Consider the following 288,358-nt stretch of genomic DNA (forward strand, 5'->3'; position numbering starts at 1 on the left):
TTTCTATCTTAAAGAAATCCTTCTAACATTCCTTGTAATACTGGTTTGGTGGTGATGAACTCCTTTAGCTTTTTCTTGTCTGGGAAGCTCTTTATCTGTCCTCTGATTTTAAATGACAGCCTTGTAGGGTAGAGTAATCTGGGTTATAGATCCTTACTTTTCATCACTTGCATATTTCCTGCCAATCCCTTTTGACCTGCAAAGTTCATGCTGAGAAATCAGCTAACAATCTTATGGGGTTCCCTTATAATTTACTAGTTGCCTTTCTCTTGCTTTTTTTAGGATTCTCTCTTTGTCTTTAACCTTTGCCATTTCAATTATAATGTGTCTAGGTGTGGGCCTGTTTGGTTTCATCTTGTTTGGGTCTCTCTGTGCTTCCTAGGCTTGCATGTCTATTTCATTTGCCATGTTAGGGAAGTTTTCTGTCATTATTACTTCAAATAGGTTCTCAATCCCTTGCTTTCTCTCTTTTCCTTCTGGTACTCCTATAATGCAAATGTTGTTGTGCTTGATATTGTCCCAGATGTCTCTTAAACTATCCTCATTTTTTGTTATTTTTTAATTCTCTTTTGTTTTTGCTGTATGAATTGGATGTTTTCTGGTACCTTCTCTTCCAATTGCTGATTTGATTTTCTGCTTCATCTAGTCTGCTGGTGCATTCTTCTAGTCCTTCTAGTGCATTCTTCATTTCAGCTGTTGTATTCTTCACTTCTGACTGCTTCTTTTTTATGGTTGCTATGTCATTTTTTTTATGTTTGCTATCTCTTTATTGAAGTTCTCACTGAGTTCCTTGAGCATCCTTATAACCAGTGTCTTGAACTCTGTATCTGGTAGTTGCTTGCCTCCATTTTGTTTACTTCTTTTTCTGGAGTTTTCTCCTGTTCCTTTATTTGGGATGTATTTCTTTGTTTTCTCATTTTGGCTGCCTCCCTGTGTTTGTTTCTATGTATTAGGTAGATCTGCTGTGTCTCCCAGTCTTGGACAGGTGGCCTTATGTAGTAGGTGCCTTGTGGGACCCTGGCACAGTCTCCCTGGTCACCTGCTTTGGGTGCTCCAGGTGCTCCTTGTGTGGGTTGTGTGTGCCCTCCTGTGATAGTTGAGCCTTGATTGTTATCGGCACATCCATGCATGAGATTGACCCTTGGGCTGATTGGCTATGGGGCTTGGCCCTGTTCATGTTCTCAGCTCATGGATTACTGTGTAGGGGCTTACCCCACTGAGTGGGATTCCCCCCCCACCAGTGGGCTCTGGTGCCTGTTGAGATTGCCCTTTGTGTATGCCACTTGTGGGGCTAATTGTGTGGTGCTCTGCTGTGGTCTGAAGGCAACATCCAGGTATTTTGGTTCTGAGGCATCTTGGGAGGGGCTTCAGTGCAGGCCTAAATCACCCACTGCCTGTGACCACCTGGGAACTACTTGGTCAGAGTACAATCTGCAGTTTTTCACTGCCTGTGCTAAACCTGTAGGCATATGGGAAGGGCCATGCTGTGTACAGAAGATGGCTACCACCAATACTGGGCCTGGGGTAGCTCGGCAAAAAGCCAGGACACCTGGAGGACTTCTGCCACCTGCCGGTTCCCTTAAAGTTTAGCTACTGATAAAGCCTCATTTAGTGTGCAAGTTGGTGAGGCAGATTCTCAGGCAGTCGCTAAAGTGGGAAGAGTTATGTTTACCAGGTTAATGTAGACTTTGTGTCATGCAGGGGCTCTGGTCCTCCTCCCCGCAGGATGTGGTGAGGCCGAAAACGAATACCAACAGAGCCATAGATAGGTGAGTCATACCACTATATTCTAACTGGCGGCTGGGTTGGAGACACAGGAAGCAGGAGCCTCAATCTGCTGTCCCTTCTCTGCCAACGAACTAACTCCCTAGAGTAGCCACAGCAGTTATATTAGTGGCTAATGTCTAACTGTTTACAGCTGATGGCCAACTAGTCACAGCTGATGGCCATCTACTACCCAAGCCAGCACCTTTCCACATGAGGTCGAGAGCCTAGATACTGCTCTCTGGGACTCTGTCCCCACATTCTGGTTTGGTGCCAGTGATGAGCCTGGAACTACTCAGGAAAAGTCTCAGAGCACAGTGAGACCAGCTGTCGCCCACCGGGAGTCCATGGACTCTGGATAGTTTTCCAAGAAACAGTACAATGTGGGCAGAGCTGGCTGCTGGCCGAGAAAGTGCATCCAACATTGGGGGAGTTTTTAAGGGCAGGATCCCAATGAGTCAGCAGGGTGGAGCCCCAGAGCTCATCTGACCAATCAGATTCAGGTTTGGCCATAAACAAGCTCAACACATTAAGATGGTGGCTGCCTGCCTTGCTGCACAGGAGGAGCATTCCACAGGGAAAATGGAGACTGCCCTATAGCACTTGTCTCAAACTACATACCTCAGTCTACTCCCTGTATGCCTCTGATGCCTCCTGAATCATCATCCCTCAGCTGGAACCCAAGGTGAGTGCGTGCAAGTGAGTAAGTTTGTGTGCCATTCATTTAAGAGATCGTTCGGGTTTCTCACAGCTTTCTGTCCCACCTGGATGGTTGGAATCCCCACTGTTTTTCACCATCAGATATTGTGGGGGCTCCTCTTCCTGGCACCAGTACTCTGGGCTGGAGAGCCTGGTGTGGAGGTCTGGGGTCCCTTGCTCCTCTGGGGGATACTTCCACAGCCAAAGTATTTTCAACCATCACATGGAGCTTGGGGACTAATCTGGTTTACGTCTGTGCCCCTCCTACCAATCTTGACATTGCTTCTTCTTTATATCCTTAGTTATAAAACTCTTCAGCCGGACTTCAAATGGTTTTCCAGGTTGATTTTTCTATTATTTAGTTGTAATTTTAATGTGTTCATGGAAAGAAGCAGGCACAATGTTTATCTACTCCACTATTTTAAATGTCCTCCAAATACATTATTTAAATTAAACAAATATAATATGAAAAAACACACTCAACCAGTAAGGAACTAAGTGTATTCTTGGGGTAGTAGGAATTAATTTAGGCAGGATAGTTAATGTTTTCTTAATGAAGCTGAGGTATCACTTAGCAAAAGCAGGATTTTTAAAGGAGAGTAACACAGTTGAGGGTTTTCCCAACCTGACAGCTCTTTTCTTTTGAACCCTAATTGCTTTTGTAATTTAGATCTATTCTGAGTTTGTCACTGAAAGCCAAGAGTACAGATGTGCTGATTTGTTTTATATGTAAAAAGAGAAAAGCCAGGGGATGGGCTGGATCCTATTTCTACATCATTGATCTTTTTAGACATAACAAGAATTTGGGGTCATCATAGTAAACTAATCCTTTTTTTTTCTTTTTTACATTTTGCATAGTTATCCTTTCTCTTAGAATCAGGTCTTACTTCAGGGAGTTGAACTAAATAAAATAATTTGTTTTCATTAGGCATCTTTCATCATGGACAGTATTCATATATGAAAGCATAAAGCATAATACCCTACTCCATATTTAACTCCTGAGGCACAGGACGGTTAAAATTGTCTAAAAGTCATTATGAGATACACTTCAAAAAAGAGATTACAATTCATGGAACCATCAAGCAGGAAATATAATTGTTTCACTTTCTTCTACTGTGTCTTATAAAACTGAAGCATCTGAGTCTTATAAGTAAAGTTGAGACGAGAACCTCATGTCTTCCACTGTGGCTTTCCTTAAATACCTCCAAAAATTTAGGTAAATACATTTTCCACAAATAACCTGAGTAGATCTTGATCCTTTTGGTGAAAACTAAAATAAAAGGGTATACATTTCAGTAATTTAAGATGAAACAAAAGAAAATAAATCTGTATTTCTTCATTTATAGCATGTGTGATTCTTATCTAAGTATATGTTGAATATCAATCTCCTCCTTTCTGATTACATATCTGATTTTTATTTCTTTGTATGTAAGTTTTCAGCAGAGTCTAAAACCTAGATGATACCAAAAAAACAAAAATAAAACAAAACAAACCAACCATTTTTGACAAATGACAGATGAGTATAACCTCATTTGTATTCAGTTCTCCCTGAGTTTTATCTTAAGTCAATTGCCTAAACACATAATAATGGTAAAAGCTTTGATTGAGGAACTATGAGTCAGATAAGATAGTAGGACTTTCCAGTTACTATCTTACTTAGTCCTCCCAACAATCAACCCTATGAGAACATAACTATCATTGCCTAATTTATTAGGTGAGGAAGCCAAAGAACTGAGAAGCAAAAGGACTTCTCCGACTCACACAGTAATATGTAGCAGAGCCAACATTCAAACCCAGGCAGACATTTTCTGAATCCTATGCTTGTTTGAATAGAGAACATTCTTTCAACCATCAAAATAAAATTTATGTTTAATATGTCAGGACCAATTTTGCTACCAACCATCTGATGGCGTCCAGAGTAGATTTTTTTCTAATAAATTCATTAACTTTGTATATAAATTGATTAAATTGTTTAATTACAAAATAATACAAATTAGCTTAAGATGTCATAAATGCTCACAAATTATAAACTAGTTTAAGAGATTTTGGTATCTGGAAGCATAGCCCAGAAATTATAAGCTGCTAAAGGTAGGGATTTTAGCTGTCTCATTCTGACATGCACCTGAAATAGTATTATTATTATTATCAGATTTTGTATATGTGAGCATAATTATAAACAAGAATAAAATCATACAATTATAAATTTCATTTTAGCTAAAGTATATAGCTATTTTTATGAGATGACATTTTCCATTTGCAGTTCAGATGTGTTTGAAGGATAGACATGAAATAGGAGCTGGAGAGGAAATTTATTTAATTAGACACTAAAGATAAACTGTAATGAGGAGTGACAGATTGATTTCCATATCATGAAACTAATCAATCTAAATAACTAATACACAGCTAAACAAATCTAAGCACCCTACCTCAATTCTCCATTATATCCTAAACACAATGCCCCACTTGCAAATGGTGGACATATTGGCTTAAATAAAGTGGTATGATGAAGGTTTACAACTGTCCCCACGTGCTGTCTGGAGTAGCACAGAGCACTGGAGAGTGTGGTGCTCAGTGGCCAGCCCTTCCTACTCTGCCCTAGTCCCAGGACACAAAGCAAGTTCTGAATGTCACGGGAATCACTTCCCTGACTACAGGTGAAGGGAAGTGGAAATAACAATAACCCTGTGTTTATCTTCTCAAGGTGCTGTTGTGAAATTGCCATCTAGCCCTCTCCCATTCTTCAAGTTTAAAAATAATATTTAGTTTTTGCTAAATGTTATAAATCCATATGCAGCAAATGTTGTAACTTTTCTTGTGGTTTTGAGGAAAGGAATACTCAACCTGGAAGAAGTTATTCCAAGTGCAAGGGCTGACTTTTTAACAGACTTGATGTTTGAGTGCCATATATCAACATGATTTCATGTAAGGTTAAGCCTTTGCTAAATGTGCTTTACAGGCATCACATAGGAAACATTGACCTAATAGTGAATTTTATTATGTACTTTCTTGGTTATAGGTGTTTTGGGTGTCTTTTTGTGTGGGGTAAAATTGAATTTATATAAAATCTCTTCCTCTGAATCAGTAAAATAGTTTCTAGTTCATCAGTGATCATCTATTGTGCACCTCGCATGTTCCTGTCACCAGGACAACACTGGACTTGACTCATAATGAACTGATCTAAGAGAGTATAAAGATTGGGAAAATTTTGTCCTCCATTTGAATAAATGCTGAATTAAAATTTACAGCACTTCTTGGAATACACATTTTAATACCAAAGGGATATCCGAAGAAACATCCAAAGGAAAAAGAAACCTATTTTAGGACAGATGATTTGGCTGGACCTGTGAGGGCTAAAGTGCTTAAATGCAAGGCCATATATAGACAGAAGAAAAACAACAATATCTTATTGCATTATCAACCCAAATGGAATATACTGTGCCTTACTTTTGTGTTGATTTTGGCATAAACCACAATACCTTGAATTATTTTGAAAGATGGTAATAGGAGAGTCAGTTGGCAAGAGGTCAAATAAAAGCTGAGGAGGATAAAAAGCAGTAACCAGAACTGTTTCCTTTTGTCTATAAATGTTTTGCTAATCACAGAATGAAGGGCAATTCGCATTGGAAAAGATACTCCCTCTTTGTAAGTGGCAAAAGCTGAAAAAAAATCTAGGGAACACATGAAGTGGTAACACAATTTTACACAGTGAAGTTTAAAAGTGAGAGTGAAAATAAATCCTGCTGGGCAGTTCCTTGTGCAGCTTTGGGACACCTACAGTATGGCATCTGCACAGACTTTGATATCTGCCTTGGGAAAGCCAAACGTTTTTAAGAATGCTTTCCAAGTGAACAGAGAAGCAAGGCTTAAGGAGTTGACTTTGCTGAGACGCTCCAAGCTGAGACTTTGCTCTTTGCTCCATTCGTTGTTATTCAGAGATCTAAATTCAGGATCCAGTGACATTTAGACTTTTCTGAGTGATTCAGATACCATAATATACTAAGAACAAATATACATACTCATACATAGCCGTGACTGACAACATCCCACTCCAAATGTATCATCCTATCATACTTATAACACCTAAAGGAAACTACCAATCACTTCCAAAACTCCAGTCTGACAGACCTCTCAAGTGACCTGCCATTGTGAGACTTTGACCTGCTGGCCAGTGGTATAGTTGCCTTAAAATAATCCTTACCAATTTAAGAAGCATTACTAGTCCCCAAAGAAATGTTCAATTGTCTGTCAAAGTATAAGAAAAACAAGAACAATTATATTAGGCTTTATTAAAACAATATTTATACAATGTAATGAATATCTTTTAATTTGAAATTACCATTCCATTTCTTTTCTTTGTAAAAAAACCCAGCTCATCATTTAAAAAGTAATGGTAAAAAAAACTAGTTTTTTTTAAAAATTGGTTTGTATTTTATGTCTTCATTTGATAAATTCAGATGCCTTAATTGATAATCTTTTGACAATTCTGATTTTATTTCTATAGTGGTTAGGTCCATAAAAATAAAAAGCCTAAGAATTATTTTAAATGATAGATCTGGTGGTAAGAATTTCCTTCCAACTTTCCAAATTAAGCATAGGCAATAGTATACAAAGAAGAATGAACCTTCGAGTTGCATATATATGTGCAGGAAAGTTTTGAAAAGTAACCATTATGTGGATTAAAATAGATGACATTTTCCTTATAAAAAATTGGTAAAAAAGAAAAAAGATATAACACTGGTTGTTGAAGTGGGTGGGTGTAAAGATCAGGCATTCTCACACCCCACTGACAGCAATGGAAATGGATACAAATATATTAGGTTGGAGCAAAAGTAATTGCGTTTTTTGCAATTTTTAACCGTTTAAACAGCAATTAATTTTGCACCAACCTAATACTAGACTCCTATTGGTTAATGACTATCAAAAGACATAGTTGTGCATTACTTCCACACATTTTTACATGTAGGAATTTACTTCAAAAAATAGTTATGTATATATTCAATGATTGAGCTACTAGGAAGCTCCTGTCAGAAGTGCTGATATCATTAAAAAAATTAGAAAATACCCCCGTTTACAAGAATATAAAACTGGTTTAAAACATTATGTAGTTCCTAAAAGGGTATATTATATAGCATTAATATGGTGCAGACAGTGTGATAATTTTGAAAGTTCTTTACAATGTATTGTTAAGTGAAAAAACAAACAAACAAAAAACAGATCCAAAACACTGTGTAGTATGACTTATGAATAGATATGGAAAGAGGAACCTGAAAGTGTATATAATAAAATTAACAGCTAGGTAATGAGATTAAAAGCCCCTCAACTTTTTGTGAGTGTTACAGGTTGAATGGTGTCCCCTGAAAAAGACATGCTGATGTCTTAACTGCAAGCACCTCAGAACATGACCTTATTTGGAAACAGGGTCATCCTTACAGGTATAATTAGTTAAGATGTAGTTAAGATGATATCATACTGGAGTTGAGTGGGCTCTTAGTTCATCCAGTATGGCTGGTGTCTTTATACGAAGCTGATGTGAGGTCAGAGACACAAAGTAAAAACAACATGAAATAATAGACAGAGATTAGAGCGATGCAGCTGCAAGCCAAGGAACATGAAGTATCAGCAGCCACCACCAGAAGCTCGGAAGAGGCAGGAAGGATTCACCCCATCTCAGAGCATTGTGGCTCTGTTGACACCTTGATTTTGGACTTCCAACCTCCAGAATTGTGAGAAGGTTCTTGTTGTTTTAAGCCACCACTTGTGGTACTTTGTTATGGCTGTCCTGGGAAAGTAATACAATGGGCAATACACTCAGAAAAGTACAAAACACATAAATTCACAGCTCAATGCATAAGTGAAAAGTAGAGTACATGCAAGGTTGGACAATGAAGTTCATGGACTCATCCTAGAAAAAGTGTTACATACCTCATTGCTGAATATCACTATGGTCACCTTCGAAGTACTCCCCATGGGAAGCTATGCATCTACGCCAGTGCCTAGTCCACCCTTCAAAGCAATTTTGGAACTCTTTTTCTGGAATGGCCATCAGAGCTGTCGTTTTATTACCCTTGATGTCCTGAATGTCATCAAGATGTCTTCCTTTCAATATTTCCTTTATCTTCAGATAAAGAAAGAAGTCATCGGAGGCCAGATCAGGTGAGTAGGGAGGGTGTTCCAATAGTTAGTGGTTTACTGGCTAAAAACTCCCTCACAGACAGTGCCGTGTGAGCTGGTGCATTGTCGTGATGCAAGAGCTATGAATTGTTGACAAAAAGTTCAGGTCATTTTCATCTAACTTTTTCATGCAGCCTTTTCAGCTCTTCCAAATAGTAAACTTGGTTAACTGTTTGTCCAGTTGGTACGAATTCATAATGAATAATCCCTCTGATATCAAAAAGGTTAGCAACATCTTTGCAACAAGTTCGCAAACTTAATTGTCAGACCTCTAGTGTATGACTACAGTAGAAATTCCCCAGTAGATTCTTCCCAATCCTCACCTCTTACCTCTTTCCCAGAGGTAATAACTGTCATGATTTCTAATACTCTAGTTTATTCTGTGGAAGAACATGTTTATAAATGAAACCAGATAGTATGCATTCTTGTCTGTGTGGCTTCTTTCACCCACTACTATGTCTCTAAAATTCAACCACACATATACCATAATTTATGCATCCGTTTATCCTTGGATAAATGGATATTTGGTGTTTTTTGTTGTTTAATGCTGTTGTAAATAACACTGCTATCAACGTGCTCATGCATATCTTTTGTTCACAAGCACACCCATTTCTGTTGGTTATTTAACACAGAATATGCATGTTTATAACATTTGTAGACAATTACAAACAACTTTCTAAAATATTTGTATCAGTTTTCACACCTACCAGCAGTGAGTGAGAATTCTTATACTTGATACTGCTAAGTGTTTTTGAATTTGTATCATTCTTGAGGGAGTGTAGTAGTATCTTCCTATATTTTAATTTTCACTTTCCCAATCACTAATCAATACTTTTTCATGGGTTTACTAGCCATTTGAATATCTACATCGTGAGTACTCGGTGGTAAAACTATACTGGACAACAGTTTGCCAGAATAAGTAATTTGACAATAATAAGAAATATATTAAATATAATGGTTATTAGAAAATAGTATCATTGGTTACACATATTAGTAAATAGTTTTAGTAGTATTTACTGAAATTAATAACATTTATTATTATGTAGAGAAAAAATAAACATTTAAAAATGGGGTGAGACTCATACTTCCTCATTCCTCTGTAAAAGTTTTAGGAAACACATTGCTCCAAGCTGTAGAAGGCCCCATTGAAAATGGTTTCAAATCAGGATGTTTATTGCCTAATATAATAACAATTTCAGAACAGCATGGTTCCAGTGCTCATTAATTCAGTGTTCAGTGAACATTACTGAGACCACCTTTCCAGTGTTTCAGCTCTACCTTTAAATACCTCGGCAGGGTGATGGGAGTAGTTCTCTGTGGGTACAGACAGGAAAGAAGTCTACACATTTATGGGGAAAAGGTTGGTATATTACCACTGATTTTTTTTCTCATGATTGATAAGCTCATTGATTTGTTTTCTGATGATATACTTTCCATAGTTGAGAAACAAGGCCAATGTCCTGGACTAAATTTCGCACATATGATATATTAAATGTGGGGGGAAATACTCTAAATAATAGGCATCTTGAATTAGTGCCCAGTTTAATGAAAATTCCAAGTTTAAATTCCAGATGCAACACGAAGCAAGTGTTTCTCAAACCCAAGTGGGTTGTTATACAAATCTTAATCCAAAGATTATGCTTAAAATATTATTTAACACTTTAATGTATGACAATGATTAATGCTATAGTCACACAGGGATAATCTTATTTCAAACTATAAGTATTCCTTGAAATGAGAGTTCAGTTCAATATGAGAAAAATCCAAGATGACAGGGAAAAAAAGCTTATTAAAATATCTTTGGTGAAATATATAAAAACACATTTTTCACTAGCATTTAACATTTCTTTATAAAATGAAAAATAAATAAAACCTTTCCTTGTAAAGATTTTTGTGCTAGAATTGCATAATTTAGGATTCCCCTGGCTCATGAATGTTGAAATAACTATCACCTATACCAAAATTCTAAACCCACACTTGGCAGCCTCTGCAGACACACACACACAAACAAACAAACAGAAAATAAGTGAAGACCTGTACCCTCTCCCCCTCTCTCCTCCCCACACGTGGTCTCACTCCCTCAGAGGGACACTGTCACTTCTCCCTGGAGAGTAACTTGGCAGCTCTACCTACCCTCTTTCTTTAAGTTAGCTCAGAAGATTCTTCATTCTCCTGATTTCGCCTGTCGCATTCCTTGTATCTACTATTCCTCTCTTTGGATATTTCACTCAACTCCCATCTCACTAGGAACATTTTTCCTCTCCCTTATGATTCTTGGATCTTACATGGGCTTCAGATCTCCCAGATTCCCTACTTACAGAAAGAAGAAAGTATGGAAACTCTGATAGAACTAATAGCACTTCAGAACCAGTACTGAAGAGAGAACTTTCCATGTCTTTCACTCTTGCCTTAGATGCTTTTTTTTCTTTTTTTCTTTTTTGGTCCCCCCAAAATAGGAAGGAAACGGAGGTTGTTGTATCATTACCCTAGTTCTACTACTCAGTCACAATGAAGATGTGTTCAGTCAGCTGGAGGTTAAGACTGATTGTCAGTTAACATATCATTTGGGGCCCAGAAAGGATGCACTCTGAACTAAATGGAGCTTGCTTCACATTCTTTCTATCTAGAACATTAATCGTGTGGTAAAAAAAAAAATAGCATTAAACCCATGAGAAGGAAAATTGGTGATTTCATATTTAGGGAAGAAAAGTGTTTGAGCACTAGGCTAAATAGTCCACATCCACCAGGATATCTGATGTACCAAACTCAACAGGCCAAAACTATCATTACTTCTCTTTTACAGAGGAAGAAGCAGGAAGCTGTAGAGGGTGTTTGCTTAACTAATGAAGTTACTTGAATAGTTGAATTAGGATTCAAGTTACCTTCTGCCTTCAGGGTCTGCCTCTAATGGTTTTTTAAGACTCAGGTCAAAAGCATAAGAGGAAGTTCATATTACCATACATCTACATATTTAACAAATCAAACTAATCACATTTTAAATAAAATACCTCATATACTCTTACCTTTACAAATAATGCTTCATAAAACCCTAGAAAGTGAGGTTCTAATTTAGATCTCTTACTCCTTAGTGTTCTCAGAAACAAACCCCACCATTTCTCAGTTCTGCCTCTGTCCTCCATCACAAGAGGGCATCACAGCTGTCACATCCATGCTGGTCCACACACATCACAAACAATCATCCTTGGCCACCTCAGGGCTGGAAGGAGATTATTTCAGTGGTGTGACCTATGAAGGAAGGACAGACTTGGCAAATAAGCCAATCTAGGTTCTGGAAGCAGGCTCAGAGCTGTTAGCATAGAACATTTTGGGTCCAGGCATCTGGGCTATGGTCTAATAAAGGGAGGAGTTGGCTCTTTCCTCTCCAGCTGTGGCCACCTTGCCCAAAGGGAGCATCTTAGCCCACTGGGAGCATCTAAGAGGACATGAGGGGGCCCTCTAAAGCAGTGTTTCTCAAACTTTAACTGCCTTTGGGTCATAATGGCCTAGACACAGAGCAGGGAACCCTGTTACTGGGGTGTGAGGGCGGTGATTGCTGTCAGATTCTAATGGCTACACTTACAGCTCCGTTGCGACCCTGCTGCCCAAGAACGTTCAGAAGAAAAATAATACAGAAAAGATAAACTCATTAGGGCTATATAAGCAGTCAGGAAAAATAATGCATATAGAAAAGTTTCCTGGGAAGAAGCTCAAGTAATGAGGTCAATTTAAGTGATTTTATTTCTTTCTGCAAAACCATCCATGCCCAGTTTTTTCTCTGTAGAATACATTATTTTATTGCCTTTTGCAAATCATTATTTATTGGCTCTAAATGACACAGAGTGAGTGGAAATCCTACTAAAAATACTTCGCAATTTGGCTCTAAGGAATCGTGGAGAAAAGCGTGGCTTTCCACCTGGGTTCTGGCTCCAGCTCTACTGCCAACAAGCCACCCTGGGTAAGTCACTTAACTTCCCACGCCTGATTTTCCTTGTCTAGGAGCACAAGGAAAAGTAAAGGCCCTGCAGACCTAGAAACAGGAGGTATGGATAAAATGTGAAAATAGATATGAAATATGTAATTTGGAAATCAGACAGTTGATTTATCTGGAAATATATGTATGTGTAAGATGATAAAATTTACTGTTAATGTGAAGAAAAACATTTTATCTTCATTTTAACTTTTGAATACTGTAAATGTTATGTAATGGTTTATTGCATTATTTATAAAATATTTATAGTATTTTGGAAGTAGGGTGAAAAAGGAGTACTTTTAGAAAATCATATTTTCTTGTGGAAATATCCATGTTAGTTTCTGCCTTGCATAATTTTCACTAAAGCTAAGACATTAAAGAACTCATTAAAGTTACAAGAGACAAGTTCACAATTGAATTACATGCAACTTTTAAATATAATTCAACATAGCTTTTTAAAAAAATCTCTACCATTCAATAGTTACATACATACATGTGTGAAAGAACTGTAAATAACTTATCATATAAAGGCCCAGGCATATAGTTTTAAGAGTCACCATCCAGGGGTATCCTATATTAAGAATTTGATTATATATTTTTCTAATTGAAAGGCAGAATGGAAAATCTTCCCTTTTATATAGTTAATCATTAATCTGATAGTTTCTTATGTCTGCTTAAAAACTTTATACTTAGGATATCACATTTTATTATTCCCTTCAAATTAAAGTTTCCAAAAAAGAACAATAAGCAGCTAGGAACCTAAATAGTTACTCCAAATATTCACCTTATTTATAAGTTTCTCGTGTATATCAATATAGCTTTCTTCACTATTACCTGAGATTTATTATATATATTAACATCATATTCATCAGGTAATAATGGCAATATGTCCCATGTAAATAAAATTCATATAAAACTAATTTCTTCACAATAAAACAGTAAATGATTTCATAGGGAAATATTTATCCTTGATTCATTGAGTCATGAGTACATAAATAGGCCCTTTATGAATATATCAAATCCTCGGTTTTGCTGTCCCATTTTCACTAGGGCTTTAGAATCTTGCCCAAGGACATCCATGCATGACAGTGCTGTTTGAGACTGTGACCACTAGCCACATACAGTTATTCAGCACTTTTTGTGGGTAGGGCAAGTGAAGAACTGAATTTTTCACTGTGTTTAATTTCAATTAATTTAAAATTAATTTAAAAATTGATAATTCAGTTGTTAGAAAACTGTTAAATGTGTGTGGAATAATTTCAGTATATGAGTCTACTTTTTCAAGTTTTATATAGTCTAAATAGAGATCAAGTATTTCAGTGAAAATTTAACATCTGATTGAAGTTAAATTTACACTGGATTCAAAGACTCAATACCAACACAGTTGTAAAATATTTCATTAATGATTCTTAATATTTATTACATATTGAAAAGACAATATTTTGGATCTATTAGATTAAGTAAAATATATTATTAAAAGTAATTTCACTTATTTCTTTTTATTGAATTTATTATGACTACCAGAATACTTAAAAGTACATGTGTGACTCACATAGTGTTTATACTGGATAGCACTGGTATGGAATATGGCTGACCTTAGAGTAAAATCTAGTCTGTCTGTCTCCCAAGTTGGTTATTTCCATCAAGACTAGGCTGATTATCAGTGTATGATTCATTTGTATTAATCATCTTTCGGGTTAAATGGGAACACTGAATATAGGTACATTGTAGGATGAACCAAGAACATTATTTTAATGTACATTTTCAGTCTATGCTATTTTTGATGACACTCATGTTTTTAAGTTATATTAAGTAGTCCAAAATTGTTTGATTTGGTGGGTCTTAGGTCTATTTCATTTTTTTTTTTTTTTTTTAAGATTTTATTGGGGAAGGGGAACAGGACTTTATTGGGGAACAGTGTGTACTTCCAGGCCTTTTTTCCAAGTCAAGTTGTTGTCCTTTCAATCTTAGTTGTGGAGGGTGCTGTTCAGCTTCAAGTTGTTGTCCTTTCAGTCTTAGTTTTGGAGGGTGCAGCTCAGCTCCAGGTCCAGTTGCCATTGCTAATTGCAGGGGGCACAGCCCACCATCTCTTGCGGGAGGCGAAACCGGCAACCTTGTGGTTGAGAGGATGCGCTCCAACCAACCGAGCCATCCAGGAGCTCAGCGGGAGCTCAGCTCAAGGTGCCGTGTTCAATCTTAGTTGCAGGGGGCGCTGCCCACCATCCCTTGTGGGACTCGAGGAATTGAACTGGCAACCTTGTGGTTGAGAGCCCACTGGCCCATGTGGGAATCGAACTGGCAGCCTTTGGAGTTAGGAGCATGGAGCTCTAACAGCCTGAGCCACCGGGCCAGCCCAAGATCTATTTCATTTTAAAAATTATTTTTTTTTCTCGAATTTTCCCCATTGTTCTCAGCACGGGGAAATTTTCTCCCTTTTCTAGCCCCACTATAGATTTCCCTAGCAGGTTGTTCTTCTCTAATCTACTTATACACCTTTGGTGTTAATTTTCTGTGGGCCAGGAAGTCAACTAAAGGAGTCCTTTAGCATCAAGTATAAACTATCATCCATTTAGCTCTTGTTAAGCACGTACTAGTAGTCAGACTTTGTCCAAAAGATTGTCAGAGAAAAGCAGAGATATAATATAATGGCCTTTCAATCAATATTTCAGTTGCTTAGATAACTTTTATTATTATTTTTTTCTTTTTCTGCTTAACTTCCATTTCTGGCATTGTTCTTGATATTCCATTCAGCTAAATAAGTGAATATAGGTGTTATCATTTCCATTTTAAATGTGATTTTGTCTCAAAAGTTAGTGCCCATAATTAATTCTACAGCTGCTACCATCAACTAAAAATAGAAAAAGGAATCAGACCAACAAAAATTCTGTAATATAGCATATTAAATCAAGAGTGAAAATACTCCATCTGCCAAATCATTTATTTCTGAATGAAAGTCCATTAGAGAACATTCATAAAGACTTTCAATAGCTCAGCAGTATAAGTGACTTCGAAACACTAGCCAGTAGACTGATTTTTGTTTATTGTATACTTCCATTTTCTAATAAGACTGTTGGTCACATTTCAAAATGAATAAACATTAAATTATACAGTGTACTCGAAGATCCTCTTAAAATGTCTATTAATAGTTTTTCTCACCTTGGTATTAATATCAAGGTTAAGACACATTAAGTTTATTGACTACTTTTGTGCTTTAAATATTTTAGTTTAGGTTCTTTGAATTATATTTCTTTGTTTATTTTCATGTCAGAATATCATGACTCATGACAGTCAAGAAAAAGAATTGCCACAGATAATTTTATTTATGGAGTTATGAGTTTTAAAAACTTTTGAGTAGATTACAAAGAAATCAAGATAAAATACAATATTAAATTTTAATAAAACTTATCTAAATCAACTTTTAAAAATTTTACAGAACTTCCCAAGATGTAGTCAAATTTATTGCTTGAAAAACAATAGACTGTTAAAGTGGTTAATCTAACAAAAGAAAAATGAAAACACAGTAGGTCCCCAAAGATAGCATTTAAAGACTATCTGCTAGAACAGCTGGGATATTATTACGAAATTTAATAAACAGCAAGCTCAGTAGCTCGTCTATTTCACGTTGCTTTGAGAAATATTAGTTTCAGTGCTCTCGTCACTGTGATAGAATAGAGATTTGTGAAACTGGGAGTGTTCTCTTAAAGTAATGTAAAGTCAGACATAAATGTCTTCCAAAAGAGGAAAATGGGGTAATATAAGAACTTAGTTTCCAAAGGAACAAATATTTGGAGGTGTGCTTAATACCTATTATTTTTAATGTAATTCTAAAAACACTGGCAAGAAAAATCTGTGGCAGAATACCCCCTTGAGTGCAAAGCACAGAATAGCTGCTTGTCTTAATACAGGGTGGACCAATTGTGCAGAGGCCCAGACGTTCATTTTTGTCCTATTCACTTTTTGATCTTTCTGCCAGGACATAAACTCCATTCTACCCCAAGCTGCCACGCCAATGTGCACATCGTTCAGAGGAGACAAGCAAGATTTGTCAGACCTTGAAGCGTTTTGTATAGTTTATGATAATTAAAAACAACATTCTACCATATTTCCTGAGGTTGCTTTCCAAAATCAACTGAAGGAAATCTTAAGTCCTTTTTTCAAAAAGAAAAAAATAGAAACTGAAATGGTAACCCACAGAATGAGAGCTGACATGGTGCCTAGCAGCCCATGGAATCAAACAGTTTGCTCCTCTAATAACACTAACCATGCTTCTTTCAGAATGGTTCTGTTGTTGAAATTCAGAAAGAACTGAATTCTTATTCTTTTTGTTCCCTTATCCCCAAAGTCTTCTGAATATAAATTTGACCGTTTAAAGTTACCAGTGGCCTATACTTGGAAGAAATGTGGAATTGTTTTAAAAGTTGTATGTTTAAAGTGGCTTACAAACCATAGTTTAGGGTTTATGGTTTTCTTTTAGAATGTAAAGAAAGCTATGTATCCCTCTCCACTGAAAAATGTCCTTAGTACAAAATATTGTTTACAATTTCAGTGAATTTATGGATACATTGAAATGGACTTCCCAAGCCAATGGTAGTAGATTTCAGGCTGAAAAACTCGTTAAGTTCTATTACTTTCATAAGTAAACATCATTAGTTCTCTAAATAACTCACTTATTTATTTTATTTTATTTTAAATTAAATTACTGGGTGACAATAGTAAAACTACATAGGTTTCATATGTACAATTCTCTAATATATCATGTATTTATTTTTAATTGTATCATTAATAGGTATTTGAGCGGGTTTTTTGAAAATCCTGTTAAGCATAAATTGATTGAAGGCAGTAAATCCTTCATTTATTAATATGAATTTAAGGATGAGTCATTTTGATTATTAATCTGGAAGTTGAAGAAGCAGAGACCAAGTGGATCACACCCAGGCATTCACCATACCTATGCCAAAATAGAAATAAGCTACATCAATAAGCAAGTCGAGAGATAAGGAAATAATGTCAATATATATTGTCCCTCATCTTTCTAACTTCTAGATATTGAAGTGTCCCATGATACATTGTTCACACTTCCCCTCTTATCCATCTGTATTTAGGCCCTAAATAATTGTGTCCAGTATCAATTTTAAATACCACCTGGAAATCTGGCACCTCATAAATTCTAATCTGCAGTCCTTATCTTTTTTCTGAATTCCAGATTTATCTAAGTATCTACTAGACTTCTCCATTTAAATGTCTGTCATACACCTCATGATGGAAACCCAAATTCTATTCTCTCTCTCAAAACCTGTTCTTCCCAAGGTATTCCCCATCTCGGTAAAAATGCATTTCTAGTTGCTAAAGCCAAGAGCCTTGGTGTCTCACTACACCTCTCCAGGAAAAACCTATAGGCTTCATCTACAAAATACTTACGAACTCTGACCAGTTGTCCCCGCTACAGCAATAGCAAGCTGGTGCAAATGACCATAACCACTCACCCAGACTGTGGCAGGGCAAACCTCTCCCCTGACCTGCTGCTCAACCCTGGCCCCTGCTTCTTCACATAGTAGCCAGGGCAATGCTTCTAATCTTAAAAAGTTTGTTTTGTAGCTCAAAATGCTTCATTGGTTTAATGTAAAATCAAAAGGCATTGCAATGACTTACTCTGCTCTTAATGTTGGTTTTGCCTAGATGCCTCTTTCCCCAGATATTTGCATGACTTACTCCCCCTTTCCTTCAGGTCTTAGATAAAATATAACCTCATGAGCAAATCTTTTCTCATGGCCCTATATGAAATAATAATAGTCTGTCTCACCCTTGTACGCTTTATCTTGTCTACCTTGCTTTAATTTTAATCCTTATTTAATACTATATAACTTTGTATATGTCTGTTTACTGTCTGAGTCCCCCCCAAAAAAAAAAAAAAAAACAATAAAAAAAAGGATACAAATGGAAAGAGAGCAGAGATTTGGAATTGATTTTGTTTTGTTGGCTGCTTTATCTCCAATGCTTAGGACAGTACCTAATGCCTGGGGGATTCTTAATAAATAGCTGTTTAATGATGGAGTGACTTTGGGTTTAGTGTGCAGAACATAATTTAGGCTAGTGAAAACATAAAAAATGGGTTAGGAAGTTTTCACGCTCATACAGGTGATAGATAATAGCATCTTGGATGAGTGTGGCAGCAGGAAAAATGGGATAATTGCCCATATTTAAGATGTACATTTAAAGTAGAGCCAAATGCATTTTCTGGTAGATTAGATTTAGAAGTAGAAGGAAGATAAAGCATCTCAGCTGATTCCCAGATTTATGACTAGAGTAAGTGTGTGGATGTAGATGCCATAAATTGAGAATGGTAATAACAGAGGAAGAATAGGCTTTCAGGAATTGGGGGGAGTACAGTCCTGTTTTGGATATTTCAGATGTCTATTAGACATCAAAGTGGAAATGTCAAGTATGCATTTTGATGTTCCAGCCTAATTCTAGGGAGCACGAAGGGCTGGAGATATTATTGTGTGTAAATCCACATACATGAATTCTAAAACCACGGGACTTGAGATGTTTGAAGGACTGAGTGTATCTAGAGAAAGAGGACCAAGAACAATCCTATGACAATAACATATTTATAGATAGTGCAGTGGAGGAAAAGGCAGCCGAAGAGTCAAAGAAAGAGGCGCCAGTGCGGTAGGAGGTGTTTTCACAAAAGCTAAGAGAAAAACAATTGTCTCAAGCAGATGTAACTGTGTTAAACAGAGAGAGAAAATTCATCAGTAGATTTGGTCATGGGAAGATGAGATCATAATTGTCTGATAGCTTCCATTTTCCCCCTAAAATATGAAGAGTGATCATTGCTAAGAGCTGAGGGTGAATAGATGCAATCGGGGCTGATACACAAGGTTTGTTTCTTATTGCAGGAAATGAGAAAGAAATTTACTAGCAAAATATAAAACTTCATATCCCTTCAAGGTCTAAAATTCAATACATTTATCTCATATCCAAGTAATTCAATAAACACTGAATCATATAAAAGATGAGTGAAGGCACAGATAATTTTTAGGGCAGTGAAAATAGTCTGTATGATATATTGATGAATACATGTCATTATACATTTGTCCAAACCTCTAGAATGTACAACACCAAGAGTGAACCCTAAGGTAAATTAGGGACTTTGGGTGACTATGGTGTGTCGGTGTAGATCCATCTTTGGTAAAAAATGCACCACTCTGGTGAATGATGTGACTAGTGAGGGAGGAGACCATGCCTGTATAGGGGAAGGAGGTACATGGCAAATCTCTGTACCTTCCTCTCAATTTGTTATAAACCTAAAACTACCACACCCACCCACCCCAAAAAAAAGGTCTCTAAAAGATTAACAAGGGAGGTAACACTTTGAGGTGACTATGGAAACTTTATGATAGAGTAAATATTTGAGGAGAGTCTGTGTGGTTTAGTTCGGGTTTGGAAAGGAGGAAATGAGAGCAGAAGCTCTGTGGGCTGGGGAAGCACAGGTGAATGTAAAGAGGCAGAGGTGGAAATGCACAAGGTGTCACTAACGCAGTCACCTATTGAAATATCTAATGAATTACAAAACCACTTTGTAAAGAAATACAATCTCTCCAGCTTCTCGCTTGCATCACTATGACTACTTGCTAGCTATCGCTAACATGATGTCCTACCAACTCCAAAGAATTACATCTCAAAGCATATTCACTTTCTCTCCACAAATCTGCTTCTATTCCCTACATTCCCCTCATTTCTAAAAAAGGAGCCCAGGATTCTTCATGTCTCACAAGTTCAAAATGTGTGTGATTCTGGCTCTCTCCCTCACAAGCCACAGTCAGCCCGGTTCAGACCCGCCTGCAATCTACTCCTTCTTCGCCTATCCCACTGGGTCAACCCAGTTCAGCCATCCATCATCTGAAGCCTACATTACTGCAATAATCTTCTACATATGTCTCCCAGCTCAAATTGACCTTATTAGTATTTCTGAATCACTAATCATATTTTCCCCTCAAATCCAAAACTTTCATTTACTCCTATTACCTCCTAATTAAAGTCTAAACTCTCTTGTCTTGTATTTAAGGCACTTCGGAATCTCAAATCAGTTTTTCCTTAAAGCCGAATTCCCCAGTATTATCTAATACAAAGTACAGATTATTTCTCTGTAAATTTGCCACATATATGCCCATCTCTATGCTTTTGCTTATGCTGTTCCTTTTAGTTTGGTTGTACTCCCACCAACACCAACATACACAAACACACACACATACACACACACACACGCACTATCACTGTCTCTAGAAATCCTGCCCATCAATTTAAATAATGCCACTCTCTTCATGAAACATTCCCTCATGGATACATTACAAAGTGTTCTCTTGCTTCTTTAAAATGAAGTAACAAACTATGGTTGTAATATTTCCATGTTATTCTAAATTTACGAGGAGAAAACTCAGGCTTCACACATTCTTGTCAGTTAATTATTTGACCACAGGCAATTCATTTTATCTCTCAGAAGCTCAGTTTTTGTTTCCGTAATATGTAAGAATTTATAAAGATTAGAAAAATATAATACAAAGTTTCTGTTTATCTAATCAATATTTCTCAAAGACCTTCTGAATGAATCACTGTTAACACATAAAATGAAATATTTTCGTGTAGGAGACAAAAGACTCAGACTTTGCTTATTATTTGGGAATCTGCAAAGAAATTTTAACAGATACACCAGCAGTTTAAATCTGTTACTATAATGGGTAAGAAAAGGCATATCATTATCACCCTAATAAATATTTGGTAAGCATTTACTATTTGCTAAGCTCTTTGTAAATAAATAGTTAAAAGAAATGGAAACATAAGCAAACAATTGTACATCTAAAGAAATTGTGTAACAGCTAGAACATTGCTTAAAAAGTCTTGTTATAGCAAAGACAAATATTTTCCACATATCTTTCATGTAAATATGACACCCTAAATCTTAATTTAAAAATGAAAGAGCCCATTAACAAATTTTATCTTCTTGACATTAACAATCCATTAGTGATTCTTTAATGGATTGGCCAGTTGGTTGGCAACATGAAAACACAGCCTTGCCTAGAACATAAAATAATTTGCCAAATCAACCAACTCTGTAAAAACAAAATGAAATAACACTAGCTAACTTTCCAAATGGATGGGTGGAACGCCCACTTTTTAATCTGTTGTGTTAGAACAACACACACATGCTATACATGTATTTTAACATTTTGAACTATGTTTTTCTTCCATTTAGTTAGGGAATGCTTTATAAAAGATTTTAATTTTCTGTTGGAAATTTCTCTAACATGCTAAATTAGAAAAAAGGGTTGCAGTAGATGTAAGGATGGCAGAAAGTTGTAAAGACAGAAACAGAAGTTGAAGGAAACAATATTTTGCTGTAAAGTTTATTAGTTGGGATTCAGTAGGAACAGAGGAAAACAGCCAAGCATATAAGTGTACAGGTGAACATGGACAGAAAGCTGGAGATGAGACTCTGGCTTACTGTGGTAGCTTAAGAGAGATCTCGGCAGAGTGCTGAGGGGAGAGAGGTGGTCAGATTTTTCAGTAATGATTCAGTTTACTGGATAGCAGTGGGTAAAACAAGCCTAATTTGTACTCAGAAGTTATTATCTCCTCTCCCAGCTTATTATCTAAAAAGCGCTACTTCGAAAGTTACAACTTTGCCAATTCCTTTATTGTACTGTTGTTGAAAACTTTACCAAAAAATAAGTTTGGTTAAAATGGTTCATTGTAGTTAAGATTCAATTATTTAGATGGAAAAAATAAAAGTCGAGACTAGGGAAAAGAGTGTAAAACAGACAGAAACTGAACTGACAATCCGTAATTCTAGAAAAACTCATGAGGAGCAACCAAATAAGAGAGATTAAAAGAAATAAGATCTCCCTGTGAAAAGGGCTTTCTAGTTCATCTAATAAAAATAGTCTTTCAGACAACCTCATTTAAGATTTGAGCTTCCAGGGCGGAGCAGCTTGCCTTTACATCATCTTACATTCATTAACTTTATAAAATCTGGGGAAAGGCATGCCAAAGAAACAATTAGTTTATACTCCAATAAACAGAAGAAGGTGGATGAGCTGATACAATCTCTGTCACTGAAAATGGATTCAGAGCTAAAGTTTGTTGTTGTTTTGTTTTTCCCTGAAAAACTATTTTTTTTCTGAAAAATATCATAAAAAGTGAAAATTTGCTATTTACCTTAAATCTACAGACTTGGCATGTTAATTAAGGGCATTGAATTTTTTTCCCTGTTAAAACCAAAAGTAAATAATGATTTCAAAATCTCAGGAAATTAGAGTCTTGCTCTAATCTACTGAATGAAACTATCCAGGACGCCTGCAAATGCAAACCAATTTCAGCTTTTTCTTTTCTTTTTTTTTTTTTTTTAACCTCTGACAGGTCTCTGATAATTCTTCTATAATTACAAGCACTATTGACTTTATATTAAACACCAGTTTCTTGACAATGTGTGAAGGTTTATAAAAAGTGACCTGGCATCACCATGCAATGCCCTTTCAAAACTACACTTTTGAAAATAAGTTGTGATTCCTTAATGAGGAGGTCCACTTAATTAAAGACAAACAAATACCCTGGGCTTCCACATCTGCTCAGTCTAATTCACCAAGACATGTCTTAGAGCTCAACAATTGAGCATCAGCCTCACCGACAATGCGGCTTGAGGATTGGATGCTCATGGAATGAATCAACCATTGCTTCAGTCTGGGGTCAACAGGACTGTCACGTAAGGGACATATTGTAAAGGTAGACTTTGTGACATGAAAAAAGCATATAAATTTTAAAGCAAAACTGAATCTTTTTGAGCACTAGTTCTATATGTTATAATACTTGAATGAACCTCGGATGAAAGCATATAAGCAAAAAGCTGTTAACTTACATTTCCATACTTGCCTCTCTATTCTTTGTTACTTCCAAAACACTTTGCAAACTGCTATTAGAATAATCTACTCACAGACCACTTTTCATATTACTTTCTTTTCTCCTTATTCATCCATACAAAATTTGCAGTGGCTTCTCCTTGTTTTCCATGTTAAGATTAAATTCTACTACTTTACCACTGACCTTGAAAATCTAGCTCAAACATTTGAGATCATGAATTCAGACTCCTACTCACTGACCACACTTCTATCCCATCCAGATCTTTCACTTAGGTGATATCACTACTTCCGTTCTTGGCTACTTTAAAGACATCTAGGCTCTTTACTGTTTACTCACGGGGATGAATTCTCCTCTCGTCTTCATTTTCTTAACTTTCACGAATTATCAGTTCAAGTACTCCTTACTTGTTCCTCTGTGTTCTTGCTCTATTTGTCTTCTATGGGATCCACCTGAAAAACCCGAACCTGAGTCAATCCATTTCGCCACCTTCCCCACACTTACGTCTGATGTGGATGTCACTATGGTTTGGGCTAATTTAAAATCCCTTTGTTACTCTCTTCTCCCTTTTCTGCCTTTTATAGAAAAGGCAAGTACTCAATTTCCTAGGTTCTCTTGTATATATAAATTTCATATGACACAACTCTGGCCAGTTAGACATAACAGGAAGTTTCTGCAGAAGCTTTGGCTTTTTTTGATTTAAACAAAATTGTATCCTTCCCTTCATTCTTCCTCCTTTAAATGCAATTGTGCTGCCTGGAGTTGCAGCAGCTGTCTTTAACCATGAGCAGCAGGCCCGGGAAATCACCACACCATTCCTGATCTCACTGGATGCTGAAGCTAGTCCTGTGGCCACCACAAACAGAATTCTCTGTATATGAAGAAAAATAAACTACTATTATATTTCTTTAATCCACAGGATTTAGCTTTTTGTTATTTGAAGAAGAAAGCATCAAACAGATATTTCTGGGCTGTTAAATGAACTATACGGTAACTAAATAGTCACTTGCTCAGATTGTTGTCACAATAAAATTATGGACTCTAATTTCACTTGGGTGGTCAGTACTGCCCAGCAATCCCGATCCTTCTTTTCTCTTCTCAACATATTTTCCAGGTCTCCAGAGCAGTTATTTGAAACCTTCTCCATTCTGTTAACCCTGTCAGTCAATAATTTTCCTTCCTAATTTATAGAGAAAATAGAAGCTGTCAGTCTTTTATCTCCCATAGTCTATCATCTGTTGCCACCACACTGTCCTTTGTAGTTTCACCAACCCTGTTTCTTCACTCTTGTGTTATCTGATGTAGCAAGAGAATTCCATAAAGTTCCTCACATCTTCCTTGTTTGCATGCACTTCAACCTCTTGTGCCTTTAATCACCGAGTCCTGTTCCAGAATACTCCTCAAAGTCTCCTCATCCGTTGGAATTTTCCAGAGTTCCATTGCATGCCCTCTTATTTTCTCACTTTCCCACCCAGATTTTCTCTTTGCATCTATATCTGACTGCTTACTAGAAAAACCCCTTTGGATACCTCAGAAGTGCTTCTAATGCAACATGTCCCAACATGACATTGTATCTTCTTGCCCCAAACCTCCTACTGTGTTCTTTGTCTCAATGAGAGACCTCATCCTGTATTCCATTACTCATGCCAGACAGTTGACATTCTTTCTTATTTCTTATCCTTTACCTCCCTTAAAGTTCACATGGGCTCCATCATCTAGTCTGGTCAGTTTTATCATCCAAATGTCGCAGGGTTCTGGACATTTTTCTCTGAACTCATTGACATTTTTCTAGAGTAGGTCCTTTGCATCTCTCTCCTGGATTACTACAATTGTCTCTAACTGGGCATCCTGCCTTAGTCTGCTCACCTCCACCCCATTCTTCATCATCCACACAAAGTGACCTTCTGGAAATACAGTTTGATATTCTCTCACTCTTCTGCTCACAACTTAAATGACTCCTAGTGGTTATTTCTTAATAGAGCTGGTAAATTAAAAGTGTGATCTGGTCCCTACCAACTTCTCCAACTCATCCCTTCTTTTTTTCCACTGATACCTGCTGCTTTAATTTCCCTAAACTTCACTTAGATACTCACCTATGTCATGCATTCTTTTCTCTCTAGCCCTTCATACACAGAAGTCTTTTTTATGTGGAGATTGTCCTCTCTCCCCACATGCTCAGGCTTACTTACTAATATTCACTAGGACTCCCATCTTACCTCTTTCAGGAACCCTGTGCTAAACACTAAATCTGTTTCAGTTGTGCTTATTTTTGAACATCATATTAACTCTATCTCTTTTTGTTTGGGAGATTTTTTGTTTGGAAAATTTAAGAGTTCTAGGTGAGGTTCTTTAACTTTAGAGCAGAGGTGTCCAAACTTTTCTCAACATTTTTCACCAAGGGCCATATGTGGTAAAATACACAAACAGCCAGGCAACTCACTCGAGGTGCAGTACGTATTGTCTCACCTGGTTTATTTAAGTAAACTAAATATATTTTTGGAATTTGCTGCGGGCCAATTAACAATGGATCGCGGTCCACAGTTGGCCCGTGGGCCACAGTTTGGACACCCCTGCTTTAGAGTGTTGGAACTCCATAAACAACGTGAGATACAAAATATTTTCAACATTCAAGGGGATGTTTGATTTAAAGTGATATTCGTGGTGACTTTCAAAGAAAGCTATTCTTAGGATAATATAATAGCCTTTCACCAAACCTACAATTTTGCAGCAATTTTGTAAACAAGTAATAAAAATTTGGGAATATATTGTATTATTTTAAAATAATAATTATTTTTGACAAATTTTAGTTTTTATACAGTAAGATTCACTACCCCACTTAGATATCATACATGATTTAAAAGATTTTATTATTTAAAACAATAATTATTTTTAACAAATTTTAGTTGTTATACAGTAGGATTCATTACCCCATTTAGATATCATGCATGATGTAAAAGATCTAACATTCATATTCAAGCACCAAAAGAGAGAGAAAGTGAGGGAAGTAGCTGTACAAACTTAAAGGTAATAAATCTGGAGTCTACCACTGCCCCCAGCCTCCCTCCCCAGCTCCAGCCCCCAGGCTTAAATCATCAAAAGAGATTCTATGAAAGGTCTGACAGTTAAGTTCATGAACATGTTGCAACGATGTTGCTAACTTTTTTTTATATCAAAGGGATTATTCATTATGAATTTGTATCAACTGGACAAACAGTTAACCAAGTTTACTATTTGGAAGTGCTGAAAAGGCTGGGAAAAAGTTAGACAACCTGAACTTTTCATCAACATTCATGACTCTTGCATCATGACAATGCACCAGCTCACGCGGCACCGTCTGTCAGGGAGTTTTTAGTCAGTAAACAAATAACTGTATTGAAACATTCTCCCTACTCACCTGATCTGGCCCCCAATGACTTCTTTCTTTATCTTAAGATAAAGGAAATATTGAAAGGAAGACATTTTGATGACATTCAGGACATCAAGGGTAATAAGACAACAGCTCTGATGGCCACTCCAGAAAAAGAGTTCTAAAAGTGCTTTAAAGTGTGGGCCAAGCGCTGGCATTGGTGCATAGCTTCTCAAGGGGAATACTTCAAAGGTGACTGTAGTGATATTCAGCAATGAGGTATATAGCACTTTTTGTAGGATGAGTTTGAAAACTTAATTGTCAGCCTTTATATATATCTATAGCTATGTCTATGTCTATATCTACCTGTAACTGTCTATATATCAGCAAGCCTGATCCTTTATGTCTTGTATTTTCATATTTTTGAACATAGGAAGAAAGAAGGTTAGGAAGTAAGAGATAATACACAATTTATTAGAAATGCCAACCTCAGTCACTTTCAAAATGAAAAATTTCTAACTGAGCTGGAGTAAGAATAAAATGATATGACATCATTTAAGCCAGAAGGTTTGAAGCCGTGGAGACTGTGCTTTATGGATTCTCCTGCATTCTATTATCTCCTGCTTGAGGCTCAGCCCTATAGACTCCTGCATTATATTCTCCATTAAAATCTATCACTTAGACCTTGAAATGGAGCACCCTTGCTAGGCTTCTAAATGAATATATTAAATACGTTCAATGACCCAAGGAAAGTGTTTAAGAATGTCTGGAATAGAATGAAATTAATCTTTCACTTATGTAGTGTCATTTTCACTTTGTATGTGTTATTTCACTTATCCTGGCACCACATCTATGAATTTGGCGTTACTAAACCCATTTTCATAGGAAGTCCATGAAGCTGAGAGATTAATTTTGTGTTGTGTAAGGTCTTAAAATTCCGGAATTTACACTTGGGTTTTCTGATTCTAAATCTTATTTTGCAAATCATGAAAACATGTTATGGCGTATATTATGTGCAAGGTACATTCATATGTTTTTAACTTAGTTAATTTTAAAATAAAAGAATACATGCCTTCCTCTCCACCCCACCCCCCCATAATTAGAAGCCTCCCATTGTCCCCTTCCTTGCAGACTTTTACGTGAAATTATGCAAATCATAGAACTGAAACATTTTAATTAGCTAAGCAAACTTGCAATAGCAAACACTGCCCATCTTCTACTTGCTTTACATATACTCATCCATTTAATTAATCATCCCAACAATGCTGGGTGGTCTGTCATTGAGCCCATGTAGGGAGTCACTATGCTGCTACCATAGTGAGTAAGAAGGGAATAAGAGACTTAGCTAGAGACAGTCAAGGAACTCGGTTTGTCCACTGAACAATGACTAGGACACACAAAGACTGTTTGGTAAAGGGACTGAGATGCTGGAGAGAAGAGACAGCAAAATGGAAAGTCAGGACAGCGAGGTGGCCATCTTTGATTAGAACACCCCCCACAATAAGCCAAGACCATCCCCTGTATTTACTTCTCACTTTTGGTTCTAGTGAGGAAAGTACAATCCTGAGGAAGGGGGCATTTATAACTTTATAGTTCAAATAAATTGAACTATAGCTTATGTAGTTCAAATAAATTGGTTTTCAAGCATTTTCTGAATCAAACAGGGAAGCTATTTATGTACTCTTTCCTAGAAAAAAAAAAAAAAGTAAATTACATTGACCCAGGTGACATCAGTCTTCAGTCCTTATATTTTAGCTCTATGGATATTGGTGGTCTTGGTTCTCATAAGCAAGTCAGCCTGATATAAGAAGCTAATTATTGACATAGCCTGGGGTGAGGCAGACACATGTGTGCTCACACACATACTAACAGTGGAAAGAAATACCATCTGATGGGTGTCTGTGACTATTTTGAGGCCTTCACTTCAGGGTGCTTAATCTGAATGTATCTTATCTACACAGGAGTCTGCTATGTGTCAAGTATGGGTGACCAAGTTGTTACAGTTCTTCTGTTTATGAATGTTAATTGCTTACTCTCCAAAAGGCCCCCCAGAATAACCCATGGTTAAGCAAAGCTATATTTGTTAACCTACTGCAGTAAGGAAGAGCCCCCAATTAGACAGAGTCTAGTTTGTGTCTCAAAGGAGGACAGAGATAGGTAATTATAGGATTTGGAGAATGAGGATCAGATAGTTTAAGGACAGTCTTTCAATGTAAGGATCTAAGTGAGAGGGCAAATTCATCATACGAGAGTTTAGAATTGGTGGGCATAATAAGGTGAGGGACTTGAAGTGGATTTTGATAAGTAAACAGAGTTATGAAACAATGAAAACATTTTCTTTTCTACTTTGAAGTTTTCATTAAAAAATAAAAGCTACATTGTTGGTCAGTGGTTGGGAAGTGAAGAAATTCTGGACAACGAATATTATGGCTAACCAAGTCTGTATGCTGACGGGCGAAGTGCTGAGAAAGTGTCAGCCCACATAGACAATTTCATGTTTCATTGTAGACATTATTCTTTCCATATTACAACTGCAGAAAGTGAGCTAGTAACTTTCCAAGGGTCACACATCTTCAAGTCCAGAGTAGATTTCCATAGAGTAATGTTTCCACAGCCATGTTATATTCCCCTTTTTCTCTATAAAAATAGTGACTAATGTAGGCTTATTTCAGTTCTAATTCTGGAAGTTGAAGATTGGGTTGATGATAATGACACAATTTCTTTGTTGCAATACCACACACTAAAGCTTTCTGCCTTGTTTGAAGAAAATGCTTTTTAAGTATTTTCAGCAACAAATTTAAGATTATTGCCCTCACTTAGGTTGTTTATTTTTATCTTACTCTATTCTTGAATTTTCTGTTTCACATAATTATTTGGGGAAAAAATTACCAATATATCTTGGATATAGCAGTGTTGCAGAAGAACAATTAAATTGGATTTCATGGTAACAAAAGCTGAATTTCCATCCATACTTACCTTCTTACATATGTTAACTGCAGTGTGTTTTGCTACTTATTTGACAACTTGAAAGTTTTTAATAATTTATACATAAAATCCATAGCTTTCATAATCATCATCAATTATGGATTTCACTCTTGCAATAACATTTAAATATACATCATTCAACTGCTACAATTCCAATATATGAAGCACATTCTAAGCTATATTTAGAATGTGTACCTAAATCTGAAAGTGCGTGGTCAGATATGAACAATAAATCTGCATGACATAACTAGTTCCTGAGATTAAGATCGATGGCAACCCACAGGATTTCACAATCATTGATAATACAAAATAAGTTCAGTTAAGAACAACAAAAAAAGAAAAGAAAGAAACTTAAATTCAGCTTATCAGTTCCAAATGTCAAGCAAAAGGTAAAGGCAAATGGTTGGTTTCACCATTTCACAAGACTAAGCCAAATTCTGGTATAGACCAAATCGTTGCTTTTATATTCTATTTTTATTTTGAAGATTTCACTGAAAAACAGAAAATTCAGGGATTGAAACAAAACAGAATTCTTCTTTATAAGCAGTATTATAAAGTTAAAATTGAAATACAATAAACAGCATACACTTAAGTGTACAATTTGATATATTTTTACGTAAGAATATGACCATGAAACCATCACCAAAATCAAGGAAAAGAACATACCTGTCTCAAAAGCCTCCTGTGACTCATTAATTCCTGCCTCCTGACACCTCCACCCTAAAAGCCCCCTCCCTGGTCCCCACACAACCACTAATCCTCCCTTTGTCACTGTACTTTACCTTGCATATCCTAGAATTTATATTAATTGAATCATAAAATGTGTACTTTTTTGTAGCCTAGGTTCTTTCACTCAGTATAATTATTTTGAGATTAAATTATGTTACAGTGTGTAACAGTAGTTCATTCTTTTGCATTGCTAAGAAGCAACTGTTGTGTGGAGATATAACTGTGGCTTTAACCAGTCACATGCTGATGGACACTTGGGTTATATTGGTTTTGATTATTACAATGAAGTTACTTGTAATAGACATTCATGGTCAATTCTTTGTAGGAATATATGCTTTCGTTTCTCTTGAATAAATACTTAGGAATGGGATTGTTGGATCATATGGTAGCTCTATGTATCATTGTCAAACTGTTTTACAAATATGTTGTATCATTTCACATTCCCACCAGCAATATATAAGAGAACTAATATTTATTTGAAAAATTCCATTTCTGGCAGCTATAAGACTGAGGATATGTTTTCTTGCTAAGCTTTCAGCAAGGAACGTCTCAGCTCTTAGAAAATGCCACTAGGTCTTTGTCACATGGCCCCCTTCATAAAGTCTCTTACAACACAGCATCCTACCTCCTGCAAGGCCAGCAGTAGAATCCTTTCCATGCTTTGAATCTTTGATGAAGTCTCTGCATGGTCCCTTTTAAGGGGTCACCTGATCAGTTCAGGTCTAACCAGGATAATTTCACTTATGTTAATTCAGAGTAACCTGATTTGAGACCTTAACTACATCTGTGATATCCCGTCACTGGTATCATATAATGCAGCCTAATCACAGGAGTGAAGTCAATCATATTCCTCACTGTCCCCCAGAAAATGGTAAATCACTGGAACTAGAAGTTAGTCCTTTGAGAAAATCACTATAATGGATAAAACTCCAGTCAGATTGTTCAGGAAATAGAAAACGGGATACAAAGTTACAAATATCAGAAATTAGAGAGATAGCATCATTACAGAGTTTATATTTAATATAGTACACATATAGTAAGGGAATATTATGAAAAATAGGTATAGCTTTTTTATTCAATCTGATAAACTCTGATTTGGTTTGTAGTATTTAGATCAATTATATTTAGCATGATTATTATGGTTAGGTTTAAATCAATCATCTTGTTATTTGTTTTCTATTTTTCTATCTGTCTTTTGTTTCCTTTTCCCATTTTTCTTGCCTTCTTTTGTATTATATTAATTAAATACATTTTATGATACCATTTATCTCCCATGTTTGGTTATTTCAGGAGTTGTTTTAGAGTTTATAGTATACATCTGTAACTTTTCATAGTTTATATACATGATATATTATACTATTTCACATTTAGCCTAAAAATCTTACACTAGCATTTTCTCCCCTAACTTTTGTTTTATTGTTGACACGTTTTAATTTTACATATTTTAGAAAACCTATGTCACACTGTTATTTTTGTTTAGATATTCAATTATCTTTATACAAATAAATAATGAAAAATAAATCTTGTCTATTTACCTATGTAATTGCTGACTTTGGTATGCTTTATTCATTTGTATAGATCCAATTTCTATTTAGTATCACTTGCTTTTTGCTTGAATGTTAAAGTTTCTTGTAATGTAGATTTGCCGGTAATTAATTTTTTTTTCAGCTTTTGCATATCTACAAAAGTATCTAGTCTTCATTTTTTGAAGGATACTGTTGCTAGGATTCTATGTTGACAGATTTTTATTTTGTCACTCTAAAGGTGGTGTCAAGCTGTCATCTTGGTTGCATTGATTCCTATGAGAAATCTGTTGTCAATTTTATCTTTGACTCTAAGATGTCCTTTTTCTCTTGCTGCTTTTAATTTTATTCTTTATCATTGTTTTTGAGTAATTTAATTATGATCTCAATTAATTTTCTTTGAGTTTCTTTTACTTAGGGTTTAGTTCCCCCCTCCCCAAAATTTATTGAGGAATAATTGACAAATAAAATTGTATGAAGTCCATAATGTGATGATTTGATATATGTGTCCATTGTGGAATGATTACCAAGGTCAAGATAATTAACACATTATCACCTCACTTAGTTAACTATTTTGTGTGTGTATGGTGGGAAGATCTGCTCTCAATAAATTTCAAGTATGCAACACCATATTATTAACTATAGACTCACCATGCAATACATAAACTCCTCAGAGTTTATTCAGCCTACAACCAATTTACATCTCCCAATTTCCCCCAACTGCTAGTCCCAGGGAACAACCATTCTGTAATCTGTTTGTATAAAATAAACTTTTGTTTTAGATTCCACATATCAGTGATACCATACAGTTTGGGGTAAATGATAAACTACAGTATTTTTCCTTCTCTTTATGGCTTATTTCACTTAGCATAATGCTCAACAGGTTAATTCATGTTATTGCCAATGACAAGATTTCTCTTTTTTTTAATGGCTGAATAATGTCCCATTGTGTGTATATACTGCATTTTCTTTTTCTTTATTTTTTTTTTCATTTTTTTGCCAGCATTAATTAAAAAAAAAATTCTCATTAATGGTTTGAGTCAAGAATGAGAGTACAATAATATAGAAAACCAAGATTTATTTGTTAAGCAATTACAAAGGCAAAAAATAAATTGTCATCTGAAGCACTTTGAGGACTTTACCCCAATTTCACTTGTTCTGTTACAGAAACTGGCCTAAGAGGCTGAAAATTAAGAGATATGACCTAAAGGCCATAACAGAAAAAACTGGTGAAACATGGTGAATGCAGCAAAAGCTAGTTAAAAGCATTTGCGTTAGTGGTAGTATGTGTGGCTGGGATGTTTCCAAAGAGGCTCCCAAGAGATGCCTGAATACATTAATCTGTGATCCAAATTAGTAAAAAGATCATTACCTCTGTGGAGAATTAGGTGAGGCCAGGATTTCTCTGAGATCTCTTTGTCTTTCTTTTTAAAGGATAGGGTATCCTTAGGCCCTAAAGGGGTGTATATTAGCTTCAGCCTCTCTCCCATCCAGTTTATATAAAACTTCACGTGCCTGTGCATTTTCACCACACAGCCCTGCTAGGTTATGGAACATACATACACTGAGGGCAGGAATTTTAGGCCTACTTGGAGGGTACCTAGACACAGAAAGTTTGGGGGTAAACGATAAACTACAAATGCCCTCTTGGTTATGTTAATTCACTGTTGTTAATAAAGGTCATAGTTTCTTCTGTTGGTGACAAGTTGTTGTCTCAGTGTAGTCTGTCTCAAGAAAGAGCTGGTTCAGGTAAATTTTGGAGAAGGAAAAATACTTTCATCAACACCCACTCCACAGTAGAAAAGGCACCAAGTTCTCTCCTACAGTTTTGAGCAGAATCCCAAAGCAGCGTAAAATCATTTTCAGTGAGCAACACCTACATCCTCAAACCGTCCACAACTTCTGGTATAAGTATCCACCTCCATGCCATCTTCATAATCTCTTACTGAATCTTCCTTCTGGACTCCAGTCATATATACTGGCTGCTCACAGACTGAGAAAGCATTCCTTTTCATCTCTCCACTGTGATCTGGCCTTCTACTGTTAAATGGGATAATCCTTCTTCATTGGTTTGAAATGTAGGAATGTTCCCTGCCCTTGTTCATGTGCTTACACATCATATTCTTCTCCATTGTAATTATACGTATCTTCATCCTCGGAATCTGGATGCAAAGCCTGGCATTCACACATTGCAGTGAACGTTGCCTCCAATGCTGATTTATCACTAGGCAGAAATCTAAATTCAGTGATTTCTTCACCATTATCATCACTGTCTTCCTCTTCCTTATCAGCATAGATTCTCTAGACACTTCTCCAATGACTCTTCTCCAAATTTGGCATTCACTATAATATACAAGTGCTCTCATGGATACACATACAGGTCCCTGGACACTGCATGAAAACTAAGGTGGGGTATTTCAGTGAAAATCCTAATCCAGAGCCATCTAACCACGACAGTTGGCTTTCTGTAATATAAAGAGTGCCAGTGCCAAGGCCCTGCCCATTTAGCACAGCCTCGGCATCTGGCTGCTGCTTCCAGACCCCTTCAGCCAATCCCAGCAGCAGGAAACTTTTAAGGAAGCTCACTGCAGCAGTGAGTGCCAAGACACAGGCCCAGAGGAAAGTGAAGAACAACAAACCCAGCTTGCAGTTCCTGCCGCAGAAGTGGCAATTACTCCTTACCCCGCTATACCACATTTTTTTAATTCACTCATAGTTTTCTTACTCATAGTTTTCTATCTTTTTGTCTTTTTGTTTTGGGTAGAGTACCCCCCTTTAGTATTTACTGTCATGCAGGACTTTGGTGGAGAATTCCCTCAGCTTCTATATGTCTGGAAAGGTCTTTGTTATTCCTTCATATCTAAAGGATAACTTTGCTGGATACATTATTCTTGGCTGGTAGTTTCTCTCTTTCAATAGTTTGAATGTTTGATTCCACTCCCTCCTACCTTGTAGAGTTTCTGCTGAAAAATCAGTTTATAATCTAACAGGTTTTCCTTTGTAGGTTACCATCTTCTTCTTCCTGGTTGCCATGAGAATTCTTTCTTTGTCACTAGCTTTTGACAGTTTTAATATAATGTGCCTTAGAGGCATTTTTGGATTGAGATAATTAGGTGTTCTGTTTGCTTCTTGGATGAGAACCTAGTTATTTCTATAGATTTTGTAAGTTCTCACTGAATATTTGTTTGAATAGTCTCTTTGTTCCCTTTTGCTTCTGGAATAACCATTAATCTTATATTGCTCTTTCTGATGGTGTCAAATAGTCCTTGTAGAGTTATTTTATTTGCTTTTTACTCTCAATTCTCTCTCTTCTCCCCTCTACATTCTTTCCAGGTTGCTGTCTTTGATATAACTATTTCTTGCCTCCACCTGGTCTGCTCTATTTCCTAAGCTCGCTATTTCACTTTTCATCTCTTTTATTGAGTACTTTAGCTCCAGAATTTCTATTTGGTTCTTTTTTAAAGTTTCAATCTCTTTGGCATAGTATTACTTTTGTTTGTTGATTTTATTTCTGAGTTCATTAAACTGCCTATCTGACTTTTCTTGCATCTTGTTGAGTTTTTTCAGAACTGCAACCTAGACTTCTCTGTCATTTAAGACACATATTTCTATGACTTTAAATTTATTTTCTGGACAGTTTTCATTTTCTCTCTGAGCTGCCTTGTTACCTTAGTTGTCCATGGTATTTCATGGATTATTTCTCTGCCTAGGCATTTATGGGAGTAAACTCTATAAGCAGGTTAATAAAAAGAGGTCTTTCTTATGTTTTCCAGTGGGTGATGCTGGAGCACACGTATTTTATTTTTTCTTGCATTACTCTCAGATCTCTGCTGGGCAGTGGGAAATGCCTTGTATTCCCTGGGGAGGTGGACCTCTTCTCTGTGACCAGGCCCCCCTCTGTCTCAGGATACCACCCCCATGGGAGAATATGATAGGTGATGGGGTTCTGAGCCCCTGAAATCCCAGTGCTGCCCCTTCAGCTTGATGCAGTGCTGTGTCCCAGGTGCCCCTGCTGGGATAAACCATGAAAAGTTAGGGTGGGGTGGACTGGGAGAGCTCCTGGTGTGTTTGTGGCTTTGTTCTCCTGCCAATAATGGCAACTGCCAAACCTCAGCTGCCTCACCTCTGTATCTCCACCCTCATCACTGGGATTAGCCATACTGTGAGTCTGCCACTCAGGTACTGTCTCTCTAGTTCTCATGGCTGTAGATATTCTGCTTTATAACCCAATACTTACCACTACAGCTTCTTCTGGGGCCTCATGCTAGCTCTGGGAAAGTGTGGGGAGGTGAGCTCTGGGAGGGTGGGGGGAGGCAGCCTGGCTCAATGGCTTTGTTTTCTGCCTGGCAATGGTGGCTGCTAGAACACAGCTGTCATACTTCTGTATTTGGTCTCTGCCTTAATCGCTGGGTTCAACCATATTATATGTGATTACTCAGCAGGATTGTTTGGGACCACAGAGAGGTGCACCTGTGGCCTGGATCTTCCCCTCTCTGGAGACCTGCTATGAGCTCTGAACTGCCTCTGTGGTACCTGTCTCTGCTCTTTTCCCCTTCCTCCTCCCCTGTTTGCCCCTATTCTCCCATCTTCAGATGTTTTGATGGATGGTTCTCTAAGACATGTTTGTGTGTTAAGCAGAGAATCAATTATTGAATTATTGCTGTTCAACTTGTAACTTCAAGGGCAGAGATCAGGGGGACCTCTCATGCCACCATGCTTCTGATGTCACTCTCCATTCATTTGTTGACAGATACTTAAGTTGTTTTGTGAATAATGCTGCAATTAACATGGGAGAGTAGATATCTCTTGGAGATACTGATTTCATTTCTTTTAGATGTATACCCCAAAGTGGGATTGCTGGATCTAATGGTATTTTTACTTTTAATTTTTTTTAAGAACGTCCATATTGTTTTCCATACTTGGGGTTTATTGCTATTCTTGGGTATATGAGTTTATAGTTTTATCAAATTTGGAAATTTTTCAACCATTAATTTTTTAAATAATTTTCTGCCCTACTTCCTGCTCTTCAGGAATTCCAATCACATGTATATTTGAACCTGTCCCTCTGATCCTGTGTTTATTTATTTAAATTATCTTTCTCTGTGTACTTGTTTGGGTAGTTTCTATTACTAATCTTTTCTGAAAAGTTTAATCTAACCTTAATCTCCTCTAGTACAATTTTTCAGGTCAGAAATTTAGATTTTTTATAAAAAAATATCTTCCATTTCCCTACTTAATTTTCTTTTTATTAACATAGAATATAAGTATAACTGTTTAATATCTCTGTATTAATTACAATCTCTGTCACTTCTGAGTCAATTTTGATCAATTGATTGTTCTTCTCATGTTTCACACTTTCCTACCTTTTACATGTCTGGTAATTTTTTATTGCCAGTGATTGTGATTTGATCTTATGGGGTTAGACATTTTTATAATCCTATAAATGCACTTGTGCTTTGTTATGGGACACAGTTATTTTACTTGGAAACAGTTTGGTCCTTTCAGGTTTCTGTTTTTTAAATTTTTGTAGGTGGAACCAGAGGTATGCTTCATCCAGAACTAAATTACTCACCCTACAAAGGCAAGGCTCTTTTGTGTACTCTACCCAGCGCCCCATAAGTTTTGAGGCTTTTCAATGTGGTTAGTGGAACCAACCCTGCTAGCTCTTTGAAGGACTCTTTCCTCAGCCTTGGGAAGTTCCCTCACATGTATGCATGCCCTGATCAGTATTCTGTTGAATACTCAAGTGAGACCCTTCACGGGTTTCCAGAGTTATTTATCTGCTCCGTTCTCTTCTCTCTAGTACTCTGTCTAGGAACTCTAGGTGCCTTGGTTTCCATGGACTTTTAACTTGGTCTCATCCACTCAAGGCCTCCACAGCATTGAGCCTGGGATACCCCTTCTTGCCGAACAGTTGGAAACTCAATCACATCCATAAACTGAGTTAATTGCAATGATTGCCTTGTTTGTTTTCTCTCTCCCAGAGATCACTACCTTTTGTCTGATGCCCAGTGTCTTGCAAATCACTTTTTCATACATTTTGTTAATTTAATGGTTGTTTTATGCAGGAGAGAAAATTCAGTCCTTGTTATTGAATCTTGGCCAGAAGTGCAATTCCCTAGATTTATTAGTATTATTATTTTTAATGACATTAGTGTCCTAATAAGAACAAGCAAGGCAAAATAAACCATCATCAACCATTTCTCAAATAAGAAAAGTAGTACAATTTTTTTCTTTTTAATAAATCTTATGTTCCCAGTGTCATATATATTCTATATACTCTAAATTCCTTTGGAAATCTCTGGGGAAAGTAATAATTGGGAAAATACAATTCAATTAGTTTTGAATCCTGGCCACCACTGTTTTCCTACCATCAAAACCCATCTCGCAAACTTTACATTAATCTATTGCCTGGAGGCCAAAGGACACCTGATAGCTCTTGACCCAGGAAAAAAAACAAAAGAGAACAAAACAAAAAACAGTTTTCTTTTATTTTATTTTCTATTTTAGAACATAAAAATATGATCTCTTCAATGAATTTTAATAATTAAATGATTTCAGCTATATTACTATGTTTCATTTCACCTTACTCTAAATATTTTTATTTCACTTACAAAATAAATTTTTATTATTTTTTTGGTTAAAACCAAAGATTTAACATTAAACCTTAATGCTAAAGGTTTAGCATTAAATATAACATTTTTGGTTTAAGATTTGGAATCCTTTCACCAAAGGAAAATTTTACTTATTGGACAAATCCTAGCTAGTGTGCATAGGAATATTCTAATTAATTAGAATTGAATTTGCAAAAATAATAAATAATAATAATAATAATAATAATGCTAGAAGAATACATAACGAGAAAGAATAAGAAGGGAATGATGAAGCAATTTTATGAATCTCTTGGTTGCTTCATATCTTAAGGTAAATAAATTGCTTATTAGTATTATTTTAGCCATAGTAAGCAAAATGCTCACCATAAAGAAGACATTTCCTAGGAAACCAGAGAATACTGTCAATGTTGAAATGACTATCAATGTTGTTTTGTAGCTGTTAATAAAAATAATGTTTTGGATATATAGTCAGATGTATACATAACTTAAACATTATGTATTAGAACATCTGTGCATATATGGTATGTGACCACTGCAAAGATTACACAGAACATACCCTACTCCTTAGTATACACACGTGATTTATGTTTAGCTCATGCAGATTTTCCATTTACTTCAAATATTAAAAATCTAGGTAGGATTTTGCATAATGAAATGTTAAGCAAGGATAAGTTATGACTTATAAGCTTTAATTTAATGCACTTAAATGAAGTTTACTTTAAAATGTTATGCATCTTGAGCTACATTTTAGCTGCATTCCATCAGGAAAAACAATAACAACAAATGAATAAAGCTAAACAAGGGACAGGAAAAAAGTCCAACCCAAGAGAACTGAGCTCAGATGTCAAAGCCTATTAGGGAGATCAAAAGTAGAACTGGGACAAACCTGTATCAGAATAAAATCACATGGAAACAGACCAAGTTCAAAGCAGAGTGTACCAGAAGGCAGAAGAGAGCAAGAAGCTTAGCGTAGGCAGTTTAGCTTAAAGAAGGCATAGGCTTGCTCATGCTCCTGTGACAGATGCTCCAAGGTGCTCACTGCCCTGCCTTCTACTGATCTTAACTACAGATGTAAAACTAGCAAATCCAGAGTCAGAAACTAGAGTAAAAGCTACCACTATTCAGTGCTTGTTACATATTTTATCTCATCAATCCTCACAACCACACCTTGAGGTAAGTGTCATTATCCCCATTTTATAGATGAGAAAACTGAGTCTGAAAGTGACTAATTGACTCATCTGGTTTACCCAGATGAAAGTAGCAAGCTAGAATTCAATCCTGGGCCTGCTTACTTTCAAACTTTCTTTTATGCTCATATACAGAGCAATGCCAAGAAAGGTACTGTCAGGCATTTTAAATTTTCTATGATTGGTAGTGATTGAAAGTGATATGCATCAGGGTGATCCAGAAAAACAGGATGAAGGAATTGGCTCCCATGATTTTGAGGGCTTGCAAAACTGAGATTTGTAGGGCAGGGTAGTAGTCTGGAAACTCAGGCAAGAGTTAATGTTGCGGTATTGAGGCAATTGAAGCAGGATTTCTTCATCCCCAGGAAACCTCAGTTTTTGCTCTCAAGGCTTTCAACTGATTGGATGAGGTCCACCCAAATTATCCAAAGTCAACTTCTTTACTTAAAGTCACCTGATTGTAGATGTTAGCCACAGGGACAAAATTCCTTCATAGCAACACCTACATTAGTGTTTGATTAAAACGCTGGGTTAAAACTATAGCCAGCCAAATTGACATACAAATCTAACTATCACTCTGATACAGAACACTATTTCTCAAAGTGCATGTTAAGACTTTCTTAGCAGTATAAAGGGACGCTTTTTAGGGGTCTGTGAATCACCAAGTCAAAGAACTGATGGGTATTGATGACAACTTTTTTATTTGTTTTTTATAAAATCTCTTTGCAGATAGGGCTGATGTCTTTTACTTTGCCTTCTTGCATTGTGTTTCTCCCACAAACATCTGACTTTCATTCTCTTTTTAGACCAGGTCTGATATCCTCATAAACAGCCATCTACTAGCTTACTCTAGAGTGATACAATAAGATTTTCCTGACAGTCTGTAAAGGAAAATTAAGAGGATATGTCATAACATCCTCTCTCCATGATATAAAATGCTCTTGTTGAATTTTTACTATATTAGCACTTGTTAATATTCCTCTAATTATAGTTAGATTATTTGTACAAGTCAATGTTGTTTGAGAGAGAGAGATATCTTTATAACATTGAAATTTAGTCTTCAATGAAAATCTCATGTGTGTAGTGTAATATTCCATCTCCTCTATGGGAGAGATAAGAAGTTTACAAGCCCCATTTCTTGACAGTATGAATTTTTCTATATTGATTTTCTGGTGCTCTTTTTGAAGTGTTAATTGGCCAAACACTAATATTACTGACATAATTGCTAAATGCCTGGAAATAAAGAGTCTGCAGAAAATATTTGTTTTAATTTCCTTCCCAAGTTTCTCTTTGTACATTTTTAACCTATTACTCACACTTATGAAAAGAGCATTAACTCCATTGATGAAATAAACATTACTGATATCACTGCTTCATTATGTGTCTTCAGACAATTGATTCAGACTTAGTAAACAACATTTCGAGCCTCATAAGAATAAGGCAATAGCCAAGGTACACTTGGAAAATTCTCAACTTAAAAGCAGAAATAAATTGGTCTTATCATCACTTGGAATTGATAGATAAGAATAAGGTTATTTACTCTAGTATCATGTTAAATAGTTCTCTCACTGACCTTGGTTTAGATGTTTTCCAAATATGTGCCCTGGAGCCCATTCTCTTTATTCATGCTTTTTAGTCAGACTGTTGAAACAGTTAGGCTTTCCTTCTAAATGTCATTCTCCATTGTTTAACTTTTTACTTTTTTTGTTTGTTTGTTTCTTTTCAGCATTTCACTTTACCAGTGGTCTTCCATTGTGTGTTGGTCCCAATATCCTGCACATCCTTGGAGGATCCAATGAGGTAAGGCAATTAGAAGTTGTCTCTGGCATAGCCTTTTAAAAAATTGTGATATTGTGATGGAATCATTTCAAAATTAATGATTGCAGTTTGTTTATTACATCTTATAGACCTAAACTGGAATTATTCTTTTTTAATGATGTCGTCACATTTTTATTGGGGGGAGGGATGGAATAAAGAGGAAAGAAATCATCTAATGTGAATATAATTTTGCAGAGGATATTTATCTGTGAAAGAACAAGGGAATGTATATTTGCAGCATACCTACTTTGTGCCAGGCACTCTATTCATTTTCATCGCTTTCTTACAATACTCCTAGTTGGTATGACAAGTCCATAATCCCTTATATGAAATCCCTTGGGCTGAATGTATCTCAGAATTCAGAAATCTTCCAGGTTTAGGGTCTGAGGTATGTCCCTGCAATCAACAGTGTTAATACTTCCTCGGTGAAAAGTATGCATACCTACACAGGATGAAACAAGTAAAAGTTATATGTAATCTCATGTCAGTTCTGGGCAGGTTTGCAGACAATGGGTTCAGATCAGGCCAGGTTTTGCTGCCAAATTAAAAAATTTTTTTTTTTCCATTGGTTTTGTGTTTGGTTTTCACAATTGTGAAAAAGGAATAGTGGGAACCTGTATTAACCCAATGTAAGGAGTAGAAACTTGACATCTAAAATGGTTAATACAAGTCAGGGATACAGAATTTAAACCCAGACCTGTGTTGATCCAGAGACCTTTTTTTTTTGTTGTTGTTGTTGCTGTCATTGAAACCAAATTAAGGACTCATACATATATGTTCTTTAAGAATAATTAGAGAATTGAGTTTACCAAGGGACACTAAAAATAAAAGCTTTCAAAGATTATGCAATACTGAATCAGTATTTTAAATACTTTTGAACAGTTTTCTATTGAAATCATCAATCACAAAACCATGGTGAAGGTTATTTTTCTATGTTTCCATATTTTAGAATTTAAGTTATATTCGGTAAAAAGAAAGCTCATATACTTTCCTTAACTTATCGAATTTCAAATTAACTCAAGTTGTTACCAAGAGGTTGCTTTGACACTGAAAGTTTGATGCCAGATTAGATTTGAAGGGTCCTTGAAGCTATTATTTCATGGCAATCCACACAGGGTGTTCATTAATTATGGTTTGTGTTCATATCTATTCCCATCCCACAAAGGCCTCACTTTCTCTAGCTTACAAAAGGGTGTAGGCTATTCATAGGTATTAACTGAATACCCTTGGCATGATGACAGTGCAGTGTTGCGTGGGCAAGAAAAGCTGTCAAAAATACTGCAAATACTCAGATGCTACTTAGCCAGAACTTTGACTAGAGTTTGTAGAAAAACATGATGTTATCCTGAAAACCAGACGCTGCGTGCTAAAACTTTTGGACCAAGTAATCCTTTTTTGGAAGGCCAAATATAGTCCCCGTGTGTTGCAATCAGCCAAAATTTTCTACATTTACCACATTACCCTTAGGTGAACTTCCCAAGATTATACCACAAACAAAGAAATATAGAGTAATTCTAGTGGAATGCTTTAAACTAGAAATAAGTGGCATATTATGACTGTTTTCAATGAAAGCTTAGGTGTAATTCATGCCATAAATTCTTAAAAATCCCTAAAATTTTTACTCCTTTGCTGCCATCCTCAGTTAAAGATAAGTCACATTATAGAATAATTCTTTGTAACAAAATTTTACACTATAGTCAAATTAATTGAAGATGTGGTAAGAAAGTTTTTATTGCATCCATAAATTTGATATAATAACTATAAGAGCAATTTTTAATTGACCATATGTAGGTCTTCACTAACAAATTCTGGTCACTGAAAAATAAAGCTGTGAACAATGCAACATTGTGAGCAATATTCAGAAAGGCAGAGTTGTTATACATTTGAAAAGATGTCAAGTATATCGTGCCTATTTTCCTTTTTTAAAAATAGAAAGTTACATTAGAAACTATGCCAAGTTAACCTAAAACTGAATTTATCTAAGTGAGATGACTATTAAATAAAAAAAGTAAAGCAGAAAATAATTTAGATTCTACTTTTGATCTTTTTGAGTCATTTATAATATAGTTACCGTGTTGACTTAAAATTATAACACCTTGGTATACTAAGCGTGAAAAATCCCACAATGGGTTTGAAATGAAAATAAATAATTCTATACTTATATTGATGAGTGAAGCTTCTAAAATGATATCTTTCCTGGGATTCAGTGGACATTTTTTTTTTTTAATGTCTGGCAAATTACTTTAGTCACAAATCATTGGAAGCATTCTCTACATAAATGGTGTAATGGTAGCCATACTACTCTGAACAAACTTTCCCTTCGACTCCTCTTCTAATAACTGGAACAACTTTTATCTCTAGTGTTTTTAATCAATGCCTAATATTCTCCAAAAAGTTGTTCAGTATCTCTAATATAATGTATTCATGATCATTTATGGATACGTATATAAATACATGTAATCTATTTAGAAACTTTTCTTATTAAGTAATAATAATTCAGTTTATAATATCACAAAATTGGTATTCGTTGGGAAACTTTCATTGGTTTTAGATATGTATGCCCTTCACACTGCTCATATTTATAGCTGATTAGAAAATACATAATTATACCATCCATTATGATACTCATTCCAGCATAGGAAATAAAATATACCCAGAAAAGACATCAAAACACAGAAAATGAAATTGGAAAATAACTTTTTTTCTGGTTAAAGATAAAAATAAAGAGAACTGAGTCATATAAAAATACACTAATCATATTACCATTTCATTTCCTTTCAATTTAATAATGACATACAACAATTGACCAGCCAAAGCCAAGAAAAGGGAGATGAGATGACATAGAGTAAAATATTTTCAAAGTTGATTGAGATGAAGATTTTTCATTGCCCTTTATTTAATTGTATCTTTAAATACAAGAACAAATTAGAAAGATAAGAGAATAGATGGGAAACCATATGACATGTAGAAAGGAGGAGGCGTTAGCTCCTTATTAATACCATTCCAGTGGTTTGTGACATGTTTACACATATTCTTCCAAGTAATAAAAAATCATAATATGGCTTTGCCCTCTATTTTTGTCCTGATTCATGATTTATTTAAACAGTAATATTAAAACCTCAAATATTGAAGATCCAAGGACTAGATTGTAGAGCAGATAAGCACCATAAATTAGCAATATATTTGGAATAATAAACAGAATAATTGTCCATTAGTCAGGGGTCTCCAAGAGAAACAGAACCAGTAGCATATACAGAGAAAGCTATGTATAACATATCATAGGAATTGGCTAATGTGGTTATGGGAGCTGAGAAGTTGCTCTCTGCAACTGGAGAGCCAGGGAGCCATCCTGAGTTTGAAGACCCAAGAACCAGGAGCTCCTGTGAACAAAGGCATTAGAAAATGAACTTTCCGGATCAAGAAGAGAGCAAATGTTCCCTTCCTTTGCCTTTTGTTTTGTTGGAGTCCTCAGTGGATTGAATGATGTTCACACACATTGGTGAGGACAGATCTTTACTCAGTCTACTGATTCAAATGCTAATATCTTCTGGAAACACTCACAGATTCACTCAGAAGTAATGTGTTAGCAGCTGTCTGGGCATCTCTTAGCTGAGTCAAGTTGGCATATAAAATTAATCATCAAAAGTTGTAAGAAAAATTTGTTGGAAACTTCTCTACTTAAAAGACTTGTTAATTACTGTAGAGAGGATAGAGGAATTCCAGCACACAGTTTGGGTATTTCTGTTGGCAAGTTAAGAGGGAGCCAGTATCTAGTCCTTGAACTTGCAAGGTGAGACCTTGATTACCTCAGTTACTTTGGTTCAACAGGAGGTGGTGATTAAGCACTAGAAGGCCTATTTACACTCTTCAAACAATCTTACTCAAAAGAAACAGAAGATATAGAGTCCAGAAGGTCAATTTATTAATTTTCCAGGAGAAATTTATAAAGGGAATAGCTCCGCTTGACCACGTCCATATCAGAATATCTTGTCCTTAATCAATGATTCTCTATAGCCCTAAATTAGTTTATTCAATTTCAGTGTTATCATCAACTTACTTAGCATTGAGCAACACATTTTAATTCTTTATCAATGGTTGAAAACCTTGAAAGGAAGGAAACCTTTTTGTTCATAGGATTCACCAACTCAAATTACTCTTTCAGGCTTCATTGACTCCATTGCTTGGGGCATATACTTGTTGAGTAAGATGTCTGACACAATTATCTATGTTTAATTTAAATGATTTCTACCTTGGGTCTTCTTCTGCAGTTTAATTCAAATAAATTAAATACATGTTTGTTGCAATTCCATTGTGCATAGGCAACTGAATATAATCTGATGTGTCATTCTCAAACAGCAATGAGCTTTGAATCAGAAGCATTGCATGTCTAGGGTGTTTTTGCCACTAAGTGTCTGTCATATGTGGAACAAATTTCTCATTTTTAAAATCTGTTTCTTCAGCTAAGCACTGGAGGGTTATATATGACATATCTTACAGATTTGTTTTGAGGATCAAGTCATACTTGTATGAGAAAATTGTATACAAATGCTTTTTAAAATATAATTTCTGTGTCCCTGAAAAATACTATAATAAAAGACACAGGAACAGCTTGATCTAAGCACCTATCTAAGGGACTCTGGCCATTTTCCCATATCAACTTTTTCTGAATGCCTGGTGCCCCTTCTGGAAATGGTAACAGGAAATAAAGATCTGCTAATCAAACCATATGCAGCCAACTGCGCTCCTCAAAGGGAAATCACTTCACCAAAACATGAGACCAAGGAATTAGAGCTCCCTTCCTAATAGTAAAATATGGAGAATGGAAAAATTAGGAAACTATTTCAATTTTCTTGATGATAAATTATGAGTACTGTGTTAGTTTGCTAGTGCTGCCATAACAAAATACCACAGATTGGGTGGGGTGGCTTAAACACAGAAATGTATTTTCTCATAGTTCTGTAGCCTGGAAATCCAAATTCAAGGTGATAGCAGTTTGTTTCTCTTGAGGCCTCTCTCCTCGGCTTGCAGATGGCCGTCTTCTCACTGTGTCCTCACATAATCTTTTCTCTGTGCGTGCGCATCCTGGTGTCTCTTCCTCTTGGGTTAGACCAATATTGTCTTGTGATCTCAGTTTAATTTAATTACCTCCTTATAGGTCCTGCCTTCAGATACAGTCACATTGGGAATTAAAGTTTCAACATGCGAATTTTGTGGGGACACAATTCAGTTCATAACAAGGACCTATTCAAATGTAGTGGCAATGGGAATAAAAAGGACACATTTTGAGATATTATTGAGATAGAAATAATAGCATTATTTGATCAACTACATGTAGGAATGACAAAGGAGTTAAGGCTTCCCTGGACATTTGGTATATGCTACACATTTTGCTATGTGCTGGAAACACAGGAACTTAAAAGACACAGCCCCTGCATTCAATGAACAGAGGCTAATTCTGAAGAAGCAAAATGAAATCTTATATTGTGGAACTACCTAAGTTACTTCTCTTCATACCTAAGTTTCAAAACTATACAAATTCAAAGATTTATCTGTGCGAGAATATAAGCATTGGAATTTGTCAGACTTGATTTTGAATCATTGATTTGTATTTCACCAGCTTTGTAATCCTGAAGCAATGAATATTTCTGAACCTCAGTTTCTTCATCTGTAGCACATGACTAATAATATCTATGTTGCAAGGCTGATATAAAAATAAAATGAAATGAATGTACATAAGGTGTATAGCACATTGACAAGTCTGCAATAGACATTCAATAAATATTGCTAATACAGGAATTTACTAAATAAAAATCACTTTTTGCATCTGATTAGAGAGAGAAGATAGACAGGAAGTGGGAGTATGACAGAGGAGAGTAAAAGCTCTAAGAAAGCTGAAAAGGAAATCAAAAGAAGCTTTGCTTTTTTTATAATTATGATTAGAATAAGTCCTTTCCATCTCCTCAGATTTATTTGTGGCCCAGACTCTGCAACAGTGATTTAATGCTGTGGTTCCTAGCATTTTTTGGTATGAAGAGTCTTCATATATATATATATATAATATATGTGTGTGTGTGTGTATATATATATATATATATATATATATATATATATATATATATATATTCCAGACAGTATGGTACATAGTAGTTTTATCTTTAGTAATCATTGCTTAAGAAATACATAATGATACAAATTTATGTTAAATCTGACAAAATTTAAAAATAAATTTGTTTTTTAATTATTGCATTGAAAAGTACTCATAAAGATATTATTCTGATATGTATTCAATTTACAGATATATATGTGTGGATATCAACCTGTCTGAAATACGTCTATAGAAATCTGAAGGCCCATGGCCCATAAATTTAGATCCACTGGTCATTTGTAGATCATACATGTAGAAATCAGCAAATTTCTGCTCCTAATTTAGTTAACTTGATTAAGTAATTTATTTAATCTCTTAGAGCCTCCATTGAAATATCATTGATATTACCTACTGCACATTTATCATTAAGCAATTATGAATTGCAAATGAAATTAAGCATGAAAAAGTTCACAATGAAAGGTCTGGTTGTCTTTCGTTACCATATTGGGAGAAATAGAAGCTGTGAAAAGAGAAAGCATATGAAAATGTGAAATTGTAATAGTAGCAATGGTCATAGTAGTAATCTTCCAGGGAGGTCACCAAGTCATTTTTCTATACTCCAGTTCTCTCTAGGATCTACAACCTGAATACCATAGTGATAACTCCAAAATTGTATGTTCTTTGGCTGGCAAAATTCTTCAATTAGTGAGAAATTTGTATCATACTACATGACTATTTTACTAGAAGAAAACACATAATAATATTGTTTAAATTAAGTTTGATATAGGCTTTTTCTATGTTCCTATAGAAAAATAACCCATAAATGTTTTCTGGAAGAAGATTATCTGATCAACATGGGGCATTGCCAATACTGCTCTTTTGGTAGTATTAGGGAAAAAAAAATCAGTGACAACAAATGATAGAAAGGCATGGATGACAGAAACAAATTTAGAATGACTTGGTAAATATATTTGAAGTGGGAGTTCCACTTGCATATACACACAAACTAATGATCAGAAAGTAGATCATATCTTTTCAAGGAGTCAAAGATTATAGCGGAGAGAGATTCAGGAGATTTAGAGTTTGATGAAAAGCCATAGAAAAATAAACAAGCCTTGTCACTTGTTTATTATTATATATTCTATCCTAAGCAAAATAATTTATATTTTGAATAACAGTATTCTCCAAGGGGAAGCAAAAAGTCAATGTTCAGTAAGTCATAGCCTGGCAAAACTTTCCAGTAATGAAGACTATTTTTCAAACGCTAGTGCCTTTCAAATGAAAGGATCTAATGCAGCCACAGAAGCTTCAAAATTGTCTACAAAAAGAGCCATAAGATTAAAAGGCTATAAACTATTAGACACCTTATAATGTAATAGAATGAAGAAGAGACAGCCGGGCTAATTCCAGGAGAGATAAAACCAGAGAAGGAATCCACCAGGAGAACAAAACTGGACAAAAGGGGTGAGGGGGAGGCAATAGTAAAACTGCAGGGAAAGGGGAAAGGAAAGAAGACTACATACATGTGAAAAGCTCAGTATTTTTCCTTGTTCTGTCCAAAGCCCAAGTTGACACATTCAAGTAAATTTTACATCTGATTTGCCTTCTTTTCAGCTTGGTATTATGTTTTGCTTACGTGTTACCAAACTTTATCTTTTCAGTCAATCTAGAGAGTTTTATTTTCTAAAGATTTCCTCAGAGACACATTTCCAGACAGCCTGTTTCTCATTAGCTGGAATAAACAGGAGTGTGTTTACAGCACAGCACCACAACACCAGACTTAAAAGAATTACCCTTTCCAGTGAAGCTGGTCAGGGGATTAGCAAGCAGTGCTGGAACTTAAACTAGTGAATTTCCATGCTCAGCTGTGACATGACAGAATGTCGGTTCATTAAGATAATCTTTAAAGAGCAAATTGCATAACTCTTTGTGACAGAAACATGGAGTTTTGTTCTGAACACAATTTTAAGCAGCTCTAACATATGAAAATCCATTCATGAGAAACATAATATGTAGTGATTGTGAAATGCTTAATTTTCCTCAGCAAATGTTGACTACCTACTGTGGACAATAGAGAATACAAAGATGTCTAAGACATTCTTAAATAGTTTATAGTCTAGTGATTAATCCAACTTGTTGTATAAATAAAACGCTTAGAAATTGCTCTTCATACTATGGGAGTGCCTAGAAAATGAAGTCAATTACAAACTGAAAAAGTTATAATTAAGTCAATTCCAAATAATAGGAACTTATCAGTGAAAGTCAATAATAATATTCTTAAAGGAAGTAATTGAGAATGTTTATAAATATGTTGATGAAAGAGAACATTTGCACATACTTTTACTATTGTAAAATACTCCTCATATGTCTTGGTCAGCAAAATAGATAATCAAAAGCAAGGGGAAATCCACTCACATTTATACAGTCACATTGTATTATCTTACCTATCTTCCTTTCATGGAGGAAATTTCACAATCATGATGGTCCCAGGTTACCAAGACAATAAGTGCAGCAAGACTGAGAAATTCAGACAAAACACAATGTAGATAATTTACATGTAAATAATTGGGAGTGTGGTATTTAATGAGGAGCCAGTAGAATATAATTTAGAATAGCATATTATAGCTCTTCCTCTCTCTGGGTTTACATATAACTGTTTACTGCAATATTCCTATAACCAAAGTGGTAAGTATAGAATATTAGAAATAAGTATGCAATGCAGTTCCTTGAAATAAAAACATATACAAATAATTTTAAAAAGAATTTTCTTTTATTACTATGTTTAATGTTAAGTGAAAATCTGGTACTCAGATGTTTTCAGCAATATTCTGGGATACCTCTGCTTCAGGTATTAAAAGATAATATTGAACTAGTTCCAAAAGAGAATATTTAATCTAAAAATATTATTTATTTCCCCAACAGCTAATTAATTGCTTAAGGCTACATATTCATATGACATTTAACTTTGTTATTCTTATTACCACAGTATAAATTGAATTTTTAATCAAACAGCTATTTCAGTCTTTGTAAGATAATTTAAAAAGGAATTTACATTTATATTACTTTTTTCTTGTTAACAAAAAGTAAGTCCAAGTTAAAATTTTATAAAATATAAACTGTTTCTTGATGTCTCAATAAATTTCATCGTGGAATGCAAAATGCACATGCTTTTTCAGAGGATGACAGGTGAGGTAAAAGAAACCACTGTGGCTGTTTGGTGTAAACAGGAAAGTTCACATCTGTGGTGACTAGAATATTACACTCATTTTTATAATCATTACTTTTTCTAACTATTGAGAAAAATATATTATGAATCTACACTATTAATAGAATTCCACTTCAAATAGTGACAATTGTGTCTCACTATAGAAAAAAATATCTGCAGAATATTGTGGCATGTGAGAAGGTGGAAAGAGAATAGAGAACTAAAATGAGAACGGAAAGGCAAACAGAGTAATTTGTTCCATTAGAGCAGAGCTAACCCAGAGTCAGCTCAGCGAACATGAGATCTGATCATCTGGAAGTCACCCAGGATAAACCACTCCGAGCACGGCAGTGAATACTGCAGGACGGTATCTATTGGCTAAAGCTCAAGTGACCATCAATTTGGAATGCAGCTTTTGAGCATAGCCACTAGAGGATGACAAGGTCCCACCGGACGCTGCAAAAAGGAAGGTGTTTGGGAGAAGGCACAGGCACACAACGCGTTTGTCAGGTAGAGTGCTTTCGTTCAAAGATGGGGAAAAAAAAAAAATCTTCACTAAAAGAGAGAAACCTTGAGGAAGTTGAGGTACATAAATAGCTAGTCTGGCAACTATCACAAAGAACAGCTTACATGGATCCAAATTTAGTAGTTCATTATTTCCTCTGCACTTCATCAACAATAAGGTCATTATTTTACAGTAATTTACTCAGGATTGTTCAGATTTACTTCATCTTCACAATATACCTTTGCTTTGATTCAAAGCAAAACACAAAATTCTCACTTGCTTGAATTTTAGCAGAATCATGTTTGGAAAAGCTGTTTGTTTCTCAAAAGTTATTAGTAGAAAAATGTAAAGTATTCAGAGGAAGCTGTGGGGTCTTTGGACAGAGAAAGATGGACCGCCTGAAGCTAAGGTCTTCTAAGCGGAATAGTTTTAAAAAAAATAGATATAAAATTCGCATAACTTAAATTCACCATTTTAAAGTGCACCATTTCAGTGGTGTACAGCGTATTCAAAATGTTGTGCAACCATCACCACTATCTGATTCCAGGTCATTTCTATCATCCCCAAAAGAAACCACGTGTGTACCCATTCAGCCATCCTTCCCTGTTTCTTCCTTCTCTTGGTCCCTGGCAACTACTTTTTGTCTCTGTCGACTTGCCTATTCTCTGGATTTCCCTATCTGTGGATGTGCTTATTCTGGATGTTTCACATAAACAAACTCTAACAATATGCTACCTTTCCACACTAGACATGTAGAAAGTGTCTAGTTTTCACTTACCACGTAAAAGTTTTCAAGGTCCATCCATGTTTGTAGCATGTATCAGTAATTTGTTCCTCTTTCTGGCTAAATATGTCCCATATCATAGATAAACTACACATTTTTTTATTCATTCACCAGTTAATGAACATTTGGGTTGGTTCTACCTTTTGGCTGTTGTGAATAGTGTTGCTATAAATATTCATATTCAAGTATTTGCTTGAATACTTGTTTTTAATTCTCTTGAGTATATACATAGGAATGAAGTTGCTGGGTTACATAGTAACTGTCTGTTTAACTGTTTGAGGAACTGCCAAACTATTCCCCACAGTGGAGACAGCATTTTACGTTCCCACCAGCAATGTATGAGGGTTTCAATTTATCCACATCTTCACCAAGTTATTATTTTCTGGGTTTTTTTTTTATTTCGCCCATCCTGTTGGGTGTGAAATGGTAGCTCATTGTGGTTTTGAGTTGCACTTCCCAAATAACTAATGCTGTAGAACATTTTTTCATGTGATATTAGTCATTTGTAAAACTTCCTAGGAGACTATCTATTCAAGTTCTTAGCTCATTTTATAATTGGGTTGTTGTCTTTTTGTTATTGAGTTGTAAGAGTTTTTTATGTATTCTGTATACTAAATCCTTAGAAGGTATATAATTTGCAAATATTTTCTCCCATTATAAGGGTAGTCACTTCACTTTCTTCATACTGTCCTTTAATTTAATGAAGTTGGATTTATTTACTTTTTCTCTTATCACATGTGCTTTTGGAGTTCTTTATGTAACCAATGCATAGTCTAGCGCTAGAAAGATTTGCAGCTATGTTTCCTTGTATGAACTTCAAGGTTTTAGCTAATCCATTTAGACCTTTGATCCATTTTGTGTTAACTTTTGTATATGGTATGAGGTAGAGGTCCAAATTCATTTTTTATATGTGGATATCCAATTATTCCTGCACCATTTGTTGAAAATACTATCCTTTCCCCATTGGATGGTCTTGGTGCTACTGGAATTTTGATAGAGATTGCATTGAGTTTTGTAGATAAATTTGAGGACTATTGCCATATTAATAATATTAATTCATCCATGGAAACGAGAATTATTTCTACTTTTAAGGTCTTTTTAATTTTCTTCCAATTATACTTTGTGGTGTTCAGTGTATAAGTCTATAACTCCTTATTTAAAATTACTCTTAAGTATTTTATTTTTTTTAATTCTATTATAAATATAATAGTTTTCTTAATTTCATTTTTGGATTGTTTATTGCTAATATATAGAAATGCAATTACATTTTGTATATTGAATTAGTAACCTTGCTGAACTCATTTCTTAGCTTTAATTGTGTGTGTGTGTGTGTGTGTGTGTGTGTGTGTATTCTTTAGAGTTTTCTGTATATATAATCATGTCATCTAGGACTAGAGTCAGTTCTACTTCTTTCTTTCCAGTCTGGATGCCTTTTATTTCTTTTTCATATCCCTTAAGTTCAGGAAATAACACTTGGTGATTGTATATAATTCTTTTAATGTGCTGCTGGATTCAGTTTGCTAGGATTTTGTTGAAGATTTTTGCAAGTATATTCATAATGAATATTGATAGTAATTTTCTTTTCTTGTGATATCTTTTCTGTCTTTGGTATGTTTCCTGAATTAAATAATTTGCATATTCTCTTTCTTTTTCTCTTGGAGGTCTAGCTAAGGTTTGTCATTTTGTTGATCTTTCCAAAGAAACAATTTTTGATTTTACTGATTTATTCTACTGCTTCCCTATTTCATTTATCTCTACTCTAATCTTTTCTATTTCCTTCCTTCTGCTTATTTTTAGGTTTAGTTTGCTTCTCTTTTTCTAGTTTCTTAAAGTCAAAGACTAGGTTAGAATCTGTCTTGTTTTATAATGTAGGTGTTTTTAACAGTAACAGATTTTCTATTGAGCACAGCTCAGTAGTTTTGATAAGTTGTGGTTTCTCTTTCACTCATCTCAAGGTGTTTTTAAATTTCTCTTGTGATTCCTTTTTGACCATTAGTTGTTGTTTTTTGTTGTTGTTTTGTTTTGTTTTTTTTTAGAAGTGTGCTGTTTAATTTCCATATATTTGCGAATTTTCCAAATTTCCTTCTGTAATTGATTTCTAATTTCATTTCATTGTGGTCAGTGGACTTTCACTGCATGGTTTAAATTATTTTAAATTTATTGAGACTTGTTTGGTGGCTTAAGATATGGTTTATTCTAGAGAATATTCTACGTGCACATAAGAAAGATACGTACTCTGCTTTTAGTGGTAGAGTGTTCTATCAATGTCTGATGGGTTTTGTTTGTTTATAGAGTTGTTCAAGGTTCTATTTCCTTGCTGAATTTCTCTATTGTCATTATATACATTATTTAAAATGGAGTATTGTTAAACTATTTCTCCCTTCACTATGTCAGTTATTTGTTTGTTTGTTTATTTGTATTTGGGGCTCTGTCAGTTGTATAAATGCTTATAATTGTTAGATATCTTATCATCATATAATGTCCTTTCATGTCTCATAAAGATTTTTCTCTTAAAATTATTAAATCTATTTTATCTTAAAGTCCACTTATTTTGTCTATGAAATGAAAGTGAGTCTCTTGTTGACAGCAGATTGTTGGATCATTGTAATATATCCATTTTGCCAATCTTAGCTTTTAAACTACATTTTAATCCATTAAAATTTAATGTAATTACTGATAAGGAAGGATTTGCTTCTGCTGTTTTGCTGCTTATTTTCTGTCTTATTCTTCAATATATTTCTATGTCTATGTTCTTTGAATTATCCATTACTGCCTTCTTTGCACTAAATAGATATTTTCTTGTGTACCATTTTAATTCTTTTTTTTTTTTTACTAGTTATTTGTGAGTTGTTTTCTGGGGATTAAACTGACATATTAATTTATAACAGTCCAGTTTAAATTAATACCAACTTAGTTTCAGTAGTATAAAAACGTTGTTCCTATATAGTTTGATCTTACCCTTTATATTGTCATTGTCACAAATTACATCTTTATACATATTATGTCCATTAACATAGATTTGCAATCATTGTTTTATGCAATTGATTTTTAATTTAGGTGGAGAAAATAGGAGTTACAAACCAAAAATACATTAATACTGACTTTTGTATTTACCTATGTAGTTACTTTTACTTGTGTTCATTATTTCTTTACGTAAATTCGAGTAATTATGTAGTATCCTTCGAATTCTGCCTGAAGAATTCCTTTTAGCATGTTTTGTAGGACAGGTTTACTAGTAATAAACTCTCTCTCTCTCTCTCTCTCTCTCTCTCTCTCTCTTTTTAAAAAATCTGGGACTGTCTTAATTTCTCTAATTTTGAAGATAAATTTTACCAGATATAGAATTCTTGGTTGACAGGGTGTTTTTCCTTTTTTTCTTTTCTTTTCTTTTTCCTTTTAGCACTTTGAATATATCATCCCACTGTCTTCTGGCTTCCACGGTTTCTGAGGCAAAATATGATGTTATTCACTTATTGAGGATTTCTCCCTTGTATGTGATAAGTTGCTTCTTTCTTGTTGTTTTTAAGATTCTGTTTTTGGGTTTTTGAAAGTTTGAATATCATATGTCTTTGTTTTCCACCATCACTTCTTCAAATATTTATTCTGCCCCCTTTCTCTCTTCTTTTGGGATTCCCATTATACCTATGTTTACATGCTTGATGGTATCTCATAGGTCTTTTAGTCTCTGTTCTGTTCATTTTTCTTCATTATTTTCTTTTTCTCTCTGTTACTCAGACTAGACAATCTCAACTGACTTCTCTTCAAACTCATGATTCTTTGTTTTGCCTGCTCAATTCTGCTGTTGAGCCTTTCTAATGAATTTTTTTCATTTCAATTATTGTACTTTTTCAATTCCAGAATTTCTATTTGATTCCTTTTAATAATTTCTATCTCTTCACTGATATTCTATGTTTGGTGAGACATCATTCTTGTGATCTCCTTTAGTTCTTTGGCCATGGTTTTCCTTATCAATTTGAACAAATTTAAACTAAGTGACTAAAAGTTATTATGTATTAAGTTAAGTTCAACATCTAGGTTTAATCAGAGACAGTTTTTATTCATTGCTCTTTTCCTATGTATTCAACATTCTTTCTTGTTTCTTTGTAAGCGTCATATACATATTTTTCAAACTGGACATTTAAAATATTGTAATGTGGCAACTCTGGAAATCAGAATCTCTCTTCTCCTGAGAGGCTTTTTTTTTTTTGGAACTTGTTGTAGGCATTAATGTTTGCTTAGCTATTTTTAGGAGCTAAATTTGCCAAATCTATTTGTCATCATGTTTGGTCACTGAAGTCACACTTCCGATAGCTTGGTGATCAACAAGTGATTAGACAATGTTTACAGGTCCACTCTGTGTGTTGGGGCACATCTTTAACACTCAGATAGGCAGTTTGAACTCTACCTTAGCCTTCGCTTCCTGCTTGTACAGGTCTTGAAGTCAGCCAGAGGTGAAAGCATAAGGCCTTCCCAGGTGCAAGTAAGTGCACAGCCCTGAGCATGTGCATGGCCTTGTAGATTCCTAGGAGTATGCCAGAGCATTTTAAAGTGCTTATTTTTCAAGGCATCTCAATCCCCAGATATTCCTCCTAAGCTCTTTGCTTAGTCTAATTTTTTACCTCAACTTCCACTGCTCCTGGCAGCAACAACTAATATATTTACCAGTAAATGTTTTTGGTAAACATTGTCCTTTTAGCCAGTCCTCCAGGGAGCTACCATACAAGTCAAAAAACAAAACAAAACAAAACACACACACACACACACACACACATAAACAAACAAACAAACAAACAAACACCACAGTCTTTTACAAATGAGGTCCATTCTGCTCCCTCCAGTCAGGCATCTGTAGCAGGAATGTAGGCTGTTATTTTCAAGGCCACTGCCAACATGGTGAGTAGGGACTGGCACCAACGTAAATTAAAACACCACAAAGCTCTGTGTACTTAGTGAGATTCAACCATTTTTTCCCCTTAATTTAAGCATTCTACTGGTTGCTGCAAGCTATTGGTTAGATTCCAGATTTCCAAGAATGTTGATTCTGACAGTTTTTGCCAGGAATTTTGTGCTTTTATGAAGGATAGACTTCTGAATTCTTTATTGCACCATTTTCCCTGACATTCTCTAAGCAAAATCTCTACACATGTATGAACTAATCAAAGGTTTCTGTGAGCTAGTTAAGGGATTTTTGTTGTTTTTATTTTGCTAACATCCTATTATTTTGTTTTGCTTTTTTTTTTTCAGTCAAGAAAGAATTTGAATTAATCTTGTAGAACATTTTATAGAAAACAGCAACAAAGAAAAATGCTCCTTTTTTTCTAAAATCAGTCATTGACATATTCTAAAAATTATTAAAAATATATGAAATGAAATAATTCTAGCATGAGTGTATGTAAAGTATGCAATAAACTCTTGTCTCAAAAACATGCCAAAGATAACTTTTCACCCAGATTGCTGACTACAATAGTTCATTGTTGACAACCTTATATGGATAAAAACAAATATAATGTGTTGGTATATATATATAAAGGTGAACTTCAAGCCGATTTTAGAATTCCAGTAATTCACTTCTTGTTTTTCCATTATCTCATTACACAGTAAGGCATGAATGTATTAGTAATAAAGGTGTTAAAATTATGATCAGACCCAGTACTATGAGTATTCTTTAAAAAAATTTTTTTAAGCTGTGCATTGTGATACTTCCATAAGTGGTTCTTTGCCTTTGTGTCTTTGGTTCACCTCTTTGAATATAAACAGTTTTGGCAAAGGTTTTTTGTTTTTGTTTTTGTTTTTTGGCAAAAGTTTAAAAATATTTTTGTAAATAATTTCACAAAATTAAGAAGATTAAATTCAAAACAGCACCCACAAAGTAAATTTCATACTGGTTAAAAAGAAAAGAAAGAAACTTCCATTGTGTTTGCATTATGCATTTGGTGCACTGTGGTTTGTAGTATGATCAAAAGTGTCTATTAATCCAATAATAATGATCTCATATGCTCATGAAGAAAAATGCTTGAATTTTCTAGTAGAATTTGTTTTTTTTTTTCCTTTTTGGGAGCTTAGAAAGGAAAAATCTTAATCTAAATTAACTACATTTCATACCCATAGATAGATATGACTTGGTGTAGAGTTTGTTATATAACCTGAACTTTCTCTTGCTATTCTCTTAAGTAAATATTACATTAAATTTGTATATATAAATTTTAAAGAAAATAAATTTACATATTGATCAAGACATATGTGTTGGTGTTTTTAGAAGAGAGTGTCCCTGAAAAGCCTCACCCTCCTGGCTTATTTTGTAACTTATGAACTGGCAGTTTTGTAGCCTTCTTCAAGTCTTGGGCCTGCTTTCTAGAGCTCTTACAAGTTCCATTTGTCCTTAAACACCTTCTTTCAAGGCTAGGGATTTCTTAATTACATAGAAAGTGGCCTCTCTTCTGTTCTTGTTTCTTTTCAAACTAAGCTACCATACCATAGTTTTACCAGAATTTGGGATACACAGACCTAATAAGAGCTAATATTTTCTTATCACTGAAAGTTTAATTGATAACATGATTATCCTTAAAAGGAGAGAACACCTTGGAATCTTAATAGATACTAGAAGCAATTGGGAGTGGAAACACTTAATATGTTCCCTAGACTCTATGAACTATACTTTTATTGTTTTATATCATTGGGAAAAAACATGAGTATTACTTTCTCCCAACAGATACTCACATTTAACGAGGTTCACCCAATTTACGCAACTCATATCACACAACCTTTATAAAGAGGGGTGATGTAAACTTCAGTAGCATTACAGAAGGAAGAAACAGTTATTAGTATTTTATGAATTCATTTTCTTAATCAGGCACCCATATTGCTAACACTATGTTAGACTCCCACCTAAGACCTCTAATCTACCTATATATGTCTTTTCAAAATAAACGTAAAGCCCTTAAATTGTTTATTTTCCTTCCTAGTGTAAATTTTACCTCCTAGTATTCTCGTTAATTTATATTGAATAAAGAACATCTAATTCTGAAAGATCTTATTCCTCTAAATGATATTATTGTTTCTAAAAGTTCAAGGCAGATACCACCCCTTAGACTTTCCCTGTATTTTTAGCCTTTTTAAGACAGTAATTACAATTAATGAAATCAACATGCAATATTATACATAGATATTACTCTTAGAAGACACTGGCAAAGCTAATGCTTACAAAAACAGAGATATTCTACAGGCAGACTATTTATTCAATGGAAGACATAAAATAAGTTCCTTAACTTACATGTTTCAAGCTAATTATCTGCAACATGAGTGTTGCAGTGGCAGAAGATATTAATTATCTACCCCAGAACTTGTATTTTTTGCTCCTCACTAATGAAACCACAATTTTATTTGGATGAGTCATACAACCAAGTAAAGACTACGTTTCCAAACCTCTTGACAATAGTTGACTCCTCAAATATCACCAACACAAAAAATACGAGAAGATAGACAGATACATAAATGATGAAAGAGAGAGACAGAGAGAGAGAAGGAAGGAAGGAGGGAGGGAGGGAGGGAGGGAGGGAGGGAGGGAGGGAGGGAGGAAGGAAGGAAGGAAAGAAGAAAGGTAATGCTGTGTTTATTGCTTACATGATAAGGGACAATACCGTCTCCCTTTGGCAGTGAGAATTTGATTTTTGATTTAAGGCAGGTTTTTCAAATTGGGTTTGATTAGGATTGGGTACAAATCAAGACACAACAGTCCAGGGTTGGTGGAAACAGCGAGACTAAGATTTTTGAGGAGATGCATTCAAAGAATCTTAGGGTACAAATTGTCTCTTGATGCTTTTTGTTGAAGAACTGAAGTGTCTTTAGGGAAGTCCCTATATAACAACTCAACAATTTATTTGGAAAGTCCTGGAAGATAAAAAATATGCTAGTGAAGGCAGCAGAAAAGAAACATCAAGTTAATGTAGAAAGGAATGATTTCTGTTCCCATTGTCCAGGCCATGTGGGAGTAAACAGTTTGGGTTCTCATTTACTTGTGACCAGGTATGGTATTATGACTATCCTTTGTAAATCAGAGATATGCGTAAGTGCTGTATGGCCCTTTCAAAAAATGTCTTTAAATAGAGAAGTCATCTATATCTTCAACCCGATACCTAGAATGCAGTTGTGATATCTAGAACTGGAGCAGACATCTTGGTCTGTATGGTGAAGAACAACAGAATGTAGAACAGCAACGTGGGAAGCATATGTTCTCTACACTATAGAGCTCACTATCCCAGTCTTGAACCACCTACCTCTGCATCTTTTCTCTATGAAAAAATACACTCTTATGTACTTAAGTCATTCTTGTTGTTATTATTACTATTAGTTTTGTTTTACTTTTCTGATATATACAGTAAATCTGATTGTGATACAGGGATGTAGTAACAGTACTTGTATCATAGGACTGTTGTTATATTTACCAAATAGACACATGTTGAACACTAAGAGTGGCACCTCTGGGTAGTACATTTCAGTAAGTGTCAGCCATTGTGTTATCTAGTTGTCTCCTTGGTTTCAGAGTCTAGGAGGAAGGAAATAAGGTAGATCTCATTACTAAGAAACATAGAGAAGAAGACAGAAGTCATAAAAGAGACTTACAGGCAATTATTAAGAGAAATAAGATAAGAAAAGACCATTAAAATATTGAACCCACTTCTTCAAAAACTCAGAGACTTTTAATTGTCTAGGACTGTGTAATAAAGCATTTGACTAATCTTTGTTCCCAGTGTCTAGAAGGAAGCCTTAGTGAGATCTGTGACTTCTCAAGTGAGATTGTCTTTATTATTTATGCTGATTCATGCTGGGTCCCTGGGACCATACTTGATGCTAACAAGATGACTCATGGATTCAGGGTTGGCCCATAGGTAGTCTATTTCTTTTCTTTTCTTTTTTATTAAAATTTATTGGGATGACAATGGTTAGTATAATCTATTTCAATGAGATGACCAGGAAGGGATAGCCAGAAAGATCAACCATATGATTAAAGGGTTGGGGCACTGCACTGTGTTTCAATCATGCCTATATAATGAAGCCCCAATAAAAAGTATGGATACTGAGCTCAGGTGAGCTTCCCTGGTTGGCCTCCTCTTGAGTATTATCACAAATGGAAGTGCCCATAAGAAGTAATGCCATCCAAAACTCCACAGAGAGAAGACAATGGAAGTTTCAAGTGTCTGTACCCCCCATGCCCAAGATCCCACCCTATGAGTTTCTACCTTTGGCTGGTTCTGATTTGTATCCTTTTGCTATAATAAAACTGTAATGGTAAGTATAGAACTTTACTAAGTTCTATGAGTCATTCTACTGAACAATAAAGTGTAAAAAGGTAGTGGGAACCCTCAAATTTGTAGCCTTCTTGTCAGAAGTAAAAATAGCCTGGGAGACCCCAAATTTGAGGCTGGTGTCTGAAGTGAGAGTAATTTTGTAGAGGACTGTGTCCTTAACCTATGAAGTATGGCCCAAATCCAGGTAGTTGGTGTCAGAAATCATTGCGAAGACATAGGAGGCTTAATTGTTTCCCTCTGTCAGCCTTGGGAGGCAGGGATTTTACTCTGGGCTTGAATTCTTCCTGGACTCAGCCCAAACTCTGTCCTGACACACCCTCACCACGTTCAGCTCTTCATTTACTGAGTACTATGGAGTGACACTGAAGAATAGAATTGTAATAAATATCAGGAATTTTAAAATTTAAAACTAAAGAGGAAACACAGCAGTAACTTAATTTGATTTAGGATTATATTATTTTATTGCACATAAAGAGAACAAACTCATTTTAAAAAGCAAATATCTAAAATAGCAACGTGAACTGTTTTATGAAAAGTCTTAACTTCAGAATAAAAATTATGTCAATTTTCAAAACAATTTTATTTTTTTCCAAAATAGTTTGTGACACTCAATGTAAAAGTATTTTTTAAGCAAACAAAAAAGTAATCTGTGTTACTTTTTAACCAAATTTTGATTTAGGGCTTTAGGCCAGTATTACTGGAGATGAAAAGCCTTATGAAAAACTAAGGCATTTGTTTGTAGTCTATACTTCTGACTTGCTAGGTCAGCTAATTTATTTTCATGGATAATGATTTTAATTAATTTTATTTTTTTTATTTCTATGGATCCATTTTTATCCCATTGTACATTCCTATGAGAACTCTCTGTGACCCACAGAAAATCAAATTATTTATATAGGAACTTAGCAAATATTTATTAAACTGATTGCACAATTTACTTGCCAGTATGTCTTCCAGCGTATAAGTATTTATATATTGTATTCCAGATATTCTTCTCATCAGCACTCCTATTTTATTTCCAAGTATTCTCAAACATACTTAGCACAAAAATCCATTGCTCTCACAAAGTTCTGGCACAAGTAAAATAGTTATTGCTTGACAAGTTCCCTGGAGTTGAGGTATCATTAGTGATGGGGAACAGGCAGGGGCCAATTCCCTAATCCAAGTAACTGGGGAATTCTTCTCAAATTTTCCCTCATACAATGGGTCCATTCCAGGAAAATCTTAGTGTTGGTGGTGTCTGATTCACAGGCTAGGGAATACTTGGTTGTGAAGTCTGAGCTGCTGGATTATGCCTGACCATAGCAGTTTCCGGGATCTTATCACAGAAGTGGTGACAGAGCTATGATGGGGTTCTACCTGCTCTATTACCCCAGGGTCAGAGGAAGGGTCAGTTCCTAAAACCACCCTGTGAACTTCTTACACGCTTTCCCTTCTTTGGTTTCAAATGGTACCACTCTGCATTTTATCCTGACCCTAAATTTCTCACTGATCAGCTCATGTGTTCCAAATATTGATCTATCACTCTCTACATGACACTCAGAATTTTGGGTCAACCCACTCTAAACACTGTTCTGGTCACAGTCACATCACCTCATCTAGACTTACGGCTAAGACAAAATCAGTAAGATTCAAGTGTACCATGTGGGTGATGTCTAGACATCATGAAGTTGAATGTTTTTATTTGATTTTTATCTAACTCATAGAAAGCTCTTACTATGTGCCAGGCACTCTATTAAGTGTTTTACTAATATTAATTCATAATAGCATACGATTTAGTTTTATAATAATCATTCCTAATTTACAGATGAAGACAGCTGAGGCACAAAAATGGTGTCACCCAGTGGGCAAATGGCAGAGTTGGAATTTAAAGCCAACATACCAAGCCCCAGATTTCTGAATAGCTGTGTAATCATTCTGGACTTTAATAGATTTGACTTTTTTAAGCAAAGATATTATGGTCTATTATTTATTTCAGTAATAACTAACCTTATACATTATTTGACAGTTTTTGGAACACTTTTATGAACTATTTTATGCAACAGTTATATAGTTTTACAAAATACATAATGATTATGCAGAGTAAAACAATATTTTATTTGATATGGCATGATTAAGTAAATCTGTGTTGAAAAAATTTATAAAAGCACAATAGCATTACATATAATCACTGATCAGCAGTGTTTGGTGTCTGAGTTTCTATATCTTTGGAGGAATAAATGGATTTATTTTCCAGATTCATTTGGCAAGAAATCATAAAACTATAAGTTAATTCTGAAAACTATATTTTTATGACATTTCACATTGAATGCATTTTCTTATACATATATATCCAGTAGAATATGATCTATGTATAAATACATCACTATTTCTCAAGCTCATCTTACTTTTTTGGTCTCTAAAATGTCTTACTCATTCTATTATCATTTCAAGAATAGCAATACTTAGGTTTAAAACGTAATTCAAATCTTATCTCATAGAATCTTTTTCCTGATTACCTCAGTCTGAAATTATATCCTCCTATAACATTATGGTCTGTCCATTTACTTTGCTTACAAAGCATGTGTCAAAATTGTATTTTGAAATTTAATTTGTCATTTAAAATTGTATGTTTTTATTGTTGTTGACTCCCGCATATTGCACATTTCTGAAAACAGGGATTTTATGGTAGAGATTTTAGTTCCTTGAACTAACACTGCATTTTGTTCAAAGTAGATGTTTATCCAATGCTGTGAGGAGGAGTTTGCCTTTATTGAGGATGAACCTTGCATCTGGTACTGCTAGGTACTGAGTATGCGCCATTGGTTTTTAAAAGTGCTTGCTCTCATGCAGCTTACATTTCAGTGGAGAGGGACTGCTAGTAATCTTTGTGTTAATCATATACTTGAAAATGAATTTGAAACTAGACAGTGGCAGGCAGTGTTGCCATGGAGCTGCCCAGGCTTGGTTTAGCTGTGGTGACCCCGGAAGGAAGACCCACCAAGGGAAACATAAGAAGGCTTCAGGCATGCATTAGCCATGTACAAAGTGCTCCACAACCAGCCCAAAGCAGGCATGAGCCTTGTGCAGTTGACGAATAGCAGGAATGAGGTAAGAAGTCCAGGATATGGTCACTGAGAGGGAGGGTGATGGGTGAGGAGTGTGGAAGGTACCAGGTCAGATCATAGGGCTGTGGAGATCAGAAAGGGTTAGATCTTTTTCTTAGTATAATGCAAACTGACGGATGTCTTCTAAAAAGCAGATACCAATCTCATTTTCATTTTAAAAAAGCACCATGGCTGCAGTGTGAAAAAATGTTTATAGGTAGTTGTCTCTACCTTCTGGGCTACTATAATAAAATACCATTACCTGAGCAGCTAACAAACAACAGACATTTATTTCTCACAGTTCTGGAGTCTGGGAATTCCAAGATGAAGACATACAACAGTCACTGTCCGGTGAGGGATTGCTTCCTGGTTCCTACATGATTTACTTCTCACTGTGTCCTCACATGATGAAAGGGGATTATGAAGCTCTCTGGAGTCTCTTTTATAAGGTCACTAATCCCACTCATAAAGATTCCACCTGCATGACCTAAACACCCCTCTAAAGCCCCACCTCCTAATACCATCACATTGGGGGTTAGGATTTCAACACCTGGTTTTTGAGAGGACACAAACATTCAGTCCACAGCGGTGGTCATTTCAACTGGCCTCAGAGTTTAGTGGTTTCCCTCCACTTTCTAAAGAGAAGAAACAAATAATACCCTTCAATTCTCAGAACCAGTGACAGGCTAAGCTCTGATTCAAGTTCAGGTATGTTTACTCCAAAGCCTCCTATCTTTTATAAAATAGGTCTTAATACTCTGTTAAATAGATTGCTTATTCTAACAATCAACTTTAAGGTAACAACAGGGTTTATCTTATAATATCATTGAAAATGCCCTTTATCTGCATTGTGTAGAGAGACACACAACTTGGAGGGGAGATGTGCCCAATGAAATGTGAGTTCCAGGCTGGCTTGCTGACCATGAACACGTCCTGTGGCAGGTACCTGGCAGCCAGGGAGCAGGCTCTGATCTAAAAATCCACCAGTCAGTAATGAAGTGCTTATCCTGCTGGTATAATATTTAACTTAAAACAAAAAGTGAGCTGCATCTAAATTTTCACAGAACATCTCTAATGCCCATAAATGTTTAAGAAAAGACTATTTCCTAGGTGTATTCTTGATACATCTTTTCATATTCCCATTTACCATGGTTGTCTTGTGATAGTTCCTGTAGATAAAATATCAGTGAATGTGTCACGAAAATTGTGTGCCTTAAGAGTATTAATGCCACTTGGGGGAAAGGAATTCAGTGCGTGCTTTCTAGCATTCAGCTTATCTTCACTTCTGAACAAAATTACTGTGACACTGATGTATTCAGGACTTTGTGTTTGTATCAGTAAAGAGTCACTTTGAAATATGATTTTTCTCTTTAAGAGACTCTCAGGCAAAAATGGGACATAAAGATGCCTAGCAAAAAGAGAGTTGAGTACCTAGAAAACAAGATTAACCTTCCTCACTTGATCTTTACTAAAGAGAATTAAGCTGTGATATTTCAGTGGTGACAGTTTTAGAGAACTCCACTTTTTCTTTGCCTTTACAAACTCTAGGAGCAAAGGCTACAGGGATTTCTGCTCTTTCTTTGTGTTGTGGTTCCATTGTATTGCTATACATATGGGAAGTGACCTAATGTGAATGTAACTGGTAGGGCCAGTGCCACTAATGCCACTTGATGGCGGTTCAGGGGAAATGTCCTAAATTCTCTCCTAGAGCTATTAGATAAAATGCATCCGTGTGATTAACTGCATTTTATCCATTTCCCCAGTGTATAGAAACGTGAAAAGTAAAATATAATAATCACTTAGAAAGCAGGTGCATCACGTTCACATATTTTGCTGTTTGAATTGTCATGTATCATGGGTATTGATGACAGATAAAATGTTTCCACACAGTTACAAGAACATTGAGGGACCAACAATATAACTATTTCTGTTTTAGCAGTCCAGTGGTTGCTTTTAAAGACAAGGTGTAGTTGATGCTTTTGTTTAAATTGTTTTTTTTGTTTTTTTTGTTTTTTAGGTAAAATCCTATATCTTATTTTAAACTATTTATTTTAATTCAATAAGAAAAATCAAATGCCAAACAATACCTAAATCCTTTTTAATAGAAATCATGGCCACTTATGGACCACATAGTGGATGCATAAAGTATATAGTTTCCAAGCACAGAGTGTAAATTTTTTAATTAATTGCATGTCAAAGAACATTGGTAGATAAATCAGTAAGCCCAAAGGTACCAACTTTTGGTGTTGACAAAGGTTACTGACTGTCCCACTCCTTGGTATACAGAACAATTCAAGATTTACTGAGAATAAGCAGGGAAACTTTGCAAAAGAGCAAGGAACTGCCTATGAAAGAAGGGGTCAAAACACTGTTTCCCCTTCCCTTAGAGGGAATCCCAACAGAGATTGGCAGGCAGGAAAGATCCCTAAGATTTCTCATGTGAGACCCAATACTGATAGAGAGGGAGCTGAAACTGGCAACATAGCACGAGGTCAGGGCTGAAGGGATGAAGTTGTCAAAGGGTAACTCCTTGATAGTAAAGACATTAACCAAAGGAAGAAAATGCAAGAAGAGCAGGGAGAAGGCAACAATATCTGGAGAAATCAAATCAGAGACAAATATGGGAGCTAAAGAGATAAGACAGGACTGGAAACACTGGTACTAGAGCTAGCAGGGTACATGCTAGTGTGCAAAACCATGCTGCTGATGAAATCACCCAATAAGGTTGTATGGGGCATATGGCAGCTGGAAACTAAGGTGGGCTATTCCTAGCATGTAGATATGTCTGAGCACCTTTGAAGTAAAATAGCATGGGGAAGGTCTATTAGGCGGTCTATTAGTAAAAGAGGAAACCAAGAGGACACAGGCAAAACACCCATTCTGAGGGAATACCACATGTCTGGAGGCAATTCTTAGTTCTATAAGATATGTGTTCCTTAGATCATCCTCTGACTCTTTGAACTTGTGCCATTTAGTTAGCAAATAAATATGACTGGGCAGAAATGGGGGGCTAAAGGGAGAAAATGGAGGGTTTGAGAGGTTGTGCCCTCAATGTGGTCAACGATCAAAGATGAGACACTGGCCAAGTGGAAAGGATGGGAGACCGCGGTCTGAGAGAAGCACATGGAAGTATAAGACTTCAGTGGTATAATGGTTTCATCTGAATGCAAAGTCCACGGTGTGGTCCTAAGAGAGAATGATGAAAGCTGAAGAGAGATGAAATGAGTTTGGTTTGAAGAGACCAAGGAACCACACATATCTAATTCAGAGGTAGAGTGAAAGATGAAACTGTGAATTGGTTATTCAAAGTCCTTAATCATTGTGGACCTCCTTAAGAAATAGTATCTGGCAGTGAGAAAAAGAAATATTGATGGATAGTGTGGGATTTACCATGGGGGCAGTAGAATAATGTCTAGAACTCTCTTGTCCATTATGATAGCCACGAGCTTCACGTGGCTACTGAACACTTGAAATGTAGTTAGTTCAAATTGAGATGTGCTGTTACTGTGTCAATATCTGTGACACACCAGGTGTTGAAGACTTAGTACAATACAAAGGCTGTGATATAAGCATCCAATTAATAAATTTATATTGATTTCATTTTGAAATGAAGCTATTTTGGATATATTGGGTAAGATAAAATATATTATTGGAATGAATTTCACCTGCTTTTACATTTTTATAAGATGGCTACAAGAAAATCTAAAATTACCTTTGTGGCTTACATTGATGGCTTACGTTAATTTCTATGAACAGGACTGGTCTAGAAGCTTAAATGATTTCAGATAATCACTCAATTCTTTCTTCCTACTGTACGCTGATACATAAAAAACCAGAGCTAGTTATTTTTTTGTCATTGTTTTGATATGGAGCCTTATGATATAGTAAGGAAACAGGAAGTTATTAAAAGTAGATGAGTGCTGGCTAGGACCAAATGTTGGGGATAAACTGTAGCCTCACTCCTTCCTTCATTCTGGGTTTCAACTGGTGTGGGATTATGAAATCTGATAGTGAAACCACAATTACCACTATTCAAATAACCCCTATTCCTGCTTCTTCATTCCAAATAAGTTCATACTTAGATTCTTTTGTACGTGGGAAAAAGATGTCAACCTGGGTCATACATAACGTTATCAATAGTTTTACATGTTAATTTGAGATTCTGAATTTAAAAAAAAAAAAAAAAAACACTAACTGTATAAATAATATATATTACTACATATGCTGTAGTAAATACAGCCCCCAAATAATTTGATACCATAGAATTCATGTGTCTGATTTGGGACATTGGCTGATTTTTAAACTGTAACCTCCAACACAACCAGTCTTTTAAAACAACTTCCAGAATTATTAGTCATGGCTCAGTTTCACAAAGGATAGAACAGTTTCCGCCCCCCCCCCCTTTTAATCACACAAATTAGTGTTTTCTTTACATGTCCATTTCCATATTAAAAAGTATGGTTTCTGAAAATAGTAACTTCGTAGAATATTTTCTTCGATGTAGTCACCTTTTTCTTTGTGGTAACATAATCTTTAGAGATAAATACTGATAACATAAGGCATGCTAAATATCTAAAGTGACATACAGCATCAGTTTAAGAGCAGGACAAAGACAGGGAATAGAGAGAAAAGAATGGTAGTGAAATAATAAGAAGCCAAGGAAAAGCCTGGCCAGTAATACAAAGTTTATTTCTCCATTGCTAGAGGTAGGTCAAATATTTGGCAATGAGCTTTACAGCAGGCAGAGAAAACAGGGAAACACAATCTGATGAAATATTCATAGTGACCATAAGATAAGAACAAACCACTTACTTTGGCAAACTATATGTTTTTCTAATAGTATGCCTGAAGAAAAATTCCTGCTGCGGTTCTTTAGAAAGAACGTACTATGTGATATTGTTTATTAAGTCCAAGAGGAATTTACTTTTTAAAAATCTGTAATAGAATACCTACATCTGTGTACACACACACACACACACACACACACACACACACACACACACAGTCCCCTTAATCGATCATTTTCTTACCCTTAGCTGGCCCCACAAATATTTCTCTGTCCAGGTTGCCCTGTTACATATTAAAATTGGGTCAGTTTTGTCACACCTTTTACTATTAAAAATTAACTTTCTAGACTAACTTTCCAGTACCCTGAAAAGGTGTTACTCTCTAAATAACCAATCTGATAAACTGAATATTTCTTGGAGGCAATAAGTAATAATGGGTTAATATGTTACCTTTCCTAAGAACTGTATTAACTTAATGGCTTCTGGTTAGAGGTCAAGCCAGAGATCTTTACCTTTTATTTAGCAAAAACTGGTTTTCTTTTTTCCAAAGAAAGCGTAAGTGGATCTCTAATATATCAGATGAATCCAGAAAGAGCTGCCCATGTTGATGCACTGGGGATCAGGAGTCCAGCCAGCCTTCACTCTGCCTTTGACTCTCCACAACAGCTGAGAGGACCCTCTGACACATGTCGACATTCTACATAGCACGTGTTCAACACCACGGCCTTAAGCATAAGGGATACCAAACTTCTGGAACAGTAGTAGGGACATTTGAGGGCTTAGCAACCTCTCCATTCTCTCCACCTAGAGAGTTGCCACTCTGCCTCTGACTAGAAGTACCCCTAACTCCTATGTTGTATGAGGTGTCTCAGAAGTACAAAGTAAATGTGACCACTAGGAGATACCATGTTGATTGGGGTGTATAAAGATTACTGGTGGGCAAGTAGGGTTGCTGCTGTATAAAGAGGCACGAAACTCAACATCAAGGACTCCAGTGATTCTCGAAGGGCAGCGTTAACAGTTAACATGGTATAAATCACCTGGGGAATCTGGTTAAAATGTAGATTTAGATTGAGTGGGTATTGGTTGGGGTGTCAGGTCCCAAATCGCTAACAAGCTGCTAGGAAAGGCTCAAGCTGTTGGTTGGAGGACTACCCTTTGAATAGCGAGGTTCTAGGGCACCTCCTGGTAACACCTTACCTGGGGGGAAGAAGGTCATTGAAGCATACTCTTTACCACATAATCCAGAAAGAATACTCCTTGGTATTTACCCAAAGGAGCTGAAAACTGATGTCCAAACAAAAACCTGTAAACAGATGTTTATAGAAGCTTTATTCATAATTGCCAAAACTTATAAGTAACTAAGATTTTCTTCAGATGACGAATGGATAAATAAGCTGTTTTGCATGCAGATAATACATGGGGTATTATTCAACATTAATTGGTAACATTAAAAGGTAATGAGCTATCAAGCCAGGAAGACATGGAGGAACCTTAACTACATATTACAAAGTAAAAGAAGCCAATCTGAAAAGACTACACACTGTATGATTCCAACTATATGACATTCTGGACAAAGCAAAACTATGGAGACAGAAAAAGATCAGTGGTTTCCAGGGGTGGGGTGAGGATGAATAGGCAGAGCACAGAGGATTTTGAGGGCAGTGAAAATACTCTGTATGATATACTATAATGATGAGTACATGTCATTATACATTTGTCCGAACCCCTAGAATGTACAACACTTAGAGTGAACCCTAAAGTAAACTAGGGACTTTGAGTGATTAGGATGTGTCAGTGTAGGTTCATCCTTAACAAAAAATGCACCATTCTGATGAGTCATGTTGAAAATGGGAGAGGCTATGAATGTGTGGGGGCAGGCATTTGTGGGAAATCTCTGTACTATCCTCTCAGTTTTAGTGTATGGCTAAAACTGTCCCCCCACCAAATAGTCTTTTTTTTCTTTCTTTTAAAATTAAATGTATTGGGGTGACAATGATTAGTAAAATTACATAGGTTTCAAGTGTACAGTTCTATAATACATCACCTATATATTAATAACATATTGTGTGCTTACCACCCAGAGTCAGTTCTCTTTCCATCACCATATATTCGTATATCTGACCCCCTTTACCTACTTCTACCATCCCCCTCCCCGCTTACCCTCTGGTAACCAAAAAGAGTTAATTGAAGATTATTGCAACCCCACATAGGAAGAACCAAAAAATGCTCAGAATTTGCTGGAATGAAGATTTAGGTTATACCTTTTGGTAATGAATCCCGACCAGCTGGGGTACTCCCACCAAGGGCAAAGCAAACATGAAACATAGAGAGAAAGAGGAAGTTACAAATAATGATCGTGACTCACAAAGTGTTCCCGAAGTGATGACCCATTAATTTTTTCTGGTTCTGTTATATACCAATTTTTTTGTGTGCCTATTTTATTTAAGGTGGTTATTAGTAGGTAAGTTACAATTTAGTCCTTAGTTATAAGGTATCAAGTAATGATTGAGGCTGAAGTATAAGATGAACAATTAGAAATCAAAAACCATAAAACATACTCTTAAATTTTGCAAACTGGAATGATATTCAATTTGACATCATTGTTAACAGAATTATACACTGGGCAGCAATCATTATGAATTGTGAGGAACAAGAGAGTCAGTGTAATCCAATTTACTTTCATAATAGAATGAAGCACCCAGAGGGTTTGAGTGACAGTGATAAGTTTAATACTTCCAGACATAACTATTCACAGTGGTTATATTTCTGTACAATATACCAGTCTTTATAAAACAGAAAAAATGTAATAAAAACAGTTTATAACTTTCCCAAGGGTCAGATTAGCTATATGAAATATTGGGTGAAGCATAGGTGGATTTGTATATAATGTGTATGTGGTCTATTCTGGAATATTTCAACATAATAATTTTGGATAGTTAATCTTTAGATTATTAATTTAGTTTTGTTTTTGTTATTGTCAAGATTTTCACCTTAACTCACTAGCAACAAAACATCTTCCTGAAACAAAACAGAAAAATACCTAGACACACAAAAGGAATTTAAGGGAAAAAGGCCATTAATGTTCCCTTGTGTTGATTTTGAGTATAACTTTCTCATGATCCAATTAGTGAATGGTGCTAAAAAGAGAAGTCTGAGATGTCACTGTTTATATGTTCTCCTATCTGTTTTTTAAATAAATTAAACTATATTTATTTAGCATCCACAATGTAGAAATCCCTATAGTCATCACGGGGAGTATAAAGATGATTAAATCATGGTCTCAACTTTGAGAAACTTACCATTAAATCAGGAGGGCATAGCTTATGCTCAAGAAAATTAAGTGTCAGTGAATGGTACACCGATTTAAAAGATCAGAGAAATAAGCATAGAATGAAAGAAAAGATATTTGGGTTTAAACTTGAAATTAGGTATAATATGATGAGTAGAGGAAGAGAAAAGAAGGCGTTCTATGTGGAGGAAGAACAAGAATTGGAAATGAGAATATAAAACAAGCATAAACAAAATTATAGACATAAATTCACACAAGTTCTGTGAGAAAAACACACTGGATGCTCTGTGGCAGAATTTGGGTGCTGGAGGACTGTGTTTAGACAAAATTTCTTTAAAAAGTATATTATATGGGACCTTGACTACAGGCTAAATTTGAACTTTTTATTGGGCCTCATTTCCAAAAATATGTCAATGGGTATTGAAGGAGGAGAGGAGTTAATTTGCAGAGGTAAATTGGAAAATGTGAAGTGAATCTCAACTAAAACTAATTGCTTACTGTAAGATTCCTCGTAAGTCTTTAGTCATGGATATCAAGAAGGGGCCATAGTATGAATTTCCCAAACATTTTACAACCGGACCACTTTCTGTGACTTATCTATTTGGATTGACATTTGTCCTCCAGACACATGTTGGGAACCAGTGGTTTTTGACAGTTTCACAGGGTCACAAAGAGCATTAAGGCAGAGAAATAACATGGTAAAAGTACTGATTAGGGAAAAATAATACGGTGGTAGGGACTGATGTCCCCTGCAATGATGGAGTTGGGAAGATAAATTGTAGTGATACATTCATAACAGAGATGAATAGTTCCACTTTTATATACAAAGTAGTAGAGTACATTTTATAACCAATCATTGCTTAGAGATAAAATACAGAATAACAAGGGCTGCAGATAAAGACTTGAGTGTAATTTGTGTACAGATGAGAGCACAATCTGTTAGGATGGATTCCCAGGAAAAGTCTGAAAAGAAAGAACAGAGGATTTACACTATTAATTGAAATATTTATCTTTTGTGTGTGTGTGTGTGTGTGTGTGGAAATGTGAAGAGAAAGATGAGCAAGCTCAGAAGAAATCAAAAGAGTTTAGCCTAAAAGATGTGGGATTTTGAATAAGGAACATACTCTAAAAAGCCTAGATTTTAAAGTTTTTTATTAAAATATAGCTAACAATATTAAATTAGTATCAGTAGTATACCATAGTTATTTGACATTTATATACCTAAAAAAAAGGGATCACCATAATAAGTTCAGCACCCATCTGACACCACAGCATGCTATCACAATTTTATTAACTATATTCCCTGTGCCATACCTTATATCCCCATGACTTATTTGTTTTATACCTGGATACTTGAACCTCTTGCCCCCTTCACCTTTTCCCCCCTTTAAAAATTTTTCAATTACAGTTGATATTCAATAGTCTTTCATATTAACTTCAGGTGTACAGCATAGTGGTTAGACATTTGTATAATTTAAAAAGTGATCCTCCAGACTAGTCTAGTACCCACATGGCACTATACATGGTTATTACCATATCATTAACTATATTCTCTATGCTTTACTTTACATCCCTATGACTATTTTGTAACCATCAATTTGTATTTCTTAATCCCTTCACCTTTTTCATCCTGTCCCCCAATCCCCTCCCATCTATCATCCCAATAAATCTGGTACCCATCAGACACCATACATAGTTATTACAATATTATTGACTATATTTCTTATGTTATACCCTACCTCCCCATGACTACTGTGTAAAAACCAATTTGTATTTCTTAATCCCTTACTCTTTATTAGCCACACCTCAAACCCCTCCCATCTGGCAACTATCAAAACATTCTCTGTATCTATGAGTTTGTTTCTGTGTTGTTTATTTTGTTCTTTAGATTCCACATGAGCGAAATCACGTTGCATCTGTCTTTCTCTGTCTGAGATATTCCACTCAGCACAATACCCTCCAGGTGCCTCCATGCTGCCCAGATGGCAAGAACCCATTCCCTTCTATGGCCAAGCAATATTCCATTGTATATATGTACCACCTCCTCTTTACCCATTCATCCATCAATGAACACCGAGATGCCTCCATGTCTTCGCTATTGTAATCAATGCTGCAATGAACATATAGATGCACATGTTCCCTTAAAATGGAGTTTGGGGTTTCGTTGGATAAACATCCAGGAGTAGGATTACTGAGTCTTTCTTTGTCTTTTGTTATAGCCTTTGTTTTAAAGTCCATTTTGTTTGGTATAAGCATTGCTACCCCAGCTTTTTTCCCCTCATTTCCATTCACATGAAATATCTTTTTCCATCCCTTTACTTTCAGTCTGTGTATGTCTTTTGATCTGAAGTGAGACTTGTAGGTAGCATATGTATGGGTCTTGTTTTCTTATCCATTCAGCTATGCTGTGTCTTTTGATTGGAACACTTAGTCTACTTACATTTAAAATGATTACTGATAGACACATAGTTATTGCCATTTTATTATTCATATTTCTGATTTTGTTTTTTTCACCCCTTCATCTTCTTGAAGAAATCTGTTTAACATTTCTTGTAATACCAGTTTTGTGGTGATGTCCTTCTTTAGCTTTTTCTTTTCTGGGAAGCTCATTTTCTCTCCTTTAATTTCAAATGATAGCTTTGCTGGGTAAAGTAATCTTGTTTATAGTCTGTAGTAACCTTGCTTTTCATCACTTTGAATATTTCCTGCCAATCCCTTCTGGCCTGCAAAGTTTCTGTTGAGAAATGAGCTGACAGTCTTATGGGAGCAACCTTGTAGGTAACTAACTGCTTTTTTCTTGCTGCTTTTAGGATTCTCTTTTTGTCTTTAACTTTTGGCACTGTAATGTGTCTTGGTGTGGGCCACTTCGGGTTTATCTTGTTTGGGACTCTGTGCTTCTGGGGCTTATATGTCTATTTTCTTTGACAGATTAAGGAAATATTTCATCATGTCTTCAAATATATATATATATATATATATATATATATATATATATACACACACACACACACACACACACACACACACACACACACATATATGTATATATATATATATATATATATATATATATACACATATATATGTATATATATACTTCAAATTTATATATATATGTATGTTCAACATGATTAATAGTTTCAATTAACCATCATGATTAATGTTGTCATTCACATTTTGTATATCATTACTGATTATGTTTGTCTACCTGTTCAACCAAAAAGGGGGTGTTGGAGTCTTCAACAATAACTGGATTTGTCTATTTTTATTTTGGCCTGTCAGTTTTTCCTTCAGGTATTTCGAAGCTCTGTTTTTAGGATAATACATATTTATAACTTTTATGTTTTTCTGATGCACTGATACTTTTATCATTTTCAATTCCCTCTTTACCTTTGGTAAAACTTGCTGTCTAGAAGTCCACTTTCTCTAACATATAATATAGCCACTCCAGCTTTTATTAGAGTCTACATAGCATATATTTTCACAAATTCTAACTTTCAACATGTTTGTGTCTTTTAAATTAAAGTACATATCTTACAGACACATATGGTTAGGGCTCGCTTCTTTAATCAATCTAAAAATCTTTGCCCTTTCATTGGAGTGTTTAGTTATTTATATTATAATATAGACTTATTAATATGATTTGATTTAGGTCTGACATTGTACTACTTGTTTTCTATTGGTCTTTTTTTTTACTTTTTTGCTCCTTTGTTCCTCATTTTCTGGTGTGTTTTTTTTGGGAAAATTCAATTCTTTCTTAGTACTTCATTTTGATTTCTGAATCAGCATTTCATGCTTTTTGTTGTTTTTAAAGTAGCTTCTCTAGAGTTTATAATATGCAACATTAAATGAACACAATCTACTTAGTGTTAATATTAGACTACACATAAAATAAGGAAAACTTGCTATAATATAGTAATGTTTACAATTGTTCTTTATGTTATTTTTGTGCTACAACTATTCACATTATAAATCCCTCTACATGTTATTAATTATTGTTTTGCCTGTTAAATAAATTGATATATATGTGTGTATGTATTTACATATTTTTAAATATTTGACTACGTATCTACAATTCTTATGACCTTTATTCCTTCCTTTAGATCCAAGTTACTATCTGTTGTGTAATTTCCCTGCAGTCTGACAAGCTATTATTAGCATTTCATGTAGAGCAGGTCTGTTTCAATTTGTCTTTTAGGAATAGACACTCCTCCAGTTTCTGTCTGATTTTGGCAAATCTCTCAGTGACTTCAAATAGTTGGGGGTTTTGAGGGAATTAGGCAATAGGACAGGTTTTATAATTGTTATCTGCAGCTGGCTTAGTCTGACCAATCCACTCTACCATTAGCAGAATCTGAAATCTCACTATTTATATTTCAACACACTAAATTATAGTCCTATTTATTCATTAAAGAAACAGTTATTAGGACTTAAAAATGTGCTAGACATTATCTAAGGCAAAGCTAATTCAAGGAATTCCAAGTGATTTAATATCATTAGAAGAGAGAGTATGCTGGAGAGAGTGGAGAGCCGTCTATGGAGAAAGCAGCCATGCAAACATGCATGTATTTTATCTTGTGGGTGATAAGAAGCTGTTGACGGGTTCAGAGAAACATAGCAGATATGGGTTTTTGAAAGACCAATGTGATGGATGAAGAAATTTATAGAGTATAGGAACATTTGTGACAACATGGATGGATCTTGAGAGAGTAATGCTGAGCGAAACAAGTCAGACAGAAAAATCAGAGAACCATGTGATTTCACTGATATGTGGTATATAAACCAAAAACAACAAAAGAACAAGACAAACAAATGAGAAACAGAAACTCATAGACACAGACAATAGTTTAGTGGTTGCCAGAGGGTGGTGGGAGATGAGGGTAAGGGGGATCGAATATATGGTGATGGAAGGAGAACTGACTCTGGGTGGTGAACACACAATGGGATTTATAGATGATGTAATACAGAATTGTACACCTGAAATCTATGTAATTTTACTAACAATTGTCACCCCAATAAATTTAATTTAAAAAAAAAACCAAAAAAAAAAAAAAAAAAGAAATTTATAGAGTAAAACCTAAGGGTAAAAAGATGAGCTTGAATACTCGTACATTTCATTTGTGTTTAGAGAGGAGGAAAGGAAATCACAGAGGCAGGAAGTAAAATTTGGATGTATAATCACAATTGGTAAGTGGTAGAATTTCAATAATCCTTGTATTAACCATAGGAAAGTGTCAAAAATTGAATGATATAACATATATTGTCAGGCAAATTATATATGTGTGCATGCATAGAGAGAAAAAGAAGAATCATTGATATAAACAATGAAAGTTCAGTTCAAAATCGGGAAAATTCTAGTATGAATTATATAAGATGAATAGATGGAATTAATACAAAAAAAGTTAACACATATGAAAATGTTGATGTCTGTATACATAAGTCCTAAGAAAATAAGGGGAAAACAGTATGTATTATTACTTTTTGGCATACGACCCATCATTTCACAGAAATTACACACACAAATACACACACACAAACTTACATGCACTCGGATTGAAGGGACTCAAAGTGCGCCAAAGAGGTTACAAATAAATCATCATAAACATGTTACACTAAAATTTAATAACATCAAAGAAAAAGAGGACAATCTAAAATTCTCCAACAAGAAATGGCAGATTATCTAACAAGGAAAAGCATCATCACAACATTCTTAAAGAGGCAGCAGAGGGCAGTGCTTAATCTCCTGGACGCTGGGACCAGACTGCTTTGAATCCAGGGTCTATCAAACACTAGCTCTAGAACATTAAACAAGATATTTACCATCTCCATAGTTCAGTTTCCTCATTTATATAATATTAACCATAATAATTTCTATGTTATAAGATTTTGGGGAGTACTAAATACATCAAAATATGTAAAACCATAAAAATACAACCAGACACATAATAGGCAGTATATGGCTATAAACTGTTATTGTTCTCAGATTTCTGGGTAGCAATATTTGATGGAGGAATACAATGAAATGATATTTTTAAAGTGCTTAAGAAAAGATAGTCAATGTTAGAATTTTATATTCATTGGAAAATCATTTAAATACAAGGTTGAAAATAAATGTAAGGAAGAAATGAAGATTAATATATCAAACATGATATTAATAACATACAACTATATATTAATTTGTCATTATTACTCATGTTCTATCCAAAATGTATTGAGAGACTGTTACATGCCAAGTATCATTTTAAGTTCTTTACACATACTGAGTCAGTATTCACATAAATCTCATGTGGTGAAGAGAAGTTCACCAAAGGTCACTCAGGGTAGATCTGATAGGCAATCAAGAGTTACCTCCACAGTAAGCCTTCTTTGTAAGGTCTGTAAATGTGAGACAGGCCTTAAATACAAACCATCTGTTCCTTGTTCCCCTTCTGAGTCTTTCCTCCATGAAGGTTTGTTTACAGACGTTATCTCTGAGAAATGGTCCTTGATTATGGTTTCAAATGGAAGCAGAAACCTTTCTGTCTAAAGTTTTGATTTGAGTTACCTGTCCTGTTGTGTTCTCCTCCACATAAAAAGCCAGTTCATGGTTGAGTCCAATTATGAATGAAACCAAATATTTCAAAACAAAGGATTGACACAAGCTGGTTAGCACGCCTAAGGAAACGTGTGCAAAACACAGAGTTTTATTGCGCTGTTTTTGACAACTCGTGCATACATTTCTCCCAGTATTTGAGTTATATCAAGGGATGACTAAAGATAAAAAAAAGCAGTATTAAAGTTAAAAACATTGACTTTTGACTTTTCACTGGTTAAGAAATAACAATCATTGCTCAACTACCCAGAACCTTAAGCCTATGATCATAAAGAAAACAGCTAAGGGAGTAAAAATAAAATAAAATAAAATATAAATGCAAATTTAAGCATGGCCTTAGTCATCTAAATCTAGTTCTGTAAGTCTGGTGGGAGTTTGCCGTGTCCTACAGTTGCCCTCTTACCATCTCGACACTAAGCTCTGTAGTGGATGTTCTCTCCATCCAAAGACCATCTGTTTCTAAAGAATTCTGAAGAATCCCCAATTTTAATCTAAAGGAATGTCAACCCTGTTGTCAGTGGGTTAAACCTTGTGCCTTTTTAGCTGGGAAACATGAATATAGGTATTTATTTTCTTGACTTCAACTGCTGTTTCAGTTCAAATTACTTGAGAGTTCCCTTCCATTGTAGGTCCTAGGCATTTTTTTTTTTTAATGGTGTCTTTTCCAGATGACAAAGTTTCTGTATTTTTTAGGTCATGTAGAGGCTGCTTGGGAAAATATGAAGGAAATGCAACTTATACCTGTTGGTGATAATACTGCATGAATTCCTTGTGGTATTATCCCACATCTGCCCAAAGCAAGGTAGAGTTCAAAATTTGGAGTGAAATATACAACCTTAAAGGCAGGCTTGTGACATGTTCTTATGGTGAGAGTCAACAAGTGCTCATTTGAGTTTAAAAATACCATTGACTTTGTCTGCTTTTCATGAAGATTGAGAGAGAGTGATAGGGACAATAAAACTTCTGAATAAATAGCAGGCCTTTGCAAACTTCTTTGGTAACCATCCCAATACAATGAGTGTCTCTGTTAGTGGACAGATAGGTTGGAATTCTCCAGATTGAAAATACAAAGTCAAGTAATGTTTTTGCTACTGTCAGAAACATATCTTTCCAGCAAACAAAGGTATGTAACAAACATATCTTTTGTTACACCTTGAAAATTATCATATACTAAGATATTCAAACTCCATAGTAAGGTGTAACTGTATGAGCCCAGTTGTAAGTGTTCAAAAGTACCCTTAAACTTGGGTTCTTGTCCACATCCATCTTTACAGTTTTACCAGGATTAGTCTGGTGCAGAGAGAACATGTAGCCAGAGACATCCTCAGCAACCTTAATAAAATGTTCTCATTAACACTGAGAAAGTACAGTGATCAAATTGTCCTCCTTGGGGTAGGTAATGTAAAATGTTGGCAAGGTTCCCATTGAAGGTTTCTGATGACATCACACAGTCATTCTGAAAATGACAGAGTATCCTCATGTGATGCTTTTCAATAAGTCTTTCCATACTCCAAAATAGGTGTTGTGTCACAAAGAATATTGCTCAGTAAGAATCTTTGGGAGTTTAAGGGTCAATGGGAAATTAAGGTGCTTAATTCTCGATTGGAGCAGCCTCATTGATTCCCCATTCCCTTTGTTCCCCTTTAGTTTTGCTCAGTGAGGGTTTGAATGTCTGGCAACAGGACGATTTTCCATTCCAGCATTTACTTGTATGTTAAATCCCTTATTTCCGACTTAAGTCCATTCAGAGAAAGTGAGGAAAGAGCTGTCATCATATCTGTTCCAAGATCTACACATAAATGTTTTCTAAAGATGTTAAAGAGCCTGTCCCTAAAGTTTGCATACGGGGGTATAAGTCTCCAAAAATGTTGTCTAATTTTTATAGTTTTTCTAAATTCTTCTGGTTTTATTATGGAATTTGGGGTCTCTTAAATCATACGCATGGTATTCACAGTGTCTTTTCTATTTAATTTTATTGCATCTGAAACTCCTAATAACACATAAATAAATTGATGTGTATCTGGGAACCCTGAATTACATGTTCCTAGAACTATTGCAAATGGCTTTCTAAACTTTGGCCTATCCTGAATAGGCTTTGGAAAGTCTTTGAAAATTACTCTCAGATTAGACCACAATCGAGGCTTAAGTTCCACCATAGGAGTCTTGTTCTGATCTTGTTCACTTTCAGAGCCAGTTCAGCTTTCAGAGTTTCTGGCTGGTCAGAAGGAAAGGGAAGTTAGCCAGAAAGAGTGCCTGGGCAGGGATGATAGAGGGCCACAGGATGGAAGAAGAGGAATAGGAAGATAAAGGCTTTTAGATTCAAGTTGTGATGTGGGCAGATCTAAAAGAGCGACAGTCTTTCACTTTTTTTATTTGTCTCTCCCACAGAATATTTAGAGAGGCAATTGTAGAATTTGAATTTTGCTTGTAAGCTTTCTCATACCAATCAAAAAAACACAGGTCATTGAAAGTTTGCAATTTTACGTCTTTTTCCTTCTAAGGCAATTCCCAAATTAACAATTTTGTTCTTATGAAAAGTTTCCAAAACTGGCCACTAAAATTCTAAACTATTGTTCTTAAAATTATGCCATTTAGAAAGAGACTAACATGTATTAGTTAGTATGTAAATACATGTACGAGGCAAGAATGTGGCCTGTAGGAGATACAAACTTGGGTTTACTCTGAGACAGACACATGACAGTCTGATGACGGTCAATCAAATCAGTGGTTTATTCACTGATTTGTCCTGGGCTCCCCAACCTAATTGTTAGGCAGTCTCCTGACAAATGTGAATTTCTTAGAAAATATGAGCGTTGTACATGAACTTCCTGCTATCCATGATCAAGAGAAAATAACAATGTTGCTAGTAACCAAAAAACAATGTTGCTAGTAACAAGGCAGCTTTCCACCAGGTATACATGTTTTCAAATCTGATCAAACAATCAAACCATCCCTAAAAGGGAATGTTGGGGGACAAATACACATAGCATGTGGTAGCTTGATAAAAAGAAATTGGAACTGAGATCTAATGTGGGACTCACCCCTTCACTGTAGGACTCAGTGGTTCCTCCTGTTTCTGAGTTGAGGGTCTTGGCTTCAGCAGCAAGGGAGTTATCAATAGGATCTTGGTGGGATTGGCAGGTTATTGAATTCCCAAAAATATCACCAGAAAGCCTTTCAAAAAACAAAAGCTACAGAGGAGGTAAGTCACAAGTAGAATAATTGTAGGACTTTGGGGTCTGGACATAAGTAGGTTAAGGTGGGTCTTTCAAAGTGAGGAACTGAGCAGGATTGGGCAAAGATGATGATGTAGTAGTTTAGGATTGGTTGACACAAGTAAGTGAGGGTCTTGATAAGTAAGCTGTTATTGATAAACAGGCTTTTTTTTTTTTTTGCCAGAGTGAGAGCATTCAATGTATTGATTTGTGGGCTTTCCTGAAGCAAACAGTGAATTTAATCCCACTTTTCAATCTTATCTTTCCTAGGGTAAAGTTTCCTAGAAGGAACAACTAAATCACACTGACATAAGTGGTCTGTCTTTTATCTAAGTCATGATCACTTTTTGCCAGCATTTCCTCTACTTAAAATAATAACAGTGGTAGAAAGGTAACATTTTTGAGAGAAAAAAGAAAAAGAAAAGAAAGTCCATCTGTGCTTACTGCTGTAATTCAAATAAAACAAATAGTACAGTTAATGCTACACTTCGATCCTGATGGTTTCTCAGTCTTTACACTATGCTAGGCCCCACGAGTGTTCAAAATGCCTGAAATTCTCAACTTGGTAACCCATTAGGATCATGAAGTCCACGTCTTACCCCAGACCAATTAAACTAGAATCTCTGATGGTGCGCTTGTCTGTGTGTGTGTGTGTGTGTGTGTGTGTGTGTGTGTGTGTGTAATTACAGTTGACATTCAATATTATATTAGTCTCAGGTGTACAGCCTGGTGGTTAGACATTTATATAACTTACAAAGTGATCCACCTATAAGTCTAGAACCTCCTTGACACCATTCATAGTTATTACAATATTATTGACTATATTTCCTATGCTGTACTTTACATCCCTATGACTAGTTTGAAAATGCCAATTTGTACTTCTTAGTCCCTTGAAATCTCCTTTTGGTGTTCCAAATGCAGTCAAAGTGGAGAAACACTAAAATGGAATGGTTAAAAAGAAGTTCCAGCCTCTGCTTAAATCCTACTCTAGTCTGTCCTTAGCTCTAGCCTTTTCACAGCTTTTCACAGTATCTGAAGACAAATATGGCAAACTGGTCAAATATGCATATAGCAGGAAGACAGCAAAAAGATAATAAATTGACAGCATCAGCATCCCAAACATTTCAACAAGCTGGGATCATGGACTGACTCTGAGAGGACAGATTTAATTAAGATAAATGTCAAAACTCAAATCTTGGGCACAGTAAATCAACTTTACAAATTCAGGGTAATATAGACATGACTAAACAGCAGTACACATGAAGAGTTCTTGAGTAATTTAGTTGAATTTAAGTGTAATGTGAGTCAACACTCTGATTTGGCTGCCAGAAAATAAATTCGATCGGAGACTGCATCAACAAATGCATAATGTCTGGACAAGGAAGACCCTTTCTTCATGCTTGTTGGAACACTTTAAGTACTGAGTCATGTTGTAAGCAGTATGCTAAATGAAGAACATGGAAAAATTAGATTATGGTTGATGAGGGAACTTGGAGCTGTCATTTCAAAAAAAGGATATTTCTCTGGAAGGAAAGCCAGCATAGGGAGAATATAATGGATATTTTCAAAACATTTGAAGAACTCACACACGGAAGTTAGATTAGATTTATCCTGTAACGTCCAGAAGTCAAAAGCAATGTTGGCCATCAAAAAGGGAATGCGCAGCCATGCAGAACACACAGCTTCCTGTCCCTGGAGTTATTTAAATCTTCAAGTAAATGATGGGTAAGGGGAATTTCAGAACTTGTAGAGAGTTGACTCAGATAAGAAAATATTTTCTCCATCTAAGATTTGATGATTTGCATATCTAAAAGTAGCTTGTGACTAAAAGGGAAACTTTCGTGTCTGTACACTGCTGAGAACCTGTAGCCTGGTCAGCAACCTGTCCACTCTGCCCCCAGGAGGGAGACTGCCAGGTCAGCACTGTGCACAGCCCCTGGGTGATTTTCCTACCGGGAAATGCACTCACTTTTCTGCAGATGTCACTTCCTACAATATGTTGAACACATGTCTCTCTTTCTCAGCCCCTTTCTCATTTAAACCCAACTTCTTGCAGAAACGGACACCATGTCTCTTTGGAGTCCATGAAGATTCTGGCCCATCTTCTCCATCGGCCAGAAGTTTGGGACCCGCATGGAATCATACGTAGCATCCATCCCAATAGCCCTCACTACACTCTGAGGACCCCTGTAGTTCTTGCTTCACCTGGCAACATTGAGTTACCAGACCAAGGGAAAGAGGGGCCGCTACTGGTTCCAAGGTCCCTATGGGGTCTTCTCCATTGTGATGACTTTCTCTTGGACCACCTTGCACTCCGGGGCGATTTCCAAACCTTGAGCAGGGCACTGAACGCCAGGCACGCGGGAGTCGGACAGGCACCCGGGACTGCCAAGGACAAAGGGTGGCTCTCTTCTCCCCAATAAGCCTACTTCGCCCGCAGCCACTCTGACCAGCGTGGTCATGCCGCCTCAAAGCTGGGCCCGTAGACCGCCAGCCCCGGGGCCGAACTTTCTACCCCGGCCGCGGAGGGATGGAAGGGACAGGAGGGGGGAGAAGGTGGGGCGCCGGGGAGGAGGCGAAGGCGCCGGGAGCTCGAGGGAGCGCGCTTCCGAGGGAAAGCGAAGGGGAGGGCAGCCGGGCCCGGCACGCTCCCTCCCTCGGCCCTTTCTCTCACATAAGCGCAGGCAGAGGGCGCATCAGCCATGCCCTGCCCTGCGCCCGCCGCGCCGCCGCCGCGCTCCCCGGCCTCGTCGCCCCGCGCCCCGCCGCCCGTTGCCCGCCGCCGCGGTCGGCCCGCTCGCTCTACTTCGGGGAAGGGCTGGGAGGAGGGGACGCGGGCCCTGGGGGGTTGGAGGGGCCGAACATCGCGGGGTGTTTCGGCTTGGCCCCCCTCTTTCCAAAAAGCAAAAGCAGAAACGCGGACCGAGGAGCCGTCCGCCCTCGCCCCGGCCTCACCTCGCTGGCCCCGAGTGCGGGGAGCTCGGATGTCCGGTTTCCTGTGAGGCTTGTACCTGACCCCGTCGCCTCTGGCCAGCACTGGCTGGGACGGCGACGAGCGACTTTGGGAACGCCGAGTCCCGGACGCGCTCCCGCCGCCTGCGGCTCGCCCTCGGGGGTCAGCGCGGGGCTCTCCGAGGAGAGGGCGAGGAGGGAGCAGCCGCGCCGGGCGCCCGCGCGCCCACCCCCGCCGCGCCGCGGACCGGCCGCCGCGCTCCGGGTCCTTCCACCATGCACTGGCTGCGCGGCTTCTCTCTGGCGTGTTCCCTGCTCGCCGCCGCTCTGCTCCCGGGTCCGCGCGAGGCGCCCGCCGCCGCCTTCGAGTCGGGACTCGGCTTCTCCTCCGAAGCGGAGCCGGACGCGGGCGAGGCCAAGGTGGGTGCGGGTCGCGCTCTCCGGGCCGGGCTGCTGGGGGACCGCGGGATTCGGGCCGCTGAGGACCCAGAACCTGCGGTGATCCGTGTGTGTTTGTGTCACCGTGTGTACGCTGAATCCAACATTTCTGAGTGGAGTGCACACTTCCCAGGAGAAAAGTTTCCTTCCCTCCCCCCAACCCCAGAAAGTTGTTACTAAATAGAAAAGCAAGTTACAGGAGTGAAGGGCCCAGAAAGGTGGCTGGTGTCAGAGATCTCGTAACCTGTTTAGGAGCAGTCCCGGCGGGTGCACGCAGAGGGACTTGAACCTGTGCAGGGAGCGCGGCCCCAGAGAGCCTGGGTTCATTCACTCCGGTCCCGAGGCCCTTTTCTTCCCTGGCAGATTAGTGGCAGGCAGACAGCTCTGGGGTTAGTGCGACCAGCCAGCCGAGGCATATTTTCCTGGAGTGTTCCATTACGCGGAGCGCTAGGCGCTGCGCGCGACTTTAGAAAAACGTAAAGGAATTTTAGTAACCGGGCTGGGAGGTTTAAGACTTCAGAGTCACTTGGAGAAGATGGTCAGTGCCACAGGATCTCATGTAGATGCAATCAGGCATGACTTGTCAATTTCATAAACTCCGCATTTCTGAAATCTGGTCATAAAATACTGAAAAGTAGGTGTTTTTTTTGTTTGTTTGTTTTTTGTTTTGTTTTTTTAATAAATGTTGTTTTAACTCTGCCTAAAAACGTTGCCAAGAGACTTTTGAGAAACTAGGGTTTTTAAAAAGGAGTTATGTATTTGTGCCTGCTTCTCACTTGCTTCTCTAAGAGTATATGTGTATTTACCTAAAAAGTTCAGATACGACATACGGGTTTATAGTATGCTTCCTAGATAGAGTTCTTGAAATCCTGAAGTTTCATATTCGACGTACTATGGGAAGTCTGCCTGGAACTGGACTGCGGTGCTTTATTTGAACTGATGGCAAGAGGAGCAGTTGTCAACTTGTAGTTGACTTTATTAACATATACTGGATGTGTAGGAGTTAAATTGTCTTTTCAGTTATATTTTGAAGTACGTTTTAAGATCGAGAAGACTAACTTTAAAACCAAACTACGTTTGTCTTTAAATTTTGGGAAAACAATTTAAAGATACCAGAACATGTAATTCAATACAGGGGTCAAGGAAAAACCTTTTGAGTAAAAACCATGTGCATTAAATTGAAGAACAAAGTGTATTATGTGAATTGTAAAATAATTTTAATACAAATATTTACGTAGGTATAACTCTTATAAGAATGTCTTCCTGTCCTTATAAATGCCACAAAAATGTAGCATTAAACCCACTGACACTTTCTGTAATTTGAATGCCTTGGATTTCACCATATCTATTTACTTTCTGTTACTGTAAAGTCAAACTCTTAATAGTATTGACTATGATAACTCACTTTGATTTACAGAAAGAAAGTGTGAAGTAGGAGGTAAAACGAGAAGCCTCTCCTGATAAGCTAAGGGCATGTATGAGTGTCACTCACTACTGGGACCTGTCCTGTATGAAAGTGCCTGTGTGTGCACGTGTGTGTTTATATATGTGTGTGTTATGTATAGGTGTGCGGTTGGAGGGTGAAAGGTAATGTATTTTTAATTTTAAAAATTGCCTTCATTGGTGATGTCATCAAAGTTTCTCTTTGCCATGAAAATCTTTGGGCCATTTTTGTTTGCTTTTCATATTTAACCATCTTTTATATTATATATGGTGAATATGAGTTGATATTCTGTATGTGATACCATGTTTCCCCAAAAAGAAGACCTAGCCAGACCATCAGTTCTAATGCGCTTTTTGGACCAAAAATTAATATAAGACCCAGTCTTATATATTGTAGTAAAATAAGACTGGTCTTTTATTAATTTTTGGTCCAAAAGACTCATTAAAGCTGATTGTCCAGCTAGGTCATATTTTCGGGGAAACATGGTATGTGGATTTTTTCCCATATGCTGAGACATCACTTTTAAGTCTCTGAGTTCCATGCACCACAAGGCAGTGCTATTCCTGCACTAAAGTGTTCCCAGGTTGTTGAGTAGAGGCTGGGCAGGGCATGTGTCCTTAAAGCCCTCAGTGAAGCTGCTACGTCTGCCACAGGACTGCCAAGAGACCTGGTCCACAGGCTCCACGGCTCTCCCTACCGGCCTAAACAAGGGCCTGCTTTAGATGTAAGCCCTAGAGTGGAGCTGGTGGTTAATTTTCTATGAACTACATAAGCCCCAAGAAGAAATTTCAGAAGACTCTAAATATACATAATCCCCGAGAGATGCAAATTTTTGATAATTTAGCCTTAGAAAGCTTTTTTAATATTTAAAAACTACAAAACAGTTCACACGCTATGAACCAAAGTTAGCCATCCAATCCTTCACCCCACCCCCAAAGCCATACGAAAATGGCAGGTAAAATCACAAATGGAAACAAGATCTCCTTGTTCCCTCAACTTATATTTGAACTTATTAGATTCCTCTTTCTAATTATGTGTGGTTTAGTATGACTTACTGAAAAATCCTGGAAGTGTTTCTCTGAAGAATGTGAACGTGCAACCAAGTCAACATCAGAAAAGTAAGGCGAGCCAAGTATTGCCTATTATATAACTAAAATTAACTGGGCATGATGGGAAAAAAAGAGGAAATATTTGAGTTACCATTAAACTGAAAGAAAACTACAAAACCTAGGGAAAGTACTAGACTGCTAACTACAATAATTTTTCAACATAAAATTAAGGAGAGTTCACTTAGGTTGATTGAAGTTGGTTGGGGTTGAGGACTTTGATTTGAAGAAAAAAGTTGGTTTACTACAGCAACAACAACAAAAGGAAGAATTACTTCCTATCATGAAATATACTTACAGAACTTTTATTCCATAAAGTGGGTTGGAATAGAAGTATAAATGCCTAGATACTTATGTTTTTAGAGTAATAAATGCAAGCAGAGAATATCTTACATGGGAAATGCCTTTGTTAAAGATCGAAATCAACAAAAGAAAGCCTAAAGATTACAACTTTGTGTCAATTAAATGAGTAATCTAGGCCAAATATTGAATAAATGCATATAACTTATCTTATTTTCTGTTTTACACAGATAACTTCAAATATCCCTACATTTACAGTTTAAATGCAAAAGAAATAGATTAGCTTAATATTAATTAACATTAGTTGCCTTAATGAGAATATATTTTAATTAGCATAATAAAAGCACACATGGTTTATTATAGTGACTCTCACAAAAAGCTTCCTGATAATGGCAACTAGTTTGCAACATAGCAGATTTTCTTACTCCATGCCTTATAGTTTGGCATACTTTTGTACTTGTTTGATTTTTTAATTTACTGTTTCAAATTAATCAGTGGCGATGTTTTCCAAAATACCATCTGTGTGCTAACTGTGGCACAATACCCTAGAGATTTTTATTTTCAGTTTTTCCTTATCTGACATCGACCAAATCTCTATACTTGGTTGGAGGAATGTACATTTCTAACTAGCATCCTAAGTCATTCTCACGCACAGTGAGTGTGTTAGACTCACTGATCAATGGTGTGTAATAATGACTCACTTCATTGGTTTTATCATATTCATTCTATAATTGTTGAGTTTGCAAGGTCATCTGTTAGGTATGGGGCATCTTAAGAGACATAAACGATTTTTCCTCTCTTCAAGGAGCTTACAACTCAGGTAGAAAAAATAAAGGCTTAAACACAAAAATTCTATGAGATATTATGGGAATGGTACCAAAGCGTTATCTGTGTTCTGAAATTTGGGGAAGAGAATCATCTGTGAGGCCTAGTTGGTCTGGGCGCCTTGACACATGGCAGAACTTGAGTTGTAACTTGGATGACAATTTCCAGCACGTGACTCCCATCAAGCACAGGGAATCCTTTTGTGTCTTGGATGGAGAGAAAAGGTGAGAAGGTAAGTAGAACTGTTTGACTGGAGATGAGGGACTCTATAGGGTAACAGCGATGGCTCTTAACTAAGAATAAATTTGTAGAGATGGATGGAGTCACACTGTATATGGCCTGAGCCAGTTTAAGGAATTTGACTGTTGTGATGTGGGTCATGGAGGGTTATTCATAATCTGAGCACCTGGAAGACGTAGCTAGTAAGGAGATTATTGAAATCACTTGTGGGGTTGATATGCGGTGAGAAGGATTTTGCTGGGGGAATAGTCTAGTTAAGAAACCACAGTAATAATCTGGAAGGGAAGTGATGAGTAGAGCAGAGCGAGGGCAGGAGGAACAGGAGAAAAAGGTGGTAGAGGAAGAAGCCAGAGACCTGGTGACTGATAGTATAAAAGGTAAGGGAGACTATTCCTTAGCATCAGTATTTTAATCATAGGACAATGTTGGTCTTGCTTGTCGGATTAGGAAATTTCAGAAAAGAGGCTGATTTTTGTGCGTGGATGATGGGTGATTAAGGCATTATTCCATAAATCACTTAAGATTTTACTAAATTTAGGACTCTTCAGAGAACCAAATTAAGCTTTAGAAATTCACATCCCTTTAAAGGAAATAATTGTCTAGGATCAGCAGGACTTAAGCTGTATAATATACTGAAAATACTTAAGTGTTTGACGAGTATTATTACAATCCCTAAAGGAAAATTAACAGTATGCATATCCCATTACCCTGAATTAGAAATTAGAAGGTAAATTTTATACAAGTTAAATGGGTCATAAATGTGGCTGTAATATTTAGCCATTTACTCACAGCCTCCTCTGTGCTTTTTTGCTGCAGTACCTGGGACATTTCTCTGATGTCCTTCAAATTCCCATACTTTTAGGCAGCAATCAAACACCAAGCTTTAGATAGAAGGTTCGCTATTAGGGAAATGTGAAATATTTGTGAAAGTGGAAACCTTCCTCTCTTTACATCACTCTGCATCAACGCATGTTAGAGACTCAGAGTTTGACTCCATAAGAGCCCGTTCTGAGGAGGGCAAACATTTCCTAACTGAGGGATTGAATTCTTGTCTCCTTTTCCTGGGTATCTGATGCTTTAATGGAAAGTCTACAGGTGTTGTGTGTAGAGTTTTCCTTAGAGAATATGATTCAGGTACTTCGTCAACCTCCTGTCTTTTAAGAAATTCCTCACACCACTCTGAATGATGCTGGGGATTTATGGCTTTGGGCCATAAAAAGCTCAATTCATCTTTCATTTTGGTTTCACTTCGTTGTATTCTTTCCTATGAACTGTGAACACCTGCTTGGCAGCCATTTGTTTACGAGACAGTTATAAAAATTGCTTTATTACTGAAACCAGTGGCATATCACTGGGTGTCTATTCATGCCCTTCCAAGTTGATCGGAGGAAATGGATTTGGGAGATTTCTTTCTGGCCTTAGGGATCTGGAGAGGGGTCTCATGACCTCCTTGTTCTCAGCATGGATCCAACCAGGCATGCTGTTTCCTAGTTCTCACCTGGATGTTTGGAGACACAGGAATTGGTATGAGAGGAATGAGGACTTTCTGTGCCCCCAGCACTGTCATCACTGGCAGCTATAGGGGTCTTCATAAGTTCAGATAACCCTTTATATACCATACATCCCTCTGTATATTGAGGGAAGGCATTTACATAATAATTAGGTTATATCTGCAACATCCTGTGCACCTATGTGTGCCATGCACTGTGTGAAGCCTTTACAAGTTTACTTTACTTTCTTTTTCATGACACCTCCATGAGATGGGTGGTACTATATTTCATTAAAGATAGTGAACCTAAGACTCAAATGACTTAACCAGGCGCAAGAATACAGCTTTTTTTCCTTTTTAAAAAATCTTTGGTAGCATACGTTTTAGGAAAGTGTGATAATGGGTTTGGGCCTTTAGGGTTTGCTAAAGACCCAAAATCCATACTCCTGTCCTCCTGCAAATGGTAGCAGTGTGCCAGAAGGCAGAGAAGTATTACTCTCTGGGTAATAGTGAGGGCTCCCTCGTGACATTTACTCATGTCCCAATTCCTCACAATGGGACAATCTGAAATACACTTGGACTTTCTTCCAGGGTTACCACACGGTGCCCTTCTGACCAAAGATAGATCATAAATGGTCTAATCCATAAGGATGGCTGTATCCCTGGAGGCCTAACAGGAATTCCTGACAATAATTAAACAGTCTTCTGAGCTGCACTAATATAACTTCAGTGAAAGACTGTGATCGTACCTATGCCAAATGACCTTTCACAAATAATTGGATTTGGAAAGAACAGACTTTAGCTGGCAGAGGCATCACACCTCCACCAGCTTCCAAGCCCATGTTGTTTCACCTTTCACCAGTTACAGTAATCCTGGTAGATATGCACTTTATAAATACCACGGAGGCCTACATTTTATTGCAAAACACATATTTGTAACTTCAACTATGTGTAAATTGTGAAGTAAGGTATCACTGATTTTTCACAGTAGAAAAAAAAATGTAGCAGAGACCTTTAAACAACAAGAGACGACCATTTGATTTGTAATGTAATTCTAAAATTTACTGTAGATACTTTATATTTGTGCAATTGTTTCTTCTAAACCTTACTTGCAGAAATTATTTGGGCGGTTCCTATGCTTGATTTACTGTTTTTCAGAGTTTGTAGTTTAACTATGAGAGAGAGAAGAGATCGTTATTCAGTTTATTGTGCATCCATCACAGAATAGCTGCCTTTAAATACCTTTCCATCGTAGATTCTTACTGTTTTCTTGTGCTGATAGGGCTCTAGTGGCTTTCCAGTGTTGGAAGGGATCCGCAATTTCTTTTCTGCATTCCTGAATCTAAGAGCTCTATTTCATAAATTATTTGGTGCTATAACCCTGATCTGATCTGACATAGAACTATTTATAGACTTAATATACCCTCTAAGTTTGAATATTGCTAAACTTTGCTAAAGAAATAGTACTGTATTTACTTACAAGATGCTGCCACAGACTCTGCTGGGGACAGGGTGGGGGGTGAATATTAAAATGTATACCTACTGGATTTCCTGAAAACTTCTGGGACCTGAAGTCCATTCAGTCCCAAGGACTATGGTAAGAGACTGGACTGTAGAACTGTTCTTTTCCAACTGAGCTGTCCTCAGTTACTTGATAGGCCATCTGCAGTTGCCTGGTGGCCTCAGTGACTGCCCGGAAGGGAAATTTAGGGACTCCTGAAGGAGCCGTGTGGACACTGCTAACTTCATGTTACCAGTTAGTGCCAAAGTTTATATGCTTTTGCTCCAAATTCTCATATTTAAATCGACTTTCATTCAGGGGCATTTTAATTAATTCTCAGTAGCAGTAGCTTCAATTCTAGGCAGGAAATTACAACGCAGTAAGTGATGCAAAACATGTAGAGTGAGTGATTCCTGTCTATAACAAGCATGTAATCTGTTTTGAGAAACACAAAACTTTTTTAAAATGCCAGAAATGAGTTAATCTATAAATGCCAACAGAATAAAAGGTTTTGTAAGAGAGTCTCCTGATTTAACAGGCATTGTTGGCTAGCCTTCTGGGGATTGCACTGGCAGGCGTGGGAAAGGTGGAATGATGTTAGGTCAGCTGTGAAAAACGAGTAGCTGCTGTCACAGAAACAAGGGAAGGAAGACTGGTTCAGAGGTGGAAGTGTGAGAGCGAAGTCCAGAGGTAGTCATGTCAGTGCAGTCAGGGGTGTTTGGGGAACTGGGTGCAGAGCTGTACAGGAAACAGGAGGGGATATTGTAGAGAGTGTAAGGAACCAAAGAGCACCATCTAAACTTGAGTTTGGGTTGAAAGCAGCAGGAGCCACTAACGATTCTTACATGATATGCTGAAAGCGGTGTTTGAAGGAGTTTAATCTGGCATCATCGTGCAGATGCATCTAACAAAAAGCGGGCTAGAAGCTGGTCAGAAACTTGCCTGAGTCATTTTCAGCCGCAGGCTTCCTTGGAGTGTCTGGCAGTGACTGCATTCCGTTGGCCACCCATATATGGTTATTGAACTCCTCTATATGCTCCTGATTTCTGATGATGACAGTGATGGCCACTTCTGACTTACGTAAACACCCATCACTGTACTATCTGGAAACATTTATAACATATTAATAACAGACAGCTTTGCTATTATAGTGCACATTCCACACAGAGCAAGCAGTGTAAACAGTGGCCATGCTCAGATACACACACACACACACCACTCACCTCTTAATGGTTCTTCAAGCAGCTAACCATGGTTTATTTATTTGCCTAGCTAAATATTTTTAGACAATCCATTAAAAGAGAGTATAAAAAAAAATCAGTGTGTATGAGATTAGATTCTTTGTAGTTCATACACTTAAGTGTAGGTCCACTGGCAATTAAGTAAAAACAGAGCTAACCATAAAGTGTCCTAGCAATCACTTCTTTTAAAAATGTACTTACAGGCATTCTTGCTAATAGTTAAGACTAGAAGGGAGGAGCAGAAATGAGTAATGAAATAAATGTATAATTACTTTGTAGCTCCTGTGTTTTGTTGTTGTTGTTGTTGTTTTTTAATGTGGCAGAAAAATTTACTCAAACTCAAAAGACACCTATTAGAAAATGGACATACTGAAAGAAGAAATACCCAGATGTGCAGTGTTGAGTAAATAACAATACTTAAGAGTTTAAAAGGCCAACTTCTCAACAAGTTCAGCTTTAACACTGTCCTTGTTTGGACAGGTGGGCAGAAGACAAATATTTTGGATTAGAGCGAAAAGATGTGGTTTGCAATTTCTATGCTTGTAAAGGTTTTAATTAGTCATTTATATTGTAATTTATTTCACTTTAAGACTTGGTCCCAAATTACCATTTTCTCCACCATTTATGCAACAATAACACATGCACTTATAAGTGGTGAAGGCTGCAAACAAAGCTAGCTCTTTTTCTGACTGCACTTTGCTTTACACTTCCTCTGATAGTGCCTAGAACTCACTGTCAATATTTCTGTTTGTTTCAGTCACGTAACTGTCTCTTGCTTCAGTGACATAACTGTTTCAATGCAGTGGATAAGAGCACAGGTTCTGGAATATGACTTTCACTATTCACCTCCTGGCTGTGTGATTTCACATCCTGCCTCTGCTACTTACTACCACCTGTGTGACCTTGGGCAAGTTACTAACTTCTCTGTGCTTTCTTATGTAAAATGAAGACAATCATTACCTCATAAGGTTATTTTGAGGATTAAACAACATATATATCCCTTAGAACCATGACTGGCACACAGTAAGCATAATGTAATTTTTGTTAAATAGATAGGCTTCAGCATCCGAAAAATACTGTAAACGTAAATATGGTGTCCTGGGCATAGGAGGTAACTGTGATATTCTTCAGAGTGATTTTCCAGCACCTTCTACCTCATTTATTGCATTTTTTATTATAAGCTTCCTGACAGTTTTCCTGGTTTCTAAAATGTGAAAGTAGGATGTTATGTTGATGTTTGATTTTGAGACCATTGGAAGCAACCCCGTGTGTTTAATAACTCGGTGTAGGGAGGCTGCGTATTGTAGGTCTGCTTATAACGTGTTTTCGCTTCTCCTGTGTGGCTGGGTTTGTGTCTGTCCTTGAGGGTAACAACCCTGGCCGTATACCCCCGAGTCAAAGACTAGGGGTTATGGCCCTCCTTGAGCTCCATACATAAGTCACTGGGCGAAAAGACTTTGGTCCACACAGGATTTTCATAATGCCATGTAATTTCATGGGAACTCATCCTGAATACTTCAAGTCTACATACTTTCATATTTAAATCTCTATTAAAGAAGCAGGTTAATTAATGCTGCTACTATAACGTGTAAACATTTCAAGTCTTTATGTTATTGGTTGGCACAGAAGAAATACAAATATATATTCTAAATTTACAGTGAAATCATCCCAGAATATCTAAAAGATGAAAGCGTACTTTCACTGGATACAATATGAAGACAATGTAATGGTAGGATGTTGTATACAAGAGTTAAGTTTGTATAAATTTGTTTAGAAAAATATGATTGCACTGCTTTGTTGGGCGGCTCTTCCAGAATGGCCACCAGAGAAGTCTGTGCTGTCAGTGAGACAAATCATGGAGTAGATGCTTTCCTTCTCATAGGGTAAGTCCAGTTTGAGTGCCCTAATTTGCTCCCAATGGTTGATTTTGTGTGATATGTTCTGTGATGTGTTCTATCTGTTGGTTTACCAGGCAGTCAGTAATCGCTATGAAGTTCCTGGTGCTGAACACTAGCAGTGAGCCTGGTGGAGCACAGCGGTGGGGTGAGGTGGCGTGGGGTGAAATGGGGTGTTGCATTGGAGGTGTGTGAGCAGAAAGGAAGGGGAAATTCAACATGAGTGGTAAACACAGTTCTATGCTCTTCAAGAGCTAACTATATGTTTTTTATTCAATAACATCTTGGAAGTAAAGTATTCACTTCCTTAGGATTCTAATATGTATGTTAGTTGGAGTATTTCAGGAACTTTTCTCATATACCATATTTCTAAAGAGAGAAATTTTTTCCTGACTGAATCTGGAACAAAGGATCAAGCACTAAATAGATAGGTAGTGGACCCATGTGTAAATGAATAAATAATTAGATAATACAATCTAGATACAAATCTATACATGTTCATGTACATTATCCATACAAATCTCTATGCAGATACTGGTATGATCTTTTTTCAAAGTGATTTTCATATTTGTTATTTTGGGATTAAAACTATATGTAATTATATAAAATGAAGCTTTATGTTTAAGCACTGTTTATTTCCCAGTTTACATTTTAATGTAAAGTGCTCCTCTTCACAGTAATTTCTCATTCTCATACTAATTTCTCTTTCTAAGTAACAGTGCTGTGCCTATTTTGGGGGGTCAGAAACAGGATTAAAATAAGATTGCTTAATATTCTTTTATGTGTAGAGGAAGTGTTCATGAATTTAATAATACTTCTGCTTCCAACTTGCTGAAATACTTGGATAGGATGAAAAATGCCACCCACTCCCTCCCCCAAAAAAGCAAACTTTGATATTGTGGTTGTTGGGGAAGATTCTTGCATATATGAGTGGGTGCTGCTTGGAGACTGGCCCCTGCCTTCCTCCCTCCTGGGAACTGTCTGGGAATATAGGAAGCTGATTGCTTATCTCCTCCTCAGCCAACTAGTGTTCAAAGCTTCCGTGCCTTTTTCTTAAATGGAGAAACATAATTACCTTGTGTTGGTAATGCCCTATAACTCTTCCTCAAAAAAGTAGTATATTTCTCTTTTCTTTGTTTATGCTTAAATACAGTCTTTTCTTCCCCCCAATATCCACCATCCCTGCCACCAAACAAAGAGTGGGTAAATTTGGCAAATTGAGTTATACTGAAATCTTTAAGAAAATGGTCTTGCCTTTCTTTGAACTGGAATGCCCACAGAGCAGCCATGAGTCCTACAATCCACAAAGGGACTGTTAGTATTTCCTCTCACTCAAAGTTCCTTGGAAGTAGCCAGTTAATATCAAATACCAGCTGTGAGGTTCCTTTAAACCACTACGGTTTACTTTACGACAATATCGTTGCCTACACGGAATATTTTTAATTCTTTCTTTTTTGTTTGTGTCTGTTGTGTGTAGTTACTTTATCCTTTTCAAGTTCTCTTCCAAGTTTATGTTTTAAAAAATGGAACACTTATTTAGATTCATGTTTGCTTATGGGTCGTGATATTTATGACTTCCCTAAAAAACAAACTAATTCTTTTGTCTGAGAGCCAGATTTTAGTTTTGGATGATAGTGATTCATTGTTTGTTCTCTTTGAATCCTTGGTATTTCTTTTAATTTTGGTGTCCACTCATGCCAAATTAGAATTTTATGAAGGCCAAAATATTCATGAGTCATGACCATCACACTTAAAATTGAGTAATTTGAAGCTGCCTAAGATACACAGATTAAGCAAATAATGATGTCATAAATTTTAGTGCAAATGATATTTCTTCCCTCCTAAACACTGGCAGCAATGAGGCCTGCTCTGTTGGAGACCAATGCTGTTCTACGTTAGAAAATGTACCTTTGTGTCATGGCCACATGAGTCCAGCATAGTTATATAACTATAGTATAGCATAACGTGACACATAAGTTAGTGAGTTAAAGATGAAAATATTTAAAATCAGCATTGCTTTTTTGTGTCACACTTACTTGACAGTGCAGGCTCTTCTGCAGTCTTAACTGGGGACAATGTTATGTGACGGACTCAAGTCACACTAAGGACCCTCAAGCTTCCTCTAGCAGAAAACACCTGAAATTCCAATTTTTGCCTTCATATGCCAATTTTTAATATTAAACTTGCCCTTGACGTTGATTTTAACTGGTCACACCTCTGTAAAGTGCCTATAGTGTGGTAGGAGGGAGGAGAATACATCTGATTTGTCTCAGATATTAGTTCTACACTCATAAGGCTAGATGTGGGTTTCCTCCTCCCAAGGCTGACTTAGACTAATATAAATTTGACTTCCTGTTCAAAAATTGAAATGGTAACTTGTAAACTAAGCCACCTATGTGCTAAAATTGAATCTGCCGTATTCAGATGAACTATATGCTGTACCATATGCACTGTGTGTTGTACACAAATATTGAACATTTGCATAGTGAGTGGATTATAAATGAGATTTAATAGATATCTCTGTAAAATGCCAAGCAGTCAGTTGCCATTAGTCTGAACTTTGAAGAGTTCCCATGTGAAACTTTTTAGTTTTTAATGCAGTTTCACCAAGATATCCTAAACATTATTTCAATACGTGTTACTATGGGTTTCATTCGGACCTAATGGTATACGAATGTTTGAAGCTGCACGATTTCACCGGTAGTATTTTGGAACATTGCTTTCTATCCATATTTAAGTTCAGACTTTTCCATAACAGTTTCTGATTCTCTGAGCCTAAAATATTATAATTTTAGTTAATTAAATCCAAAGGAAGCATTTAGTTTTTTGTTCTATGTGGGTGCTTGGCTTTCTCATGACATGAGCTGGTCCTGTCCTGTGTGCAGTCGGGAAGATGTGCAGGAATTCCAGGATCACGGTCTCCCTTGAAGGTTAAAAGGATTCCTGATTTAGGGACTAATGTCTTACTCCAAAGCAAAGTATCCCACTGATGACCATGCTCCTGGGTGCTGATAGGTATGGGAGCAATCTTTATAAACCAAAATTTCAGTCACATTACATATAGTACTTCTTTATAAATTACACATTCTTTTCTTTTCCTTTATTCCATCTTTTTTACTCAAGTGTAATATTTTGCAGTTAAATATTTTTAAACACACTTCAAACAACTTTTGCTCATTACAAAATACCTATGTCCACACTGCCAGGAATTATTCATTGTTTATACCACCCTGTACTGTAATATATAAATGTCATCCTACAAAGAATGTTGACATTCACATTGAGATTCAATTTTCTTATAGTGCATTTACATTTGAACTTCAATTCTTTTGGAATATCAGGTCCCACAAGCTCTGTTGTTTTTTCACCTCAATACCATGTTTCCCCGAAAATAAGACCTAGCCAAACCATCAGCTCTAATGCATCTTTTGGAGCAAAAATTAATGTAAGACCTGGTCTTATTTTAGTATAATATAAGACTGGGTCTTATATAACATGATATGATATGATATGATATAGTATATCTTATATTGATTAATATAATATATTAATATTATATTAATTAATAATAATATTAAATAATATTGATGCAATTGATGTTAATATTAAATATTAATTAAATTAATATTAATGTTACTATTAATATCATAGCTGATCTTATAATGCCAGATCTTATATTAATTTTTGCTCCAAAAGATGCATTAGAGCTGATGGTCTGGCTAGGTCTTATCTTCGGGGAAACAGTATATCTTCCCACTATTTTGCTGCATAAATGATGCTTTAAATTACGGTGGCTTCAATTTCATTTCACCTGGTTTATAGCTTGAAAAACTTAGTACACATACTGCATCCATAAATACACACTATGTGTATATGGTATGTGCACTTAGTGTGAAGAACTAGAATTTTTTCTGAAACCTCATAAATTCCCTTCCTCCTTCCCTCCCTTCCTTTCTTCTTTCCTTCCTTCCTTCCTTCCTTCCTTCCTTCCTTCCTTCCTTCCTTCCTTCCTTCTTTTTTTCCTTCCTTTCTTTCTTCCTTCCTTGCTTCCTTTTTTTGGTGGTGGAGAAGTCATTCTTTGGCAACATGTACAAATTTATAATAATTTTGTCAGATTGATTTATTCCATTGGTATAATTTGAATTCAGACATTTTAAGGGGTTATTTCTAAAGTTTATGAGGACAGAATATTTTAAAACGAGACACTCAGGAATTTGAGACAATAAGTTGCTATGAGTGTAGAACAGAAAGTGTTTTGAGTCAGAGCAAATGTTTTGCAGCAGGGGGTTGAAGCATGGTTAAAATACATCTGGGTCATGTTTAGTTATCAAAACTCGTCTTCTATTCAATGAGACTGGTAATTAAGAGATGAGTATAGTATACAGTAGCCCTTATATGTCTTCATTTGTCCAACAAAATAACTTGCTCTCAGGGCCAGACGATTTAGTCAAAATTGTTCACTTAGGTAATTCCTACTTGAATCGCCATTTGATTAGAATAGATGTCATTGTGCTAAATAATTTGGGATTGCTGTCTTTGATTGCTGGAAAAAGAATATATTTTTAGGGCATCTTAAGGAACAATTTTCCCTCTAGTAGAATTATTTGCTAGAAAAAGGTCCTATTTATTTATTTGCTTTTTTTCTAAATATGTATTTTCCTTAGCTTTTGGCATTGTCTTTCTTGCTACCAATCATAAAGGTGAGCAAATATCAATACAAATTCTTTGTAACTTCCAGCCTATTTTAGCTATCAACGCTCACCAGAAAAAATACAAGTACGTCCACCATGAGAAAACTGAGTTGGCCACAACTAGACCATCTGTGTAGGAAGTCATATGGTCCTCTAGTCCCCTGTTGTTTTTTTATGTAGTATTCTGATTAAAGTTCAGTATTTTGGTGATTATAATTGTGGGCAAAATAAAAGTCTATTTTATTTTGAACTATGAACAGAAAAGATCAAATTCTTAGGTTTGAAAAATTAGAATTTGATTATAACTTCAAGCAGAATAAGCAAAAGAACTAGATTTTGAGGCACATTCTAACTATAAAATAGATACCTTATATATACCAAGATTTTTATATCTGTATCTGTCACTTTATAACATTTATTAATTTGTTCCCCAAGTAGTTATTGCCTTCTGTGTACCAGTGTTTAAGGTATTAAATAAAATCTGAGGAAAACAATTCTATAAAATTCCAAGATGTAAACTGTTTTATATATTTTAACGTCTCATATATATAGTAGTGATTAATTTTTTAATGGGACATAAATATAGACAAGAAGTTAGACTTAAGAAAATGGTAGCAACTAGTTGTCCAGACCAATGAAAAAGCTATTACAAAGCCCAGGCAGCAGTTTTTAAAATTCAGTGAATTTACAGTAATGCCAAATAATAAGAATCAGTATAAAATATTTTTAATGAAATGAACACCACTACCTGTGTTATCCATAATTTAAAACATTGATTAAAGATAAATAATCTAATAACTAGAAAAAGTAATATTTTATGAAACTTTCATAACATAACAAATCCCAGTTGTTCATTTTGATATATACAAAAAGACAAAACCAAACAAAATAAAACAAAACCCAAACTTGTATGAATGTTAATTGTTTTCTATTTTTGCCATGATCATTGGGTAATAGCCTCACATTTTGCTTAATAAAAGACAGCCCTGGAGCTAGGGTTTGGTCCGCTGGGGGTAAGGATCAGGCAGAGATTATTCTTCTCTGTTTCCCTGTTCCCCTATCCTTCCTGCTGCAGCTCTTGTAAGGTTAGTCTGTAGGTGGCCTTGGCAACAACTGTGAAAGATCCCAGGGCACAGAAATACTGCTTTTTTTCTGGCCACAGACTTGATCATGTGTTGTGTCTTGTGCCTTGTGATCGTGCCTGTGCTCTGCTGATTCTTACTCATTTCTTTAGTGTAATTCAAGGGGTTAAGTGGACATTTTGAATATAGTTAATGCCAAATGTGTTTGAGTTCTTGTGTAGTCAGTTAGAAAAAAACTAATTTCCCAGCTTGCATTGCAGCTGGTGTTGCCATAGGATAGTTCTCACGAATAAGACCAAATGTAGTAGGGATTTTTGGGAAAACTTGTTTTTCTGATAAGGCAATACCTTTCTTCCTGTTTTATTTTCTTCCCTGGAAATCAGAAAGTCCCCTATAATTAAAAAATTACTTTATGCTTATCAAAAGAACATGTTTAGACTTATATGGACTAAATTTTTTATAATTGTTAGTGTCAGCCAGTGAGTATGGAGTGGCTTTATAAATTTTTGCCATGTCCTTAATCTGTTGCCCCTAGAGTTAAAATAATTTAGTATCCAAGTTGGATATAATCTTTATAGCCAACAATCTTTCTTTGGCTAATGGATTCTTTTAAAATGTTATGTTTATTGTTTGTAAATACTTTAAGAAGTAGCAACATTTCAAATAAATAAAAGTTCTGTTTCTTAGGAAGGCTATACCTTTTGTCCCTTCTTGCTGTTCAAAGTGTTAATAGCTTGGGAGTGACCTCTGACCAACTCTAATTGTTTTGAAAATGGTAACTAGAGACAACAGAGAGAGAAGCTCACAATATTTAGAGAGAATTAGAAGTCTCAGAACGGACAGGAAAAAAATGTTCAAACAAGAAAACATTTTCATATTTTTATTCAGGTTAATGAATAATTAAGCACCTGGACTATTAAAAATGTGCTTGATTCTAAGCTTTTAAAGCCTGATGTTGTCATCATAGCATCAGCATGGGAAATTAGAAAGGAATGCTAATTTAAACTTAAAGCAGCTGTAAATACATGGCTGTACTTATCTTCTCATCTGTCAACAACTGCTTACAGATGCTGTATGAACTGTTTTAATTGCAATTCTAAAACTCAATGGAATGTTTAGAGGTGATTCTAAAAGTCTGATGGTCTAACATACAGAGTAGTCATTCTTAAGAAATGCTGTGCCCAACACAAAATGTAAATATATACAAGCCCTTCTCTATTCTGATGCACAGTTTCAGGCAGACATTTGGGGGGAGAATTCACCATCAGAGAATAAATAAGAGGTGTACAACCTTAGTTTAAGTTATTTTTTTTTAAATAATAGTTTATTTATAAACACATGTCCCTTTCAGTTAGACTTTTTATTTTCCTGAGCTATAAAATTTTGGAACTGGAGCCCACAGGCCAAGCTGCAGTAACCTGGAATGATTAAAGATTTTATACTTGAGAAGCCTTCTCCCTGAAGGTTACTTGCTTCTCTTTGGAGCTGTGGATTTATTTCCTCCCCTCCAGGGTAAATGCCTTAAGTTCACTTCTGCCATGTTATTCTCCATCTGGTGGATCGTTAGACTATCTGTGAGGCAGCAGTATTTGTGCTGTGCTCTCCCCACGCTCAAGACACTTTGACTGTGTCACTTACTAAAATCTGATCAATCTTGGCTCTAGTCTGAGGCTGGACCAATTGGTTTCTAGTAAGATATTCATCCATGACTGTCTAGAGAATACAAATCAGGGCGTGTCACATGCAGGAAGCAACATTAAATAAAGCATATGCTCTAATGTGTTCCTTCAAGACAAAATCTGGACCATGAAGTGTAGTTTATATGGAGAGATCATTTTCATTTCTAGACTTGGTCATATTTTTCCATTTCTTGATTCTTTGGTATTTAAAGTTTCAGTTTTATGTTCTGTTTTACATGCTGTAGCCATTTTATATATGCAAAGATTTTTTTCCCCCACAAACATAAACATCGGACAAGCTCAGCATATGTAGGCTACTTGGTATAACTAAACACAGTTGCTCAGTCCCAACAGAACTACAAGGTGACAGGAGGAGGCTAGGCTTCAGGTGGTGAGTACACAATGGAGTGTACAGATGTCATGCCATAAAGTTGTACACCTGAAATTTATATGATGTTATTAACCAATGTTACCCAAATACATTTAATTAAAAAAGAGAAAGGATTCTTTGATTCTGGCTTCTGAAGTTATTAACTACATATTACTTTATCTCATATTTAAAACCTAACACTCATAAAGTTAATTTTCACAGTTATTGTTGAGTTTAATAATTCAGTGATATCAACCAGAATTTTTATTTAACGTACAGTTTCATTCTATTAAAAATAAGATGCTAAGTTATATATCGAGCAGTCCTATGACATATATTATTCAAGAATTGCAAATAATGACATGACATAAATCAACTGTATACCGGTAGTATGTATCACCAATTTTATTTGATTTTCTTTTCCCTTGTAATGTGCTGGGAACAAGTAAATTCTACAAGCAAAGTATACACACTTGTCATTTATTCAGTGTTCTAAAGAAATGAGGTTGTCTAAACAAAGGAGGTTTCTGGATCCTGAAACTTAACATTTTTAAATATAATAATTCAGATTTTATTGTGTTCAGTAAAGTATATGAAACATAACCTCATCTTAATGACTAACTGTAATTTAAACAAGGATTACTGCTATTCCCTACTGCTTTTTCTACCTTCATTATTTACCACTGCCCCTATTTGAAGTTGTCTTTGCACTTTTTAAAAAATTTGCTGTTATTCTCCCATTTGTTTCCTTTTCCTAAAGCTTCTCCTATACTTTTGTTCTTTGACACTAGGGAGGCATTTTGTTTTTGTTTGTTTTTTGTAGCTATTGCCACACCATAAAATAATTTTATTTCAGCCTCTGATGATCTCACCAGCTACTTTGAGAGCATCAGTCAAAATCTAGCTGCAGTGGCTTAAGCAAATTTGACTTTGCTTTTCTCCCTAGTGGACAGTTAAGGGTTGTTGCAACCTAGAACTCCAATCTGCTATCAATGCCCCAGACTCCCATGTTTTTCTCCCCTCATAGTGGTGACAAAGCTGATTCCTTCCTAGAATTGTGTCTGATTTCAAGAAAGGAAGAATAAGAAGACAGGAGGCTGGTGCCTTAACAGGAGCTGCTTTCTCGGAAATCCCTAGTGGATTGCACTAACACTTAATGCACAGAACTGTCTTTGACCATCTAGCTGCAAGAGAAACTGAGCAATGAAGTGCATGCAACTTCAAACAATATTGGAACTCTCTTTGTACTGAAAAAAAAGAGAATGGATTTTGAGTAGCAGTGTTTGTAACATTGTGTCAGTGATTTCTAGATTCCCCCCCTAAATTTCTCATCTTTTTCTCTCAGATTTGCAGCAGTGGTGCGTTCCTTGTACACTCATCTGAAATATTAATGTTTTTAATCCAAAAGATTTAAAATCTGGTTTGCAGAGATAGTTCTTATATGAAACATTTACAGAATATGAGAACTTAAACTTGCTAATTTTATTGTGTGAAAAATAAGTGCAGTAACAGAGAAGGGAAAAACTGAGGAATGCTAGTGCTCTTGAAAAGTACTCGAGTAATTTCAGTAGAAGACAAATAATATCAAATTAAATAAATATAACATTTTTAAAAACTTTAATTTTTTTTTTTAAATATATTGATGCTGATTTTCCTTTTACTCTATATTTTCTCTATGGTTGGAAACAAAATTTTCAATTTTTACCTGGCATCTTTCTGATGAATTCATCTCCATTGCTTAATGTATAAACTGTAATAGGGCTTTCTTCGGCCATTATGTGTGGCCATTTTCCTCAGACAAGTGTCTGTATGGAAAATGTGGAACAGTTATTGTCAGATCACAGGCTACTCTGATAACAGAGAATACCATTATAATCCTCACCTTAGTGTGTTGATTTACAGATCACACATCATGTGATAATGACAAAAACTAATCATAAGAGGGAGATGGATGAGTGAAATTTCTTCACACTACCATTAAAATACGTGGTACAAATTCAGCCATGTTGTTTTCAAAAAGGAAAAATAGCAGTCACTTCCCTCAGGTGGAATGTCCACAGTCTTTCTACCTTATAAGAGCATCTTCATGTGTGCCTGGCCTTCCTTATATGTCTTACACATTTACTCATTAAGAAACAAAATTGGAAAACATAAGCTCATAAAAATGTATTTAGTGCATTTCTGATGTTAATGGAAATATTTCTCTGTTATTGCTTCGTCATCCTTAAGATTTTATTATTCAAATTGTAATCAGATATATTCACCTTCATTTTATTATTCAAATTGTAATCAGATATATGTTAAACACATTTTTATCTGTAAATTGACCATGTATCAAACATCGTGGAAATTTCACATGAAAAGATGTTTTAAAGAAGGAGTAAAACAGCTATTAAGAGTATTTGAACTTCAAGTATTTCCTTGTTTAATTTCCATAGATCATCATTTTATATACTGATAACATTTGACCAGTTTCTATTATTTTTAAAAAATTCCTTTGCAACTGAATTATTTGTCCTTAATGTTTTGAATTATTATTCTTAATGAGCATTATGGGCAATTGTTAACATATGCTGATGTTTCAAAGTAGTTCGCAATTAGAATATAATTTGATTTTAAGCATTGCTTCCTTTTTTTAAAGTAAATTTTCTTGAAAGGAGACATTTAACATGTTTATTGGTTATTTGCACTATCATTTGAATGAAAGATAAGAGAACATGTATTGTATTAGGGCAGAGGGAGAGAAGCAATGGATAGTCCCATGAGTACCTCAGAAATTAAATCAGAATCAGGTCCTGTATGGATGGTAGAGGAGCAGTGGAGAAGGTGCTCATCATATGGAAAAGCATGATTGTATAACAGGTCCTAATGTGTGCCCACTGCAGTGAAATTCTCATAGCTTTTATTGAACTCATAATCGCTTTAAACCAACTCAAGAGAGGGTCTGTTGCTAAAACAGGAGCTCGGTTATTTTTCAGGAGCAGTGGTCCAGAGGACACTATGATAGAAACAGATAATTTCAAAGTTGGAAGTATATTAGCTACTACTTTTATTCTTTTTGGAAAGTCTGCATTGAGACTTTATTCCATTTGGCTTTCTCAGGGAAATACGCTGCTCAGGTCACTGGAAATAGCATGTCAAGTTTGAAAAGAGACTTAATATGTAGCCAGTAAACCTGCTAAATATATTTTAAAAATCATTCTAGTGACTAATATCTTAAATAGTTTCCACAACAATAATATTGTAATATTAGGTTTTACTCTTTTGCATTGGAAAGGCTTCTCAAGTCTGAAAAGAGATGTGATGGATAGCCAAATACACTTGCTAAGTATGTTTAGAAAAGATTTTTACTAATAAAAAGTTTATTTAAATAGTTATTAATTTTAAGCAATACCGTGTTTCCCTGAAGACTAGATCTTATACCGTATTTCCCGAAAAATAAGACCTGGTCTTATATTAATTTTTGCTCCAAAAGACGCATTAGGGCTTATTTTCAGGGGATGTCTTCGGTTTTCATGTACAACAATCTACATTTATTCAAATACAGTCATGTCATCTTCTTCTGGAACATCGTCATAACATACTAAATGCGTCCGTCTGGCTGATGATCTTAACTGGGGCTTATTTTGGGGGTACGTCTTATTTTCGGGGAAGCACGGTAGTACTGATTGAAGTCATTAGGCAGGTGGGGAGAGAAGTTAACTTGCTTTTTGTTAGTTTAACTTTTCTAAATATTTTCAGTTTAATGAGAAAAGAGGAGTAAGATCCAGCTACAATTGGAAGTTTGAATATTAACCTAGTTGAATTTTGTTTTACAGAATTACTGTTTTCAAGAGCATATATAACTATCAGATATTTTTTAAATTGTCCCAAAACTTATTTCTAATAGATATTTTTTCCCAAGATTTGTAGGAATATGTTTTATTGATTTGTTTTTAGCATGGATTATCAGGAAATAGGATTGTCAGGGAATACAGGGACCCAGATTTGATTCCCAGATAATTAAGTAAATTAATGAAGTATGCCTGCTTTAATTACTCTATTTTATTTTATTGTTAGAAAGCACAGGGTATTTGAAACTACATGGAATTTGGATCAGAACTGGATTTGAATTTAGCACTTCACCTTAGGAACTGTATGATCTGTATGCTTCTGAGTCAGTTTATTAAGTAAATTGGGGGAAATAGTGTTTACCTTACAGCATTGTAAGAGATCTCATTTAAAGCACTGCCTCTTGTAAGCTACTGATAAAGCATCATTTCCCTCTCCAGGGTCTGTCAAAATCATTAACTCTGTCACTGTGGTTCACACACTTTCCTTCAGAGTCCTTAATTAAGGTTTTGTGATCAAATGCCCGCAGTTGGAATAAAGTTCATCTGCACATCCATTGGTTAACGTAACAACTGCTAGCCAAATACATATTACTTAAATATAAACATCACATTGCTCTTTTCAAGATAGCAGTGACCCCCGTGTTGCTAAAGCCAGTGTACAATTATCGGAACTCCTTGTTCTGTGTTCTTTGATGTGATGGTCAGTCGGGTGTGACCATATGAAGAGACACAAGAGAGGACCAAGAAAACAAACTCTCTTATGCTCACAGAAAGGGGTCACCACATACCACACAAGGTCACAGGAGAAGGTTTTGGTGAGGAGGCAGAAAGCGGGAGCAAGGGGAAAGCTGAGGTTATAGCCCTTTTGGGGTTTCTGAGGGAAAGACAAAGCATAGCAGAGTGAACAGTTGAGAATTGGGAGTTTGAACAATTTCTATGGGTTCTAAACTATAGAAGTGGTCTCTCGTTGCCTGGTACCTGGCCTTAGGTGACTCAGGCCGAGGAATATTGCTGCCTGGAATGTATGGGCCAGATAAAGAAGGTCTGTGTGCATATCAAAGGCTGCTCCCAGCTCTTCACTATCTCTTAAGAGTTGGCCAGCCTCAGAGGGGCAGTGTCTTCCTGGCCAGAAAGGTTTTTTAACTTTAAGATGTCAAAACATCATAATATGCAGAAAATAAAAATTATATACAATATAGCTTATTACTTGACTTAGCAACATCTATAACCTTTGGTCATTCCTTCTCCTTGATACACTGACTTCATTGGTTTTCTTTACCTCACAGGTTGCTCTATCTTGTTCTCCACCCTGGCTATTCTTCTTCCTGAGTTTGCAATATGAAATGCCGAGAGCTCCACCCACAGTCCTCTATTCTTCTAATATTCACTCACTCTCTTTCTTCTAGAGGTCCTCAAATTTATGTCTTTAATCCAGATATCTCTTCTGAACTTTAGAATTTAACCAACTCTCTTTTCAGTTCCCTATTTGACATTTCTACTCAAATGGCTAATAGACATTTCATACTTAACAAAAATTGAACTTCTGATCTCCTCTGCCCCAGATCAAATCTACTCTATCCAAAGCCTTCCCTAACTCTGTCAGTGGCAACAAGTGTCTTTAAGTTGGTCAAGTCAAAATCCATGGGGCCATCCTTGACTTACCTTCTTTTGTACCCCATATCCAAATTCATCAGGGAACCCAGTTTTTGTTTTTTTTTGGTAAACCTTCAAAGTTTATCCAGAATCTAACTACATCCACTGCCACTGCTCTAATCTGAGCCACCATTGTCTCTCACAGTAGTGGTCTGTTCACTGGTCTCACTGGTTCCAGCTTTAACCACCTCATAGAGCATTATCCACAGAGCCCACAGAATAATACTTTCAGAATGTAAATCACGATACAGCCCTCTCCTATTTAAGGCCTTAGGATAGCTCACTATTTCACAAAAACTAAAAGTCAAAATCTCTACAAGGAATACCAATCAGGCTCCTGGAAATGTTTTTGTTGAAAAATATTTAATGACTGGTATATTTTACATAGGTGTTGGTGTTCATGAAACCCCTCGGGACTAGCAACATAGAAATCATAACACCCTAGTACTGAGGAACTTTTTGGCCATATATATATGTGCTTTTCAAAATTGATTTTAACAATTTCTTTACATGATTTGGATGCCATTCTTTTGTAAGATATATACATTGCAAATGTCTTCTTCCATCTCATACTGGCCTTGTTTCTTCTGTTTTTTAATGGCTGGAATTTAAAAAATTTAATGTAGAGTGATTTTTCTTGTTTTTCCTTATGGTTAATACTTTTTATATCTTGTTTAAGAAATCTTTGTCAATCAAATGTCAAGAAGATAGTTTTCTAGATGCTTTATTGTTTTATCTTTCACTTTAGATTTATAATTAACCTGGAATTGATATTTACATAGGGATGAGAGTATAAATGAGGATTTTTTTTTTTCCATTTGGATATCTAACTCAGCATCTTTTTCCAATGCTCTGCAGTGTTATCCTTGTAATAAATTATCTCTCTTTACATATACAGGTCCTTTCTACATTGTCTGTTTTACTATTTTACTCAATTTATCTTGTGTTAGTATCACACTGCCATAAATTCTGTAGTTTCACTGAAAGATTTGATATAGACACACATACTCCCAGTTTGTTTGTTTTTAATATTGCCTTGGCTATGTATGTTGGGATTGCATTGAATCTAAAGATTGATTTGGGTAAAACTCACACATTAGCAACATCAAGCCTTCTATTTAGATCTTTTAAATTTTTTCTCCATTATATAAAAAGTAGTAAGTTTTTTGTTTTTGTGCAGAAGCCTTGTACATCTTTCTTACTGGTACCCAGGTATTTGACATTTTTAAAGATATTGCAAAGGATATTTGTTTTTTCACTTAATTGTTTGTTTTCTGGGTATAGCATTCTAGGTTGGCATTTATTTTCTTTCCATACTTTAAAGTTTTCTTCAGTATCTTCTGATTTTCATTGTTTCTACTGTCAATATTTTGAACAAGAAATGATTTTTATTGTTGACTTTTAAGAATTTCTGTCTTTGGGTTTCAGTAGTTCTATAATATTTTTAGGTGTAGCTTCCTTAGTATTTAATCTGCTTTAGTTCATAGCAATTCTTAAATCTATAGCTTAAGGTTTTTTATTATTTTGAAAATTTCTAGACTATTATTTCTTCTGGCATTTCTTCTGCCCTGTAATCTCTATCCTCCAATTGATCGTATGTTAGACATCTTCACTCTCTCCTCTGTGTCACTGTGTCACTGTTTTGTATTGTCTATGTCTGTTATGCTGGTTTCTTCTGGATGTGTTCTACTGACTTATCTTCCAGTTCACTAATCCTCTCTTTTTCGGTGTCTAAAACTATTTATCCAATCTATTGAGATCTATTTTCCTTTACTATATTTTGCAGTTCTCGAATTTCTATTTTTTTAAATAAACCCCATTTCTTTGATAACATTCTTCATCTTGCCTTCCGTTTTCTTAAACATACTAATCACATTATTTTGCAATACCTGTTTCAATACCTGTCTCATCTTTTTCTTTTTTTTATTGTCAATGTTTTCTCTCTGTGTGTGTGTGTGTGTGTGTGTGTGTGTGTGTGTGTGTTGTTTCCTTAGTCTTATTTATAAGAATAGCTGAAAATTTTGGATTGAATGCCTGATGTTGTATATGAAAATTTATAACTGAGTTATGCTGTTTTCTTCTATAGAGAGTTTACTGTAGCCTCCGGTAGTCAGCTAAAATGGGGATAGATCATCCAGTTCAATCAAAATACGATAGGGCCCGAAGCTTGTCTGCCATCTTTGTGTGGGCACTTTGCTCTGGTTCACCCACATTTCTAGGGAGATGTCATTAGGATCCATCTGAGGGCCTATGGATTGTTGTCATCCTTTCCTCTCTGAGGGTTCTGAACTCCAATATTTGTTCCCTCAGCACTGTGATAAGGCTGAAAACATCCTTGTACTTATCAGATTTTTGCTTGGCTATTGTGCTTCTAACCCTCAACAATTTCAAAATTTAGCCACTGCCTCGAGAGGAAAGCTGTGTCAACCTTGCTTCTTTTGTCTTACCTTCTGTCCAGGACATGAGCCCCTCAAATCCTGACTGACTCTGCAGCCCCAAACTGCAATGCTTTGTCTTTCCAGCCTGATAGAATGCGAGAAGTATTGCTTAAAAAACCAAAACCAAACAAAACAAAGCTCTTTGTTGTTCTTTGCCTGCATGCTGGCCTCTCACCCACCCATGTGCGGACTGGCATATTACCCAAGGAAAAAAAAAGTAGCTCTCAAAATGTCAGTTTGCCTTTCTGAGATTTTTTTTTTTTTCCTACCCAAGATCTTGGCCACTAAAGCCTTGGCTGCCTCTACAGTTATATTATCAAATAAGTGTTTGTTGTTTTTAATTTTATCTCATATTTTCTAGCTCTCGGCAGCATTATTTTGTCACAAGCTGCTCCACAATGGTTAGAAGTGGAATTCACTAAATAAGCCATCTTAATATTCATCGTGGGTTTAGTATGTCTTAGTGATTGAGTGAACAAAGTTTTTGGATAGGCCCATGGTTTAAATTTCACTTACTGTGTTTGAGATACTTATCCATTGAAAGCTTAGTTTTACCATCTATAATCAGAAAATCAGACCTTTTGCATAAGATTTTTGTGAAGATTATTAGGGAAAAAAATATACAAATTTATTACAGTAACCATCACATAGTAATTTAACAAATGTGCGAAAATAATACAGAAACCATATGAAATCTATAAAGTAAATCATGCATTTCTGAAATTAGAAATAACATTTAATTTACTCCCAATGGATTAATATTGAAAACTCATTAGAAGATGTTTCTATTAAATATTGATTACATTTGAAAGGCTATTTATAATGTACATTTAAGATTTATAACAATAACACAAATTCAAGTTAGAATATGAGGTGTTATCACAAAATGCAGTGAATGTTTAAATAAAAAAAATGTATCAGTAAAAGACACATTGCCATCAACCCCCTTCAAAATATTCCCCTTTTCTTCAAATACAGTTATCCCATTGTTCTTGCCACTTTCTGAAGCAGTTCTGGGAGTCCTCTTTCGTAAGTGTCTTTACTTCATCCTCCATCAAGACAATGCTCTGTGTCACACATCACTTCTGGAATGGCAATTTCTGTGAAATGAAAGCATTACAGTGCATCCTCATACACCTTATTTAGCAGATTCGCTACCATGTGATTCTGGCTCTTCCCAAAGTCAAAATGAGCATGAAAGGAAAACCTTTTAAATCGATTCAGGACATCAAGGCAGCCATGACAGCACAACTAAAGACACTCATGAAAGAGGACTTCCAGAACTGCTACAGAAAGTGGCAAGAGTGATGGGATAGTGCATTTGAAGCGAGGGGTAGTATTTTGAGGGGGAATTAATGACAGTGTGTCTTTTACTGTAGTAATTATTTTTAAATTTAAGGATTCACCCTATTTATAGATCAAACCTCATATAACCAGCTCCTTTGAGTGTTGAATATGTGTCCTCATAAATATTCTGTTGAATTTCGCTTGCTTCTGAGCTTCATATAATTGGAATGATGTTTATGCATTCCTTTGCAATTTGCTTTGTTCACTTAAAATCATCTCTATAATTCATCCATGTTGATATTTTGTAACAGTAGCTCTTTCATTTTCCCTCAGTTTCCAAAGTAGTGAGATTATATAGTAAATATATTACCCCAAATACATATTTTCCTATGAATCGAAATTATCTGTTTTTTGATATTTCACCTTGGGCTCTTTTCCCCTGGAACTGTATTTGAGTGGACTGAAGATGAATTTCTCTTGAGCACTTTTGTACTGTTGTGTTAGACACCTGTGGACACTATAAATACATACCACTTTCAAAGGTATTTTTGGATTACGCCTGCTTCAACCACACAGGTAATTCTTTTGTTGCATGTTTCGCAGAGCAGCTTTAGATTGTAGGAAAAAGTTGAGGAGTGTGAGGAGTGTTTTATAAGAAAAGGAAACAGTAAAAGCTTCTGGAGTGGAATTCTTGTTACGTTTCCTTCTTACCTGCTACTAGGGGGAATCTTTAGTCAGTTATTTAGGGGTGTAAATGTCGAATCAGTGTATTGTTTTGTACACCTAAAACTAAAATGATGAAAATATTGTATAGATATAGATATTGATATAGATATACAGATATATAGATATCATAGTCTAAAAACATCTGAAGACATTTTACCTAATCTTAATTGGGTCAGATTAAATGCTCCAACCACTAAAAAGTGTTTTTACTTGGAGAAATTGTTTATTTTTGGGGGGTGGCTATTAGAGAAAAGTTTATTGCTTAGTAACCTAGCTGAAATGTATGCATTAAATCCAATTAAAAATAGCCTTTATTTTGAATTGTTTTTGTAAATATAGAAAATTTATAAGATCTTTGTAGGTAATTTTTAAAAAGCAGAAATATATTAAAATGATTATCTGCAGCATTACCATCAGAGCTTTCCATTCTTTGATCTATATTTTCCCATGCTATATTCAGAGAAAATAAAATCATGCTTAAAGTATCATTTTATAGCTCACATATAAAATGTAATACACTGTTTTTTATATCCTGAATTATTCTTATGAATATGAATTTAATGACTGCATTATCTCACTTATATTTATTTGTTTGTGTCCTCCTTGCTGTTACCTATCTTCATTTTTCTGTGTGATACTTATTTCTTTACACGTTTTCTCTAATGATTGGAAGGTATGCCTTCTTTAGTGATATTAATATTTACCTTTTAAGTTTTTAAAAATATCCTGCTCTAGTTCATTCTAACAATCCTAGTAATTATATTTATCTCACTGGCAAATAAGATACAATATTTGGTGCATCTCTCCACTCCAAAAAGAATGTCCGGTTTTGGTGATATAATTAGAGTCAAGTCTTAGATTATTTTAATAATTATATTTTCCAGTTTATAACTTCTTCATGAAAATTTGAAAAAAGTTTTACAACCACATTGTATATGTATTTTCATGCACATGTAATTTACATTACAGGTAATTCACATGCAATTTACATGTAAATGCACTTAACAAACACATTGTACATGTATTTACAACCACATTGACATGTATTTAGACTCAGTTCCCTGTGAAATGATTTCTGAGCTCACTATCAATTATTTTATAAAATAAGTTCTTTATCTTATTCATTTTTGAGTTATCGGAATGATGTCATTGTTAAAAAAATAAGAACATATGGATTATATTTTTGAATCCTTATACATATGAGGATATTATTCTGTTCTTTAGTCACACATTAATGGCAAAGTAATTTGCAGTAGAATTCATAGCACAGAATATCCCTCACTTTACCCCGCCTGCCAACAACAGCAAAAAGCTCTATGAACATTCTTCAGTTGCTCTTTGGCAGTTATGTTACTGAGCAGAAATCTAAAAATAGAATTTTATCTGTGGAATTATGCTATTTCCAGTTTTTGGATGTTTTCATTTTTATTTGTTTATGTATTATGGAAAACTTTTAGCCTTGAAGTTTAAATATTTCATTGAGACATGTCTGTTTATTATTCAGCTCTCATAAATTTTGACTGGTCCTCAGACTGATAAAAAGTGAACATTCTGCCTCAAAGCTTGGAATTTTGTTAATAGTGTTATTATCTGTAGTATTAGTTCCTTAAGTGATGCTTCTTTTCTAGTTCCTCTTACTTCCATGGAATTCTTATCATATGTATTGAATCTCCTGAGATTATTTTTAATATTTCTAATTTTTCTTATTACTTTTATCTTTTTTCTTCTGAATTCTGAAAGAGTTTGCAAAGCTTATCTTTTACTGATTTTTTTCACAGTGTGCCTCTTTAAGCAATTTTGAATTAAGCAGTCTGATACTTATCTAAATTTCAACTGTTCTCATTTATATTTTTTTCTGGCCTCTTTTAATAAAATGTTTAAATACTCTCCTCTGTCATGCAGTAGTTTTATAAAAAGTCATATATTCTAATTTTCAAAGTGAATTTTTTGGAACTGTTGTTTTATTTCACAGCTAATAATTTTTCTCTGATCCCCATCCTTGTAAATGAATGAAAAGTATTCCATAGTGGAAGTTGAGGTGGATTTTGTTAGAGGATATATGAGTACCTGTTAGATAGAACATTTTAGGCCCAAAATATAGCTAAAAGAGTTTTGAATTCTTTCAGCTTTCTCTCCCTTGTTTTACGCAATTATAACTCCCTCTAGATTTATATCAAAGAGAAAATTAGAGGAATGAACTCATAAATATGCACTTACGTCACCATTTATACGTGTTATGTATAAGGTTGTAAAGCAAAAATAAAACAAAAAAACAGATACCGACATAATGAACTGTTTCAATATGCTACTCATTTTTAAATAGTGTTCAAAATATCCTAATGATTAGGTTTTTCTACAACCATGTCTTTTTCCTCACTATCACAAATGAATTGGCTGAACCCCCCAAATATCAGTACTAAGAAATCTTTCCAAAGCCTATTAAATTTAATTTCTAAATATAAATTATGGAAAATTTATCTCAACAATTCTAAATTTCAACAAACAGTATAGCATTGTTATTGAGTTCTTACCTTGGTGAGATGTTATTTTAGCTTTTTGTGTATTATAAATTTTTACAATTCAGATGTGACTTTTTACTCTTTCTTTTTGGAATGAAAATTGTCCTTCTGGAGGGAGTTTCTCAACATTTCAGAAAGGCTCCAAGTTATTTCAAAGGGAAACTCTCCTAGTGCATTTAAAATATAATTCAGTAAAATAGACTTGAAGATGACTGATCTTGGCTCTGCAATAACTGGACTTGGATGGTATTGGGATGAGCTCATAAAAGCTGGGGTATCACTTAGCAAGTTCCCATCAAGACTAAATTCATAAAGAAACCAGGGGTCTGTTCTAGGAATGTCCACGTGATCATATGAGCTCAGAAGGAGGTCAGAACTTGAAAATCTAAGGAGAAAAGAAATTGGCAGCTTGGATAGAAATAAAGTATAGTATTTGAATGCAATATGGGGCAAGAAGTGGACATCATGGAAAGGTTTCCAACTTTGGCTCCAAGGCATAAACTATGGCCTCTAATAACTAGTGTTGTAAGAGGAACCCATTTTCTGGGGACAAGTTATCCACAGCAAGGAAAAGCAGCAAGTCCAGAATGGTGTCTATTTGGGAAGCTACTAAGTCACATACATTATATCCTCCCTGACATGGATCAAGATTGATAACCACATTTAATTCAACTTTAGTCAGCGAGAAGGAGGTTGTCTAAGACCAGCTGCCAAGAATAAAAGGACGTGCATATCCTAACACTAGAAAGTGTCTGGTCTGATTGATGGTTTGTATTTGTTCATCTAAAGATCAATTTACTACTGGGAAGAAATTTAACTGTTTGGTATTTATTTAGTATTTATGATCCACATGATAACTAAAGTGTGGCATCTCAGAACGATGAGGAATAAGCCTTAATAAGAAAAGCTTAGGCAGTTAACCTCATTTGTCCTCAAATCCACAAGCCTCAAATATATGATAGTGTATCATTTCCTACTGGTAACAGATCTTTCCTTCCTTCTAATAGCCATTACTAGAGAATATATTTTTTTATTTCTTGCTCTGATGGGACCATGTCTAAATCTTTTACCTCCCTCCTAGAAGTTAAAAACAGTTTTTTACACGTAATCAGATGATCAACAATCGTATGTTATTAAATGAATGAGTAATTTACAAAAGATAGTGCCAAGACATAGAATATATAATTTCAGATTTACGAGCTACTGAAAATGTCCAATAAATTATGCTTTCAGTTTCATGGAAATTAAAGAAAAGACAGTGTATTAAATATAATGAAATAATGTTTCCTAAAAAGATACTGAATTTATAATTAGGTTAATTATCAGGTAGATTAAAGAGGACTGTTGCTTGTTAAACATAGAAATAATTATATTAGAATAAAATGTATGAAAAAAAACAATTGAACCCTGATGAAAATAATGATGAAAACTAGCAGAAGGTATATTCAACTAGAAGAAACAATTTAAAAATCAAACTCAAAAATGATGAATAATCACAAGGAATGTTCATAAAGAGCATAAAATATAAAGTAATAGTTGACAAAATTTTGTTTGTTTGATACTCTTTTAAGTCCTTTAGCCTTGGTGAGGCATGCTTTAGAATTTTCATTAAAATTTAATTGTCTGTGATTTCACTGATGTTATTATGTTAGCGGTGTGAGTCTTTCTTTCTAACATTGTCTATTTAAATAGTTGTTAACAAACCGAACTATCCATTAAAGTTGAATGTCCTGTGCATACTATAGTATGACTTAGATTAGAAGTGGATAATGCTATTTCTATACTAAGATTGTAAGTTTATATCACAGATCCAGATACCTTCTGTCTTTTGAACTCCTCTGTGGCCATTACTGCCTATTCCATTCATTTGGCATTTAATGTATGTTACCTTCAAGACCGATACCATATGTATGACCCTTTATGACTCTTGACATTCACTCCCTAGTTATATAGGTATGGATTATAAATGGTGCTCAGAAAAAAAAAAAAGTACTGTTAATGAATAATTGTTCTATCTATGTCCTTATTTTCAATGCCTATTAACATACTTTCCGTTTATTCCTCATTTTATTAGTGTACCGATAAATTCTCTGTGTGTCCACCAAGGCTTATCATCTAGCTACCATTTGCTGAGTGCTTAGTATGTGCTAGGTGTTGCATGAGGCACTTAATGTGCAATTTATATAATGAATTGAGGAAACATTCTTGCTTTTTCATTTCACCTCATTGTCTAAACCCTCCAGCAGTCTGTCAGCAAGTCAATCAATCTGCAAGTCAGCTTGTCTTCCTCTAAAATGTATCCTAAATCCATCTACTTCACTGCATTTCAACTGCTACCCTTCTAACTTAAGCCATCATCATCCCTTGTTTCAATGATTGTAATAGAACCTAATTGTCCTGTTTCCGCTGGTTATACCCTTTGAATCTAATCTACCCCTGGAAGCCAGGATGTTTTCAAAATTGTAAATGAGATAATATCATCCCTCAGTCTCAACCCACCAATGGCTTCTTCCCATATAACATTTAGACTAAAATCCCAACTCCCCCGTATAAACTATAAATAAGACCTCTCATGATCTGGCCCTACTGCCTCTGGCTTCATCCCCACTACACTGTGCTACACCCTCTCTTTTTTTTTCAGCCATGTAAGAACATTCTTTCCACAGAGGCTGCAATGTTCTTCTCTAGGCGAGCATGGCTAGCACCCTTTTTCTGTTGAAGTCCCAGCTTCAACACCAATTTTTCAGGGACCGCCCTTCCTTAACTATATCTTCTAAAGTAGCCACTTAGTTTCTATCATGACGCTCAGTTTATTGTCATCACTATTTAATTTTATTTTTTATTTATTGTTTTATTTTGTAATTGATTCTATCTTTTTAGTTGAAACTCTAGGGGCTTTGGAGAGGTCATCTGAACTGCCAGAACCTAGAATAATGTCTGGCATTAAAAAAATGTGTATAAGCCCTTAGTACATTTTATTAAATAAAATATTATCTTATATATAATTCTCAGAATATCTTTGTAAGTTTAAATGTTACTGCCTATTTCATAGATTTTTTTTAAATCAAGGAATTTGGAGGTAAGTACCTTGCCCAGGGTTATCCAATGAGTTCAGTGGCAGAGTCAGAATTTGAACTCAGCTGTCAGACATTAGAATTTTACCTATGGTCTTTAACCTCTGTACTGCATTATATCCCAGTGTCCTTAATTATTCTCGTAAGTTAAAATATCAAAGAATGTATCTACACAATAATCTTTGGCACAGGAATATAGCATTTTTACAATAAATCATGTACAAGTTAACTGGATACATAATGCATCCGTTTAGTTGAATAAGCAATCTAACAATATCAGACTGGCCATACAATAAGGTAGTGACACATTCATCATAGAGCTATGAACTTGTGCGTCGCGTGTTCATGGTTATATGACTACACATATGTGTCTATCAATGGGGTGGTGCTATTTCTGTCTCTCTTAATTTGATTTCCCTAGAAGTAGACTGTGAGATGGGGATTTGAGGCAAAGAATTTATTTGGGAGGTGATCCCAGGGTACACTGGCGAGGAAATGATACAATATAGGAGAGGACTCAATAAATGCTTTATTATCAAGCAAGATACCACTATGAATATCTGGAATTTAATTCCACTAGCAAACTCAGAATCAGCATAGAACATGCACCTCAGATACCCCAAGCGAGGGGCAAGGGAGCTGGGCTGTTTATGTGCACACCCCATCTTATTACTTTTAGGACAAGGGCTTCTCAGGTGAGCAGATTCCCAGCACAGCCTTTCATAGGTGGGCAGAAAGGGTTCTGGCTGGCAGAGAAAGGGGCCAGCAGCAAAATACAGATGCAAGTGGAAGTTGGACTATATTTACTGAAATAGTGAGGACATGAACATATAGGCAGGATATTAGGATCTCCTAAGCCACTCATATGCATATGGTAATTTATATGCCTTTGTGAATGTATACATCTATATGAATTGAGACCAACAGATGAAAAGTAGCTAAGGGAAAACTATAAAATATAGGAATTACTTAGATGTAATAGTAGAAATAGAATATGCAGATAATTTTCTAAATCGGTTTCTCTCTGAATGCATATGTTGGTGTAGACCTTGTGACAGTCTGTATTTTAGGATCTGTATGTGTATTTGATAGAGTTATTTATATAACAGTTCTCGTTAGTACAAGATATCCATAGATAACCTAACAAACATTTCTATATTTCCCTATGTGTTTATCCACCCCCATGCCCCACTGATATAAATGCGTAGTTATTTTGATAATTGAAATTTACCTGTGTGGTAAGCAGAATAATGACCCCCAAAGATGCCCACATCCTGATTCCTGGAATTTGGGAATATTTCTTATGTGGCAAAGGGGACTTTGCAGATGTGGTTAAGGATCTGGAGATGGAAGGATTATTATTCTGGATTACCTGAGTGGGCCCAAAGTAATCACAAGTGCCATGATAAGCAAAAGAAGGAGGAAGTAGAAGCAGATTCAGAGTGACATGGTGAGAAAAAGACTCAACTGGCCCGAGCTGGCTTTGGAGATGGAATAGGGACATGAGCCATGGAATGTGGGCAGCTTCTAGAAGCTGGAAAAGGTCGATGGATTCTCTTTTAGAGTCTCCCAAAAGGAAGACAGCCCTGCCAACACCTTGATTTTAGCCCAGTGAGAACACTGGACTTCTTACCGCCAGAATTATAAGATAATACATTTGCATTGTTTTAAGCAACTAAGTTTGTGGCAATTCACTCCAGCAGCAATAGGAAACTAATAAGCTACCTAATCAAATGCATAGATATAAGGTCTCCCCAAGTATTAATTAAAAACATGTTGACCTATATTTTTAAAATCATAGTCATTGTTACCCTACACAGTTATTATACTACTGACTACATTCTCTGTGCTATATATTACATCCGTTGACATTTATTTTATAACTGGAAGCTTTTGTGTCTGGTTCCTCTTTACCTTTTCACCCAACCCCACTTCCCTGTCCCCTCAGGCAACCATCAGTTTGTTCTCTGTATCTATGAGACTGTTTCTGTTTTGTTTTGTTTGTTCGCTTGTTATTTTAAATTCTACATCTAAGTGAGATCATGTTTTATTTGTCAATCTGTCTTACTTATTTCACTTAGCGAAACGCCCTCTAGTTTCTTCCATGTTGTCACAAATGGCTAGAATCACTATGTTGTACACCTGAAACTAATACAATATGGTATGTTACTATACCTTATTTTTAAAAAAAAGGGTAAAACAAAATCATAGCAGTTTTCATACACACACACACGCACACACACTTGTATGTATACATATTACGCATTGATGAACTTTGGAAAGAATTTGGAATTTGAGAAAGCAGAACTGGTTTGGAATTCTGCCTAATTGCTCTCTATTTGATCTCAGTTAGTGTTTAATTTCTCTTAGCTTTAAGTTCATCATCTGGTATGTAATGACAATAATATATTCTTGCTTCTCTCAGGAGCTTATTGTAAGAGTCATTTAAATAATCCATGTGAAAGTACATTGTAGACTACAAAATGGTACATGAAGTCTTATTTGGCTTTGTTAGCAAATAGTAGTGCCAAGGAGTTAATCTCAGAAATCAAAAATTCAAAAGATATAAATTAAGCCACATAATTGTACTTAATTTATAGATTCCATATTTTCTGAATCAAATTAGCAACTATTCATTATATTGACAACAAAAGGAGCCATAACTCTGTGTTAAAAGATTGACTGTTTACTGAGAGTGAAAAATGTCTTTGCTCTTTTTCTACCATACATTTTTAAATTCCATTTTTCTATCCCTTCATTAGAAATGTTTTAAAACATCTCCTTTCTGTGGGAAAGAGACATTTCAGTGGATTATTCAATATTGAACTCTGTATCATGTGCTTTGGAGAAGTTATAAAACTGTTCTGGTTCCAGCTTTTTTAAAACTTTGGCAAAATAGTGTTCTGAGTCTCCTTTTGCATCAGTCTTATTATTAGCAAAGATGCTTTGGGGGCACGGAGAACAACAGACCACGTCTGTCGGACGAGAGGGTGATCCTAGTCAATGAAAGAACTGCGGGCTGAGCAGCTTTGTAGCAGTCCTTGGGCTGCCATGGACTCCCGGGTGAGGAATCCACACAGCTAAATGAATTCCAGAAGGCGTGGTTGCTGGCTTCTCTCTTCTTAAGCCCTAAAGATAAAGCACTGGTGCTCAGGTTTTTTATCCCATAGGTTATACATCATACGTTGACAACCCCTGCTATTACCTGTCCCTACCAAAAATAAGCCCCAAATAAGACAATAATAAACAATTGGCTCTACCATCAAACAGGCCTTAAGAATGCCACAGCTGTCATCTGTCACTTAGTGTTTCAGCAGGATCAGGCCAGACGTGGAAGAAAAGCAGGGAAAGGCCAGGGTATTTCAGAATTTCTCCTCTTACAGATTTTAGCTCATTGCTGGCAGTGCCAGCTAGCTGTTTTAGTCCTGTCTCCAGGCATTTAGTTCTGCCCTCCATCGGTAAATTGTAATGTAACTCATTCCTTGAACAAACTGTGCCGTGCACTGTAGTTTCGGTCCTTAAAGTAATATCAGACCCTAGGTGTAATTGTTTTCATTTTATAAATGTGGAATCCCAGACTTCTAAGTCACCAACGTAGCTAGCAAGTGGCGTAGCTGATGGACTTGGAAGTCGGAGCTCTTTTGCTACACCTCCTCTCTTTCTATTAGCCAAGTCCCAGTTCTTCTGTGAGGAAGTCATGTTTCTTAGTTATGTGTGAGAAGCACCCTCTGGGTTATATAAAATGGGCACATTTATATCTCACATGGAAAACTTTTGTTAGAGGATGTCCTCATCTTCACAAGACTCTTGAAGTGACTAAAGATTCAGAAGAAATTTCCATTTTAAGAGTGAGTAGAAGGAATGACTCCCTTTGCACATCATGCCTTCCTATCTAAATGACTTTAAGCTGCCATAAAGTGTCAGAGTGAAGGGAAAGATGATTTTTTGTTGGCAGGGTCAGTAGTATCTTTAGAGCCAGAAGATCTTGTCTCCATTACTCTCTGAGAAGGAAAAGTCAGGAGTTCACTACAAGTGCCAGTGGGCGCTATGTAAAAGCCGGAAGACCACGAGAGGAGTATTTTCCCTTCAGGCCTTTTTTTTTCTTCCTATAAATTGTTCCCTGTATTTCCTGGCACATCAGGGGTCTGGACAGTCTGTCTGATTTTTTCCACTTGTTTAGTGCTTTAAAATTCAAAGAACTTCTCGATTAATTGTGTGGAGGTCTCCAATTTAATATTGAGGATAGTGAGGTATCCATCCCATGAAAGATCCAGTTCAAAAGTTTGAATGTGATTTAATGGAAATTTTCCAAAAATATCTATTATATGTAATCATAGTTTAATATCAGACTTTACAGAATGTAAATTAAATAAAGCTTATCTTGTTAATCTTATTTTATAGGTGAGACAACTGAAGTAGAAAGACATAAATGAAATGTTAAATTTATTCAGCTAATTGCTCTTTCTCTCTGTCTTTCTCTCCTCTCTTTCTTTCTCTTTTTATCTCTCTCCTTTTGTCTCTTTTCCCTTCCTTTCTTCCTTTCTTTCCCTTCCTCCTTCCCTTCTTCCTCTCTCTCTCTTTCTCTCTTTCCCTCTCTCTCTCTCCTTTTCTTCTTTCAATGAATACTTATACCATTTATCTAGTACCTAAATAAAATTGATTAGTTTTTACATACATCTCATTTCCTTATGCTTCCATTTTCAAAGCTTATATCACCATGCTGTTAAATTTTATATACGATATCACAGGATACAATCCCATGATACATTTTCATGATATCAAAGCTTTGAATTATGAAGTGGGAATGATGGATCAAAAGCATGCCACTTATTCAGCATGCATTGTCATGCAGCATGATACACAGTCAAGTGCTGCTGTTTATCTCCCTAGCTACATATTTTTAAGTACATGTCTCAGTGGTATCTGAGCTTTCAAGCAATAAGTACATTTTTGTATCTGGTTAATAAACTAAGCAAACAAGGGTTGATCAACACATGGCATCTACCTGATCTTTGTGGTTTTGTATGAATAACTGATGCATGTTGACCATTGATAATTTTTGTGGTTGCTTGAAATTTCAATAGTGGTTTACTATTGTTTGTGAGAATCTTACTGAGGATTTTTATTGTAACCAACCTCCTCTTGGTTGCTTTACTCATGCTAGTAGTCACAACATCGACTAACCAAAGTCTATGTAACTTGAACATCTTTAAGCACCAAGCGAGACAATAAGTCAATACAAGAATTATGAGAGGGAGTGGGAGGTTTTCAAAAGTATATTATTCAGCAAGTAACAGAAACTGAGTCTTACTAACTGTTAAGTTAAAAGGGATTTTTTGTTTTCCCTTAAAAAGAATTGATACTGGTGTAGTCCAGAGAACCAAGTAAAAACTACATAACCAAGAATGTGGAAGGTTCCTGGCTGGTCCTGGATCTTGGCAGTAAAATTTCACATCTTTGTCTCTGACATATTTACATTTAGGCTGTTTGATCCAAAGACCACTACCCTCTGTATTTTCTTTATAAATTTAGAATTTCCATAGGTTGAACTTATTGGTCTAGCATGGGATTTTCTCTTGGTACAGAACAGAAGGGTAGCAGAGACTTAGTTTGGGGAGGGACATTGTTTTTGTGAGCCAAAGAAAGATGCTGCGTGTCTCATTTATATAAATGGTAAAAAAATAAAAAAGTAGTTACTCATAAATAGAAAATTCCCTATGATGTCATCTTCTGGTATTAATATTTTCAGGACCATCTCTGGCAAGGTATCTTCCATATCATTTCCACTTTTATCACAAGTTACTTCACTTCTGTGTGATGTTGACCTCATTATTTACTTTGCATTATTGGAAAGCCCTAGAACATTAGAAAATAATTTTTTAGAATGAACCAAAAATTGGCCTTCGTACACTGGTTCTAGCTTTGTTCCCCGACTAATAGAACACAATTCTTTCGCATGTCAATACTATAACTATTTGCAAAAAGCTATTGCATCTTTCTTTGAATTTATATTTGCCGTGCTGCCATGTCTAGTGCTCTAACAACACTTTTTGTGGCCTGATTTTCGGTATTCTTGCTGTCACTGTTGTCCTCGTCTGGATGATTCCTGTCTATCTTAAAATGAGATGCCTACAATTCAACAGTGATCTCTGATGGGCCCAGGACAGACCCAAGAGGGCCCCAGTTTAACATTAGCAGGATGTCACATTTTTGGCTTGTGATAAACTTGTAAGTACTTAAAATGTCCAGACTTTTCAAGTCCGTGACGAACGTATAAATACCTAAAACCCAGACCTTTCCACGTGAGTTGCTGTTAGGCCAGGATGTTTGCTGCATTATTTGAGGCCATCCTGTACCATGGTGGTTTCTGGACCTAGATCTCGCTATTTCTGTAGGCAGGCAACAGAGAGAACAGAAAACCCCACAGTTCCTGCAGGCTCAGGCTGAACACACGGTATGGGGGTGCAGTTGAAAGGGTGGTCCAGAGATACGAGCTACAGGCTGTGCTTCTCCAGTGATGAAGAACTAATAAATCATTCTCTATAGGAGGTGGCCCCAGGAATTAATATTTTTAACAAAAAGGAAATGTATATGGATAATTCTAACAAATGCTTTAGAATCACTGATATAGTGAAGGCAAAAACAGTGGCTATTCATGCTAGTGATGCGCAACGGGGTGACTCAAAGGAATTGATAAAGGGACTCAAGGAAAAGGTGAAATTCAGAATCCTCAAGGATAAGTGGCTGGGGTTTGAATCAAAGCTATTTGTCTATAAGACCTTGGTCCTACTTACTAGCGCTTATCAGAGTCTATGTATCTCCCACTAGCTGGACTGGGAGAAAAGATGATTGTTAGGGAAAGGATTCACAGAGAAAGGGAAAGACTGGTATCCAGTAATCAAGACCATGTTACAACGGGAGATTATAACATTATAAAGTTTAGGAATTTCTAGAATTATATAGAAAAAGTCAAATATAGTGCAAATAGCACAGGCTATGAAGTCATAGGAATATGGATTTGAAGCTTGTCTTTCCTACCCACTGGATATATGCGCTTTGTATGTTATTTAAGTTCTCCAAGCCCTAGTTTCCTCATTTATAAAATAAGGTTAATATTATTAACCTTGAAATACTAATATAGGAGAAATTGTATATGTTCTTAAAAGCTAGCACAAGCGCTGAACATCAGCAATAGCAAGATTAATTATTACTATTAGAAGCTTATGCTTCTTGATTCTCCTCCTCCTCATTTGCAACTTTATCATCATCATGTGAGCGATACCAAAATATTGGGATAGAAATGCTGAACTCTCTCCTGCTGAACATCATATTTGATTCTAAGGCCTTAAACAAAGAGATGTCTTATTAAACTTCATACCTGTGGGCCAATTACACCGCCTCGCCCTTGGATCCTAAGATTTATAGGGAATGGAGAGTTATTTTTTCATTCAGAAAAGGACCTTGATATTTCACGAGGAAATATTAGCCCTATGCACTTTAAGAAAGTAGGGTATTCCTTTCTCTTTGAATCATGGATATGCTGCCCTGGATTTTCTACATGTTCTGATCATTTTCTATGTTCAAGTTCAGAGCTTCACTCATCACAGTTTCACTCATTCACAGTAAAGTATGTTTATAAAGTACAGGTGGGTATTGTATAATTTTATTTACTAAAATAGTCATATAGCCAGTGACTTTGTGGCCAGAGTCAGTGAATTCACAGCAATGAAAACCCAGGATTAATCACTGTCAATAGTTTCCAACGTAAAGTGAGTTTTCTTTCGTAAGGTGGGATTTTTATTACATTCAAATTCTATTAATGCTCTAAGTATGAAAAGTTTTGAGTCAGATAGTAACTTTGAAAATGGATAACTAATCGTTTAATATAGAGTAACAGTTTTCTTGAAACTGTGGCTGTTGTTTTCCTTTCTGGAGTGTGACCAGCATTTTTGGAAATCAAAATTTTTATAAATTTGTGTAGATTTTAGTATAAGGTTGAGCTTTGGGGGAGGTCACAAGTCAGAAACAGTATTTATTCCACATTTATACTGATGCGGTCTGATGGAGAGTTCAGAAGGGTGATACTTAGCTTGCAGAACAAATGTTTTAAAATCACTGAATAACATAGACTATTAAATGCTTACACACATTTGTCATTCATATGAATAAAACAATAGACAAATGTAAAATAATATTCCATTGCTACTGGAAAGATTCTCAACCCTATAGTATTTCATATGAATAATATTTATTATCTTATTGTAGTACATAACACTTTATATATTATATATTACTTTATACATGTATTACTTATATAGAATTTATAATTACATCACTGTGCGTGATACATCCTATTTGTAGTCTATTGTCATTATACGGCTTTTAATCATTTATACTTATTTTATGATTCTATTTAATTTTTTATTGGGTATCATTTCAATGTTTTAAATAAGCAGGGTGTATCAATACTACATGTACACTTTATTACAGATTTTCTTTTCTCAAATATTTTCAACATTTGTATTTTATTAAATGAAAATAAATACTTTGAAAACAAACTCTTACTGTCTGCTCTGCCCTCAGTCCTTTGACTTCAGATGGGTTTCGCTGGGACAGGAAGGGCAGCATGTGCAATGACAATGGGCAGCTGTGCTCATGAGGGGTGTTTGCCCACGGCCCATGTCCACCTTTTGACTTCCCTCTTGATCTGCTCGTACTCTTCTCCTTTACTGGGTTTGCCAGTCTTCTTTTGAATAAATCTGGCCTTCAGTATCTGATTCTTCCTTTTCCCTGCATCCAGCACTCACATCGACTCCCTTCTATTAGGTTAGCTGACCCCGGTTGCTTTGATATCAGCATCATTCTTTTCTCAAATTAGGAGACATTATCCACCTGCCATCTCCTGCACCTGGCCCAGTTCTGGCCAAATAAATATTTGTTGGAATACATTTGATTTGTGGCATTACACATTATTATGGGCAAGAGTAACTCCACCAATCATGGAAGGATTTGAACAGAACTGATTAAGATTAGAGTTGTTTTTAGAACTGACAACTTAAAAATTAGTGTCAACGAAATACATGAATATGGAACTATGTAGCTATGGAACACATTGAGCATTTTAATCTTCAGAACAACCCTGAAGATAGTTATTATGAAGCACATTTAAACATAACAACTGAGACTCTGAATGATTATTCGTAATTACTTAAAGATAAATAAAAAAATAAGTAGAACAAAGATTTGAACCAAGGTCTATCTGGTCCCCAACTCATGACATTCCCTTAAAGTATATGGAGAAATAAAAGAAGAAAAAGAAAACACAGAACTAAATAAGGGAATTAATTTGAAGCTGCAACATTTTCAGCTTTTCTTCCTAATTATGGTTACATGCCATAGAAAGAAAAAGTATGCTGATCACTCTAGTTCACCTTTCTTTTCCTTATGTAGATAGTGAGTATAATTCAGAATTATTTTTCTCATGTACAGTACGATCAGTAACAGTTGCACCAAACATTTTTAAGTATATATTACATGATTTTCAAGTAAAGGTTATACTTTATCTTATTTATTACTCACAACATAATGTATTTTAGGATGTGTGGGACTGCATGCTCTGTTAGCTTAAAATTAGGAACTAGAGGTCTAAGGCATCACATGTACAGTGTAATTCAGTTGCAATTTGGCAGTGTCTCAATGGCTATGACACTAAAGATAACCATACCAGATAAATCAAGCCACAAAGTAGACTCTGGCCTGGATTTCTCATGTTTAATGTGCCTACAGAGTGTCTCAACACAGTCTTCATCAACTTTGATTGTCCAGCTGGCATAGCTCTGGGCACTAAAGTCATGTATATAAACTAAGTCGTTACTCCAGCAATTAAGTCAACTGGAATTAGCATAAGCTTTTTGTGTGTGTGTGTGTGTGTGTGTGTGTGTGTGTGTTAATAAGAATGTTTCTATGCTACAATGTTAGGGTTTAAGTCAAATAAACACAACCTTTCCTGTGCTTTGTAACTTTCCAACTACTATAAGGCAATTATTTTACATAAAGACATCCCACCCAAATTGAGCTTTGGGTTTAAAAATGAGTATTTAAACTCTTCCATGGGGCAAAAACAAGCTAACTCATAAAAGATATTGAACAGTGACATTGATAAATTAAGAATGTAAAGCTAAATATTTATTCATTAGCTTGCTTTTTTCTGGTTTACTTCTCAAATTCTGGGAATTCTCATTGACCTCTTTAAGTATTATTTGAGGTCCTACTATATGTAAATAATTGTTTAAAGTACAATAATAAAAAAGAAAAATTACCTGAACTTGGAACCAGTAAGAAGTTTGCTTTTGCTTAAGATATTTTTGGAATATTTATTTTTGAAAATGTCTCCATTATCTGTAACAGTTTCTTCCTCTGGATAATCAAAATGATGCCAAATATAATGACAGCCAAAGTCGTTTGGAGCCAAGTCTGATAAATATTGTGAGTATTCCAGTTATTAGGGAAGGCTGGTTTTGATCAAAGTGTCTATGTAGCTATAAAATAATTTTTTGTATGTCCTGAAATCAATTTCAGACCTATGTTTTTGGCATGTTCCTAGCTCCTTTCACAGCCTCTGATGGCATCGTCCCCTCCCCCCCACCCCAATAACGTATAAGCAAAGAAACACTAATCCTGTCTTCAGGCTGACTTGCTTTTCCTGCCCAAGATTAAGTAGCCTTGAGGTCCAGCCTCACCGTGATCAAGCTATGAACACATGGTTACTGCCACAAATCAGTGTGGAAACTGCCAAGCCACCGCATAATTTAAATGTGGTATTTACCAGAATTCCCATGGCTGATGCGTTTTGATCCACAAAGTGATTTTAAACTCTTCAAAATTTGATTTCAGCTACATAGAGAGGCACTTTAGCCCAGACCCGAATTTGTGCAGAATTTCTCCTTGGTTACCTGTCTATCCAAGTTACTAAAATCACAAAACATAATCTCACATTAGCCTGGCATCTAGATTCAAAAGCTTCAACCCATTACTTAGCTTGTTTTATTTTATTTCTTAAAACATTTCAAAACCTTCTTCTCATGATTTCAAGCTTAGTGTATTCCCACCATTTGCCTGGGTTTAGCATTATAGTCTGTCAAGTGGACATTAGAGAGACTTTTGTTCAATTTTTTATCATCCACATAACCAACATACTTTTATTTATCAGCTGAAGAATGTGAAACATTATCTCTCAAAGTTCGCAAAACATACTTGTATTCTGCTCATTTTCTGCTTTCCTCATCTGCAGCTTCTAAAGGTGGTGTATACATATATATTTAAATTAAATTTGGTAATTATATATAATGCAAATCATGGATTCTTTTTAAATTGTCACTAAGGAATAAAATATTACAAAGTAAATTATGAAGAATTGCTGTGATGTTCCAGTTTCAGTGGGGAAAAAAACAGTTATGTAAAAGTTTTCTAACTAGACTCTTTTTGTGATTGTTCTGTTCAGAACACAAATTTATATTATTATTTGGGGCCTTTATTTATTAAGTGAAGAAAGGTGTTTCTTTCTAAAGTATTTTTTTAATTATAAGCATTATATAAACCATATAAACACTAAAAGACAAATTATTTTTTAGAAACAGTGAATAAATTCTGGATTAATTTATATGTTATTGATCTGAAGACATTTCAAATTTAACATTTCTTTGCTAAATGAACAATTATGGAATATTTTTAGAATATTTTCAAACAAACTTCTTTTATAATAATTCCTTCCTTCTTTAACAAAACATATTTTTGAATTTTCATGGTAGTTTACATTTATTTTTCAATGTTGGTTTACATTTTGTTTTATGACATTTATTAATTAATGTGACAAAATGGGTGGTCTTTTAACTAATATTACAGCTCAGGTTTGTAAATAATGCATGTTTTATATAATCATTTAAAATTTATACACTGATATATTAGATATTTTGTTTAAGGATAGTGCTTAAAAACAATTGTTACCATTTGTTGAACTAGAAAGATCATCATTTGAAAATGCATCTTTAAAAATAAAATGAGTTGTACTCCACTGTATAGCTCATTGATAAATATTTAGTCTATAGTTTCTTTCTATCTCTGTGTGTTTAGCTAAGAATTGTTTCTAATTTTATGAACAGTACCCTATTTATAAATATGAAAAACATTGAAGCAATTATGAAATGTTTAACTTTTGAAAGAAGAAACATTTTAAAAATCACTAGAGATATTCTCATTGAAATGAATATATCAAACATAGAATCTTTCCTTCCTTATATGTCTATAAATTTAACTTTAAAATGCATACTTCTTTTGGAGCCTCAGAGAAAATAATTTCACACTTATAGTTTTCATTCTGTACACTAATAATTAGACCAAATTCTGTATATCATCTCTTTTAATCATCACAAGAAGTCATAAGGCAGATATGTTTATTATATCCTCTTTACAGTAGGCTTAATTGAGGCACAGAGACTAAATAATGTACATGCAGCAGAGGTTTTACCTCTGAGGCTAGATCCAAAAACTAAGCTCTTCTTTATTAAGTGCATAGATAGACTAATAGTTATTTAAATATTACTCAAGAGAAAACACCATAAAATATAACTACAGAATAATTATACAAACTATGGTTACCTCATTTGAAATAGTGAACTTCAACTAATAGTGAAATTCAAAGCTATTATTCTCCAAAAGCATGCAGCCTTTTATTTTTTTATTAGTGAATTAAGTGCAAATTATTCCCATATTTTCCTTCTTATTCAAGATATAATATTCAAGCTGAGAGAGAGCCCTTACAAAATTCTCTGTCTACAAAAATTAAGGCATGAGTCTCCAAAAGGGAGATAATGCCTTTATTACAGCAGGAAACAGTGGATGTAAACCCAATTTTGAATGAATAGGTACATGTATTTAAATTAAGGCCAATTCGTTTCCAAAGCCTTTTGCTATTTCAGATATTATAGAAGGCTGTTTAAATGTGCCAGTTTACATAAGATAGATTTCAAAAGATTATGGGAAAGAATTTTACACACCTCATTGAAACAATTCCCTAGTCCTTTCAGATAGTATTCTGAAAATGATGCAAATGGCGGCACCTCTCTGAAAGAGTAGGCTTGATGCTAATTGTCCCAATGCCCCCTCACACTTGCAGGTCAATGTTAGGTCCTCTAAGATTAAACCTTACACTGTTCTGTTCGAAGTGTCACCGTCCAGCAGCCTGCATTTGAAAGTTCTTAAATGTGATGTTTCACAATCTCTTCCTCCATTGATCTCTTCCTATGCATGGAAATAGGCAAAGATTATAGGCAAAGATAATATAATTTCTGGGAAGATTTGCTCTAAGAGCCTCTGTCCAAAACATCTAGTGCTGAAAAAAGAAAAGGTAATGGTGGTATGTATCTGCTGATATTTTGTATTTTTTCTTCCCTGTTTCGTAATCTGTAAACAATAGAACTGAATCAAGGAACTAAGAGTCAGTATCCTATCTTTTTACATCCCAAAATAGACAAATTTGCATTGTTCTGAATAATAAGAGTTATTTTATATTGTTAAATAAATTGTTAAAATAAAAACACATGCAGTAACTAACCTTACCATGGTAATCTTATATGTAACATAAGTATAGGGTGGTATACATTATATACCATTCTATAAGCATGAGTACAAGGGCTGGATAACAAGTTCTGGAGATCTAATGTATAGTATTGTGATTATAATTAACAATATTATATTCACTTGAAAGTGGCTAAGAGAGTAATTCTTAACACACACACACACACAAATTGTAATTATGTGAGTGATAGACATGTTAACTAACCTTATTGTGGTAATCGTTTTGCATTGTATATATGTATCAAATCATGTTGTACACTTCAACTTGTACAATGTTATATGTCAATTATATCTCAATAAATCTGGAAAAGAAAATAAGAAATGAGAAAAAAGATTCACTTTAAGCACATTTAAATTTTATTTTAATTAAATAACATATTTTTTAAAAATTTTAAAAAGAAATTGTCTCTTGTCACTGAAATGGCACCAGAAATAGAAACTTTCTATTGTATATAACCTAATTTCCATTTTTCTCTTCTTACCACCTACATAGTATTCAAGTCCATCAAGATTTATTTTAAGGTTAGATTCACAAGCTTAATTCATACCATTGTTTATAGTAATTATGAACATTTAAATAGGGAAGTGTATTCTAACCAGTCAAAAGAAAGGATGTGATGAAACAACAGTCATCACTAACAGATCTAATTGTGACAGTGTCTTATAAGCATCCATACGTAGCTAGCTCTGCTCAACCATTCTAAGAGGTGATTTCCAATTATAGCATTAAGTCCACTGAAAGTCCTGCAACTGTATATGTAATATGCACTTCTGTGTGGATAATTTTACAAACCCCTCTTCTACATCTCATTTGATAGCATTGGATCTGTACATTGCCAAATTCTGAGAATATGGAAAATACAACTGAATGTCATTAAGGCAACTTTAAAGAATTTTGAATATGAAAAACAAAGAAAAATGAGAAAATAAGAAATCAGAATTTAGTAAAGACCATTATTTGCAAGTTTACGATACGTAGATATTGATGTAGTGAAATCAAATACTGAATTATAATATTTTAACTCCTAACTTGTGAAAGTTAACATTTTATCTGAAAAGTATGGACTTTGAATACTGAGGTAGCAAAGTGAATATGAAAAATGGGTCAGTGTATCCTCTTTGGTAGAAGAGAAATCACTCCAGACATTTGCAACCCCTCCCTTCCAATATCCAACCACGCCACTGGCTGTTAAGTAACCCCAGTTTTTTGAGATGGCAACCAACACGCCTGCGCTGATTAAAGTGTTTCCTTATTGGATAAGTGTCTTCCAATATGGTAAGGTTAGAATTGAAAATAGAAATGAGAAATAAATCAAACCTAAGTTAGTCACACTTTGGTGTTAGGGTTAGGGGTAATATATGTAATTGACATTTTAAATGTTTGTAATATTTAAAAGAATTTGGTATATTAGACTGTCTGATATTTTATTAGATTAAAATTTACATTTAAATGCAAAATTGATTTTAGACTTTTGATTTCAAGGTGGAAAATATAAAGGAATTTGCCAGTACCCTAAACTATAGTATATAGGGGTAATCAAAATAATTTGACTATCTGTATTTGTAAGTTTAATTTAGTAGATTCTCAGAAGTTATTTTCGGTAGTTGGGAAGATGTGGCTTGTTAAGTCATATATTTGAAGACCATAAAAATAGTTATTAAATTTTTAAGTGGATTTAAATGTGAATAATAATAGGGTTGTAAAAAGTTTTGAGAGGGGTTTAGTTTGTTTTGAGTTAGCAAAACAAAGAAAAAGTGGGGGAAAAAGTGCTGGATAAAAGAGAATGATGCTTGAAAACTATCTGAAAGAAAATAAAGAATGGAAGATCAATTTTTATTTGTACCCAAAAAACTAGTTTTGAGAAATATTAATAGAACTTGGGGATTTAAAAGTTGTACTTGAATCTGTTTACAGTTACTAAGTGATGTAGGAAAAGGAGCCCAGAGAGAAGAGCGACCTGTATACTGCAAGGAAACAAGATGCCCAGTAGATTGAAAACAAACAGCAAAATTCTGTTACAGGGGAATCCACTTGAAATACGATCTTTCAAAGCAGGGAACGGCCCCTTTAACAGCTATAGATGACATCTTCAGCAAAATCAGAAATAGTTGCCTTGCCAATCATTTGAAGTAAAGAAAAAAATGAAATGTTTTCAAATTATATTTATTAAATTTCTACTTTTATACAAAGTCATAAAATTATCATTGTAATAGTTTCTTAAATTTATTATTACAAAACCACAATCATAGAGATTGGGTGAGTATTTCTCTATAGCCACTTTATAAATGAAATCCTAAACTTTGTATATAAGTATATAATTTATAATGAATATAAATGAATTCACACAAAGCATATTCATTCTAAACATTTTCTTTTCAAGTACTTTTACACTCTTTTACATTTATCTCACTGAACTTTTGCAATTTTTATGAGATTCTTAAAGTCTACAAATTCCTTCCGCTCAGTTTTCCCAAAAGCAATTACTTAGTGGTGACTTCACATGAGGCTTTGATAACCCCATAAAAGTGGGTATTTTAGTTAAAAACATAAACATTACATTTGTTTTAGAAATTTCCATGCAAATCCCTCAAGTTTGTTTACCATGTCTACAAACAATAGTTTCAAACATATGAGGAAAACTCTACAAGAATTTGTTGAATAATGATGACAATGATTGCCACGCATTAAAAGACCAGATAATCAAGAGCCAAGATATGAATTTCAAAATACTGCTTAAATGACTGAAGAAAAATTCAAGAAGAAATTACTATGTAAACATGGCCTTGAATAATGGGTACCATTTTGGTGGATGAGAAGAGGAAAGAAGTAATTTGAGGCGAGATATAGGTTGCAGTAAGAAGCTAGTTACACTTGTGGACAATGAGAATTGTTTGGCACAGATTCATGTTGGGGAACGGGGAGAAACACTGTTTAAAATGTTGGATCTTAATTATGGCGGATATTAAAACTTTGCTGCAGTGCAATTACACATGCTGAAATATTGGGTTATGCATTTCAACCAAATTATTGAATTATTGAAATTTTAATATTTTCTTTATTAAATAATACATGAGAATAGTAAACCATAAAATAGTATCACAGAGCTACTAATGAAAATCTGTACCCTGTCACAGCTTTTCCTATCCTCAAGTCCTGTGCTCCAGAGACAATCTCTTTAATTTGTAGTGTGGCAGAACTTCTATTCTGATGAAATGGGGATAGTTGTAAACTATTATTTTTTAGTGTTTGCTTTTGCTAGTCACCTTCATATGACACTTAATTTTTTGCATTTAGATTTTATGTATTGGTTTGTTATTATAGAAGATAAGGATCCGGTGTAGCTCTTGTTTTATCCCACCTTTTGTTCCCTGACCCCACATACTGATTCTTCTCTGCCTCTTCCCAGCCCATATACACACTTCCCATCTGACCATCATTTTAAAAGAGCTATGGTATATCCAAATTTGTAGGTAAACATATGTTTATTATTTGTTTTTATCATGACTCTGTATTATTTACTGTTGACTGAATAACTTTTTCTCATGCAAGTTTTTATGGTTTTTGGGGAACTAATAATTACTTATTTTTATTGCTTGTCACTACTGCAAATATTCCCAACTTTTCAAAATAATTGTAAAACTCCACAGAAAACTGGTAACAAACACAGTAGTTAACCCATCAAGTGCAATTATTCTTTTCTCTCTCCAGGAGGCTTCTATCTGCCTCCAGCATCTCGTTAGCTTCAAGCCCAATGTACAGCTCTTCATGTCTTTCCACTATGAGAGCACCAATTTCCTGGATTGTATGCCTTTCTCTTCCTTGGCGTAGGCCCCCATTTTTTTTAAAGTGTGCCATTTCTTAACAGCTTGATGGCAGTATAATTTGCATACCAAAAAAATATACTCACAGTAGTTGGATAATGACTTATAGATAGACCACAATCACCATGATCCAGTTCTCTAATACCATCACTACCCCAAAATATTCCCTTGTCTTCATGTAGTTGATCCCTGATCCCACCCTCGGGTTCAGGAAACCACCAATCTGTGTTCATTTTCTATACTTTTGCATTTTCCAGAATTTGGTTATATGAAATTATACAATACACTGTCTTTTGTGTCTGTCTTTTTTCACTTGGAATAATATTTTTGAGGTTCATCCATGTTGTAATATGTGTCAGTAGTTTATTTTATAACATTTTATTTTATGACAGTCCATACCTTTTAATTGCTGAATAGGATTCCATTATATCAATCTAACATATTTTACTTAGCCATTTAGCCATTTGATGGATTTAATATTTTTTCCTAGTTAGGGGGTATTATAAATAATGTGACTAAACAATCACATACAAGTCATTGCATGGACATTTCACTAGCAGTGGAATTCCTGGGCCATATAAGTATATGTGTAATTTTCTAAGAAACCATCAAACTAGCTTCCAAATAGTACATATTTTACATTTGTATGAACTACATGGGAGGATTCCAATTTCTCCACATCCTCACAAATACTTGATATGTTATTCTTTTGGATTACAGCCATTCTGGTAAGTTTGTGTAGTGATTACGCATTGGTTTTAGTGCTGATGCCAGTAAATATTATTAATAAGCTGACAAAATGTGTGTATAAACTTCTGTAATCTAAGAAAAAGTAAAACCAATTAGATGAAAAGTTTTTATTACTTCACTATACATTTGTCATGACTGCTGTTGCTCACTAACTGATAAAAGAATTGTCACTTTAGAAAAATGTTATGTCAGTGATGTTTTATCATCACAAAGATGAAGTACATACAGATTAAATATTCAATCCTGACGGGTACTGATCTCTATTTCCTTTTCCCAGATTTTCTATGGACTGTGTGGTTGTTGATTGTGCTTTTTTCATTTGGTACCTTTTTTCTTTGGAGCTTTTGCAACCACTTTCTCTACTATATTCCCTTCACCTTTAATTTGTAGTGTGGCAGGACTTCCATTCTTCTGAAATGGGGATAGGTGTAAACTGTTATTTATTTATTTATTTTTAGCTAATAAGAGGTTAGGGTCAGGTTGGGTAAGTGACAATCCAATAAGACTCTGATTGCTGGAGATATGGAGATATAGACATAAACAAAGGAAGATGATTCTCCACGGTCCTGGACTTTAGATTCCAGACTTTGAGGAAAAGACAATGGCAGCCTTATAGAGCTCTGCAATCAATTTGGTAGTTTTCCTCCCCATGGTATGGGGGGAGGGAAAGCTAGAGGTGAAATATTTCAGTTGCAACATAACTGTCTTTCATGATCATGCCCTAAGCTATTGACTTTCAGAATGCAATTCTGAGGTCATGTACTTTAATTCAGCTTTCATTATTATATAACAGAAGAAAAATACAAATAAGTGTTTAAAGAATTTCCACTTAACATACAAAATGAATGGGGTCTTCATTAATACTTGTTAATTATTTTGCATTCTATTTTTAAAAGGTAGGATTTTAAAACTTTTCTTAAGAGCTGACCGTCCCTATTTTTGAGTGTGAAAATAAAATAGAGAAAGATATTCAGATTAAAGGGATGTGTGTTTCCTATGTTTACTATCTACTATTGACTTAAACTAGTCAAAGAGTTAGAATATTAACATGAAATAACTAGTTAAAATACAAGCATTTTACTGTTCTTTAATCTTATTTTTAAAGAGAAAATTGTGTTTATTTTCTTATTTTTTGATTCAGACTAAACAGGGAACAACTTCCTAAATGAAACCTTAGTCACCTTAAGAAAATAAATACATCATTACCAATAGTTAATGTTTGGAAATTTTAATCATATTTGAGTTAAATTACCTTTAAATATTTCCTAATGTTTCTCTTTCGTTTTAGGAAAGCATTATTTGTGGAATTATTCCATGATACCAAAAAATTATAGGAAACTGCTTCTACCTATCCTGCTCTTTAGTTTATTTCTTCACTCAATACCATATGCCAGATATGCTACAAAGAGAGTATATAAAACAGGCACGTAACAGAATAAATATGATAAAGAGTAAATGAGCTCATGTTTACAAACTCTGAGTAATGTGAAAAAAAGCAACTAAGGTGCTAAAATAGATTGTGTGAATTAGGTTATTTAGATACAGTGGGTAGAAAGTTGCAGTGGTTCTGTGGCATTTCAGTTGAAACCTGAAGAAAAGCACCAGCAATGTATATTGCCAGGACAACATACACCTAGCAATGGAAACAGAGTTTTCTAAGGATTTAAACGTAAGGAAAAAGCTTGGCGTTTTGGAGATGCCAGCAATCTATGAGTGAGGTGGGAATGTTATAAGACTAAAGTGTTAACAAGAGCGAAATCATCAAGGCCTTAGAGTTGGTAGTTTGACTTAATTTGAAGCCACTGAAGCAGATTAAATAGGCGAGTGGCCTCATTCATTATGTGCTTATCAAGGATTCTTCTGACCTGTGTGTCAGAAGAACACACAGGTCAGAAGAATAGAGAAGCTGAGAAGATCAGTTATGATGATAATTATGCAACAAATCAGGTAAGATATATTGGTAGCTTAAACTAGGAGGATAGCAGTGAATTTGGAGAAAAATTGCTGTGTAAGATTATTAGTACTTGTTAATAGCTTATATTAGGAGTAAGGTAAAGAGAAATAATAAATATAATTTCCTGAGACTTGAATGAGCAATAGGTTAGTAAAATTTAATGAAGTGGAAAAAGCTGGGGAGGAAATTAATTTGGAGAAGAAATTCATAAATTCCTTTTTAGAAAAGTAAGAAGGAGTTCTTGAGAAATCTAATGGCAGATACCTCTGAAGAAAAGTTTGGTCTGGATATATGCATTCGAGTTCTCAGACACGGGTCATCTTTGAAGTGTTGGGGATGGATCAGGGTACTCAGAAAGGAGTAAGAGAAACTATTTCTGAACCCTGAGAACTCAAACATTTGGGATTCTGTGTAAGAGAAGTCATCAAAGGTACTGACAAAAAAATAGTCACTAGGGAGAAGCAGTAGTAGAAGAGCGTGGCCTCAGGGAGACAGCGTGGTTTTGATGCATTGGCAGCAAGGTGATCTACAGGACAGAGGAGAAGTAAGATGGGGCAAAGAGCTCACAGGGAAGATGTGGGGGCCAGGTTCCAGCTGAGTAATGAGACAGAAACCAAGTTGGAGAATGGGCAAGTGACTAGAAAGTGAGGAATAGTGCAGATTTAGACAGAGCTTTCAAAAATTGAAGCTAGGAAAAACAGCAGAAAATGGCAGTAGTTCAATAGCAATGTGACTTAGAGAGGGTTGATTCTTTTCTGCTTGTTAATGTTTTTCTGATTGTATTTTTGTGTTTATTTTTTAAATTTGGGTGAGCAACAGATTTGTATGCTGATAGGAACTGAGAGAGAGAGAGAGAGAGACTGAGGTTAATAAAAGGAGTAAAGCATTGCTACCACAGGAACAGACAGGAACCAAGCACCTGTGGAATTACTAGCTTTGGAGAGGCTGAAGAGAAGCATTTCATTAGTTTTTCCTGAAGGAAGAAGGAAGATAGGGAGATCATGTGTATATAAGTGAGTTGCTATTTAACATCTATTTTCTTTATGAAGTATGAAGCAAGTTTGTCCACACAATGCAAGAATGAGGGATGGAATTAAGGGAGATGGTTTGGAATTATCATGGAAATGAACTGGCATAGAATAAATCGACTGGAGGTGAGCATTGTTAGAGGAAAAACATCATTATGATACTTGTTACAATGCTCAAAGGAAGACTGTTCTTCAGGACTTTACCAGGTTGAGCTAAGTTGTTCCTCAAGTAAGCAGTTAGGGGTGTGTAGGAGTACCTGGCTTCATAAGGGAGTGTTTGTGCTTTCCCTAAAGCTGAGTAAGGCACTGCTCTCAGAAAATCTTTCTAAATCCTTAATGGTGACCTAGGTACGGCGATAATCTTTCATCCTGTTTCTAGGTTGCCTATTAACTGAGTTTATATCCTCAGGATACTCCAACCATTCAACACACACACACAAAAAAAAAAAAACAAACAATTTATAAATCAATGTATATATAGAATTTATGGTTTTACTAATTTTGAAATAAATTCTTAAATAAGTTTTAATTATAAAGAGAAATTCAACAGCTCAAGGGTCAGTAAAAATGCAAAATGGAATTTTTGTGTTTTCAGCCACAGAACCTCTGGTTAAATAATTCAGCTTTGTTTTACTCAACATTGTTTCATAGCAACAAATTCCGCTCCCTGCCACTTTAGTAAATAATCTGGAATCCTTTAGACACAGAAACATACAAGCAACAAGAAGTTCATCTGGAATTAATTTCAATATACAAAATAGGTATACCTTAAAATTAGCAAATTCCATAGAAAGAACAAATTTGAATCTTATAATTAATATTGTCAGGTTCTCAATATATATATATATATATATATATATATATGTATATGTATTAAATGTATATAATTTCCAGCATGTGAACTCAATGAAATGAAAAGAGAGACTTCATTTGCAAATAGCATGCCTAGAATGGTCTTTGGCACATAGTAGTCATTCAATACAAGTTATAAAATTATAAAATTTTTCCCTCCTTTGCTATTTATTTAATATATCTTATTAGAGACAGGTGACTGTCTAGTGTACCAGACTTCTTCTTACATGTTTTACAAATATTATTTGTATACACAGCAGCTTTATAAGGTACATTTTATTATCAATATTTTATAAATGAAGAACCATAGTTTTGGGGTTTTATTAATATCATCATTACACAGTAAAAGTTTACTATGAATAAGCACTGGTTATTTGCATACCTTATTTCAAAGTACCTCATTTAATTGTTACAGCAATGTTCATATTTCATATGGGGCATGAACCTCAAAGATCACACACATAGTAAGTGGAGAAATTGAGATTTAAACACAGGTCTATCTGTGGCCTGAACACATGCTCTTAGTATTATGTTGTACCACATATGTGTGGCTCTCCAAAACATGATTTCTCCTAGAAAACTCATAATTCCCTTAAATATTTTATTAAAACATAGCTCTGTGTATGCATTATGTGATTTTAAGTAAAATGTATGTACATATATGATAGGGCAAAATGAGATTTCATGGGGAACATAGATTTTAAGTAAGAATATTGAAGTTTTGAGAATTGAATCTTTTATATAGGTTAATGCATATCCCTTAACACAACTATAGCCCATGTGTTTACTGCTATTACCACACTGCTACTATTACTAACTATAGCTATCCTTGAGTGCCCAATATATGCAAGACACCTGACAATGTATTTGACTTATTTAATGCCAAGTACCTCAAGTTTATTGCAAAAACCATTAGTAAAATTAGTCATAAAAGAGGATGGAAATGAAATTGTAAATAGCATTTGTACATCAATGAAACTAAACTTTGGGGCATCACAGGTATAAACCAAATAATATACTTAATATCAAGATTAATTATAAAGTTATCATAGTGTGGTATTGGCATAAGCGTAGAGAAAAGGACCAATGGATAAATCCAAAAGTCCAGAAGCAGACCAAACATATACAGTCACGTGATTCATAGCAAAGGGATGAATGCAGTGCTATGGAGAAAGTATCAGTTTTTCACTAAATAGCACTGGATCAATTATATATATGAGAATCTTGACCTCTACCTCACACTATACTCAAAAATCATTTCTAGGTTAATTGTTGGTCCATATACAAAAAGTAAAATAATAAAGATTCTAGAGAATAACAAAGGAAAATATTTTCATGAATTTGTGGTTGGTAAAGTTTTTTGTTTTGTTTTTAATACACCAGAAGCACTACCATAAAGAAAAATTCAGACATCATTAATATTAAGAACTTTAATTCATCAAAAAACACCATTGAGAGAATTAATATACAAGTTTCATAGTAGAAAATGATTACAATGCACATTCTACTTATATCCAGAATACATTCAGAACTCTTACAAATCAATAATAAGACAGCCAACGGAAGCAAATAAGAAGCTTTTAATTGGTACTTCTTAGAAGAGTGACCAAGTAACATGAAAGTGCTCAGTGTCATCAGTCATCCAAGGACTACATATTAAAACCACAACGAGATATTATCACATACCCATCAGATTAGCTAAAGTTAAAAAACGATACTACTAGTTTTTGGCAAAGATACGGAACCAAGGGATTTTTATATACAACCCTAAGGAATGTAAATTGGTAAAATTACTTCAGAAAATGGTTTGGCCATATCTGTAAAGCTAAGTTTATGCACATCTCATGAACCATCGATACTGTTTCTATTTATAGACCCCCCAAAACTTATCCTATGTCCTTCAAACGATGTATACACCCATAGATAAATAAATTGCAGTGGTTCATACAAAGAGAATGAGACAGCAGTAAAACCAATTGCTTCTCACAACAAAGATGAATGTCACAAAGATTAGGTTGAGAAAAAGGGCCCTACATGAAATAGTATATGCGGTAGGATACCATTTATGTAAAATTTGAAAAATAGTAAAAAACTAATTGTGTTAATAGCAAATAGAAATATAACAAGGAATGTAACATTTGGTAGAGAGTTATAATTGAGAAGGAGAAGAAAGAAGGGTTCTGGAATGTGGTCAGTGCTCCATATCTTGATCTGGGTATAATTACAAGGGTTTATTCAGTTTGTAAAAATTCATCAAACTGTGTCTTTATAATTTGTTTGCTTTTCCGTGTGGATATTATTCATTAATTAAAGATTTTAAGAAGCATTATTAATATTACTTCTAGTATTACATTGCATTAACATAAATTGATCTTTAGAATATCAAAGAAGAAAAGACATTTTACTAAAAAGAGAGATAATAAGCCATTACATTTTTAATTTCAAAACAGTGTTCTGCATAAGCATTTTTTAAAAACATGTGTAACTTGTTTTTATTGTAAAATTAGTTGAATCGTCAGCAAAAAAATTATAATCAATCAAAGGAAAATAGTTATAAAACATTTTTTATTTACTTACCTAAGAAGGCTGTGTCTAAACTGCTACTACATTCACTTCTTGTTATGAAAACAAAGGAATGCTGTTGAGAAATGCCTGTGTAAAAAAAATAAAATAAAAAAAATACTAAGTTATCCCGGCCAGTAAATAAATCTCCCAAAGAATTTTACCATTACTAAATCCAGCTGCTGGTGGTACTTTCAATCCATTCATTCACTCTCTCTGATGTCTCTATGGTTTTTATTTGGTGAAATTCATGCAAATTTTCAACTTTCTGGAGATTCATAAATGACAGAGCCCACTCTTACTCAGCTGCAGTGTTTCCCCAACAACATCACTATTGACACGTTGGCCTAGTTAATTCTTGTTTGTAGGGGCTGTCCTGTGCATCTGAGAATGTTCAGCAGCATTCTTGACGTCTACTTACTAGTACCAGTAGCATCACCCCCACAGTTCTGAAATCAAAAATGTCTGCACACATTGCCAAATGACTCTGAGGGGAAAAAGTCATCCTGGTCGAGAGCTACTGCTCCATAATATGTATATAGGAATATTTGAGTAATAAATTTTAGTTCTTTGGCTTTTCCTCAGTAAATGCAGTCATTAGTTTTGGCTTCATCTACCTAGTGCTGTTTTTGCAATCATATCTGGAAAAATATTGGAATATTTCGTATTTTAATATTTCTGAGATCATTTTGCCATTCTGCAAGGGACGGAAGTCAATTCTATTAAAAAATAAGAGGCAAGCAGCTGGTTTTTCATATTGAGTGCAAGAAATCAGTGTGTATAGAATCTTCCATTGTGTTTATTATGCAGCTATGACTGATTGCTATTTTGGCATTGTTAGAAAGTTACCTCAACAATAAGATAACTGAAAATTAATATTTAAAATATTTTCTAAGAGTCTACTTAACTTAGATTTTGATTAAATTAATATTTTATTTTAAAATCTAATCCATATATGTGGTAAACTAAAAAAGGAACTCCTCTTTTTAAAAAATAAATAATTTTTTGCTATCAATAATAGATATAAAAAGAGTCCATTCTTCATTATGGCATTATTTTCATAATTTACAATTAAACATTTCAAAGGATTAGGCAAAATTAAATTAAAATTTCCAGTTAAAAACTTCTTCCAATAATAAACTAAAATGTAAATATCTGCTTCCAGGGTTATCTATCTGTGGCACATCAGGTTGGTGTAGACATGGATGATGGGTGACCTGTGGGTGAAAGAATCCTGATCTGACACCTTCACTGAAACATTAGGTAAAATGATTTGCTAAGGTTATGTAAAAACATTTACAAATATATATTCCTTAGAAGTATCCCATTTGATTTTTCATATTTATTCATGATTCTCTACCAAAGGGTAATTCTAAAAGTGAATTTTATAACTATGCATTGGATGATTTCTCAAATCCAAAACCTTCTCCATTCTGCCACCTAGACCACATTTTGCTTTAAGGGGGCATTTTTAAATAATTAGAATATACTTTTAAATTTTACAAATTTGCCTACCATGGATAGCTGAAGGAAATAGAAAAACCCACAAGTTCATCTGTCATACAACTTCCATTGTTAAGAAAGAAGGGATGAATAAACAATTCCTTTGTTATTTTAGGGGAAGAATAACCTCAGCAGCCACTTATTCTAATGCTTGGATATGACCCTATTTTTAAAGAAAAAAGAAAACCTAATGGTGGTATACAGTTATTGACTTTGACAACTTCCTTATGATAGATTGATTCTTACTAATGATTTTTTTTTAGGACGAAGAGATGATGTATGTGATGTATAATATGAAAAATATTTCCTTCAAAACTTTTAATAAATGTCTTGTTTTTCCAAAGTGATAATTTGATCAACTAATCTTCCCTCTGCTTCATTTTATGAAATTATCCATGACAATGTATATCTTTTTCAAATATAAAATATTACTTAAGACAGACTTTTAAAGATAGCATATGGACATTTAAGAAAAATATAAACATCCCTTATTTTCCTTTTGATTTTTCAAAAGGAAAAAACACTAAGTTATTTTCCCTCTCTCCCCCCAAATATAGTTATATTGGACATCTAACCAGATTGGCCTGTGGCCCTTTTTGGCCACTTCATGAAAATACTGTAGTGTTATCAAACCTTTCTTTGATGGACTCATGCTCATTCTTTCAGTTCTGGCTATAAGGAGTGATAAGAGTATATGCTTTTAGGTGAAAGGAAATTTTCCATAATTCAACCATAGGCATTTCCCCATGAATTTTCAACTTCATAAATGAGTGTCAAATTTATATGCAACATAGCAATTAACTTAAGATTGTTATTTGAAGGGACTTTGACATTGGACTTTCAAGTTTTTTAGAAGCTCATTTCCATTCATTTCAAATCCAGGACCACTAATAGCATTAATCCTGGATGACTGCTACAACTCCCTGTTTATCGTTGACTCTCTGGGTTATCACAGTTTTCGGGAGGAAGGGCAACCACCATGCACTTGTGCTTCCTCCCTAACAGGCATCTGAACAACCCCTAGTCAACGCAGAGCAACAAGAAGGAAACTAGGTTTTGCTAGCTGTGTGTGTTAAATGTAAAGTCGATTACGGGCCATTGTCAATTCCACCTCCAGTGCTCACTTCATGTTATGATCCTTCATAACTAAGGAGACTTATAGAGCACAGGTGAAACCCCAAAGCATTTTCTCGTCATGTAACTTCTAGAATCAGAGATTTTGCTTCATCCTTCTCCTGTTAGTGGAAGAAGGGAATGCAGTTTAGGTTTATGAATTATCAAGGAAAGAGTTTATTTTTGATTGAGCTCCCCATCTTCGACATTGCACACTCTGCTTTGACTTCCATAGCATCTCAAAATCCTGCACCGAATGTCACCTAGGTCGCTGTTTGCAAATACATACATGCTGAAAGTTACATAAGAGTACTTACTGAAACCTCCAAATTGATCCCTTTAAGGTAGAATGCAAAATTAGATTCATTTTTCTATGACTTGAGTCTTTTTATTACAGTTGAATATCCATTTACAAGACACTTTCTAGCTTAAGACATACCAAATCCCTTTGGAAAATAAAAGGAATATATCATCATTCAAGCAAATGACCTCAACACTGCAGAAAACACTGGAGAACATATAGACTTAAAGTATTGAGAAAGAACCTGACTTTCATATAGATAGCACTTCCACTTGAAAGATTTTGGTGTGTCCCTGGTTCAGAACTCATTCTAGTTACTGGGTCTTTTTAAAATTCTTCAAAAGTAGAATTTGAATGTAAATATGCCATGGTTAGCTGTCCCCAAGATTTTGGTCTTCTCTGGATTCACAGTATAGCCCTATTTCTTCGCTAATGCTCAATTCCTAAGTTGCTGCTTAATGAGAACAAAAATGCAGAAGACAGATCTAAAGAATACTGCTCCAGAGCTGGTACAGTCCTCAGAGTTACAGTTCAAAATTGTGTAAAAAATTCAGTCTATCTAAAAAACAATCTTAGTACTATGCTTTTGCTCGGTAAAGATGTTATAAAGACAAGTAACCCCACCACTGACTACAAAAATGATATGCTTCTATATCAAATGTCAATTTGAATCATCACAAAAACTCTGAAGAAAATATTATTACAGTTCACCCTGAACAACGTGGATTTGAACTGAGCAAAGTCCACATATACGCAGATGTTTTTTCAATAAATGCCAGTACTGTTTTCAATCTGTGGTATACATTATTCTATGCCATTTTATAGGGAACTGAAGCATCCATAGACTTTGGTATTTGCAGGGGTCCTGGAACCAATCCCCCATGAATACTGAGGGAAAACTGAGTTCAGGGGAGTCAAAAGTTATACATGGATTTTCAACTACGTGGGGGTTGGTGCTCCTAAATCCCGCTCCATGTTGTTCAAGGTTCAACTGTATTTTATAATACAGAGTAAAATGACATTCAAAGAAAGGAAATCTAATGGTGCTTAATTAAATAAGGTCTGTAGTCAAGATGGGAATCTGGATCTTTTGATAACAAAGCTTGTTTTTCTTCCACACAAATATAATAATTAAAGTCTAGTAGGAATAAGTAAATTAATTGCTCAGTATTAAGCTATTTTATACCATTTGTCTGTGATAGCTTTTGCCAAAGATTGTTATATGTTAAATAATATATCACAGGCATGCTCTATGCAGAAATAAGAACATAAAGTAAATCGAAAGCTGAAATGAACACTATGTATGACCTGCCAGTAAACTTAGAGATGATTACTTTTAAATTTTTATTCTGATAATAAAAAGTGATATATGGTTATTATTTAAAATTTAAAATACAGAAATGTATAAAGAAGAACATAATAATTACCTTAATTCTGCAGCTTAGAGAAGATAACTGTTGCTTTAGCTGCATGTCTTTTACTCTTAAGACTGCATACACAGATGCATTCAATCTAGTCATATATTAATTTTGTTCTGTGAAAAGATTGTACTACACATATGAACATTGTGTGTATGGGTGTATAAATTGTGTACTCCACTTTTTCATAGAATATATTATGAACCTCTTTTCTAAATTATACATCTGTATCATTTTATAGTGTCATTACATTATTTTCTGTGCTAATTTCTGTTTGTACTGTATAGTATTTAATCAATTCTTTATTATTATCTGTATAGATTGTCTTATATTTCACTGTTATAAACAACCTCATGATGAATTTGTACATATATCTGCTATAATCATATTATCACTTCTGTTGGATGGGAAATTTAATTCCAAAGTACATTTGCTGTCTAAAATGGAGCTTGTTTTTAAGGCCATTCAACTTGAAATAGTGCTTTTTCCTTAAATAGCTGTACACATTTATATTCCTTTCAAAGTTGAAAGGAGTTATAGTTTATTCACTGTTGCCATCACTGAATATTATTAATTATATTTATTCTTTGTGATTATTCACTTCAAGTTCTTTGCCCATTTTTTTAAACTGAAGTACCTGTTTATTTTTTTTCATTAACATGTTCATGCAATATTTTAAGAATATTAGTCCTTTTCCATCTGTCATGTATATTGCAAATAGTTTTCCAACTTTGTTGTTTGTCTTTTATTTTGTTTATAGTGTTTTCTAGCATACAGATAGTTTACGTTTTATTTTTATATTCACCTTTAGAAAGACCTTTTATCAACTTAAGAGTATAAATATAATACCTTTTATTTTCTACTAGCATGTTTTATTCATTTTTATATTGCATTTTCTTTATTGTGAATACATGCTTACATTTTTCTTCTATTGATCTATTGGGTAATTTAATGTTTGCTCTTACATGATAATTATTGTTATAGTTATTTTCTATTTCTAAATGTTAAAGTACAAAAGTGATTTGCCTTAAAACTTCAAGTAATACTTAACTGAAAGTCCCTCTTCACCATAATCCTTTCTCTTAGCCATTTGGTGCATGTCTTTTGTTGTGTTGTATCACACTGGTATGTTGTATCGCAGCTCCTCTTGATAGAGTGAACACACATGCCTGTTTCATGTGAGATTCTCGTGATTAGCTTAGGTCACAACCTGACTTTAATTCTAGCTGGGTTATGGGGGAAAGAACCGCAAGGACCCACCATTCACACAGTCCTGTGTTGTTCCTTATGTTCAAGAACGAGTCAAGCAACAGGCAAATAGGCAAATAACCATCTATGACATATCCCTTCAGGTAGCAGGGGCCACACATATATACCTGGGCACGTTTATAAATTTTCTCTCTAATAGTAGTCCTTTTAGATTCTGATACATTTTTGACTCTTGAATTTTGTGTCATATGTGAGATTTTCCTGAGACAAATATTTCATAAACATTTAATTGGGAAACTGTATGAGGATATTTTGTCATTTTCATTTTAGCTAAGATCTCCTCTTCATTCCCACTTTCTATCCATTCAACAGAATTAAATTTTGTCTAGCGGTATGGCATATCAAGAATTATCCTATATATTCCAGAAGGTAATGGATTAATATCTATATTTTCATAACATAGACCTAAAGAGATTAGGTAATGTGCTCAATTCACACAATAAGTGAAGAAAGGGCAAAACCCTAAAATTCATAGCCAATTTTATTATCTAGTAGGAAGGAACACATTTCATAATCTACTGCCTACGAGGCTCTGTAATAATGTAAGAAATCTAAATTAGAGTATGTTTCTCAAAATGTAGCACAAAAATCACCTACCTCAGAACATTTTGAATTATTAAAAGTAGTAGTGAAAAGACTTTCAATTAGTATTTCCATTTGTAAAGCAAATATATTAATTACGTACTTCAAAAATTGGAAAGGGAAAACTATAGCTTCTTAAAATGTACTTTCTAATCTCCATCCATGTCATCTGGCGGGGAGCAGGGCGGTGGGGGGGGGGGGCAGTTACCTGCATTGCTAACAGCTCTCTAGTGTCCAATGTCCAAAGTATTTACTTATATATTTAGACTTTAAAGCTGGGATAACCATGAAAGTACAAAATAAACATTTGATGTTGTATTTCCCTTTGCAGATAAAGTTGAACAATGTACCATTTTTCCATAATTTCAAAGTATACTTTTAAAAAAATGTATTTTTCTTAGGTATGGTAACTACTTGAATAAAATTTGGAATGTTCCACTTAATTGGATTCACCAATATAGACAGTTAACTGTTTGTAAGCAGAATTAATACCCTATGATATATTCCATGTCTTTTTCATACCAGAATAAACCTTGATGATCAGATTTTTTGGAAATACTGGAGGTTCTGCCAATATATAAACCTTACTATGATGCTGTTGTTGAAATCCCTTTTTCCATGTGATCATAGATTCTAAAATAGTTTCTGTAAGATTCCTAATTTCAAGCATCCTGCTTAATTATATTTTATTAATGCTGATAACTAAAAATGAAACAAAGCATGAGAGTGGATTTCAGTTTAATTTTATTTATATTGGACGGTAATACAAGCTTGAATAAATTTTTAAATTTATACATTTGCCCATTTATGTAAAGTAACTCTAAATAAAACAAGCTGCTTCAAAAGTTACTTTTAAAATTGTACCTCACAAAATTTCTGTCTGAAAAACCAAATATATATTTTACATTTTAATGGTGGCATTTAATGTCATTTTGATTGTGGTATTTACTCAAACTAAAACATGAAAATTTTATCATGAAAAGATAAATAATTCAGGAATAATGAATAATACTTTTAATAGGTATCCGGCATATGTAACATTAAACCTAAAGGTTTTTCAGTGTGTCTGTTCCCATGTCCCTTCATCTGATACACACTTGCATTTTCTTTGACAGGCTTATGCAGGAACAGATCTGGAAGAACAGTTGCGGTCGGTGTCCAGTGTAGATGAACTCATGACTGTACTCTACCCAGAATATTGGAAAATGTACAAGTGTCAGTTAAGGAGAGGAGGCTGGCAACAAAATAAAGAACAGCCCAATGTCAATACAAGAACAGAAGATACTATAAAATTTGCTGCAGCACATTATAATGCAGAGATCTTGAAAAGTAAGTATGGAAAATACATAATAAGCTTAATATATCAGCCTAGTGAAAGTTGCAAGCCCTTCAGTGTATGTTCTGCTGAATACCTTTAGGGTTGAAAGTAAAGAAAATTTTATTTTCAAAATATAGCATTTTATGATTTCACTGTAAGTGGTTAAGATGATTTCTTGAAATAGGAAGAGAGGTGCATGCATATCAACACGCTTTAATTTTTTTAATTGAGGTGATGTCCCATTGCAAAATTTTAAAACATATAGGTATATTTTACACACTGTCAGTTTAATCGTGGAAACATTCTGTATCTTACAAAATAATTGTACACAAATTTTCTTTCCGATTTGGATTTAGAAATGCTTAATTTCTAAATCATACGAAATCATCTTTTCAAATACTACTTGTTACCTTGTTGCTTCATGGGTAACTGACTTGAGAGCTGGAATTTGGTAAAGCCTGAGAGATCTAGCAGAAAATATCACAAAAAATTATGATGTTGCATAAAGTGGCATACTATAAATTGGTGGATTACTTTTAAAAAGTAATTCCCTTCAGTTATTAGATGTTAATTTTTATAAAGGTTTGATTGCAAAGTATTTTCAGAACAAAACCAACCAAACAAAATGGCTTCATATTTGAATAATCAATAGTTTATGTCCTTTTTTCCCAAAACGTTTATTTGAGGGGACATATAGACTAGAACATTTAAGAAGTACATCATTTGTAATGAAGTATTTAGAGTCAACAGTGCTATAAGTAAACCACTAACTCATTGGAAACAGAATTCCAAGAGAGAGCATGAAAGAAGAAGGAAAATTTGACTTTCCTGAAAATACTTAGTTCAGGATACATGCCACAGTTGATGGAAAATACCCTTGCATTTTAAGTAGCTATCACCATGACATTACCCCAAACTGCCAAATAGCCTGCCTGAAAATGACTTTTGAATTGAGTCCAAAACCATAGCCATCTTCTCATTTCCATCTCAGTTTAGAAAGAAAATCAAATCGTGTTGTTTATATTTGTTTTGAGACCACAAAAATAGTACATCCTATAGCAAGTGACCATGGCTCTATCTCTGCAGGTTTGATAAGCATGTATATGTTAAATTTTCATTTTCTTAAGTAAAGAAAACCAAATGTAAGTGCTGTAGAATACTGAAAGCATAATAAGATTTAAGAAAGTATAATCTTCATTTAGCTTGTTACATGGCTATAGAAATTACTTTTTTAAAGAAAATATCCTTAGCTGCTCTGTTAAATATGATATATTCCAATTCACAGGGCAATTTAGGATCCTGTCAATTATTTCTTTGATGTTACATATGATACTTAAATCTTAAAATCTGAAATCAAGTGTGAGTGACTTCCAACTACTGTGGGCTGTTTCCATCTTCGTGGCTTCTGTGTAACTTATGGCCTTCCCTGTGACTCGACAGGTATTGATAATGAGTGGAGAAAGACTCAATGCATGCCACGTGAGGTGTGTATAGATGTGGGGAAAGAGTTTGGAGCAGCTACAAACACCTTCTTTAAACCTCCATGTGTGTCCGTCTACAGATGTGGGGGCTGCTGCAACAGTGAGGGGCAACAGTGCATGAACACCAGCACAGGCTACCTCAGCAAGACGGTAGGTGTTTCAGTTCCCCCAGGAGCCCGCTCAGTCAGAACCCTTCACTCTGGAAGTAATTTGCTTAAACTCTGTTCCCTTTGAAGTAACTGTCTACAATTCATCGTTTCTTGTTTTTAATTTAGGAAATGAAGTTTTCAACCTTTCGTGGTATTGATGGTATACTATCACAAAGAAAAGAACTGATGCTGTATGAACTCTGTTCATTCAGTGGTATCAAAGCCAAGAGAAGAAAATCATAAATATACACGTGAATGTGTGTGTTTATACACGCACGGTCATACACACTTACATACATACACATACACATACATATTGATCTTTGAGTATAAACATTGTCATCTGGCAATAAATTACTTTTAAATGGTTAAGTCTTTTGATTATAAAGATACATACTATATATTCAAAATACAGAGGGTGCCAAAAACATGTATACACATTTTAAGAAAGGAAAACGGTATTGAAATTGCAATACTCAATATATACCGATCACAAAAGATGAACACAAGTCACGTTTGACTTCTGCAATTACAAGAGGTGCTCAAAGTGGTTACCATCAGCGTCCAGACACTTCTGATTACGGAGAACTACTGCTTGAGCAATACTGACCAAAGTGTCCACTTGTATACATTTTTGGGCACCCCCGGTATATAATTACAAGTATGTGATCTGTGAAACAGTTGTATAGTATTGACATAATCTATCACACTGAGCATACTTATTGTGTTCATTTAAACAGCAAAGAAAATATTCTGACACTACATCTTAAGTATTTTGAACAAACTGTGAAGTCCCATCATATTAGATGTTAAGCTTCTAATAAACAACCAAGAAACTTCTCTTACGATTCAGTTCGGATGTGGGATTTTCAGAACAGACGCACAAACCTGCAGGTCTTAGGTGGAAGAGGAGCCTGGCTATCAAAGGTCATGTTTGGGTGCTGATGACAACCATGGAGTATTGTTTAAAGTGGTGTGTGCCATTGGCTCTGCACATGTATAGAGAAGCCCAGCCCACAGCTCTGGGTTTAGCTGGTGCAAACTTCTTTCTGAAAGACAAAACTGCAGTTGCTCAAAAGGCTTTTCCAATTTATTTTGAGAGCTGGAATCGCATAGGTGACATGGCTCCATTCAGAATTGTTCTTTGACCTTTAGAATGAAAAATGAAATCATTTCAAAAATGTGTTGTTAGATTTGATTTGTAAAATGTGGAATGAAAATAAATTAACATTTTTAATTAAATAACGTCTATACTTAGAACACATGCAATAAAAGTTGGGGTCTTTCAGCATTTTCATACACACTTTCACTGAGCTCCATGGTTTCCACTAATAAAATCTACTCTTATTTTAATAATTAAAATGGAAATGAAAGTCAAGATTATTACCTCAGTTGCTTCAACTGCATTTCCCACTTGGTTAAAATTTTCTAAAATTTTTACTGTGATGATCATTTGGTCTCTGAGTTTGGAGATACTGTCCAAATTGCTTTTTTGTTTATATTGCTCACACACTAGATAAAGGAACAAGCTCTTTCAGATACTAAGACTTGAAAGAGGAAACAAAAGATAAATTATAAACCTGAATTTTCTATTCTACTTGCCTCTGTCCAGATGCTAAACACTAAAGAATACTAAAAGATGATGCTTTGGGGTCCTGTAGCATTCCTATTATTATTATAGTTTAAGCGTAGCCAGAAATAGTTATTTCTTATAAGCATAGCAAAATAATATAGTTTATTCCAACATGTGTTAGGTAGAAAATCAATATGACTCTAATTATATTCATGCATTTAGAAACTTTATCAGTAGAATGTATATCTGTGGGTAATGTGAAAACATTTCAGTGCTTGATAAAATTCTAACATTTTAATAGAATAGTATGTAATTGTAGTGTTAGGGCAGCAAAACTTCTCCTTTGTTCATCATTCTGCTCTTCCCCTCAAATCTTTATCAAACAATAATTAAGAATTTGTTAGCTAAGAAATTGTAGATTTATATTATATACTATTCTGAATAAAATAATACTAATTTAACAGGTTTTACTGGATATTATGTGTTTATCTTATCATAACCCTGAACTAAAACAGGTTTTTTAAAAAAATTATTTAATAAGTATTGGAGCTAAACGTCATTTTTTATCAAATAGAAATATTTATACCAGGAAGGTATTCGCCAAAAAGTGACATCTATTTAAAAAAGATATTAATATTAAAAATGTTGATGGTCTTATATTCAAGCCAAACTCAATAAAAATATTGTTGGCCTTCTGAGGCTCTTAAAAACAATGTCAGTTTTTAAAAAATTAGACAAAGTAAATATGGGTGATTTAGAAATTACAGTAAGTTTTTGGAATACATTTACTAGTGTATATTTTTAAATAATTCTTCTAAGCAATACGATATGTGTCTTAGATTATATTTTTTATTAATATGGTTTTTCATTTAAATCAAATATCACTTTGGTTGATCTTTAAAAGGTATAGACATACTAGTTGCATGTTCCAAACACCAAAAGGCTGTATTTCTTTTAAAACTGGAATGACATGGGATAGACTCAAAAGTTAAATTTTGAAGAAGTATTTCACCGAATAAAACAAAATGTATTAAAAGCTCATTATTTATCATTTTTTAAATGCCTTATTTATTTAGTGAAATTTTATTTTCAAAGAGCTCATGTTGAAAAGATGTAAAGTTGAATAACAATCATTTTAGTATTGGGATTTTCTTGTTTTGTTTGCTCATTCCTTGAAATTCCAGGGTTGTGTTTTTTTTTAATATTTAATTTATTTTTGTGGTGAAAATCAGTTATCAGTTGAAAATATCCAAAGCTATTTTGTATTATTAATTTGTTCTATAAATTCTGTTATGTTTTGTTAATACAGATAAAATATTTGAAAATGAGTGAATCTTCCTTTTAAAATGTCTCAAGCTTTATAACGTATTTATTAACTATGACTTTCATATTTAAATGAGGTATTTCAAAATACATTTTCTTTAGGTACTGATGCCCAAATGTTTTGAATACTAGAATAAGCTTTATCTCCCCAACACCAAACCCATCCCAAACAACAACACTATGAAAAGCACCTTGGTCTTCTATTTTACCTCTCTCATTACGTGACTTCACTTCAAATTAGAAACATAGGGTCCTTTTTTTATTACTATTATTAGTTTCAGGTGTACAAAACTATGTAATAGTTAGACATTTCACCTCTCACATGGTGATAACCTGCCTCCACTTCATGGATGGTGTAGATGCCTGACCACTGCTCTGCACACCTGAAGCTGAAGCTGAATAATATTGTATGTGAACTATAATTATATGTATATATATATATATATATATATATATATACATATGTACGTATATATATATATGTACATATATATACGTATATATATACATATATACATATATACACACATATATACATACATATATACACGTATATATGTATGTATATATATATATGTAGTCGTGGGATATGGAGTTCAGCATAGGGTCCTTTTTGATGTTTCCTTTCTCTTCACAAATCCATTCTGTCACCAGATCAAATCTTAATTTTATCCAGGTCTCTTGAATCCCCATGTTTACCACCATCACTCTAGTCCAAGATACTTTTGATGCTCTTTCCAACTAATGAAATAACATCCTCTCTGCTCTTCCTGCTTCCATGCCCCCCCTTCCAAATCTATTCTCTAAATTACTTCCAAGTGTGATATACTTTTTTTTTGCCTTCAGCAGTGGAAACAATACTTACATGTTTTTTTATTAGTTTCAGGAGCACAAAACAACATTATGATTAGACTTTTACACCCCTCACAAAATAAAAACCCCAACAAGTCTATCACCCATCTGGCACCATACATAGATATTACAATGCTATTAACTATATTCCCTATGCTGTACTTTACATCCCATGACTATACATATATATATATGTATATACATATCTATGTATATATATATATATATGTGTATATATATTATATATACATATATATTATATATATATTTATAGTTGATATTCAATATTATTTTATATTAGTTTCAGGAGTACAGAGCAGTGATTAGGCACTTATATAATCTATGAAGTGATCCCCCCAATAAATCCAGTAGCCATCTGGCACCCTACATAGCCTTTACAATATTAATTATTGACTATATTCCCCATACTGTATTTCACATCCTGTGACTATTTTGTGACTATCAATTTGTACTTCCTAATCCCTTCACCTTAAGTATCTCAACTTAAGTATAATGTGGCTTAAAGAATTCTTTGGGGGAAATTTTTCTTAACTCCATGAGATAGGTCAAAAATAGATCCAGTATTTATTTTAAATGTTTGATAATTACTTTCCCATACTTTTTTTTCATACACTTACTATAGCTTATAACCCTGTAGTTTACAATCATATAGTCATCATTATTTGACTAATGTCTATTTGCTCTATAAAGACAAAAACAGGTCTATATTGTTCACTAGTTACCGGAGTACCTACCACAGAATTAGCGCACAGCCCCTTTTAGAAACACATAAAACTGTGGAACCTTCAGTGGAAAAAAATGAAAATACAGACACATCCACAGCCTTTCCCTCCACCACCACCCTCAAAATTACAGCAAGTTGGTTCCCTGACACCTAATCATTGTCTATTGAACCAGATTTTGAAAGTACTACCTTGAAGATTAATGATAAAATAGTTGACTAACTTGCCCGTGTAACTTTTAAATAAACTGATCCACTTGGCAAACTCAAATGTATGCTTTAGATTTTAGCTGAACCTTTTAAAAGTATGTTTTTTTAACAAATAAAAGAAAATTCTCCCTCTTTTCCCATCTGTAGTTAATATGAACAAAAGTCAATATTCTGTTCCTCTTATTATTGGTTTACTAAATATATGTTTACTTTATATATACTCCAAATAGATAGAAATGCCTTAGGTAAAATCTAAACTTGGAAAACAGAACATCAGTACATTGTTAGGAAACAAAATGAATAAACTTAGTCTACAGTTAACCATTAGTGGTTTTTCTGTGACCACTACATATTTATTCCTTGTGTTGGTCTAATTAGGTATTCACCTAATTGATGTAAGAGTGAGAATGTTCGGGGATAAGTGTGTATGCACACAGCATGTAAATTGCTTTGTCAAGTTGGAGGCCTATGAGGGGTTTAGGTTTTAGAAGTTATAAGGCATCAGGGCTAAGAAGAACTTTTCATGCTAAGTTTAAGGTATGTGTAGATGAAATGGAATTTGGTCCAGCATCGTCAGTGCTTAAACATCAAATATAATATTTTTTCTATAAGAAAATTGCCTACTTCATACCATACCGAATCAGTTCTCACTATATTTCGTCTTTCACGTCCAGGCTTCACAGAATTTGGGATTACTTTTATAATAGATTTACCATGTTGATAATTTTACCTGCTTTCTATCAATCACCTGCTCATATGAAAAATCAGGATTTACCTATACTATCAAAGTCTGTCTGGTGTTCGCTGTTGGTTTATGTTGTTTTTCAGTTTTGTTTTGATCCTTTATTTCAAATAATGATTGTAGTTGTATTTTTACATGTATATATCATTATCACAGCTAAGTAGTTTTCATTTTAGCATTTCAGTTTTTTAAAGATTTGCAGATTTTTGGAATTAAAAATTTGAAGTTAATTGAAACCAAGGTCCTTAGTTTTCAGGGTTCTGCCCCCTAGTACTTTCTTTTCTGACTCCACAAATTCCTTAGGTTTCCTCATCTCCTCTTTTGTTCTCTGTGGTGATTACTCCCAATCTTTATCCCCAGCTCAGATTTCTCTCATGGTTCCCTTACTACCTACTCAACCTGTGACTTGGCTTTCCCTCAGACAAGTCAAAGTCAATCTGTGTCACACTGGAGTTATGACCATTTTATTCCCCCCACCCGACTCTCAAATGAAAAAGCAAGTAAATAATCTTTTTCTAGTATTCTCTGTTTCAGTAAATGATACCATTCATCTAATTGGTCAATCCCAGTTATTCTTCCTTTCGCTAAAATCCTAACCAATAATTCTAGTTAAATCTACCTTCCACATATCTCCCAGCTTAATAACTGGTCCTTCCACACATCTCGCCAGCCTAATAACTGGTCTCAAGCCTCCACACTTACTTCCCTACAATCCATTTGCCACATTTTAACCGTGATTTTTTTTTTTTTTTTTCTAAATGATAAAACAGGTACTACTGAAAACTCTTCAATAACATTGCATTCTTTGGACTGAGCCAGCATTCAACTAGTGGATTGATAAACTGGTCTTTTCTAATTGCATTGTTCAGGCTAGCATCAGTTCTGATTCATTGATGCAAACAGTCTAAGTTGTTAAATATTTTGAATGGCACTCTTTTTTAGGTTAAATCCTTCAACATGGTGAATAGGTGATCTGGCTGCTACCTAAATCTGCAACCTCAATTGTCATTATCCTTACCCTCAAACACTACTTACCAACAGTACCCAAATTCCTTTACTACTTAAATTATGTCAGTATCATAAATTATGTCAGTATTATATGTCAGTATACTTACAAATCACTGCACTTGGTGTGTTTGAAACATCTCCTTATACACTATTCTCATATATCCACTTATCTAGCTAACTTCTACTCATCCATAAGCCTAGACATAAGTGTCATTTCCACTCCTGTTGTATGCTCTGATAACCTCTCTCTGGCCCATATTTTAGCATCATTGCCTTATCTGTCTGCCAAATGGTTTTAGTCCCTAGGCTCTAAGCTCCATGAAAGCAAAGCTTGTATTTGGATATTACCCTGGGCCATAGCACAGTAGTTGGCACATACTGAGTACTTGGCACTAAATAGAATGAATACGCAAATAAAAGAGAACCCATTTGGAATCAAAATTAGAGTCTTTTAAAAATACTTTTTATAAAAAATATAGCTAACATACAATATTATATTAGTTTCAGGTGCACACCATGCATACCATAGTTATTCAAGCTCATGTACTGAAAGAAGTGATCACCTTGATAAATCCAGCAATCATCTGACACTGTACCACACTATCACAATATTACTGACTATATTCCCCATGCTGTACATTACATCTCCATGACTTATTTGTCTTATACCTGGAAATTTGGAACTCTTATTCTCCTTCACCTTTCCCCCCTTTTGTAATTTTTCAGTTACTGTTGATATTCAATATTATTTTTTATTAATTTCAAGTGTATAACATAGTGATTAGACATTTATCTAATATAAGAAATGATCCCCGTGACCAGTCCAGTACCCGCCTGGCACTATACACAGTTATCACCATATTGCTGACTATATGCCCTTTGCTTTACTTTACATCCCCATGACTATTTTGTAACTACTAATTTGTACTTCTTAAACCGTTCAACTTTTTCACCCCACCCCTGACCCCCCTCCTGTCTATCACCACAACAAATAGAGTATCCATCTGGCACCATAGATAGTGATTATAATATTATTGATTATATTTGTTATGCTGTACGCTACTTCCCCATGACTACTTTGTAACAACCAACTTGTACTTCTTAATCCCTTCCCCTTTTGTAACCCACACCCCCCAAACCTCCTCCAATCTGGCACCGATCAAATGTTTTCTGTATTTATGAGTGTGTTTCTGTTTTGTTTGTTTATTTTGTTCTTTAGGTTTCACATATAAGTTAAATCAAATTGTGTCTGTCTTTCTCTCTCTGACACTCCATTCAGCACAATACCCTCCTGGTCCATCCATGCTGCTACAGATGGCAAGAACCCATTCGCTGCCAAGGCCAAGCAATGTCCATTGTATATATGTACACCTCCTCTTTATCCATTCTTCTACTGACAGACACCCAAGCTGCCTCTACATTTTGGCCACTATGAACAATGCTGCAATAAACATATGGATGCACAGTCCCTTTGAAGCAGTGTTTTGGGTTCTTCAGAAGTGGAATTACTGGGTTCTTCTCTGTCTCTTGTTATAGACTTTGTTTTAATGTCTGTTTTGTCTAGTATAAGTATTATTACCAGAGCTTTTTGTTTTCATGGTCATGAAATACCTTTTTCACTGCCTTTACTTTCAGTTTTTGTGTGTCTTTCAAACTGAAGTGAGTCTCTTATAGGCAGCATATGTAAGACTCTTGTTTTCTTATCTATTCAGCCCTCTATGTTTTTTGATTGGAACATTTAATCCATTTACATTGAAAGTAATTGTTGATAGATGCATAGTTACTGAAGTTTTATTATTCATATTTTTTATCTCCTTTTTTTTTTTTCTGCTTCCTTTTCTTAAAGAACTCCCTCTAACAGTATTTCTTGTAATACTAGTTTGGTGGTGATTAACTCCTTTAGCTTTGCCTTGTCTGGGAAGCTCTTTATCTAGTCTTCAATTCTAAATGATAACTTTGCTTTGTAGAGTAATCTTGGTTGTAAGTCCTCACTTTTCACCACTTTGAGTGTTTCATACCAGTCTCTTCTGGCCTGCAAAGTTTCTGTTGAGAAATCGGCTGGCAGTTTTATGTGAGCTCCCTTGTAGGTAACTAACTGATTTTCTCTTGCTGCTTTTAAGATTCACTCTTCTTCTTTAACCTTTGGCATTTTAATTATGATGTGTCTTGCTGTGGGCCTCCTTGAGTTCATCTTCTTTGGGACTCTGCACTTTCTGGACTTTTTATATCTATGTCTTTCTCTGGGTTAGCAAAGTTTTCAGTCATTATTTTTTAAATAGGTTCTCAATCCCTTGCTTTTTCTTTTCTCTTTCTGGTACCCCTATGATGCAAATGTTTTTACGCTTGATGTTGTCCCAGAGGTCTCTTAAACTATCCTCATTTTTTTCAATTGATTTTTCTTTTTGCTGTTCCAATTGGGTGTTTTATGCTGCCTTGTCTTTCTAATCACTGATTCTATCCTCTGTTTCATCTAGTCTGCTGGTGATTCCTTCTAGTGCATTCTTCATTTTAGTTATTGTATGCTTCACTTCTGACTGGTTAATTTTATGGTTTCTGTATGCTTTTTTGTGCTTGCTATCTCTTTGTTGAAGTTCTCACTAAGTTCCTCAAGCATCCTTATAACCATTGTTTTGAACTCTGTATTTGGTACGTTGCTTGCCTTCATTTTGTTTAGTTCTTTTTTTGAAGTTTCCTCCTGTTCTTTCATTTGGGACATATGTCTTTGTTTCCTCATTTTGACTGCCTCTCTGTGTTTGTTTCTATGTATTAGATATGTCTGCTATAACTCCCAGTCTTGGCTGGGTGGCCTTATGTAGTAGGTGCCCTACGGGGTCCTGGCACAGTCTCCCTGGTCACCTGCTCAGTGGGTGGGATTGATCCTCAGGCTGGTTGGCTGTGGGTTGGTCATATCCACAGCTTATGGACTGCTGTGTGGGGGACTTATCCCACTGAGTGGTATTTGTCCTAGCAGACTCTGATGCCTATTGAGATTGCCCTTTGTATGTGCTGCTTGTGGGGCTAACTGAGCGGTGCTTTGCTGTAGTATGAATCCAACTTCCAAGTATGTTGGTTCTAGGCCTCTTGGGAAGGTTTCCAGTGTCACCCATTGCCTATGACTGGCTGCAAACTACCTGGTGGGAGGTGCAAACTGATCTTTGGTTGTTTTCTGCCTGTTCTAAAGTTGGAAGCATGTGGGAGAGGCCACGCTGAGAATGAAGGATCGATGCCACCAGTACCAGGCCTGGAGTAGCTCTGCAAAAAAGCAGGGCATCCCTAGACCTGCTGCCACCTGCTGGCTCCCTTAAGGTTCAGCCCCTGATAAAGCTTTGTACAGTACTCAAGTTGAGTGGGGTAGGGTCTCAGGGAGTCACTAGAGTGGGAAGAATTGTATTCATCAGGTTAGTATAGACTCTGGTTTGATGCTAGTGCTGAGCCTGGAGCAACTGAGCAAAATTTTCAGAGCACACCAAGGCCATTCGCTGCCTGCCTGGGGCCCACAAACTCTGATAGTTTTCTAATAAATAGTACAATCAGGTGGGGCTGACTGCTCACTGAGAAATTGCCTCAGGCATTGGGGGAGTTGGGTGGTACAGGGTCCCAGTAGAGCTCATAAGACCAATTACTTTCAGATTTGGCCTCTGGGGTAGGGCTCAACACAGGAAAGATAGTGCCCACCTGTCGGCTGCATGGGAGAACAACCCCACACAGGGAAAATGGCAACTATCCTACCCCTTGTCTTGAACCCACACAACTTAGTCTCCCCCCCACCCCCCATGTGCCTCTGAGGCCACCCAAGTCACTCTCCTCCTCTGGATCCCAGGATGAGTACCTGCAAGACAGCCTGTGTACTGGCCATGTAAAAGCATGTCTGGGTTTCCCATAGCCTTCTGTCCCACTCGGAAGGTTAGAATCCCCCCTGTTTTTCACAGCCAGATGTTGTGGGGTTACTCCTCCCAGCACTGGTACTCCAGGCTGGTTAGCCTGGTGTGGCTGGGGTCCCTTGCTCCTCTATGGGGAACCTCGGAGGCTAAGATATCCTTCCTGATTCTCAACCACCACATGAAGTTTTGGGCCTGTTACACTTCTCTGCCCCTCCTACCAGTCTCAATATGGCTTCTTCCTTATATCCTTAGTTTTAAAATTTCTGTTCATCTGGACCTCAGGTGGTTCTCCAGTTTGATTGTTCTATAATTTCACTGTAATTTTAATGTATTCATGGAAAGAAGCAGGCATAGTGTTTATTTACTCTGCCAGCTTTGATCTTTCCCTGAATACACTCTAAAATTAGAGTCTTGAGTATGCTGATTTTGAAGACTCTGAGTGATAGTTAGGTGGAGCTACTAGAAGACTGGGCATATAATTCTAGAATTCTGCAGTGGTGATTGGATCTCTAGCTACATATTTATGAAGAAACATCATATTGATAAATGTTTTTGAAAGCCCTGTTATGTTTGTTACTAGTTAGATAATTCATGGATTAAGAGAGCAGAGGGAAAATCAATGCCAGGGGAATGTCAATATTCAATTATTGATAGTCCTACCCATTTCTCACTTTGATTTTGTAATAATATGCCCTTCTCTGGAAGAATCCACTCAGATTTTTTATCATAGTAAAAGGGATAATTTTAATTTGATTCAGTGAAGCAGGTGTGATGAAGCAGCTAGGAGGTGGTGCTTCATACTCAGGTGTATTATGTGTATACACTGATGTGTGGACCCTGCAGTAATGGAACTTACAATTTAGCAGGGGAAATCAGCATTCATGACGTAATTAAAGTTAGTCAAAGTGTTGTGAAAAAGAAGTGCAAAGGTTTATGGAAATGCATATCAAGGAGATTATAAACCAAAGAAGAGCAAGGCATGAAACTCCTGAAGTCAATATGTTCATGTTTGTATAACATTTTTACTAATGCTGCAGCCTGTCAAAGCTTGTACTCAAGTAACCTTTTCCTAAGTTTATTTTATGATATTTTCAATGTGGTATAAATGAGAGCATGTGATGATTTCTTTGAAACATTAAAGGAAGTTTCTTACTGCTATATTTTCTGAAGGAAAAATAACAAACAGTTTTTGTTTTGTTAAAGGAGTTCCAGACACATCTTTTAGCAACAAAAGTCACCAATTCAAATCATAAATTGTAAGGGCAATGTACCTTAAGTAATATAAACGTGTTTTATAGAAACTCCATAGAAATTCTTTTATGGGGCTCAATGAAGGGCATGTTATCAGAATGTGTGAGGAAGGCAGCCGTTAGTTGAAAAGTAAAACCATATGCACTAAGCATTCCAAAGTGGACTAATCGATAACAACTGTTTCAAAGTTCTCTCCAGCTAATACCTAAGTGGCTTTGAAAAGTTAGGTTGATTGGATGTCTTTTTGACCTCTTTCATAAACATATCCTTTAAGTATATTTTCTTATGAGAAGCTGTATATTTAAGAGATATAACCAGAAAAGTAGAATGTGAATTTTGCAGAACATCAATTATTTGATGACTAAAATAGAGGCAGAAGAAAGTCATCGGCTTTTGAGCCAAACATGTTGGATTAAAAAGTTATTTAAGTGTTAGTATTTACTTTATGTATTTTTACTGAAGGTAGGAATGAAAAAGAACTTCTAAATCCATGGAAATCTTGGGGTTAGAGCTCAAGAAACTAGAGCCTTTTTGCTGTGTTCATTATTGCCCACTAAGGAAGCCAGCTCAGCCTGGAAGCTGGGTCTCCTCCAACTTATTTTGATACACATGAACATTATTTAGTTTAAATTCTATGCTGCTATCTTCAAAAGAAATAGCTATTCTTTTTTTTAATTATTTTATAAAGAAATAATATAAGCATATATGTTAGCAAAAGCACTCCAGATTACATTTAATTTAAACTGTTTCGTACAATTTTCTTTTACAACAAACTTTTTTAAACCTAAGTAAAATATGCAACAATGGAATGAATCTTAGGGATACTATTTTGCACTTCAGACTAATTGATGGTTCTTCCATTAATTAAAGAGAACACTGTGGCAATCTGAAAGATTAGTTTATTACATTCATATGTATTCAACAAGTGGAATGTGATATGTTTTGAATGTTTAACTAATTAATATTTGGTATGTACAGTCGTTGGAAATCAGGTTTTATCCAGATGTGGAAATAGAACTCCACCAATACCAGTTATCAGAAGTTTCTTTAGGAATAACATTTGCCATAAGAAAAAAATGAATGCATCTATTAAAAATAACAGTTTTTTTCAACTCAAGTTACTGATTATGCTTACAAATTTTATACAATATTTGTAAAACTGAATGAGAGTTTTTTTACAATTGTAGTACTACATGTATACTTTATGTATAACAATATGTTAAAGTTAATTCAATGCCAGTCGTAAATCTGTTAGGATCTGCTATCCCATGTTCTTCCCAGACCCAATTTAAGTTGCATAGTCCCTACATAGTTGCCTAAGTGGTTGGTATGTTCACTTGAAATGCTAACAATAAACCATCAATTTTCAAATTTTCCAGCTTCTAGGGATTATTTCTTTAAATATTGTATAATGTTTCTATCTGACTTTACAATTTTTAGTCATCGTCTCCAAGGGTTACAGATTGTTTCCATACTCAATTAGTGGACTCAAGTTTGGAATATTTAAATTAAATATGGTAGTGAGATACCATGCTCTAAAGAGAAACTGGTTGTATTTTGGGGTGTAAAGATGTTGTAAAGGAAGGCATTTTTTTGTTTGTTTCCTATTTGTATGCACATAAAGATTTCTTTAGAATTTAGTTAATCCAGGATCTTCTCAGTACAGATGTTCTACACTGTTTTCTTGAATAGCCTGCAAGAAAACTAGAAAGAGGAAATGTTGCTTTACAACTATTGCTATGCTGATGTAAACAACGTATCACTTCACAATGTGGTTTTATTTGAAGCCCATTCTTGGTGGTGAGAATTGACTATTAAATATTATTTTAAAATACTAGTTGATAGCAACAGGGAACCTCTCAGTTGGAAATGATTGCTGTTTCCTTTTGTTTATTTCAGTTTTATAGAATGCACAATTGGACTTTTTTTCAACTCCCAGCCTTGTTTAAATGCCCTCTTTATATAAGTCCTTTTGATCTTTTTCTAAAACCAGCAACTCTTTTAATAGGCATATACTGATAGTATAACATCAGTCTCCGCAATGAATTTTATTATTACTTAGATCCTAAATTAGATACAAGCTAATATTGTCTTATTGTTCCAGAATAATTCACTTTTTAGCATAAAACTATTTTAGGGAAATAATCATGTTCAAATTATCAAATTATAATTGTCATCATCATCAATCAGTATTAAGTACACATATACATAGAATTATTAGCTAATGCTGAACATAATACATAAATCTTGCACTCTATACATTTAAATCTAAAATAGAAACTACTATTGTGCACATATTAAAGCACAAAATAGTCTGACAACAATATAAGGATTCTTATTTTATTAAAATATAAAGAATCTATTGTCTCATTCACGAATGTTCTTGGATAGACCTTGACTCTTTTGAGAGAAAATTGTAATTACTGTGCTGATTCAGATATATAATGGCAAGCACGGATTTCATACGAGAGTTAAACTGCAAGTTCCTGCTCACTAATAGCATTTGTGGTAAACTAGGTCATATTTTTAAAATTCTAACATAATATCATTATATATATATATATGTATATATATCATGTGTATGTGTGTATATATATATATATATATATTTTTTTTTTCTAATTCACTCTGATTGTCAGTTTTACAAAACTATGGGTTACATAAAAGCAAGACTCATTTATTGATGATTGCTATCTTGACAGTGTAGCAAGGTGCCTGGAACTTGGCACCTTATAAGTTCTCAGTAAATAGTTATTGAAAACTAAACAAAGAAAGATTTTAAAACAGAAATAAAAAATTTTGTTATTCTTCTAAAAAAATTCAGCTGAATCTTGGAGGAGAAGATGTAGGAGGAGAAGGAGGAGGAGAGGGAGGAGGGAAATAAAAAAAAACACTGCTATGGAATGACCACCATTATTATCCCTATTTTGTAATAAAATGGATGCTATGGGGGAAATTAGATAATTTATCCAAAGAGTAGGAAATTGCAGATGCAGGACTCTAATTAATGTCTGTCTGTTTTTGAGATTACTCTCTTGGTTATTCTTATATCTCTAGTAGCAAGAGGAAATTGCCAGTTATTTGAAAAGTATATTTATTTATTTTGGGAGGGGGACATGTGAGTTTATAATGTGATTCTAATTAATATTTTTAGTACAAAAGAGTTTACATTTTCTAAGCACATATTATCTGATTAGGAAAAATGCCTATGGACATTCTTAGTAACAGAAGGATTAAATATAGCTTATACAAAATTCACAATTTGTTCTGTAAAGAAAACAGAATTTACTATGCTTACTAAAAATGTAGTAGAAATATGATTTAATCATTTGAAATGAAAAAGTCAATTAATGTATTCACTTAAGACTGGTACACAAACAATTGGAAAGTGGAAGAGGCCCCCTCAATGTACGACAAGAACTAGCACAGGTACAATTATGTCTTAATGCAGACAAATAACACACTCTCAGTAGATGGTCCTAATTTTCATGAATAGATTAATAAAACTCAATTACTTCTGATAGATGAATAAAACTCAATTATTAAGAATTTTTTTATGATACTAGCTGAGGGTTTGTCATATATGACCTTTATTATGTTGAGGTATTTTCCTTCTATACCTATCTTATTAAGTGTTTTGATCATAACTGGATGTTGTAGCTTGTCAAATGCTTTTTCTGCATCAATTGATATAATCAAATGATTTTTGTCCTTCATTTTGTTTATGTGGTGTATCACATTCATCGATTTGCCTATGTTGAACCATCCTTGTGACCTGGAATGAGCCCCACTTGGTCGTGAAATATAATCTTTTTAATGCATTGTTGCGTTTGATTTGCTAGAATTTTGTTTAGGATTTTTGCGTCTGTATTTATCAGAGATATTGGTCTGTAATTTTTTTTGTGTGTATTATCCTTACCAGATTTTGGTATTAGGGTAATGCTGACCTCATAAAATGAGTTAGGGAGTATTGTCTCTTCTTCAATATTTTGGAAGAATTTGAGTAGGACAGGTATTAGATCCTCTTTGAATGTTTGGTAGAATTCACTAATGAAGCCATCTGATCCCAGACTTTTGCTTTTGGGAAGGTTTCGGTTGCCGGATTCAATTTCCTTACTGGTGTCGGTCTATTTAGATTTTCCTGTTCTTCGTGATTCAGCCTAGGAAGGTTACATGTTTCTAAGAACTTGTCCATTTCTTCTAGGTTATTGAATTGTGTGCTATATATTTCTTCATAGCATTCTTGGATGATCCTTTGTATTTCTGTGGCATCCATGATAACTTCCCCTCTTTCATTTCTGATTTGTTTATTAGTGTCTTTCTCTTTTTATCTTAGTGAGTCTAGCCAAGGGTTTGTCAATTTTATTAATCATTTCAAAGAACCAGCTCTTTGTCACATTAATTTTTTCTATTATCTCTATTTCATTTAATTCTGCTCTGATTTTTATTATTTCCTTTCTTCTGCTGACCTTGGGTTTCATTCCTTCTTTTCCTAGTTCTTTAAGGTGTAACATGAGGTTATTTATCTGGGAGTTTTCTTATTTCTTGAGAAAGGCCTGTCATGATATAATTTTCCCTCTTAAAACTGCTTTCGCTGCATCCCAAAAATTTTGGTAGGATGTATTTTCATTCTCATTTGTTTCTATGTATCTTTTGATCACTCCTTTTATTTCTTCTTTGACCCAGTCATTCTTTAAAAGGATGTTGTTTAATCTCCACGTACTCGTGGTTTTTCCTGCTTTCTTTTTGCAGTTGATATCCAATTTCAAAGCCTTGTGATCAGAGAATATGCTAGGTATGATTTCAATCTTCTTAAATTCGCTGAGGCTTGTTTTATGTCCGAATATATGGTCTGTCTTTGAGAATGTTCCATGTACACTATAAAAGAATGTGTAGTCTGTTGTTCTAGGATGAAGTGCTCTATAAATGTCAATTATGTCAATTTCATCTAATGTGTCATTCAGGGCTGATATTTCTTTGTTTATTTTCTGTTTGGATGATCTATCCATAGCTGACAATGATGTATTTAGGTCCCCTACTATAATTGTGTTTTGGTTAGTTTCTCCCTTTAGTTCTGTTAGTAGTTGCTTGGTATAGTAGTGCTCCCCGATTGGGGGCATAAATATTGATGACTGTTATGTCTTCTTGTTGTACAGTCCCCTTTATCATTACGAAATATCTATCTTTGTCTCTTGTTACCTTTTTTATCCTGAAATCTGTTTCGTCTGATATCAGTATGACTACAACTGCTTTTCTCAGGATACCATTTGCTTGGAGTATCAATTTCCACCCTTTCAGTTTGAGTCCATGTTTGCCCTTGTAGCTGAGATGTGTCTCTTGGGTTTAGTTTTATGATCCAATCTGTTATTCTGTGCCTTTTTATTGGTGAGTTCAGTCCGTTTACATTTAGGGTGATTATTGCTATATGAGGATTTCCTATCATTCTGTCTTTGGTTTTCTGGTAGGACTGTGTCTCCATTGTTTCTTTGCCGTTTGTTGCTGTCTGTTATTTCAATGTGGTGGTATTCTGTGATTTTTCGCTCTGATTTTTCTTTATTATGTCATATATTTCAGGTCTGGATTCTTTTTTTCTTTGAGTGGTTACCATTAGGTTTATGTAAAGGAAAGTTTCATATTTAGAGTATTCCATTTTCTTCAGCATGCCTACTTTCTCCATTCCCTTATGCCAGTTCAGACCTTTACTCTCGCCATCTTTTATGTTTTTGTTGTCACAAATTATCTCTATTTATGCTGGTCAAATAACCTCCTTCAGTATTTCTCGAAGTGCAGGTCATGTGTCAGAAAATTCCCTCAGCTTCTGTATGTCTAGAAAGGTCTTTATTCCTCCTTCATAGCTAAAGGATATCTTTGCTGGATATATTATTCTTGACTCATAATTTCTCTCTTTTAATAGTTTGAATATTTGAGTCCATTCCCTCCTGGCTTCTAGAGTTTCTGCTGAAAAATCTGATGATAATCTAATGGGCTTTCCTTTGTAAGTTACCGTCTTCTTTTCCCTGGCTGCCTTGAGGATTCTTTCTTTGTCGTTGATTTTAGACAGCTTCAATACAATGTACCTTGGAGAAGGCCTGTTGGGGTTGAGGTAATTAGGTGTTCTATTTGCTTCTTGGATTCAAGTATCTAGTTCTTTCCACAGGTTTTGGAAGTTCTCATCAACTATTTGTTTGAATATACTCTCTGTTCCCTTCTCTCTTTCTTCTCCTTCTGGTATGCCCATTATTCCTATATTGCGCTTTCTGATGGAGTCAGAAAATTTTTGTAGTGTTCTTTCATTTCTTTTAACTCTCAGGTCTCTCTCTTCTTCGGTCTATGTCATTTCCAGATTTCTATCTTTGATGTCACTGATTCTTTCCTCCATCTGGTCAGCTCTATTACCTAAGCTGGCTTTTTCATTATTCATTTTTTTTATTGAGTTCTTAATCTACAGAAATTGTATTTGGTTCTTTTTTAAAATTTCAATCTCTTTGGTAAAATGTTCATTTTGTTCTTTGATTGTGTTTTTGAGTTCATTAAACTGCCTGTCTGTGTTTTCTTGCATCTCGCTGAGTTTTTTCAGAACTGCAATCTTGAATTCCCTGTCCTTTAAGTCACATATTTCCATGTCTTTAAGTTCATTTCTTGGAGACTTTTCATTTTCATTCTAAGCTGTCTTGTTACCTTGGATATTCATGGTAATTAATGAATTATTATTTCTCTTCCTAGTCATCTACAGGAGTGGGTTCTGCAACAGGTTGGTGGGAAGATGTCTTTCCTTTGCTTTCCAGTAGGTGTTGGTAGAATGCTTTATTTTCTTTCCTACTGCAGCCTTTAAGTCTCTCTCATGCTGTAGTATTACATTTTCTCTGCACTATTCCAATTTCTCACACAGTGGGGGGATTCCCTGGAAGATGAGCTTCTCCTTTGTGAGCAGGTTGCCTGGGTCTCAGTGCACTGCTCCATTGGGGGATGTGGAAAGCTTCTGAAGTTTCAAAGTTCTTCATGCATGAGATTCAGGGCTTGTGTGTGTCAGTGGCTCTGTTTACACCTGCAGAGATCCACCCAGATAGGTGGGGGCAAGAGCAGGGGTGGGGGTGAGTGGTGGCTGTGAGCAATGGCTGTGACCACCAGCATAGCCTGTCCTGCACCCAGGGACCCCTCTCCTTTGCAGGAACTAGTTGGGCTGCAAGTCCATGGCTGTAGGCCACAGTCCTCAGAACTGCCAATATTCTGTTCTTTTGATCTGACACCTCTACCATTCCACTTCTAGCACTGGGAGGGTGGGGGTGGGGCAAGCCCTGGGAGGGTAAGGAGGGGTCAGCTAGGCTCACTGCCTAACCCTTCCATCCTCTGCTTGGCAGAGAGGGCTCAAATCAGTGTTTTCACCCTTCTTCCCTCATTCTTTGCTCCGAGGTCTCTGCTGTGACTGTTTGGTTCAGCCGTATTACATGAGGGATCATTCGGGACTGTGGGCCATAAGGGGAGAGCAGGCAGTTCGAATTCTTCCCTCTCCTGTGACTGCAGTAGCTCCAGAATGCAGGGAAGTCTGAGCTAGGTCTGTGTCCTGCCAAGCATCTTTCTACTTTTAATATTGGTCAAATATCTTTCTCTGGACCCTTAAATTTTTTCCACACTTACACAGTCAAGTAGAGAGTTAAGGAAATTATCTGAAAAACACTATCAAAATGTAAAGGTGAAATATATATATATATATATATATATATATATATATATATATATACACACACACATATATATGTATATATATATAAATATAATATATAATATTATATATATATAAATTTTTTAGTCTATTTTTTCCTTTTGATCAAATTAACTGAACTCAGCTGGCCAATTGTCTAGTTAAACTCAAAAAAGAGAGATGAAACATCAATAGTTAATTTTTTTCTTTAATTAAACTGTAAGTCATTTTTTTCTCCCAAACTACAGTTTTAATGCACATGGTATCTTCAACCTATAGGAAAAAACACTTCTCTAAACAATGATTTTTTTTTTAATTCCTCTTTACTTGTCCCTTTATCCTTTTAGAAGTGTATTTTCCAACATAATTCTCTTTTACCCTTTGAAAGTATAGAGCCAGGCTTATTTTTCCAGGAAAATGGTTTCTTAATAGGCATTTAACTCATCTCCACCTCACTAGAACATTCTTCACAGCCGCAGTTCCTGCACACACCCTGGATGATCATGGGCAGGGCCTGATTGTGGACAATATCCACCCAGGAATGGCTGAAGTCTATCCATGAGCACTGATAATGCTCACTGTGATCTCGTTCTTCTTTGGAAAGCATGCCGGGGTGGAATCTGGAATGGCAGCAATCGTTGAGAGTAGGAATGCTGCTGCTGCTGAGGGTTAGGGTGGGAAAGCATCGTTAATGCTTCTATGATAGCCGTCATCTTAAATAGTGCCTTATCCTTCACTCTCGGGCTCTGTTCTGCCTATGTCACTTGAGACAATGACAAATCCTGCAGTGATTACGTGCATTCTACAAACAAAAGTGTTCCTTGTGGCCACAGCCATCTGGGCCCTTTCCCTCTGGTCATATGGAGCCTCTGTTGTTTTTCCATTCCGACCCCTGCACCTATACTTACAGCACCTTAGAGCCGCTACTGATACCCAGTTGTCTCTGCTCAGTCCTTACCATACTTGATTTCCCTGAGACATTTGACCTTGTGACCACACATGACTTTTTGAAGCTCTCCTCTCAATCTGTACCTTCCCTTGGCTTCACAATGCCTCCTCCTGGTTTTCTACTTGTCACACTTTTTCCCAGACATATTTACCAGTTCATTTGCCTTTTTTCACCTCTTAAATGTTACTGTTCCCCAGGTTTCTATTATTAGACGTTTGCTCTTTTCATTCAGAATGATCTCACCAAGTAATCTCATCAGTGCCTAAGATGTCAATTACAACTTTAATATTGACGACTTTTAAATGGGTCTTCTAAGCTCTAGGCACATATATCTCACTTCCTATTAGACATAAATTGTTAGACTTTTGTGAGCAAACCTATACGTCTTTCTACTATTTCCACTATTGCAGAGCTTAAATAAGTAATTTATGAATGATATAAACATAAAAATTAAGTAAAAATTGCTTATTTTCTAAGCCGCTTTATATTTCTTTTATAATGTTGGTCCACATTTTGTAATGTAGAGTCCACAGATGTCATAAAAAGTAGAAAAACTGCAGTGTTCATAGACACTGCAGAATTATCTTTCTTTTCTTCATTCATTTTTAAAATAAATTTTCTATTTTTCAATTACAGTTGACAGAATATTATATTAGTTTCAGATATACAACATAGTGATTAGACATCTATATAACTTACTAAGTGATCACTCCAATAAATTCAGTACCCATCTGACAGTATACATAGTTATTACAATGCCATTGTCTATATTCCTTTTGCTATATTTTACATCCTCATGACTATTTTGTAACTACCAATTTGTACCCCTTTTTCCCCCTTTTTGCTTATCCCCCCCAAATCTCTCCCATATGGCAACCATCAAAATGTTCTGTGTATCTATAGATTTGTTTCTGTTTTGTTTATTCCATTGTTTTTAGATTCCATATATGATTGAAATCATAAGGTATTTGTCTTTGTCTGACTTATTTCACTCCACATAATACCCTCTAGGTTCATCCATGTCTTTGCAGATGGCAAGACTTTATTCCTTTATTATCGCTGAGTAATGCTCCATTGTATATATGTACCATTCTTTTTATCCATTTATCTATTGATGGACAATTAGGTTGTTTCCATATCTTAGCTATTGTAAATAATCCTGCAATGAACATATGGATGTATATGTTTTTAGAATTACTGTTTTGGGTATTTTTGGATAAATATCCAGAAGTGGAATTACTGGGTCCTTTTGTTTTCATTTTCATAAAATATTCTTTCCCATCCCTATACTTTCAATTTGTGTGTGTGTATCTTTCAATCTGAAGTGAGTGAGGCAGCATATGTAAGAGTCTTATTTTCTTATCCATTCAGCCCTCTATTTTTTTTATTAGAGTATTTAATGCATTTACATTGAAAGTAATTGTTGATAGATATGTAGTTGTTGCCATTTTATTATTCATATTTTTTATCTTTTTTTTTTTCTTCTTTCTTTTCTTAAACCCCCTCTAACAATTCTTGTAATACTGGTTTGGTGGTGATGAACTCCTTTAGCTTTGCCTTGTCTGGGAAGCTCTTTATCTATCCTTCGATTCTAAATGATAACTTTGCTTTGTAGAGTAATCTTGCTTGTAGGTCCTTACTTTTCATCACTTTGAATATTTCCTGCCAATCCCTTCTGGCCTGCAAAGTTTCTGTTTAGAAATCAGCTGACAGTTTTATGGAAGCTCCCTTGTAGGTAACTAACTGCTTTTCTCTTGCTGCTTTTAAGATTCTCTCTTCTTCTTTAACCTTTGGCATTTTAATTATGGTGTGTCTTGCTGTGGGCCTCCTTGAGTTCATCTTCTTTGGGACTCTGCACTTTCTGGGCTTCTATGTCCACTTCTTTCTCCAGGTTAGGGAAGTTTTCAGTCATTTTTTTTTTTTTAAAATAGGTTCTCAATTCCTTGCTTTCCCTTTTCTCTTTCTGGTACCCCTATGATGCAAATGTTGTTACGCTTGATGTTGTCCCAGAGGTCTCTTAAACTGTCCACATTTTTTTAGATTGATTTTTCTTTTTGCTGTTCCAATTGGGTGCTTTATGCTGCCTTGTCTTTCTAATCACTGATTCTATCCTCTGCTTCACCTAGTCTGCTGGTAATTCCTTCTAGTGCATTCTTCATTTCAGTTATTATATAATTCACATCTGACTGGTTCCTTTTTATGGTTTCTGTGTCCTTTTTTATACTCATTATCTCTTTGTTGAAGTTCTCACTAAGTTCCTCAAGCATCGTTATAACCATTGTTTTGAACTCTGTATTTGGTATGTTGCTTTCCTTCATTTTGTTTAGTTCTTTTTCTGGAGTTTCCTCCTGTTCTTTTATTTGGGATGTATTTCTATGTTTCCTCATTTTGACTGCCTCTCTGTGTTTGTTTCTATGTATTGGATAGATCTGTGGTGACTCCCAGTCTTAGTAGAGTGATCTTATGTAGTAGATGACCTGTGGAGCCAGTTTCACAGTCTCCCTGGTCACCTGAGCTGGGTGCTCCAATTGTGTCCCTTGTGTGTGTTGTTTGTGCCTTCCTCTTGTCATAGAGCCTTGGTTGCTGTTTGCACATCAGTGGGAGGGGTTGAACTGCAGGCTACTTGGTTGTGAGAACTGGCTGTGACTACAGTAGAGGAGCTGCTGCGCACAGGCTGACCCTACAAAGCAGGATTTATTTTAGTAGAGCTCTGGTTCCTGTCCCGTCTTCCCTTTCGTTGTGTCACTTGTGGAAGTGGTTGGGTGGTACTGTGCTGTGGTCTGAAGCTGGCCACTGGGTTGTTGGTTCTGGGGCTTCTTTTGAGGGCCTCTGTTTCAGGTCAAATACAGTAGCTGCCTGTTTCCTGCCCGGGGCCCTTGGTATGAGTTGCAAAGTGATCTGCAGATGGTTGCCTCTTGTGCTGGATTTGGAGGTATCTAGTTGAGCCTAAGCTGCAAACCAAGGCAAGGCTTAGCAAGAGGTATGGGGCACACCAAGAACAGATGCTTGTTTGAGGTTTGTGAACCTTTGAGGGATTTAAGGAAAGTCCACATCATGAGCAAAGACAGGCCATTTGTATGAAAAAGTCACTAGATGTGACTTGGGTGGGCCCACAGTTGGGTGAGTTGGAGTCTCAGGGAATCATGAGGGTGTGGCAAATGTGTTAGCCAGGTTGATTGAGACTGAGCTGTGGCTTCTTCCTGTGTCTGAATACTGGGTTGAGTAGTGCTCAACAAAGGAACTATGGCTTCTTCCAGCACTATGTCTACGAAAAAGCTGCCTCTCCTTCTCTCCACCAAAGCCAGACAATTCAGTTCCTCCCTGTCCCTGGTGCCTTTTGATCTGCTGCCTCAGCTGTGGAACTCAGAGCCAGTGAATTATCGACAAGTTAATCTGTGTGCGGTCCCTTTAAAAAAAGCACCTGGGACTCCAGCCACAATCTTCACTGGTTTTCACAGCCAGAAGTTGTGGGGACTTCTCTTCCCGGGACTGGAATCCTGGGCTGGGTAGCCTGGTTTAGGGCTGGGAGCCTTTGCTCCTCAGGGGGTACCTCCACAGCTGAACTATCCCTCCAGGTTTTTTACCACCATATGAGATGTGGGACCAGATGTTTCATATCTTTGTCCCTCCTACCAGTCTCAAGGTGATTTTTTTTTGTATATCGTTAGTTATAGGACTTCTGTTCAGCTAGACTTCAGGCGATTCTCCATGGTTGTTCTGTAGTTTAGTTGTAATTTTGATATGGTCATGAGAGGAGGCAAACACAGTGTTTACCTACTCCACCATCTTGACCAGAGACAGAATTATCTTTCTTAAAATAGTTATACATAGTGCAATGGGTTTCTGCTAATGTGACATTTCACCTAATGAAAGGTTTCATCCAAACTAGGAAAATAAATGTCTTTTAGAAAAGAAACTGGTCAAAATATAATATTGGGATGCATGGAGGTCACATGTGGAGATTATCTATGTGGAATGAGCAGTATTCTGGAGAATATCTAGAATCTTGAGAATATATACAAATAATAAAACACATCTATATAGCAATCAATATACATATCACATTCATACACATTAGCTTATGTAGTTTTTATAATAATCTTATGAAGTAGTAAATCAAATCTTATCCTTAGTTTACGAATTTTTAAAGAAATATACAGTTTATAGAAGTTATATGACTTTTCCAAGTTCACATAAGTTATTAGTGGGGTTGCTAATAAAAATTCTTGATCTGGGTGTGACCCTATACCCATTCTTCCTAAGGTATTTATGGTAAGAAAGTAGCTTAAGTTTTAAATGAATACATTTCAAATATTGAAACTGTGCATTTTATAATTTAGATATCTCTGTATTTTATTCTTCAAATTTATTTTAATAAATCTCCCTGTAGGATCGCCAAAATAACAACTAATCCTACTCTCTAAATACTTTCAATGATCTTCAACTGTTGGTATGAAATTACAGCAAGGGGGAAAGTATGTCATGGCTCTGGAGTATGTCATCATTTTTAGCACTGCTCAGATTGTCATAAAAGTACCAAATAACACGGGGTTCAACTGTAGTTAAATACTACAAACTATCTTATCCAGCAGGCAATGGCCAGGATTTCACTTTTATTACTAATAATAATTTAGATTTTAAGTCCCTTAGGGATTTAAATCTACTTAGTTTTAGTTTTACTTAATAACTAATGTATTTGCACATTTAATTTAAATTTTCAATTTAAATATTTTAAAACATTATTTTGGGAGAAAGAAGAGGAGAACTGAACTCCACAAGTAAGGCATCCAGAATGAGACTTGGTTAAACTAAATTTTGAGATTCTAATCCACAATTATGTAAAATGTCCTACCTTATTTTAAGATTATTATTTTCCTAATACCTTTGTCAAATTAGCAGAAACAAAGCTTTATCTATCAAATAATGAACATGGTTTTTTTTCTTTTATACATAAATTCCTAAGAGGTCTCATAAATGTAAAACTACTTTGAGGTAGAAATTTAATTTGGAATGACAATCACTTTTACATCTATGTATTTTATGGCTATGTATTCAGTGACATAAAATGGGATTTAACCAAATATTTATAGATTGTACAGCTCATAGCTTTGTTCTTACATCACAAATAAATTTATATCTGTGCCACCTTTTAAACCCCTGGAATAGTTTAGAACTCTGAAACAATTCCGTTTCCTTGAAAACATTGGTTTGTTACATCTCTGCTCTATAATTATTAGTTGATTATCAAAATTCTAATATGCTTTATAATAGTAACATGCGAGAAGCATAAGGACTTTTTATTATTCTGTTGAAGGATATTAACTAGAAACAAAACAGTTTTTATGTTGTAAACGTAAAAACTTTATGTCCTGCATACATTATGCAGCACCACCTAATCATAGTTAGTTTCACTCTTTTTGGACTCCAACATTTGCCATAAATATGCTTTATAGCATCTATATAATTTTTTTTTCTTCTTTTTGTCCCTTCTTTGTAGTTGTTTGAAATTACAGTGCCTCTCTCCCAAGGCCCCAAACCAGTAACAATCAGTTTTGCCAATCACACTTCCTGCCGGTGCATGTCTAAACTGGATGTTTACAGACAAGTTCACTCAATTATTAGACGTTCCCTGCCAGCAACACTGCCACAGTGAGTATGAATTAAATATATTTTCTCTGCATCCTCTACTAATATAAAATTATGTTCAGGTAAATACCATTTATTAAAAGAATTTTTGTGAAATTTGCTATAACGTACTTTACATCAAATACAAAAGAAGACAAATTTAATAGTGCACCAGGAAAATAAAAGTAACCTGAAACAGGGAAGTCCACTTCATGGACAAAGTAGTTCACAAAATAAAAGAAGTATTTCTATGGAATAGCACACATACCACCAATATTCATACTATCAATAATTTAGTCCAATTGATACATAATGTTCATGAAATGGGGTATGCAAACTCATAAATGATGTTAAAGCTAAAAACAGTTAAGTCTTGATAAGATTTTGGACCAACACAAAAAGTAAGTAGAAATAAATTATTTTATATCTAGTAGCATTCAGTTGCCTTTTTTCAATCTCAGTTATTTTCTCTATATATCTATCCATATTTTTATTTCAGCAAGGATTAAATATTGATTAATTGCTTGAAAGAATTTTCTCTTATTAGCACTTTAAATTAACATTCAAAGTAACATATGTTATTCAAATTTCCTTCCCATCTTGTATTTTGGGTTGGTAAATGGAAGCAAATGCTTCATTGATCATATAGAAGGACCTGGATAGAGCATCAAGTATTGACTCTGCCGATACTGTGTAATGAATCATTTTGCATTGCCATCTGAGATCTGGTAACTTTCTGCTTTCTGCTCTGAAATGAGGATGCAACTCTTTGTTCTTTAGTACATCCAGTGCATATGGAATGTGCATGTGAAAAAATAACTTAACTCCAACATGTGTAACAAAAGGATAAATAAAGTGATGGGCAAACATATTACAAATGTTTTTGTTTTTTTTAAAGTCTTGCATCTTAGGGGACTCAACTATAAACATGATATGTTAATAACAGTCTTCCCCCATTGAATCTCTTTTTGCTGCTTTACTTAGTGTGGCAAATAGGAGGCCTTATCTTTCCAGGGACACTTGAGGGAAAACTCAAGGATAGCCTAATTTGAGTGACACAGATCTGCCCTCCTTGATGTGAGAAAGAAAATATCTTACTAGCATCTGTGAATAAATTCATGCTGATCCAAGCAGAGACAAGTACCACCTGACATTGTTGTATGTGCAATTTCAACCACACAGCTCTGAGAGGTTTGTTCACCTGTCTCCCTTAACAACTCATCCATTCTAAGAGCTTCAATCATTATCTCTGTGTTGATGGTTTCCAGAAACACAGTTCAAGACCTAATGGTATTATTGACTTATAATATTTTATCTAAATTTATCTTATATTGCTGTGCTTGTAATTATATTAGATATAATAGGTACAAAATTAAAGATTTATTAAATTCTTTTATTTACTTCTACATTATACATCACAATATTCTCTCAGGTTCTTTGAGGCCGTGAACTCACACAGTTGTCATTAATGACTTCTTTTCCTTATATCATACCCAAACACTCTTGATCATTTTGAGGGAGGAGGGGGATATCTGCTCCAACCTACAGTTATATTTCTTTTCCATCGCTGCCATTCTCATCTACTTCATTCTGCATATATTTCTGATTTAATGCAGTAGTGTCAATACTAGTTTTCTTGTGTCAAATATTTTTGCAAGACCTGTGTATTGTCACAAGTAAGCTTAAAAAGGCATTGTTTCATTCATCTTACCAGAAACTGGCAGTAACTTTCAACTGCTCAAAGAATTGAGCACAAATTTCTCACCTCCCTATTCTGGTATTGGCCTTCCTTTTTTCTATGATTTCCAATTGTTCAAGTCCATTTTCACAGTCTAATTCCCTGAATGTCGAGCTCATTTCCTGCTCTGTATATTGTTTCTAGTCTGGCCCTTTCTTTTCTGCATTTCCAAAGCCCCATCCACTTCTCAGAGTTCAGGTAAAGGTCTTTCTCCTGCATTTGTCTTGTCCAAATAACATGGCCACCTTTGCTTCTTGAATACCCAGAGCAATTATTGTGTTTACTTTGCCCTTGCATGGATTTATAGGGGTCTGTAAATGTGGCATGTGAAACTGAGGAGTTTCACCTTTTCTGTAGAGGTGTTGGGGTAGCGTAGGGAGTTTGGGGGTCGAGGGGTGACATGATAATGTTTGGTATAACCAAGGTATCTAGAATTTTTTAATGACTGATAAAAATAGAGGATATGCATCCCGATAAAGAGTCTGTATCAGTCTTTGGGGGATAGTCATGTTGCGGTGAGAAAGAGAAAAAAGAAGGGATACAAAAGGGTGAGAAAATGGATAAGTCTAACCTCGAGGCTAAAACTGTGTTTTTGTTTACTGTTTTTCATTTCCTTTACATAAAGGTCAACATTGTTTACTGAGAGACGAAATAAAAATATTTGCTTCTAAGAAGCTACAGTTATTTGGGTTTATTAAGGAAAATTTCATTCTTGTGAGAACTTATCCTTTCTCTAAGACAGAGTGGATTTATATCCCCAGCAACCTTTGATTTAGAACTTGAGTGTTCAGTGTCTTTGGACTAGTAATCTATACCAGACCCTTAGTCTGAATAGTTAGAAGCTTGAATACCCATGAGGTGTTTTCCTTTTCCATTTTAATTTTTCTTTCTTTCCCTTTATTTTTAAAATAATACCAAATATATGCTTTACCAGAAATAGAGATAAACACAATAACATCATAAATTTAACAAACTATATCACAACAGAAATGCAAAAATAACATATCTGCCAATTAAATTGGGGCATAGTTTTGCACCAGTTGATCAGAAACTACAGCGGTACTTCGGTTTTCAAACGTAATGCGCAAGTTCTGAAACATTCGAAAACAGCCGACAGCTAGGCCTCAGGATCTCTCACTCCGCGGAAGCCTCGTGACATGTTCGACTTCTGAGTCGTGTTAGAAAACCGAAACATTTACTTTTGGGTTTACAGCGTTCATAAACCAAAATGGTTGTCTATGGAGACATTCGAAAAACAAGGTACCACTGTACTTGTTTTTTCCAGTATTTGAAAACATGCCTTGAAAATATCCTCTTTGCAAGTTTAAAACCATTATGTTCATATACAGTTATTGTTGAAATCTTACTTCATATGTCTATTCATCCTCTTTTTTACAAAGTTCTTTATCTAAATATTGTCTAACACCTTCAAATGAGCACCTATTGATAGGACTTGATTTGTCATCAAATTCAGGTAAGAGATTGCAGACCCTAAAACATATTTTGTCTAAAAGGAAGCTAACTATGCTATATAGTGTACTTGCCTTTGGACTGTTTCGTTTGTGCCTTCTAAAAGATAATAACTGAAAGCACTGCATCCTATGGCTTGCTGATTGACTGGTAAAAATTATAGCAAAGTGCACGTGACTGAGAAGTTTCCATCAGTATATCCTCTGCACTGAGGTTATGTCTATAATGTTACTCAGAGGTGGGAACTATTAGATCAAAGATTTTGTGAAGCTTAATGTCAAGTTCAACCAAAACACATTGATGATTATTACTGATGAAGTTCTATATTATTAGACCAAATCTACCATTTTCAAAAAAAAAAAAAAAATTAGTAGATTTTTTTTTTTTTTTTTTTAGCAGTTTTAGTTTTACAGAAAAACTAAGCAGAAGTACAGAGGTTCCATATATCCCCTCAGCCACCTCCCCTAGTTTCCCTATTATTAATATCTTGCATTAGTGTGCTGTGTTTTTTTATGATTGATGAGCCAATATTGATATATTATTAACTAAAATCCATAGTTTACATTAGGGTCTTTTAGTTGCACATTGCATGGGTTTTGACAAATGTATAAGGAAATGTATAATTACAGTATCATACAGAATGTTCCACTGCCCCCAACTCCCCTGCGCTACCCCTGATCAGCCCTACCTCCCTTCCCCTGAATCCCTGGCATCAAACTGTCATATTGATGTCATATCAGCTCTCTAATGCTCTTAACACACATTCTTTTGTTGTATTGTTTTTGTTTTCTTGTTTTGTTTTTCTGTTAATAAATGTGGCTATTATGATATAATGAAATCAGTGGCTATTGTTGAAGGATATTTTTACTGATCTCCTGATTACTTACCTTTACAGTGTTTCTCCGAAAATAAGCCCTAACTGGAAAATAAGCCCTAGCATGCTTTTTCAGGATGACATTCCCTGAACATAAGCCCCAATGCACCTTTTGGAGCAAAACTTAATGTAAGACCCGGTCTTATTTTCGGGGAAACACGATATCTATTCTCTGTTCTAATTCTGTTAATTCAAATCAAACATAGAAATAAAACTGACAAGCCGACAAATACAGTAACTACTAGATTTCCATCTTCTTGACCTACCGTACTTCTCTCAACTTTGTGTATCCAAGCAGGCAAATGCAAAAAATAAACATAAAACAGGAAAACATAGGCTTCCAGACTTATCTGTGCTCCTGTGCCCCTGTTCTGGTGGCATCCGATGCAGGCACTAGCGGTCCTGTACTTGCCTAGCCAACGGGTGACTGAAAAGTGTGACTCTTGTTTTATATTCAAGTCTCGGAAGGTGACTGAGTTTTCATATATGGCAGGTTCCTGCTTTAAATCAGTCATTCATATTCACACAAAAAGTGAAAGATTAGATTTATAAGCCCACTTTTTAATATGAATGCTATTTTATTAGCCTTCAATTATTAAGTGTGGAATAATTGTGAAAACCATGGAATTTTCATTAATGACTCTAATTTCCATTTATTCCTTTTATATCATAAAAAACCCCATATCCTGTCCATTCTTCTTCCTTTCAGTAGACTAATGGATATAGAAACGAACAGTAACATACACAGATATAAACACAAATTAGTGTGAAGTCAGTAAAAACCAATATAAGAAAAGATGAGTATATGCATTTTATTTAGGTATGTCTCTGTTGAATGTGTTCCTTTCTGATTTCTATGCATAGTATTAAAGAAGTTACTTAATGATATTGAATATAAAGGCCATTTTTACTTAACCACACTTGCAAAAATATAAGCATATCAACACCTGTCTAGATAGTCGAGTATATTCATGGGCCACACATGATGAGCTCAGTATGAACAAAATTGTTCAAAGACTCTTGGAATAAAACTTGAAACATTTTTCTCCAGGGCTCTGTGGCTCTGATAATGAAAGCATATAGTTGCCCTTCCAGCTGTTATTCTGACTGCAATCTTGAGCAAAAAAGGTCTGGATTAATATTCTTCCATAATATAATTACAGGTTTAAATAATGTTAGCATAGTGGGTGAAGTTCAGATGACATCAACCGTTCGCATTTAGGAAATCAAAATTCTATTTTGATAATTATTCAAAATTGTTAATGTGGTCAGAGTTCTCCTTATTTGTTATATTATTAAAATACAGAGCATCCTATTGGGTGTCCCACTGAATGATATGAAGATGCTCTGAGGAGCGTATGAGAGCTTGTAGTACAGGCTTTCAAACAAATGTTACTGGATCGCATTCCACATTTAACAAGAGTTAGAATTGGATAGCTATTTAAGGAACTGAACTGTGGACTATATGTTTTAAATGGTCAGCAGAATTTTAATCAATTGGGCTGTGTAAAGATACCTTATGAAAGAGCTGCCAGGAAGGGTAATTGACTAATAGCACACTTCATCTCCAAAGAATGAATTTGTTTTTAAAAAAGTCATTGACTGCTACAAGTTGAATTGCATTCAATTAATGTTAATATTCATCTTCAATGATCTATGAGATATTTAGCAAAGTAGATCAATAGTAGTTTAATATAAATCAAGATGCAGTTAATTTTTTTCAATTAGAAATATATTACAAAGATTATAGTACTTTGAAAAATAATAAGATTTCAGTTCAGTTCTAACTAATGCCAAACAAATGGTGGTGGTATGTCTTTGTTCCTTAAATATGGATTTGGGGAGTTAGGGAATTTCCAAGTATGTAAAAACTCCAGGGCCAAAAAAGTAGAGAAGATGAAAGACTCAAAAAAATGAGTGTGCATGAAAAGCCTATTACAGTGTTCAAAGTACAAGAGCTAGTAATAATTACGCAATATGTACAATACATTTTTGTCCTCTAATTTTAACTAGCAAAAAGCAAAAATTACCAAGGTAGTTGAGTGAAGTTTCAAAATAATTAATGAAATGATTCATAGGAAACCATCTTTATCCTTCATACAAATTATAAGCAGGATTTGTGGTTGTGTTTGTGTGTTTTCTGGGTGGGAAAGGGAAAGTGGCAAAGTCAATTTATTTACATACCATTCTCAACACAGATCTACTTTACAAATAATTATACAATCTTCTGCTTTACTCTGCAGACAAAATGTGTCTTTAAACCAATATACTTTATAAGTACAGTATACAAAATAAATAATTTGTAAATATTTTAATATGTTTACACATAAATATTTAGAACTTGAGAGAAATTTTAATAGGATAAAAATACTTTAGATTAAACTAAGTGGAATAGAATTGTGCTCATTAACACATATTCCTGCAGTTGGATGAAAGGAAAACATTTTCTTTCATTCTAAAATTTTGGAAACTGTGTCTCTCAATTTTTCACATGAGAAACTTTGAATGTTTAGAACTTGCTACTCACTTTTAAAGCAGGGAATTTCATTAGGTAATTATGAAAATGCATTCCATCCAAATATATGCTACTATAATTAAATGACATCTACCAGGATTTCAAATTTCAACTTTGAAATATGTATTAACATTGATAAGTAAGTAGTTTTTTTTTTTTGCAAAGCTTCTAGTCATATTTTTCTAGAAATTAAAATTTTAAGAATATTATAATTTAAAATATTTAATTCACTTTGAACTAGTCAGTAATATCAAGTTATGAGAGCACAGTGTTTGAAGTATAATATAATGGAGAGTGTTATTCTGAAGATTATATTTTTATTCAATGTGAATGTGCAAAAATTAAAGTTAGGGTAGCCAGATTATATGAAATCATTATTTAATTCTATAAAACTGGCTACCTCTTTTTGTATGGTATTTCTGGAAGTATAGTCTTACATTTATTCCTACCTTTGTTTCTACACACAATACGTACTTCTGAATTTTTATTTTTGAAGATATTGAAATATTAGAGAGAAAACTCTAGCCTTTCCTACACGATAGGAAATTATTTTGTTTTTATACCTATTTGGGATGAACAATTTTGTATACATGCTTAATCTTAAGCACAGACATATTAGCACATATTCCTGCAGTTGGTAATATCATCATTCACCAGTCTCACTTAGTCTAGTGATTGAGATTATTCTTGACATTTCTTTTTGCCACTTGAATGGCTTAGATATGTGTTTTGTCAACTATTCCAACTACAAATAAAGACAAATACATTTGACCTTGCAACCATAGATACACATATACACACACCACACATGGGAGAAGAGGGGGTTTGTGTGTGTGTGAGGGGTTGTATATCATATTTACACATACATTGTGTGTTTATATTATTTAAAATATTTATATGCATATATATATATATATATATATATATAATGCTTGAAATAAAATTTCAGAAAACAATCTTTATCACATGCATCTAATAGTTTGTATTTCATTATATGCCATTCTTCTACATTACAAAATACATTTCCCAACCCATATAGTTGAATTCCTGATCCAGTAATTTTTTGCAGCTAACAGCTGGAAAAACATTGGCTTAGATAATGGCCGCATAAATCACATATTGGCAAAATGGAAAAAAAAAAGAAAGATGATTTTGTAATAGTGACTGCACCGGCACTGTGTCGACCTGATATCAGCATAGGAATGTGTTACTTAAACCATGTCAACACTGAGGTGACATAACCACAATGGATTTACTTTCATTTACAGAAAAGTGATATGAGTTTCATTCAGCCAAGATTAATGGCATTGTTATTATATAACTCAACATAACTTTATATTATTTTTATTGAATTTATTGGGGTGACATTGGTTAGTAAAATTATATAGGTTTCAAGTGTACATTTCTATAATACATCATCTATGTATTACATTGTGTGTGGAAGGAAAAGGGGGCCAAATATGTGGTGATGGAAGGAGAACTGGCTCTGGGTGGTGAACACACTTAACTTCATATTATTTGATAGAAGAATACTAAAGTTTTGAATAAGAGGTAAATCTTTAAAAAATGATATTGTTTTGGAAATTTTATAAATACTGTCTAAATTTTATGTGGATTAATGTATGTTCATGATTCGCCAAGAAAATAATACAAAAAATATGTAATGTGTGTAGACTTATTCATAGGAATAACTGCAATTATTGGGAAGGTGGTATAGTGTTCTCCAGGAAATACTGTTAACTGAAAAAGCAAGATTTAGAACAACATATAAGGGATGCTATCTTCTGTGTAAAAGAATAAGAAAAAATACAGAGAGTGCCAAAAAATGGGTACACATTTTAAGAAAGGAAAAGACTGTATAAAATTGTAATACAATGAATGACACTAGCATTCATTTGATTAACGCCATCTTTTGAGTGAACGTCATACTACACATTGCTACTGTGATTCAATTTGACTTCAAAAATACATAGATAACATCTTTTAAAATGTGTACATTTTTTGGCACCCCTGGTATATACAACATAATTTATTTGCAAAAGGAAACCCTGCAACCATAAACCAAAATGTAAGAAAAGGAACAGCGTGCTGTTCATTTTTTACTAAAACAAATGAAGCAAGGGAGGAAGGCAGGGAGAAAGGGAGGAAAAACTAGAACTACAACAACAACAAAACATGGTCTTTGATATCTTGCTGGTGGAGTGTAGAATGGGAATTTTGTATTAATGGACACTTGACAGTTATGGGCTTCTGTACCTCAGAAATAAGTCTGTAAAGATACATGTATAAGGATGTTTCCTGTAGAATTATTTGAAAAAGCCAAAAGTTGGATAGGTACCAATAGGAGATTAATAAAATAAATAGTACATCCATTTTTTGGACGCTACACAACCACTAAAAATAATGGAACAGAACTTTATGAAATGACATGTAAATATGTTGATAATGTATTATTCAGTGGAAAAAGTGATTTCAGAATTATATAAATGGCTTTACCCCATGTTCGCACAAACTAGAACACTGTGATTCTACTAATGAATGTATTTGCCTTAAAAATATAGAAGTCTGGATTGCTATAAAACCATACTACTAACAGTGGTCACCTCTGGGGTTAGAATTTGATAGCACATGTAAATGGAGGTAGCACATGGAGGGGGAACTTCCACATTTCGTTTAATATATACATGCATCATTTTAGAGATTATTTTTTACAAGCATGCATTGATGTAATACATAGGTAAGAAAAGAGATGGTCCCTTCTATGTACCAGATACACTAATACTTAACCCATCTATCTCCCCAAGGTGCCAGGCTGCCAACAAGACTTGCCCCACAAATTACACATGGAATAATCACATCTGCAGATGTCTCACTCAGCAAGATTTTCTTTTTGCTTCTAGTGCTGGAGACGGTAAGCAGAACGATGTTTTTCATACTAAATGCCAAGGGTGTCTATTTTGATTTACAAATATTTTCATATTAAAATCACATGTACAATATTGAGATGATCATACTTTGAAATAAGTCACTACACAATAGGAATATTTTTGCTTCATATTAGTATTATTTTTAACTTCTTTATAAAGGAACATACCGAAGTTTGCGCACAGCCCTATAATGAAAAACATAAAAAGGAAGACCCTTGTCAATGCTTTCAATTGTTTCACACCACACCCAGGACCAAGTAATGTATAGTAAAGATGTTACGCCTGTGTTTGTCTAGACTCAGTAGATGGATTCCATGACATCTGTGGACCCAACAAGGAGCTGGATGAAGAGACCTGTCAGTGTGTCTGCAAAGGGGGGCTTCGGCCTTCCAGCTGTGGACCGTATAAAGAACTAGACAGAGACTCATGCCAGTGTGTCTGTAAAAACAAACTTTTCCCTAGCTCATGTGGGGCCAACAGAGAATTTGATGAAAACACATGCCAGTGTGTATGTAAAAGAACCTGCCCAAGAAATCAACCCCTCAACCCTGGGAAATGTGCCTGTGAATGTACAGAAAATTCACATAAGTGCTTATTAAAAGGAAAGAAGTTTCAACAGCACACATGCAGGTAAGAATCTTCATAAATTGTATTTATTTGTCTTACTGGAAATTGTTTTCTCAACAAAATGCCATTTTCTCAACCAAACTAACATGAAACCAGTAAGCTCTGGAAGACAAATTCTGACTTTTTTTAACCAATGCCAACATTTGTGCGAGTGATCCCCAAAAGGCAAGGAAATAACCCGGGGAACCAAAACCAGATCCAAGCTCAGAAAACACTCTGAGTCTTTTTCCCAGGGGCTAAGGTGGTGGTTGTCAGCAGAAGCGGGAGGACACATGCATCAGAAAGTCACCTGTGAAGCATTTTGAAAATACACCCAGATAGGGTACACCTGTTCCCACCAAAATTATGATGCTGTCAGGTGTGATTTAGGACAACTTTTCAAAGTATAGATAATGTGCAAAACTTACAAAGGATAGTATCATGCCATTTACTGTAGAACTGGATCTAGAAGTAAAAATATTTTAGCTAACTATTTAATGGAATTAGAGAAATAATAGTTGTTAAAGGTTACTCAAGACCCCTTCCTTAAATTTTGACTGTGTTCCCTTCTTCACCAAGAAAAAAATTAGTCTACTGGACTCAAACCCTTTCTCTGCGAGTCCCTGAACTTCTTATTCTATAATCGAAGAATAAGGTGGTCTACTATTTAAACCAGATGGGACTTTTGACATTTTCTTCCACATTCTTTCAACATGGCTCTACCAGTCATGCCTTCTCTCTTCCATACCTTTAACATCTTAATTCTATTGTCCTGTCCCCTCAATTTATAAAAGTTCTCAGATTTCTTCTCTTTTACTAGCATTGCCCTGTGATGCTGAGCATACTTTAGCAACCAAACTCGGTCCTTCTCTTCAAAGGTGCTCCAAGGCTAGGTTTTTGGCATTTGTACTCACCTCTTCTTTTTAAAAAACTTTTCATTATTAAGTTCATTGGGCAACATTGGGTAATAAATTATGTTTCAAGTGCACAATATTATAATACATCTATTGCATTGTGTGCTCATCAGCCAAAGTTTGATGTCCTTCTGTCACCATATGTTAGACCCCCTTTACCCTCATCAACCTCTCCCCACCCCCTTCACCTCTAGTAAGCACACATTCACTTCTTTCATCTTTCATTTATTCAACCAACTGTAATAGGGTTTATGCCCTAGAATTCCATGATAAACTTCTGTTTAAGGCATCAGTAGACTATTTCAAAATGCAATGGATAATTTGGTCTTTATGTAAACTCTCCTTTCTGTAGCTTTTCTTTAAGTTCTCCTCTTTTTTTGGCTGACATAGCATTGTTCTTTTCTGGTGTCCTTTTAGTTTTTATACATTTATTCTTTATCAGCTTTACAGAGTTCTCTTCTCTTTCTTTTTTTAGAATGTTTTAGGTGTACAAAACAATGTAATATCTAGACATTTATACTCCTCACAAAGTGATAACCCTCTCCCCCAATCTACTACCCCTCTGACATCATATATAGCTGTTACAATATGATCTCACTTATATGTGGAATCTAAAGAATAGAATAAATGAACAAACTAATCAGACACAGTCTCAAAGATACAGAGAAAAACTGAGGGTTGCTAGATGGGAGGAGGGTGGGGATAAGGGAGAATGTGAGGGGATTAGAAAACATAAATTGGTAATCACAAGATTGCTACACGGGTATGAAAGACAGTTTGGGGAATATAATCAATAATGTTGTAAAGATTTTGTAGGGTATCTCTTCTTCTCTTTCATCCATTCTTTAAAGATGGTGATAATGCCATTTCAACAGATGACTGTTCACATTACTTAAAACTTATATTTTCTTTACTTACAGTTTCGTATCTGCATTAATGTTTGTCACTACTTTTTTTCTCAGTAAGTAAAGTATCCATGTGTTTTTTTTATTCTCAGGAGTTTTGTGCTCTCTTTTTAATTTATGTTTCTGTTGATCCAGCCACACTAACATTTTGGCTACTGCAGAAGATTTGAATGAATCTACATATATCATTGATGACATTTTTCCCATTATTGTTTCAGAATACCTCAAAGGAATATTTTTTTTTCTTTAGAATATAGAGCAATAACTATATTGAAATTTCACTTGCATATTACTACGCTAATTACCAGGATATTTCAAAAATGCAGAATATAGATATTAAGTCTTACTAAAAATTATTAAACCACTTTTTATATTGAATTATTCTGAATGATCCTACTATAAGTTGAAAAACCTGAAATTTGTGTGCTTACATAGACTAACAAGCCATCATATTTTTCTCCAGAATTCTTATATTAACTTAGTAGAAAACATATCTAATTTACTTTTCCTAATAGTATACATTGTTTCATTAAAACTTTCTATTTGGGGAAACTCTCTCTATGCTTATTTTTCTAAGTGAATAATTTCAGGTTTCATGTACATATTGAAGCAGAAAAAGATAATTTATATTTTGAAAATATCTATATTCCTCATTTTCTCTTAATATTTATTCCAAAAGTGTGGTGGAGTATATATTCTTTGGTCCACTACTTTAATCAACAAATTTCATTGAGCAGTGAGAATTGTATCTTTTTAGTAAAGGAATACCAGTGACCTTATAATAATGCATTTGTATTTAGAAGAAAAATAATAATAATTTAACTAGATATGCTTTCTTTTCTAGAGTACAAGAAATTAAATTTCAAAACCACATTTAGTTTTTCTGTAGTGCATTTTTGATATCCATGTAAGGTCATATATTCTTCCCTGGACACCCATTGCCATTCCTACATGTTAAGCATATCCATACTCTAAAAACTTCTTCAAAGGTAGCTTCCATTCACCAGAACAACAGGGCTGCAGACATTATTGGCTGCTTGATCATTTGTCCTTTCACCACTACTAGAAACCAGAAGTCTAGGAGAGGAAGAGAAGGACCCCCAGGGTGATATTGTCTCTCTCTCTCTCCCTTCCCCTAGACTGAATTGGTTTCATACGGAGCCCAGGTGGAGAAGGGAGAGTGAACCACCATGATGCAGCCAGCTGCCTACCCAGTAGAAACACAGGAGTGAGGGTGGGGCTGCTTGCTGAGGATCACAAACCCACTAAAATGGCTGGGTTTCATGGCTTCAAATCTGGCTTCCATACAATTCTCAGACTCTAGTCTGAATTCTGCCATGCTTATGTGATCACACTAAATTAGCAGACCTTAAATAGACACTTCCAAAATTTGTTTTATGTTACTTTCATCTACGAAGCAGAGAGCACTTCAAAAGCACTAATGCTGACAACATTCTCCCATTTGTTATATCAGCAACCAAGACACTTATGTTTTTAGGTTTTTCCATTCCTCGTAAATTTTGTAATTGTAAGCACAAACTTTAACTATTTACAAACCTATAAACTTAAGAACAATTCTGTGATGAAATGGGTAACTTTGTTCTAGTTTAAAATTTAGTAAAACACAAACATGTGTCGTAGCATAATAAATTCATCACCTTGGTGTTTATCAAAATATAGTTATTGCTCTTTGTTTTCCTAGTTGTTACAGACGGCCATGTCCAAATCGGCTGAAGCATTGTGAGCAGGGACTTTCATTTAGTGAAGAAGTATGTCGCTGTGTCCCTTCATATTGGAAAAGAACGATATGAACTAAGAGTGTACTATTTTCCAGTTCACCATTTTTCTGCCATGGATAACTGTGTTGCCACTTTAGAACCATGAACAGAGAGACCTTTGTGGGACCATGGTAACAAAGACAAAAGTCACTGTTTGCTGAACCATGTGGATAACCTTACAGAAATGGACTGTAGCTCATCTGCAAAAAGACCTCTTGTAAAGACTCGTTTTCTGCCAATGACCAAATAGCTGAGGTTCTTCTGTTGTGATTTAAAAAAAAAAAAAATGACTATATAATTTATTTCCACTAAAAATATTGTTTCTGCATTCATTTTTATAGCAATAACAATTGGTTAAAGCTCACTGTGATCAATATTTTTATATCATGCAAAATATGTTTAAAATAAAATGAAAGTTGTATTATAAGCTGCTAAATTCACTCCATTACAATGTTACACTATCACCAAAACTTGGTATTATGAAACATTCATCTCCCCCTGCCCTTTTTCTTTTTCTCTAACCGGATGTCAGACCGTGATTGTTATGAAAATGTGTATTCCTATAAAAGAAAATTTCACAGGGATAACAGTTGCTACTACATTTTATTTAAATACATCTCTTAATATATTTAATGATTACAAATACTTTAGCCCATGATACTTTTACATTTAAATCTAAATGAATCAGTATAGAATATACCATCTTATAAGATAGTCTGCTTAGCATGTCCATGTGATCGAAAGTTATTCAAGGCACTGGGGACATTCAGACTTTTAAATGGGTATAATATTCCTCAGTATGTATGAAAATCACTTTAAAATATTTTACTCAAGAAGAGTATTTTCCAAGTGTTTAACTTGTTTGACCAGCTGAAATATTTTTTTTTGTGGGCTGAAGTATAAAATATAAAATATAAAATAAACTGGAAATAACATTTAAATGCTCATATATTTTATAAAAGAAACATTTCAGTCACACAATTGAAGTGCTTGTTTCATTTTTAAACAGGCATACTGTTCTCTGGGAACAAACATTTTGCCTGAGTAAATACAACCAAATAAATGGTGTGCGTGTTGACAAAGAATTGATTGTTTGCTAGTGTGATGTAGCAAATACATAACTACCAGCAAATACATAAAAATAATTAGTGCTAAAAGAAGGGAAAAAGCCTATAGTTATGTAAAGATAAATCTCTTAAAGCTTGCAAGTTTAATATAGCAAAAATATTTTTAAATGGTTCGTGACTACTCAGTACAGTAGAAAACATTAGTATCTATACGTTTTGCTATAAAATAACTTATTTTCTTTAAAAATATTTAATTAGAAATTCGATGCCCCAAAATTATCCTGAGTGTTTTCAATACTGACTTATAACACAGTGTCACATGCAAAGTTTACTGAATTCCAATTACGTGCTTCACACAACTTTAACATCTAGTTCATAAAGTAAGATTTTTTTCACATTTGAGGGGGAAAAAAGTAATCTTCGGAAATTCTCTCATTATATATATATATATATATATGTATATATATATATATATATATATATATATATATATATTTATGCACCATCATCCTATTTTTGTTTTAGTAAAGATGACTTAAGACTGTAAGCAATAAATATAAGCATTGTTCATATCAGTTAAGGTCTAGGTAATTTTCAAACTTGAGGATAGCAAAAATAATAATAATAATGCAAAAGGAAATGTTAAGTCAATGTGACAACAGCTATAGTTTTATCAAAATTTTTACAAGAAAATAAATTCAAGTGTGGTTAGAAAAGGAAATATGGAGTGAAAATAAATACCATCTTTCCACCTGATGGGGAAGCACAATATTAGTGTGTAATGGTCACCATCTATGAAATTCTGCTACGTTCAACTCAATCATTCTTTATCGTATTTGAGCCAAGAATGTAAGCAAAAAGCATTATGTAATGTTATGTCAATTTGATCAATCATTTTTAGTTTTGATACATTTAAAACTATTAATTTGTAGCTAATTTAGGGGGGAAAAAAAAAATATATATATATATAGTCTAAGTTTCAAATGAGCCCCCTGAGGCCATGTAAAGAATATTAGAACCTGATGCAACAACTGTTACAAGTTATCAGCTTAAAAATAATCTAAGCTATGTGTTGACAATTAGTTTCTCAGAATATATGGGTAAGCCAAAAACATCAGTAAGCCAAAATTTAAGCATGAAGGATGCCAGGAAAATAACATTTACTTTGTCTCTGGAGATCAAATAATTTTGATCAAAAGCAAAACTAACATGGACAAAAACAATACATTGCCAGAGATACTTACAGACAATTTTATGTGTATCATAAAAATGTCACTTCACTCCATTATAATAATTGAGATTTTTGTGATGCCAATTAAGAAGATGGACTAGAGATAAAGCTAAACAATTATTTAAAGTGTTAGCAAAATTGATTCACCATAAAGCTAAAAAATACAGTGAAAAATGTTCATAAACTCACTAGGAGTCTCAAGATACCAATCCAGTCAATCTAAAGGATAAAGAAGAGAAAACATTGGAAGTTTGCAGCATCAGGTAATATATCAGAATCTTGGAAAATCAGTAAGCAGAATTTTATGTCTGGAAACCTAATGCTGTATATTCAGTTGAAAAGACTCAAGGAAAAATATGTTTTGGTTGTATAAGATCTAACTTCAAGACTATTTTTCTTTGAATGGGGGTTTTGACTGAGTGAAACAGATAGATTCCAGTTTTAGAATTTCTAAAAATAACCTTTGCTCTCCATCTCCATACTAACTCAAAACAGAAGTTTGAGTGGTGACTGGAGGACCACATTCCCTGGCGTACCCAGAGTGCACCTCTCTAAGGAAAGGAGAAACAGTCACACGCTCCCTCCATGCACTCTGGTGGGGATTCCCTCCTCTGTAGGAATTTTACTCAGTGGGTGAGAGAAAAGAAGCAGACACAACAGGTGAGAGAGTTCAGACTACAGCAATTGTTTTAACATGTTGCCAAAGTTCATGAAACTCCTCACGTGGTTAAGTTCCCATGTTCACCTACGTAGGAAGACCTGAGGCGAAGAGCAGAGCAAAGGTCTCTTGGCCCCCACTTTGTCTACATTAATATGCTGTCCCCCAAGAGCTCAGGTTTCATAAGCAGATTTTTCAAAGGATGCTTTTTAGGGACTTTACCTTTTGCACTGAAAATAAGAATGACATAAAAATAGTATTTCATTGTGCTCTGGTAGAAGAGAGAACATTGAAGTGTCTAGTTTTTATATAAATCAATGCTAGAAAGTTCTGAATAAATTCAATTATTGTATTCAAAAAATGTGTACAGTACACCCAGAAAACTGTTTAAGGAAGTTGGTGACACTTTATAAAATAATTACTGGTTTATCTGGTCATGTTTGAATTTTTTGGTATATTAGATATTTTAAATAGGAAATAACTGTGAACTTGTATAAGTGGTGTTTGATGGTTTGTAATTTGAAAAAAAACAACAAAGTTTCACATGCTCTTTTCTCTTCATTCCGTAGCTAACAACTCTGAAATTTAAAAGCACACTATGACGGAAGGAGCACTACATTGGGAATTATAAACCAGGTTCTTCTTAATCCTGACTTTTCTGCTGTGTCTGAACAAATCACCAAAATCCTCTGAGTCTAAATTTCTTCATCTGTGAAAGGAAGAAGTTGAATTAAAATTCTGTATGAAGTCCTCCCTCTGACATGACTAAGTTTGTACTAAACTACATACAGAGGGGAAAAGAAAAAAAAAATTTTTAAAGCACTTCAGAGAAGGCCCATTGCTGAGATTAATGACCCTATTAAGAGGAAACAGTGATCTTTTAAAAATGTTTCATGTAAGAAATTATAAGTAAAAAAAAATCTGTATCCCTGATGCTATAATATAATTCTAATTCTAATTCTTAAATTCTAACAAATTTAGATAGCTCAAAGCATCCAAATCATCTCAAAGGGGGCTGCACATGGAGACTTTGGAAAATTTATTTCCACTTCAGGAAGAAGTGAATTATCTTGGAAAAAAAAAATTTTTAAAAAAGCAACTTTCATAAAAAAGTAAAGGTTAAGACTTCCATGCTCTGCTTCCAAACCTCAGTCAGATGCACATAAACTGTATTTCACCCAGACAAGGCTGTTGAAGCAGAAATTGACTTCTAATGCTGTTACCATCTAGAGTTCTGGTGATTGGATTCAATTAGGTAGTGGGCCTCCGTCTATATTACCTGTGAATACAGAGGTCAAAATGCTGGATTCTGCCCATGAACTAACCCGTCAGGGCTGATTATGTATCAGGCTTGGTGAGATACGACTGCCCACACAGACAGCAGTAACTATTTTCCTTTGATAGAAATGATTGTGAGACACCATGAAAAACTTCTTTTCAATCTACAAAGTAATGACTGGCTGGCTAAGACAGAATCTGAAATCATCACAATCAGAAATAATTATACAAATGAAATGTAAAAATACTTTTAAAAGGAGAAAAAAAATTTCATAGAGGTATATTCAACACATTACTTTATATGACTTTATAACAATATTGGTAATGTATTGTTAAAGTCGTGGAATTTTTTTTCATCACTTTAAGGCAGCTGTACATTTTCTAATTTTTTTTTAAATTTAATTTTCCTCATATTCAAATGTACACACTTAAGTAGAAATTCTTTTCTGAGAATATTATTGTATCTCCACAAATGTAACTATGTAGCTGACATGGTCATTCAGTTTGGGGGGAAAAAAAAACAACAAGGCTTTTGTTCTGTTACAAGTGTCATATCTTTAAATACTTGCTGTGGAGATTTCACAGAGTCCTGGCTAATGTGTAACAAATGACTCCTCTAGTATGTCCCATTCTTTATACTTCATATCTCCTTTCTTTGAGAGTTTCTTTTTCAAGGCACGACTTTTTTCTCTTTATCTCTTACTCATCTTAAACAATGACCTTTAACCCCTGATTATTTCTTTCCTTATTCCCACCCTCTGATGTTTCTGCTCCAGAATATTTTTGGCAGTTGTGACTCAATGATAGGCTCTCACAGGAAGGAGAAGCACACAGGAAGCAGATAGGATTGGGAATGTCAGATCAAACACTCCCTGCTTCCTCTGATTCTATCCCAGGCTTTGGCCTGACAGACTGATATCCATTTTAAAATAATGTTTCTTCATTTTGATGATATTTTTGAAACTCGTGCTCTTGATAGGGCACACAGTGAATAAAGGATCATAGGCTAGCATTGGCAATTGCTAATTAGAGGGAAGAAAAAGGAAGGGAGGAAGAAAGTGAAGAAAAGGTGAAAACAGGAAGGAAGAACAGAAAAAAAAAAAAGATGAGAAAAGTTCAGAAAGGGAAATAAGAGAAAAAAAGCAGGTACACTAGAATTTTAAGGAAAACAATGAGGACGTGTCCTGACCTGTTGGGACAGGGATAGGGAAGGTGTGGAAAATTCCAGAAATGCATAGGAACATTTTCTGCAATTTGTGAACAAGAATGGCAAAGGCAAAATTATATTATCGATTGAGCAGTTCTTGAATGGGATTATGGCATGTACTAAGTAAATGAGAATATCATGCTGGCTATTTGAAAATTTCAATGATAAAAGTCTGAAGCAAGACACTAAAAGGTATTTTGACCTGAAATGACTTCAGTCTACCTGTGCATGTGGACACTCTGAATGCCACATCATTCACCATCATTCACTAATGGTGAATTGCTTTTGAGAAGCTCGTGGGGAAACAAAGAATTTCCTCATCTGTAGATTTAAAGCAGATGTTTTTGCATGTAGTTTCAGATCACGTGAGAATTCCACTGTGATTTTTTTTCTGGTAAGTTATATGACTGGTTTGGCCTGTGTGTGAAAAAATGACAAGCTCTGTTCTCCCTCTCACATTTGGGTGGGCTGCCACGATTGGCCCGACAGGGCACATAGGAAGGAGAAGTCTCACTTCATCCTGATTGTGTGGGTTTGCCCATCCTTGGTGCCCCGGGAAAGCTAGAGCTTCATAGGCTGAAGAGATAGTGGAGGTTGCAGAGTTTTCTTGAACAATCCAGCCTCTTCTCTGCATCTGAGATAATTCCAGGAATTTCAGTTAGACCTAAAAGGAGAGTCTAGCAGTTATGGAAGTCGACCTCTCATTTTTACAAATAAAGTATCTGTAACCCTGAACTATTAAAGGTTTCTCCTGAGACAGGCAGTGGAGTGGGACACTCCATATGAAAACACAGGACAAGTGATCATGAGTGGACTATTCTTTCTACTTCTACAATAACAACCAATATGTGTTCCACAGAGTCCTAGACGGGGCACGAGGCCGTCACTCTCCATTCCACCAGAGCAGCCATGTTTTTTTTTTCTGTTTTATGTCAAGATATTGGGGGGGAAAAAAGATTCTATTTTTTTTTAAAAAAGGCCCTCTGCAAATTCTGTTTTCAAAATGCTCTAAAATATGACATTTACTTTACTAATTACTTGAACACCCTCTTGCTCTCTGCCAAAGGCATCAGCTCCCATAGGTGCAGCTGTGGCCGCAGTGGTGCCAAAATCCTATAGCCCTCAGCACCTTTTCTTGAGCAGGGAACCAACATGTTGCTGACACCAAGCAAGGCCAGTGTCTCTCATCAGAAGATGGAAAGAGTTCTTAACCCCCAGGCAAAGTGCCCCAGCCTCAACAACACTTAACAGAATTTATGGGGAATCCCATGTAGGTTTTAATTCAAGTTTTTAAAGAATTAGACTTACTTGACAAGTTTGACCAAGGAACAAACATAACATAAGCTGGGCTGAAGCATCCACTGGGCTGGATTTATAACCAACCCCTCCCCATATGCCATGAGGCATTATTTTTGGACCAGATTCATACGCCTTGATTCTCTCTTCCCCTATGAAGAGCTGTTTTTACCAAGGACTTGGAATCTGTAAAGGAACAGAGGCTGCCCTCAGCTAGACAGGACTAATTTTTGTCAGGAGATTGGTATGAACTCAGCTCATTTTAAAACACACTTTGCCCTTTCTTCATCTGGTCAGTTGCCATCACAGAATACCAGAGACTGGAGGGCTTAAACAACAGAAATGTATTTTCTCACAGTTCTGGAGGCTAGAAGTCTGAGATCAAGGTACCATCTGAGTTAGTTTCTTGTGAAACCTCTCTACCTGGCTTGTAGAGGGCTGCCGTATCTCCTTCTCGCTGAGTCCTCATGTGGTCTTTCCTCTGTGTGCTGTGGAGGGAAGGGGGTGTCTGGTGTCCCTTCCTCTTCATATGAGGACACCAGCCCTATCAGATCAGAGCCCAACACTTATGCCCTCATTTAACCTTAATTACCTCCCTAAATCTATCTCTAAATACAGTAAAATTGGGGGTTAGGGCTTGCTTCAACAAATGAATTTGAAAGGGACACAATTCAGTCTATAGCAGTCCCCTTTTTATATGCAAATAAATGCTAATTGTCAAGAAAGAGTTAAATCTGAATCAAATATTTTGAGATCAAAGCAAGTATTTATTTCAAGGCAGATAGTGTACCTGAATAGTGTTGGGTGCTGGATTGAGGGAAAAGCAAACAAGATCTGCAAAGAGAATAATTAATTCAAGAACACTCAAATTGTACCTGAAACTCCACTTGAGAGTTGGTTGAAAACTAGCTTAACTGCACTGTAAGTAAAAATGATAAAATACCTGTATGTATAAGCTGGATTTCACTCCCGACTTGGGTCTTAAATGTATCTGCCTTATAGTTGGTACAACAAGATACTTCATATTGTAATAAGCTTACACTGCCTGATGCTTTCATACGTTATTAGTATAGTCATTAAATTGGCAGAAGAAACTCTGGAGATAACTGGAACAATCTTTGATTCTCCAGGCAATAGATACAAGCTGTACCCCATTCAACATTCTCATTCGATAGGTGACCAAGAATCAAAGCCGCAGTTGTTGATTTCAAAGAGAGTCTCTAATTCCTTGGTTGCTGATTGCAAAATTAGCAAACAATGATCCACCATAAGTCTTCAAGAACTAATTTCTATAATCTTTGGTAGTTTCAAATGCCAAATCTTCTTTTTAACCAGAATTAAAGTGTCCAGGAATTCAGTCTGATTCACAAATTGCAACAAAGTTCTGAGAAAACAAACACTTGAGCAAATTTAGCCAAGTATCAAATTGTAGAATCTGAATTTATCACCACTATGATTATATAAAACAATGTCGTAATGCATTTTGGAACTCAATCACACTTTTTGTCAAATTAGGTAATGAAACTACTTTAAAGATATGAATTACTACTCTGTCCTTTCCTATGTAAAAAGGCACATAAAGACTAGAGGCTAGCTATGAAAGATTAAGGTAAATGCTCAGAATCAAGAGTAGTGCTAGCATAATAAATTTTCTTTTTGTAAAAAAAAATACAGAAAGAAAAAAATGTGAAAAAATTTAAAAGCATCTCAGTATTAATGACATTAAGTTAGAAATAAACTTTGTATTCAAATTTCTACTTGGTGAAGAATTTGTCATATCATTTAGCAAGAATTTCCTAAATTTTCAGTAAAATGAACTTTATTCATACTTCTTAGCAATTCACTTTAAGTCACCACTTTCAAACATTAACTATGAGAGAATTCTTGCTGCATTTTTTAAAGGCAGCATGATCTGGAAAATGTCACCAACCAATGCACAATGTTCCCGTGCTTCCAACTGAACCCGGGAGGCAACACTAGGTCCTTAATATATAACTTGCTTGTAAGATCCGATGTAACTAACCATTAAACAGCTGGTGGGGAAACAAAATACCATAATTCAGAAATAGCTATGGTGGGATTCTCATCCATTTCTAGCAGATTTGAATTTAATATTTTACTGTTTTCTCCTCAAAAGAAAATAAATTTACAGAGATCTTCTGAAATTCAGAGTACCTTTTCTAAAAGATGAACCACAGTAAGCTCAGTCAACGTGATTCAAAGCATAGTTTGTGGAAAGGGGTTAAAGGTTAAAGTTTAGAATTATGAGAGTTTGGAGGAGAGGAGGTAATTTAAAAATAAAACTATAAAAATCTTCAGGCCAAAGAGTGTGTGTGTATATAATTTTTAAATATTAATAGGCAAATTAAAAGTAAAACAGGATTCTACTATAATGTTAGTAAAAAATATGGACCATCTTCCATATATTACAAATCCAAAGTAAGCCTAAATGTTATTAATAAAATTCCAATTTCAGATGATACTTTTATTTTACTCTATCCATATAATACTTTTCTATAATGACTCACTCTGCACACATTAGGGAAATAAGTTGGTCTTGAAATAAAATACTCATCCATACAAATTTTGATTAGACAATCACAAAAATCTTGCACTGTATTTCAAAGTTTGAAGGTGGCTGGGTATCCAAAATTCTAAGTGATCTTATCATTTGGGAAAATACCTATGTGTAGGGATAACAGTATTTTTAAACTAGGTTTAAATAATTCCCAGACAATCCATTTAAACTGTCTCATTTTGTCAACATGAAACACATAAAGGAATAGATTGATCAGAATTAACTGTTGTAATAAAGTTTATTTGGTGTAATAGAAAGAGCACAGTTTAGTTCTGGATTCTCCTCAAAGCTATTGGACCACTCGACCTCTCTAAGTCTAACTTCCTTCATCCATATTGATTTCATTATTGCCTTGCAGATTCAGTACAGCCGTGTATATAAAGGCCACAGAAGAAGACTTCACAGTAAAGGATGCTCAGTAAACATTTCTTCAATACTTCATTCATCATGCATGCATACGAAGTCAATTAAGTTTGTGAACCCATCCTAGAAAAAGTGCTACATACCTCCTAGCTGAATTTCACTACGGTCACTTTCGAAGTACTCCCCTTGGGAAGCTATGCGACGATGCCTGCCTAGTCCACCCTTCAAAGCAATTTTGGAACTCTTTCTCTAGAATGGCCATCAGAGCTGTCATCATATTACCCTGGATGTCCGGAATATCATCAAAATGCCTTCCTTTCAATATTTCCTTTATCTTTGGGTAAAGAAAGAAGTCACCAGGGGCCAGATCAGGTGAGTAGGGAGGAGGTTCCAAAACAGTTGTTTACTGCCTAAAAACTCTCTCACAGACAGTGCCATGTGAGCTGGTACATTGTCGTGATGCAAGAGCCATGAATTGTTGGCAAAAAGTTCAGGTTGTCTAACTTTTTCATGCAGCCCTTCAGCACTTTTCAGTACTACTTTCCAAATAGTACACTTGGTTGACTGTTTGTCCAGTTGGTACAAATTCATAATGAATGATCCCTCTGATATAAAAGAAAAAATGTTAGCAGCATCATTGCAACAAGTTCGTGAATTTAATTGTCGTATGTTTTAAAATTCAGCATATCATAAAGTGATAATCTATTTCATTTTCCCCCTATTTGCTTACTCCTTTGCAGAAAGAGTAATTCAGTTAGTCAAATTCCACAAGCTCTTTACTTTCAGAATCAGTTTGTACTCACTTTAGTAGGTACAATTTGGGAGGGAAAGGAGCAGGAAGGGAAGAAGAGATAAAATCACAAATTCTATATTGTGAGGAGCAAATCTTATTTTATAGGACATAAGGAGCAAGACTACAGATAATATGAAATAAAGAATTCATTTTTTAAAATCCATAACTATTATTTTTTATCTATTGTCTCTTTTTAACAGTAATATTTCTGGGGAAAAATACATGTTTATAGTAGAAAATTCAGAAATCTGGATAGATACATAGGGAGAGAGAGAGAGAGAGAGATGCATATATAGACAGATGCCTGTAAAGAAGAAAGTTCCCATTTGTAAAATCTAAGGGTTATAGTTATTAATCTTTTAGGGAACTTGATACATAGTCCCAATATTACCCTCTAGAAAGATTGTGGCCTTTGTTACTCTCACTACCATTTTGAGAGAACTTTAAGTTTCATTACAACTTGACTGATGTTATCTTTAAAGAAATTCAGCTAATTTGTGGGTGAAAAAGAAATCTATTGTTTTCATTTATAATTATTTTGATCATTAGTAAGGTAAAATATGCTTTCATATATTAGCAAATTATTTCTGTGACAATCCTGTTCAGTTTTTGTCAGTTTTTATTCTGTTGCTCTACTTACCAATTTTTATGAATTTTTAGAAACAGATTATTTAAATTTTTAGTTTTTACTTGTTCATATATATATATATATATATATATATATTTTTTTTTTTTTTTCTTTTCTTTTCTTTATTTGCTCTTGGCCTGGTAATGTTATTTGGATGTTGTGTCTATGTACAAAAATTTTATGGTTCAAATCATTTTTTTTCTTTTTGTTATTTTTCATTTCATTTATGTTTGGCTTCCTTCCCTTTGCTGCAGTCAGAAGATAGTTCATGATTATTGAAATGATGGAGAAAATGGTGCCACTGATCCCAGAGGAACATGTATTAGGCACCAAACATGTGCTGTCTTCTCAGTGAGGAGATTGGGGCTGAGATATGAACCAAACATGTGCTCTCTTCTCAGTGAGGAGAATGCTGTACCGGTAAGTCTTTCATGCCCCTTTTCCTTCCATGGTTTTACAAGAATGACATTTGATTTTCTTGGTGGGCACATTCAGATGCTCCTTTGAACTGTAACACCAATGATAATTTCACTGGGCATTCATTGTTCCTAGAATCTGAAATTCTAGAGTAGTAGAATATTTAGTATAAGGAAGTAAAAATCTCCAGAGGAGAAAACAAACTTACAAATAAGTTTGCCAGAGAATCTGTGACATCAAATATCAATTATTTCGTCTTAGGAAAAATATTTTTATGAAACAACTAAATGATCCTTTAGTGGTCACATTTACAGAAGTTGACTTTATAAACCAATAAAAATTTATTTTAGTGTATGGTTTAATTTAACTTTTGCCCAAATCATTTAGTCAATTGCCCCACTAATATTTTTAAATAATTGTTTCCTCTTGTGGGGTAGTTTGGGTAAATTCTTCCCAGACACTACCATGTGTCATGTGTCAGCCTTTGGTAATATTTATAAATTGAGAGGAGTGAGTGATAAAATGCTAGCTGAGCAGGTGGATTGTATCCCCAAATCCCTGCCTCTTAAGACTGTAATGTTTATGGAACACAGTTATTGAAAGAAGTCACATCTTGCAATTTGTCTTTCAATATGTGGATAAGCATGAGTTAATGTGGAAATGACCTTTATAGCTTTCTGTATGAGAGGGATGCTCAAACATGAGTATGGGACTGACACCAGCTCTTGTCAGTCACCACCCAGGTAACGTTAAGTAATCCTTGTGAAGATGTTTCTACTAAGAAAAATATAAGATTACTTCTTCCTCTTTAATGATATTTTGGGTTATTGGTCTGTAGATAAAACTATAACACTTCTCTGTTAAAGTCAAAAGCAATTTGAGTGGAAGGGGAGATAGAAGGAGTGGGGGTAATGGTGTTCTCTGAATGACAGTGTTAACTGAGTCTCAGTTGAGATTCTTCATCAAATGACATATAGATCCTTGGCATTAACTTTGGCAATAGGTATGGAATGTGTGCAGTACTTGATTTTCATTGCCCAAAATTAAACACATTAAAATAATAAGGGTCTTTAGAGTCTACTTGTGGTACAGTTTGCATCCAAAGGTAGAAATCTATCAGAATAGAAGGGATTTATCACAGATAATCTGATCTCATAGTTGTTGGTTGATTAATCTAAGAAGTTAAAGTGTGGATCACCAAGCATAATGTAATCATGCTTTAAATATAATTTTATTTTTATTTGAATGTCCACTGATTGACTTGCCTTTTGTTGTAAGAACAAGACCTTGTCTTTGGAGATGAATATTGGCTTTCTTGCATATACAATACCTTCAATGCTTTGTCTGCTTTGGAGTTTTTATTTCATTAAAGGGGATTGAGAAATTAAAGTCACCTGCAAAGCAATATGAAAAAAAATTCTTTTGTTACATTTGCCCTAAATATCGATAGTTGGCTACCCAGATCTAACTGGGCAACCCTTTTTAAAACTGACTTTTCTTGATTGAGCTTTCCCAAAGCATTTAATCAGTTTTCTTAGAGTTCATATTAATTTTTCCATATGTGATGGCTATTTCTAGTAAAAGACATTGCATAAATATTCATTCATTCATCTCGTGTAGTAGCTTACAATGTGAAGAGGACCAAGTTTGAGTCGTAGAATTCCATAAGCTTGAAAAAAATAATTTTCTTTTTAACTAAAATATACACGTTATTGAAACATTTCAAAAACTCACTCACTTTTCAAGACATACCTTAAATATATAAAAACACACAAAAACATCAAGTCAAATGTTTGCAAATAGAGAACATGAAACTGATAGTGTAAGTTTGAGTGTAAGATTAAGTGGTAGTGGTCTTTCTGTATTTCTTCATTTTATGTCTTTTCAGTGACTTTGCAGTATGGCCAGGATTAACATGCTTACCGTCTCTGAAACTTTTAATTCCCTAGTCTTTTTTCCATTTCCTGCATCCACTCTCCCCCCTTGCCTCATAAGTAGCAGCTCTAGGAGACTTTAAAGCCCTAGGAGACTTTAAAATAATGTGTCTGGTTGGAAGCTGAATGATGTCTGTTAAAAGCTTATGCTACTCAGGATAAAAAATAATAAAAGAAAAGGAATGTAACCTCTAACCTCTTTGAATCATGAAATTGCCTTTCTGGTTCTAATGCCATTTACGTTTTCCAAACAGAAGTCAAATAACTTGTAGGTAACAATAAACATAAAACGTTATACCTGGCAATCTGCCGTGTAATTTTTCTTCCCATAATGTCGTTATAAACCATAGTCAAATTTGAAAGCAAGGACCGTAGCAAAAATCTCCAATTTTATTTTTCTCTCTTGCCCTGTTGTCTTCCTCCTTTTTTATTTTGACCTTCTGAGGAAACTTCTGAGACATCTGACCTTCAGAATGTGGCCATTTCCTATGGAGCCATTTGCTTAAAGTAGTCTTACACTGTCAAGCTTGATTTTAAATACAATTTTTAATAAATATCTAACCATTGTTTTAGTTTTTGTGTCTGTCCCTTAGACAGACTAAAATATTCAAAGGCTCGTCTATCTATTCAATTTAAAAATATTTCATGCAGTCCACCAAAGGAATATGAATATTTTTCTGCACATAGGTTTATTGCAAAGGAAATGTAGTAGTTTCAGTACATTAGACAGCACCTTTTCCATCTTGTATCCTGTCAAGTCCTGCAAGGATATTGCCAGGTTGTCAATCTCATATTCTCATGACTAACTTTGTTCTTTCATATGCACAGCCTGTCAATGTGGTCTGCTTTTCAATAACAAAATAACTTAAAATTCCCCATGGCCTCATGAGCATCTGTGCCACATACTTCTATTTATATTAAACCAGATTTTTCCATGTAATTTCATATTCTCTGCAATGTTTTCTCCATAGCCAAGTACTCAACAATTTAACTTTTGAGAGCATATCTAAAAAGAAAATACCAGCTGCCTCAGACTGAAGGAATGGGTTTCATTTAAATGTTTCCTGTTTTCAATATATTGCCTGATAGAACAACTGTATGTAACACAAAGTTTGATTCAATTAGAAACTAAATTGTCACAACTGAATTTCAGCTCAATCCACATGAAAAAAAAATAATACAAGAAAGTTGAATTACTGGAGAAAGAGGGTGGATACCATTCTCATTTGGGATGTTAAAATGTCTTGTATTGACGTACAGGATCTATGTTACTGGGACACAGTTTAAGGCACTGTTCAAAAATCAAACAACTAACAAATGAGGAAATGCACTATAGTTTTTATTTTTTACAGTGTTAAATAAATGGAAATATTGGTCATAAGTATCCATCTAGTTCTGTATTGGAATATACTTAAAACCATCTACCAACTTGAAGAATATAACACCAGAATATCAGAATGCTTAGGAGCAGCACTTCTCCAAAATGAATACAATTTGAACAGAAGCATCAGCACCCATTTGTGTACGTGGCCAGCATAGTTTAATGACTCCGATTTCAATTACTTGTTTAATTATGAAGAATATATTTTTACTCATTAGAGTGATATACTTTTAAGTCAACTGGAATGGAAATGTTTTACACAATATCCCCTTTCTTCTATTCTGCATTTTTTTATTGTAAAGAAATACATTGTCTGATATTAACATCACCAATCTTTTCATTTAGTTTGTAATTGCCTCTTGGTTTTCAATGTTTCTTGACCTACTTCTTTTAAGCTTGTTTCTTAAAAACAAGCTTATTTCTTGAAAATATGGGTTTGTCTTCTTATATGAGTTTGATGTATTCACATTTTGTTTAATATCTGGTATCATTTGTTTTATTTTTCTACCTTACTTTATCATTTATTTCATATTGTCATTTCTTTTTTTTACTTATTTTTATTGGTGTTATCAACAGAATCTATATCAAATGTCCGCTCCATTTGTTATTGACTCCACTTTCTATCCTATCATTCACAGATATGTATTCTACTATTAGAAGAAGGCAAGATAAAAATCACCTTCTTTAATAAGACCCATAATCCCACATCAATTAAATGACAACTTTAAAATAAATGTATTTCGGAGGTGGCCAGTTAGCTTAGTTAGTTAGAACACGGTGCTAATAACACCAAGGTTGCCGGTTCGATCCTCACGTGGGCCACCGGGAGCTGTGCCCTCCTTAAAAAAAAAATAATAATAATAAAATAAATGTATTTCCATCCTCTTGCCCACCTCCCTGCCTTCCCACCTATAGCAGCATATCTCCCATTTCTTGTTGCTACAGTTGCTAAGATCATTTAATAGTGTCCTAGATAGCTTTAGTGCTCATCAATATAAAGTTCCCTGTGACGTATTTTCTGTATTTCACCTCCTAGCTTCCTTACACTCAGTTGAGGCTGTGTAACAGGTTTTGGCCACTGAAATGTAAGTGGCAGTCATGTGGATGGTTTTGGGGCTGAGTCAGTGAAAAGTCTTGTGGACTTTTACACCCTCTCTCTTCCTCTCCCAGCAAAATCCTGGAGAAGCACTTGTCTTAAGTTGATAGAACCACAAAACTTAAATGGCTTGATATTTGAGAGACCTGCAAAGGTCAGCTGTCTGGGAGAATAGCTGAAAGGAAAGAGAATTAGTATAAGCAAGTAAGAAGTAGGTTTCTGTTATAGAAAGCCACTCAAATTTGGAGACTGCTTGTTAACCAAAATGTAGACTATTCTATGCTTCTTTTTTACAAGTCCTTATTTATCATTTGTATTTTTTTTTTCATGAAAAGATTTTTGTCAGCATTTCAAGGCCTAATATGTAAAGGGCAAATCAATTCTTTCATTTTAAATGATATGGAAACATGCTCAATCCAGGGATATTTTCATCCCAATAAAATCCTTTTTAGCTATTCTTAAAAACTGAAGTACCTATTTTGTAGTAAGCATTACACTATGTGCTTTACACAATTTTTTACAATTCTTTAAAATTCTAAAATTTTAGTTGTAATTGTTCTCATTTAGATATTTGGAGAAGAAGAAGCTAGTAGTTAAAAGCTTATGTTCTGAAGACAAAAATAATTATTTCACCTTCAACATCTCGATTTTTTTCATCAGTTAGATGGAGATGCCAACTGTGCCTCCTCTAGGATTGTTGTAAAAATTAAAAGTGGAGGCCAAAGAAATCAAAGGTGTCCACGGTTATAAAGAGATATTGGAGTACACAAAATATTTTAATAGTTAGGGTTTTGTCAAGGCAGCAAGTCAAATATCCTTTAGAACACTCTCCTTCAAAATCTCAAGAGAAATTAGAGGTACTTTCTAAAAGCTCAGATACATTGACTACAGTGATTTACTCACATACATATTTTAGCTGCTCTGAGTGCAAACGCACTCTAAAATCAGGATGATGGAGCAGCATTTTGCTCAAAAAGGTCTTTTTTCTTCTAATCAGTTAAAATCCAGTTCAAGAATCTGCCAAATCCTGAATAATTATGTGACAGATCTAATCTTCCTCCCATGTCATTATAAATCATGGAAAACAATGTTCAGTTTCAGCTCCACAGAGATTTGACTGCAAAGTCACAAGGAGCATTTCAAGGGGCACATACCACCAAACAAAATCATGGCTATAACAATACTCATACATGTCAACAAAAGAAACTAAACTGAGATGTTGGTAGAAAGATATCGTACAAATCAGGAACACACATAGGTGACTGCTTGGGAATTAGCCCACTGCGAAAGCAACTCCAGCTGAAATAAAGGTGGCCAGACTCCTTGTTGCTACAGCACTCCTGCCTTCCTTAACTGGACGAGAATAGAAACGATGATGATGATGGTGATGATGATAAGAAGTTTCAAAATTACCTCCGGTCACAAATCTCTTTCTTAACTATCTCTCTTTGAGAATGGCCGCCATATTTTTACAAGGGTGACAAGGTGACCAATTAGTCCTATGGGATAATTGGAAGACTTCCAAACTAAAAACCACTCACATATTACAGTCAGTGGCAGAGGGAAGATGTGAAAGGGAGAATCATTCCTCCACCAAGGAACATAATGCCATTAACATGTCATTTTGGAGGTAATGGAGTCTAAGAAAATCCATGCTGCCCCAGGTCAAAAGTCATGAGAAAAGCCAAAAATTATTCACCCCAGTCTTGACAATCCAAAAATACACCCAGGAAAGTTTGGAGCCAACTTCCTATAAAAGGAACAATTTAATCTGAGTGTTTAAAGAGCAAGTCCTTGCACTTAGACGTTCTAGGCCTCACCGTTTCCAGTAATTCCCACCCTACAATTTTTTCTTTAATTCTATTCATATGATAATATTCCAGTATCATAATTTTTACTCTTCATTTTCTAAATTATTGTAAGTTTTGTTAAAACAATTGTAATTTAAGTCAATAAAAATAGAATTCTTTCAAATTCTCAATAAAAAACAATATGCTGAGAAAATAATTATTCATTTATGATTCTGTCCCCTCTTCTCTCTACTATAAACTCACAACATATTTCCCTTAGGCACAAACTGGAAAATAACTACATAATTCACTCTTCCAACCCACCTTCAGTTCCACAGTTCAAAAACACAAATCTGAGATAATTCCACTAATCAAAGTTATAAAAAAACTCATCTGAGGAACAAATAGTGGGGGTCAGGGAAATTCTTCCAGGTACCTGAGGGAGTTATTTAGCCCTTTCAAAAACTCCAACTTCTAGAGAATTATTAAGGCAAAAGAAAAAAAACAATAATGCAATTCAGATATTTTTAACTATTCCTTTTTCCTCAATAGCTGTTCAAATTTTGTGTCCAGTAATCCTTTTATGAATGCTCAGCCCTCACACATCTTTTCCTTATCTATTTCACCCTCACCAAGCTTTTCCTTATCTATTTCACAAGGAACTGTTGGATAGTGATCCAAGGGTTTTATATGTTTTGTGTGTCTGTTGGGGGCAGGGTGTCGTGTCTGTATGTGTGTGTGTGTGTGTGTGTGTGTGTGTGTGTGTGTGTGTGTTTATTCTTAGCCATTTAGTAGAAACGATGAGTATAAAATTGAGTTTTTAATATAAACTATTCAGTATTTTCTATTTCTTATGTTGTTCTGTGTGCTTTGCATATAGATATTAAGTTAATCCACACAACATCATATGAGGTAGGTAATGTTATCTCCATTTTAGAAATGAGGACACTGAGGCCCAGAGGGTTAAATAAATTTCCCTAAACTATTGAGCTAATAAATGATGACATTGGAAATTAAACCCAAGGCTCCTGGCTTCTGAGTTTAGCTCCCTTGCTATTAAGTGTAAAAGCGCTTCCACTGTTTTTGGACTCCTTAAATGCACAATCGAGTGGTAGCCCAGGAGCTCTTTGCACATTACATTAATTTGTAGATTTACTACAGAAAAGGGAGTGAGCACTTGCTCTTTGGGAATGCTGAATCTGCTGGGTTCCCCTCTCATCTCACATATGCACTTTGCAGTTGTCCCATCAGCAGTCCCACCCCCGTGAGTCTGGTTCAACCAGTAAAGCACATTGAAGTCACGTGGCTCTCCATATGCTCTCTCAGGACGCTCTCTTTGAGTTCTGCTTTCACCACGTGACAAGACAAAAGAATAAGGAGGAAAATCATGTGGAGGCTCTGCTTGGCAGGCCTTGCAGAGTCCAGCCTTCCAGTCATTCCCACCCAGGGGCCAGACTTATGCGTGAAGCCTCCACTTGATTCCAAATCACCACCATTTAAATCAGCCCCAACAGAGGCCCCAGATATCACAGAGCCCAGATCAGACATCTTTATGTGCCTCAACCACAGGATCTATGAAGAAAATGCAGTGCTTGAAAAAAATATGTTTTTTACAAAGTCTGAGATGTTTTGTGTATGCAGTAATAGTGGATGAAACAGATTTGGGTGCGTAGAAATTCAGCACTGCCAAAATGAAACCCAAAACAGGCAAAATTTGTTTTTGAGACTATATGTCGCGGAAGAGTCTGAAAGGTCCTGTGGAAAATTGAGGCATTGCCCCCAGACGACACTCACATCCTCATTCCTGGAATGTTACCTTATTTGAAGTTCTTTGCAGATATGATTAAATTAAAGATTTTGTGATGGGAAGAATATCTAAGTGGTCCTTAAATTAATGCTATCATAAGTGTCTTATAAGAGAAAGGTAGAAGGAGGTTTGGCACACAGAGAGGAGAAAGCAACATGAAAACAAAGCCAGAGATCAGAGTGAGGAGGCCACAGGCCATGGAAATGGGAAAAGGCAAGGAATGGATTCTCCATTAGAGTTTTCAGAGAGGAGGCAGCCCTGCCAACATCTTGATTTTGCCCAGTAAAACTAATTTTAGACTAGTCCTTCAGAATGATGAGAGAATAAATTTCTGTTGCTTTAAACCACCTACCATGTGGTAATTTGTTAGAGGAGCCATGGAAAAGGAATAGCCCTCTAAAAGATAGTCAGTGAAGGTTTGAAAGAGATGCAGGAGTTTGTTGTTGGAAACTAAAGGAAAGGCAACTCTCAGGTAGTGGTGAAGAGCTTGGCTATAGAGTCACTGAACATCATGTGGAAAATAAGAAATATACCTGTGAACTCAGTACGCTTGGTAAAATGGTTTTAAGAGAGGAGCTGAGATACTCTTGGTTTCTTCTAGCTGGGTATGATAGAAAGTGATAGCAGAGAGATTAATGGAAAACAAACTATATTCAGTTTTCAAGAGCAAGTATAGAGGGCTTAGGAAAGCATTTCCAGACAGAAAAGGCTTCTAAAATATGAGAGAATCTTTGGCTCAAATATTAAACCCAGAGTGCTAGCAGGAAAACATTGTCTCAGAGTAAAGATGCCACCTCAGGTTGACTTCATGAAGACCTCAGAAAGTTTTATGTTCATAACTTCTAGACCCATTGAGATGGACAAAAGGCTTTTTAACGGTCTTCAGAGAAAGCCTCTGTTAAGAAAAAAAATTAAGAGTTTTTACAAATCTTAAGGATGTTATTCCACAGAAGTCACAAAAGGGGCTCAAAGTAGAAATGGGCTTATGTCTCAGAGATTTGTGAATACAAATTTTACCTAAAGTATTAGGTTCATAAGTTAACAAATAAAAGAACCCACAAATTTTTTAAAGAAGTTCTATCCACTAAGACCAAAAGGAACACAGACAGTACAAAATGAAAAAAAAAAAAAAAAAAAAAGTGTTTGAATCCCTGAACTTCTACAGACAATATATAGGATAAAAACAAAATCAAAGGAACAAACAAGAATCTGCTCACCTATAAACATGGGCTGCAGCTTATGAAATAGGCAGAATGATTTAGGGAGTGGAACAAATTGCCCAGGATGGATACAAAAGCCATTGAGAACTTTTCTCATGTTGTAGGTTGAAGTCTTAATCAAGGATCTGGTAACATGTTCTCTTGCTGGATTTCAGAAGTGCTATGGAAGAGTGGATCTATTTTTGACTAGGAGAGTCAATTATGGTTATCCTAAATCTGTTCCACCATTGTATATTTGCTGTTTTGGGGACATATAGCCTGTCTCTTTTACTCACGGATCAGATTGGGAGAAACCCTACATGAGGACTTGCATTCAGGTGTCTCATCTACATATCGCTGGGTTTAGATGACAAGATTCTGGACCTTGAGCCTGACATGGAAGCCAAAATAGAATTAGACTTTGGGGATATTGAGAAAAGAGTGACTATTTTGTCTGCTGTGAAATATGTATTGTTGTGACCAGTGGGCAAATTATCACATACTATATTTCCTAAAGATGGCCACCAAATATATCCCATCCAAAATGCTTTTCTAAAATGTGTTTTGCTATTCACCCATCAAGAAGTTTGTCTATTCCCCTCCCTGAAATCTGGTGGGGCCTTGTAGTTGTTTCAAACAGCAGAGTGCAGTGAAAGTGCTGCCATGTGTCTTTTAGACTGGGTCATAACTGCCATGTTGCTTTTATGGTCCAGGTCATCTGAGACTCTCACTTTTTGGACAGTAACTCTTGGTATGTGTAGAGAAACTGGTCACTGTGCCATGTGTATCATAACTTACATGGTGAGGCCACAGGTAGATGTTCAGTCAGTACTCCCAGCTGAGTCCAGCCTTTGGGTCAAACCAACCTAGATACCAGCCACATGAGTGAAGAAGCCTCCAGATGATTCTAGTACTCAGATATTTGAAACTCCCACCGCTGAGGCCCCAGACATTATGGGGTAGATACAAGCCGTCTCTGCTGTGCCATGAATTCTTGTCCCATACAATCAATGAATGTAACACAATCACTGCAGTTTTACAGCAATGAATAGGGTAGTTTGTTCCATAACACTAGTAACCATAACAAGAGAAAAATAAAGAGTACAAAAGTCAAGGAAGAAGTGACTGAAGAAATGTTGGAATGGTGAACAGACATCAATACTATGAATGTTTGTGTTTATGTGCCTCCATAATATTAGCAATCCACTTTTCATGGAATATAAAGCTCCTGAAAGGGATAATGAGACTAGTTAGTACTACATGTATTACACACAGCTCATAAGAAGGGCAAAATCAAATATTGTGCACAAGAGCAGCAGGGAGAAAGCCTACCCATCAACATGTTTTTTATGTGATTGTTAGACAGATGCTTGACAAAATGTAAGCCAGTAGTTTGTTTTTAAGTTGGACTGATTTGCCAAAATACCAATGATGTTTTAAGTATGGGAGTTGGAGGTGGGGAAAAAGGAAAGTGGAAAGGAATTTTAAATTATCAAAGACAGGTTCAGCCCAAACCATTTTAATGAAAACAAGACTTTATAGAAAAGTTGCCAGATATTCTAGTGGATTCAAAACGTTTTTAATTCTTAACAGTCCACAAAATGCTTTTCCTGTGATCATTGTTTCCTCCACAAATAGACATGTCCATTTTATAGCCAGTACTCTACTACAAGGCAGGTCTTTACATCTCTTGTTGAAAACATGGCTCACTATTTGGCATATAAGAAATATTAAGTTTTACACCAAACTCCGCCCTCTTTTTTAACAATGTTTAAAACAAGAAAAACTAATAGGTGACAGAATCCATTCATTATTCTGATTTGGCACAAGTCAACCTGCTGGAATAAAGAACAAGACTTTGAGGTGAGGAAGTCTCCTCCTACTAAAGAGCAATAACAAAGTGATGCAATTTTCTAAGTAGGAAATCATAGTCATAATTAAGAATTGTGTCGAGAGCAATACTGGCATGTATCACTAAGTGGAAACAATGTGAATCTGACCACTCACTCAATGTATTACTTCTCTACTGCTGCATAACAAATTTCCAGAACCCAAGCAGCTTTAAAATAACACCCATTTATGAACTTGCATTCCTATAGGTCAGAAGTGCAGAAGAGCTGACTCTTCTGCTCAAAGGCTCACAAGACTGAATTTATAGTATTGGTTGGGCTGGACTCCACCTGGAGGTTCTGGGGAAGAATCAGCTCCATGCTCAATGACACTGTTGGCAGAATTCAGTTCCTCCTAGAGGCCACTCCCAGGTCCTTGCCCCAGGGACCCAGCATCCAGCAGTGGTAAACTTTCCTCACATACATCTCTCTCATGCTTAGAATCTCTGTGACTTACTCATCTGCAACCGGTTTGAGAAATTTTTTAAAGGCTCATATGATGAGAGTAGGCACACCCTGGTAATCTCCCTATTTTAAGGTCAACTGATTAGTAATCCTAACATCTGCAAAATCCCTTTACCACATACTGTCACATCATCAAGGGACGAACACCAGGGGTAGAAGGTCATGGAAGCTATCTTAGATTTCTGCCACCATATCTAGTAAACATCAGTGGAACCATATTGTTAAAACCACAAACAAAATGTATTAATCTACCTTGATCCTCCCTATTTAGATGACCAACTTCAACTCCTAGGAACTGTGGCATATCAACGAGGTCTGAGTTTCAGAGTCAGAAAATGAACTACTTTTGTCTTTCACCAGTTCTGTGATGATGACATAGATGATGACATATTCATTGATTACACTGAACCTCGAGTTCTACATTTGTAGAGAGAGAGAGTGAGAGAATAATACACATTCCATTCTGTTTTTGTAAGAATCAAATGAATTAATAAGGGGGAAAACATGTATAATGTTCTTTTCTATGCTTTCTACATAGCGGACACTCAAAAGAAATCCCCAAGCTCTGTCTGCCTTTCTATAAAATTGCATGTGAGCTATAAAAACAGTGTTTAATTCAACCCTTATCACCTCAGGCATCAGCCTTATTTATCAGTATATTCTTATTGAGCCTCCGTTATGTGTCACCCTTTTACTTTATAGAACACTCAAATTAAGGCACAGCAAAAAGCTACCAGCAGATGAATATTGAAAATTAATTCTGGGTTTACCAATATGTATGAAACTGAACTATACCAGTTAATATCAATGTACATGTAGTAGAAGAATTTAATATGTATAAGAGAAAAAATGATAAACATTTTAATAAGCCCTGGGAATGTCCTATTAATTTTATAACAATCTTGCTTTTTTAGGAGAGTTGACTCTGCTAGTAACCATATATCTTTCTCTATTAATTTATAAAGTTACTAATACCTGTATTTGCCATGGTTCAGAAAATTTCAATGGCATAGACAAGTATACTTACTCCCATTTTACTGATGAAATTGGACAATAATTTAAGTAGATCCTCCAGGATCATTAAATACGTTAATGGAAGGATCTGGAAAATTCCAGAATAATCATTCCCTATTGCAAAACCAAACATAAGTCTTATATAAACTCATGGGCCATATTTCTTCAGTGTTATTCCCACATTTTCCAAATGTTTCTATCCTCAAATACATGGAGACAGTTTGATGAAATGAGATAAGCACAAACCAGATTCAAATAGTAAGTTAATCCAGGTCATAGTTTGGTTTGTTAAGGGCTGAGAACTGCTTGCCAATCCAAAGCGCATATCTTATGGGTTCATAAATACCATATTCCTAAGTTTATTTATTCCTGTTCTGTACAGAGCATCCTAGAAAAATCACACACTTTACAATCAGCTATTGGTAATAAGAATGGACATGGAAAGTCACAGAGACTTGAAGGAAAACAGATGTTTCTGGGTTTTGTTTTGTTTTGTTTGTTTGTTTGTTTTTCCCACCAATACCGAAAAAAAAAGAAAGAAAAAGAAAACAGAAAAACATGGCTTGAGTGTATTTTCTCCAAAACAGCAAAAATGGAAAAAGACTACATTTCTCCTGTAAATGGATTCAAAAACACCAAGTATCAAAAACTACCACCAAAATAATCACACCAGCCCAGACCAGAAAGTTGTCATCTGGTCTGAAACTGTGCCAGAAATTTGGAAGTACAGAGCTGGTTTCTGTCACTGGATTTTGGAATTTTAAAAAAAAGAAGCTGAAAGGATTTTGGAAATACATTACTGAGGAGAGCTCTAAAATTTTATCCCCCAATTAAAGAAGTTTTTAAATTCTTGGATATTTTCTAACTTTTGAAAATGTAAGTTAATTCAAATATTAGAATTATGATTTTAAGTAAATAAATGGCCAGTTTTAGACTGAAGAGTCATGCTTATTAAGATAAGTTTAAAATTAGTAGCCAAGAGGTAAAGGTAAATTGTTTTCCTATTTGGACATTTTGTCCAAGTTTCTTTGATTCTTTGCTCATTCCTTTGACGTGGCCAATGTAATTCCAGTAAAAGAGCTCAAGCTGCATAGCACTTCTTTTGGGCTGAGAGCTATATTTCAATTGCCAGATCACTAGTAATCCACAGTCCCAGTCACAAAAATATTTTGTCAATTAAAACGTTAATATGTAAGTTTTCCTAGTTCTTAAAACTAGTTAATATGACAAAGACTTTATTTAAGGAAGGCCTAGTATATAGCAATTAACTCCTTTGTAAATAAGGCTGTTTTTATAGGGTCTACAGAGAAATATGTAGGTCTTTTACTCAGGAAGACTATAGTACAGCTTGATAATATTTATTATATTATTTTTCTTCTTCATCCTCAGTAAAGTTGGCTTGACTCTCAAATTAGTTCATGTACATGATCAAATATATTTTATTCTTATAAGTAAAGAACAAATAACTGAACATTCTTTTATCCAGTCTCTTCTCCCCCGTCTTTCACTATATTTCAAGTTAATCACCAGGAGTACAGTAATCTTCCTAAAACACTACTCTGGTTACACGTAATACCTGCCTAAGCATTACAATGTTTCCTTCCAGATCATAGCAGAATCCTCCCCCTTAACTTTCAAAGCACTCCACAGAAATCCCAGTAGGATTTTTCCACAACTGTCTGGTTTTTGTAAGTCAGCACTGGACCCTCCGCTTCTGAATATCTCTTCACTTTTTCCAACACCATACTTTCTTGGTGCTATACCCCTTTGGGGAAGCCTATCCCATTCCTGCTCAACTTATTGATATCCTATCTTTACTAGTAATGCCACATTTTCTCAAAAACTATTCTTATATCAAACCAGATTATAAAAACAATATAACTTCATTATAAAAACTCAGAAAATAAAGGACATAAAAATTTTAATTCTATTATCAAGACATACGGTTAACATTTTGATGTAGTATTCTTGGCAGACTTTTTTTATTGTGTTGTGGTATACAGTTTAAAAATGGTATCATACTGTACATAATACTTCATAAGCTATATTTTCATTAGTGATGTCAATATAGACATGCATATATATATATATATATTCATACTTCATTCCTTGATTGTTTCTCTAAAGGTGTATATCACTCATCTTTGTATACCTTGCAGCACCCAGCACAGAGTTTGACACGCAATCATATAGAGCAATGTGTGTGTGTTATGTGCCATTTGATCAACTCCAACTCCTGTTGACCCATGAATGGATGATATCTATAATGTCTTGTCCTGACAGCCCAGCTTAGCTCCTGTAGACTCATGCCTATGGTTTCTTTTATGGAGTCAGTCCATCTCATGTTTGGTCTTCCTCTTTTCCTGCTGCCTTCTACTTTTCCCAACATTATTATCTTTTCAAAAGAACACTGCATCTCATGATGTGCCCGAGAGCAATGTACAATCAGTAATAGATTTTGGTTTTGCAACTTTTGTCTATTAACAATGACCATAATAAAAACAAATTCACTAATGTTGAGTAATTGTGTATGACATTTTGTTTCATATCATGAAAAACATAAGAAAATTTGTCACATACACAATGTATTTAATGACATATATTTATATTATATATAAGTAATATATGTTGTTAAAATAAATGGAATCAGAAAAGACTAAAAAAAGAAGATGGTTCTATTGAGAGATAAGGTTCTCTAAAACAAGTTAGAGTTAGGCTCTTGTTATTCCTGGATGGAGGTGCGAGTCCTGTCTTCCCCTTAGGTCTCCACTGATACCACCTTGGATGGGAGGGGTAGGAATTCCTTCTTTACTGCTTCCCATTTGTCCTCCATTGATACCACGGAATGAAGGATGTCTCATTGCCCCTGGACCTTGAGGAAAGTCCTCCACTGACATCACTTCAGCAGGGAGAGGAAGAGATGTCAATTCTGAGTGATAGGGTTGGAAGTCCTGGATCCTCAACCATCTCCACATACACTGGGGGGAGGGGAAGCTGTATTGTTATCCCCCTGGCAGAGATGACAGTCCCAGCTTCATACTTGACCTTCTCTGACACCATCCTGGCAGGTGAGTTGGGGTACCTCATTACAGTCTGACTTGAGTGGCAGTTTAGTCTACCCATTTGCCCTTTATTGGCATGAGTGGGAGTGAGGCCACAATTTTTCTGTGGTATTTGCTGTAGTAGAGTGGTTATTGTCTAAAAGTTTTCTTTCTAGGCTAACCATTTCTTGGTCCTTTGGCTAGAGAGAACAGGCTTTTGTTGGAGTTTTTTCTGTCTACACCTGTTAGTGCGCCCGGATTGCCAGCTTCTTTGTTTCTAAGTCTGGGATACATGAGGCTAAGAGAAAATCCAGATAATGCATCTCTGTGTTAAGCATTGAGCCGTGGTTTCCTAGCTAGTCTCCTCTCCACTTCTCAGAGCTTGTTTTGTATTTAATGGGTGTGATTTTTAGTTGTCCTTAGAGGGAGAAATAGGAAAAACTATGTCTATGCCTTCTTCTCAGAGCACAGTCCTATGGTGTGATTTTTAAATGGGGCTGTTTCAAAAACATAAATGGAAAGATTTGCATTATTAGTGATTTTACAACACCCTGTTAACCCCAAGTTAGAACTACTGTTGAAGAACCTTCATGAGAAATAACTATTGGAAACCTATATGCCAAAAATACTATTAACTAGCATTCTTATGATTAAAGTCATGCTAACATATGTAGCAACCCCAGATGTTAGTTTATTTCTAATTACCTCAAATTTATTTGAGGAACAAAACACTGTTGGCAGACTACTCCAAAATCGTCATTCTCTCTCATCTTTTTGATGGGAAAAGAGAAAACCAAATGATGAGAAATGCCTTTGCATCATCTGACTGAACTAAGTGACTTTTCCCACAGTTTCTTCAGTTTCTGATTATTGTTATCATCTGACTATGTCAACCTCATTATCAAGGTGGAAATCATCTAGAAGATTGCCTTGGGGGCATTAAGATGCTAAGCAGTACACTGAGACTCATAAAGAACAACTTGCATTCCAGATGAGAAAATAATTGTAATCCATGTTATTTTCACGTAAGAGGTTATCACATCAAAAAAAATATATATATAGATGTTGAAAACCAAATGAGAATTGTTCACAAGAATAAAAGTGTTCTGAATGGTGAGAAAAGCAGTTCATTGTATAGGTTCTGGTATTTCTTATAAGAAGTTTGAAAAGGCATAATCTATCTAAAGGTCACATTTGTGTTGTATTTATTTGGGGCCAAAATTCTGAATAAATAATAACTGTAGAATCAGTTCTATGGTTGTTTCTAATTATACGTAAAAATGCTCTGACGTGTTAAAGAGGAAACTAAGAACAGAAATGAGAAGGGGTAATATTAAAAGGTCTAATATTTTCTAAAGGTATGACTTAGAATGTAACTTTTGGTGAAATTGTTTATGTTTTGGGGATATAGAGCTTCAACAATGCATACGGCCATTCGCAGGCTTTTTCACTGCCTATTTGCAATCACATACCTACTGGTGAGAAAAATTCTGCTTTTATGACATTTTCATATTAATAGATTTGTGCCCCTTTTTGCAGTAGTTTGACATTTCAGGGTCCCTATAAGTGGTAACTTAAACAGAATTAGGGTTTTTTTTCATTCTAAATACAAAGAAGTAACAATTTTTTATGATTTTTTTTATTAAAATAGAACTAACATACAATATTATATCAGTTTCAGGGATACACCATAGTTGCTCAACATTTATATACCTAAAGAAGTGATCACCATAATAAGTGCAGCAACCATCTGACACTGTACCACGCTATCACAATATTACTGACTATATTCCCTATGCTGTACATTACATCCCCATGACTTATTTGTCTTATACCTGGAAATTTGAACCTCTTATCCCCTTCACCTTTTTCCCCCTTTTTTAATTTTTCAATTACAGTTAGCATTCAATATTATTTTATATTAATTTCAAATGTACAGCATAGTGGTTAGACATTTATATAATTTAAGACATTTATATAATTATATAGTAAGTGTCCTGTGGGGGCCAGTGACACAGTCTCCATGGTCATCTGAACCCAGTCCTCTAGGTGTGCCCCTTGTGTGGGTTGTATGTGCCCTCCTATTGTAGTTGAGCCTTGATTGCTGTTTGCACACAGTGGGAAGGACTGACCCTCAGGCTGATTGGTTGTGAGGACTGGCTGTGACTACAGTGGAGGAGCTGTGGTGCAGGGGCTGCCCCTACAGAGCAGAACCAACTCTAGGGGGGCTCTGGTGCCTGCCAGGTCTGCCCTTTGGGTGTGTCATTGAGGTGGTGCTCCGGCTCAATCCAAAGCTGGCCACTGGGCATGCCAGCCCCAGAACCTCCTGGGAGGGGCACCACTGCAAGCCAAGTTCAACTGTAGCTTGTGCCCTTCCTGGGGCCACCTGCAATGAGCCACAAAGCAATCTGCAGATGGCTACCACCCACGCTGCGTTTGAAGGTGCCTTGAGAGGCCAAACCAAGAACCAAAACCAGCTGTTGCTAGTTTCAGACATAGGCCTACTCAGCAAAGAGGTATGGGACATGCTGAAGCCAGATGATGCTTGTTTGGATTCTGTGAACCTTTGATAGATTTTAGGAAAGTCTGCAGCATGAGCCAGCATGGTTTTTGTCTGGAAAAACCATTGGCAGCAGCTTGGGCGTGTCCAAAAGTTGGGTGGGAGGGTCTCAAAATTACCATGGTACAGGGAGCAAATGGTGTTATTTAGACTGATGGAGACTCAGATATGGTGGCCACCTGTGCATGCACGCCAGGAAGGAGGAGGGCTCAACAAAGAAACATTGGCTTCCGCCAGCTCGTCCATCCAGGAGAACGCTGCCCCTCCAGACCGCGGCCTGGTACCAGACAACACAGTTCCTCCCTCTGTGTCCCTGGTGACTTTCAAGCTGCTGTCCCAGCGCTAGAGCTCAGAGCAAGTCAATCCATCAACTGGTAAGTCTATGCGTCGGCCATTTAAGAGGAACGCCTGTGAGTGCAGCCACCTTCTGGCTCACTCAGCCACAAACACTGCTGGTTTTCAGAACCACAAGTTATGGGGACTTCTATCCCCAGCAATGAAACTCTGGGCTAGGGAACCTGGTGTGCGAGTAGGACCTTTTGCTTCTCCAGGGGGAACCTCTGCAGCTGAGATATTCCTCTTGATTTTTAATGGTCTTGAGTGGGTGTGGGACCAGCCCATTCCGGAATCTCTGCTCCTCCTACAAGCCTCAAGCTGGCATCTTCTTCATGTCCTCAGGTGTAGGGCTTCAGTTCAGCTGGACTTCAGACGATTGTCTGCGATGGTTGTTCTGTAGTTTAGTTGTAATTTTGATGTGGTTGTGAGAGGAGGCAAGCACAGCCTTTACCTATTCCGCCATCTTGACCTGCAGTTGGTTTTTGATAATATTGACATCCTACAAACCTAAACAAATATAAAGGTCCTCAGTTTACATACTAACCCACTGAGAAGGTGTCCCCTCCTAATGACTTCATCAGCTTAATAAACAGCATTATCAAATTTAATAATACATTAAAATGATCATGTACCATGATCAAATGATTCATCCCTGGGATGCAAGAAAGTTTTAACATATGTAAATCAACAAATGTGATATATCACATCAACAGAATGAAAGATGCAAATCATATAATGATTTCACCTTTAAAATGTCTGACAGTCATCTGTATTAAAGATCGTCATTTGAGGGGTATCATGGCTCACTAATTAATTTTAATCATTAAATGTTTCATTGCAATTACCTAGCATATATTCATTTAAAAACTGTATTATAATCAATTTATCAAATTAAACTATGAATGAATGTTGTATTGAATGAATGGGTCCTTAAACTTGATGTAATATCAAGCTCTTTGGAATTATCCTAATTAATTTTTTGTCTTTACATTATTGTCATTTATCTACTTGTTTATCTACTATAAACTCATTGAAGGTAAGAATTAGATCTTATTCAGCTTTCTATATCCACTGAGTTATTTAACTATCTTCTTGAATATTATTATTATTATTAATATTTGTGAAATTTAATGCAATTGGACTAGGGCTTATTTCCATGATAAAATTAAAGTTTGACAGCAATGGGTTGAATTTCAAGATATGTTACTTTTTTACTTCCTCTGTATTTTCTAAATATTCTAGAATAGACTTTAATAATTTGTTGATAGTAGAGGAATAAAATAACATTTGGTTTGGAGTGAATAAGGAGAAAATATAGTATGAACAAAATTAGCTAAAATTTTGGGCAGGAAAGGAATAGAAAGAGTTTTTATTTTCTATCCCATTTTTTTTTGTTATCCCCTCTGCGCCCATCCCCACTCCTGCCCACACCTTCTCTTAGAGAAAAGCTTTAAAAAGCACATTGATTTGGAGCACTTATGAAAATACATATTTCATAAACACATATTAATACTTCCAATAATGTTGCCAATTTAGATAGACACACTGACCCCTCAAGATAATTTATATTTAATTTTTGGGGGGTATTACCCTGATCACTTCTTAATTATATGAGTAAATCCCTGAAATTAGGATGTTAGGAAAGTTTAGTGAGTTACTAGGACTGATGATTAGGGGTTCATTTACAAAATAAGCAATACATTAATACTGATAAACAAACATTAATTTGAACGACTGTCAAATTATAGCTCCTTATTCTAGGCCTAGAGGCAACTGAGTTATACACATCCCACACTGTGAGGAATCTTCTTTTGTATAATTGTTTCATCACTTTGGGTGGATGGCAGTACAGCTTTTGCACCTTTGCTCACTGCTTTCTCACATGCCCTCAAATCTAATCGTAATGCATAACACTGAAGGGGAGTAACCATCTTTCACAACCTCCATTATCCTTGCAAGACTTATTTGATTAGTAGTTGCTTGTCCTGTGTCAGGACTATCTGTGCTTTGTGTTGGAAGTCATAATGTCCTCATGCTCTTCAGAAGTAACTATACCTTTTGATTCTTCTACAGATGACACTGTGCAAGCCAAAGTTCTAAAAGAGAATCTGAACAGGTTTTAAGCCTTTTCAACTGTTTTCTGTGCTGACTCTATTAAGTGATTTCTTTAGCTTCAGAGAAAGTCCAATGTAGACAATCCCAGCCTTGATGTTGATATTGTAAATGACCTTCCCTGGGTTTTCTGTGTGACGGTGCGTGTAACGGAATGATGCAATGGTCATTTTGGTCATTTTAAGAGCCTGGAATATCCCTGGGGAGCTGTCAGAACAATCAGCCTCTCCTTCAGGAAATGAGAGGAAGTGCCAACCCAGTGGAAATATATTTATTACCTGTTTGAAGAATGCTAAAATAACAACACATCCTTCCTAACAAGGAACCCAGGGCTACACAAAGAAACTTGAGAATATTCTCACATCGGGCAGTGAATGCCATTTGGGCAAGTGCGAAGGAATATTTTGTTAACGGCACTCCCCAAAAAGGAAGAAGGCAACGTGCTTGTGTAAAATAAATTAAGCAACAGTGAAAAATGACCCAACTCATTGCAGGAAATCTGCTTGAAGCAGCCCATGGTGCCAACCACGACACTGACTCCTGCGTCAAAGCAAAGGCTTTGTCACAATTCCACTGTGCTGGGAAACCCTGTACTCATGGTCAAAGAGTTAAAAATAAAAGACCTGCCATGGGAGCAGCTACTCCCCAAACCAGGGGAAATGGCAAGCTTCGTTTCTCAACCCTGTGGGAAACCTAAGGATGAAAATTTTCATCATATTCTCTCTGCATTCTAGAGACTCTGTGTGCTGGCTGGGGGGCAGAAGAAGGCCTTCTCTTACCTCAACTGTGCTTTCAGAGGTAGGTCAAGTGGGAGTGCTTGGCTCTTCCTTTGATCTTGCTGAGTTACGTTTTGGGTGATAACCTCTGAATTGGACATCTCTGTCAACCCCTGAAAAAGAGACTCTTCTCTTCCAATTTACTCTGCCTATGCTTTCTTGTTATAATATGTGTTCTTTGTCCTCTTTTTAAAGTCTTCTTCCTTCCCAGTATATTTGAAGTAAAAGTATCCATGGTAAAATAGGGAGAAGACTTCTGCCTCAAGATTAACATAGAAATTTTGCCTGAGTTTCCATCCTGCCTTACCTGCCCTACAGATTTCAGATTCAAGATCGTAATTTCAACTCTTCCTTAAATTTCCAGCCTGGCCACCTGCCCTGTGGATTTCAGACAGTTCCCCCCATCATCATTAACTCCACAGCACTGGCTAAATGGTTTCACACAAGGATTTGAGTAACAGGCCTTGAGCTCTGGAGGTCCTTCCAAGCAGTCTAGGCAGGCCCTTTCAGCCCTCAGTGCTACAAAACTTCCAGTTTGCAACGTGACTCAGCGTGGCGCCCTGAGGTCTGGCTGCTGGAATGCCCTGGAAGAAGAGCGTCACTGCATGGCTGTGCAAGCTGCTCTCCAGCTGGGCAGCACCACCTCCTTTTTAGGGCCGCTTTTTGTGTCTACAGCAGGACAAGTCAGTGTGAGCAGGAAACACGCCAGTACAGGTTTGTGACGGCAGATGCTGGCCGCCGTACTCTCTCCAGAGGAGAAGCCTGCGATGGTGAACTCTGCCTGTGGGCACTCAGAAGCCTTTCCTGACTCAGGACAGAACGCAGACAGGAGGCCTTCTAAAAGCAGACCTAGGGCCGAGTCATTCATGCCAGAGTCCCAGGTGGTGGGCAAGGAAGCTGTCAGTGTGGAGAATGTGATATGGTTTGAAGAAAGAAAAGTTGTCAAATGTAGCCAAAAGAAGGACCTGTGGCCTCCACAGAGACACACTTCTGAAGCTGACTGGGTAGATTGGAGACCATCTGCAGGGTAACCTTGGGTCATATGTGCTGGAGGTGGCAGGATCTTATGAAGAAAGGAGCCTGACTCACTGAGTCACCCCCAAAGCAGAGGCATCCCCATCCGGGAACACTTGGATTGAACAGGCTGGCTCCACAGAAAATCTGAAGACCTTTCCAACTCCAACTGAATTCACCTGAGTTCTTACGATCGCTATCAAAGTCTCTCAGTTTACTACCTCTGGGGTGACCCTTCCGTCCTCTGCTCCCGCCTGTCTGAGGGACCACCACAAGAAGAGTGGGACCCTTCAGGAGAGGGAGATCCCTGGAACTTTTGTAGGTAATATCAGACTTTCCTGCTGCAGAATGGGCTTCTAAGATAGGGACGAGAGGGACGCTGGGCAGGGGTTGTAGAACATACTAAAGAGAATCAGAATGAAATGTGAAGCAATGGAAAGACTTTACCTGATGGATTCACCTGACCCAGTTCATGCTTTAAAAATGTTTTCCAGGCTACTGAGAAAAGAATTGACTAGACTGAGCAGAATGGAAGTGGGAGGACCACTCCTAAGGCAGCAGTCAGCAGGGGGTTATTGTGCCCGTGGAGAGAGTGGTGCCAGGAAAAATGTGTTTTCTGGCTCTGGTCCCCAACACACCCTAGATAACCAGGCAGACTTAGAATGAGACTTTTGCCTAGTCTTCCTAAAATGGATATTTTAGGTTTTCACCTGTTTTTAAATTTTAATTGAATATTATATTGCTAAGATTCATCCCTAGAGTCACATGCCACTCGGTGTTTGTTGTCTGTGCTGCACATTTTTTCATGTGAACCCACCATGGTTGATTTATCCACTCCCCCGTCAGAGCACATTGGATTGTTTCTAGGTTTGAGCTTTTGTGTACAGTTTTGTACATTTTTTTTCCCACTCTACAGGACACTAACAGTTTGAGATCCCTCGTTTTCTTCAGAAGGAGATGGCATGATCTGTCTTTACACAATTGCTTCCTATGCAAGCTTAAAAAGCACTCATTTCAATCTAAGTGATCAGTCTTTTCAGACCATTATCCTTTGTCACAAGTAGTCTCCGTTTGCACAATACCAAAACTACAAGTCATTTCCCCTCATTAAGACTATTGGTTAACTCAGTGGAAAAATAAATTACACAAGTTATTTTGAATTAACCAATCAAAATGAGGGCTAACTACATGCAGAAACCCCACAAATCCTCAGCAATGGAGGCTGGATTGTTTACTCTAATTTGCAGATAACAAGTTGGACTCGAAATGTACTCCTAATCTTAGCAGTCCTGCTGTAGATAGTACCAGCCTAACAGACAGCCGAAGCCTAAATCAAGGATGCACAGAAGGTGCACAGAGAAATGTACTTCATGTTCCAGAACACTGAGCAGTGCTATCGTCACTGTTGTGCTGGAAGGTTTTCTCCTCCATCATGCCTCCCCAAAATTTTAAGCAGTAAGAGAGCCCTGAATCTGTAGCAGATGTAACTGCACAATGCTGGCCAGTGCAATTACACAAGAGAATACACAGGAGAGAAATGAGGGCTTAAAAGCTTTCAAAAAGATACCACCTTCTAGTCTTAATAAACTTGACTAAACTTCCACCAGTAATGCAGAATCAAAGAATGTTTCACTAGTTAAGACATTTATGTTTTGACCTGTTCACTACAGGGTAGGGGCTTTGCAAAGGGGAGTGCTTCCAGGATAAGTATAAGATGTCAATGATTTCAGATGGCTTTATGCACCTCATGTTTGTAGAATTTCTGTCTCAGCCAAATTTGAACAACATATTCAGAGTTTCTTACTCCTACTCTTCATTTCCTATAATCTTTCTGGAAATTGGGACTTTTCTATTTTTACAGAGTATGTGGTACTCATTTAATTCATTCATTCAACAAATATGTATTGAGTGAGAATTATGTGCCAGGTAACTCTAACCAAATCTCAGAGATCTAATGCTGGAAAAAATAGTAAAGTCCTTGCCCTTATGATTTTTTTTCACTCTTGCACTTTTTATTGCTGTTGTCTGTATAACCTTGAATTGTTAGTCACCTGAATATGCCACATACCTGTTCATTTGTTCACAATATATTGGCATTTTTTCTTTACTTCCTTTTTTTATTTGTTTGTTTGTTTGTTTGTTTATTAGTTTCAGGTTCACAGGACAAAGTAATACTTAGATGTTTATCATTTATATCCCTCACACTGTGTGAACCCCCCCCATCCACTATCCCTCTGACCTCGCACTGAGCCATTACATTTCCACTGTCTCTATTCCTAATGTTGTACTCCACTCCTTGTAAGTATATACATATATATATATATATATATATATATATATATATATATATATATATATATATATATATAAAATTATAGTTGGCATTCATTATTGTTCAGCTTCAGGTGTACAGTGCAGTGATCAGGCATCTACATCATCCCTGAGGTGGTCTCCCAAATGGGACAAGTGTCCATCGGATACCCTACAAAATCTTTACAACATTATTGATTACATTCCCCAAATTAATTTTCAAAACCCCGTGGCAATCTTGTGGTTACCGACTGTTTTCTAATCCCCTCACCTTCCCCCTTATCCCCACCCCCTGCCCATCTAGCAACCCTCAGTTTTTCCTCTATGTCTCCAAAACTGTTTCTGATTAGTTCATTCACTTATTCTTTTCTTTAGATTCCACATATAAGTGAGATCATATGGTATTTGTCTTTCTCTGTCTGACTTATTTCACTTAACATAATGTTCTCTAGGTCCATCCATGTTGTTGCAAATGGTAAGATTTCTTTCTTCTTTATGGCTGCGTAATACTCCATTGTATAAATGTACCACAGTTTCTTAATCCAGTCATCTACCGATGGGCATTTTGGTTGTTTCCATGTCTTGGCTATTGTGTATAGTGCTGCAATAAACATAGGAGTGCATAAAGATTTTTGAATTAGAGTTTTGGATTTCTCCGGATAGATACCTAGGAGTGGAATTGCTGGATCATAAGGTAGTTCCATTTTCAGATTTTTGAGATACCTCCATACTGTTTTCCATAGTGGCTGCACCAATCTGCAATCCCACCAACAGTGCACAAGCATTCCCTTTTCTCCACATCTGCGCCAGCACTTGTTGTTTGTTGATTTATTGATGATAGCCATTTTGACTGGGGTGAGGTGGTATCTCATTGTGGTTTTTATTTGCATTTCTCTGATGGTTAGTGAGGTTGAGCATTTCTTCATATGTCTGTTTGCCATCTGTATGTCCTTTTTAGAAAAATGTCTCTTCATGTCCTCTGCCCATTTTTTAATTAGGTTGTTTGTTTTTTTGGAGTTGAGTTGAGTGAGTTTTTTATAAATTTGTGATATTAACCCCTTATCAGATATATAATTGGCAAATATCTTTTCCCATTCAGTAGGATCCCTTTTTGTTTTATTGATGGTTTCCTTTGCTGTGAAAAAACTTTTTAGTTTGATGTAATCCCACATATATTTTTTCTCTTATTTCCATCGCGCGAGGGGATATATCAGTAAAAATCTTACTCCGGGTAATGTCTGTGAAGTTTCTTCCTATATTTTCTTCTAGGAATTTTATGGTTTCAGATCTTACATTTAAGTCTTTAAGCCATTTTGAATTTATTTTCGTATATGGTGTAAGGAGGTGGTCCAGCTTCATTTTTTTGCATGTGTCTGTCCAGGTTTCCCAGCATCATTTATTGCATAGACAGTCTTTACCCCACCATATACTCTTGCTTCCATTGTCGTAGATTAAATGGCCATATAGGCATGGATTTATTTCTGGACTCTCTATTCTGTTCCATTGATCTATGTGTCTGTTTTTATGCCAGTACCATGCTGTTTTGATTACTGTAGCCTTGTAGTATAATTTGATGTCAGGTATTGTTATACCTCCCACTTTGTTCTTATTTCTCAAGATTGTTGAGGCTATCCAGGGTCTTTTATGGTCACATATAAATTTTAGGATTATATGTTATATTTCTGTGAAAAATGTCTTTGGTAGTTTGATAGGAATTGCGTTGAATATGTATAATGCCTTAGGCAGCATGGACATTTTAACTATATTAATTCTTCCTATCCATGAACATGGTATGTGTTTCCATCTATTTGTATCTTCTTTCATTTCTTTCTTCAGTGTCTTATAATTTTCTGAGAACAGATCTTTTACTTCTTTGGTTAAATTTATTCCCAGGTATTTTATATTATTTGGAGCAATTGTAAATGGGATTGTTTTTTTTTTTTTTAATTTCTCCTTCTGATGTTTTATTATTGGTATATACAAATGTAACTGATTTTTGAATATTAATTTTGTATCCTGCTACTTTACTAAATTCATCTATCAGCTCTAATAGTTTCTCGGTGGAGTCTTTAGGTTTCTCTATATATAGTATCATGTCATATAATGACAATTTTACTTCCTCCTTACTGATTTGGATGCCTTTTATTTCTTTTTCTTGTCTGATTGCTGTGGCTAGAACTTCCAGCACTATGTTGAATAGAAGTGGAGAAAGTGGGCAAACTTTCCTTGTTCCTGATCTTAAGAGGAATTGTTTTAGCTTTTTCCCTATTGAGTATGATGTTGGCTGTGGGTTTATCATATATGGCCTTTATTATGTTGAGGTATGATCCCTCTATTCCCACTTTCTTAAGGGTTTTTATCATAAATGGCTGCTGGATTTTATCAAATGCTTTTTCTGCATCTATCGATATGATCATGTGATTTTTTTTTCCTTTTTTTTTTTCTTTTTGTTAATGTGGTGTATCACATTAATTGATTTGTGGATGTTGAACCACCCTTGCATACCAGGGATGAATCCCACTTGATCATGGTGTATGATCTCTTTAATGTATTGCTAATATTTTCTTGAGGATTTTTGCATCTATATTCATTAGAGATATTGGCCTGTAGTTTTTCTTTTTTTGTGGTGTCTTTGTCTGATTTTGGAATCAGGTGATAGTGGCTTTGTAAAAAGTGTTTGGGAGTCTTCTCTCCTTCTGGATTTTTTGGAAGAGCTTGAGGAGAATAGGTGATAATTCTTTTTTGAACGTTTTGTAAAATTCACTTGTAAAGCCATCTGGTCCAGGGCTTTTGTTTGTTGGGAGATTGTTGATTACTGATTCAATTTCCCTGGTGGTAATCAGTCTATTCAGGTTTTCTGTTTCTTCTTGAGTTAGCCTTGGAAGGTTGTACGCCTCTAGAAAATTGTCCATTTCTTCCAGATTGTCAAATTTGTTGGCATATAGTTGCTCATAGTAATTTCTTAAAATTTTTTGTATTTCTGCGGTGTCTGTTGTCACTTCTCCTCTTTCATTTCTGATTTTATTAATTTGGGTCCTCTCTTTTTTTTTAATGAGTCTGGCTAAAGGTTTGTCAATTTTGTTTATCTTCTCTAAGAACCAACTCTTGGATTCATTGATCTTTTGTATTGTTTTTCTGGTTTCTATTTCATTTATTTCCACTCTGATCTTTATTATCTCCTTCCTTGTACTCCCTTTGGGCTTATTTTGCTGTTCTTTTTCCAGATCCCTTAAGTGTGAAGATAAACTGTTGATTAGTGATGTTTCTTGTTTCTTTATGTAGGCGTGCAATGCTATGAATTTCCCTCTTAGAACTGCTTTCGCGGCATCCCATAGATTTTGGGTCTTGTGTTTTCATTTTCGTTTGTCTCGAGATATATTTTGATTTCTTCCTTGATCTCCTGCTTGACCCATTCATTATTTAGTAACATGTTATTCAACCTCCATGAATTGGTGTGTCTTCCAGTTTATATCCTGTAGTTCATTTCTAATTTAATAGCACTGGGGTCAGAGAATACATTTGGTATAATTTCAATTTTCTTAAATTATCAAGACTTGTTTTGTGGCCTAACATATGGTCTATCTTGAAAAATGTTCCATGTGCGCTTGAGAAGAACGTGTATTCTGCAGCTTAGGGTTGAAATACTCTGAAAATATCGATTAAACCCAAGTGTTCCAATGTGTCATTTAAGGCCGTTGTTTCCATATTGATTTTCTGTCTGGAAGACCTGTCCCTTGTTGTCAGAGGTGTGTTGAAGTCCCCTACTATGATAGTGTTACTGTTGATCTCTGTCTTTATGTCAGTCAATATCTGTTTTATATATTTAGGTGCTCCTATGTTGGGTGCATAGATGTTTACTAGGGTTATGTCCTCTTGTCGGATCGATCCCTTTATTATTATATAGTGCCCATCTTTGTCTTTTAATATGTTCTTCATTTTAAAGTCTATTTTGTCAGATATAAGTATTGCAACTCCAGCTTTTTCTCATTTCCATTTGCATGAAATATCTTACTCCAACCCTTCACTTTCAGCCTGTGTGTGTCTTTTGATCTGAGGTGAGTCTCTTGTATACAGCATATACAAGGGTCTTGCTTTCTTATCCACTCAGCCACCCTATGTCTCTTGATTGGAGCATTTAATCCATTTACATTTAAAGTGATTATTGATAGGTACATAGTTATTGCCATTTTTAAATTTGTAGTTAGATTGTTTTCATCTTTCTTCTATTTACAGAAGTCCTTTTAGTATTTCTTGCAATGCTGGCTTGGTGGTAATAAATTCCTTTAGCTTATTCTTTTCTGGGAAGCTCTTTATCTCTCCATCAACTTTAAATGATAGCCTTGCTGGATAAAGCAATCTAGGTTGTAGGCCTTTGTTTTCCATCACTTTGAGTATCTCCTGCCACTCCCTCCTGGCCTTCAATGTTTCTGCAGAAAAGTCATTTGATAGTCTTATGGGAGTTCCCTTATATGTAACCCTCTGTCTTTCTCTTGCTGCTTTTAGGATTCTCTCTTTGTCTTTAACCTTTGCCATTTTAACTATAATGTGTCTTGGTGTGGGCCTGTTTGGGTTTATCCTGGTTGGAACTCTCTGCACTTCCTGGGCTTGTATGTTGGTTTCCTTCATCAGGTTAGGGAAGTTTTCAGACATTATTACTTCAAATATGTTCTCAATCCCTTGCTTCCTCTCTTCACCTTCTGGTATTCCTATGATGTGCACGTTGTTGCTCTTGATGTTATCCCAGAGGTCTATTAAACCATCTTCATTGTTTTTTATTCTTTTTTCTTTCTGTTGTTCTGTTTGGGTGATCTCTGCTAACTTCTCTTCTAAGTCGCTGATTCGATCCTCTGCTTCATCTAACCTGCTGTTAATTCCTTCAAGTGAGTTCTTTATTTCAGTAATTGTGTTCTTTAGTTCTAACTGGTTGTTCATTATGATTTCTACATCCTTCTTTATGTAGTCTCTAAGCTCCTTAAACATTCTTATCATCAGTGTTCTGAACTCTGTCTCTGATAGGTTGGTTACCTCTGTTTCATTTGGTTCCATTTCTGGAGGTTTCTTCTGTTCTTTTATTTGGGACATGTTTCTTTGTTTCCCCATTCTGGCTGACTCTCTGTGTTTCCTTCGATGTATTAGGTAGATCCCCTAGAGTTCTTAGTTCTTGCTGGGTTATCTTATGTAGTATGTGTCCTTTATATTTGACTTGCACTACTTCATTCTTCTCCTCTGTGTGTGCTCCAAAGGTGACTCTTGTGTTGTGTATATTGTCCTGTTAAAGAAGATCTTTAATTGCTTTTCACTTGTGAGTAGGTGGAGTTAACTCCTAGGCTGACTAGTTGTTGGACTTGGCTCTGCCCACTGCAGGGTGTTCTGCTGCATGAGCGTTGACCAACTAAATGTGGTTTGGCCTCTATGGGCTCTTGTGCCTGTAGAGAATTCCCTCTGGGTGTGTCACTTGTAGGTCAAACCTGGTAGTGCTCTGGTTTGGTCTGGAGTTGGCCTCTGGGTATGTTGAATCTTGTGCCTCTTAAGCTGGGCCCTGGTAGGGCAATTTCAGAACAAAGCAAATCACCAAGCACAACAACAACAACAACAGAGAAAAAAATCAAATACCTTCACATGTAAAAACAACAGACAACCCCCACTCAACACAGGCAAAGATATCAAAGATATAAAGACAAAACAAAACATAACAAAACAAAAAGCAGTGCCAGTCTTGGCTTAAGCCCACCAAGTAATCTCCAGGTTGTCCTCTGCTGTACCAAAGAGTCCTCTGCGTATTGTGCAGGCAGAGCTGGTCACCTGGTGCCCAGAGTGATATTGGAATGGTAGATTTGGATGCGTGGGGCTGAGGGGTCTGGATGGTAGTTTCTACAAAGTTAGTGCAGTTTCTGCTCTTGCCTGCACATATGCGCACTGAGAGCAGCACCACCAGCCCTGTGTCCAGTTCTCCTGAGTCTTAGGGCACTTCCGTGTGTGTGTGTGTGTGTGTGTGTGTGTGTGTGTGTGTGTGTGGCGGGCAGGAGATTTCTGAGCTGCTGAAAGCCCAGACCTGCATATGCCGCTTACTGCTGATCCCTGGGAGTGCCTCCGCAGTTGTAATTGCCCTGCCCTAGGCAGGCCAGAAAGGGTGGGGGCTGGGGATGGAGCGGTCTTCTCTCCCCCAGCCCAGCCATGTCACACTCTTCCCGCAGGCCAGAAAAGGTGGTGGCTGGGAGTGGAGGAGTCTCTTCTCTTCTAGCCCAGCAAAAATCACACTCTTCCCAGCCTCTTCCCTGGGTCAGAGCTGCACACCAGTCTTCCCAGAGCCTGAGCACTAAGGCTCCTCTGTAATCTGACACTACTCCTAAGTTCAGGGGCCAGTTTAAGTCTCTGGAAGGGCGGGGGTTGGATTGGAAGAGCCGGGGGAGGAGCCCAGGTATGGAGTTTGTGTCCTTTGTCCGGCCTATGGCCCAACTGGAGGTCTCACTGAGGTTATTGCCTCAAATGTGGGATATGCTGCCCCCTCGGCGGGAGAGATCAGCTGTGGGATGCAGGGAAGGAGCCCACCTCCTGGCTTTTGTGTTCTCTGTTCTGTCCTGGGATCCCCTGCATCTCTGCAGCTGCAGATGCCGGCTGCCTTTCCACCACCGCAGATGTGGGCCGCGTCCCCACAGCCACAGATGCCAGCCGCGTCTCCACTTTGCTCCCTTCCTTCTTCCCCTGCTCGCCCAATTTGCCCACCTTCAAGTAATCCTTGCACGAGTCTCTTAGCTGTTCTCCGTGATGAGCAGAGAGTCCTTTGATGGGTTATAGATGTTCCGTTTGTGATAAGATCTGGAGGAGAACTCAAAAAGTGCACCCCGCTGCCGCCATTCCTATGACGTCACTCGACCTTATGAATTTTAATTAATCACACTACGATGTGTCATAAAGATTACAGCAAAGAGAAGGTGAAGGTCCCTTATCTATTCTGGGCAGTGTGTGAGAGAGAAAATGCATTTCCTATTGCTGTTTCTCCCTCTGTCTGTCCTGCCACCACTCTCATCCAGGACACAATATCCTCACGTTAATCAGTGCCACAGAGTGGTCTTCCACTTCCATCTTGCCCAATCTAATCAATTCTTTTCTCAGTAGCCCAGAAAATGTTTTAAAAACATGAACTGGGTCATCCGTCAGGTAAAGTTGTTCCATAGCTTCACACTTATTTCTCAATAATTCTCTTTACTATGATACACAAACCCCCTGCCCAGCCTCTCCACTCTCTATCTTTCTGACTTTACCTTCTGCAGTTTCCGTTGAATCCAGGGCTCTTATCAATTTTCTCAGCATGTCAGAATCCCCACTCTGGATTTTCCTGCAGCCTCTCTGCCTGGAATTCTCCTCCTCTTGTTTATATGATTGAAACCTTCTCATCATTCAAACCTCAGCTTAAGTCACATCCTTTCACAGTCTCATGTCTTTCATAGAAACTATAAAAAGTAATTCTATATTTTTAGTAATTTTGTTGGGGTGACACTGGTTAATAAAATTATATAGGTTTCAAGTGTACAATTCTATATCATTGCATTGTGTTTTTACCACCCAGAGTCAAATCTCCTTCATCACCATATATTTGATCTCCTTTGCCCTCTTATACAATCTCTCTCCCTTACCCTCCAGTAAGCACTAAACTGTTGTCTGTGTTTATGAGTTTTTCTTTGTTTGTCCTGTTTGTTTGTTGCTTTCAGTTTTATATCCCTCATATGAGTGAAATCATATGGTTCTCGACTTTTTCTGTCTGACTTATTTTGCTTAGCGTGATAATCTCAAGATCCATCCATGTTGTCACAAAACGCAGTATTTCATCTTCTCTTATGGCTAAATAATATGCATATATTTATATATGTGATCTTTATCTGCTTATCTATCCAAGGGATCTTTGGTTATTTCCATGTACTAGCCACTGACAATAATGCTGCAATGAATATACAGGTACATGTATCTTTATGGATAAATGTTTTCAGAATTTTTGGGCAGATACCTAGAGGAGGGATTGATGGGTTATATGGTGATTCTATTATTAACTGTCTGAGGAAACTCCATACTGTTTTCCATAGTGGCTATACCAATTTACATTCCCACCAGCAGGGTATGAGGGTTTCATTTTCTCCGCAGCCTCTCCAACACTTGGTATTACTTCTCTTGTTGGTAACAGCCATTCTAACAGGTGTGATGTAGTATCTCATTGTGGTTTTGATTTGCATTTCCCTAATAGCTAGTGAAGTACAGCATCTTTTCATATACCTGTTGGCCATTTGTATGTCTTCTTAGGAGAAGTGTCTGTTCAGGTCCTCTGCCCATTTTTTTAATTGGAGTTTTTGTTTTTTTGTTGTTGAGTTGTATGAATACTTTGTATGAATACATTATATGTTTTGGATACTAGCTCCTTATTGAAAATGTTGTTTGCAAATATCTTCTCTCACTTAGTTGGTTGCCTTTTTATTTTGTTGCTGATTTTTTTTTTCTGTGCAGAAGTTTTTAGTTTGATACAGTCCCATTCACTTATTTTGCCTTGACTTCCCTTGCCTTTGAGGTTAAATTCATAAAATCCTCTCTGAACTCAAGGTCCATAAGTTTAGTACCTATGTTTTCTTCTATGCAATTTATTGTTTCAGGTCTTATATTTAGGTCTTTGATACATTTTGAGTTAATTTTGGTGTATGATGACAGATAGCAGTCTAGTTTCACTCTTTTGCATGTGGCTTTTCAATTTTCCCAGCACCATATATTGAAAAGGCCTTCTCTTCTCCATTGTATGTTTTTGGCTCCTTTATTGAACATCATCTGCCCCTATTTATGTGGGCTTATTTCTGGGTTTTCAATTCAGTTTCATTGGTCTGTGTGTCTGTCTTGATGCCAATACCATGCTGTTTTGATTATTGTCACTCTGTAGTATAAATTGCAGTCAGGGAGTGTGATACATCCAGCCTTGTTCATTTTTCTCAGGATTGTTTTTCCTATCCATAGTCTTTCATAATTCCATATATGTCTGATGATTTTTGGCTCTATTTCCTTAAAAAATGCCATTGGGATTTTGATGGGGATTGAATTAAATCTGTACATTGCTTTGGATAATATGGCCATTTTAACTTTGTTGATTCTTCCTATCCATGAACACAGAATATCTTTCTATTTCTTTGTGTCTTTTTCAATTTCTTTTAATAATGTCTTACAGTTTTCAGTGTATAGGTCCTTCACATCCTTTGTTAAGTTTATTCCTAGGTATTTTATTCTTAGTATAGTATATAGGAACACAATGGATTTTTTCACATGATTTTTTTATACTGCAACTTTATTGTATTTGTTTCTAATAGGTTTTTTGTGGAGTCTTTAGGGTTTTCTATATAAAGAATCATGTCATCTTCAAAAAGTGACAATTTGAGTTCTTCATTCCTAATTTTGATGACTTTTATTTCTTTCTCTTGCCTAATTGCTCTGGCTAGGACTTCCAATATTATTTTGAATAACAGTGGTGAGAAAGGGCATGCTTTTCTTGTTTCTGATCTTAGAGGAAAAACTTGCAGTTTTTCACCATTATGTTCTGACATTAGCTGAGGGTTTGTTGTATAAGGCCTATATTATGTTGAGGTACTTTATTTTTATACCCATTTTATTAAGTGCTTTAATCATAAATGGATGTTGCATCTTCTCAAATGTTTTTCTGCATCTATTGATATGATCATATGATTTTATCCTTGATTTTATGTATGTGGTGTTACACATTGATCAATTTGTGTGTCAAACCATCCTTGTGCCCCTAGAATGAATTGTAATGTATAACCTTTTTGTGATGTATAATCCTTTTAATGTATTGATAGTGATATAGTGTTTTAAATGTATTGTTATATCCTATTTGCTAGTATTTTATTTAGGATTTTTGCATCTGAATTCATCACAGATATTGGTCTGTAATTTTCTTTTTTTGTGTTATCCTTACAAGATTTTGGTATCAGGGTAATGTTGGCCTCATAAAATGAGTTAGGAAGTATTGCTACATTTCAATTATTTGGAAGAGTTTGAGAAGGACAGATATTAAATCATCTTTGAATGTTTGGTAGAGTTCACTAGTGAAGCCATCTGGTCCTGGACTTTTGCTTTTGGGGAAGTTTTGGATGACTGATTCAATTTCATTACTGTTGATTGGTCTATTTAGATTATCCAGTCTTTGTGATACAGTCTAGGAAGTTTATGTATTTCTAAGAACATGTCCATTTTTTTGGATATTGAATTTCGTGGCATATAGTCTTTCATAGTATTATTGTATGACCCTTTGTATTTCTATGGTATCCATCGTAACTCCTTCTCTTTCATTTCTGATTTTGTTTATTTGTGTCTTTTCTCTGTTTTCCTTTAGTGAGTCTAGCCACGGGTTTGTCAATTTTATTATCTTTTCAAAGAACTAGCTCTTTATTGCATTAATCTTTTCTATTGTCTTTTTGTTCTCTATTTCATTTAATTCTGTTCTAATTTTTATTATTTTCCTTCCTCCTGCTAACTTTGGGCTTCATTTGCTCTATTTTTCTAGTTGAAGATTGGATGTTAGGTTGTTTACTTGGTATTTTTCTTGTTTCTTGAGCTAGACCTGCCATGATATAAATTTTCCTCTTATTACTGTACCAAAAGTTTTGATATATTGTATTTTTTTATTTCTATCTTTTGATTTTTCCTTTTATTTCTTCTTTGACCCAGTTGTTCTTTACTAGCATGCTGTTTAATCTCTATATATTTGTGTGTTTTTCCACTTTCTTTTTGCATTTGATATCTAATTTCAAAGCACTGTGGTTGAAAAATATGCTTGGTATGATTTCAGTCTTCTTAAATTTGTTGAGGCTAGTTTTGGTCCCATATGGTTATTCTTTGAGAATGTTCCATGTGCACAAGAGAAGAAAGTATAATCTGGTGCTCTGGAATGACATGTTATATAAATGTCAATTTTGTCCATTTGGTCTAATGTGGGTCTAAAGACCCACATTTTCTTATTTGTTTTCTGTTTGGATGATCTACTCACAGCTATCAATGGGGTATTCAGGTCGCATACTATAATTGCTTTGTCAGTTTCTCCCTTTAGTTTAGTTCTGTTAGCAGTTGCTTTGTATATTTTGGTGCTCCCCAATTGGGAGCATATGTAGTGATAAATATTATGTGTTCTTGATGTATTGTCCCTTGTATCATTATGAAATGTCTATCTTTGTCTCTTGTTACCTTTTTTTCTTGAAATATATTTCATCATATACCGGGGGTGCCAAAAATATGTATACAAGTGGACAGTTTGGTTAACATTGCTCAAGCAGTAGTTCTCCATAATCAAAAGTGTCTAGACACTGATGGTAACCACTTTGAGCACCTCTTGTAATTGCAGAAGTCAAATGTGATTTGTATTCATGTTTTGTTATCAGTATATATTGATTATTACAATTTTAATACAGTTTCCCTTTCTTAAAATGTGCATACATTTTTTGGGGGGCATCCTCTGTATAATTATGGCTACGCCCACTTTGCCCTGCATACCATTTGCTTAGAATATCATTTTCTACTCTTTCACTTTGAGTCTATATTTGTCCTTGTAGCTGCGGTATGTCCCTTGGAGGCAGCATATGGTTGGGTTTTGTTTTTTTATCCAATCTGCTACTCTGTGCCTTTCTAATGATGAGTTCAGTCCATTTACATTCAAGGTGGTTATTGATATATGAGGATTTCTTATAGCCATTTTATCTTTTGTTTTATAGTAGCTCAGTGTCTTGATTGTTTCTTTGCCATTCTGTTTCTGTCTGTTATTTCTGTTTGGTGGTATTCTATGATATTTTCCTGTTTCCTCTTTTTTTTTATGTTATGTGTCTCAGTTCTGGATTTTTTTTTATGTATGTGGTTGCCATTAAGTTTATGTAAAAGAAACTTTCATATGTACAGTAGTCTTCTTTCTTTGACATACATCTTTTCTTCATTCCCCTTTGCAAATTTAGACCTGTACCCCTCCCTTTTTATGTTTTTGTTGTCACAAATCATCCAAATATATGCTCAGTTAATTTCCCAGTTGCAGCAGTTATTGCCTTCTTCTTCTCTTTTTCTTTTTATGTTTTTACCTCCTTTAACCTTTATGCTATATTTAAGTCCATAGTTCCCTATTCTTAATAAGGAATGCAATTTCCTGCTTCTGTCTGTCTGTTAGTGACCACATTCATCATTTTGTGTCCTTTTGTCTTTTAGTTTCAGGTAAAATAACCCCCTTCAGTATTTCCTATAATACGGGTCTTGTGGTGGAAAATTCTCCCAGCTTCTGTATATCTGGAAAAGTCTTTATTACTACTTCATATCTAAAGGATAACTTTGCTGGATATATTATTCTTGGCTGGTGATATCTCTCTTTCAATAGTTTGAGTATTTGATTCCACTCCCTTCTAGCTTGTAGAATTTCCGCTGAAAAAATCTGATGATAATCTGATGGGCTTCCCATTATAGGTTATCATCTTCTTTTCCCTGGCTGTCTGAGACTCCTTTCTTTGTCATTAATTTTTGACAGTTTTAATATACTACGACCTGGAGAAGGCCTTTTTGGATTGCGATAATTAGGTCTTCTGTTTGCTTCTTGGATTTGAGGATCCAGTTCTTTCTGTGGGTTTGGGAAATTCTTGTTGACTCTTTATTTGAATAAGCTCTTTGTTCCCTTCTCCCTCTCTTCTCCTTCTGATATACCCATTATTCTTATATTGCTCTTTCTCATTGAGTCAGATAATTCTTGTAGAATTCTTTCATTTCTTTTTACTCTCAAGTGTCTCTCTCTTTTCCAATCTGCGTAATTTCCAGAGTTCTATCTTCAATATCATGCATTCTTTACGCTATCTAGTCAGCTCTACTTCCTAAGTTCACTGTTTCATTCTTCATTTCTTTTATTGAGTTCCTCAGCTCCAGAATGCCTATTTTTATTTATTTTTTTAAAGTTTCAATCTCTTTGATAAAATGTTCTTTTTGTTTGTTGATTTTATTTCTGTGTTCATTAAACTACCTACCGAGCTTTCCTCTACCTCTTGAGTTTATTCAGAACTGTGATCTTGAATTCTCTATATTTATGTTCTGGAGATTGACATTTATTATCTGTCATTTACGTTTATTTTCTGGAGATTTTTCATTTTCTTTCTGAGCTGTCTCGTTACCTTTGTTGTTGATGGTATTGATGGATTATTTTTCTGCCTAAGCATTTATGGGAGCAAACTCTGTAGCAGGTTGATAAGAGGAAGTCTTTTTTCGTTTTCCAGTAGGTGGCACTGGAACATTTTATTTTCTCTTGCAATGCTTCAGCTGGCTTTTCGGATCTCTGCTGGGTAGTGAGAGATGCTGTGTATTCCTCTATGATCAGGTCGGCTCTATGTCAGGGCACCACCCCCGTGTGAGATTGTGGTGGGAAATGAGGTTCTGAGCCCCTGAAAGTCCAGTGCTGCCCTTTGCAGCCAGATGCAGTGCTGCACTGCCTGAGTGTCCCAGGTGCCACTGTTAGGATCAGCTGGAAGAGTGGGGGTGGAGTGGAAGAGGACACTGTTGTATTTGTGGCTTTATTCTCCTCCCACTAATGACAACTGCTAGACTCCAGTTACTTTATTTCTCCATTTCCACCCGTCACTGGGATTAACCTCAGTGCGCCTCTGCTGCTCAGGAACTGTCTCTCCAGTTCTTAGGGCTGTAGATATTATGCTTTATAAACCAACACTCACTGCTACAGTTTCTTTTGGACCCATTGCTGGCTCTGAGAGGGTGTGGGGAGGCAGCTAGATTCCGTGGCTTTGTTTTCTGCCTGGCAATGGAGGCTGGTAGAATACAGCTGTCACACTTCTGTATTTGGTCTCTGCCCTGATTGCTGGGTTTAACCGTATTATATGCTGATCATTCAGACAGGAATGTTTGGGACCACAGACAGTGCACCTGCAGCCTGAATCCTCCCCTTTCCTGAGAATTGCAATGAGCTCTGGGCTGCCTCCGTGGTACCCATTTCTGCTTTGTTCCCTTCCCTCCTCCCCTGTTCACCTCTATTTGCTCACCTTCAAGTGTTTTGTTTCGCTTAACAGATCTCTCAGATGTGTTTGTGTGTTGCACAGGGAAACCTTTATTGAATTACAGCTGTTCAACTTGTTGTAACTTTAAGGGGAGAGAGCAAGAGAACCCCTCACACTGTCATGCATCTGACATCACTTATAATTATCTTTTGTTTATTTACTTCTACATTGTTTTTCTCCACTGCCAGACCATAATCTCTACAAGAGAAATAACTGTTTTTCCTATTATAGACTATAGACTAACATAGTGTCAGATAGGTAATAGACACTATATGCATTTTTCCCAAATAAATGAATGGATGGTGTTAGATATACATTTCTTTTGTCAGATAAAATCTTTGTTGGAAAGATTAATTCCACAGGGGAAAACAATTAAATTGGAAACATTTTAAATTATATTAAATGAAACTCTGCTCACTTCTGTATTTGTCACAGTTCTCCAGAGAACTAGGTCCACCCATACATATCTTTAAGGTCATTTGAACAGGAATAACGTCCTCTGGTACACATTGTTTCAAGTACTATGAGGTCATGTGCTTGATGGAGATTGAGCAAGTCAACCTCTGAGTAGCAAAATGCAGCAGATGCCAATATTCCCTTCAGCCAAGCCCCATGCATTGAGTGGGACACCTTCAAACACTGTCCCTACCCACCTGTGTCTACTGTTTTTATTTTGTACAATTTCACCCAGAGTTAACTCATATTCTGTCGGTTGCTTTAAAAATCATTCTAAATATTTCAACCCAGGGTTCAAATGTTCATAGAAGTACATTCATTTCATTTTTAAAATATAGTTTCTAGGGATAATTGCTTATGTTAAAAAATATTTCTCCCAGATAGTTATATACAATTATGATGATGGACTTGTGTTTGGACATCGTCTGTGCACAATAATATCAAATACATTTTTAAAAGACATATTAGTTAAATGGGTAGCTGTAAATTGTGTTTCTCAGCAGATATTTCTGAGTAGCCTAGTTTCCTATCTGTCCAGCACAGTTGCCTAGAAGCTGTGTACATGCATAGAAGTGATACAAGAAAAAATAACTATTTTTTTCCCTTAAACATATCTCCCCTGTTTTAAATATATATATAAACAGTCTACTAGGACAAAACAAAATATTTTCCCCAAATTTTCTTCTTTCTTAACTAGAATAAAGGCTGGGGAAGCTATGACAAGGGAGAGCAATGCTGATTTTCTAAATGTGAGTTTTCACTTAAAAACCTCTGTTAAGTTGAGGTTTGCTTGACCAGTGTTTGAGGCTATAATGCTGGAGAAGCTCCAATTCTCTGTCTGTTGAACTAAAACCTTGTTCAACCAACTCAGAAATAACTAGCTCCCACCCTAGGATGAACTATGGAGTCTGACAGTGACATAATGAAGATGCACAAAGGAAATATCCTTGAGGGACAGGTCTTGACTACTGGCACAGCCCACAGCCTATTAACTGAAAAAAGAAAAGGTCAAGCAGTATTATGTACTTACACAATTCACTCTTATGTTTATCTAGGGTGCTAATAAGAGTTCAAGGAAAGTAATTCATTCTGGGGTGAATCTCAACAATCCTCTACAATCCTCTAATCTCTCAAAGCCTTTCTACAGAGATTTGTATTTCATTTTCAGGCCCTTCATCTTTTTTTAGTGGCTTTACAAAATATATAAACACAGCATGCCAAGGAACATAATTCAGTGACTAACTCAACAAGGCCATGGAATGTTGCGCAAATCTTTCTCTCCCTTAAGAAACTGATGGAGTTGTACCTGTCAAGAACAACATGTTGCTATGCTTGGCATTTCCCCAACTTGTGCTAGGAGGACCTTGAATGAGACTTTGTTATCTTAGGTTGAAATACTTCAACTCTGCCATTAAGTGGGACAGACCAGCCCAAGGAGTAGACAGAGGAGTGTGTATATGTTTTGGAAGAGAAAGATGGAGTCTTATCTTCTGCAACGTGTTACTGGCTAAGATTTTTTAACTTAAATGTACAAGTTCAAGTTCACACCAGACTTTACTTCTTTAAATTATGACTTGTTCATGTGTAAAAAAAGCAAATAGCTTATAGAAATAAAATTGCTTTTTTTCTATCTTAAGGATCTTGTAGTTGAAAATATCATGTTTCCAAATTCTTCCATTACATGTATTATTAAACTATTCCCACACTCCTTCCCAGGTCATTAGAAGAGGTATGTTATAGCAATAAAAGTCAATCCCCTCATTACACGATAAAGGCATTTTTTCAGTCTTTATCCAAGTAATTCTGTATACAAGAATTGTATTTATATAAAAAATGCTTACCTCAAATAATTGCTGAAAGAATTGCCTTCCTCCTTTGGTTCACAATAATCACCTGTTCTTGGAGAGTCACTTCAAAGTTTTTTCATAGTAAGCACTGATCCTGACTGTAGCTCAAAATCCAACATACTGTAACTGACAGAATCTCAGTTAAGACCATTCTGGAGCTAAGGTACAGGAAACTGAAAATTAGCAAAGTAAAATTCATTTGAAATTCTGTAAGCCAATTGACATTTGGTAGCCTAACAGGCCCAGCAAATATTAAAATATACTAATATGAATGAAGCATTAAAATAGATAACTCTGCGAAGTTCTGGAGGAAGTTTAGTACAAGACGAATTAAAATCAAGTATAATCAATGGCTAAGTTTAGCACATCAGGACAACTCCTTGAAAGAAAAGTTTCAAATTTAAGGTTCATTTTACTTTCAAATTTATCTTAAACTTCATTTTTCAAGTGACAAACTATCTGCATGCTTTGCAGCAAATTGAACTTTGATACCAATTAGAGGTAGATTAAGTGGATTTCTGTCTCCATCTGTTTCCCTTCCTGACATAGATTTGGATTCTGCACAGCACCTATATTTGAGATTTGATTTTTGCCAAGTAATGTATGGCCTTTCTGCATATGCTATAGCATGTCTGAATTTCATAATTTGGCAGTAAAATATATGGGTGTGTGTGTATATGTATACACACACACTGTTCTCTTAAAATATGTACTTAAAAATTCATGCTTTTTTGTTATCTTAAAATGTTGAGGTCTCATGAAATCAATGTGCTCATTTAGAAAGCATCATTCACATTTCACATTCCATTTTCACTCCAACTTAGTTTCTAACCTTGGACCCTAGCTTGGAAAAAAGTCTGGTCCCACTCTTTTGGATTGAGTGTTGCTCAGAAGGAGCTTTCCTCATCATGTTCCTTCATGTCTCATAGAAAACCAAGAACAAAGAAAGGCACTGGGTTCCTAACAATCTTCAAAATAACCATGCAATGGCCAGACAGAGGAAGGTAACCCCCTTTTGATAGGTAACAGCTTCCTCAAGTTGCTTTGTCACTCAAGTTCAGCAGAGTCGAGATGATGCTTTTTCCTGTGTCCTCATTCTCAGCACCTGCACAAACAGAGCAACAGAGGAGGATAAAGGATTGGGTGCTGTCCTGGGTGAGGAGAAGTTTGAGGCTACTGTCGGCACAAAGCATGTGACAAGTAGGCGTTCTGAAGAGGAGGTCATCAAACCCCAAACCCCTAAAGATGACAGGAACTAAGGCAATGATTACGTTGGGGTCCCTAAGAGCAACAGGGAACAGGTATACAAATACATATTTGAATTCGAGTAGAGCTGACTTTTCATTCAGAATTCAGTACTTAACCATCCCCAACTTTTCATATTCTCATATCATGTTTCTGTCTAGCTCTTTCTTCCTCTTTTCATTAAAGTTCTGTAGATACCAAATTAGTTGAGTTGCCAAAACGAGATTTAATCATGCTCTGAATAAACTGTTCTTCTCTGGAACCAATTAAAGAACTGGAATGTGTATTGAGCTGATGCTCACTTAGCATATTGTGAGCTGATTTATTCATTCCTCATAACAGCCCAGTGACACAGGTTCCATTACCTTATTTTTCTAATAGTAGAATAGAGAATAAGAAAGATTAAGTAACTGGCCCACAGACACACAGCCACTAATTTCCAAAACAGTGTGGCTCCAAATCTCATTCTTTTTCTCTTCTTTTCATTGTGGAATATTCAGACAGAATGTAGATCAACTCAATCTCATCTGAATTTCTGTTTGCTGTTAAAAGTGTCACACTGGTAGTCCTCAAATCTTCTCAGATCACAGAATGACTGTGTGTCAACCATGCAGTATTTACAAATATCGGCAGTAGCTGCAAATAACTAAAACTAGGGAAATATCATTTCAAAATATCAATTTCTGGCTTCTCTTGAAAAACTCCTTAACTCTTTTATAGACTATAAATTAGCCCATATTGGAAGTCCACATGGCTGAGGTTAAACTCCATCTAATACTAGGTTGTGAATATGGAACTAAACTATTTAGAAATATGTAGCTGAAAAGAAGAAAAACACAATATACTAACTAAACAAATGCTCATGATTTTCCTTGCCCATTGCCACTTTTTCATCATTCTTGAAAGAAAGTGGCTGATATATACAGAAGGAGAGCAGCTTTGATCCTTACAGGGGAGCAGAACTCTGAAGTGGCTCAGGATCTACTTAATCTTCACTTGACAGATACTATCTGAAGTGTTAGGTCTTGCTAAGCAGTTGTTGCTGAAGTGTGCTCTTTAGAGGCTCTGTGTAACAGCATTCATTACTTCTTCTGCCCTGCCAAGAAAATCCACCTGAGAGTCTCAAAGGTCTTTTCTTTCCAAGATCTACCGGCCAAGATCTATGCTTCTTACTGAGACAAAATACCCATCAAGTACTTCTGCGCTCAGCAGGAGCTTTAAAGTATAATTCTCTGGTTCTAAAAATGTCCAAATGCTAGAATTATCTGATGATTAAGAAGCTTGTCTCTGTGTCAAAGGGAGGTTCATTTCCCATAAGTAAACTCTTGGTGGGCAGGAGGGTATCATTTATAATCCCATATTTAAACACACAAAATTGAATAGATGTTGTGGGAGTTTCTGTTTAACTAAAAATAAAGATGTTTCCTTTAATCTGATAAGTGTTAGGAGTTTTCTATAAACCCATGCCTCTGGTTGCACCCTCCATTCCTTTTCCCTTGTTTATTTCTGTCTGAGATTTTTCATATCCTGAACCTCTGTCATTCCTCAAAAACCCTCTCATTGTATTTCACTAAGTTCATGCTTCCCCCAATAGAACACATGTCCATGCATCTTTATTTTGTCTCTTGCATTCGGTTATCAGAGACAGCATGATGTCATGTTTAAGAGCACTGGATCTGAGATGAGCTAGGCTGGTAATATTTGCTCCAAGTTGCATGAATGTGTACACATAGCTTCAATATACCTGAGATTCCTGAATCTGTAAAATGGGCTAGCACTTATTTCATATGTGTCTTGTGAAATACAAATGAGACAACACACAAAACCCACTTATCACTGTGCCTGGCAAATGGTCTCAGTACATTGTCTTTGTAGAGCTATCAGGATGTTGATTTCTCTGATTCAAGTTGATGTGAAAATTAATAAAAATTGGGTTTGTTACCTGTCTTACTCCAAAAATGTTTTTATTTCCCACCTCTTCAATCTGTACAGAATAAAGTAAAAGCACACCTCAAGAAAAAAAATACAAATTTTGAAACACAACTTTTAGTTTTGTGTAAAATTTGTCTGCCTTTTTCCCCCCAATCCATAAATCATTGTGTGAGGCTGAAACTGAACCTTACCTTGAAGACTCTTTAAAATCCAAGTTAAATAAAATAGTTTGTGGACTAACATATTTAATTCAATGGACTCCCCCCCCCCCTTTAATAGTAAAGATTTTGGTGAAAGAGCTTGTACTTTAGAAAATATCTGAAAAGAAAAAAAGAAGTTAACATTGCATGTTCTACATGCTCTGATTGAATAATTGAACCCAATGAGAAGGAAATTACTTGCAAACAACCCTTTGAGAATCATAATTTACAGAAGCAGAAATAAGGGGGAAGAGGTTAAGTAACTTGCCTGAGGCCATGCAATTAGTAGCCTGTCAAAGGAAGTAGTCAGGCAGGTTTAGAATCCAATTCTGTCTGGCTCTAAAGTTAATGTTCTTTCTATAAATCACGTTGTTCAGCAATTTCCCATTGGATTCTCAAAGCCCACTTCAAAATCACAAAGCAGAGATATGAAGCAAATGCACAAAATATAATTATTCTTAATTCATAATACACTGCAAGTGTTTTCAGAAAACTTTATTTAAAAATATCAATGCTCTAGGGCAGTGATTCTCAACTAAGGACAATCTTACTCCCTAGGGGATACTTGGCAATTTCTAGAGACATTTGTTGATTGTCATGACTAAGGGGGAGGTGGTATTCCTGCTGCTATATCGTTGGTAGAAGTTACTGATATTGCTATGCAGCTTACAATGCCCAGGACAGTGCCCTGCAACAAAGACTTATCCACCCCATCACGGCAACAGTGCTAAGATCAAAAAGCCCTGACTGAGGGTCTTCTGAATCATAACTAATGAAATAATTCAACTTGCCTTCGCATTGAGGACAACTTTTATAAATCAATTAAATGTAAGTCGATATTTTTTATACCACTGAAAGGATAGTGAAGAATTATGGGACCAAAATCTGAATAAAGGCAGTATTCCAGAAAGGTAAACCTAGCACACACAAAATTGTTTTTGCCCTGAGGGCATTTACTTATCAGAAGAAACAGCTACCAAGCTAAGGTCTGATTTTTGTGGCTTTCCAGGAAGAAGGGAACACAGCCCAGGAACCACTTGACATGGAGAAGCAGTTTGCATTCTCTTCCAATTTAACCTAGGAACCATGGGCTATCCATCCAGGGATGCTCTGAACAAAACATAATCAGCCTTTGTGCAGACTTGCAGCCAAAATTAGTATCTTCTTAAGCTTTAATTTTTATTACTACTAGACTAGTATTGTCCAGACCCCCAAGTTTCTTAGAAATAATTTTTCAAATACAATGAGTTAACAAAGTAGTTTACTGTCTGACTCATCAGAAATAACCTGGCAGATAAGTAGACAAATCCCCATGATAAAATGCTCTCAAAATAACACAGAACAGAAACTCAACATGTTAGGACAACTGGACGCAGACAATGAAATAACCTTGCTTACTCTGGGTGGTGGACATTCCTACCTGTCACAAGTGTCTGGCTCTGTCCTGCTTCCTGCACATGTGAAGATTATACTTCCTCATCTCTTGAAATTAGGAATGGCCACAAGACCTTCTTGCAGTCACCTCTCAATGTGCAGTTGTGACTATAGTTGTATCCCAAAATTATAGGGCCAATTCCATCTCATTCCAAAAATTATTATGGTTACCTGAAATAATTCCACTTTTGCAGCACACTGTGGTCAGGTCACAAAGCTGAGTGACTCTGTGGGTAGCAGGAGCTCCTGTTCTCAGAGTGCCAGAGTGTTTAATCCCAGTAGTTTACTGTCTGACTCAACCAGTCTGCCTTCAGACACCTCAACTCACTTGACTCAGTGGCTCTCCAAACAAGCCTAGATGTGTCTGAATTATCAGTAACTGTAGAGTCCAGACACCAATTTAATGTGCCATTTAGATATTTATGTTTGTTTCTTATCTCCCCAAATGGCCTAGAACTCCTTGATGGAGGAAACAACTCTTGGTCCAGGCTATTTGTCCTATAATTCTTGACCTAGGGCAGAGCACATAAAAGCCAATATACATTAGAGTTGGGGGTGGGGATGAGTGAACAGACTCCAAAAGTAGTTATCACGTAATGCTCCCAATGGTAACAGTACTTTACCCTTTGGGTAAGGTGCTCCCTTATGATTAAAACCAAAAATATAGTTTTAGCACCTCAAATATACACATCTGCAGAGATTAAGGAAAATAGATTTTTTATGTAACCCCAAACAATTTCAGGCCTTTGTTATTTAATACAAGGTCTTTGCCACTAAGGACATTATTTAAATTATAATGTTCTCTAGAAAGTAGCCTTAACCCGGGTCTCCCTTAGATCTCTATAGAAAGAAAATTCCATAAACAGAGCTGAAAACAGTCTCTGCTTTGTGTGACCAAGATTGTCCAGGGACGTGCCTTTGCTCTGTATAGTGTGAAGAGCCAGTAGAACCATTTTGGCAAGCAAACAAATGTTGTCTCTTGAAATCTTGTGATTGTGAATGTCCATTTCAGAAACCTCAGTTTATCAGCAGATCTTTTCTTTTGAAACACAAATTATTTTGTTAAGAGACTTGTGTATCTGATATCTTTAAAGTGAAGTCTCTTTCTCTCCTTTAATGATGATTTATTATGCAATTTAATGTACTGAATGCAATAATTATATGAGGTTTAATTCATCTTGACTCATAGACAGCCACTATGCTTGAGTAATTAATGCTTCACAGCAAAAATTATGGGATTACCTTATCGTGCATGTAATTAATGTCTGGAAATGTAGATACTATTAAATACATGAAATGTTTGACTCTCTTTTTCCTTTCACACACAAGGAAATGCTTCACCATTTAGAGAGTCACCATTTCTACAGGGTATATGCTGGAATAAGGCACCGATAGATATGTAGCCCCAGAGAAGAAGAGCTCCTTGCCAAGAGTTGCTTCAAGAGTTACCTGCCTCCACAGGTAACTCTTCAAGAGTCACCTACTGTCTGCTTGCCAGTGCAGATAGCAGCTGGGCAGGAGGCATGCAGTCATTTCACCTATTCTTCTGTCTTTGCCAGGAGGAATATCTGGAACCATGAAAAAACCAATCACTTTACTTGGATTACTGGGGCCTTTGAATAATGGAGGCTTGAAAATGGTCCTTAGTTTCACTTTTCTTTTTTACTTGAATTCATCCACAACACCCCTGTTTTTGTTTTCTATGGCTGCTGTAACATAGTACCACAAACTGTGTGGCTTAAAACAACACAAATCTGTTTTCCCACTGTTGTGGAAACTACAAGTCCAAAATCAAGGCCATGCTCTCTCTGAAGCTTCTGGGAGAGGAGCCTTCCTTGCCTCTTCCTAGCCTCTGGTGGCCCCAGGTGTTCCTTGGCCTATGGCAGAGTAATTCCAATCTGTGTCTTCTTCTTCATATAGAGTTCTCTCTTTGTGTCCAAATTTCCTTCTTCTTATAAAGACATTAGTCATATTGGATTATAGACCCACACTACCCCAGTATGTCCTCATCTTAGCTTAACTAATACATCTGCAAAGACCCCATTCTCAAATCAAATCACATACAGTAAAACCACAGGATTTCAGCATATCTTTGGGGAGAAACGATTCAACCCATGACAACTACCAATGAGTACCAGGGCAGAATCAGACTGAATCCTTTGAATTAGCTGAACATCATAGAACTGACTTATTCCCAGCTGCAACCAGAGAGGGATATACAATTCAGTGGGGTATTGATGCAAACAGAAGAGCACTTCTATCCACTTTCAACTTCAGTGGAAGAACATTGCCACAGAAGACAGTTACTTTAAAGAAACACAGGTGACAAAAACCCTGGAGATGATGATGGTTTTCATCTTGAGAGAGCAGACAACTGGCCCACACACAGGCTGAGCTCTACCATGCAAATAAAAAGTTTCATCCCAGCCCTGACCATCCCCACCATGTGCAAACTCATAGCTATGCACTCCTCTACCATCTCACACTATCCAGTTCTACATCATCTAGTGTTTCTTTTGGAAATGCATGGCTGGAAGTTACCCAAATGCTCAGCAGTAATAGGGTTGCTTAAGCATAACAGGGAGGGAAAGAGGAGGTAGTGGTGATGGTGGTACTGGTGGGGATAATCTTCTTCCATTTAAAAAAAGAAGAAGAAAGATAAGAAGAGCTAAGGAAATATCAAAGAGGTTAGAAGCGAAGTGCCATTCGTTGAAGCTTGGTTCAGTGGTTACGTCATTTAATCCTCACAGTAAGGATGTTTGCTTTAGGGTTACACAGTTTGGGTCATGGAATGGCCTTGGCACATACTGTGATATCAAGAAATAACATCCCGCTATTCGTGGCCATTCTCTTCTTTACCAAAGCATAGTGGAGGGTAAGTAAGATTGGAGGGATGATATCGTCGTAAAATCTGTTCAATTAGAGGATGAAGGAAAACTGGTTTTAGAGACTTCCCAAAGCAAAAGTCCTTTCCCACTCCAGCCAGTCATTATGCAGGTACACAATTGCTTGCTTTTAGTCAACTCGCCAATAATTTGTATTCTTTTAATTTGTATTCCCTTTTCAAATGATCATTCTGAAGGTCTTTTTAAGTTTATCTGCCTGTCTTTCTTTTTTGAAAATGTGGTTTTTTCTTTGCTGGAGAACCATTTCAAGTCCCCCCACTCCTCTATCGATGGTTTAGACAAGTGTTGCGGAAAGCTGCTCCTCAGAGTCCCATACAAAGCAAGTTCTGGAGAGAAAAATGTATCTACTGTCTTTTTCTAGAACAAAAAGGAATAAGAAAAAAAATGAGTGAATATGGTAAAATATATTTTAACTTATCATGAATGAGAAATGTTGCAAATACTTTTAAGTTAAAGAGCATGGGCGGAATATGTTAACTTGCCAGGTCTCATTTAAACAGTTAGTTCATATAGAGGGCTGTCCAAGGTATCACTGACCTTGGCCATGAGACAAGAGCAACATTTTCCTAAGGATAATATATTCTTCAAATATATCCCAGGAGAATCAGATGTGGCCTCACTTAGCTTTCATCACTAACTGTGTTTCCTTCCCTATTTCTCTTCCTCAGCCAAGAAATAGAGAGTCTCTTAAAGTAAAGGTAGGAAAAATGTCATCTCTAACTCTAATTCCTTGTCTTGGATTACTGCTGATACTTAATAGAGTCATCATAGAAACAATCTTCTGAGAATGTGTATGTATTTTATTTCTCTTGCGAGTGAATGATAGCAAAAGACCATAAATTGAGAACAGAGCAAGCCACAAAATTCTGAGCTCAGTCCAATGGGAGCAATTATTTTGTTTGTGTTTGTTTATTTTAATGTCAGTGATCTCATGGACCCTTTCTTCTTCACAAGAAAAGATTTCATGAAATTAAATGAATGAATGGTTGAATCAATTAATGAATGACTGCATGGATAGATAAATGGGAATATATAAAAAACAAAAATGTTTTTAATGTTATGATTTTCCCTTTCTTTTAGATTATGTTCTAAGTTTTAGGAGTTGAAATATAATATTTTAAGAGAATTCATGGCAATCTTAGATTTTAGAGTATTCTAAAATATTGTTTCCTAGGAAAATAAAAACAGAAATTTTGTGGTCCCCATAGATTTTTTTAAGTGAAAATTAATTTTTGAATTTCAGAAAAATCACATGACTCTCCTCAGTAAGTTGATTACTTTGAATATTTGCTGAAGTAACCACTTTTATTAAGCATTTTAAATTTTTTTCTCATGCTTCACTTGAGCAAGAGATTTCAGGGCCAATACCAAAGCAGATTGGTGACCACCAAATTGATAGATAATCTAAGACCCACTCAGTTATTCAGAATGAATAATTACAAAAAGGTGTTTATTTGATTAAATGAAACAAATTGAAAGAAAAAGACAAAAAGAATGAAGTGGATACTATTTCATCTATTTCATATCTCAACAAAGAGAACTTATCTCATATTGCTGTTGAAGAAAGGTGAATAAAACAGAGACCTTATGAAAATGAACTTTGAGATTTTTTTTAAATGAAGAAGAGATTCTTCAGATTAAATATATCTTCTAAGTGTACCACAGAATAACTTCATTCCAAATATTTATTCAAGAACTATTTATTAAGTTCCTATTATGTGTTGGTCATGGTGGTGCAAGGAGTTAATAATCAAAAGTGAACAAAACAAAGTCCCTGATTTTATGGAGCTTAAATTCCAGTCAGTGCAAAAAGCCTAGCATCTCTCTGTAAAATTTTAGCACTCCAAGGATAAAGTCAAGATCCTAGATATTCCAAAGAAAAAAGAAAAAAAGCTTTACAATAATTTCATTGGCTTCCACATTCTCATCAACAACTCCAAGTACTTGAAGATATTAGACAAATGCCTTCAACCTTCGGAGGAAAATTATTTTGAATTCCACGCCTAGCTAAAACAGCAACCAAGCAATAAGCTTTGCATTCAGGATTGCAGAAGACAAATCACATATTCTTCCTTCCTGCTGCCTTTTACATTCAATCTGAAGGATGTCCTGTGCTGGGCCCTAGAAAATCATCTGAAAGAGATGCCATAGGATTTTACGTCCTTTCCTATATTAAAGAACAATCTCAGTTTTAGGTATTAAGGGTTCAGTCTCATAGTCTTGAATCAAACCAAGAAACTTCTCCCTAATCCTACTCCCCCAGCTCATACCCCCCTCCTGCTACACAAGCTCACAATTCACCTCAGGTCTGATTCTGGCATAGCGTTAGGAAAAATAGGAGGGAAAATATTATTTCCTTTCTCTCTCTTCATTCTTCCTCCTGCTCCAACCATTTCTGCTCTTTCTGAAAACTCTGAATTGGGCCAAGACTACCTAAGTGGGGTAATATTGTCTGGTAAAAATAGGTGTGGTGCCTGAGTTTCCACAGACTACTTCTCTGTTCACATTAGTTAGGGTAACCCCATTTATGCATGTTATTATGAAGAGAAGCAGGAAATTAATTTTGTTTGGGGAATTTAACTAGTTTACTCCACAATATATCAGAACAACACCAAATTCTGGTGTTGAGCTTTACAATTTAAAATGGACTTCACATTTTCATCTCACTTGAACCTCACATCCCCATGAAATGGGCACACCAGATATTTTTATTCTGATATTATACAACAGACAACTGAGTTATTAGCTGGCTCTGGGACAAACCCAAGGCCACAGATAAACAGAGCAGAATTAAGATCTGCATTTTGGACTGTAAATTGTTCTTTCCATTTCACAAATTCTTTTTCTTTTCACCTCTTAGTATCATGTCAGTACTTTCTTTTACTCTGGTATATTAGTGAATCTCTAAGTGGGTTCATCAGTTACATTCAAACCCAAGAGAAAAGAAAACATTAATCTGTGCTGTCTTCCTTCTTTTCTGGTTTGAAGAAATGACTGAAAACTTCTTACAGATGCACTGGAGCATGGCATGTTTATCTAAGTATAAAATGTTTTCATGGCATGTACAACAATCCCTGGAATGGAATAGGGCATTCATTCACATATTAGCTATAAGGAATTACATGTTTTTTGCTTTCTTACTCGGTGTATATTTGAGTAATAATATTTATTATGTATACAAAGCACAGCGTTCATTACCTGAATGACTCAATCTTCACAACAACCCTATGTGGTACTATTATGACTCTCATCTTACCAATAAGGGAACTGAGGCACAGAGAAGATAAGTAACCTTCCCTAGGTCACACAACTAACATATGACAGAGTCACGTACTAGTTTGAACTCACTCTGGCTCTATAGCCTGCAATCTACTCTTAACTGGTTCCATTTAGTTAGCTCTCAGCTCAAACCTTGCTAAGACTATGTCTACATATGAAACCAGACAGTTATGAACATTGTTCTAACTCACCGATGGATTATTGAGGGGCCTTGCGAAACTATGAAACGAATTAGGTCTTTTTGAACTTCTTTACATGACCAGCATCTTCACATCACTGCTACCTCTTCCTATTGGCAACTAATGTCAGAAATGCTCAGAAACAGAATCTATGAGTCAAAAAGCATCTGAGCCATTATTCAGCTCAGTGTCATACCGCTGTAGGAATCTTTACTACAACTCTCTTGTAACCTCTGGCTGCTACTGTAGGATGCTGGAAGGACAGAAGTCACTCATTGTAGAGGTAGAACATTCCATGGCTAGACTACACTAACTACTGAAAAAATATCCTTATAACAAGTCACAATTTTCTTCCCTGTAATGTCTACTTCTCTTCTTAGTTCTGCTCTGAAAATGTGATATACATGTATTCTGATTTCACCATAACAGTTTAACAAATGGAAGCCCAGTATCGGCTGGCTTCCAGACCCCTTTATTTTCCTTCGAATGCACCCAGTGCGATCCTCAATAGCTGCAAAGCTCAGTAATCACAGTTGACCGGACATGATGAGAACTGTTTTGTAAAAAGTAATTCCAGACTCTTATCTACCTGATTTTAGCTATTGGTCCCCAACTAAGCCATAGTAAGCAGAATTAGTTATTTTGGTGGCCACAACCCACCACTGACTAATGTTGATCTCAGAGGATGGTTTTGAGAATGAAATGACTTAATGACTTCTAAGGGATTAGCTCAATACCTAACAAACAGGAAGTACTCAATTACTAAAAACTAATTTTATTATTACCTAAATTTCATAATTTGGAATTTGACTCATTTTTCACTATGTTGATCCTTCATGGGCAAAACTACAAAAGATCTGAACAATAAAATACATAAGCTTGGACTAATATTCATATATACAGCTTTACATTTAACAAGGGTATGATATACATTCTTTGGAGCTATCAAAAACAAATACATACTAGGTCACAAAGGAAGTCTCTAAAAATTCCAAAGACTCAGCATCAGACAACCTATGATGCAAAACATAATGCTATAAAATTAGAAATTAATAACAAAAAGATAGCTAAAATAGTCCCATATGTTTGCAAAGGAAAAAACAGAGTATTAAATTACCCTTGGGTTAAAAAGAGAATGCAATGTAAATTATAAGAAACACAAAGCTCAATGACAATGAGACCAGCACATATTGAAATTTATGTGCAAAATCTAAAGCAACATTTAGAAGAAAATTTAGAGCTTTGAATGTGTGTGTGTGTTCACATATCAGAAAGAAAAATATGTTGAAAACAAATGAGGTAAGGTTCAACTTAAGTAGAGAATCAGTAATGGAATAAGCAAAAAGAAAAACAAAGGAAACAGTAAGAACAAAGATAGAAAGCCATGAAATGAGCTAGATGAATGATAGAAATGAATTTTGGTTTTCTGAAATGAACATAAATAGACTCAATCCAAATGAGACAGATTAAGAAATAATTAGAATAAAAGCATACATATAACTAGAGGTAAAACAAATATTAAAATAATACTTGGAAATTCGTTGGAATTACCAAGTTTCTTCCACATTGCCAAATCCAGTAGTCTCTTCACTCCTCACTCATGTGAAGTTGTGATGACTGAATTTGATGACCATTCTCTCTTCCTTCAAATGATCTTTCTTTGGTTTCTGACACCACTTTTCCTTGATTCTCTTTTCACCTCTTGATCTAAGTGTTCTCATCATTTCAGCTCTTATCAGAGAGAGATCCCAGTGGCCCCTAGTGAGCCTTCAACTCTTTATCTATAAACTCTGCCTCTATCCTTAACTCCAGACTTTTATTTCTCACTTTCATTTTAAACTGAATAGTTCATTGGAACTGCATTGTCACTATGTCCAAAACCAATGTTTCACCGCCTCAATTTTCCAGAGCTCCTTTTCCTCAGATGTTCAAAGACCAATTAATGGTATTTCTAAATCCCCATTGCCTTCTGAACTAGAAATTGATTATTCTTGGTCCTTGTTCTGTCTCATTCCATGACTATCCCCACATTTAATTTCTTACTAAACTTCAAGTATACCAAATTTTCCTCAGAGGTGCCTCCATCTCTACTACTTCTGCTTTCAGTCAAACCCACATCTTTACTCTTTCTGTATAATCCATTGCTCTCTCAATCATATGCACTTATATGCCATCAAAAGCAATATTCTGATTACAAGTTGTCCTCTCCTACAGCATGTAGTCCAAATTTCTGGTATGACATCCAAAGCTCTTCATAATATCTTGCAGTGTATCTTATCAACTAAACACTCTTTGTATCCTATTGGGTTCCATCCTCATCCTTTCTGACCATTCTGTGGTTTTTCATATCTTTGTGGCTTTGCTAACACTGTTCTCTCTACCTAAAATGACTTGTTCTTGTCCCTCCCTCCCCTCTATTAACTGGAATACCCAATCTGAAATTATTCCATAACATTGGCCTTGGACTCCCTCATAATTCATTATTTCACCACATCTCCTTATCTTTTTTTAAAAAAAGTTGTTGACTAAGATTTCAACATGAGTCTATACTTCCATCATAAAATTGCAACATCAATCATTCTATGGCTGTCCCTGAAATTCTGTGGGCATGAGAGAAAGTGAAAATGCATTCACAATATTTCAACAGTAGAATTTTTTTCTAACAATATGTTTTGTAACTCTACACCTCAATTTTCTGAATGGACATCCTTTCAATGAAAGAGTAGAGAAGAAAACAATTTTTAATGGAAATAACAATATTTTTCCCTAGAATTTTTTGCCTAGCAACTCTTATGCAAAGTGAGGAATAAACTCCACTAGGAATACTGGAATCTATGCCTAGAACTGTCTTGATGTGGACTTCAGGATCTTCATCTAAAAAAAGGGTATGGATAATATCTCTTTCCTGCCACCATGTGGAATTCAGGAATTCATCTGAGGAAATATTTAGCTTATATATAAAAGGTTTTCTTTTATGTACGTATGGGTACTATAATACATTAATTCAAATAAAAAGGAACTATATTTAATATCTATATCTGATATACAAAAATCGCAAACACACATTCAGAAGGTTTTCAAGAAAATATTCAAAACTTCCAAAACCAGTCATAAATTCTAAAATCAATCATTGATCCTAAAACTCAATCATAAAGATACCTGTACAATATGAGTATTGAAGACTTTTAAGAGGTAATATATACTTTCAATCTGTAATTTCAAAAAGTCTTTAAATGCAACTAACCAGGAGACAATAGTTTATTAATTTCATGTTAACTTATAATTAGCTCATCTTGGATCCTTCCTGAGGACATGTATTAATAAAGAAAGAGAGAAAATGTGGAAGAGGGTGGAGGTCTTTGATATATATAGAGAATGTCACATGGAAGGGAAACTAGGAGAGTGTACTTTTATCAAAAGAACTGCTATAGACATAGCTACTACATATAGCCAGTGGTTATACCCACAATGGCACAGACTCTAAGGGACTGGAAAAAAAGATTCTGGTGCATTCCAGACCTGGACCATATCACTCTTGTATGATAAGTTGAGACACAGTAAGCATTGCTGTCTTGTTCAGAGACTGATGGTGTTCACACTTTACGTATGTGGCTAACATCACTCTGGAACTCTGCTATTGGCTGTAACCACACAGCACCAGTATCACTAAACTGGATTCCAAGTGAGTAAGAATTAACTGCGACAAGTATCCTCCAAGAAAGGAAAAGAATCCAATCTTTTAAGTGCTTCATCATATTATATAATATTCACCATAAATTACATCCTGATTTATTTATGACCCCAGGCTTAGACAATACATGGATTCTAATATTTTTAAATTTTTGTTGAAGCTCAAAGTTCCAATTTTGGGACTCTTAATTAGTAAGTTTCCCAAAGTGTCCTCTTTGCCCCCAAAAGAGTGCATCTGAAATTAAAATGTAGTGCTTATATGGTAACTCTTAATCCATAAGGAAAGTCCAACTTCTGACACCTTAGGATTTCATTTGAATCCTAAGGCTCCTACAGAGAATTAAAATAAGGGTCTCATGGTTGAATATGGTTCACTCCACACCTGTAGTTATTTGCTCCACACTTATTTGAAGCACTAAGGCAATTTATGCATCAAAGGGCATCAAATTATTAAGGGGGCTAAAATTTCAAACCAGTCAATTTTTTTTTATTTTTTTTTTTTGTCTCTACATTGTAGATATTCAGCCTAGTTGCCTTGCATTAAATATGGACAGCAAAGACCTGGAGTTAATAAAATCTCTACCTAAAACTCCACCATGTGAGGCTGATTCAATCTGTACTTCATTTAAATATTAACAGTAATAGCTCCTATCCTGTAAGGGCTAAGTCTATGAAGGTAATCTTTCTACTACTACCCCGCATATCTATCTGTACATATTGATTGGGAAGCAGCTGATATCTTTGTGTAAGGCTTTACAGGATTTGAACCACTTCTCCTTCTCCTACTTTGAGTGATACAGTTGACTTGTAATTGGCATTTCATATATTCAAGGACCTCTATGGTGCTTTGTTTCGTTTGTTAAGGAAAACTTTTAAATGACCAAGTAATGTTCCTGTGTCTTTTTGGGATACTTCTAAAAATTGTGTGGTTCACTTATTTTCCTAAACTTTAAAAATAATTCCAAAGAACTATAGTCCAAATCTATCTGTCAATACATTCTAAATTGAGAAAATGGAAAGTCAAATTGATATTATTTATAACTTCGAGGTAAAAACTACACAAGCACAACTAATCAACAGAATGTTATTTTTTTCTGTCTTCATACTCACACAAAGGAAAAAGTTTTCTATGAACTGAAATCAGTGTATAATTTTTGTAAAGAAACACTTTTACACAAACCATTGAAAACTAATTCATAGTTTACAATAAATATCTGCCTATTTTTCTTAGGGCACATTCCCAAATTCTAATTCTACAGCCACATATCTCAGCCCAATATATCTCCACCATAAATGAGGATTCATAATCCTTTGTCTTCAGTTGCTATGTAGTATGAAAAATAAGACAATTTCATGACTATTCAGCAGTCACTTCTCCCAAACATTTTCTCTTCCTGTCAGCCATTTGTGGAACTCCTTCATCTGGTCACCATAACGACTAAAGGTACATCACTCAAAGATACTAATTTATCTCACATCTAGTCAGTAGCTATGTAACAGAGTAATTCATTAGAAGCTAAAGAGGTATTAGTGTGACCCAAACTCAACATAGAAACCTGAGTCTTGGGTTCTAGTGGTGTTCCCCACTAACAATCTGGATGATCTCTGATAAACCACTTACATTTTCTGGACTTCATCATAGAAGGAGTTAAATCCAATCAGTGACTTTTTATCACCATATGTATTACTTGTGGAACTTTTAAATATATGACTATCCAAAAATAAACAAACATATCAATGAATAATAGAGAGTATAAAAACAGACCCAATAATTGCATGCATTTATTTTATGAAAAAAGTAGTGTTTAATAACAATGGGGAAAAGATGGTATTTAATAAATTATGCTTGGGTGATTGATAACCTCTTACAAATAACTTAATTTCATCCCTAGCTTACTTATTAGGCCAAAATAAATTTCCAGATGAGCCACAAATATAAGTACTATATGAAAAGTAAAACCATGAAATTTTAGAAGGAAACATATCTGTAGGTTTTATCATATCTGTATGGTGAAACCTACTTTAAGTATGTCACAAAACTTCTATGGTGTTATAGAAGAAAATATTTATGTATTTCATACATGAATAAAATCACAAATAAAGTTAGAAGACAAACAAAAAACTGAGGTAAATGTTTGCAATACTTACTACATAGAGTTCATTTCCTTCATATATAAAGATATCTGATAAACCAATAAGTAAAAAGCAAGCATATTATTTTTAAATAGTTAAAATATAAAGATACTGCACACAGAAAACACTATACAAATGTTTTTTTAAAAAAATATGAAATATACTCAATCTCACTCAAACGTTTAGATATCATTTCTGGAAATAATGACTAAAGAACTATCACTTGATTCTCTTAAAAAATTTTTCAATGACGATGTTAAAAACCACTCTACTGGGTATTGCCTAAAATCCACCAATCTGTGACGACGTTATGTATGATTACCTTGTCTTTGTCTGTGATCCAATCTACTTTACTATGCCATCTTCCTATCTGACTTACAAACATCCCACACTGTGGCAATCATATAAGCAGCCCTCTTTATTTCTTTAACCGGGGGGCTAGATGTGGCTAAGGGAAAAACAGTCATATACTGGAATTGGGACTCATTCAAATTCATGCTTTTCAAATTTGTGGACTCCATTACATTCTTCAAGACTTTTTTTCCTTCTTTCTTTCTTTTTAATTTTTGGCCTTTCCCTCTCACATTCACTTCAGCTTCATCATCCTAATGCTTTCCACTCCTTACTCCTACTCAGCTCTCTGCTTGTTCATTTTTACTGGATGACCTCATATTAACTCACAGAGGAAATAGAAGTCATCCCTTGATTTCCTGACCACTGTTCCACCCCCAGATGCAAATTTACTAGCAGCCCTAAGCTCTTTTTCTCCTTCATTTTGGTGTCAGAGGAAGATACCAGTTATGTCTCTTTTATATAAAGCAAGCACCTTTATCTATGTTCTGAAACCCGGAGACTCCCACCTCAGTGGATTCTGTATTATTTTTTTTCTTCTCTCTTATAAGGTCAATCATTTTCTGTGTTCCCATTTAGCCTAGTGGTTCTCAGTGGGGAATAATTTTGCATCCCTCGCCTGGGTATTTGGCAATGTCTGGAGGAATTTTCGATTGTCACAATGGGGTGCTACTGGTATCCAGTTGAGATGCTACTGGCATCCAGTGCATAGGGGCCACGGATGCTACTAAACATCCTACAGTGCACAAGACACTCCACCCCCCACCCCCCAACATGCCTATATACCATAAAGTATTAGGTTGGTGCAAAAGTAGTTGCAATTTAAAAGGAAAAACAAATTGCAAACACGACAATTACTTTTCGACAATTAATATTACCTGGCCCAAGATGATGTTGAGACCGACAGATCCTGCCTGTAGCCTATAAACATCTTCCTTCCTTCCTTCCTTCCTTCCTTCCTTCCTTCCTTCCTTCCTTCCTTCCTTCCTCACTTTCTTTCTCTCTCTTTCTCACACACATACACAAACACAAAACAACATTTCAAACACATTTTTTTCTTGACCTTTTACTCACCTCTAGCTATTCTTATCTTTCTCTTTCCTTTTTCCTCAGCAAACATTTTGAAAAATATAACCCAAACCCACTATTCTCACTTGTTTTTATTTCAATTACTTAAGGCAATCTGACTTCACTGAAAACATTTTAGCAAAGGTCACTAATGACTCAATGTTGCCAAATCCTAAAACAAGTCTCAACTTTATCTCAGAATACTTCTCTAAGGCATTTGGCCTTTGCTTTTTTTTTTTTCTTCTTTTTGAAATCACCCTCTTTAAAATTCTCTTATCCTATGTCCTCACACCTTACATTCCTAGATTTTGCAATGAGAACTTTCTCCTTCTTCTTTTAATGATTCTGCATCTTTGTTTTTGGTGCAGTGATATTCCTTGTCTCTGGTGCAGTCTTCTAAGGCTATATTTTCTGTTTCAAGCATATTGTCTTCACCAAAAGTTAATGGCATGTAAATTTAATATACAGCTTGAAACAAAATAGCTCTGTGGAACTCCAGCAAATATAGCCAGTCATCTGATAGGGTCTTATTCTGTGTACCCCCAAGGCACTTCCAATTTTATATATGAAAATTTACTATTATTTTTACACTTGAAAATAATGTTTATTTGTCTGTTTTCCCTATCTCATCACAAACATCATTATCCAAGCAGTCTCCCAAGGAGAAGCCATATACCTGGGAGTCATCCATGATGGTCCATTGCCTATCATGTCATACAATTTAATCACTAGCAAGTATGATTAAATCTATACCATTAATACCTTATATCTGTCCTATTCAACTATGTCACTGCTTGGGCCTTGGTTTAGGTTTCTATCATCTCTCACTTGGATAATTGTAATACCTACTAATTGCCTACCTTTAGTCTCTCTACATGGCACCAAAGGTCACCTTTTAAACCCTTACTTATCATGGCTTTCCTTTTTCTAAAAAACAACTTTATTGCCTGAGTCAGACTGAGTTATTTCAACAAAGCACATAAAGCTGCAATAATCAGACCCTTGACAAACTCTTAAGTCTTATATCTTTCTACTTTACTTATTCTACCTCATGTTCCAATAATACCTACTGCTCACACTTTCCCACACTCATCAATTGTTTCCCATATTCTTGCCTTTGAAAGTTTAATCTTGGTGCTGGAAGTGACTGGTATGTTTCATCTAGCAAAGTTTTATTCTGCTTTCAATACTCAGGCAGGTGTCTCTGTAAAAAATACACCTTCCCTTTCTTTCAGAATTAATTGCTCTCTCTCCGCCTCATCACCTTTCCGCTTTGTACTTGCTTTAAATACTTCGTTTGTCACAGTGTATTCCAGTTTAAAATATACTTTTGCTTCTCCCACTAAATCATGGCTTCTTTAGGAAGGATCTGTCTTAGCCGTAAATGATGCAACACTAGAGCTTGAAACACACTTAGGAGTAGGTGATCAATGAATATTTGTGAAGGAAATAAAAAAAGAGGTAAGGAATAAGGTAGCCATAACATTTTACTATTAATAATAAGCTCCAAAACAGTCTAACTTTTTTTTAATTTCAGCATCTGAAGCATTTATGACATGTCTGCATGCCCCTGGTGGTACACTGAGCACCATAGTAGGCAAACTAATTTAAGTGGCCTGGTGGGTTTTAAGAAATATAAAACTAATAACTAATTCTTCCTGTTGTTCAGTTTGATGCAATTTTATCCTCACACTAGCATATACTGAATTACCATTTAGCCTAGTGTTTACCTTTCTTTAGTGTCTTAGTGCATATTTACTTTCCTTAGTGAATTTTGATTCCTTAAAAACAAGAACCAAATTTCTTAGAGTTATACCAAGGAACCTAGTCCCATGAGACTTCCTCAAATAAAAGAATCTTGTGGTCAGTCATGTATGTGCAAGATACATATCATATGTCTCTACTGGAGATGGAGAATATAGATTAGAATATTAAAAACCCTGAGAAATTTCTATAACCAGGAAATCTGTTTACATTTGTTGACTATAATGTTTCACAAACATTACTTTTTCCATTTACTCATGGAACCTTTTTTCATGCTTTATCTATAATATCTCATGGCACTAGTGTTCTGTGAAACAAGTCTTGGGAAACACTGGTCAGAAGCATAGTTTAGAAAACATCAAAATGTCACTCCATTCCCCTGTCATCAATCCTTTCCCGCTTCATTGCCTCAAGTGGGGGAGGAGGTTGGAGTAGTGGCTGGGGCATGTGTTATTTCCCAAAATCTCCCCCAAATTCCATTTTATTAAAAATAGTTTTACCTAAATTAAACTTAAATGTGTTTAATTAGAGTGGAAATTATCCTGCACTTTAAAAAAATCTGATTATCTCTTTTTCATAATATATTATGGAACAAAAATTATATTATTGTTCTGCTATAAGAATTAGCAGGCAAAGGGAGGAGACTTGAAGTCATTTAGGTCTTTCATCAAGCCAGTTATCTTAAAATAAAGTGAACAGAAAGTTGAAGGATCCCATTTCAAAATTAGGTGGTATGACATCAGGCTTTTCTATTTCATCAGGAAGGCCTACTATTGCTACAAAAAAATTACGTACGAAGCTGAAAGAAATTTAGAGATCACTTAACTAGCCACTTAATTTTGCCAGTGAGGAGTGTGAGGTTCAGAGAAGATATCTGTGACTTATCAAATATTATTTGTATACAGTATTTAGAGGGGTTCAAAACAGAACTCGTGATTTCCATTTCAGTGCTTTTCCTACTTCAACCTCCTACTAATGCATTTAAGTCAAGGAACAGAGTTCAGGGTTGGAATCAAATAAAATGCACATTGATGTTAACCTGATATATACTCGTTTCATATTGCGTATAAAATGCTGTCATATTTATTATTGCACTTGACAGTCCCATCTGCCCTGCAAGGTGACTTGGGCCATCCTTGCTTCCTTTCACTAAGATTTACAACCTAGCTCTAAGTGAAAAGTTCTCCGTTCCCGTGAGATGATGCCTTGTTAAAAAGTACTTTAGTTGTGTTTTCCAGGGACAGATCCAGGAATAATTTATACAAACCAAAGAGGAGGTGGATATACTCTAATGGAAACTATGGTTCTGAGAAAATTATGGCAAACCAGAGGTCCTATTAGTCTGTTTCCTGCTATTGCACAGTGCAGGCAGAATTCCAACCTCTTCATGGCTAAAAATACACATTTTCATAAATCCAAAGTGTTTAATTTGAACAAATCTAAAGCAAAGAATGAGCAGTCTGGTACACAGGGAGCTCTTCTAAAACCACGCTCTCGAACGCTAACGAAAACAAGATTGATATTGAAGTGGAGCCATTCTCCAAACAGCTCCCATCAACTGGAACTGAGGCCTCACTAAATGCAAACGACTAGAGCTTCATGGAAGATTAGAAAACATTCTACTGCAAACAGCATTCCCAGATCCACAGAAACCAGGTCACTACTATGTAAACATTTTGCACCACTTCGTAAACAGATAAAAATATCTAGTCAGTTTGGTGTAAACAGACCAACAGAAGAAGCCAGCATCCTTCTCAGATGGGGCTCTGTGGACAAGCAGAGACACAGCATTAACTGATTTAGAATTGTATTTGACTGTCCTCATTTAGGTGATTATTGTTTCTGAAATCTGGCCCATTTGTTGAGAAGCTACTGGCAGGGTAACAATAAAATCAGGGTGGCCCATAGCAAGTTCCAGATACTAGTCCGTAACTTTGAACTCTGCCCATGCTACTTCTGAAACCAACAACTATTTTCATGCATAATTTTAAACAGAAGCTGAACAGAGTGGACAAAGAGAAAAAAAAATAAAGACTGAGTTTATGGGCAGACTTTGGGAATAATGAGACTGGAAAACTAGGGAAGAAAAAAAAAAAGCCTGAACATGATTTACTGTCATACATTGGGGTCAGGATGCATGATTTTAAGAAAGTATTTACTTTTTCCCACTCTGCCACAATATCCTTCGCTCCCATTCTAGCATCCACGCCTCCCATCTGCCTTCATATTTACCAGAAGGAAAAAGAAATTAGATAATGACCAGAAAAGGGGTTTACCCCTCAAACTTTTATAGAATTGAAAGGAACAATTGGGTTGGAGTCACCTTACTTTTAAGTGTTTTTAAAGATCATTTTCATTTCTACCCATGATTAAATATCTATTGCGTTCTTTGATGGCCTGTCCCTCTACTAAGCATGTGAATGGTAAAATAGAAAAAACATGGTTCCTGTCTTCAAGGAGTGCACTTTATATTTTCAAATATATTTTAAAATGTGGAACACTTAAAAATAGGTGCCCATTTACAATAGGCATTCATCCTATAATCTCAGGTAGTAGAAAAAGGGCAGATCAAACACATATTAAATAAAATTCAACAATCACATTCACCTACCAACATGTGACTCAGGGGATACATTTTGACAATTTTCAGGAATTAGGGGTCGGACACCTCTTGTGTTGGCCTCACATTCAGCTATAACTGTGGTGACATGTTTTATGTGGGCTGCTGTCATCTTTGCACAGATGTAACGTGGCAATGCCTCATCTCAGGCACTTACTGCTTCTCTCTAGCTCTCTACCATGTATCTTTTCCAACTGTACAGTTTGGGAAATCTGTATGAATTATTGGCACTTATGCATGCACAACGCCAAAATGCAAAAGAGTTGACAACCTGAGGGACAATCCTTGAAATATGGAGGAAGGAAACTGACAGAAAAGTGCTTTTCTCTTTCTTCCGTAAGATTGACAGTGTGAGATATATTCCATAAAGATTCTCAGAAAGTCATGATGTCACCATATATAGATATTACAATATTATGGTTTCAAATGGGTACTAGATTTATCGGGGCAATCACTTTGTAAGTCATATAAATGTCTAATGACTACGTTCTACACCCGAAACTAATATATGAGGTCTGACAATTAAGTTCGCAAACTTGTTGCAACAATGTTGCTAACTTCTTTTGATATCAGAGGGATTATTCATTATGAATTTGTACCAACTGGACAAACAGTTACCCAAGTTTACTATTTGGAAATACCGAAAAGGCTGTGTGAAAAAGTTAGACGACCTGAACTTTTCACTAAAAATTCATGGCTCTTGCATCACGAAAATGCACCAGCTCACACAGTACTGTCTGTGAGGGAGTTTTTAGACAGTAAACAAATTACTGTATTGGAACACCCTCCATCCTCACCGATATGGCTCCCAGTGACTTCTTTCTTTACCTGAATCTAAAGGACATATAGAGAGGAAGACATTTTGATGAGATTCAGGGCATCAAGGGTAATATGACGACAGCTCTGATGGCCATTCCAGAAAAAGAGTTCCAAAGTTGCTTTGAAGGGTGGACTACATGCAGGCATCAGTGCATAGTGTCCCAAGGGGAGTACTTCGAAGGTGACCATAGTGATATTCATCAATGAGGTATGTAACACTTTTTTTTAGGATGAATTTGCAAACTTAATTGTCCAACCTTGTAATATTGTATGTCAACTGTAATTGCAAAATAAAACAATTAGAAAAAATAATAAAAATGGAAAATGCCTACAGCAAAAAAATAAATAATAATAATAATAATAATAATAATAAGTCATGGTGAAATCATGCATCTGTCATATGCAGTGATGACCAGCTCGGTAACATATCTTGTATTGACATTCCCCATCTTCCTAATTTCTGTCCACTGGTCCCTCACTTCTGCTCCCTGGGATCACACTCTATATAAACTCCCTGACAACAGGCTGTATATCAGGTCAGCTTCTGGAAGACCCAAGTTAAAATTTGAATGGTCCCTCATTGCGTGAGTTGTTTAATGATATTCAATGCAACTTTTTTTTTTTCAGTTTCTTCAAGAATGCTTCTCTTAGACAAATATATTTAGGAGTTTAGCAAAGATTTTACCCAAAGATTAATTACTATCTTTTACAAAGTTTTTCCTTTAATTGATAACTTTATTATTTACATAAAGTGAGATTTAAGCATTGATGAGAGAAAAAAGGGTGGTGGAGAGAACGGAGGGAGGGAAGGAAAGAAAGGAGGAAAGAAGGAAGGAAGGAAGGAAGGAAGGAAGGAAGGAAGGAAGGAAGGAAGGAAGGGAATCAAAACAGATTTGTTAACTCCTTGATAGAGTCTGAGATTGATGGCATTTTCTAAAGACCATTTCCCATGACTCAGTTTTTGCAGTAACAAAGATTTACAAAATGTTACCTATAACTATGCTTTATTTGTTTTCATTTACCCTTTTGTTTTCTCTGCTTCCAATGTACACCACTCCTCTTTCTGGTCAATTGTGTGTGGGAAATACAGCAGAGCATCAGTGATGGCACAGAGGGAAAGGGTTGGAGTCAGAGTCAATCTGAGGGATGGCTCAGATACTCATTGGGGAGCAATGGGGCAGAGATCATGGTAGAGGCCATGCTAGAGCTAAAAATAGAACTTCATTTTGTGTTTCTTTAGAAAATTCATAAATGGAACATACTGTATATATCCCACAAATTCAATTTTTCACCTGTTATTTATGAAAATTTTACATATCTATTTATTCTCTTAAAAAGTGACATAAATATTTCGTAGTGTAATGATGCTCCATTTCACTTAGTCATAAAACTGACAGTTATTTCTGGAAACGGGACTAGGATTGGCTTGGTAGTCAACCTGCATCTTAATTTTAATGTCTTACAAGGAGAACATATTGATATATTACTTGAGAAACTTAAAAGTAATGATTTTACAAAGCTCTGATGTTTACAGAAAAATGCAGTGCCAACAGGCTATATAAGTCTTTCCCACTTTTGTATACTTCATGGATCACTTGCTGGACTTTCTTAATACCACTCCTTTTTTTATACCTCCCTCTTTAAATTTTTTTCCAATTACATTTGACACTCAATATCATATTAGTTTCAGGTGTACAACAGTGATTAGACATTTATATAACTTATGAAGTGATCACCCAGTAAATCTAGTACCCATCTGATACTATACATAGTTATTACAATATTAGTGACTATATTTCTTATGCTATACTTTGCATCCCCATGACTATTTTGTAATTACCAATTGGTCTTTCATAATCCCGTCCGCTTTTTCACCCATTCCCCCAACACCCTCCCAATCTGGCAGTCATCATAATGTTCTCTGTGTATGAATTTGTGTCTGTTGTGTTTGTTCATTTATTTTATTCTTTATATTCCACATATGAGTGAAATCATATGGCATTTGCTTTTCTCTGTCTGACTTACTCCACTCAGCACTATACCCTCTAGATCCATCCGCATTGTTGCAGATGGCAAGATTTCATTCTTCTTTTATGGCTGAGTAATATTCCATTGCATATATGAACCACTTTTTCTTTACCCATTCAGCCATTGATGGACACTCAGGCTGCCTCCATATCTTGGCTACTGTAAACAATGCTGCAATGGACATATGGATTCACATGTCCCCTCGAAGTAGCATTTTGAGTCTCTGTGGGTAAATACCCAGAACTGGGATTACTGGGTCTTTCTTTGACTCTTGTTATAGCCTTTATTCTAAAGTCTATTTTGTCTGGTATAAGAATTGCTCCCCCAGCTATTATTTTCTTGTTTCCATTTTCATGATATATCTTCTTTTTTTTTCCCCTTTCCCCCCTCTCTCTCTCCTCCCTACCCCCCCCCAACTCTGAGTCAAGCCATTGTTCTCAGTCTAGTTGTGGAGGATGCAGCTCACTGGCCCTTGTTGGTATGATGAGCCTTGCACTCTACCAAGCTGTGCCAGTCAGCCTGTGGCCAGCTGCTCACGGCAGCTCATGCAGCTCATGGCAGCCCAGGTCCAGGTTAAGCCATTTTTCTCAACCTAGCTGTAGAGGGCGCAGCTCACTGGCCCATGTGGGAATCGAACTGGTGTCCTAGGTGTTAGGAGTACAGCACTCCAACCACCTGAGCCACCAGGCTGCACCTGAAATATCTTTTTCCATCTCTTTACTTTCAGCCTGTGTGTGTCTTTTGATATAAAGTGAGTCCCTTCTAGGCAGCATATGTAAGAGTTGCGTATTTTTATCCATATAGCCATGGTCTGTCTTTTGGTTCGAGCATTTAATCCATTTACATTTAAAGTAATTGTTGATAGATATATGTAGTTATTACCATTTTAGTATTCATATTTTTTATCTTGCTTCTTCTTCTTGTTGTTCTTTAAGAAGTCCCTTTAACATTTCTTGTAACGCTGCTTTGGTAGTGATGAACTCCTTTAGTTTTTTCTTGTCTGGGAAGCTCTTTATCTGTCCTTCGATTCTAAATGCTAGCTTTGCTGGGTAGAGTAATCTTGGTTATAGGTCCTTTCTTTTCATCACTTTGAATATTTCATGCCAATCCCTTCTGGCCTAAGGGAACAGATTCCCAAAGTTGCTGTTGGGAAATCAGCTAACAGTCTTTCAGGAACTCCCTTGTAGATAACAAACTGCTTTTCTCTTGCTGCTTTTTTCTGCTTGGCATTCCATCCAGCATTCCTCCATCTCACTAGCCACAACCTCTGCTGGTTTTCACAGCCAGAAGTTGTGGGGACTTGTCTTCCCAGCCTTGGGCTGTGGTGCCTGGTGTGGGGCTGGGACACCTCATTCCTCAGGGGGGACATCTGCAGCTGAGATATTCCTTCTGATTTTTAACAACCACACGCAGATGTGAGACCAACCTGTTCCACATCGCTGCCTCTCTTACAGTGTTGATGTGGCTTCTTCTGTGTGTCCTTAGGTGTAGTACATCTGTTCAGCTAGACTTCAGGCAATTGTCAATGATGGTTGTTCTATAGTTTAGTTGTAATTTTGATGTGGTTGTGAGAGGAGGCAAGCACAGTGTTTATCTACTTCACAATCTTAACTAGAAACCTGTACCTCTCTTTATACTTAAGATTTGTGTCTTGTTTCTCATGTTAACCAAGCAAAACAGCATTGTCTTTGCCTGGCATTTGTGTTGCTCATTTACCTGATGTCTCTAGTTCCCTATCTGTCCCTCTGTAATTTGCTTTGGACTTCTGGGGTTGTCAGGTTGTAAATACATTTCCCACACTCCCTTCCCAGATGGCTTCTTATTCAATTCTGTTCTTTGAAACTGCAGTCAGGAGATCAGGTAGCAAAAGGAGCAGAGAAGTTTCTGCTTCTGGCTCCCAAAGCAGTGGACATTGCTGGCAGCTGCCAACCTTTGGTGTAGGGGCAGCAGGGATGAGCTGCCTGTAGAGTCGGCTGCCAGGAATGACAGTAGCAAGAGCCTTGCCGTGGTGTCCTCAGCTCTAGAAAGGGTAGGATCTCCACTGAGAGCTGCAGGCGCAGGTTCTGGAGATCTGACTTGGGCACACAGCAGATTCCTGATTGTGCACATCGCTCCTTCCTTCCACTCCCTTGACGACCTCATCGTTCTCCCTTCTGCTTCTCCATGCATTACAAGTCCTCTGCAGCCAAACTTTTTCTACTTGAAATACATGGCATGCTTTTGTTTTCCCAACTGGACATGGACTGACCCATCACTTTTAGCTCTAACAACATCCAAGGTAGTTTTTTGTGTAAAAGTACTTACTCAAAAGCCACGGAATTTTCTTCTGTGTCTCACCTCAAGCCTTGATATGGGTAAAACAATACATTCTCAATTCACTCAACACATGCTATGATGCATGAGGTTGATGGGTACTTAGAAAGTAATACCCTGGGCCTCAAAGCAGACAATCTTATTTCCTAAATGTAAAAAGTGAGCATGTCAGTAAAATACAAAAACATCAGGATGTGAAGTAGAAGTTTAGGTGCATCATCCACGACACTTTGTACCCATGATGCAAAGCATCTAAGTATTTGGAAACATCCAGATGACTGACAAAAACTTTCCAGGTAGCTTGATACTGTGTGTGCACAGCTTTGGAAGGGACTCAGACAGTTGCAACAGTTTTAACAGTTGTGTTTTTTAGCATATGAGAGTATAGTGCGTAAAATTCAGCATCATATTCTCATCATGTGGATCTCCATGGCAATCAGCCCATTATAATGCTTTTAGAGAGGTTGTTGATGAGTCCTCTGCGGTTTCAGAGACAAGAGGTCAGCAGCCCATACTGTCAGAATCGCATGGCACCAATGGTAGACAAATAAAAAATGCTCAGAATATATATATATATTAATATGCCACAGTTAATATTTCTGCACAGTTTGTTTTTTCAGCAGTATTATGCTATCTAGGGACCAAAAAAAAAATGTTTTTTCTTTACAAGTGAGACATGATTGATGCTTTACTAGGAAAGACTTTTCATAATGGAACAGATGTGTCCTGACAAGAAAGTTATTGGTACAAGCAAACTAGATTATTGCAATAATGTTAAGGTTCAGACTTAAGCAAAAAATAGTAAGAGAGGATGGAGGGAGGGCAGCAGGGAGAGAGAAAGCAAGTATGAGTAAGAGAGTGAGATATGGTTTGGGCTGATTCGACATCCTTCACCTACCCTATTGACTTACTCTGTGATATGTCAAGGCAGCACAGTGGTCTCAGGAGGCTAACATATGCAAGCTTTAAAAGGCCATACTCTGCACATATTCATTTGTCGATATTATAACAGCAAGCATTTTTATTTTTCCATAATCTCTTCACTTTAGTACATCAAAATGTTTTTGTGGGCAATTTAAAGTTGCTATTTCTCTCATTCTATCATGGCAGATTTCATAGAATCATGCAATGTATAGGATATCGAATCACTTAAATTTTTATTCTAGTGTTAATTTAACTATAATGTTTTTTTCATTGTCATCAGTTTGTACAGGACATAAGATTAGTAGAATTAAGAGGACAGGTTTTAGAACTCACAGACTTTCTGGAAAAAAGTGAAGAAGGAGGTTATATATTTCAGTAAGAAATGGAAGGCTTATACTTTAAAAAAACACAAAACACAATATAACAAGAACAAAAACAAAACCCAAGAGCTTAGCATTTAGGACGTAAGCTAACGTAAAAGATATAAGTAGAATTTACTTCAAAAACTTAATTACACAGTTTCATAGAATTCCGCTTTAATTCAACTCACCAAATGCAATTATTAAGCTCCATACGATGTTGCATTAATTCTATTCAAGTATGTCACTATATATGTGTATAGTTCTAGTGGGAAAGATAGCGGTGTTTTCTATCATGCACAAAGTAATACATTCCTTGGGCTGCAAACTGCTCTCAGAATATTTTTCAGCCACCTAACACTGTTTCCTCTCTGTGTCTTAGATTCATAGTCTAAATATGCTCATGAAAAGTCCGCTGTCCCTGATTTCTTTATTGCAGTTGATTATTATGCTCTACTGTTCTTTTTTAGTTATTCACCCCACTCAATATTGTTGAGGTTGTATTTTAGGAAAACTTGAAACCATTTATTTATTCAACCACATCCTGCTTGCAATCATCCCATTTCTTATCACACAGCAGTGCTTCGGTATCCCCTGCAGTCCATCACTTTCTGCAAGTGTCCGGCCAGGCAAAGAAGCACGACAAGGATGCCTTTGGTGATGCTTGATGGTTTCGCCTTGCAATACAATAATAATTGATCAATGTTTATGCCAAACCAAGTAAAACCATTCCCAGAAATGCTTGAATTAGGATTTTGTCAATCAAAACTATGCAATGACAAAATAGTTTAAACATGTTCAGTATGAATAGATCTCCGGTTGTCTGGAAAACCAATGCCAATATCTCAAGCACCAAAGAAGGCATGTGGAATCCAAGATGCGTCTTTCTACTTCCTAGTTTATTAAAACAAAATATTAACAGCTTTGACGATGAATTTGGGTCTGGTTGCTTTTGTGACAAACCAGTCTTATGACTGGCTTTTCTAGTTCATAAATAAGGTTTTTAAAATTTTTATTATCATCTTGGACATGGAATATTAACATATAACAGATTCTGAAAATCTCTCAAGGAATCTCGATAATAATCAGACTATGTTAAAACTTAAGCCTTTTTTTTCCCCAGAGGCATGTGAACATGTTATCCGCTGAAGTATAGATAGGGTGAAAGACAGTGGTATTGCTTGCAGATGTCCTCCTGTGACGGTGCGGTTAAAAGTTGCTTGTTGAATGTAAAACAAACAAACAAAAAGAACTGTACATTTCAAAGTTAAAAGCATCAACCGAGTGTGCTGAGTTAGTCAGGTCCCACACCAAATATTATTCTTTTCATTCATTTTGTATCAAGGTTTAGCTTAGGGTATAATGGTAAACCTCAGCATAATGGGCAAAAAATTCAGACCAAAAAGACATAAAAACACAAACAGGGATTTCCCTGAACCATTACTACCAGGGGGAATAGTAAATTGTGTAAAAGAAAAAGAATCTTAATATAGTTTAATTTATTCTTTACAAATTGCATTTCCAGCCAAGAGGAAACTCTTCTCATGAGAAAATGTGGACTATAACCTCCCTCTTAGTTGCAGTGAGGCAGGCAGTTCAGAGAGAGCAGAGAAGGAAGCGCACAAAGCAGGGACCTTGGCATACAGCCATTCCCAGGATAACACTTCCAGTTTGGCAACCAGCACTCTCCAGAGCACTTTAAATTTGTGTAAAAAGTATTTAATATACAGTTAATATTGGAGGCAAACTTTGAGCAATTGCATCAACAGAGATGAAAAACCTGAAAATAGTTATAAGGCCACTGGATAGTAGTATATCAATACATCAATTGTGGAGTACAGACAAGAATCGGAAAGGAACAAGAGGTACTGAGGCCAGACAGGGTCATTTTCTGAAACATAGCGACAAAGTGTTGCCACAAGTTCCCAGTGAAGTAGAAATGGATATGGAAACTCCTATCAGAATTACATGGTGTATCCATCTTGTTCTCTTCCTAGGGTTTGTAGTCATTCTCACTATACCTCTTTAAACATTTTCTATAGTTCTTTGAGTTAAGAACCTAGAAATACCTGCCCAGATAGAATGTGCATGTCATTGAATATCCTTTATGTTCTTGAGAACATCTTTAGTAACTAAGAAAAATTATATTTTGATTTTTTAAATTAACATTTGACTTCTTTAAGTTAAATTTAAATTTTTTTTCTAAATCCTTGAAGTTCAATTAGTAAATTGTTCCATTCTATTCAGTAATCTGGCAAATTTTAACAAGAATTAAGGGATGCATTTAAATAAACATGTTTAATTGCAACTGTCAGTTTATTGAATTTGATTTTTGTTTGAAATACTTAAAATGCTTCTTATAAACAAAACATTTTAAGTACTTAAGCATTCTAGAAATCTAATAAATTTGATTTAGAAATACAGTGAGCACCATGTTATCCTAAACATTTAACATTGTTTATGAACAATACAACTTTCTCAAACTTTCTAACTTAAAATCATGAGTTTAAATCAATTGCTCAATTATGTTATAAATTAGAACATAAGTCAAATCTCCTATACTCTCTAAAATGCCAAATTCTATTACAAATGCTTAAATATCAATACACCAAAATAATTTCCAAACTCAACATAAAATTATGAATGCTTAGAATTTGTTTTATTATTTCTATACTTACATCTGGCTGGAATTAAACCACATGCCCAATGTATTAATTAGAGAATAAATAGAGTTGATCTTCAATGGGAATTCACTGATGCCAGAGAAATTATTTACGTCTGGTGTCTAGTCTCACTGTATTAATATCCATTCTGAGTGGTTGGCTGCAGTGGTGTGGTAACCAAAAGCCACTGATTTGTGGCATTTGCCAATTTCTGTGGTGTAAAGACTGACCAATAGGCTATTTCAACCTACCAAAGATTTAATAACCAGCTCACAAAATTCCTTAATATTTAAAAATTGGCCTTCATGATCCAGTTTAAGTAGGCTTTAGCACAAACCTGGTTGTTCCTTACGCTGCTTTAGCTTTTAAATATTTTGAATATCACTTCTGAATAGAGGCTCAGATATGTAACAAAGAGACTTGAAAACACACATCTCTAGGATATACAATAGACCCTTCAATTGCCAGCTGCTAAACTCACTCAAATAACAGTAATTATTATAATCAAGATCTTAGCTCCCAAGTGTGCAAAAGCAGGTAAGCAGCATCGAATGAACGCTAGATAGCTTCAAGCTTATATTATCTCCTGTCGACAAGAGTTGACATCATTTTGCTTTTCAGTAAGGACAAAACATATTAATTAACAAAAATCAAAATTAGTCATTGATATTTAGTAAGCTCATGTGGTGCCAGCCTATTCTATCCTTGTTGCCAATAGATATGGAGAGATCACTTTAATAACTATCTCTGGTTTCTTCAAAAATGATTGTTCTATCTCACCAGTGTCTTCACTTATAAATAGGAAGCATGTGTGTTACTGATAGTCTCCTCATTTTTTCATTTCAGGATAGCCATTTATATTCTTGGCTTGCCATTAATAGCATATTTGACCTGGTTCACATCCTAATCTCCTGAAGCATTTTCAGAAAAGTGGGGCAAATAAAAATGTCATAGGGTGGTAGTGAGGGTTCAGTGAAAATATAAAACATTTAACACATGGTAAATTCTCAAAAATGTTAGCAATTATTATTTTTAAATGACAATTTGCATATCCTGAGAAAAATTTCTGCCAAATCACAGTGATTTATCACTGAAGGAGAAGAAAAAATACTCTTTCAGTATAAAAAAACAAAAAACAAAAACCTCATCCAGAATCTTTCTTAGTGTGTATAATGACCCTTAAGATACAAGTGAAAATCAGATTTGTGCTGCATGTGGCAATAGAATCAGCTTTTACTCTATTTCTTGCCCTTTTTTTCCTGATGTTCCATACAATGGGATTCATTTTCTCTATTTTGATCAGGATTTTCCTAGTTTTCCTCCAGGAACCTTGGTTTGACAAAGATGGAAGGTGATGAGGGCATCATCTTTCTTATTTCTGTCTCTCTCATTTGCAGTAACTGCTGGGCCCTAAGCAGGGACATGAGGACATGTAGTACTAAGAAATATCACGGCTGGCCCTTTTGTGTCCAGGTCCACACCCTCTTTAGTTGTATGTAGTGTGCTATAAGTAGAGAGCTTGTGTTATGACTAACTTGTAACAGCACGTATGGGGAGATGATTTACATATCAGGTGGAATATGGTCTTTTGGGCTTCTACATTAAAATAATCATTACACTTAACTCATCACATATGACAATGTTGACCAAAGCAGCCTCATCAGCAAGACAAATTATTTGATTCCCCATGAAAATCTAGAAATCAGGTTTTGAAAATATAAGAATGATCTTAAAATTAATATGTGTGAGTGAGCAAATATCTTTCTATCATCTATGTATCTACTATTTTTCTACCCCTGAATAATACTCATATGTGTATTCATACATGTAAAACATTCTCTTATAGTCACAAACATATAAATGTGTATATATGTATTTGATGCCTGATTTACATAGGAAGGCAAAGTTTCAGAGACACTGAAAATTTTTAAAGAAAATTAAGGGCTATATTCTATTATTCAGAAATTGGAATTAAGGTTTTTCCTTTACATAAAAAATCTATATGGTGTTTTCACTTTTATCCATTAATTCTGTGTGGCTATGCTCTCCTTTCTTGGGTATCCAGAGTGAAAATATCGAACTGTTTTCAACTCAAGCAGGCTGAATATTTGACCAAGAATTACAAATTTCCTTTAATCAGCAATACAGTTTGACTCAAAATACTACTTTTGAAACAAAATTTAAAAAACCTCATCTCCCCCAAAATTGCTTTCTCTCCCAATGTCAGACTTATGACTTAGCTAAAGAATGGTTCATATTAGTAGAAAATAGAATCCTGAAAGCTGATGTGTTTGCAATGGCAGGAGATCTAGGCACCTGGGCCTCGTGTTATCTTTCCAGAGTCCGGGTGGCCAGTGTTAGAAGTTGGTCAGCACTTTCTGCAGGGCATAACTCAGAAACTCAAACATAGTCAAAGGGGCCATTTAATTCACAGTCTCAACAAAGACAGCAAATTATGAATGAAAGAGCAAATGCTCTAATCACACAGGCTATGTATGACTTTCTTATTTCATAGTTTGTAAAAATCAGAAGGGAAATGAACAAATATCTAAAACAATTACTGTATATGTTTCCTGACAACAAAATAATTGTAGAAATTCTAATACTGAGTAAAATCCATACAGTAGCCTATATTTTCCAGATATTCCATATTCTACATATCTACAAAACAAAAGGTCATAAGTGTAAAGGCAATTTGGGGCAGCATCAGTGAACTAGAACTATCCCCAAACTTGAAGTCAGGAGGCCTGGGCTTTGATGTGATCATTTAATAAGTGACTATGTGACTCTAAGGAAAAGAAAAAAAGAACTAGTATATCTGGAGCACATTTGGACAGCCTTAAGCAGGATGCTGTATCTATGTTATGCCACTTAATCATCTTAAAACCTCTGTGAGTTATATAAATTACTGCTATTTTATAGCTGAGAAAAATTCACAGAGCTATTGCCTGTCTTGGAAGAGAATCAATGAACAGATTTATCAACCAGTATAAGTCGTTTTTTTTCGTGAACAGAAAAGATTTCCATCTGAATCCTATCACTTGACATGTTTAATATTGTCATTTTAAGATAATTTCCAATACCTGGATGCCCCTTTTGATAAGATATTCACTAAAAGCTTAAAGTAAAATGTATTTTGCTTTTTATGTTGAAATTACAATTTAAGTTGGGAATCCTAGGTCCCTCAGAGAATGGCTTGAAAACCACTGTTTTAGTTCTGTTAGTCAGTGATTCTATGTGTTAACAGAAAAATAATTGATGGAATGTTTTAAAATAAGAAATATGTACATGGCATTTAGGCTATACACAAGGAAAACTATCATTAATATTAATGTAGGTAATTTATTTTCCAAGCAATTAGCAAATGTTCTCAAATAATTAAGATGTTTGTTTTGAACACTTTAGCAAATGAGAGTAAGCATTTGTGTGTGTCAAACTAGGCTGTTTTCTAACCTGAGAGTAAAGGTAAAATCAAATTTCAGTTATGTCAACAGTTCTTTAGATGTGATGCCCTGGTCACATTATCAGAAAGAACAATTTCTCATATGAGCCAACTCATTTTCTAAGGGCCTTTTGTGGGTCAGTTTGTATATGGGTCATAGATGGAACACAAAATGGGTGATTGCAGAGAGTTTACTAAAGGGTTAGCATTATGGTATACAAGCAACAGTGAAGCACCCAGACCTCCCACCCCTTGGCTTGAAGGAGCATAGGAAGGAATAGGTTATAGACACCTGTCAAGAGCTGTGGTCTTATGGGGAGAAATGAAGCTGTGGCTAACTCATGGCTTGGCTCAAAGGAAGATGGGAGAACAAACACCTCTACTTTCATTTTCTCTGACCTTCATAGTTCTTGTTGTGCTTTCCATTAACCACACCACCTGGAAGCCAGAGGGAAAGAATGGTTAATGTAATCAATAGGACTCAATTTTCAAGGTCCAGAATGGTGTGGTGAAGGGTGGAGTTCAAACAGCATAACCAGAATAAACACTTTTCTTATAGCAATTCATTTATCATTCTTTTATTTCTTCATCACATGCACATTTGCGACCACATTCAAGACATAGTACTTTATGTAAAGGTTAATATAGGAAGAAGGAGAAAACCTTGCACAAGAAATCCATGTTCTCAAGGAGTTTATAGGATAATAAGAAAAGTATACAAATAATGCAAGGCATAGTATGATATTCATAAAAGAAGTACAGGTGTGTTATGGGAATTAAAAGAAAGAAAGAATGATTGAGGCAATGAGGAACCTCATGGAAGGCATAACATTTGAAATCGGTCTTGAAGGATAGACAAAATATAAATAGAAACAGGAGATGGAGAAAAACAGGCAGGAGACAAGGAAGTGGGAAGATGTAAGCCAATGTCCAGGGAGTTCTGACTGAAATACAGTGCACCTTTAAGGAAGTCGTAGAAAACATAATTAGATAAAAGCAGAATAACTGCCATGTCCCAAACATACACGTGTGTTCATGTCAATGCACCCACATATGTTTATTAAAACAAGGCTATACTAGTGCAAAACTTCAGCAAGTCATTTCCGAGTGAAATACAAATGCCGCAGATGTGAATTATATAATCTGATATTAGTGTGTCCTCTGGTGTAAGACAAAATCCAATATGCACACGGGGCATCATTTCCTTTATTCTAGCTTTATTTTAACTTCATTCTAGCACTATTTCCAATTCATGATTGCTGTTAGGATAACAGCACCATCTAGTGTGTTTTAGTCTCACATTAAGTTCAAGGACTCGATCTGTTTCTAATGTTATCAGACAGAATAATCACAAAAGTTACAAAACAAAACAACAAACCCTCACATCCATTTTTCACTTTAGAACTTGCAATCTCATAAATTGAAATTTATTGGGATTTATGGTATTTCTAAAGAATTCCTCTGAAAGAAAATTGTCTTGTCTCATCAGTAACAGAGACGAGAAAAGTATAAAAAATAGTTTCTCATCATTTTACAATTGCCCAATCTAGCAACTAAAATATAAAAAACAATATTAATTCATTTTCAACAGACAGCAAATGACAATTTTATTTCTACATACAATTTTTAACATATAAATTAAACAGCGCATATCATTACACATTAAACATCAACAATCATTTAATTACATAACATAAAACAACATAAAAGCTATAAGGACTACATATTTTAGTAATCAGGATATGAGGATAAACTTTGAACCATACATCATAAACTAACTCTGGAAAATAATCCAATCAAAAAACAGGAAAACTGAAACTCCAGAAAATCTCAATGTGCCCCCCTGTTGCCCTTGTGAATAAGAGACCAGGAGAGTGGTGAAATAATGGAACGAATGAGCCATAGACTCAGGAAAAAGTGAAGAAGAAGGGAAAGTAGGAAAGGACAGGAAGGAAAGAAAGTCAGACATGTTATCTCCCTATTTCCCATCCTTCAGAAGTTAAATTTCGACTTCAGACCTGCAATCCCCCAATTTAAAAAAAAATTATGTTTTTTTAAATAAGCCAATAATTTCCTTAATTATCGTCATTAGAAATATAGCAACATAACCAAAAAGAATATGCCTAAGCAAATAACATTCAGCAGAGACAATGCCCACCCTTCTGCTAAGTATTCGTTGACGTGCCCAGCCAGCATTCAAAGAGAACGCAGCTTCCACTTTGGTGCCTCAGCAATTAAGCATGCTCCTAACTAAACTTTCTGTCCATTGATACATCTGAAAAGAGCTGATACTAGCTCACATGAAAGCCAACGCAGCATTTCCTGACTGGAATGTTTCATGTGGAGAATAGGTAGATTGAATGCTAACAAAGAGCAAGTGTAGAGGCTGTATTTCCCATGGCTTTAGAGGTCTGCTTTCAGGACCAATGCTATGGACAGAAACTAGCCCTTCAATTAGAGTGAGCTGCTACCCATGGGGCAGTGGCTTGGCTTGGTTATGATGTCACATGACCATGTCTTGTTATTGGCCGAATGCACTGGGAGAAATTTCTACTTTCTCAATTAAATATATTTGAAGCACATAAATATGCTTTAAAGTTCACAAAATTAGCATTGAACACATTTTCACTATAGGAGGTATTGTTCTGTGGGAGTTTAGTAGAAATGCACCAAATCCTGTGGAGTCTATTAGAAATGCTGATTCCAGAATCTCATTCACACCCAGTCAATCAGCCTTTCTCCTTGGGAGGGTCAGGAAGTTGGTATTTTCAAAAAACACACCAGGTAATTTTGAGGTGAACTATTGAAAATATGCTTTTATGAAAGCAATGTGAATCCCTATGGTTTTTCTTTTCTTGACCAGTAGAAGATTTTTCTCTGCTTATTTCATGTAATCATTATTGTTTGCCATTTGATCAAGAGTCCCCATATATTGATAGATTAATATTGCATACTTGTTTGCAACAATGAATCTTATCATTTCTGATACATTTGCTCTAACAATGGTTCAAAGTTTTAGAATCTGGAAACTTCCATTCAAAACTCTAAAGGCATTTCTTTCTTTTTTTTTACTAAAAACTAAATAAGGTTTTAACAAAAATATAAAATGTTTTACCCAGGGTCCACTATACACATGTACAAGATGTGCTTTTTCATTTTCCTCCTTCCTAGAAGTCTCACTACACTCTAGTTAAGAAGAATTGTTCTCAAGTCTTATTTCAGTCTTTTGTATCCGTTCTTGTTTCTGCCTCTGATGAAATATCCCATTCTCCTCATTCCCATCTGCCTCGCAAACTTCAACAGGTCATTCAAGATGCAGATCAAATATCACGGTTCTTGTGAATTGTTTCATAAGCTCCATTAAGTAGAATTGACCACTTCTCCCCCATCCTCTCCACTGTGCCTCGTCCTGTACACATCGCAGCACATAAAACACTGAACTATATCTATTTGCTTCCATGTCTCTCTCTACCAACTAAGCAGAAGTTCTTTAAGAGAGGATGGCTTCTTATTCATTTTATAGTCCAGTATCCAGCCCAGAGTGGACAGTCAATAAGTGTCTGTAAACTGTCAATAAGTGTTTCTAGATTAAACGTGTACGCCATTCTAAGCACCTGGTCATCTTGAAATCTGGAACAAGTAAATGTTTTTCTAAAGTAATAGTTTGAAGAGTTATAAAAACCAAATATTTCAATAGCGAAAGTATCAAAGTCCTCATTTGGCCTCAACATCCTTTATTTGAAAACAGTTCCTTGTTTCTTAATGTACTCCTAATTAAAAATGATATGTATTTTAGGTCAATAAAAATGGGTATGACGTGGTAGAAAACGTAGAGGCAGAAATGAGAAATCTCTTCCCTAATAATACTAATCTGAGATTCTTTGAGATGCTTTATTTTGTTTTATTTCATGTTGAAATAACAAAGTTGTACAGAGCTGTTGCTATCTGGGGATAAGAAAATCTATCATACATTGTCCATCACTTCCCAGTAAGTTATAGGAACCTCCAGCATCCCTCAGTGTCTCTTAGTACAAGAAATGTATCAGAAATGGCCAGAGAGAGCTCTCAAGGGGATGAGTACACCCCACAGTGACGAGTCCAGCAAAGTACCTTCCATATTACATATTCTCAAGTAGCTTGCTGCAACAAACCTAAAATACTTATAAAAGTGAAGACATGTTTGTGATAGATTAGTACAAGACAAAAAAGCCTACTGAAATTTACATTGCAAAGTACCATGAGGGCTCTTAGTAGAAAATGTAAACTCGTCACTAATGAAAACTAACCAGATGATATCAGGTTATCAAAGATACTGTACTGTTTACATTCATCAGGCACTACACAAGATATTTGGTTTCTTATAGTAATAATAATATTGATTGAAAGACAGTTTTAAAGAGCACAAATTGCACTTCATCTTTTAACATGGGAAATTCAAATCAGGGAAGGAAAAGTATAACTCTTTGCACCTTATATTTTATTGAGTCTAAAACTATTACCACTTAATTTCAGAACTGGACTTACAACAGCAAGAACATGTCGACTTCATTATTTATTTATCACTTACACCTTATAACTTCAAATAAAAACATACATCTGAAATGAAAAGATGTTTCCCATATAAATTTTTGGTAGTACAGAAAAATAAGCTGTGATCACCGGTGGAATTCATAAGCATCTATGGTGAGCAATCACTGTAGAGCTTAAATTTATCAATAATAATCAACTTGAAGTAAGAAAAAAATAAAGTTAATAATTTCATGATGAATAAGTTTAGCATTTTGACATTTTTTTTTTTTTTCTGGTGTCATTAAAGGAAACCCATGGGGACAACATTAACATTTAGGATATGTATCCTATAAATGTCGCTGAAATAAAAGATTTTTCTTCTATTCCTAATGCTTCTTATGAGCACATTGAGCACTTTGGGAAAATATTCTACTTATGAAATAGAAAGAAAGATTTGAAACACTATTTCCTTAAACATGAAGTGTATCAATTCAAGCTGAAAATGACTATAGATGAGTAAGACCAATGACTAAAATTTTATACATATCTATATCTACATCTATATACAGGGCTTGATAACAAATGTATTCACATTTTAAGAAATGAAAAACTGTATAAAATTGTAATACAATGAATTACACTAGCATTCATTTGATTAATGCCATCTTTGGAGCGAACATCATACTATACATTGCTACCATAATTCAATTTAACTTGGAAAATACATAGATAACATCTCTTAAAATGTGTACATTTTTTTTGGCTCCCCCGGTATATCTTATGATTAAACATTTTATAGATATATCTATATCTATATCTATATCTATATCTATCTATCTATCTATCTATCTATCTATAAAACATTTAATCATTGATCTTACTACTCTAAGTTGCTTTTTAATACAGCTATTGAATTGTGAATTTTATATACATGTATTTCCTCACATGCAGAAGATCACGTGCTTCACTGGCCTCATCGCACACTAAAACTCAGTATCCCCAAGATTTTTCACTTGCCTTTTCATATAGTAAACTACTTAAGGTTCTACTCGTATGCACAGTTATACGTTCATTTGTGCAATCCCTGGGCTCTGTTGCTTTCTGATGCAATCTGCTATTAAGTTAAGTGTCCAGGTTAGGATTGGACGAAAATATCCAGCACATTTGTCTACATGGGCCTGGGACTCAGTGAATGCCCCATCCCCACTTCACATGATCTATCTTGACAATGAATTGGATTCCAGTGGGTATATTATTTCAGTCACTCCAAATGACCTTAATAATACAGGCCTTATTTGGAAGGTTCCACAAGACTAGATATGGAGTTCATAAGAGCTCTGGCTTCAGGTTGATGTTCAGACAAGAGCTGCTTGTTGTAGGTTAATGTTTTTATTTTGTTTTATTTTAAATATAAAGGAGGAGGAAGAGCAAGAGGACGAAGAAGAAACAATGTGACAGTAATTCAGGAAAGGAAAATCAGTGATGCTATGTTATTGAGCTCTCGAGTACTCATTTGAAAAGTGAAGAACCTTAATCAAATCAGGATTTATTATAGGTTTCACTAAGGGCTACCTGGTACGTAACTTGTCATTTATGGAGAGTTATTTATATAGGATAATGTTGCAACAATGAATAAAATACTTAAAAGTATTCCTCCTAAGCTTGTTAAATAATGTTTACTGTGAAATAGATAGGCCATATCACTAAACATCACTCCCAAATTAGTTCCATTATTCATTTATTTTTAAAGTGCGTGCGCGCGCACGCGCGCACACACACACGCACACACACACACACACACATATCTGTCAGTAAGTATGAAAAGCAGCAAATCAATTAAACCAGACTGAAGCAAAATAACCCCAAAGAGCTTCATAATCAAAACTGAATGGGAGACCATTTTTTATCCATGATAAATTATATGCAGGGACATAATAAGCTTCAAGAATGCATTCCTAAGAAAAGACAGAAGAGCTAAACTTTCAAACAGATATTTCGTACAAGATAACAGTTAAAATTTATCAGTGATCTTATGATACTCTAGAGTTAAAGAGAATCTATATCCTTTAAGGAAATTGGCCTTCTCATTTATATGACAGTAAATGGCTCAGATTCAAAATCTGTATGCAGCTCCTCATTCGAAAGATCATTTGGCAATTCACAAGCTTGACAGTTTCCAATCACACACGGTATTATAATGGTATGTTCCAGCCTAACCCAAACCAAAAATTTCCCATGTAATCCTAAATTCCTGTTCTTTGTCCTGATCTCATTTTTAGAGAGAAATTATCTTTGAGCCAGGTATATATATCCACTTTTTTAAAGACATCCACTGTATTATATATTTGAACGATGCTAAGACAGTGGATCTTAAATGTTCTTAATACGTGCGCACACACACACACACACACACACAGAAACTGTAATTATATGATGTGATGAATGTTTAGTTAACCTTATTGTGGTAATTGTTTAGCAATATACTTGTATGCATGCATCAAATCATCATGTTGTACACCTTATACTTGCACAGTGTTATATGTCAGTTATATCTCAATAAAACTGGGGATGGGAAAGACATTCACACATGATAAAGTATAGCCTTCTACAAAATCAATCATAAGGTTTAACAGATCTCTCTGACAGACAATTGTTTTTATCTATATCTCACATAGTATGATTTTGAACCAAATTCTTAACAGAACTTGGATTAAAGGAAAAGATGGATCAAAAGCCAATATGCTTGAGGTGTTGGAAACTCTGACCCATGTCATTGCATAGCACTTGACAAGAATAACAATTCATTATCTATTAAAAATAAAGATCTTTACTTGAGAAATCTATGTCTTTAATTTAGAGATAAACAAGGACTTATTCAAATCTGAAAGATAGTCATTTGATATTTTCAGGTAATTGATTTTCTGAAAACTAATATGAATTAAATTCAATAAAAATTGATTGAGCAATAATTTTCAGTTGGTCAACATGCTAGAATTAGGAGTCTACCAAAATGAATAAAACACGGCCTTTCTTAAATTGTCTTTATCTAAAGCATTGTTTTTCGATCTTTTGCTCTACAACTCTTTCAACAAACACAAAACTTTCACATCTTTCTTTGATACTATTAAAAATTTCAAAATATATCTTATAAATTCAACACAAATCATTTAATATGTTTTAAAATTTTTAAATAAACTTTACTGTGGCATAAATTATACACAA

At 35.6% G+C, this 288,358-nt stretch overlaps 1 protein-coding gene and 1 pseudogene across 4 annotated transcripts; one reads left to right on the forward strand and one right to left on the reverse strand.

The window, feature by feature from the left end:
* Positions 1-2,310: 2,310 nt before the first annotated feature.
* On the forward strand, positions 2,311-193,066 carry VEGFC (vascular endothelial growth factor C). 4 transcript variants are annotated; one of them, XM_074329888.1, is made up of 8 exons: positions 2,311-2,449; positions 41,626-41,699; positions 151,258-151,471; positions 152,901-153,091; positions 178,818-178,969; positions 188,347-188,453; positions 188,766-189,099; positions 192,597-193,066. In XM_074329888.1, the coding sequence occupies exons 3-8, from the start codon at positions 151,318-151,320 to the stop codon at positions 192,703-192,705; spliced, it is 1,047 nt and encodes a 348-aa protein (XP_074185989.1). In that variant the 5' UTR covers positions 2,311-2,449; positions 41,626-41,699; positions 151,258-151,317; the 3' UTR covers positions 192,706-193,066. The 4 variants fall into 4 exon arrangements, with proteins under 4 accessions (XP_074185989.1, XP_019604996.1, XP_074185988.1 ...); XM_019749437.2 differs by lacking the exons at positions 2,311-2,449; positions 41,626-41,699 and adding an exon at positions 85,615-85,945; XM_074329887.1 differs by lacking the exons at positions 2,311-2,449; positions 41,626-41,699; positions 192,597-193,066 and adding exons at positions 85,667-85,945; positions 190,910-190,973.
* On the reverse strand, positions 33,961-34,795 carry LOC141571251 (methylosome subunit pICln pseudogene; annotated as a pseudogene).
* Positions 193,067-288,358: the final 95,292 nt, after the last annotated feature.

The sequence above is a fragment of the Rhinolophus sinicus genome, linkage group LG04 (genome assembly GCF_036562045.2).
Source record: "Rhinolophus sinicus isolate RSC01 linkage group LG04, ASM3656204v1, whole genome shotgun sequence".
Classification (NCBI taxonomy): Eukaryota; Metazoa; Chordata; class Mammalia; order Chiroptera; family Rhinolophidae; genus Rhinolophus; species Rhinolophus sinicus.

Bases quoted from the DNA above. Each gene is read 5' to 3' on its own strand.
- VEGFC (XM_019749437.2), top strand. From the start codon at position 85,802: ATGCACTGGCTGCGCGGCTTCTCTCTGGCGTGTTCCCTGCTCGCCGCC. The intron at 85,946-151,257 runs GTGGGTGCGGGT...TTTCTTTGACAG, and splicing joins CGGACGCGGGCGAGGCCAAG to GCTTATGCAGGAACAGATCT. The intron at 153,092-178,817 runs GTAGGTGTTTCA...CCTTCTTTGTAG, and splicing joins CAGGCTACCTCAGCAAGACG to TTGTTTGAAATTACAGTGCC.